The 253,564-nt window shown below is 48.0% G+C and overlaps 7 protein-coding genes and 1 pseudogene across 13 annotated transcripts; 5 read left to right on the top strand and 3 right to left on the bottom strand.

Moving 5' to 3' along the window:
* Positions 1-2,994: 2,994 nt before the first annotated feature.
* LAPTM4B (lysosomal protein transmembrane 4 beta) lies at positions 2,995-38,149 on the top strand. 2 transcript variants are annotated; one of them, XM_079796495.1, is made up of 8 exons: positions 2,995-3,317; positions 19,874-19,985; positions 24,177-24,250; positions 24,959-25,081; positions 27,330-27,428; positions 30,074-30,169; positions 32,642-32,743; positions 37,694-38,149. In XM_079796495.1, the coding sequence occupies exons 1-8, from the start codon at positions 3,219-3,221 to the stop codon at positions 37,769-37,771; spliced, it is 783 nt and encodes a 260-aa protein (XP_079652621.1). In that variant the 5' UTR covers positions 2,995-3,218; the 3' UTR covers positions 37,772-38,149. The 2 variants fall into 2 exon arrangements, with proteins under 2 accessions (XP_079652621.1, XP_079652622.1); XM_079796496.1 differs by lacking the exon at positions 32,642-32,743.
* Positions 38,150-38,293: 144 nt separating this feature from the next.
* LOC307114215 (replication protein A 14 kDa subunit-like) lies at positions 38,294-39,572 on the top strand (annotated as a pseudogene). The gene has a single exon. The product of its transcript is annotated as a replication protein A 14 kDa subunit-like (transcript).
* A 10,815-nt stretch (positions 39,573-50,387) lies between these two features.
* Positions 50,388-166,477, top strand: MATN2 (matrilin 2). Of its 3 annotated transcripts, none has more exons than XM_079796709.1 (19): positions 50,388-50,603; positions 59,970-60,137; positions 100,212-100,781; positions 107,863-107,985; positions 123,452-123,574; positions 130,582-130,704; positions 134,358-134,480; positions 139,977-140,099; positions 143,639-143,761; positions 143,975-144,097; positions 151,769-151,891; positions 153,756-153,878; positions 156,252-156,374; positions 159,106-159,519; positions 161,961-162,113; positions 163,538-163,609; positions 163,890-164,024; positions 164,372-164,470; positions 165,917-166,477. In XM_079796709.1, exons 2-19 carry the CDS (start codon positions 59,996-59,998, stop codon positions 165,970-165,972), a joined length of 2,871 nt encoding a protein of 956 aa, XP_079652835.1. In that variant the 5' UTR covers positions 50,388-50,603; positions 59,970-59,995; the 3' UTR covers positions 165,973-166,477. The 3 variants fall into 3 exon arrangements, with proteins under 3 accessions (XP_079652835.1, XP_079652836.1, XP_079652834.1); XM_079796710.1 differs by having other exon boundaries at positions 163,947-164,024; XM_079796708.1 differs by lacking the exon at positions 165,917-166,477 and having other exon boundaries at positions 164,372-164,907.
* Positions 166,478-169,451: 2,974 nt separating this feature from the next.
* On the bottom strand, positions 169,452-172,492 carry RPL30 (ribosomal protein L30). Its single transcript, XM_079796579.1, has 5 exons — positions 172,414-172,492; positions 172,254-172,306; positions 171,847-171,992; positions 170,374-170,504; positions 169,452-169,554 (listed from the first exon to the last, which is right to left on the bottom strand). Exons 2-5 carry the CDS (start codon positions 172,272-172,274, stop codon positions 169,505-169,507), a joined length of 348 nt encoding a protein of 115 aa, XP_079652705.1. The 5' UTR covers positions 172,275-172,306; positions 172,414-172,492; the 3' UTR covers positions 169,452-169,504.
* A 3,376-nt stretch (positions 172,493-175,868) lies between these two features.
* On the top strand, positions 175,869-203,272 carry ERICH5 (glutamate rich 5). Its single transcript, XM_079796719.1, has 4 exons — positions 175,869-176,758; positions 184,297-185,181; positions 186,984-187,094; positions 196,463-203,272. Exons 1-3 carry the CDS (start codon positions 176,335-176,337, stop codon positions 187,088-187,090), a joined length of 1,416 nt encoding a protein of 471 aa, XP_079652845.1. The 5' UTR covers positions 175,869-176,334; the 3' UTR covers positions 187,091-187,094; positions 196,463-203,272.
* RIDA (reactive intermediate imine deaminase A) lies at positions 190,367-205,847 on the bottom strand. The gene is made up of 6 exons (XM_079796720.1): positions 205,516-205,847; positions 195,508-195,613; positions 193,456-193,510; positions 193,160-193,228; positions 192,100-192,155; positions 190,367-190,843 (listed from the first exon to the last, which is right to left on the bottom strand). Exons 1-6 carry the CDS (start codon positions 205,842-205,844, stop codon positions 190,790-190,792), a joined length of 669 nt encoding a protein of 222 aa, XP_079652846.1. The 5' UTR covers positions 205,845-205,847; the 3' UTR covers positions 190,367-190,789.
* On the top strand, positions 205,751-235,506 carry POP1 (POP1 homolog, ribonuclease P/MRP subunit). 3 transcript variants are annotated; one of them, XM_079796713.1, is made up of 17 exons: positions 205,751-205,889; positions 208,246-208,389; positions 208,576-208,743; positions 210,016-210,191; positions 211,757-212,005; positions 213,604-213,691; positions 214,130-214,317; positions 215,213-215,469; positions 215,588-215,681; positions 218,741-218,852; positions 219,742-219,861; positions 220,122-220,205; positions 226,555-226,670; positions 228,834-229,025; positions 230,153-230,307; positions 231,565-231,903; positions 233,074-235,506. In XM_079796713.1, exons 2-17 carry the CDS (start codon positions 208,248-208,250, stop codon positions 233,726-233,728), a joined length of 3,135 nt encoding a protein of 1,044 aa, XP_079652839.1. In that variant the 5' UTR covers positions 205,751-205,889; positions 208,246-208,247; the 3' UTR covers positions 233,729-235,506. The 3 variants fall into 3 exon arrangements, with proteins under 3 accessions (XP_079652839.1, XP_079652837.1, XP_079652838.1); XM_079796711.1 differs by lacking the exon at positions 220,122-220,205 and having other exon boundaries at positions 209,998-210,191; XM_079796712.1 differs by lacking the exon at positions 220,122-220,205.
* On the bottom strand, positions 215,875-217,988 carry LOC307114368 (large ribosomal subunit protein eL39-like; the record flags this gene model as incomplete). Its single annotated transcript, XM_079796721.1, has 1 exon — positions 215,875-217,988. The coding sequence occupies one exon, from the start codon at positions 217,986-217,988 to the stop codon at positions 217,833-217,835; it is 156 nt and encodes a 51-aa protein (XP_079652847.1). The 3' UTR covers positions 215,875-217,832.
* Positions 235,507-253,564: the final 18,058 nt, after the last annotated feature.

Below are 253,564 nucleotides of genomic sequence, written 5' to 3' on the forward strand. Positions count from 1 at the left end.
AAGGCCCTGGGTGACAAAGAGGTTGCAAGCCCTAACATCCTAAAGGTAAGGAGGGTTTAACATTTGGTAATGAAGCCCCCACTGAGTGATGAATGGGAGAGGTGGGACATGCGAATTGCAGGGAAACCTGACCTGGAAAGGAGGAAGTGAGGCCCAGAAGCTGAGGCTCCTAGGGATGAAAACAAGGTGACTTGTCTAAATAACTGCACCAATGCAATCAGTATTCCACTCAAATCTGCTGCTGTGTGAAAATGAGTGACTCAGCTATCTCTGAGTTCCTTGGGAAGCCTTTGTTCTTGTTTTAAGGCCAATCCTCATATTCTCTTGCATCAAAAAAAAAAAAAAAAAAAGAAAAGAAAGAAAGAAAAAGGAACTCTACTAGTAAAGTCACTGACATTAAGTTTTAGGGAATAAACTTTGCTTACAGATGTATTATTTCGCTCTGCTTACCTCCTTTCTCCAGCCAGGTTTCCTCAACTTTCTGCTTCTCTTCTTATCTAGAGCAATTTGACATCTTTCTACAAATTTGCATCTTGAATAGTGAGCTCTCTGAAATGTAGAGAGCGCCTGGGAAGGCACTTGAGCTAATTGTTGGCTGAGTCCAGTGGCGTCGGCAGAGTCACGTCCTGGAAACATACCTTGCCAGAGGCAGGTATGTTGTCAGCCTGACCTTTAGCTCAGGCACCAGGGGGTGGGTTTCATTACCTAAGTTCAGCCAGGTGCCAGGAATGGACGCAATTATCCAGGCTCATCCAGGAGTGACAATTACAAAGAAGCCACAAGAATGAAGAATTGCAGCTTGATCTTTAACCATGATTTCACATAATTTCCTTTGTCTTAAACTCTAGTAAAACTTTCTGGTATTATGCTGTATATAATAAACGTGCTGCACTAGCTCTGGGTCACTGTCTCTCCATCCAAGAACAGTGTCCCACCTGGTCCCAGCTTTCCCTACTGGCTCTGTGTCTGTCTCTTTCTTTTTCTCAATCCCCAGTCGCCCCTACTCAGGACTCGTCCACTCTCTAGCCGTGCTGGTCGCGGCCAAGAGAGAACACTCATACTGAAATATAAAATTTCCTGAATCAGCCAGTCATCTGCCTAAAAGACTGAAATTCTGGTGGGGAGGGCGAAGCGGGAACTTGCTGGAAGTTTGAATTTGGAAAGTGGCACTCCCCGTCCTGATTCTCAATTTCCATTTCTTCTCAGAGCGCAAATGTTTGTCCCATAGCTGGTTAAAAGTGGTTATGGACATAATCAAATATTAAATGGAAGATTCCAGAGAAAAAACTCTCCCTGAGGTAAAGGAAAACAGAACTTTGTGGTGAAAAAACAAAACAAAAGCCAACTTTCTTGTTTGGTCTTTCTGGCTAACTCCCAGAACCATTTTGCTTAGTATTTCTGATGGAGAGCCCACACCTGATACCTCTGAGAATGCTTCTCGGGTCACTGTGGATCCAGGGTTAAGCTACACAGTAAGACTGGGACAGTTTTACAGCCTCTTAAACTAACCAGTCCTGCACTGAAACCTTCCTTATCTACCATTCCTCTCCCTTCCTATACAGCCCGTCCTTAAGAATTTAAATCCAACCAGTTTTTCTCCTGCTCCAAGTTTGAAATGAAACTTTGACACATGCTAACAACCTAATTTATCTGAGCTGCTTGGCTTTAAACAGTGATTCAAGGTGTTAAACAAACTCAAGCGTCTGGAGGCTTTGCTAGAAATAAATGATAGATTTATTCAAAGGTCCCAGGGTTTGCAAACTGGAAACCAACTGGGCAATGCAGAGTGTTCCAGAGAAGAAAGACAAGCTGAGGGTGCTTCTAGTAAAAAGTACATTCTTTTAAAAAAAAATATGTTAAAGATTTCAGAGAGAGGAAGGGAGAGTGTGAGAGAGGCAGGAACGTCAATGACGGAGAGTCATTGATCTGTTGCGTCCTGCACGCCCCCTACTGGGGATGGAACCAGCAACCCACCGGTTCAAGGGTGCAGGCTCAACCACTGAGCCCGCGGGGGCAAAAGTACATTCTTGAGAAGAAACAGTCTGCATTCGGAGCCTCTGCGCTGGTCCCAGAGGGTGACCCTCCGGAAGACAGGTGGTTTGGATCATGGGTGTCAAGAGGTCTGGGTATCTGAACATCCTTTCCTCAGTCCTGGGGGGGGGGGGGGGGGGGGGGAGAAGGGGAGTAACCAGAGGGTTATCTGGAGGTTTGATGTGTATCGGGCATTGAGGCAGGACTGCAAAGTTCAAAAGTTTAAGTTCCTAGGATAGTTAAAACAAGAATAGAATCCTTTCCTCGCACCTCAACCTACTCGATGGACTAAAGCGACTACATTTTTTCTTTCTTCACCCTATCCCTCGGAGGGTAATCTAGGACAGGCGCGCTTACAAACACAAACAAGAGCCCCAACTCGGAGTCCCGTCTTTCAGCACCCCTTAAAGGTCTGTTGTGTCTTGCAGAGACCTTGTGGCAGCAACTGGCTTGATGGCTGTTTCTGTCCAGCTGCAGCCCTGATGGAAAACGCTGCCCAAAGCTCAGCGAGGCTGCCCTTGACTTACATCCCTTTTTTCTGGGAAGCGATGACCACCGCAGGAGCTGAGCTGGGAAGCAGACAAATGGCTCTTGGCGGCGTCCACAGCGGTTCCAAGGACCGCCGCTGACCGGAATCACACCCTGCAGTCCTCCCTCCTCCCGGGTGCAAGATGCCAGCAGAGAGAGCCCTGCACCAGCAGATTATCCGCAAGATGGGTGCGGGGGGTGCGGGGGAGGGTGGGGGGCTGTAAGAGAATCTCAGTCCCTGACGGAGTTACCCAAAGAGAGGGGGGAGGCCCGGAACTCCGAGGCCGGCCGACCCGGGACCCGCGGGCGGCGCAGGATGACTGGTTTATTTACTCGGTTGGCAGCGCCCGTCGCCGGCTGGAGCCCGGGGTGACATCACGGGCTGGAGCGCGGGTCACGTGGCCCGGGCCGCCCCGCCCCCGCCTGCCCCTCCTCCTCCCGCCGTCTCCGGAGCGCAGCGTCCGGCCGCCGCAGTTGCTCGGAGCTTTCGAGGACGCGCGCCGCCTGGGTCGGGTGGGCAGCCGGCGACGGGCAGCGAGGGGGCCGGAGCCGGAGCCGGAGAGGCCGAGGAGCAGCAGCCCCGCGTGGCGGCCGGAGCGACGCGCCGAGGGTCCCCGCAAACTTGAGCGGCGCTCGCGCCCCTGCCCGCGGCCGGAGCGATGAAGATGGTCGCGCCCTGGACGCGGTTCTACTCCAACAGCTGCTGCCTGTGCTGCCATGTGCGCACGGGCACCATCCTGCTCGGCGTCTCGTACCTGGTGAGCGCGGAGGGCCGTGGGGACGCGCGGGGCGCACCTGCGGGAAGAGGCGCCGGCGCCCCCGGCACCCCGCGGGGCCCCCGCCCGCGCCGCGCCGCGCTGCGCTGTTCAGGCCGCGAGTTGGCTCCTGGTTCGGCCTTCGGTTGGCTGATCCGAAGGCCAGACGCTAATCCGCCTCAAGTTACATTATTAGAAACTTAATCCTTGTCCGCGGCTGCCCCGGCTCGGCCAACCTGTGGCGGGTTCGGGTCGGGGCTGGGAGTTGGGGGGGCGTTTCGGGGTTCCCGGGTGGGCCGGGGCGCGCCCCAAAGCCCTGGGCACAGCGCGCGCTGCGGCCGCGGTTTCGGATGAAAGTGCACTTGGTGGCCGGAGACCTCGGGTCCTCTCCGAGGAGCACGTGTTTTCCGTCCTTTCTTCCCGGCACCCGGTGGGCTCCGTGTCCCCGCGGGTCTGGACGGCGCCGTGGGGTGACTGGGCACGTTAGTCCCCCGTGCGCCCAAGCTCTCTGCCCACACCTGGCCTCGGGCTGCGCGCGTTCGGGTCTGAGGTGGAATGGTTGAGGGTTCCTGTCGCTCCGTGGACGATTCCTCCCCTTCCTCCCCCCACTTCTGTTGCAAAGCCCTAGGAAGGGATTTCCTTGTGATTCACTGCCTTCCGATCAGCCCGGGGAAGCCATTTTACACCCATTTTTCTGCTTATCGACAGGTGATTCCCTACACCTTTCTTATCAGACCGCAGGCAAGTCTGGTTTCCTTCTTAAGGTTGGAACTTTTTAAAGATGCTGTTTGTGTGGGAGCAGCGGTCATCAGGGGCAGTGAGGGCACCTGAGGGCTCCTCCCAGTGCCTGCTCCAGGTGGGTGGTGGGCACCCCTAGGCTGCGCCAACGTGGAAGCTGGGTCCCGTTGCATTTCAGTTTCAAGTTTTGTGACGTCTTGATGGAGGGTTACACCTGAGCCGCTTTCCAAGTGAATACCACTGCGTCACGAGGAAATACCTTAAACGTGGTAGTAAGATAGCATATAGGACTTCATTAGTGAGAATACAATTTTCTTAAGTATCAGTGTTTCTTTTGGTTGAAAGGTATTCAGGTGTTTTTTTAAATATATAATTTGGGCATTATATGGAATTGTGTAGTTGTGCCATTTAAGCAAAACATTTTCTCCCCAGGACTATGGTCTTCTCTGTGCTATTTATAGTTTCAACTTCCCTTTAGTCAGTACCCAGGACACAATAGAACTTTTTGGCCTTGAAAGGTTTCAGCCAGGTCTTGGGTCTGTGGGGTTTACTATTGTTCAGTGCGAATGCAGATAGAACCTGTCTTGGCTCAACCCTAACTTTGCTAAAAAAAAAACCCAGGAAATCCTTTACAGAAATTTAAAACGACTGTAGAGCCAACAGAGAGGAGGAGACTTCAGACTATTTTGTGCTTTTATTGATAATCAAGACAGACTGTTTTATACAAATGACTTGTATCCTTGAAAACACTTAAAGCTGCAGACTTGCAAGTACATCAGTGAATGTGATTTGTAAAATCTAGGGCACCGCATTAGGCAAATGCACTTGGTGATGTGATCTATATGCAAAGGATAAATCTACTTGAGCCCATTGCTGGCGGTAAGCCAAGCAGACAGTATCCGAGTGCTAAGAGGAGGAGGACACGCTGCTCGCTTTCTCCACGGTGGAGATGCTCTTTGTGGAACGTGGTGGCTGGGGTGCAGGTCTTAGCATTTGGAAATCTATGGCCCTTGGAAAGGTTAGAGAACTTCCCCGCAGATGTAAGAATGCCACATTAGGGAAACCTTGTTAATGGGAAACCTGGCTTAAGTACTGGTAATCTTTATTAAAAGTATTTTTTTATTTCATAAAACACTTGAGACTTTTTTAAAAACAGTGAGAGTTTTCCTCATGCGTCTACATATAATTTGGTTATCTAAAACGTTGATTTACGTGAACAGTGTTAAGCCAGGGCCACGGAAGAACAAGGAACCTCTCCCTTCTTCCCCCACCGGCCGCTCCTCTCAACCAGCCACGTGGCTGGAATGCGATCAGTTATCAGGAAGGGGCAGGTTTTCAGGAAAAAAAGGGTGGGCTGATGGGAAGACATTCCAATAAGAGTCCCCTGGAAGGGTTCTTTCTTAAACTTATAAACCATTGCCAGGTAGGTAAAATGGACCTTATTCATGCATTTTCTAATTGTTTCCTACCACCACCATTTCTTAAAGTTCAGTGTGCCAGGGACTATGCTAGATTTGCATAAGCTTAATTTTTATGTAATCCTGGTGAAGTAATTATTTAGTTCCCATTTTTAAAATTTTTGTTTGTTTCTTTAGAGAGGGAGGGAAGAGGAAGAGAGAGAGAGAGAGAGAGAGAGAGAGAGAGAGAGAGAGAGAGAAGAGAAAGGAAGGAAGGAAGGAAGGAAGGAAGGAAGGAAGGAAGGAAGGAAGGAAGGAAGGAGAGAGAGAGAGAGAGAAAAAAAAGGAATTTTGATCGTTTGCCTCCTGCACCCACCCCTACTTCACAGGACCACGCTCCAACCAGCTGAGCCCCACCACTCAGGGCTCTTCCTCCCATTTTATAGATGAGAAAACCGAGGCCAGGAGAGCTCAGGTGGTTTACAGTAGGTCCCATGGTTGGTTGGTAGTCTGAGGAATGTTTGAGTCTATCCTGTTTTCACTGTTTTACTTTTTAAAAGTTGTGTGTGTGTCTTTTGTTTTTGCCTTGGAATGGTAAAGGTTTCCTTAGGTCCAGTAACAAAGCATATTGATTCAGGTATTTATATTAGAGATTTTTTAATTTGTCTGTTTTATTTCTTTCTTTTATTGAGGCATAACTCACACGTGGTGAAATCCACCGATGTTAAGGGTACAGTTCATTAAGCTGACCAATGCAGGCGCCTGTGTAACCCACATCCCTAGAGAACATTTCCAGAAAGTTCCCTTGTGTCTCTTCCCAGTTAATCCCTGCCACACACATCCCCACTCCACAGGCGAGTTTTACCTGTTCATGTAACTGGAATTAATACTGTATGTATTCTTTTGTACCTAGTTTTCTTTTCACTTAGACAGTGGTCGGCAAACTCCTTAGTCAGCAGAGCCAAATATCAACAGTACAACGATTGAAATTTCTTTTGAGAGCCAAATTTTTTAAACTTCTTCTAACGCCACTTCTTCAAAATAGACTCGCCCAGGCCGTGGTATTTTGTGGAAGAGCCACACTCAAGGGGCCAAAGAGCCGCATGTGGCTCGCGAGCCACGGTTTGCCGACCACTGACTTAGCATAACCACTTATGTTGTTGGAGTATATTTGGTAGCTTGTTCCTTTTTATCGCTGAGTATTATATTATTGTATGAATATACCGCAATTTGTTTATCCATTCGCCAGACAATGGACATTTGGATTGTTTCCAGTGTGGGGCTATTATGGATAAAGCTGCTCTGAATATTCTTGCACAAGACTTTGTGGATATATGTTTTTATCTAGATATGGAATTGCCGGTCATAGGCAAGTGTCAGCCAGTTTTCCAACACAGTTCTGCCATTTTACACTCCAACCAGCAGTGTATGAAGTTCCAGTTGCTCCACATCCTTGCCAGCATTTGGATGTTAGTCTTTAATTTTAGCCATTTGGGCGGGTATGTAGCGGCATCTCAGGGTGACTTTAGTTTGCATTTCCTCATGACAAATGATGTGGAAAGTTTATCTTTGGTTTATTGGCCAATCATGTATCTTCCTTTGTGAAGTGCTATTTATTGCCTATTTTGGAGGGTTTTGTCTTTTTTATTGATTTGTAAGAACTGTCAGTGTTCAAATCTGTAGAGAATTTTTATGAGTTTATCTGAGCCAAACTGAAGACAATTTCTGGGAAGCAAAATCTCAACGGATTGAGAAAATGTTCTGAAAAATGCAGTTTTACCACTTACTTTATACATCAGAATCAAAGGGGGAGGTGTATGGAGGCTGCCTCATGAAATCCATTGGTGATAGATTCAGGAGATGGGAGAAAGCAAAGCAGGGAAACTTTTGGGCTTGGATAAAAAGTAAAATGCATAGCCTGGCAGTGGCTGAGCATTGACCCATGAACCAGAAGGTTGAGGTGAAACCGAACAACCAATGGGTCCAGGCTGCCCATCACACTGAGCAGACAGGGTTGAATCATAGATGAGCGTTTATTCCAGTAATGCCGGCATTATGGGAAAGCAGCAGGTCATCCACGAAAGTCTGCTCTCCCTCTCCCCCATAAGCCAGATGCTTATATTGGGTAGAAGGACTAAGATTAAGTGGGAAAGTAGGGATTACAGGCTTGGGGAAGTGGGCACGGTATAATCACTCCAGGTTACAAGCCATGCGGGCTGGGGGAGAGGGGTGTCACAGGACCGGATCACGGACAGTGGGGCGCTGGGGGTTGTAAAGAGCTTGTTTCAGCCATTTCCACAGTGATAGGCAGCTGGGGAAAGAAGGATGGACTGCATGCTGATGTTAGCGCTCCTGTCCCAGAGCATGCAACTCTCAGCCAGGTTAGAATGTGCTTTCCCTGATCAGAACCGAACCAAACCATCATAGTTAACAGAGCATGGTTAATAGCTCTTATTTCATTTCTCATAACTAAGAGCTGGTCCCCAGGATTATATTTCTGCCCCTGACAGAGGTTCGATTCCTGGTCAGGGCACATGCCCGGGTACCCGGCAGAATCCCCCATAGGGGGTGTGCAGGAGGCAGCTGATTGATGATTCTCATCTCTCTCCCTTCCTCTCTGAAAACAATAAAAACATACTTTTTTTTTTTTAAATGTAGGTGGGTACAGGATAGTTAACAGTCAACAATTAACACAGTAACAATAATGAAGGGATTTGTGGTCTCCCCTGTGGTGCTTTGTGGGGAGCGGGGAGGAAAGGAAATTACTTTTTTGTTATTCTAAAGGCTTGTTATCAGGTATGTTATCCTAAATGCAAAAAGACAACAAACAGACTCAGTTAAGGGGAAGATTGACTTTTGTTCAGGAAAAATACTGTCCTAGGACATGATCACCTGCTCCCCCAACTGCTTTTAGCCAGAAACGGTCCTGGTAGTTAAAAGCTTCAGTCTTTGATACCAGGCATGGGTCATCCTTTGTGCATATTATCCGTTTTATCATCATCCAGGCGTGTGCTTCTTAAATCCTCATTCTGAGACCGGCTAGTGAGCCAGGACAAGTGTCATAGGGAAACTTGAGACCAATAGTGGAACAGCAGTTTGCAGCCACCTCGTAAATCCTGTCTTCCCAAAGCCAGGGACACTTAAGAGTAAATGGTTTGCACGTCTCCTCCCCAGCCACCCTACCCCGGGCGTCAGGGACAGGAATCTCATTAGTGCCATTTGCCAGCCTTGCTCCAGGACAAATGAAAATAAACCTCATTTTGGTACATCAGCATAAAGCTGAATGTTCTGTTGAAACCTGCCCTGAGACCTGCCCTGAGATTCCCACCTGCAAGAGAGAGAGAAAGGCCTCCAGACAAAGGACCCAGCGGGTGCTCTCCTTCCCAGGAGCTGGCCCAAGCCCCCCTCTCCCCCCTCTTCCGCCCTCCTCCTCCTTCCCCCACCGGCATGCATCCCCTAAACTCTGAGGGGGGCCCCACAGGCTGGCAGCCAGGGCAGCAAAGGGCACCAGCCGTCAGCAGTTCCTCCCAGACAGACCAAACCCCCTGAACCTGTGCCCAAGGCCCCCTCTCTCTGACTTCTCAGCCAAAGCAGCCAGCCTGCGCTCAGTCCCCAGCCCTTCCTAGTTTCACGCCCCCGGCTTTCACAAACGTCCTCTGAACTTCACCTGGACTCGTGTTGTGAACTTTTTCCTGCACGAAGTCAAGAACCCACACCTACTGCTGGCCCTAGGCAGACCCACTCAGGGCCAACTCCCCTGGTAACAACACCAGGATATGTTTTTATATATATTTTTATTTTTTTTTATTGATTTGAGAGAGAGAGGAAGAGAGGGAGGGAAAGAGAGAGAAAGAAGGGAACATTGATCAGTTGCCTCTGGGACACTCGACAGTGGAATAGAACCCAAAACCTGGGCATGTGCCCTGACTGGGAATTGAAACCACCACCTTCTGGTGTTCGGGACGACCCTCCAATCAGCGAATGCGGAGCCACACCAGCCCGGGCTTATCCAAGTGTATTTTAGGAACTTAGTCATTCAGCAAAAACATACTAAACGCCTCCTTGTGCCAGATACTATTCATAGGGTAGTTGGCCTTCTATCAGATGATAAAGGATGAAAGCTCGGAGTAGCTGGTCTCATCGGCTTTATGACCTGGCCTTTCAGATAATCAACTCGTTCACTTTGAAGGGCACAGCTTGCTTGTGTGCCCGAGCCTGATAGGGTCTCTGTATATCCCGGGAAGCTCTGGTACAATAACTATTGATTTTTTTTTTTTTTTTGTCTGGACAGTAAAACTGACATCTTGTATTTGTCGAGTGATTGATGGTTGTTTTCAGTGGGTTTTCACATTTGTTCTCATTTAGGCCGCAAAGCCGCCCTGGGGACACGGTCACAGGAGATGGGAATATAGGCTCATGAAAGATGAATAGTTTCTTTCCAGCTGTCAGTCTGGAACTAGGTCTGTAAGTCCAGGGTAGACTATGGACTAACTATCATAGTACTTATGCCCTCCTTGTTGTCTAGTGTTTCCCATACTACAGAAGCTTGTAAAAGACTGAAATACTAGGCTAAAGTTTGGACATTACTTGGTAGGTATTGGGGAGGCCTTGAAGAACTATCCACGGGGTGATAGAGTAAGAGCAGTTTTTAAGGAAGATTCAGAGGGCAGGCTGTTTGAGGTCGCTGGGAAACGGGAAAGGGTATGCCCCAGTCCTCCAGCTGTGAGATACCCCAGGCGCTAGTCTTTCCAGCACAGTCTTTCATTTGCTAATGGTGCAAAGGCTAGGGATGGGAATTGTTACTCCTTAGCCAACGATCCAAGTCTCTCTTGCTAGCCAGACTTTTTTGATCTGCATTCAGAAATTGCATAAATTTGAATAGTGAGGGCTACCGGATGTGTGGGATATCTCCAATAAGCCCTTTATAAAAGTACAGCCTCCCCCGCCTGCACCTCTCCTCGACCTAGTATAAAGGATCCAGGGCAGCTCTATAAAATATTGGCTAGTGAAGATTTCAGTGGTATTTAATTTTAATATCTTTTTATATTTTGATGCACATTATAGTAGATATTCATCAGAAATTTTTGAAGACCTGACCAACGTGGTTCAGTTGGTTGGAGCATCGTCCCGTACACCAAAAGGTGGCGGGTTCGACCCCCAGTCAGGGCACATACCCAGGTTGTGGGTTCTATTCCCCCATCAGGATGTGTGCAGGAGGCAGCCGATGATGTTTCTCTTTCTCCCACTCTTTAAAATTAATTAAAAAATTTAAAAAGGGACATTTTAAGGATGGGCTGGCCAAGAAATAAAGATTGCCATCAAAGCTGTCTTATTAACCATTCGTATGCCATCAAGCGTCTATGGACGCAAGCGGCGGACCTTTTTAAATTAAATTCAAAATATCGCGGCAGTTGACTGGTTAATATTACTCTCCCTGGTCCCCACTTTAAGTATATCTCACTTAACTCCTAAAGCATCACGTATTGACGTGGTTCACATGTACTTTGCACTAGGTTGTGCATTATGTTTAACTAGATGGGCAGTGTATTTGTTTTGTCCGCTTACTTTGAATCTTCGCCAGGAAGGAAGAGGCCACACTTCGTTCTCCCTTGCCACCCCCCCACCCGCTTTGGTCAGATGTATCATTTTGTTCACAAAGAGATAATGGAAATAGTGTGTGAGCCTTAGCCGCCTCACTCCTGCTTTCTCCTCCCTCCCAGCTCCAGGGGCTCTTGCTAAGGGTTCTTGAAGAGCTGTCAAATGGCTAACCCATTTTTCTTAAAGCAAAGTACAAGTTAAGCAAAGGTCACACGTCTTCCATTGTTCTTACACTCTTAGAGGTTTAGCGTTGCCTCTTCGCAGTTGCAAGGAAAAGTTATGTGGGGGCCAAAAAATGTTTGAATGAATGCAATTTCAAAATATCAGCAAAAATAAGTGTGAGCTCATTTCTTTCATTAACCTTGAGCTGCTGGAATTATAAGGCTCCTTGGTTCCAGAGGGCAGAGATGGTGAAGCAGTAATACTTGGCACATAGTAGGCACTCACATTTGTGTTGACCAACAGCAGAAGGCTGAAGGGTTGCAAAAATGGAGGCATTGTAGGTTGGGGGGAAAAGAAGCACTTACAGGGTCACCCAGGGAAGACCGGATGGGATGCATCAGAATTAGGCCCTGTCTTAAGTGAGCCCTCAGCCTTCCTGGACCGGAGATGGGATCCTGTATTTAGTTTTGTTTTTTAATATATTTTTTTATTGATTTCAGAGCGGAAGGGAGAGGGGGAGAGAGAGAGAGCAACATGAATGATGAGAGAGAATCATTGATCCGGCTGCCTCCTGCATGCCCCCCCACTGGGGATTGAGCCTGCAACCTGGGCACGTGCCTTGACCAGGAATCGAACCGTGACTTCGGAGAGTATAATGGCATCCCAGCCTGAGAGTGAAGATCAGAACCCAGCCCAGTCCGTCCAGAGATACTGCGGTCGCTGCTGCTGGGCGGCACGTCCGTTTCATCTCGCTGGCCAGCCTCCTGTCGCCGTGAGTGCGGCTGTCCAGAGCACTCCCTGGGAAGGAATTCTGAGCCTGCTGACAGGTGGCTGGTTGGCAGGGTCAGCCAGGGCCTGTGAATGCAATGTGGTGACTTCTTGGGAGGAGCCTGAGTTACTGGAAAGACCGTGGGTGATATCTGTCATCAAAGGACCCAGGATCAAGCCCATAATCCTGGACCATAATATGTGCTTGATCAGGCTTTCTCTGAAGTCCGAGAGTCTCCATCTATAGAGTGGTGTCATAGAGGAGGAAAAACTGCGTCAGTGATATAAAGTGGTACGTGTATATAAAGTGGTACGTGTAGTGCTTTCTTCATCACCCAGGAGGAAGACATGCTAAAAGGATGGTGGTTGTGGGCTACAGGTCAATCCAAGGGCTTTGTTGAATATTAAAATTTTGCCTGTTGAAATGGGGTTCTAATAAAAGGTACAGCTTCCATTTTACTGCTTTATCTTTTTCCCTCAGTATTTAACTTAGAGACTGCCGTATTGGCTGTAATTATACTCTAACTCAAAGTTAGATTATAGCTCTATCTCTGAATTAGATTATAATTAGCAGAGTGGCTCATGTTTATGCTTTTGTTTCCTTGGACTTTCTCTTAACTTTTAATTCTTTTTTTTTTTAAAAAAAAAACATTTTATTGACTTTTTTACAGAGAGGACGGGAGAGGGATAGAGAGTTAGAAACATCGATGAGAGAGGAACATTGATCAGCTGCCTCCTGCACACCTCCTACTGGGGATGTGCCTGCAACCAAGGTACATGCCCTTGTCTGGAATCGAACCTGGGACCCTTGAGTCCACAGGCCGACGCTCTATTCATTGAGCCAAACTGGGTAGGGCTTAACTTTTAATTCTTAGTCACTTAGTCTGATATCCTAAAATGAATTGTGCTGTAATCTTTGTCTCTCAGGATTTCCAAAAGTCTCTTTCTGTTAAAAAAAGTAATTTCCCTGTGAAGTCTTCCTCACTAGCGTAGACAGTAGCATAGCAGAATTCCCTTTCAGCCAGTGTATTTGACTCTCTTCCCCACTAGACCATAGGCTACCTCTAGGGGTTTGCCATAAGAATGTGATGCTTAACATAATGCCAGGCATATATTGGTTGCCTAGTAGATAGTTTTTAAAAATATATATATATTTTATTGATTTTTTTTACAGAGAAGAAGGGAGAGGGGTGGAGAGTTAGAAACATCGATGAGAGAGGAACATCCATCAGCTGCCTCCTGCACACCTCCTACTGGGGATGTGCCTGCAACCAAGGTACATGCCCTTGACCCGGAATCGAACCTGGGACCTTTCAGTCCGCAGGCCGACGCTCTTTCCACTGAGCCAAACTGGGTAGGGCCCTAGTAGATAATTTTTGAATGAATTAATGTATTAGAATTTACTTGGCTGTTGACGTGTGTTTACCTCACTGGACTATTAATCCGTGGGGGACAAGGACCAGGTCTTACTCATTTTTGTGCAACCCGGTTTTAAGTAGAGTGTTGGACACGGTAGGCGTCCTGCTTCCTGTGTTCAGGACATTGTATTTGAAAACTGAAGAAGTGATTTGAGGCGCAGTGTGATCTCTTTCTCCACTAAGGATTTTGGTAGCTTCAGATAGGGTTCTGGCATCTGGGCGTCTCCTTCATCCGAGCTCAGGACTCAGAGGGTGCACAAGTGGGCTGTGTCTCTCTCTGTAGCCTCCTCCACGTGTGGTTCACACCTTCCTTCCTTGGTTGTGTCCCTCAGGGTCTCAGTGGCAGAGCCCCGGGAATCCTGCCCTCCACCCCCAGCCAGCAGGCCGCGCGCTCCAGGTTTGGGCCCCCTGGCCCAGCAGGCTGTCAGGGGTGCTGCTCAAGCCTTTGCTGTCGTCATCTTTTCTGGAAATCAACAGGTGCCCCAGGGGTGTTGCTGCCTCGTCTAGGATCTCGCTTCCCGCCCCATAACTCTTCACTTCCTGGTTAGTTCTCTAAAGCCTTCTCACAGGCATTTGCTTATATATCATCCAGATTTCCTAGTTGTCCTCAGCAAACCTAGTTCATGTCATTGGAAGTGGCAGATCCCTTTATTGTTATTGTTATTCTCTTTTACTCCGACATTTCTCCCCTGTTATGCCTATTTCCAAGTTTTGACTAAAATGCCAGCCAGATTTGTTCATGGGTCATCTTCTTATCACTATTGTTTCTCTGTAGAGAGTCAGGTTTAATAATAATTTCCTATAACATTTTAATAATAAGATTCTGTCATATATTTAATAATAATAATTTGTAATATATTTTGTAGTAAAGCTTAAAATATCTTTGAAGCTTTAAATATTTTTTTTCCGGACTCTGAAAACAGACACTCTGGAAAATATGGAAAGGTATAGTGATAATTAAAGGTACAAGTCATCTACAAACCTACCACCTGGTTTATAACATTGTATGTTTTAGTGTTTTTAGTCTTGTTATTTATGCATCTGAGCATATTCCAAATATTTAATAAATAGTACAGTTCTAATCACAGAACATTTTAAGACGGCAGTTTTCATTGGACATTAGAGTACTGTGAACATTTTTCTCGTTGTTAGTGTTTTTTTGGATATGATTTTTTGATGCTTAGTTAGGATTCTGTTGTTTGGTTGTGATATTATTTAGCCATTCTCCTACTTTTGTTTCAAGTTTCATACTAGATAAGTCTGCAGAAATCATTTTTGGACACAACTTTCTGTGCCAGTTTCTGATTATTGTGTCATCACTCTCAGTGTGGGTTTGAGTGTTAAGTTTCTTTTATTGAGGCTTTGAAAAGGGGATAATTACGTTTTACAATTTCAGTGGTGCAGATTCAAGCTGGAAGTCTCACTGTTCATCTAGGATCTGATATGACAGGAGTGAAGTGCACTTTGGATTCCTGGAGGGTGTACGAGGGACTAAATAAATGCCGCTTAAAGTAATTGGGAGGAATTTGAATGGAGTTACATATGGAAGTAATCACTGTCAAGGACAAGGAAAAAATATGTGATGCCCCGGGAACACTTTGTAAACAGAATAGGAACAGTTTGTACACAACCCACCAAAACAGACGAAGCAAGACCAAATGTACGTGAGCACTGACTGAACGAGAAAATAAATATGCCCTCTCTTGCTTTTCCATGTAGATTAGCTGTGGCCATTACATAATCGGCTGCTGGCGGGTCTAACCATCTTCTTGGTTCTCATTTGTGGTGACCTTTCATTCTTAGAACTGATGATTGGGTAATTTTCATTTTCTCTCTTTTGGGAAGTGCTTCTTACCCAGTGTTTGTGGTGTTTTCATTTCTAATTGACCTTTTCCATCTGACCGTGTTCAGTTGTTTCCATGGCTATTCTTGCCCCCGCCCACTTCCTTGCACAGACCTAGGTCCTCCTGGGTCACCTGATCACCCTGCTGCATTTCACATCACCCATGGTGGTCAAATTCCATCCAACAATTGGGGTGTTGCATAATTATATGTTAAATATGTGTCAACATACACCTTCTATTATGAAATACTCTGTGATTAAAAGAGCACAGTGGTGAGTCATTTGTGCCATGACCTTACCATCATATCTTAATTTTTTTTTAATTAATATATTTTTATTGATTTCAGGGAGGAAGGGGGAGAGAGAGAGAAAGAGAGAGAAACATCAATGATGAGAGAGAATCATGGATCGGCTGCCTCCTGCATGCCCCTTACCGGGGATTGAGCCCGCAACCTGCGCATGTGCCCTTGACTGGAATCGAACCTGGGACCCTTCAGTCTGCACGCCGATACTCTATCCACGGAGCTAAACCAGCTAGGGCCATCACATCTTAATTTTATGTCTTTTTTCTCTGGACTGTCTCATGAACAAGGGCACCTGGAAGGGGGCATGGACCAGGACTGTCATCTATGGCTTGTGAGCACAGAGAAAAGGGCCATTGGGCTAGCGCAGTGGTCGGCAAACTCATTAGTCCACAGAGCCAAATATCAACAGTACAACGATTGAAATTTCTTTGGAGAGCCACATTTTTGAAACTTAAACTTCTTCTAACGCCACTTCTTCAAAATAGACTCGCCCAGGCCGTGGTATTTTGTGGAAGAGCCACACTCAAGGGGCCAAAGGAGCCGCATGTGGCTCGCGAGCCGCAGTTTGCCGACCACTGGGCTAGAGGAACAGCAGCCAATGATGGTTAATGGAGCAGCTAGGGCATAGCCAGGTGTAGGAACCGGGGCCCCCTCTGGAGTGAGAAGAACACACCAACCAGTAGTCAGGAATGATGTGATGTGTTCAGGACTGGGAGGAGGGCAGGAATGCACCCGAGGCTAAGTAGAGCGGGAGGAGGCAGGCCTGGGGACCAACGGATGAACACAGAGGATCAGAGGCCAGATGGACTTGGACGCCTGCAAGTACCTTTCAACATGCTGTATCTGAAACCAGCCTCGTCAGAGTCCTTCCTGTGATCTTCCTTGTTTCTGACAATGACAAGATGTCTCTGGTCGCCCAGGCTTGCAATCTGACAGTCTTGGTTGCTTCCCTTTGTCTTTGTATCTAGTCACTTTTCAAGTCTCTGGAAATTCCACCTCCATGTGAACGAGCCTCGGGTTCAAACCGTGGCTCTTCCACACACGGGACCTAACGTAGTCCCTTAACCTTTCAAGCCCGCGGGTAAGATCACAATTAGAGGTGAGTAGGTACCACCTTAGCAGCTCTTGGCCAGACTTTTTATTTTATTTTAATATATTTTATTGATTTTTTTTACAGAGAGGAAGGGAGAGGGATAGAGAGTTAGAAACATTGATGAGAGAGAACCATCGATCAGCTGCCTCCTGCACACCCCCTATTGGGGATGTGCCCACAACCAAGGTACATGCCCTTGACCGGAATCGAACCTGGGACCCTTCAGTCCGCAGCCCGACGCTCTATCCACTGAGCCAAACTGGTCAGGGCTCGGCCAGACTATTCCAGTGGCTTCCAGATGGGTTTCCTCATCCATGCGAGCCTCCCGGTCTCCTCCTGGTCTCATAGAGCTTGAACTTCTAATGACATAGCCCTGATCATGGCAGATCGCACCTCAGAAACCTTTAGGCATCTTCATTAACGATGCGACCGCGTTCCTGTCCTGGTGTGGAGGACCCTCTTCCATGTGCAGCTTGCATTTCCAGTCTCACCCCCTCACCGTTCCGTCCCTGTACTGCGCTCCAACCAGATTGGACCACTTGCTGTCCCAGTGGCCTTCCTCCTCTGTGAGCCTGTTCTGGAGCATGCCTCCGAGGTCCCAAACCTTCTCTTCTTCCGGGCCCTGTCCAAACACTGCCCCGCCTGCACCTCCCAGCGACCCCTCTCAGCCACAGGCTTCAGCGGCGTCTTCCTCGGAGCTTCGCCTCCTTCTCTGAATTTTTGTCGTGCCTGCTGCTTCCTGCTTCGTGTTATTTGGCTCCGTGACTCGTTTAACTTCTTGTTCTCAGTCCTGGAGAGTTCTTCCTAAGCGCTGAGCGAATGCCTGGTCTGTGGTAGGCAATGAGGAAATGTATGACAAGTAAGCCCGGCAGGGGCATAGGAACACGCTGGTGAGGGGGTGACAGGTTCCTTGGAAGGGAGAGGACAGGGAAGCCCCGCTGCATAACCCCGGCTCAGGAGAGCTGATGCCAGCCAATACCTTTATATGGTTCTTGCTGAGGTGTGAAGAGGGAAGGGAAGGGCCCTGGTCGGGTAGCTCAGTTGGTGAGAGTGCCATCCCCTAGATGCCTAAGTTGTGGGTTCGAGCCCTGGCCAGGGCACATACAAGAATCAACCAATGAATGCATGAATAAGGGGAACAACAAATGGATTAGGGGGGAAAAGGAGATAAGGGAACTCATTGGAGGGGCTATTATATGCCAGTCACCCTCGGGCAAGGCTTTTTACCCTAAATTTTGCATTTGAAGGCCCATCAGATCACAGTCTTCCTCAATGTTCTCCTCTGGTGTCTTGTTACACTTACTATACAACCCATCTCCACACCCAGCCCTGTGGGATGCCCAGGTCTGGACCTTCTGAGACTAGACAAACCTTTCCACTTCCTCACTTTTCCTTCTTCTCTTCCCCTCCCTATTCCACCCCTTCAACGCACGTCTTTCCTTTTCAGCCGTAAAGCTGACCTCATTGTGATAAGAGCAGATACGTGGCCTTTGTGTGGCGCTTGACTGTTTCAAAACACGTTTTAGGTTGTTTCATCTGATCTTATTTCAGCCCGTAAACTCTGGACTGCCTTCCAAAGATAAAGAGTATAAAGGGAGTGAGATGCTGAGAAGACGTGACAGTTTATCAAAGAACATCTTCTTCACATGTCATGTGCCCGTTGTGGGGCTGGCTTGTACCCTCCCACCGAGCCTTGGATATGTTCTGGAAAGTTTTATTTAACTAGAGTTTGGCTAATCACAGTGTATTTCAAATGTGCTGGTAAAGTTTTTGGGGTCTTTGCTGTGAAACAAGAAACTTGGCGCTCCAATACACACTGTGGGAAGGGTGATTGTGGGAGAGGGGTAGGAGGGAGTTTGCTTCTCACTTTGCACCCTTTTATCCTAAAAAAAAAAACTTTAGCCACATGCTTGTAGTATCTATTTACATTAGTGATCTATGTGTACTCCCGGAAATCGCTCTTCTCGTTTTTGTAATGGTATTTTTCAGAAAGCAGTTAGATCAATTTGGGAGGTAGAGGAAGAAAATAAAATAATTGTAAACCCTACAATAATGCTGGCCGTTTGGGATCGCCACTTAAACATGGGTTCCAAGTGGATGGACGTTTTGTAAAACAAATGACCGATTTGAACCGCTTCTGTAAATAAGTGGTTCTAAATAGGACTTCTATGGTAGGTAATGCTGTAGTTAGTAAAAGAATTTTCTCTCTGTATGAAGATCATTCATCTCTTCCTTTGGCAAGAGCGAAACAGAGAGGTCGATCATGAGTTTCTAAACCCAGGAATAAGGAGGAATAACAACCGGCCTCAGCCCGCGCCTCAGCTGACCGCCAGAGCCTGCAGCATGGGCCGCTGGGAAGAATGGAGGAACTAGAAATGCAGACGGTGAATGGTCATAATTTTGCAGTTGGTTGGATGGAGGGGATAAGGAAGATGTAAACCCAAAGATCCAAAGATAATCAGGTTTCAAATACGGCTGGAGACTAAGAGTTTAGGTTTTAGAATTGAAATTCCTGGATTCATATCCCATTTCTACATTTGTTTGCTGCCTGATCTTGGGCAATGTTCTTTTCTTTCTCCTCCCCCTCCCCCCTCCTCCTCCCTCTCCCCCCTCCTCCTCCTCCTCCTCCATCTCCTCCTCCTCCTCCTCCTCCTCCTCCTCCTCCTCCTCCTCCTTCTTCTCCCCCTCCTCCCCTCCTCCCCCTCCCCTCCTTCTCCTCCTGACATTTTTTCCATTGGTTTTATGGTTTTCTCTCAGATGAGCTGAGTTTGAAGTGCCCAAGGGAGACGCATTCTGCAATGCCTAGGAGACAAGCGTGGGCCTGGGACAGAGAGGGGCTCGTGCGCTGCTGTGGGATCAAGGATCCTGGCTCTGCCACTGAGCGTGGCATCCCTTTCTGACACTTTCCCACCTCTCCCAACTCTGCCTGAGCTTGTGAAGAAGGTCTCACCACCTGCAAACACCCGCTCCTGAGCATGGACGTGGCTCAGAGCTGAAGGCCTGGTTTGCTTTTCCAGCCACCGGCTGCCGCGTCTGCTTGTGCTGGTGGTTTGCTTGTGCTGGTGGTTCGCTGCTCCAGGATGCGGGCTGAGCGGGCAGTGAGGTGCAGCCCAGCTGTCGTCCGGGCACGGGGGGTCTCTATTGAAGTTAAATTCCACGAGGTCCGTATACTTGTTGTTGATCGGACTGTATGCGGGGAATGTTACTTACGTGTTTTTCTTTTCTGATTGCGTGTAGATCATCAATGCCGTGGTGCTGCTGATTCTGTTGAGCTCCCTGGCGTACCCCAACCAGCATCACTTTCCAAGTTCGGAGCTGGGAGGTGACTTGGAGTTCATGGATGATGCCAGTAAGTACCATCAGGTGGCAAGTGTGGATATCTTGGTATTTTCAAGGCCAGGGAATCAGGCTTCCAGTTCTTCCTATTATAAATCACAGGTATTGATTTGTGGGCCCATTTGAACTGATACTTAACTTCCCATTGTTACACATCAAAGCGGTAAGTATTCGTGCACTGCCCTGTGTGTTCTCAGTGTAGGAGTCTAAAGAAGGACTCTTTTTCCTGTTTTCATCCTACGTTAACTTGCCCCTTTTAAAAATGTAAATTGCTTTGTCATCATCTTTTTACCCTGGCCTTTTGGTCTTTTAGGGAGGAGGGGGCGGATAAAGATAAATGGCCGGATGGAAGGTTAAAAGGCTAATGCCGGTCTTATTGTGTCTTCTATTGTTTTAGTATTTTCCTTTCTTCCAGGAGGTGATCATTCTCCATCTGGAAACCATGTTGGTAGTTACTTGGTGGATTTGGGGCCTTTTTCTGATAAATAGAAACATAAGCCAGTCCCCCAGCCCTAAGGTCACAGAAATCTGAATATTTTATAATCATAGTCACGCGGTGTCCTTGCTGTGCCTAACCCCAGACAAAAGGTCATGCAAATTTATTTCTCATTGGCTTTGAGAAAGACATTTGGGGGCAAAAGGTTGCTGGGCAAAGTAAGGGGAAGGAAGAGTGGCTCAAGATGCAGTTTTAGAGCCTGGGAGTATCTGTTGACCGTAAACAAATAGCCGGCTCTTTCTCCAGACTTTAGGTTCCGCAGGGCCATGGCTGACCCAGGGCAACCTGCCAGCAGGTGGTAGCCTGGCTCTCTGCTCTCTCTCTGGGCCCCTCGCTGGCTGAACTGCACTAACGAGGGCAAGGGAGCTTTGTTTTTTGTTTGTTTGTTCGTTTTTTAAAAAATATATTTTATTGATTTTTTTTTTTTTTTTTTTTTTACAGAGAGGAAGTGGGAGGGATAGAGAGTTAGAAACATCGATGAGAGAGAAACATCCATCAGCTGCCTCCTGCACGCCCCCCACTGGGGATGTGCCCTCAACCAAGGTACATGCCCTTGACTGGAATCGAACCTGGGACCCCTCAGTCCGCAGGCCAATGCTCTGTCCACTGAGCCAAACCGGTTAGGGCAAGGTGGAAATTTTAAATCTTTGCATGATTTTGTGAGATTTAGTTCCGGAGTGACTCCCCCTCCCCTCCCCCTGCCCCCCGAATAGGATATGCAATTCTTACTAAGATGATTATTTTTGCCATATTAATATTTTATATTAACAAAGGTGATTAATTGTCTTATTTTTGGAATAATGCCTTGACTTTGCTTGCTTGTTTATCTAAGTCTTTTAAGACCTCTGAGGTTGTCAGAATATCCTATGATAGGCCGACCTCCATAAAATTATCTTCTTCATTATAAAATATGACTGCACAGAATTTGGAAACCATAAAAGTAGACAAAGAAGAAAAGAACTTCTGCCTGAGTTTAAGTTTCAGAGATTTCGGTACATTCTAAGAGGCTTTTGCACATAATAATTGCTTATTGATGCCCAACTCTTTTTATAACCTTGTGCAAGTTATCTTTTTTCTCTAAAATGAAGCTGTAATAATTGTACCTACCTTTTAAGGTTGCCATAAGGATTAAATGAAATAACAGTGCCTAGTTCACTGAGGAGAATGGGAAAAGAGGAAGTAGACCACGTACATTCCACTATGCTCAAAGCTTTATGCAGGAAAAAAACAAAAACGAGAATGACACGCTCGTTGCTTCACATGCAAAGGGCAGCACTGGAATGGGTGTGTGTAACTGGAGACTTTCCCTTTGCATTTAAGGCATTTAAATGCAATTCATGTTTATTCCCTCCGTTGGCATAAAGAATGCTATGAGGCATTCATGAAATTCTACAAGAATGCTATGAGGCATTCATGAAATTCCCGTGTAGGTACTTCTTTCCTCACCAGAGGGAAAAGGTAAATTAATTTAGCGTTGAAATTATAACATAAACTATAAATATGTATGTATTCCAAAAGAAATCATGATCTTTTAGGTACTAGTCTGAGCCTATCAAAACCTTCATTTCTTTTTCTTTCTTGAGAATCAGATTTTTCACTCTAATAAAAATAATAGCGCCCAGCTAGCGTGGCTCAGTGGTTGAGCGCTGACCTATGAACCAGGAGGTCATGGTTCGATTCTTGGTCAAGACACAAGCCGGGTTGCCGGCTTGATCCCCAGTAAGGGGCGTGCAGGAGGCAGCCAATCAATGATACTCTCTTATCATTGATGTTTCTTTCTCCCTCTCTGTTCTTCTCTGAAATTAATAAAAAAAAAATCATTAGTATTGTTATAAATTTACTGCATTAAATCTATAAAACAAATTGAGGAACCTTCATTTTTTTTTTTTTAAGATGGCAAGTGGACTTTGTTGACATGTCACATTTCTGTCCTAGCATGTACTTCCCCCCTGTGCTTCTGTTCATAAACCACCTGCTTCAAATGCTGAGGCTATTCAGAGGTTAAATGGAAGCAGCATGTACAGTAGCAAGAGCCAGAGATTGAAATCATAAGAGCAGCGTTAGTCATCCTTCAGCTTTTTGTGCAAATGCTCTCAACAAGTTGCATAACCTCTGAGCCCCAGTTTCATAATCTGTTCTGTGGGAACAGAAACATGCCTGGGAGTTAGGACGACTGAAGGAGATGTCCGTGAAATGGCTCAGAAACTCACACTGGACAGACACTGCTGCATGTAATCAGTATAAAAATTATTAAGGAGATATTTTATTTTCTCTCCCCCCCCCCCCCCCCGATTCCTTGGAATCCCGAGTATGTTTTAATCTTACAGCACATCTCAATTCAGATTGACCTTGTTCCAAATGCTCTGTCCACATGTGGCTAGTAGCTGCCATACTGGCTATCTGTCCTCTTCTCAGTGTTGAGGTTGTAGTTGTGAACAAGATGTGGAAAGCCTTTTCCCTCCCGAGGTTCCAGACAATACACCACAAATGTGGGTACGATTGTAGTGATACGCCATAAAGAAAACGCAGTACTGATGTGGGAGGGCCTGGGAGGTGGTGCCATCGAGCTGAGACCTGCCTGGTTCAAAAGGCAGAGCCAGGCATGTGAACATATGAGTGACGTTTCTTCTAGCCAGTGGGAGTTGCCTCCGGTGGGATGGATGATCCTTGCTGTGTTGAATGAGCCCAATGACATGGCTGGATTATAGAGAGCAAGAAAGTGGGATGAGGTCCGAGGAGCCTGGAGGAGTAGGCCTGCTTTATTGTTGGTTGCTTGTTTTGTTAATCCTCACCTGAGGATATTTTTTTCCATTGGTTTTTGGAGAGAATGGAAGGGCGGGGTAGAGACCATGGGAAACATCGATGTGAGAGAGACTGGGCCTGGGGATCGAGCCTGCAATCCGAGATTCGTGCCCTTGACCGGAATCAAAGCCGCAATCTTTCAGTCCAAAAGCCGAGACACTAACCACTGAGCCAAACCGGCTGGGGCTAGACCTGCTTTAGAATAAGCAGAGGCAGGAAGGCCATGGTAAGAAATTGAGATTTTATGTTAAATGAGATGGGAAGCCAGTGGAGGGTTTTTTTGTTTGTTTGTTTGTTTTTTCAATATATTTTATTGATTTTTTACAGAGAGGAAGGGAGAGGGAAAGTTAGGAACATTGATGAGAGAGAAACATCGATCAGCTGCCTCCTGCACACCCCCTACCGGGGACGTGCCCGCAACCAAGGTACATGCCCTTGAACGGAATCGAACCTGGGACCCTTCCGTCTGCAGGCTGACGCTCTATCCACTGAGCCAAACCGGTTAGGGCCAGTGGAGGGTTTTAATAGGGGTATGAGACATACATGAGTGTATAAAATACAAGTTAAGACACCTATATATTAAAAAAAACAACTATCATATAATTCAGTGGACCAGACGTCCAACTTTTTAGCTATATCTCCAACCAATATCTCTTTCCCATTTTGGAAATAAACTTATATGTAAATCCATCTCTGACCTACAGGCATTTCTATGATCTAGGGAGAACATCTTTTGAACCGCACTTAACTCCTCACCTTCTCAATTTCCAAAAGATGGCTGCTGCTTTACTTAGTACGAAGTGTCCTCACTTGTGATTGGTTTATAAACTAAGTGCCTTTGAGGAGAGACTAAAGAAATGCTTGAACAATGGATCTACTAATTTTTTTTTTTTTAACCTTTGGCAGACATGTGCATTGCTGTCGCAATTTCTCTTCTCATGATCCTGATCTGTGCAATGGCTACTTACGGAGCATACAAGGTAAGCGGGGCCTCCAGGAGGCTCAGACACAAAACCCACTCCAGGAGGGGAACCGGACAATGTCGCCTTGGCCCCGTGTAAACTGAGTCTGGTAAACAGGAGGGCTTCGGGCAGGGGCCTGTTGGCCCGGTGCCCTCGATGCCCCATTGTTCCCGAGCGGCCTCACCGGAATTTCTTGCCAGCTGTGTTCAGCTCTTCCTCAACCACCTGTAAACCACTCATCCTCACTTCGGAAGTCTGATACCCCATCCTCCCCTTTTTTGTCCAAAATAGGTCGTAATACACCCAATGTTGCCTCAATTCCTCCCCAGGAGCATGGATTAAAAATTTGATTTTTTTCCTGTTTAAAAAAAAAGAAAAAAGGAAAGAAGGGGGCCTGTCCTCCATCCCTTGCTTGTGTGATCTGTACAGCTGTCCGTAAGGAGTCCGATGCCATCACTTGGTTTTCTGAGAGGATCTTGGAGAGTCTAAATCTCTCGTTCATACGATGTAGTACTAGGAAAACCAATAGAGTCTCAGAAATGTTCACTGGATTTGTTCGTTGACTCCCAGTTGGCTTACCGGTTGCCATCGTGGCCTGGCTTAGTGGATGGCTATTTCTCCATTTCCCTTCAGACTAAGAAAAAAAATCTCTCTGAATTGAAAGAAATCACGGTTGGTCGTTTTGAACGTGATGGGCATTAACACCCTGTTTCCTGTTTTCCACAGCGACGGGCTGCCTGGATCGTCCCGTTCTTCTGTTACCAGATCTTCGATTTCGCTCTGAGCGCCTTGGTTGCCATCACGGTGCTTGTTTATCCAAACTCCATTCAGGAGTACATACGACAGCTGGTATGTGGCCGCCCCGTGTCTGCATGTCTTCCTGAGGGAAACCTGGTTAAGTAACGGATACGAGGAATTCGGATAGGCATGCACACATGTTAATTGGTGGGTTTTTTTTAAAGTCAGGATTGTAACTTTTTAAAATATATATATTTTTATTGATTTCAGAGAGGAAGGGAGGAGAGAGAGAAGGAAACATCAATGATGAGAGAGAATCATTGATAGCTGCCTCCTGCACACACCCCCTCCCCACCCGGATTGATCGCACAACCCGGACATATGCCCTCGACCAGAATTGAACCCAGGACCCTTCAGTCCACACTCTATCCACTGAGCCAAATCGGCTAGAGCTAATTTGTGGATTTATAACTTGCATCGGAGTTAGTGATGAGAGGTTTTTAGATGTTACCATGGAGATAAGATTTTTGGTTTGTTTTTCTTTGGCAGTAAGTTGGTGGCTGAGGAGATGGTATTAGATGCACCTCCGCTGATTCGGAGGCCCTTGTTGACAAGTTGAGAAATAATGAGTCCGAGAGACGGTTGTCTGAGGAGGTGGGGGGAAGCACCCACTCACGCCTTTCCCGTGGACGTGGAGTCTTGTGAAATGCAGCTGAAATGGGCTGTGCACGTGTGTTTACAGGTCTCAGCTGGGCCTAGACACCCCCTTCACTTTTCTGGGGGAATGAGCATCAAGTCTATGGAAAGGGTCCCATGCTTGCACTTTCATCCTTTTTTTTTTAATGTATTTTATTGATTTTTTTACAGAGAGGAAGGGAGAGGGAGAGAGAGTTAGAAACATCAGTGAGAAAGAAACATCGATCAGCTGCCTCCTGCACACCCCCTACTGGGGATGTGCCCGCAACCAGGGTACATGCCCTTGACGGGAATCAAACCTGGGATTCTTCAGTCCACAGGCCGACACTCTATCCACTGAGCCAAACCGGCCAGGGCGACTTTCATCCTTTTTGAAGAGACACAGAAACAATATGATTTCATGTTCACTGTGAACAGCAACTGGTTTCATTCTTACCCTTTACCCTAAGGATTCTGAAACCCTTCCAGGCTCCCAGGGAAGGGGCCAGCGTCACCAGCCCATCACAAAGAATGGCTTAGGTTTTATTTCTTAGGTGTTTTGCCCACAGTGGAAGGAGACTCTGAACATCGCTGAGTGCTGCTCACCCCGGGGAGGTGGAGCCGAGGGGGCACGAGTTTTCTCTGGATCCTTCCTTAACATTTGGGACGGCTCTGTTGTGTCTCAGAGAATGGCTAATGTGGAGTCCAAACACACAGCCCTGGCCGATGGAGAGATGAAAGTCGACAGTGCACTGGGCAGCCTTCCCGCACCCTTTCCTAGGCCGCTTAAACGCTGGGCTCAGCTCGGCTTGGCTCAGTGCCGGCAGGTGTTTCATGGCAAAGCTCTGTCTGTCCCGTCCCCCTGCCCTTCCCACCCACCCCCGCGTCCCCCAAACCCCGGCGCACCAGAGCAGCAGATTTTACTCTTCCTGAAAACTTTCCTTTGACCTTGGTGGTTAATCAGTATGGTTTGATGGTGGAACTTGATTATTCTTAGCAAAGATTTCTGCTCTTTGAGAAGTAGCATCAATAAAAGTGGTCTCTCTAAAGAAGACACCAATTTTATTTTATTTATTTTAAAATATATTTTCCTTTTATTTCAGAGAAGAAGGGAGAGGGGGGAGAGAGAGACAAAACGTCAATGAGGAGAGAGAATCATTGATCGCCTGCCCCCTGCACACCCCCTCCTGGGGATCGAGCCCACATTCCGGGCATGTGCCCTGACTGGGAATGGAACCGTGACCTCCTGGTTCATGACGTTGAACCACTGAGCCACAATGACCGGGCAAGGAGACTAGTTTTAATAGGTTTCTCCCATTTTCCCTGCACAAGCTCTTGATTTATAATGGTCCAGAATTTGCAGGCAATCCAAGTGTCAGAGGTGTGTAAGACTACTGCCTTTCAGCTTTTCGTATAGTAGGAGGGCACAGGTGTGTTTCAGGTCTCTCGGGAACCTTCCTCTGATTGTCCTTTTCGAGAGTTATCGCCTGAGTTATGAGCGGACTGGGCTCTCCTTACCACACCATTTGTAGTTTTTCGTTTGGAGAAGTAGGCTGGACATCCTAGGGGTCTTGAATAGCTACCTGCCCTCGCTGTTTTCGGATAAGCACGTGTGATTAAAGCCTCGGAAATATAGTCCTGAGTGATTAATGCTAGTTGCTAATGAGGCACTTTTCTTTTGCAGCCTCCTGATTTTCCCTACAAAGAGGATGCCATGTCGGTGAATTCTACCTGTTTGGTCCTTATTGTTCTTCTGTTTATCAGCATTGTCTTGGCTTTCAAGGTAAGAATAACAATTTCATTTCTTGCCTCTTATTAAACGTATTCATGAATGCCACAGAAGCACACAAACTTCAGCTCGTTCTCTTGCTTAGCTATCGGAACTGCTTTTGGATTTCCTGACATTCGGTTCCTTCTCTTATCTGCATGAGATAAACACTCACCAAACTTACAAAGGCCTGTTCAGTCAAGGGTTATTCCAAAATCTATTAGGAACAGAAAAAAATTAATGTGATGTCATTCATTGTGTGGTATATATTACTAGAGGCCTGGTGCATGAAATTCATGCATGGGGGGGTGTCCTTCAGCCCAGCCTGCACCCTCTCCAATCTGGGACATCCCTCTCACAATCCAGGACTGCTGATTCCCAACTGCTCGCCTGCCTGCCAGCCTGATCACCCCCTAACCACTCCCCTGCCAGCCTGTGATTGATGCCTAACTGCCCCCCTGCAGGCCTGGTCACCCCTAACTGCCCTCCCCTGCAGGCCTGGTCACCCCTAACTGCCCTCCCGTGCAGGCCTGGTCCCCCCCAACTGCCCTCCCCTGCTGGCCATCTTGTGGTGGCCATCTTGTGTCCACATGGGGACAACCATCTTGTGTGTTGGAGTGATGGTCAATCTTTATATTACTCTTTTATTAGATAGAGTATGCTGCAACATTTATTTCAGGGTTTTTAACTTGTTTTTAAAATGCAATATATTCTGAACATCATTGTTTAGTAGTCTATTTTATCAACTTATTATTTAATAAATTACTTATTTTTGGACATTGAGACAGTTTCTACTTTTTCAGTTATTAATATTGCTACAATGAATGCATTTAGACACATCTTTTGTATAGTTAGGCGTTCCTCAAGATACATTTCGTAACATTAGAGGGAATGCAGAATTCGAAGGCTTTTGATAGGCTGCCAAAGTGACCTCCACAGAGGTTGAAGGACAACACTCCAGTCAGCAGTGTCCCCTCAGTCTTTTTCATCTTGTAAACCTGATAATAGACACATCACTATAATCTATTCCTGTGTGCTACTAATACGTAGAAAATTCTCAGTTTATTGTTGGACTTTGAACTTTTAATTCTTAATAACATTCATAGTCTTTATTTTGACATAAAAATTACCTAATTCTTCAAAAAAAAAAAATCAAACCTCAGTAAGCTTGAGGAAGCTGCATTTAGGGAGAGAAAGCATTTTAAATAGGTAATAGGATGAAGTGGCTCATTCAAAGATAAGGATTCGTTGAAAATCATTTGGGTCTACATTCCCCGTTATAACACAGAATATTCTGATATTGCATGTGTCGTGTAGTAGTCAAGGATTTGGGTGAATTTTATGCACAAATGTTGAGGCTTACTGCTTCTGCAGCTCCTCCCCTCGACTCCCCCAACTTCCTGGCTGCTCTGTCAACCCCACCTACTGTCCTTGGCCACCCAGACCACCCAGGCTGCATGTAGATAGGGCAGGGCCCCAGGCAAAGGCCACAGACTCTCCAGTCCCACTCAGTGCGCTTTGTCTTTGAGGGGTAGATTCCCCTTTCGCTCTGCCTGCCATTGGTGCCTTTCCCTTGCTTTCACATTGTGTGTGTGTGTGTGTGTGTGTGTGTGTGTGTGTGTGTGTGTGTGTGTTTCCGGCTTTATCAGTTTCACCTGCAAGAAGGTTCATCTGACCAGCTACTCTCTGCCATTACCCAGAAGCTCAGAAGCTGGTAATGCTCTTAAACAAAGGCATTTTCATTTTGTAGGCATTTTCGTTAATATTGGAAATGCTTACTTGAGACTGTGGGTCAGAGCACCTAGACTTACCTTCTATCACTGCTATTTCCAACTGTGCCCATGGCCTTGGTGTCTTCATTTATCAAATAGCAGTGGTAAAGAAAACAATCGGTAGGGGAATGTGAGGTTTAGGTGAGGGAACGGACACATGGCAAGATCCATTGTTCCTTCATTTATTCAGTAACCGCTTATTAAGGGTCTCCTACGTGGTTTCACATGGGAGTGTGCCCAGGAGTGTACCCAATTAGCGGCTTCATGACCTACATTTCTCTGTTACTCATCGATAAGTGTGTCACCACTCCAGTTCCCTGGGAGTCAACACCATCACACGACCGTTCCACTTGGTCCTAGGACAGTAGAGGGAGCAATGCTTACCTCCTAGCTCTGCAAACAGATGATGGACAGAATCAGTCAGTGTAAGTTTATTGGGGAAATCCACTAAATTCTCTTGCAGGTTACAGAAATGTCAAATAAGAAATAAAGTCACTCAAGTGTAGTTATTGGGTTTTTAGAGACAGCAGACCAGAGGTTTCCATGGGAGTGTTTAGTGAGTGAGTGCTGACTGGGAATTTGGGAGCAATAAATGTGTTTGGCGATTGCTACTGTCTTTTCTTTGAATTTCCTGTTCTGCTCTCAGCCCCTCTCTACTTCTGCCGCCGACTGGGGTGGTGTGATAGAATAAGGCTAGCGTAGCACCCTTTGCCAGAAAGTGAGTGTACCCAGTATTTGTAATTTTAAAGTCTTTTTGGTTTAGAAGAGTCAACAGATGCATTTATAATTTATGTAAATAAAGGGTTTATGATGCGGCTCTACTGTGGTGATATTTGACATTGTCTGAAGTTTGAAAAGTAAAGATCGAATAATCACTACCACTTTCAGGGTTACTTGATTAGCTGCGTTTGGAACTGCTACCGATACATCAACGGCAGGAACAACTCCGACGTCCTGGTGTACGTTACCAGCAACGACAGTACGGTAGGTGCCACAGTTACCGCGGGGGTCTCTCTCTACATGTCTGATGGCTTCCACATGTTTCTAGTGTTGGCTCTGTTTTCACTGTTGTTGCAATATTATCATGAACTGCTTAGTCATGAGAGGATGGGTAGTTGAAATAAATGTTTCCTTTTCCTTAAAGTATATTAAAATTCAGATGGCTCAACTTCCGGTTTATTTTAAATACCATTACAGATAGAAAATATATATACCTTCCCCATATTGATGTGTCTTAAACCTGAGTTATTAAACCATTGTATACCATAAATCTGCATAGTATGACTATGTTATCTCACTTAACATATGAAATAAAACCTAGAAAGGTGATATTATAGGTGGGGAGATGAGACTGGCAGAGGTTCCTATGTCTTTAAAACTTGCCCGGCATATGGAAACCTCAGTAAGAGAATTTAGGTGGTCTCTGTTCTGGTGATAGTTGTGCCTCTCAAATATGCATTTTGGAACACATGTCTTCACTGGAAGAGTCCTGGAAACCATTTGCACTTCATGTAATGGATTTTACACTGATGGCGCATGGTAAGATAAACGTGTGAGTCCTGTGTGTCCATCACCTTTGCATTGAACACAGTGCCGTGCTCTGTACAGGTACGAGCTCAAGGAGCGGCTAACGAAGAGGTTGGGGCTGAGCATGTGGGGTGGGTGGAGATGGGTACTGTTGCAGGGGATAGAATGGACAGGACAGAAGAAGGGTAAGTATGAATGGCAAGTCAACTCTAAAGTAGAATAGAGTTTTATATGTTGCTTTGTTTTTTAAGCTCTGTAATCTGTCCCTGCCTTTACTTTCCTGTGTGTAAAATGGGAATAAAGCAATTTCAGACTTGATGTTAAACACAGAAGCAAGCTGATGTTGCTGAGAACTCAAAGCATGTTATTCACGAATAGTTTTCCTAAGCACTCACCAAGCATTTGTTGAGTTGAATCAAACATGCATGGGCAGCGGTTTAAGAAGAGGCTTTGCCTTGAGCAGAGGCACAAAAACCCAGCGCGCCCAGGTGCTGAGGGAACCCTTTCCGGGGCCTGCAGGATGCTATGCACTGATTACAGTAAACACATGTTCGACTCAACTTCCTGAAGAATTTTCCTTGAATCAGGAAGTTTCTTTAAAGAAATGACTTCAGAGTCATTATACTTTTGATAAAATTGCTAGCTTAAGAGAATTTTTTTCTTCTGAGTTTCTAGGTTTTTATTTTTTTCTATAAGTCTCTCTTTTTTCTTTTAAATCTGTATACACATATTGTCCTGCTTGACTAATGAAAAAGTCTAAACGAAGTTTGAGATTTTTTAGTTTGAGGAACCAATGAAGTTACCAAACAGGCAAGATATATCAGAACCTTTCCCTAAATATCATAATGTGTACGACTTAAAAAGCTATACTATTTTAGAAGTTCTTTAGAAAAGACTAGAGGCCCGGTGCATGAAATCCGTGCACTGGGGGTGGGGCGGGGGGGGGCAGAGAGGGGTTCCCCTCAGCCTGGCCTGTACCCTCTCACAGGGGGCAGACGCTCAACGGAGGAGCTACCCCCTGGTGATCACTGCACGTCATAGCAACTGGTCGTTTGGTTGATTTGCATATTAGCTTCTCATTATATAGGATTATATAGGATAATATCCATATTGCATGTGTTTGCTTTGATACACACTTGGTGGTGGTTTTTTAGTGCTTTCTTAAGGGTTGTGTATATATATTTTTTAATAGAAGCAAAGTGGAAAGACTACAAAAATACACATTTACAGCATACTTCAAATCAAAGGATATTCTGATATTTGTAGAAATTGAGGTGCTCAGAGAACGTAAGAACTATTAAGTCCCCAAAACACATCCAAAGAACTTTTTAGAGGAAACTTGTTTTTCTCCATTTGAAAGATTCAGAATTAGATATGGAATAACAGTTTCCTGTAGGCTAACATCAACTCAAAATCGTTGTGCTTTTCAGCGGGACATCCCCAGCTCTTCTAATAATAGACCTCTCTCCTCAGAAAGGCTTCCAGGGTGGCGTGGTTTGTAGTGGGAGGATGGGGGCCGTGGACCCGGGCCAGCTCTGGGTGTTCCCTGGTGTGAGATGCTGGGGGATTGCTGGAGGGTTATTGCTGGTCATTATCTCCCCAGTCATTCTGTATCACTTGCCCTTTTTAAGGAAACTGAGTTGCTGCTGATAATGTGACTACTTTGTCAACGTTCTCAGTGAGCTTTTTTTATTTTTTTGAAGAATGGTATTCCTGGGAAAGGGAGATTTATCATTTCTCATAACTCAGTTGCATTGATCGTTTATTCCAAAATATAGGGATAGGTCACCACCTGAAGTCTCGGCTCTCTGACAGTATTTAAAAATGTTTCAAAAACACAGAATGGTATTGTGGTTATTTTTTTTAAGCATACTTATATATAAAATCATTTTTTTGTTTTTTAATATATTTTATTGATTTTTTTTACAGAGAGGAAGGGAGAAGGATAGAGAGTTAGAAACATCAATGAAAGAGAAACATCAATCAGCTGCCTCCTGCACACCTCCTACTGGGGATGTGCCCACAACCAAGGTACATGCCCTCGACCGGAATCGAACCTGGGACCTTTCAGTCCTCAGGCTAATGCTCTGTCCACTCAGCCAAACCGGTTAGGGCTATAAAATAATTTTTATACGATGTAATTTATTTAACATCATAAAATATCCAGTAAGTGCTCAGATTCTCAGTTGTCTCATAAATGTCATATTTTTCTAGCAGTTTCTTTGAAACAGGATCTATGGCTTGGTACAGGGAGGTTGGCAAAAGTAGGTCCACAGCTGAGAGTCTGTGGAAGTTGATTCTCGTGTTGTTATTTACTAATTATTGTAGTAACTTTCCATACAAAGAACGGTCAACCTACTTTTGCCCACCCCTGTATGTATTTTAAGTCTCTGTAATTTTTTGTTAAAGAAATTGGTTTGTCCTGCGGACTGTAGATTTTTCTGATTGTAGTCCTTTGACTTTGCAGTAAGTTAGATCCAGAAGCGTTCCCTATTCCTATTCCCACTGTTTTCCCCAAGATTACTTCACAGTTGATTATTTGTTCTTCCACCAGGAGGCATATGATATCTGGTTGATTCTGTCTTTCTATCATTCCTTTTTTCATTTATTATCGGGAATGTTTATAGAGAGTAACTTTCCCTCCTGTACTAATTGGCTACCCAGGTGCATTTGTGCCATCGATAAATATACTTAGTTTTGTTCTTTTTATCAGTTTTCAAAATGGTAAGTTGGCTCATTATTCTCTAGTGGTAACCAGTGAGGAGCAGGGTTTTTTGTTTGTCTGTTTTTGTGAGGTGTGTTTTTTCCCCCCAAAACGGTTTTGTGTTTGTTTTTTTTTTTTAATATTTTTTTAAAAATTGATTTCAGAGAGGAAGGAAGGAAGGGAGAGAAACATTAATGATAAATCATTGATTGGCTGCCTCCTGCACGCCCCCTACTGGGGACGGGCCCCGTAACCCAGGCATATGCCTTGACCAGGAATCGAACCATGAACTCCTGAATCATAGGTTGACATTCAGCCACTGAGCCACATGGGCTGGGCATGAGGTGTGTTTTTAAGTAATAAACTCATAAAATGAGGCCTATTATTATAAGAGCCAGCTGCAAAGTACAGCTGTTTTGATTAATTTTATCAGTAAGCCTAAATAATTATTATTGATACCTACCTTGAAACGTTCAAAAGGGGGGAAATAAAAGCTTCCTCTTAAAAGTTGGTACATTGTAGTTGCTCAAATTGTACCACGATTAGCCATTTGGAGCCTCTTCAGGTTGGAGCCTGGAACTTCTGACACAGTCTTTGGTAGCCACCTTGCTGTCTGGTATGACAAGGCGTTCTACGCTCATCTGGCGCATTGCTTGCCCAGACCTGGATTCAGCCATTTCTCCAAGGAGCTTAGCTGCCTTTTGCTGGAGACCACAATCGGGAGTTGCAGGGCAGGAGAACAGATTTCTGTTTTGAAGCAGGGCTCTTCGTGTTTAAAGACGGATTGAACTAGAACTAAATTTAGGAGTTGATATAAATACGCTGGAGCCTCACTCTGAGGTTCTAAGGGGGTTGGAGTGATGGAGTTCTGTCATTTTCCCTGTCTCCATAGCTATATTAAGATCCTTGTAGTGTGTAATGTATGCTTATCTTTTGTCCAGGTCTTTTTTGGGAACCTACACAGACATAATAACATGTTGTGTCTTTCACTTCCTGTCAGATATTAGGCCAGATGGCGTTTCTCCCAGATTAAACCGTCTCAGGGTGACCTCTGTGGGAAGATCCCGGGGCTCTGGTTGGGAGACGATAAGTGTGCTTTTTTTTTCTTTCTATAAAACAATGCACATTATTGGCCAGACATATACTTTCCTAAATACTACTCAGGGAGAATAGATAAGAGTAATTAGATATTGGAGATCATGCCGTGGGTTAATCTCTCCTCTAGTTGCCCAACCAAATCAAAGAAAAACAAAAACAAAAAACCTTTAAAAGAAAAGCCTACGATGAAAAGGTCACTAACTCTTTGTTCTTAGTGCCTTAGGGTCTTGGTATTTGGTTCATGGCACCCTTATGTCAAAAGAAGTACCTGACCACTCATGTCATTACATGGTCGGGTCCAGGTAAGAGTAGTAGCTAGTGTTGTGTCTACAGGCGTTGCCATGACAATTTAAAAGATGCTGAGGTGCTTCTTTGAGTGACCAAAGAACACAGTTGGGTACCCCAGGCAGGCGCATCCTTCCTTTCAGAACATTGTTGCAGTCTTGACATTCTGAAAATCGCCCTCTATTTTTATTGTGTTTTACTTTAAAACACACACAGAACTTGACTTCTTATTTATCACTAGAGGCCCAGTGCACAAATTCGTGCACCAGTGGGGTCCCTCGGCCTGGCCTGCGGGATGGGGCCAAAACCAGCTCTCTGACATCCCCCGAGGGGTCCCGGATTGCGAGAGGGCATAGGCCAGGCCGAAGGACCCCACCAGTGCACGATCAGGGCCGTGGAGAAGAGGGACGCGGGTGGTTGCCAGCTGGGGAAGGACTGCGGGGAGGGCTCCAGGGCATGCCTGGCTCAGTCCAGATGGGCCAGACCCCAGCAGCAAGCTAACCTACCAGTCAGAGCATCTGCCACCTAGTGGTCAGTGCCCATCATAGCAACTGTCTGCCCCCTGGTGGTCAGTGCATGCCATAGCGAGCAGTTGAGTAGCCTTAGCATATCATTAGCATATTATGCTTTGATTGGTTGAACGGCTAACTGGATGACCAGACACTTAGCATATTAGGCTTTTATTTATATAAGTGTCCAAAACAGAGTTCATATTGATTTTGGTCTGGTTCAACCCAGAAAACGTCTCCCCACCCCTCACCCTCACCCCAACAGTGTTGGGTCCCCAGCCTTGTGGAGGGGACCCCTTCGTTCTTTCCTTGAGTACCTCACTCGGCACTAATGTCCCTTAGAGTTCTGTCACACCGCCTTAGCTATTCCCCCTCCAATCCCTGTTACTTATTCTTCATTAAACTCTCTCTTTTTAAATGACTGGGTGGTTTCGGGCCCTGGATTGGACCCTCACCAATATAGATGCCTAGAACACCAGGCTCCATTTTCCCACCTCATGAACCGTACCGTACAGCTTCTCCAGGGCCAGCCTAAATGATGCTTCCCCCAGCGTGTGCGTTCCTCCGGCAGGCACTGGCCCCACCGCGGTTACGACAGACAGGGTTCAGCTCAAGAGGAGCATCAGGACTAGAAGAAGGGAAGGATGAGTGGTCAGAGGGTTGAGTAGAGAGAAAGGCGTGTGTGTGGCGGGGAGGGGAGGGGCGTTGTAGGGTGGGGGTGGGGGTGGGGGTGGGGGTGGGGGTGGGGGTGGGGGTGGGGTGTAGGAATGACAAAAACTTAAAAAGAGTATTTTAGTGTTGTCTGTCTAGAAGTCAAAGGATAGGTCAATGAAAATTCATGACATTGAGAAACATTTACCACTTTAAGTGATGTCCATAATAGAAAAAGTAATAGAACGTGGTTTTGTTTTGTTCGTTGGTGAGTATTCTTCCTCTTTCTACAAAGTACTAGAAGTGGGTGACACTTTATTTCATCTCCTCGCTGAATTCCCAAGGACAGGAACTGCATTTTATTTTAATTGTCTTGCACCTACACTGCCTGTCGCGCAGTAGGTACACAGTAAATGTTAGTTGACTGACGAAAAGGCTAGTTACATTGAGTCGATATCCTCTTGTGTTTTGTTTTCTACTCCAAGAAAGCCAGAACCAGCCGGTGTCTTACGCTGACAGTTCATAAACTATTGCAACTATTGCAAGTGGTGGTTTTTTTGTACTGGGCACGTGGACAGAGGTTGTCCATCAGTTTACTGTGTGTGTTTCTCCCGCCATTTACAGGTGACACCTGCCATTGCAGGCGTGCATCACGCAGTGTGTTAGGGACTTCACAGCCCTCCCATTCTCAAGCACCCTCATTTTACAGACGTGGAGACTGAGAATAAGTGACCCACCCATGACCACACCGATACAGTGTGGCTGAGCCAGGCTTTGAGTCCAGATGACCCCTGGCCCTGCATGCTGCACTCTACGGTCCGATCCCACACGCGGGGTTCCCGGAGTCACTCGGGTGCCTGCCCTGCTTGTGTACCCACAGACATCACCCCCAGGAGCCGTTTCCCCCTTCAGAGCCACCACTGCCTCCGGCCTGTCCTAGACACACAGCCTCACACCCTGCAGGCCCCGTGGCGTCCAGCCAGGCCCGTGTGAGCAGGGTTTGGAAAACTCCGAAAGGGCCACACGTCTCTTCCCGTTTGCTTCCTTAAAGATTCTAGAAGTCTCACCCTGGCCCAGTAGCTCAGTTGGTTAGAGTGTCGTCCCCATACACCAGTGGTTCTCAACCTTCCTAATGCCGCGACCCTTTAATACAGTTCCTCATGTTGTGGTGACCCCCAACCATACAATTATTTTCGTTGCTACTTCATAACTGTAATTTTGCTACTGTTATGAATCGTAATATAAATATCGCTAGCAGGGTCGCCTAAGACCATCGGAAAACACAGATATTTACATTACGATTCGTAACGGTAGCAAAATTACAGTTATGAAGTAGCAACGAAAATAATTTTATGGTTGGGGGTCACCACAACATGAGGAACTGTATTAAAGGGTCGCGGCATTAGAAAGGTTGAGAACCACTGCCATACACCAAGGTTGTGGGTTTGATTTCTGGTCAGCACTACATATAAGAATCAACCAGTGGATGCATAAATAAGTGAACAAGTAATCGATGAGTCTCTCGCTCCCTTCCTCTCTCTTTAAAATCAATAAATAAAACTTAAAAAGGATTCAAAAAGCCTCTCATCCAAGTCTAGCCACCTGCTGGAAGATTGAAATTGGTACAGGTTCTGGGAAACATTTCATTACATAAAAGTTCAACGCAAGTCAAAGCTCAGGAGAACATCTGTGCACTTTTCAACGCTGACCCTCGTCTTCTCTCTTTCTCCTCAGGTGCTGTTACCCCCGTACGATGATGCCACTGTGACCGGCGCCGCCAAGGAGCCGCCGCCCCCTTACGTGTCCGCCTGAGGCCGTCGGTGGGCAGAGCTGAGCTGAGCAGAGCAGAGCTTGGCTTTGCAGGCATCCCGGCATTAGTTCTTTCCTCTCTCTCCTGAGATGCGCTCTAAGAGTTATTTGTTGCTGAAACGTTGCAACTTAAATTTTTAGTGTTAAGTTGAAACCCTCTGTAGTTTTAAGCATATGCTTTAGCTAGAGCACTGTGATAGGTTCGCTTCCCCAGACTCCCCGGGCGCTGAAACGCACCCCGGCAGTCTGGATGGACCTTGAGGCAGAGAAGTCTGGTTTTGTACCTCTAGGCCCCCAAGTTGGGGGGTTAGTCACATTTTTTTCCTTTCTGTTCCCTCTGTCTCTTTCAAAAATATCAAATAAAATCAAGATGAAACAATACTTAAGCTGCTCCTGTGTGTGGAAGAAACCCTTGAGAGAGCAGGGCTATTGATGGTGAATCAGGGCTCCAGTTAGGGAAATAGGAGGCCATGAGTGTGTCTAAATAAAACAGGGGTTTCCTTAAGAGCCTGGATGGCATCCATTCAGGGACAGTTTGGATTTGTCCATGGGCTAAACTGAGACTCTGACAATCCCCGGCCGTGAGAGAGCAGCCACTGCACGAGGCTGTTCCGTGCTCCTGGGTCTGAGGTCATGGAAGGGCGTGTCTCGTCCGAGTTACGGGGTGAACCGAACTGCATGGCACCCCGCGCTCCCTGTCTCCAGGTGTCCTCTCCCCGCCAGGCCCCCCTCCCTGCGTGGTCTGCCCTGGCCTGGCTCCAGGAGGTCTGTCTCCCCTTGTTAGGGGGCATGGCTGATAGGTCCTGACCTGGTCCTATAAACGGGTTTCTTCTCTCCCTGCAAGGCACATCCTACTGCTTGCTTGGAACTTCCAACGATGCCTAGTCGTCTTTCAAAGTGAGTGTAGAATGATCTGCAGGAAAATGAGATAGGGACACACCCCCCCCCCCCCCCCCCCCCCCCCCCGCATCTTGACTACCTGGATTTCAAGGGACTTTTATATATTCGTAGATGTAAGACTCCCAGCTCTCCTGTTTTTTTGTGTGTGTGTTTGCTTTTTTCATTATTCGATGTGCTGTAAATGAAGACTTTTACAATTAAAGTGAGGGCTGGCCGCCGATCTCCGTCTGCAATGATGGTGGAGGTGATGGAGTTGCCCAAGTTGCGAAGCAACGCCAGCATGCTAGCTCAGTCCATCGACCGGCCCGTCTGCTTCGGAGGGAGGCTGGAAAAGATTCATCCCACTGGAAAAAATGTGTATTCTTTCAGATGGAGAAGGGAAAAGTGCAACCATTGAGTTGATGGAGCCTCTTGATGAAGAAATCCCTGGAATTGTGGAAGTAGTTGGAAGAGTAACAGCCAAGGGAACCATTATGTGCTCATCTTATGTCCAGTTTAAAGAAGATAACCATCCTTTTGATCTTGGACTTTACAATGAAGCTGTGAAAATTACCCATGAGTTCCCTCAGTTTTTTCCTTTGGGGGTTACGCAATATGATTGATCTCGATTGCAAATGAGCTGCATTGAAGACTATTAGAGGAGATCCCTGATATTTGAGGGATAGGTTTTTGTTATTTTTAATATTTAATTTCTTCTCTTTTTAATTTCATTTGCCTAACTTTATTAGATATTTCAGTATGCCATTAATGGAACTGGTATATTGACAGTTCTCTCCTACCTCCTCATAAAGAATCCCTTATCTGGCATATGGTCAGATCAGATGCAAAAACATAGCAGTTGTCTGACTTTAGTTTTCTGTTTTATTAATAAAAAGTTAAATGATAAAAAAAAAATTAAAGTGAGGCTTGCCCACACCCAAAAAAACACTCTTAGCTCTGGCCACTGTGCCTGGGGAGGAGGTTTATGGCTTGTTTCACACACATGCGTGTTAATATTTCAGTGCTGATGGAATCGGAACATCTTGGGCCAAGAGAAACGGAGACGAACAGACCTGAGCTTCCAGCATCCCTGACCCCGGCCTCTACCCAGCTCTGTGTGCTCAGCTGTTTTGCATGTGGTTGCTTTGTGTCCCGTAGTGCACTTTTAATGAGCAGCTCAGAGTTGACTCCAGGGGGAGGGAGATGAAACATTAGAGGGGAGAGGCAGCTCTGTATACCTGAGAATCAGCCTCAGTTATTTCTCACGACATACCTCATTAGAGTTCTGTATAAGAAATTCTGTTCCTTGACGATTTATGCCCATAAGATTCACACTGAGTCCACCCTAAGGGTAATTAGGGATGGAAAAGGCCTATCAAATCGTTTCACTGATCCCCTGTGTAAGGCATGTTGCTATCCATCGTTTTCTAGCTTTTTTGCATAGTTTTGCAGCATGAAGAACAGCACACGGTAAGTGGAGAGAAGTGCTGATTTTGAGTCTGTAGGGAGGTCTGAGAGGATCTTGTTCACATGACACTCAAATAGCACCATAGGCATCAGGATATCACTTCCTACTCAGGTCCCGGATGCTGCTGGTGCGTGACCCAGGCTACACTGCAGAGCTGCCTCTACAAAGTAAGGAACTGTTGTCTGCACCGTGGGCAGGTTGTGATGTTGGGGGCCACACTCCTTGCCTCAGCAGTTCATCCGGTCTTTGTCTCATGGCTGATCCAGATACCCATCTTTTAAATGTACTTTACAGCCCACTGTAACATCCAGCTGCTTTCTCCGATTGTCTAGAGAGAAACAAGAATACTTAGTGCCCCGATTGTTCTCGTGCCTGTATACCTCTGGTCACTTTACTGATGAGACATCCTCAGTTTTCTCCATCTTGACCCCTTCTCCACCTCCCACCCCTACCCCCACCCCCGCCAATCCCTTATTTTAAGGTCATGGACATTCTGCTCAGCCCCAGAGTGCCGGGTCCCCGGCGAGTCTGAAGGCCGATAGACCACCTGCCTGTATAGACATGTGCGGGATTCCGCCCCCAACCCCCCCCATCTGATGTCCTTGTCCTGGTCCCCCACCCCCTGAAAACCTAAGACTTTCCCCCTCCTTTCCGCACTCTCTTTTTACTCTGTTCTGGCCCTAAACACTTGTTCAGTTGAACTGCTGAACCAAGCCACACCTCGTTTCATTTGTCTTTTCCTCTCCACCCTCCGGCCGCTAATACATTGTGCTAATGATCTCAGTAAACCTTCTTTATAGACTTGTAACCATGAAAGTTGTTTTCTCCGTAGAGGGATGACTGTATTGGAAATATTCATCCTTCAAGATAATAATCCTGCTGTGCACACTGAGCTTCTGTGGTAGAGGAAAACGAATGAGACAATAAAGACATCATTTCCACTTTCGAAAAATGATGTGTTCGTTTTTGCAGCTGCCCTGGAAACGGGCTTAAACACCATGAAACAATGTTTCTGCAGGTCACGTAGGCATCTGATGTTCTGGAGGGTGGAAGGCAGGGTCTTGGCCAAGGTCTGGGAAGAACTCGGGCAGAAGGGCTTCCCACCTTCAGACCTGACGGGCACCCAGAGTCGTGCCTGGGGCTGTGTGAAATGGGTGTTAGGCAGCTCAGATGCACGTTCTAAAAGGGAAGGGAAAAGGCATTGCGAGGATGTCTCCACACCCATGGAATTCACTGGAAGTGTTTCTGTCCACTGGCCAAGTTCTCAGCCAGATGACTGGAGTGTGGGAGCCAGCCAGAGCTGCGACCTTGCGTCCAGAAGCCCACGCATGCCTCTGACTACGGTCCGAAGATAACAAAGAGAGAAGCTTGTTGGCCAACCCAGAAGCGACATCAAAAGCAAAAGTCTCAGCACTATGCACCCATTGACATGGTCCTGATTAGCAAGCAGAATGAAGAGTTTGGCTTAACGCAACACCATGGAATCAAGTTTTGTTTGTTTTATCCCATCTAAAACTCGCGCTTTTTTAAAAAAAGTCATTAACAGTACAAACACAATTTTTACTTAAGTAAACTTACCAAGATAGGAACCTCTTGAACTCGGCAAATAAAAATGACAACTAACACGTATAATCCTTCCTGTGTGTCGGGTACCCCGGGCATAAGGTTGCAATAGAACAAGGAGTTGGAGGGAGCTGTGTGGGCATCACTAGACAACATCGAGGGTTTGAGCCAAGTTTCCCCGAGAGCCTGGGATTGAATGTGTCATCCTCTTGTCTGCTACTGACTGGTCACAGGCGCTGTCTCAGCTCTCAGCATGCTTGCTCAAACTTGAAAAGTCACTTGAAGAGTGGCAGGTCCTGCATTCCTGGGATCCTAGAGTCACTCAGTGCACCCCATCTCCAGAGCCACTAGGCAGGCGTCCTCAAACTACGGCCCGCGGGCCACATGCAGGTGTTTTTGCCGTTTTGTTTTTTTACTTCAAAATAAGATAATGTGCAGTGTGCATAGGAATTTGTTCATAGTTTTTTTTTTAAACTACAGTCCGGCCCTCCAACGGTCTGAGGGACAGTGAACTGGCCCCCTGTTTAAAAAGTTTGAGGACCCCTGCACTCGGGCTTCCACCGTGGCCTGCCTGCTTGAGGAGACCCGTCTGGGCTCCGGGGAGAAGAAGGAACAATGGGTCTGCCCTCTGTGACCAGCAGCAGTACAAAGGACCCTGTGTCCTGCGCGGTGGGGCCGCCTTTCTGACCCAGTGGCATTTGGGTGATGTCATTTTTCACCCAGAATTCATTTTCCCTAAAGGAATGCCGTGTTAATGACTCTTTGTCACCATTGTACTTTCATGGGATGGATGTCTCTTAGCGTTAAGCCTTTTTATTACATTGATCTTTTCTACAGATGGTTTCCCTTACAATAGCAATACTGACAGATCTGGCCCTGTTTCTGTCAATGACCCCAGTCTTTCTTATCTCAATCTATTGACATTTCCTATTGTGCCCGAAGTGGGAACTTGGCCTCAGTTTCCCCTGCATCTGCTTCTGTGGACTTGTGTAGCTGTTTGGTGGCTTCCCCCTCATTCCAGGCGTCTCGGCTTGAGGCCATAGGCCCTCTGTATTCTTGTCCCTCTGTCTCTCCTCAGATCAGCTCAGTCCCAAGGCCTGTGGCTTCTGCCTCTATCGGGGTAGAATGACGTTTGCCACTTACTGAGCCCTTACCATGTGGCAGCCATGCTGCTGAGCATTTTGCATGTTTTAAATTACCTTACGGATGTGGATATTGAGACCAAGGGACATTCACGTGTTGGTCCCAAGTCACGCCAGTTATTGGCAGAGGCAGGACTGAAATGCTAACGGAGTCCTCCCTCTAAGTGGGTGTTTCATCCTTTGGAGACACCTATCATTTTAGGATTCTGGACATAACCTCTCACTTCTTACAGACAGCGGTTGACTTCTACTGATTAGAATGAATCTATCCCAAGAAGGAAAGGCAGTCCTGCGAAGCCACGTGAGCTTTGTAAACTTGGGGTGTGCATTACCTACCCAAGCAAAGCTATCAATTTCCTATTTAATAAGACTAGAAAGTGCTCTCTGCAAGCGCCAGCTTTTAATGCTCACAAAGAGTTCATTCAGGCAGGAAGGAAGGTCAACTGAGATGGGCCTTTTCGGGGGTTCATTGTTTTAAGGGAACAGTTTCCTTCTGAGGAACTTAGCTGACATTTTAAACTGCACTGATTTATCTTTTTTGAGCAGAATATACACACTGAATTTTCAAACATAACTCAGGCTAGTCAGTAGAACATGATTTGTTTGCACTGTCTTAGAGGAGGAGAGGGGGCCTCAAGACTCAGCTTCCTTCCCTGCCACCTCCCCTGCTGTACCCCGGTGTCTATTTTCACATCTACCCAGTAGCATAGAGCATGCCTTTCCCTGGGGGCTGTAGGCTCTGTCCTGTGACCTCAAAGCACCACGTGTCCCTGAGGGCTAACTTCTTTTTTTGTTTGTTTGTTTGGAATTTTTCTTAATTTATTGTAATCTAATAATCATAGAACACATTATTTGTATTTGACACAGAGTTATGTTTTTACTGTGCACATTTTTTCAGCGATATATCAAGGAATAATTGTTCAGTTAACATTATTCTTTCTACAGAATGCAATGTTTATTCATGTGCACTTGGTGAATTCTTTTTTTTTTTTAAAGATATCTTTATTGATTTCAGAGAGGAAGGGAGAGGAAGAGAGAGATAGAAACATCAATGATGAAAGAGAATCATTGATTGGCTGCCTCCTGCATGTCCCCTAATGGGGATTAAACCTGCAACCCAGGCACGTGCCCTTGACTGGAATCGAACCCAGGACCCTTCAGTCCGAAGGCCGATGCTCTATCCACTGAGCCAAACCAGTTAGGGCTTGGTGAATTCTTTATAAACACATTAGCAAGATGTGGAAATATCAAACCACTGAAATTTCAAAAGATAGGGCTAACTTCTTAATAGAGAATCCAGATATAACTTGGGCATTAGGAAAACTGTTAATTTGTGGGCTTTTAAAAAATTACATCGGTAGTTGGGCCAGTGTGGCTCAGTGGTTGAGCAACCACCTAGGAACCAAGACATCACGGTTCAATTCCCCAATAGGGGGCATGCAGAAGGTGGCCAATTGATGGTGTTCCTCATCAATGTTTCCATCTATCCCTCTCCCTCTTTCTAAAAATCAATTTAAAAAATTTTTAAATTACATAAGTGATGTGTTGCAATAAAATAAAGCTAATAACATCCTTTGAGTATCAACTTGAAAGTCACTTCCTTCTGGAAGCCTCCTGTGACCCCCTATTCTGGGAGGTATTTGATTTATGTTCTGCCATAGCCTATCCAGTGTCGCAATCAAGACACACCTTGCACTCATGGTTCCTGTCGCTTTTCTTGTCTGTATTACCCAGGAGGTTAGACACGAATGGTCTGTGTCTGTGTTCTGTCCTCAGCGCCTGGCACTTATCTGGCAAACAGAAGGAACTCAAAAATGGTTACATTTAGACTAAGAATACACGTGAGAGAAATTTAAGCCACCTATGTTGCTACCCGTGGCGATTGGGACAAATTCTTTAGGAACAACTCACTCAGCAGGGTTCAAGCTCCACAGAAGCCACTTCTCACAGAATCGCCCACTGGAAAAAAGTCACTTCGATAAACCGTGCAAGGACACAAAGGGAGGGTTCACCCCAGCAAACCCCACCAACGCTCAGCAGGCGTGTGTTGATCACGTAGCTGGGGGCGCAGAAGTCCCCTTGACTTCTAGAGGGAAGTTGTGAAGCTGACAGGCAAAAAGCAGCAACTTGGTAATAAAGGATTGATCTCGGAAGAGATTAAAGGATGGCTCAGATGAGAGGCTTGCTAAATGCTCTGCTTCAATTTGAAATCAAAAGGAACCGGCATTCTTAGCTCTTAGGATTCTTGTGATCAAGTTCCTTTTATGTGAGCTTAATCCAGTAGGGCTCTGAATGAAGAATTAAATCACTAAATGTGCCTCTCTCGGAACTCTCCTTTCCCCTTCCTACTAGATCATTGTATGGTTAGAGCAATCAATGGCCAGACCTGAGATGGAGTCCTGAGGCCTTGGGTATATGGGGGAAATGCTGACCAGCTAACACACACTGAAGTAGAGTGATGTGTCCCCCACTTCCTGGGCTCTGCAGTTGTAAATAACCCCTGAAAAACCATGTGTGATAGTTTTGCCTTTCCTCCTTTACAAGAACATCACAAGATCCTAATAAGAAAGTCATGTGAGTTTTCCTGTGTCTGGGAAATCCATGGACATTAGTACAGAAGTCCCCACTGATAGCTGCTACCTGTGCTGGGCTTGAAGGTGCCCAGGGGAGGCCAAGCTGTGAACAAAGGTTGGCTGCCACCAGTGAGGGATACACAGCATGCAGCACGTTGAGGCCAGATGCTGCTTGTTTGATAGATTTTAGGAAAGTCTGAAGCAGGAGCTGTGACAGGCCATTCATATGGAAAAAGCCACTGGAAACGGTTTGGGTGGGCCTGTGAGTTGGGTGGAGTGGGGTCTCAGGTAATCACCGGGTTTGGAAGAACAGGGATAGCCAGGTTGATGGAGACTCAGATATGGTTCCTGCCTACTGGCTCTGTGGAGGAAGGGCTCAGCAAAAGAGCAATGGCCTCTGCCAGCACTTCTGTCTGGGGGAAAGCTGCCCCTCCAGCTCTTGCCCTGATGCCAGACACTTCAGTTCCTCCCCATGTGACCCTGGTGCCTTTTGAGTTGCTGCCCCGGTGCTGGAGTTCAGAGTGAGTGAGTCCAAATAAGTCTGTTATTGGGCCCTTTAAGAACAACTGCCTGGGACTCCAGCAACCCTCTGTCTCACTCAAGCACAAGCCCCACTGGTTTTCACAGCCAGAAGTTATGGAGACTTCTCTTTCCAACACTGGAATCCTAAGCTGAGGGGCTGGGACTTCTCACTCCTCAGGGGGTACCTCTGCAGCTGGGTTGCAGATTTGATCCTTGGCCCTGGTTGGGGCACCAATTGATGTATCTCTCCCACATCAATGTTTCTCTCTCTCTCTCTCTCTCTCTCTCTCTCTCTCTCTCTCTCTTTCCCCCCTCTCTCCCCTCCACTCTCTCTAAAAAAAAAAAATCAATGAAAAAAATATCCTCAGATGAGGATTAAAAAAATAAAAAATAAAATCAATAAAATGGTGTAGAGCAATGCATAACAGTCAGCCTTCTGCAGCTGTGGATTCCCGACTGTGGATTGAAGATACTGTTTTGATCTGCAGATGTGAAACCTAGGGATATGGAGGACTGACTGTAGAGTTATTGAAAAAAATCTGCATGTAAGTGGACACATGAAGGTCAAACCCACATTGCTCAATAGTCAACTGCAATTGATTTTCAAAAATTGTCCTAACATCCTATTCTGCCTCACGTATAGGCCAGGGCTAAAGGTGAAACAGTATGAGTCAGTGCCCTCTCCTTAGGCCTGGCCAGGGATACTGAGCTGTCTTAGAAATTTTGCTCTAACTAAAGGAAACTTTCTACACTTTAAAACTTTGGTTTTTGCAATATTTTTTTATTCACAGATAGCGTACTTGTAGAGAGTAATGTTCTGGCACTTTTCATACTTGGGGATTGCTTTGTCAATTCTTATTTTAAATGAGTCAAGACATTTCCATTACTTCTTTTCAGAGATGCTCTACCAATGAAATTGTTCACTTTATTGCACTCCATCTTATTTTTCTCCATCTTGATTTAATGTGGCTCTCAGCCGTTCATCCCCTTATTCTTTCTACTGCACCATCTGTAGTGTTTCTCCTTCTGTTGGAACCAGGTAATAACCATGTCCTAGTTATTTTCCTCAGCAAGAGAGAAGGTGGAAAGGTCCTGACTTCTGATATTTTTGTTATTCTTCAGTTGCCACTTACTGAGCTCTGCCAGCATGCTGAAGGGTTTTATAGGACAGAAACACACACTCATTGCCCAAGTATCTTGCAATCTGATTTCATACCAGGCAACCAATGCAGACACACTCACGCGTGGCCTTGCGAGAAGATAGCTGAGTGTCACAGGCATGAGACTATTGGTTTCGAACCACAGACCACTTTGATCCAACGCTAGGTTTAGGGATGAAAGAAGCAGTGGTCTGTGTTGCTAACTGATACTTCCATACATAGCAGATTCTCCCTCACTTCCAAAGTGGGAACTAGTCTCCAGGGAGACAGGTGGTGTTTCAGCCTTGTCAATATCCAAGAAAACAAGTCAGATATTCATTCACTCATTCCTGCTTATGCCTTAAGGCTCCCCACTCCATCCTGTTATGCCATTCTTAATAAGTAACCTCATCAATCTGATTCCACAAACCCTACAAGGCTGTAAACTCCAGGTTAAACCCACAGCAGCCCAGGCCTGGGCAATATCTACCAAGTAGAAGGCCTGGTCCCTGCCCTCAGGAGCAAATGGTCTAGGTTCAGGATCACCTATAAACATCTGCATCCTCTTTGAAAGACTATTGTTTTCCCAAATTTTTGACTTGCTATAGTTTTCCTCTGATAACTTTCATCCTGTCTTTCCAAGGTGGGATGATGCTTGTGTAGAAATGATTTCACCTGGGACAATGGTGCCATCAGCCAGCCTGTCCTCAAGGGGACCCCCTGGACATGGAGCCAGCTGTCCATGTTGATGGGGCACCCCGGAAGAGCAGTGCCCCAGCTAGGAGAGTACCCCACCCTGGGCTGGCGTGGAAACTCAGCCACTATCTTGCAGCGCTCTCCTCTCAACCCCGTATCTCCAGAGCCAACCAATTGGCAGCTGGCCCAAAGAGAAGATGCCCCCTCTTCCAGGTGTCCTTCTACCTGAGTGAGGGGGAGAGCCCCAACAGTTCACATGGGCCATCACCAGTCCCCTAGAGAAAAAGTGCAAGTGAGGTGACCTTGCAATTTCACATTTCCCCTCCCTCATTCAATACAGGGTTTATTTCAGGTTATGAGTCTGTGAGCCAACTTGTCCGCTCTATGGTTTCCTTATACCCTGTTTGATGGTCTCATTTCAATCTGCCCTCAAGGAAGCAAAACACAGCAAAAAGTTCTGTTGTTTACAAGGAACAAATGAATGCTTCTGTCAAAAGTGTATATTTGAGGCTATTCATGAGTGTGAGACCTGGGCCAAACAACACCCCTCCCCCACTATTACCACCACCACCACCACCACCACCACCACCACCACCACCACCAGCAGCAAACCCTTACTCCACAATAGACTCCATGGAGAGATAGACTGAGAGTGGAACCCAGTAGAGCTACTAAGGTGTACTTAGCTTAAACAGTTATACATTCCAACTAACTCTTGAACGCGCGGATACTTCACACCCTAATTCTTGTCTGCTTGCTTGAGTGCCCACATGTGAGCTAAAAACCTAACCACACGCTTCTGAATAAGATTCTCTGTACACTAAGCTGGGAGCAGGCCCTCTGGCAGCAAAGGCAACGTTGGGCGTTTCCCCCGCAGCCTTTATTATTATTAATTTGCGTTCACTCCAAAGGTAATCAGGAAATGAAGGCGTGGCTTTTTCTGACTTGAGCTCCCTTTTGCTCCGTGTTCTTCCTGGCAGACCTGACGATCCTTTTACAGAACAACTCACTGACCTATTTGACTTGGCCCCAGGCGTGCTTCACACCATTTCCTATTCTGAAGAACTGGGATAGAACTCCCTGGGGGAAGACACCCCATTGTAATTGGCATACACCAGTCACTAGAATCAGTCACTACATTACAATTCCTTAACATTTGGAAATATTTCAGAGTTGCTATTGTTTTCCTGGTAAATGATTGGGTCGTACTGGTTGTCTTGGAATAAGGCAACACATTTTAAATGTAAGTTTCCATAAACTGTAACTCACTTCCTCAGCTCCTAGGGGATTTTCACTGGCCCGGATTCAGGAAGAATTTTCATCAGTGGGATCCAAGACTTCGGAGACCAAACATTTCCTGAAGACTTTCCTCCGCTTTCTGACCTCTACCTACCTCCTCCCCAAGAAACACAAAGAAACCATTTCTCATCAGTGCAGGCAGCCAAGCGTGCCAAGTCGACCTAAGGTGCAGGGTAAGGGAACACAAATCCAAGATTCTTTCCTGGCATTGTGGTACCTGAGGGCTTGAGCGTGTTAACCTCTTGCTTTGCGGCTGCAAGTTTAATCACCCTCCTCTGCAGCTTTTCTGACCATGGTGCCTTTTCATATTCCAGAAACCAACTCTCATCAAATAGGAGTGATGGTTAGGAGTCACGGCAGCCAAGAACACTTAAATGATCAGACTCTGGCACATGCGGAGGTTTTGAAACTCATTAACTCAGTTCTGCTGCCTCTTCCCGCATAGCTTGTTAAAACCTGAACTGGGTGCTGTGGGGTTATTGGTTTGGGGGCAGAATTTTGGAGCCGGTATTAGGAGATGTCCTGGCCTGTTGTGTGGAGCCCAGTCACCCCATCTGGCCAGGAGCAGGGAGAGCTGGTAGAGTGACATGCCAGGCCCTTTCCCTGCCACTGACCAATCCTCCGGTCTGCATCCAACGCCCCCCCCCCCCCCCCCCGCCAAGTTCTGTGGGGACCTCCAAGGTCATGTTCTCCCACTTTACAAAACTGCAAATATCTTCGCCCACAATTTCAAAAGTCTTGTCTGAACTAGACTTTTTCTGCTCCTTTAGGGTAGGACTTTGTTTCCTCTCCATCCGGGCACCCTCCGTCCCCTCATTCCTGGGCCTGGTCCCTGGCCAGTGGATGCTCTGTTAATGGGACTTCCGCGCTGGTGGGGTGCTCTAGGCACTGCTAAGACAGCTCCTGGTACTTGCCACGAATTGTCCCAATTCTCATCACTTTTTTTCCTTGTCTTCGTCAATGGATGCCTCTTGTCAATCATGACCCCAAGTTCAGGATACCGGACCCCTGCCGGCCCTCCCGTCTCCCTGGAGATGCTCTCCTGCCTTCCACGCCCCTCACCAAGCCACCTAAGCTCCCCGCGGTGCTGAGCCTGCGGCTAGGGACCCCTGCAGTCACATTCCCGCCTGGGCTTGCAGACGGGGCCGAGCCGAGCCAGGTGGCAGCAGGCAAGGCGCACGGCCAGGGTGCCCGGCTCCGGGGCTGTCTGCAGGGTGGGGCCGTCCGCGCGGCCGCTCCCTCTCCACGCCTTCCCCATCCCCAAAGAGGACACCCCTTCTTCCGCCGCCGCGGCGCCGCCTCCCCCCCGCCCACCCGCCCGCCCGCGCTGGCCCGGAGCCCTCCAGGCAGCCAGCGAGCGAGCGTGGGGAGCGCTCGGGGATGGGACTTGGAGGCGGCGCCCACGGAAAAGACAGCGGCAGCGGCGCGGGCTTCTCGCGCGGCTCCCACGAGCGGTCCCCGAGGCCAGCGCGGCTCCCGACCCGGCGAGGGGGCGCACGAGGAAGACCCAGGTGGCCGCGTCCCTGTCGCTTCCCCGGGCGCCGGCGGCTGCAGGTGAGCAGGGCGCGCTTCCCCGGGTTCCGCACCGCCCGCGCTGACCCGGGGCGCAGACAGACAGGCAGGCGGGAAGGCAGAGCTGGGGCTCACTGACGTCCGCGGGCAGGAGCCGCGCCACCCCTCTCCACCCCCGGACCCCACGGCTCCGCGCACCCCGAGCGCCAGGCGCCCCTTCCCGCCCCAGGGCCCAGCGCTTAGACCCTCCGGGCCGAGCGCAACAGGCAGGGCCGCGCTGCGCAGACCCCTCGCCGCGGGGGCAGCCAGGCCACCCCGGCCGGGCGAGCTGGGCGCGTTCCTGCGCGTGGCGCACGGCGCAGCGGCCACTCGCAGGGCCCCGTGGGGGCGCTGTGTCCCGCCGCGGGGGCACCCGACCCGGTTTGCAGGCGCCGAGGACAGGGAGACTTGTGGAGCCGGCCGGCCGGATTGAGTGATCCCGCGGCAGCTTGAGCGCCAGCTTCCCTGCACCGTGGAGAAAGGAGAGAGAGAGGGAGGCCATTGTATGGTAGTTTGCTAGAAACCCCGAGAATAGTTTGGAAGGGGGCAGGAACATGGAGACTCTGGCTGGCGAAGGTCTCCAGGGCTGGAAGCACGGGAAGGGGGCTCCTCAGGAGCTCGCCCGCCCACCTGCACCCAGTTCCCAATCGCAGTCAACACGGCGCCAGGAGGCACCTGCGCCAGGTGCGTTCACCAGCCTCCCAGGTGCCGGGCAGCCAAGAGGCAACCAGGAAGCTGCACGGGGCTGTGGTCCGGAGCAGGGGCTCCGGGGTTGGCCTGCCCAGGTGTCCTGGGTTAGTAACTTGGAAGTTACCCAACTCCTCCGTCCTCAGTTTCCTCTTATGTTTAATGGGACAGTACCCACAGGGCTGTGAGGATTATCCAAGTGCTCAGAACAGTTCCAGGTACACCCTGAGGTCAGGGGGTGAGCTCCATCACCTGTCTTTCCAGAAAAAGCCAGAAGTTCCTTCTCGGAGCAGTCAACCTCTCTCCGAGCTCAGGAGGACCGCCTCCCCAGGCATCCATGCAGGCGGCAGATACACCGCATGTGTTTAACCGGAGTTTTCCGGGAGGAGTCCACGCTGGCACAGCCACCCCTGCCTGCTTTCACAGTGACAGCATCCTAAAACCCTGTCCAGACACCAAGATGGGCTTATGGTTGGGGAAAGTTTCCTCTCAGCCCCCGAAGCTTGGTGCCTTAGACTCACTCCCCCCCACCCCTGCGGAGAAAGCAGAGGCTCTTTGCCTTCTATTTCCCTATTTGTTTACCCGGTGATTTGTGCCAGTAGAATTCGGCCCCCGGCCCCCAGTGTGCCAGGCTGCAAGGTTCTTTGCTTCCCCGAGTCCACGGCAGGCAAACTGGAGCCCCTGGGGTCTGCCCTCACTCCAGCAGGGAGTCCACCTCCCCGGTCCCCCAGATGGTGGTCGAGCCTGAAGCTCTTACATCTCTGTCAGCAAGAGGTAGTTGCAGTGAGGCCCAAGATTTAAAGAAAAGGAGATAGTAGATGATTGCCCCTTGAAAGACAGAGAAGGAATAAGAAAGTTGTTGAAAGTTCTAGAAAGAAGTCCCACTGTTTGCTTAGAAACAGCTCTGACCGGTGCCTAAGGGAAGGCAGAGGGTGAGGCCGGGGTGGGGATGGGGAAAGGGTCAGGCCTCAGGACCAGCAGGCGGACGAGGGTGCGGTGGGTGCAAACGCTGGCCTTTGCAAGGCGGTGGGTGTGAAGCGGGGTGGCAGCGAGAGAGGACAGGAGAGGACCCCAGGATGAGAGTTGAGTTTAAGGGCAGTCAATGAACAGCATAGACGGATGAGCAAAAACAGAACCAGAGCCATAGAAGCATCGAACAGAGTCCGTGGTCCCCAACCTTTCAGACCTCACGGACCACCGGTTGGCGACCGCTGGAATAGACTGTCCAACCTATGAGGGAAGGCAGGGGGTGAGGGGGTTAGAGATCAGCCAGAGGACTGGTATGCATGCATATGAGCATAACCAATGGACACAGACAGGGTGTGTGGGGGGGTGGGGGGTGGGGGATAGGGGTGGGGGAGTGGTGGTAGCCTGAGGGCATGAGCTGGGGTTGGGGCAGCCGGGGAAAGGTCAATGGGGGAAAAAAGGAGACTTATGTAATACATTAAACAATTAAGAACTTAAATAAAAATAAAAAAAAGAGCAGTCAAGTGGGTGAGAGCCCTAGTGCTTTCCTGGACCTTGGTCTGCAGCACATGCCCCGTTGAGAGAGCCCTCCCCTGGGACTCCCCGTTCTTAGGGAAGCTCAGGAGCCCCCGCTGCCCATGGGAGTAACTGGGGAGGCTCAGGGGACCAGGAGGGCTGAGGTGCCAAGTTGGGAGTGGACCATGGCATCCCTGTTGCTAGTAAACAGGCCAGGGGAGTCCAGGGACCAGTTTCCCTTGGAGCTACAGCCATGAGGTCACTTTGAACCTTACCGTGTGGCTCGGCAGACAGCCACCACTGCCTTACTCAGCAGGGCCCCGGACGGGACTCGGAGGGAAAGGCAGGGCTGGGCTCCATCCCAGAGGCCTCCGCTGTTGTCGTCGATAATAAGTGGGAATGATGGTGACAGTGAAGAGAGGTAGTGGGGGTACAACCCAGAGCACATTGATCTTGGCACCTGAAGGACCTGGGTTCCAGTCTGGGCCCTGCCAGTCACCACCTGTAAGGATTTTGAAAAGTTGCTTAAACTCTTTGTGCCTCAGTTTTCTTACCTGTAAATAGGGAATAGGATTGTTGGAAGAGTTAAATTAGTTAACACACCAATTTAACTGAAATACACACGTGAAATACTTAGTGCCTGGCCGAGAATTAAGTGCTCAATATTTATTAGCTATACATATTATTATCTGAGCCTCAGTTATGTAATCCATCAAATGGGCCTGCTAGTATCTGTGTCCTAGGATTGCTGTAAGGGTTAAATGAGATACTATGAATTAATTCACCAGTGTGTGGTAATGCTCAGAGTGAGTTGGTTGAAACTGAAAATTCTACCAGAATATCTGCCTGTAAACTCCGTGGCAGAGCAAGCATTTTGGGAAAGTTCTTCTAAGAGTATTGTCAGAGGAGCCTTTATCTCCTGTTGGAGAGTGTGGCTCAGTCCCCATTGGAGTCCCCCATTGCTATTTTAGGTTATTGCATCAGTTTCCTATGGCTGCTGTAAGACATGACCATAAACTTTGTGCTTAAGAACAACACAAGTTTATTCCCCCGCAGTTCTGGAGATCAGAAGTCTGAAATGGGTCTCCCTGGGCTAAAAGCAAGGTGTTGGCAAGGTTATGTTCCTTCTGGAGGCTCTGGGGGAAAGTCTGTTCCCTTACCCTTCGGCTTCTAAAAACTGCCTATGCTTCTTGGTTCCTAATCTCTTCCCCATCTTCTAAAGATAGCAACTTCCAATCTCCCTGTCTTCCTCTCCCTTTCCCCCTCCTTTTCACCTCCCCATCTTTCTCTTTCTTCCCCTCTCTCCTCTCCCTCGCCCCTTCATCTCCCTCTTACAAAGACCTTGTGATTATATTGGGTCCACTTGGATAATCCAGACTAATTTCTCATCTCCAGATCTTCAATTTAATCATTGCTGCAAAGCCCCTTTTGCCACATATGGTAACATGTTCACCTACGCATTATCTCAATTGTCATAACTCAATCCAACCAGCAAAGAGGAAGGGACATTGTGTGGAGCTACTGGGCTGGAATTGAGGGTTATTGGATGTGTGTGTGTGTGTGTGTGTGTGTGTGTGTGTGTGTGTGTGTTGGTGGGGTGGGTGGGGGGAGAGTTTTGAGGTTAGCATTGTAACACAGGGCCAGATTATGGGGCTTTGACTGATAAGCTAAGGAATCTAGATTTTTATCTTAATGGTATGTGGAAGTCACTGACAGTTTTTGAGTAGGAGCGTGAGAAGCATGATATTGTGTTGGGAAGACTGAATTCAGTGCTAGTGCCAGATGGATTCCATAGGAGAGACTTACAAACAGTTTATTAATTAGGATTGTGTTCAATATCAAGTTACAGAAAAATGTAAGTGACAGTAGCTTCAAGAAGGAAGCTTATTTCTGTTTTGTGTTCTAGAAGTCTGAAGGCAGTGTGTCCAAAGTGAGCGTGGGGTCAGGGACCCACACCCCTGTGCCTCATTGCTCTCACCACGCAGCATGCCTTCCACTTCCATGGTGCCTCGTGGGGCAGAGTGACTGCTGGGTCTCCAGCCAGGATGTCCTCATTCCAGCCAGCAGGGAGGAAAAAGCAAGGATGCTCCTGTCCTAGGAGATAGTCACTGGCGTCGCCAACATTCAGGCAAATACAGTATAGAGGGACACTCGGCCTTGGCAGTTGTCTGGTGCTGAATTAGGGCCAGTTTGATGAAACATTTATTGATCTTTTTTTTGGATCAATAAATGTGTTAATTTAACTTTTATCTATTTAAAAAAAAATGTATAACATTCAGCACCCAGCATGTGAGGAATACAGACATGACCAGGTGTAGTCCCAAGGAATGGCTCACCGTCTAGGCAGGGAGACAGCTATGGCAGCGAGAAAAAGAAACCACGTGTTAGAGCAGATAAGAAACCCATTTCAGGGGTGTGTGGGAAGTCAGTCCTCTTTGAGAAAATTGGAAACCATTTTAGAGAGTGGGTAACAGGAGCTGAGCCTTGAGGAATGAAGACAATTTTGATTAATGTAGAATGTAGACCTTCCAGGCCAAAAGACCAGCAAGGGTGGAGGCACCCAGCTATAGCGAGAATCTGAGTTCTTCAGGCACTGGTGTGTGTGTGTGTGTGTGTGTGTGTGTGTGTGTGTGTGTGTGTGTCGGGGGCAGGGTGAGGTGGGGAGGGCGGGGGGCAGGCGGGTCAGAGGTGGATGTGGGACGGCCATGGTTGGAGGGTGTTGGTGGCCAGTCCTGGAGGTCCTTGAACATGAGCGCTATGCAGTAAGGCCCTCGGTGGGTTCCGAACAGAGAAGAGACAGGACCCGTGAAGGACCCAAGTCAGAATAGCAGTTCTGAAGCCCCTGGAAGAGTCGGGGGAGAAGTGGAGAGATGGAGCATTGCTGCTGTGGTGGGAACAGTCCGGAGGGCTGGACAGGCACCAGGCAGAGGCGTGACAGCCAGGGTTTGTCCACGCACGAATGTGATGGCGATGTGAGGAAGGCAGGGCCACGGGCTGAGTTCCCAGTGTGGTGGCTGAGCCGCTGAGGTTATCTTCACGGGGAAAGGACTGGAGAGGAAGATGACTTTGTCACTTAACTAGCTCTGAGGCTCGGAGACCGGCTTTCTGCCCATGGATCTTAGTGTCCCATCCATTAATTTGTGAACTTGTCAACCTCACAGAGTGATTGTAGGGAACAATCAAGATGAAAACATACAAAACGCCCAGATCACTGCCTGGCCCGTAGCAGGCACTTAAAAATATTAGTATCCTCTGTTCCTTCTCTTCCTGCCCAGAGGCAGTGTTTACCCCTCGGAGGATGTCCTGCCCTCCTCCTTCAGGATAGCAGGGTCGTACCTCATCTGATTTTAAGGCTCACTAATTTAAGCCCAGAGAGTTAAGTCACTTAGCTGCGGTCACACGTTGTGTTGAAACAGAGCCAGGCCTCTCAAGGTCCACAGCACATAGGGTTGGTTCTGGGGGGAATCTCCTTGCCTGTCAATTTACTTGGAACAGTGATGCTTAGAAGCACCCACAGCTAAGAGGGTCAGAACAATCTCCTTCTCTCCCTTCCCGTACCCCCGTGGTAAAGCTAAACGACAGACTCATTGTCCCAGGGAGAAGAGGAAAATTGCTTTTAAAACAAAAGTCAAAGCTGTTGTATTTTACAAAAATATTCTCTCCCTGCTCCCAAACGCTTTGTATGGAATCTGTTCAGATCGAATTAACCTCTATTTCTCAGCCCAACAATTCTCCTGTGCTCATAGAGGAGAAGAACTGTTTTTTGGACATCATTCTGTTTTCCAGTTAGAATTGGCTCCTGTTCTACAAATGCTACCAGCTTTAAATGCCAAACTGAGAAACAACTATTAATATCGGCTACACGCACTGACATGCACTGACTTATTTTTTGTTTCACGGCAATTGCATTTTAAAAAATATGGTGGTTTTTATAAAATATATATATATTTTTATTGATTTCAGAGAGGAAGGGAGAGGGAGATAGAAACATCAATGATGAGAATCATTGATCGGCTGCCTCCTGCACGCCCCCTACTGGGGATCGAGCCTGCAACCCAGGCATGTGCCCTTGACTGGAATCAAACCCACGACCCTTCAGTCCACAGGCCAACAATGCCCTATCCACTGAGCCAAGCCGGCTAGGGCAATATGGTGTTTTTTTTAAGTTGTTTTTTTAAATTGATTTCAGAGAGAGGAAGGGAAGGAGAGATAAAAACATCAATGATGAGAGCGAATCATTGATCGTCTGTTTCCTGCTTGTCCCCTACTGGTGATCGAGCCCACAAACTGGGCATGTGCCCTGACCCAGAATTGGACTGTGACCTCCTGGTTCATAGGTCGATGCTCAACTGAGCTACACCAACCAGGTGCATTGCTTTATTTATTTATTATTTATGTTTTTTAGAGAGAGAGAGAGAAACATTGATGTGAAAGCACTGACAAGGAATTGAACCGCCATCTTTCGATGCATGGGAGGACACATAACCAACTGAGCCAAACTGGCCAGGGCTGGCATTGCATTTAAAAAGAAATCTATCTTTTCTGATGTTAATATTGCCATATTGGTTCTATGTTGGCATGTATACAGTATCCTTGTCCCCATTCCTTTAGTTCCTTTTAGATACCCTTTTTGGAATATAACTTATATAGAGTAAAATTCATCACTTTTTATTTATTTATTATTTTTTAATCTTTATTATTGAGATTATTACAGATGTCCCTCTTTTTAACTCCCATTGTACCCCTCCACCTGGTTCCCACCCCGCCCCAGGCCTTTGCCACCCTATTGTCTGTGTCCATAGGTAATGCATATAAGATCTTTGTTTAATCTCTTCCCACCCCACCACCCCCCTTCCCCCTGAGAATCATCAGTCTGTTCCATCTCCATGACTCTGATTCTATTTTATTCACCATTTTATTCTGTTCATTAGATTTCTTATTTGTTTATTTTGATTTTTAGATTCAGTTGTTGATAGGTATGTATTTGTTGCCATTTTGTTGTTCATATTTTTGAACTTTTTCTTTTTCTTCTTCTTTTTCTTATTAAAGAATACCCTTCAACTTTTCATATAATTCTGGTTTGGTGGTGATGAACTCCTTTAGCTTTTTCTTGTCTGTGAAGCTCTTTATCTGACCTTCAATTCTAAATGATAGCTTTGCTGGGTAGAGTAACCTTGGTTGTAGGTCCTTGCTATTCATCACTTTGAATATTTCTTGCCACTCCCGTCTGGCCTGCATAGTTTTTGTTGAGAAATCAGCTGACAGTCGTATGGGCATTCCCTCGTAGGTAACTAACTGCTTTTCTCTTGCTGCTTTTAAGATTTTCTCTTTGTCATTTGCTCTTGACATTTTAAATATATATTTTATTGATTTTTTACAGAGAGGAAGGGAGAGGGACAGAGAGTTAGAAACATTGATGAGAGAGAAACATCGATCAGCTGCCTCCTACACACCCCCTACTGGGGATGTGCCCGCAACCAAGGTACATGCCCTTGACCGGAATCGAACTTGGGACTCTTCAGTCCACAGGCCGACGCTCTATCCACTGAGCCAAACCGGTTTCGGCTGCTCTTGACATTTTAATTATGATGTGTCTTGGTGTGGTCCTCTTTGGGTTCCTCTTGTTTGGGACTCTATGCTTCCTGGACTTGTAAGTCTATTTCTTTCACCAGATAGGGGAAGTTTTTGTCATTATTTCTTCAAATGGGTTTTCAATATTTTGCTCTCTCTCTTCTTCTGGCAGCCCCATAATTCTGATGTTGGTACGCTTAAAGTTGTCCCAGAGGCTTCTTACACTATCTTCATATTTATAGATTCTTTTTTCTTTTTGCTCTTCTGGTTGGGTGTTTTTTGCTTCCTCATATTTCAAATCATTGATTTGATTCTCAGAATCCTCTAGTCTACTGTTGAATCCCTAATATATTATTATTTATTTCAGTCAGTGTATGCTTAATTTTTGACTGGTCCTTTTCCATTTTTTTTTTTTTGGAGGTTTTTAGAAGATTCTTGAATAACCTCATAACTGTGGTTTTGAACTCTATATCCAATAGTTTGCTTTTTTTCCATTTCTTTCATTTGTGACATTTTTCTTTGTCTCTGCATTTTGGCTGCTTCTCTGTGTTTGTTTCTATGTATTGGGTAGAGCTGGGGGTCTGCTGTGGGGCTGGGACCCCTTGCTTCTGTGGGTGGCCTCTGCAGAGATAATCTCCCTCCCGATTAAAAAATCAGCCCACGCCTCAGCACCTCCTACCAGCCTCAGTGTGCTGTCTTCTTTACTTCTCTAGTTGTAGGACTTCCATTCAGACAGCTTTCCAGCGGTTCTGGGTGATGGTTGTTCTGTATTTTAGTTGTAATTTTGATGTGGTTGTGGGAGGCAGCGAGTACAGGCATTTACCTACCTGCCATCTTCCTTTTTTCCTCAGGTTAGAATTCTTTATGTCCATGAGTCCTTTTTACTCAACATCTGGTTTGACCCTATTCTTCTCTTGTCCCTTAGCTTCTTTGCTTGTTTGGTTGTTTCTACACCTCCCCCTGCCCCCTATGTGTGCCAGGCACTATGTCGCATCCTGTAGTTACATGTATTAACTCATTCAGTTAACTAATATTATCCCATATTCCCCTAAGACCACACAGGACAGAGCCAAGATTCAAAGTCAGGTGGTCTGGTGCCAGGGTCTGAGCCCTTCACCACTGCACCATGCTCCCTCTTAGTAGATGTGTGTGGGAGGTGGAGAGGCTGGCCCTGTGATGCTACCTTATGTGAATTCCTGGGAAAATGTATATATATTAATTTGTGCCATTCACTATTACTAGACCGAAAGAATATTGTTACTTGGAATCTTCAGATGTGGTTTTTCCTTTTTTTCAAATCCAAGATCTAGAATGTGACTATGAATAATTGATAATAAACTTAATTGTGAAGAAACTTCAGGATAGATTTTTTTCCCCCTTACATTTTTTCCCGTTCAGCCTTATAGTGACCAAAGCGAGGAAAAATTCCAGCTATGCGTTCCCTGCTCAGAGTACCTACCAGTGGGGGTTGGTTGCCTGCGCTCTTAAGGATCACACACACGGATGGTGTTTTAAGTACACGTGGCATGTGTGAAACACGAGGAGACGGGGAGGCAGTCTGCTGCACCCAGAGTTCCGGGAGACCCGGACATCTCACCCTGCCCCCTTCTCCTGTTGTGTCTGTCACAGCCACGCCCCTCTTCCAATTCTTGAAGATGGAAAAGATGCTGGTGGGCTGCTTTCTGCTGCTCCTCGGGCAGATCCTCCTCCTCCCTGCTGAGGCCAGGCAGCGGCCACGCTCCAGGTCCATCTCCAGAGGCAGACACTTGCGGACCCACCCCCAGACGGCTCTGCTGGGTGAGTGATGGGGCGGCACCTGCAGAAGCAGGCCAGAACGGGTGGGTAAGGTCCCCAAGTACCAACCTCCCCTCTGTCTTTGCCATTAAAATCACAATCCCTTCCCCTGGACCCCGGCTGGGTGTGCTGGGGGAGAGCGTATCTCGCTGGCCATGAGCGCATCCTGAGTTGTACACGGGTTTTCAAAATGATAGGATGTCTTTTCTAGTTCAAAGTCTTCCATTTCATCGGAAGCTCATGATTTTTCTCTAAGATGCAAGGGCAAGATTTTCCCTCTGTAAAGGTCCTTGTTGGACTTCTTTGGATAAGGGTGTTATGAGAATTTTTTATGGTATTTGTGCAGCTAATCTGTGTTACTAATACTCCGCTGCTTGGCAGCATGGGGACCGAGCAGGGGGCGTGTGGAAGGCGGGAGCGGGCACAGAGAGAGGTGGGACGTCATGAGCCGAGTGGGACAGGAAAAGGTCAGGGGCCTTGATTCCGACCCAGTGAACATGTTTTCTTCAGGTGCATTTTTTTCTTTCTCTGAGAGAAAGGAAAGGTCATGAAAACACACAGAATACAGATGAGTCGGACCCGGTTGCAAACATGGGCTCTGGCAAGCCTAGGGTGTGGGGGTAATGGGAAGGCTGGCCAGTGGAAGAGAGTGGGTTTGAGCGTAGACCTGGGTTCAAGTCCCGGCAGATAACGTACACTTAGGGAGTGTGATCTCTTTCGAGTTCATTTTCCTCACCCATAACATGGGCATGTTAATGCTGTCCTTGGAATATTTTTGTGAGGAGAATACAGGGGTGGGCAAAAGTAGGTTTACAGTTGTAATATAATACAATAATGAATAAATAATAAAACAAGAATAAACTCAGTATTTCACGTACTTACCGCTGTAAACCTGCTTTGATCACCCCTATCTATGTAAATTGCAGGTATGCAATGAATAATAGGTTTGCCGGGACTGTCATTCCGGGAAGCCGTTTTCTGAAACTGTTTTACATTGACATGCTCTTGCCCAGCCGCTGAGAGAACCGCCTGGTTGCCTGGTAGCCTCTGTGTCCAAAATTACAATCAGGGACCGAAGGGACCCAGAGGGCCCCGTTTCAAGAGGTCAGACTCTTTACTGATGTTCACCTAAACCGTGACCCCATGGTACTGGGCCTTCGTGTCCTTAGTCTCCTGTGCATCCCCGTTTCCATGCTGATGTACACAGGAGACTTCGGCAATGGTGTAAAGGACTGGGGAATGCTCAGTATGCTGAGTAAAGGGTTTTTAAAAACAAATTTCAAGGTGATAAACGTATAAAATGTAGAGAACTGGGAATGCCTGACTCCTAGGTCACCAGCAGTGGATGCACAGTCACACAGTCCGGTTTCTTTTTAAAAAAATATATCTTTATTGTTGACAGTATAACAGATGTCCCCTTTTCCTCCCCCCATTGACTCCCTCCCCGCTTTCCCCTAGGCCCGTGGTCGGCAAACTGCGGCTCGCGAGCCACATGCAGCTCTTTGGCCCCTTGAGTGTGGCTCTTCCACAAAATACCACGGCCTGGGCGAGTCTATTTTGAAGAAGTGGCATTAGAAGAAGTTTAAAAAATTTGGCTCTCAAAAGAAATGTCAATCATTGTACTGTTGATATTTGGCTCTGCTGACTAATGAGTTTGCCGACCACTGCCCTAGGCCTTCACCACACTGTTGTCTGTGTCCATGGGCCATGCATACTTGCATATAAGTTCTTTGGTTAATCTCTTCTCCCCCTTCCCTCTGAGATTCGTCAGTCTGTTCCACGCTTCCATGTCTCTGGATCTATCTTGTTCATCAAGTCTATTTTGTTCCTTAGATTCCACATGTGAGTGAGATTACGTGATACTTGTCTTTCTCTGACTGGCTTATTTCGCTTAGCATAATGCTCTCCAGGTCTCACCATGCTGTCTCAAAGGGTAAGAGATCCTTCTTTTTTTACAGCTGCAGAGTATTCCCTGGTGTACATGTACCACAGCTTTTCAGCGTCTGGTCTCTGATGGGGCTGCTTTCAGAATGAGCCACCACACATTTACCAGAAGAGCATATTCCTTCCCTTGGCTCAAAGTCAGTCAATCAACCAATCATTCTCTGACACACACACACACACACACACACACACACACACACACTCACACCCCAGGACCTTCCCCAGTTGGTAGCATTCACTGCCGTCTTTGGCCCTAAGCTCAGGCCCTGAAGGGGAAGCCTCTGACATCTGGGGGAAGAGCTAGAAGCTGTTTTGCCAAAGGCGTGAACCCCACATCCGGTATTGCTTCCTGCTTCTTATTTTGCCAGAGAATGTTTTGAGGACCAATAGGATGGAACATGGCACATCTCCCTGCCCCAGGGAGAGGGGCGAGGGCTCGACTTATGAGCACGGTTGAGTAAGTGAGAACCAGGAGACTGGACGGCAGACACCACGACCTGGGCCTGCATTCTCCAGAGCACTCTGCTTTTGGTCTCGCTTTGACAGGGCACAGGGCACGGAGATGGGGACGCCATGCTTGTTGTAGTCCGGAGTTTGAACAGCCTTCTCTTCATTCTTAGAAGACGGTATCTTGTGTTTTATGGGTGTGTGCTTTTCTCGGCCTTTGTTTCCTGTTCAGAACATTGCTTAGACCACGTGGCGCTTTTTGTGTGGCTGTATGTATGATGTCCAGTGGCATAATGCATTTCACTGGTTGCTTCATTGTGAGGGTGTCTCTGAAAGTTTAACAGAGTAGAAGCAGAGTTGCATCTTAGGCTAATTTTTGTTTGAATTTTATTTTTTACTAGAGGCCCGTTGCACGAAGATTCGTGCAATAGGCCTTCCTTCCCCTCGCTGCCGGCACCAGTTTTCCTCCGGCACCGGGACCCAGGCCTTCGCTCCCAATGCAGCGGAGAAGCCAAGCCTCTTCAGTCTTCAGTCTTCACTTGGGTCAGAGCCTTCAGTCTTTGCTCCATGCCTGCATATGCAAATTAACCCGCCATATTTGTTGGTTTAATTTGCATACTCACTCCTGATTGGCTGGTGGGCATTGCGGAGGTATGGTCAATTTGCACCTTTCTCTTTTATTAGTGTAGAAGTTTCTATTTTATATCTCGATTCAGGTCAGAGTTCCTAGTAACAACCTGAGTTAATTAAGAAAATATAAGGCAGTTATATGCTCCTCCTATGAATGCGGGTTGAGGGCGGCCTGTGAGGTGGGTCCATGGGGGCTTATCTCTCACTTCGTTCTAGTGTCTGGACTTTCTGGGGTTTGAAGAACAACCACCGTCAGGAAGCGCACATGCAGTGGGGGAGGCAGGCATGTAAAAAAATCGTGGATTTGGTGGACTCTGTGCACAACAGTAGGGGCGAGCTAAGTGACAGTCCACGCTGCCTGCTGAGGACTCAGTAAAAGGCAGTGGTTCTCAGATTTCTGGTCTCAGGACTCTTTTACACTAAAAAATGATTGAGGATCCGAAAGAGCTTTTGTTTATGTGGGTTAGAGTTCGATCTATCACCATTTACTGGATCAGAAAGAGACACAGAGAACTTCAAAAACTAGTAATTAATGTAAAAATACCAAGAATAAACTCATAACATAACCTATCATAGAAATAAGATAGAGACAGCATTTTCTAAATTTAAAAAATCAGTGAAAAGAATAGCACTGCTCTACACTTTCACACATCTGTTTCATGCCTGGCTTAATGGGAGACAGCTGGGTTCTCATTTCTCATCCATTCAATCTGTTATGGAATGTTGTTTTGGTTGGACTACATGAAGAAAATATGACCCCACACAGATATGTAGTCAGAAGGAGGAGGAGCATTTTAATATGTTTTTCATATAATTGTGGGTATCCTTGTTTGGTAGAAACTAAAATACAGCGAATGGTAGGTTGAAATGTGGAATCTAAAACATCATTAAACTTATGCTACTTCTACACTCATTAGAGCAGGGGTCCTCAAACTTTTTAAACAGGGGGCCAGTTCACTGTCCCTCAGACCGTTGGAGGGCCGGACTATAGTTTAAAAAAAACTATGAACAAATTCCTATGCACACTGCACATACCTTATTTTGAAGTAAAAAAACAAAATGGCAAAAACACCTGCACGTGGCCCGCGGGCCGTAGTTTGAGGACGCCTGCATTAGAGCATGAGAGCATAAAAGGCAAACATTAGTGCCATCGTAAAAATAGTGCTGACCTCATGGGCCCTCTGAAAGGCCTCGGGGACCCCGAGGGGTTCCCAAAGCACAATCTGAACCGGCTGGTTTAGGGAAGCGTTCCTGGTGAAGGTTTTGACAGTGTGAGCCCCGAGGGTCCAGGGGGCAGGAGAGGAGTGAGGATGGACCGTGGGGGCGGGACCTGGCCACGCCATCGCCATCGGGAGGTCAAGCCTGCAAGGTGGGTGGTCGGAGCTGGAGACAAACCTGGAGGAGGCTGGCACCAGATCAGTAGGACCTAGGGCTCCCATAGAGTTCAGGCTTCATCCCGCAGGGGTGGGAGCAGGCAACAGTGTTGATCGCTGCTTACTCCCTTTCCACCCATCGTGCCTTCCGATAGCCCGGCCTCCCTGGCTCTGGCAAAGGCCAGGGAGAGCCTCCACTTCAGGCCACCCGGAGAACGGACGAACGAGCACACTCTCCAGCCCAAATCTTTCTAGGCAACCATGCTGGCAGGTAGAGTTGGAGCAGCAGGGTTCCTGCACCCAGAGCATTCGCTCACGGCAACCTCAGATTCTTCCCCTCTGCACCATCCCCCACCCCCACCCCCCACCCCCCATCCTTTACCAGTGGCACTCATGCCCTCCCCAACTCCTCCCTCAGCCCCTCCAGGTGGCGCCGATGGGAAGTCATGCTGCTCCCACACCCCTCTAATGACTGCCTGCTTTGCTTGTGCACATTTTCTCTTTATTATATCACTGACACATGGGGGTGGGCCTATCACCAGGGCAACCAGTGAAGGCATATCAGCCTTTTCTTCTGAATCCTCACCCGAGGATATGTTTTTTTTTGTTGATTTTAGAGAGAGAGAGGAAGGGGGAGAGAGAGAGAGAGAGAAACACTGAACCTGCAACCTAGGCATGTGCCCTGATGAGGAATTTAATCTGCAAACTTTTGGTGTACGGGACGACACTCCAGCCACCTGAGCCACCAGTGGGCCAGGGCGTATCAGCCATTAAAAAAAAAGATTTTTTTTATTGATTTCAGAGAGGAAGGGAGAGGGAGAGAGAGATAGGAACATCCATGATGAGAGAGAATCATTGATCAGCTGCCTCCTGCATGCCTCCTACTGGGGATTGAGCCCGCAACCCAGGCATGTGCCCTTGGCTGGAAAGAATCGAACCAGGGACCCTTCAGTCCGCAAGCCAGCACTCTATCCACAGAGCCACACCAGCTAGGGCCATATCAGCCTTTCTGAAACCTTAACCTCCTTGCCCAAACTCCCACTGTGTTCTAGACTCCCGTCAGTCCTGGAATGTACACAAACCGTCCGCCACACTTCCACCGGCTGGCTCTCCCTGTCTCGTCTGTCTTTTACGAGGTCTTATTGACATGTGTCTTAAATTTCTTTTCTAAATTTACCAACCTAGCTCATTTGATTTCTTCTAATTAACTTCGAAACCTTTTCCTTCCGATCCATAGCGCCCACACAGAATTCGTGTTTGTGTAGTAAGAAAGCACTTGGTGACACTATGACAGTAGATTCAAGAAGTGGGAGGTGAGAAGAGGTCAGTGGGGGGCGGGGAGGGGGGGAAGGACATACGTAATACTTTCAACAATAAAGATTAAAAAAAAAAGTGGGAGGTAGAGATTTAAAAGGCCGCTGGCCCCATAGTGTGGTCAGGGGCTAATGGAAGCTGAACCCCCTTGCCCTCCCTCCCCCTACACACACTGCTAGGGAAAATCCAGAGGGGCTGGGGGTGGCAGTTAATCCAGAAGCCACAGAATTGAGTGAAATTCCTTCACACCAGTTAATGTGCTACTAAAAATAAAGCTAATGAAGACAGCCTGGAGCTCACGGTCTGCGGCCCCAGCTCTGCCGCTGGGAAGTCACAGGACACGATGAGGCGCTTCTTTCCGCTTGTGCACCATCTCTCAGCAAGCCTGGCGTCCTAACACGAGTAAGAGCGCAGTGAGTGGGTTTCAGAGGAGGAGGGGAAACCTCCCAATTAGCGAGGCGACGGGAGGCGTTGGCCGGCTGGAGGATTGAGTGTAAGACTGTCCGTCCCGCTCGCTGTGGCCAGTGCAGGTGTGTGCCTGGGTTGGGAGTTATTACCATTTTCAAGCACTGGCTGCTAGAGAGTGAGCTTTTACTTTCTCAGCCAGTCCCCTCGTTGGCACTGGTTGGCGCCCTCAGTGCGGGAGGGAGGAGGGCAGACGCTAGAAGCCAGCAGAGCTTCTGGCTCCTGGAGAGATGCCCACGGAGGCCACCAGGCTGATGCCCTGAAGCCACATTGTCAAGGTCAGAACGTTCGCCTCCTTCCCTGAGCTTCCCCAGCGCCCTCTTCCTTCCACCTGGAATTTCTGTCCTGGGCCAAGGCCTGTGATGAGCCGGGGCCAGGTCAAATGCCACCTCCTCCTGTTCCCAAGCCTTCCAGGTCAGGGACCCAAGGCAAGATCCTTTCGCCCAGTGCCATTCGCGCTGATAGAGGAAGACTGAGCTCAGGAAAGCAGGGCGGAAACTTGATTCTTTGATGGAGACATGGGGAAGGCACCTTCTCCCCACAGGGAAGGAGCCTTCTGTGCTTACAGGCTGTGGGGTGGCGAGTGCGTTCTTTCAGGCGTGCGTAGCTACTCTTCGGTTGCACTCGGCCCTTATTGCACACGATGCCATCTTAGTTTTTGCTCTGGCCCCTTGGTCTTTGTGCTCAACCCTCTTCGTTTTGTGGTTGGAAATCCTTTTCCGTTCCTGTCAGCAAGTGTAGTTGATGACATAGTTTAGGTGTTGAGCAAAGCTAGGGGCTTTTGGATGACAGCCTGGTGACACTTTCTCTTGCAGCCAGGCTGGACCCTCCCAGGACCAGCCCCCCCGCACACGGTGGGTCTCTGCTGAAGCGTCAGCCTTGCCTGCCTTGCATTCCAAAGCATAAGAGTGGCACGTGCCCAAGGGGGGATTCCTTCTCTTTTGGTCACTTTTGGCACTCACCTCATTTTTACCGCGAGACTGTAAACCCTGGAAGATAGGGGCCACGTGTTTTACATTGCTCAGTGCACCTGTGGAGGGCACTCTCACTTACTGCTTAGAAAGCTGAGCTCAGAGAGGCTGAGTGATTTGGCAAAGTTGTCAAGGCTTCTGCAGACTGTCCGCCGATGGTCACTGGTGCCAAATGACACCAACAGGAACCCCCAACTTGGGGGGCAGAGAAGAAGGAAACTATTCCGTGCAAACAGCTCAATTGTGACACGGCTGTGAGAACAGCACGGCTGGAGGTGGCCTTTGTTAAGTCGCTGAAGGAGGAACACACGAGGCCAGAGTGGTGAGGGATTACAAATTTATTCAATCATCTGCACACCAGGTGGCTGAGCCTGGATGGGTCCAGCACCCAGTGAGGGCAGTCAGCGGCTTTTAAAGGACTTTTGGTGGGATTTTTTCTGGGCAGAGACTTCTTTATGCATACCCGGAAGGGAGAGAATGGAATGTGATCACCACAAGTGAAATGTGGTCTTCAGCAAAGGGAATGTCCATAGTGAAACGACCTGAAAAGCCAGTTCCCGGTGGGGAAGGGTATCAACTCAATTGCTCCATCAAACCTAACATTCCAGCCTTTTTGTTTTATGGAATAGGGACGAAGGTCATATCTTCTGTAATTGCTTCCTGCTGAAGTGGGACGTCGAGATAACAGGGGAATGGACTTTGATAGTAGTGGGCTGGAAGAGGGGTGAAGCACCATGATTTCCCTAAGAGACTGGTTGGTGAAGTCTCGAGAGTGATCCTGTTGAATGACTTGGGAGGTAAAAGCTGGTCCTGAGGCTGCCACAGCATCATGTGTCTGGTTTTGCTGCTTTTCTGGGCCTCGAGCTGAAATATGACTGAGACCTAGATGTTATTTTTAGTTGGGGGGATGAGTAGGGGGTCTCAGTTCAATTGCTCCATCAAACCTAACAGCCCTGGGAGGAGGTGGCCCTGGTACCTGACCCCTTTGGGCAGACAGCTCCACTTTGCTGGTCTGCTCCGCCTGCTCCGGTCCACTGAATCCTGCGCTTCCGCCGTCTGCTCTGCTCTGCTCCTGAGCCAGTCTCCGGTGTTTCATCTTTGGTGCTTCAGCTTCAGCTGAAGTAACACAGTCTTGTCTTTGGTGGAAAACTGCATCCTCTGGGCCACAATCCTCCAAGTTTCCTGATTGGTCAGAATGGAGCTGCTGTGATTGGTCAGGAAAGATGCTGATGGAGGGGGTGGGATATAGCTGCACAGCTCTGATTGGACAGGGAAAGCCTCAGCCCTGTTTAAAATAGGATCCCAGGAACTCCTTTATAAGGGCTGGCTCAGTGCAGGCAGGTAGTTCAGTGCAGGAGGCAGACAGCTTAATGCAGGCTTCTCCCTGAAGTGTGCTTTGCATGAGAGGCCTCTGTGTACAAGTGACTGCTAGGCTCTGCTTTTTAACCCTTTGCACTCGCTTGCTTTTTTCTCAATTCCTTTATTCTAATGCTAACCGTGTTGAGTCACACTCGACATCCGAGTGCAAAAGGTTAATTTTGAGCCCAGTTAGCCACCAGGAGCCCTTCTTAGTAGGTCTCCCTTTTCTCAGGGTCCACAAAACCTAGAAAGAAAAGGTTTCACCTCTCCCCCTTCTCTGAACTCCCCCCTCGCACTCCCCCTCCCAGTTTCAGAAAGGGAAAAAAATAAAAAAGCAAGGGTTAGGGCCAGATGTGCCTTTGAGCAAAGAAAAAGGCACCTCACACTTGAGTCTACTGATTTTTTTTCTTTTTTAGATTCTCTTTATTGATTTATGGGTGAGAGAGAGAGAGAGAGAGAGAAATGTGTTGTTCCACTTATTTATGTTTCATTGGTTGATTCTTGCGTGTACCCTGGCCGGGATTGAACCTGCAACCTTGGTGTATCTGGACAATGCTCTAACCCAGTGGTCGGCAAACTCATTAGTCAACAGAGCAATGATTATCAACAGTACAACGATTGAAATTTCTTTTGAGAGCCAAACTTTTTAAACTTAAACTTCTTCTAATTCCACTTCTTCAAAATAGACTCGCCCAGGCCATGGTATTTTGTGGAAGAGCCACACTCAAGGGGCCAAAGAGCCGATGTGGCTTGCGAGCCGCAGTTTGCCGACCACGGCTCTAACCAACGGAGCTACGCAGCAGCCAGTGCCTTGAGCCTACTGATTTCAGACCCCGCTTGCTCCTGGACTAGGCGTTGAGAGCGGACCGTGACATGCCCAGCTGTGTTTAGAGGTGTTGCCCTTGCTGCTGGCTGTACCTGAGGCCACCAGACCTCAAGGCCTGACCTTGGTCCTGCCCACAGCAAAAACTCAGTATATGTGCTGAACGACTGGGCGAACAACTCATTTGGACGGTTCATTTGGATGGTTCCAGTCTTGATTTGACTTAATTAGCCAGTGTCTCTGTGCAAGTCTCCTTTCTTCTCCATTTATTCATCTGATAAGGGAGATGGTTGAAGTCCGTGATCTCAGGTCTCATCTGGGGTGTGAGGACTCCTCTGCCTTCCAGATGCACCTTCTCTGGTTCCTCTGGGGGGTTGGCTTTCGTTCACCCTGTCCAGGTGGGAGAGCCAAGGTGGAACCATACTCTGCAGGCCAAGGAGGGAGAAGCTTTGAGACAGAAGGGGGTGGGATAGTAGAATCAGGCTGGGGAGTAGGGGTGGGGCAGTAGGATTAGGAAGGGCTTGGGTGTGGGTCAGTATGATCTGGCAGGGTTGAGCTGTAGGCCAGGCAGCTGAGCAGTGGTTCTCCAATTTCACTGTGCATCGGAAGCTCCTGGAAGGCTTATCGGAACACAGACTACTGGTCCCTATGCCCAGAGCGCCTGATTCAGTAGGTCTAGGTTGGGGCCTGAGAAGTTAGATTTCCGGAGACCTCAGTTTGAGAGCCATTGCAGAAGAGAAATCAGGAGATAAGATGTGGATGCGCAGGAGGAAAAGATTTTAGGAAGAGGCACGGTGGGGCACATGCCAGGAAGACAATGCGGGATGAGTAACATCTGCAGGGAAATTTGCAGCTGGAGAGGATAAACGAACTCGCCTGCGTCCGCCCCTTCTGACGCTTTGCAAACAAGCCCCTAGCATTTTCCTACCCAGAGGATCTGGCAGAGATGGACCGCAAGCCTGTACAGGGAGCCAGCCTCTCGCAGCACGGGGTTTCACAACGCACGTCTGAGGAACCGAGGGCCTGGTGTGTGTCTGTACCATCCGAACTGATGGTCTTGGCTGCTGCTCAGCTGTTCCTCATAAAATGCATCTCTTCATGCATATGCTGTTGTGTGTGTGTGTAAGCCAGCGTCTCTGTTAGCATTCACTTTTAAGTAAACTGTATGAAGTGCATTCCTCATTCCTATCTTGTGATTAACACTGGGAGAAACCAGAAAAGCATAGTATCTGACTTCCAATAAGCCACGAGGGTAAAAGCTTTCCTAGCCAATGAATAAATAAGATTATTTTTTCAGATTCTTTCTCTCCTTTCCTCCCTTTCTCTCTTCCTTTTTCTTTTCTATGGAACTGTTTATGCCCTTTCTTTTTTATAACTTCTTTAGCTCTTCTTTTTGTTAAAAACAAAAACAAACAAACAAAAAAACACAAGACCACAGGCTCAAAGTGGAATTGTTGATGCTAATCCCTGTCACCAAATCGAGGCTTAATTGCAGTTTCAGCTCTCCAAGAAATGGAATCTTAAACCAGTCCATCGGGAATCGCCCGACCAGCGCTAGTTGGATATTCTGCCTCATAACCCCCTGCCATCCCCCAAAGAAAAGCGACCTTGTGATAACCAGCTTTTTGCCTAATATAACTTCTTGTTACTGCTCCCATCTGTCTATTACAGTCTTTCATTTTTGTCCAGATCCTCAGAGCTCCTTCCTATCTGCTAGATGGCATGCTGCCCAATTCGAATTGATTTTTGCTCAAATGAACTTTAAAATTTGTCATATGCCTCAGTTTATCTCTTAACACTCTCATACTCTCCCTCCCTCCCTCCCTCCTTTTCTTCTTTAGTTCTAGGATATTCTGTCCTCAGCTTGCCTGTGTGTTTGGTACCTGCAGCGTATATGTGTGTGGGGATGGCGGTGGTGGGGGGTGTCTCCCAGTGGGTGATGTTCGCTTCTTTGATGGCTGGTGCTTATGGGGGTGACGGGGGTGTGAAGCATACGCGGAGCCAATCATGTCAGGCACTGTGCTAGGCAGTTCACACTTCACTCTGTTTATTATCCCCATTTTACACATGAAGAAACCGAGGCTTAGAGAGGGTCATGTGTTGCTCAAGGTCATTCAACCATTGAGAAGCCAACTTGCCATTTCCTCTGCTCAAACCCTTTCCGACCACCCTGCCTCCTCTGCCTCAGCCAGCAGCAGTGGACCCATCGTCAGGTGTCCGTGGATGGAAGCATTTCTGACCTTCTAGGCTGGGGTTTAATCCCCCAGCACTGCCTTCCCCCAACACTGCCTTCCCCCAGCAGGCGCTGTCCCAGCACTGCCTTCCCCCAGCACTGCCTTCCCCCAGCACTGCCTTCCCCCAATACTGCCTTCCCCCAATACTGCCTTCCCCCAGCAGGCGCTGTCCCAGCACAGCACAGCTCAGCCCGCTCAGCGGTTGCCTGCTGAATTGTCTGTGTGGTATCTCCGGTGCTTAGCATCGCGCCAGGTACACAGCAGGCACTCAGTGGACACCTAGAGAGGCAGTGAGGAGCTAACAGATGAGCCCCAGGAAAGGCCCTAGTGAGGAGCCACTGGGCTGTGAAGGTTTCTGAAGCCAGGACAGGTGAACGACCCCAGGCTATTTAGCTTGAAAAACAACAACAAAACAAAACAAAACAAAGCCATTGGGAGATGTAGGGCTCTCTGGAGGCTGCTAGGAGAGGGTTTAGATTTATTATTAGGACTTAAAGAGGTGATGCAGGCCTGGCCGGTGTGAGTCGGTTGGAGCATCATCCCATATACCAAAAGATGGGGGTGTGATCCCCAGTCCAGGCGCTTGTGGTGGGAGGCAACCGGTTGATGTCTCTCTCTCTCTCTCAAAAAAATAAAAATTAAAAAAAATGGCAGTGCCGTGCCAAACACCTGTGCTTTTCTTCTGTATGAAACTTTGTAGCCATCAATGAATTGGCTCCTCAGGCATCAGGGACATGGAAGGCCTTGGGTGTAGAGGGTTGAGTACATCTCTGATCAGCAAGCTCCTACCTTCCAGGGGTCTGTGGAGGTGCCTGCAGGATTCAGAAATGAACCAGAAGATGGGGACTTTCTCCTCTATTTAAAAAAGAAGCTAAATATTTGCTTTCTAAGAAAACTGTGCCTTAGGAGCCTTTGAAATAGTGTTTTTCTAAACAAGGGAGAAACTGAGAAATTTTTAGTGACTGGCAACATATAATTTGTTGAGTTCCAGGGTTTCACTTCTGTTAATATTAAAGGCATGAAATAATGATCACAGGTGAATTGCATTAGCTTTTTGGTTAATTCATGTAGAGCTTGCAGTCAAGAAAACCACTAAAGCTTTATTAGGCATGGCTTAATAGCTGTCATATAGCAGACTTTTTAAAACTTAAGTGGAATACTTTACATTTTTGTATTAAATTTTATCACCTTCATTTAGGTTAATCATTCTTGATTAATATCCTTTTTCTCCTTAAACAAGTTAGAATCATTTGCAAATTTGACAAAATGATTTCTATAATCTTTCTCCAAGTCCCCACTGAAAGTATTAAAGGAGTATTTTATAGTCTATGGAAATGATTATAAAGCTTTACTTTAAAAAGTTCATGCCCAAATATTTAAATCTATTAGATACTGAATATATAAGGGAAACTAGTTCAACGAGTTGCTTGAACGATCAATCAAAAACATTTCATGTATCCTTGGGAGAGAGGATAGAGACTTGAGTTGTACATGAGTTTGCCAGGGCTGCCATAACACAGTCCCAGGCTGGTGGCTTGCACAATAGGACTTCATTTTCTCATAGTTCTGGAGCTGGAAGTCCAAGGTCAAGGTGCTGGCAGGGTTGGTCTCCTGTCCTTGACTTGCAGATGGCTGCTATCTTGCCGTGTCCTCACATGGTCTTCTCTCCATGCCTGTCTGCATCCTTATTTCCTCTTCTTAGAAGGACAGTAGTCATGTTGGATTAGGGCTTACCCATGACTTCATTTTATCTTTAAAAATTTTTTTAAAAATATATTTTTATTGATTTCAGAGAAGAAGGGAAAGAGAGAGATAGAAATGTCAGTGATGAGAGAGAATCATTGATCTTCCTGCCTCCTGCACGCCCCACACTAGGGATTGAGCCTGCAGGCTGGGCACCTGCCCTTGATCGGAATGGAACCTGGGACCCTTCAGTCCTCAGGCCGATGCTGTATCCACTGAGCCAAACCTGGTAGGGCTCATGTTAGCTTAATTACTTCTTTAAGGACCTCCATCTCTTTGTCACATTCTAAGGTCCTGGGAGTGAGGACTTACACAAACGCATTTCAGGGGACACAGTTCAGTCCCTCACAAGTTGCTTCGCTTTTCACATTCCCAGATTGAGGAGGACAGTTTGTCCCCTCTGACATCCTAAACAGCCTCCTTTGCTTCCTGGTTCACTGGACGTTCCCGTTTCAGGGTGAGGTAGCTGTTACTGCCATGGGGAAGCATGTTCCCAGCCTTTGCAGTGCGGTACCTATTCGCTTGGCATCACATGTTTCTAAGTCCTCAAAGCAGGTTGGACACACACAGTAGGTCGGCCTGCCAACCTCCCAAGGCCACCGAGGGGAACTAGTGTGATTCAGCCAGGACGTGAAACCAAGTCCAAGTTTGATTTGTCGAAAGCCAAGAATTCGATCCACTAGTTCAGAAAAGCCTTCTCTCAGTGTATCCAGAGGAGGCTGACTGACGGGTAGATGAAAGGAGGGCGCTGTGTGTATTTTGGCTGCTCAGAGGACAGCGGGGCCGGGAAGAGAGGAGGAGAGTGGAGTTATCATTAGCCCAGAGCCAGCCAATGAGTTAGCACCTCAAAGAGGAGGCCGGCTGGCCAGATGTGCAAAGAGCCGGTGCAGGGAAGGGGCGGGAGGCCAGACAAATGCATGCGTGCGAGGGCTCAGGATCAGAGCCAGGAGGGGACCGGGGAGAGAAGGCAGGAGGGGGCAGAGCAGCATGGGCATCTGGCTGTGAGAAGCCCTAGGAGGACGAGCCCAGAGGCCTGAAGTCAGGGTGGACCATGGAGTCAGCTGCAGAGGAATCCCATCTGGAGGGCTCAGCTTTGGCGAAGGCTGTGAGAGGCTGCTTGCCATCGTCAGCTCTTTAATAAAATTTTTTAAAATTATTTTTCAATTACAGTTGACAAACAATATCATATTAGTTTCAGGTGTACACCGTAGTGATGAGACCTTCTATCACTTACTAAGTGATCATCATCATCTCTTAATTCCCAACACAGACCCCCGGCTTGGTCAGGTCTATTCCATCCATCCATTGAGCAAATGTGCACTGAGAATCCATGCTCCGGATGCCCTGGCAGCCCAGTGCAAGACCGGGAATTCTTAAATCGTGGGGGCTGGTTGGTGGGCGCCCAGGGGTGCATTCTCTCCTCCTAGAGGTCCCATTCATCCTTCTGTGCCCGGATGCCAGTGTCCCTGTGGCTGTCCTGTGGGGTCGTCTCATCCACTGAAGGAAGCAGGCTCCTCCACTCCCCGCTTCCAATCAAACTTGAGTTTTCACCAAAATGAAGAGGACTAGGAAAACCATTAATTTTAGCTAGCTGTTTTTCTGCACCAAAATTGTGTCATCCGAATACACTATTTTTTTGTTTCATTTGCCTCAGTTTTGTCATTCATTCATTCAACAAATACTTGTCTGATATTAATATCTATAGTGTGCAAGGCATTGTTCTGGGTGCTAGGGGAGGGAGACGCTGTCTCTCTATGGACTCTTACGTTTCCCTGTTAATACCTGGCACTTAGAAAATATTGGAGTTTTACAAAACAGCTATTGCTTGCCTTGTCTCCCTTTCCCTCACAAACCCCCTCCTTTTTTCAAAAATTTATTTTATTGTTGACAGTATTACAGATTTTCCCCATTTTTTCCCTTTTTGCCCCCACCCCAATCCCCGCCCCACTCTAGGCCTATTGTCTGTGTCCATGGGTTACGCATTTATACATATATGTTCTTTGGTTAATCTCTTCCTGTCCCCTCACCCCCTCACCCCCACTGAGATCTGTTATTCTGTTCCATGCATCCATACCTCTGGCCCTTTTTTGTCTGTCACTTTATTTTGTTGTTTAGATTCTACTTATAAGTGAGATCATGTGATCTTTGTCTTTCTCTGACTGGCTTATTTCACTTAGCATAATACTCTCCAGGTCAGTGGTCGGCAAACTGCGGCTCGCGAGCCACGTGCGGCTTGCGAGCTGCGGTTTGCCGCTCTGTTGACTAATGAATTTGCCGACCACCGTCATATACTACCCTTTACCTCTTTGCACACAATATGCCACAATTGCCTAATCCTCACAGCTTCCAACTACATGGTAACATTTAGTCTAGTCCAGTGGTCGGCAAACACATTCGTCAACAGAGCGGCAAACCGCGGCTCGCAAGCCGCAATTTGCTGACCACTGCTCCAGGTCCCTCCATGCTGTCTCAAAGGGTAAGAGATCCTCCTTTTTTTTTTTTTTTACAGCTGCATAGTATTCCATTCATAAAGCCCTTGAATGGTAGATTTTATAACAATTCCTGATTACAGATAAGAAAAATCTGGTTAGAAAAGTGACTTCATTAATGATATATAAAGGAAGCCAGATCACGCCCTTTTAATTAGAAGACAGTTCAGAGATGTCTAGCTGAGAGGTGTTTCATCTGGGGTCCACAGGCCCCAAAGAGCCTCAGATAGACTTCATAGGACCGTGACTTGGGTGAGAAGAAATGCTATCCTTCTGACCTCTCTGACTGCAGTGTCGCCTTCCCTCCGGTTACGATCACAAACCACACACCCCAGGAATGTCCATGGCGCGTTAGAGTCGATAGAGGTAACTCCAGGTGGTGCTCACACTCGCCACCTTCCATCTTGTCATTTAGTGTTACTTTGAAAAATATACGTTGTTATATTTTCCAGTTTTTTTTCTTTTTAATATCTTGATAACTGCAGTTCAGACGATTGGCTTCCTTTCGAATCCTTTGCATTTTGTTTGTTCGTTTATTGTGGTAACATATACCTAACACACAATTAACCGCTTCAGCTGTTTTCAAGTGCGCAGTCCAGTGGCATTCAGTACATGCACATGGTTGTGCAACCATCGTCACTATTTCCATAACCTTTTCATCATCCCAAACAGAAACTCTCCTCACGTTAGGAAACATTTCCCCATCCCCTTCCTCCATCCCCCAGAAACCTCTCCTCTACTTTCTTTCTCTACACATTTGCCTACCCTGATGCCTTATGTAAGTGGAATGTTATGATATTTGTTCTTTTGTGACTGGCTTTTTTCACTTAATGTTTTCAAGGTTCATCCATGTTGTAGCATGTATTAGAACTTCATTTAAAAAAGAATATATATTTTATTGATTTTTTACAGAGAGGAAGGGAGAGGGGTAGAGAGTCAGAAACATCGATGAGAGAGAAGCATCGATCAGCTGCCTCCTGCACACCCCCTATTGGGTATGTGCCCGCAACCAAGGTACATGCCCTTGACCAGAATCGAACCTGGGACCCTTCAGTCCCCAGGCCGACGCTCTACCCAGTGAGCCAAACCGGCTAGGGCAGAACTTCATTTTTTAAAAATTTATCTTTATGGCCCTAACTGGTTTGGCTCAGTGGATAGAGTGTCGGCCTGCGGACTGAAAGGTCCCAGGTTCGATTCCGGTCAAGGGCATGTACCTTGGTTGCAGGCACATCCCCAGTAGGGGGTGTGCAGGAGGCAGCTGATCGATGTTTCTAACTCTCTATCCCTCTCCCTTCCTCTCTGTAAAAAAATCAATAAAATATATTTTTTAAAAATTTATCTTTATGGTTGAAAATATTACAGATGTTCCTCCCCCCCACCCCCCAGTAGCCCTCTCAACCCCACTCCTGTCCCCTCCCCTGGCCTTCCCCGCATAGACAACACTTTGGGGAGCTTCACTCTTTAATTGTTGCTGAATTGTTGCTGGACACTTGGCTTGCTTGCACTCGTTTGGCTACGGCGAAGGATGCCGTTGCGAACACTGGCGTACAAATACCGTTTGCGTCCCTGCTTGCCGTTTTTGGATCCATGACAAGGATGGAATTGCTGGGAGACAGGGCAACTCGACGCTGAGCTTCCTGAGGAACTGCCAAACCCTTCCACAGCAGCTGCAGCACTTTACGTTCCCACGGCGATGTGTGAGGGGTCCAATTTCTCCAAATCTTTACCCACACTTGTTATTCTCCATCTTTTTTTTTTTTTAAATAGCAGCCATCCTAGAGGGTGTTGCATTTTATTTCATTCAGAGAAGGGGCCTGGCTCCTCCAGCCTGCCATGGAAGGTTAAGAAGCTGGGATGAGCCCTGACCGGTTTGGCTCAGTGGATGGAGCATCAGCCTGCGGACTGAAAGGTCCCAGGTTCGGTTCCGGTCAAGGGCATGTACCTTGGTTGCGGGCACATCCCCAGTAGGGGGTGTGCAGGAGGCAGCTGATCGATGTTTCTCTCTCATCAATGTTTCTAACTCTCTATCCCTCTCCCTTGCTCTCTGTAAAAAATTAATAAAATATATTACATAAAAAAAAGAAGAAGAAGAAGAAGCTGGGATGAGGGAAGCAGAGCCCAAAGCTATTGCTACGCGTCTAACGGGAAATGGTGGACCCGCCGCAGCCCAGGACTCGGAACCAAGTCTCCGGTGCCGAGTGCAGCCTCTCCCGCCTCTTCCCACACGGTCATGGTCACTCTCACGTAGACACTTGCCCAGCCCGTGGTCAGACTGAGTCAGGGCTGGAACGAAACCACCAGCCAGCCGGCCGCTGAGGTGAGGCCAGCCCCAGACGCGGGCGAGACGGGCACGATTCCCGTCTGCAAACCTCTGCCCCGTAAAACCACCACCAACCACGGCAGCTCCGACGTGACTCGCTCAGCACACGTACACCGAGTGCCGTGTGAGGTCCAACCCCGTGTTCACTCGGGGGCTCGGGGAGGCGTCCGAAGGGCCGCCCCTTTGAGGTGCTCCGCTGGCAGGAGAGAGGAATGACCTGCGATGGCTCCCTTAAGGACAGAAGGGTCTCCTGGACCGTCGTTTCTCCACCAGGAGCCTGCATCCTGCAGGGTCACAGCCCGGGTGGCTTCCTGTTCCTCACAGGGTCATCGCCCCATTTTCTCACTGAGCTCCGTCAGCGGTGACCCCTGGGCCTTCCCACACTTGTAGCTGACGTTTAGCTAATGTGAGCTCTGGCTTCCCACTGAGTGGGCGTGAATGGGTAGCATCACCACCCTACACCCCAGGGGTCTCACTTGTAAAATGGGGGTAATAAGGGTGCCTCCCTCGCAGCGTGGGAATGAGGATGGGAGGAGATCACACAGATAAAGGACTGGGCACAGAGTAGGCATTCAACAATGCTTGTTGCTCTTTTTGTTGACTTAAAGATGTACTGTTAAAAAACACTCCAGACATTACAGAGTGCTGTGAACTGATCCTACTCTACCCTTTCAGACTAGGAATTAGGGCTTTTCATCTGTAGTCTAAGCATCCAGCAGAGTAGCCCTTCACTGATGGGTACTGAATAAATGAATAAAAGATGACGTTCCTTGCCGAAACCGGTTTGGCTCAGTGGCTAGAGCGTCGGCCTGCGGACTCAAGGGTCCCAGGTTCGATTCCGGTCAAGGGCATGTACCTTGGTTGCAGGCACATCCCTAGTAGGGGGTGTGCAAGAGGCAGCTGATCGATGTTTCTCTCTCATCGATGTTTCTAACTCTCTATCCCTCTCTCTTCCTCCCTGTAAAAAATCAATAAAATATATATTAAAAAAAAAAAAAGATGACGTTCCTTAATATTAATTTATCTATTTGAACATCTACTGTTTTAAACATAAATGGCAGTTTATTCTTTTCCAACCTTAAATCAGATACTGGTGCCTAGCTGGTTTGGCTCAGTAGATAGAGTGTTGGCCTGCAGACTGAAGGGTCCCAGGTTCAATTGCAGTCAAGGGCATGTTGTACCTCGGTTGCAGGCTCGATCCCCAACCCTGGTCGGGGCATCTGCGGAAGGCAACCAATAGATCTGTCTCTTCCTCTCCCGTCCACTCTCTCTAAAAATCATTGAAAAAATACCTTCGGGTGAGCATTAACAACAACAACAACAAATCAGATACTGGTTTTAGAGAAAAGCCTCTACAGAATTGATTACATGAGAATTGATTACACGATGTGTAACTAGCAAAACAGTTTAATAACTTTCATTTTTAAAATGTCAAAAGTTGTAGCATCAAATTCATGCATACATGCAACACATTTTTGTTGAGCAGCTACTCTGCAGTAGGCTTGATGCCAGTGGTGAGACCTCCTGGCGTGAGGGAGGTTGCAATGGCTTAAGCTAACAGTGGTTTTATTAGGACAGATTCAAGCATTTCACGAGACGCCTGGAGGTCATTGATTCCCAGTTTGTGGCAGGGTCTCAGCTTTTAAATTGAGACCATGGCTCTTTCTAGCTTTCAGCTGTGCCATCCCAGGAGACAGGCTTTCCTTCCTGAGATATCTGCTTCTACTCACAAGATGGCTGCAATAGCCCCAAGCTATGGGGCTATTGCAGCCATCTTGTGAGTCACGGTCAAGGCAAGGAGAGTGCAGGTGTACTTTCATCCATGGGTTCATGCATTTTATCAGAGCCCCAAATCTCTCTTCAATCCAGTGGACTTTCCCTTACTCTCCACTAGCCAAATCTGGATTGCATGCCCACCCCAACTACCTACTCTGGGGAGTGGGGTCACCAGGACTCACTTCATCAGTAAAAAGTCGTTTCTGGTGGGGTGTAGGGCCTGCCCCAGCAGAGCTCATGGCCACTGCTTGGAATCCTAGCAAGGGAGCAGGAAGGGGTCGGGAAGAGAAGTGAATCTGAAGTAGGCAACCACTAGTGTCGTCTGCTCTACTGGGTTGTCATTTTCTTGCAAGTATACAAAAGAAAAAAGGGCAGTAATAGTTATGGTGAAAGATTGGGAAGACAAGAAACAAATTACCCAAATGGTGATGTGCATTAAAAACAAACAGAGAATGTCAAAAGGCCAAACTTTAATATATATTTTTTTGCAATTGAAAACTTGTATGGTAAATGCAAATGTATTAAACACCATGCAAATGTCTTCAATGCAATTGAAAACGCCCTGTGAGTTGTCCTAGGCATCATGGGGACAGCCGGCACGTTGCTGATGCTGTGCACACTGTCCTACTCTGTAGCCGGCTGAGGCCTCCCCTGGAACTTCCAGCCTTCAGGGCTGGTTTTGTGCCAAGAGCTAACGGAGTACACATCCATCTCCCACCTCCCCTTTTAAAATATCTCAACATTTTCTCTTTAGGAAAGTAATGTATGCTCATTTTTTCTCCCTTTTTTGAAAATATATTTTTGATTTGAGAGAGGGAGGGAGAGGGAGAGATAGAAACATTAATGATGAGAGAGGATCATCAATCAGCTGCCTCCTGCACGCCCTCCACGGGGGACCACGCCTGCAACCCGGGCACGTGCCCCAACTAAGAATCGAACCGACCGAGACACTCCGGCCGGGTGTTGCTCCCTTTTTAAATCTACTGGAGTCTTGGAGGTTCTCTCATGCAAGAGTAGAGCAATCCTGCTTCTGCAGAATTAAAAAAATATGAACATCTTGCCGAAACCGGTTTGGCTCAGTGGATAGAGCGTCGGCCTGCGGACTCGAGGGTCCCGGGTTCGATTCCGGTCAAGGGCATGTACCTTGGTTGCGGGCACATCCCCAGTGGAGGTTGTGCAGGAGGCGGCTGATCGATGTTTCTCTCTCATCGATGTTTCTGGCTCTCTATCCCTCTCTCTTCCTCTCTGTAAAAAAATCAATAAAATATATTAAAAAAAAAAAGAACATCTAGATTTAAGTGTTTTTTCCAGGACTGACATTTGACAGGGGAAAGGGGAGCTGTAAGAAACCTTCAGGGCACAGTCTGATGCTGTCCTCTTGAGTCGAAGGACCCCAGGTAGAGTCTATTCATCCATCCATCCATCCATCCATCCATCCATCCATCCATCCAGCAAATGCCTGTGGAGTGTTGAGAACACTGCTGAGAACAAAGCAGGCAAAATGCCTGCCTCATGGGTCATACGTTATCACATGAGAACAAACAATAAAAAATAAGTGCTATGGAGGAGTGCAAGGCAGGAAGAGGGATAGGACTGCTGGGAGTGGGGAATGTAAATCAGAGGTCTCCCCGCGAAGGCGATTTTTCTACACACCCTGAAGGCAGCGAGGGGACAGGTCCCTGACGCCAGGGAAGAACGTTCCAGGCCGAGGGAACAGCAGGTGGAAGCAGCCAGTGTCCCGTGGCTCGGAGAAGTAACATGAGAGCCCATTGGGGGCACCGTGGATTTTTCTCTGAGAGAAATGGGGCCCATCGGAGGGCTTTAAGCAGAGGAGTGAGGTGACTTCACCTGTGTTTGAAGATCCATCACTCTGGCGGCTGCACGGAGAAGCTCTGTAGAGGGGCAAAAGCAAACACCGGGGAGGAGGTAATGTAAATCCGATGAGGGGTGCTGGTGGGGGCGTAAGGAAGAACTAACAATTATTTTATCTCGTGGCAAGTTTCCCGAAGCCTTCTTGTGCCAGTTGCTGGGGATTTATGGGAGACAGCCCACAGGGAACCCTACAGTTACAACCAGGGAAGATTAATGTAATGGAAAGTCATGCAGGCTGTATGCACCCTGTGTAGTTATGTGTTTGTCCGTTTCCTGTGAATTAATCTGGAAGAGTATGACTTTGAGACTCAGATTGCTGGATTCGGCTCCTGGCTCCATCACTTCCGAACGGGGTGACTTGGGCAAATTAAACTCTCTGAGCCACAGTTTGCCACCTCATAAAAGGTGGGTGTGAGAAGCAACAGAGCATCCTGGAGCTGGAAAGGACTTGAGAGGCACCATTCAGCCAAATCCTAAAGATCAAAGTGCCGTAGCCAAAAAAGAAAGAGGAGGTTGTGTGGCTAAGAGTCACCTAGCTGGTGGCAGAGTGGGGGCCAGGACGTGGGTCTCTGGACTCCCAGGCCAGTGCTTTCTTTGCAACGGCACGTTGCTGCCATATAGTTCTCAACACAATACCAGCTGGGGATAATAACAATAACAAATATAAATGATTATTTGACGCTGTGCCGTTCTACTGTATTACATATAGTCACTCATTTAATCCTCATGACAACCCTATGAGGCAGCTGCAATCATGCAGAAGAGCAAACCGAACGTTGGAGAGAGTGACCGGCCCAGGGTGGAGAATGTGTGTGCTGGGGGGGAACATGGGCGTCCTGGGAGACAGAAGGCTGCCCCACCTTCGCACCGTGTGACCTTCCTTTTCCATTTGTAGAATGAGGAAATGGAATGCAGTCTTTAAGTTCCCTTCGCAACTTTGAAATGCATATCCTGAGTGCTTTGCAATGGTCAGGTCTGTGTGTAATTCTATTTCAGTTCATTAAACTTGCGGTCTTATTAGCTGATCTTCATCTTCATGATTAGCTGCAGGAAAGGCTATTTGTAGCACAACAGCCGAGAAACCAAAGTCACCAAGGGTGTGAGGGATTCCTGAAATGTTATTTCTGACTTCCATAGCAACCCTAACATTTGGCGTTAAGCTTAACGGAGTCAACTACAGCAGCTGGAGCTGAGCACTTGCTCAAGCGAGCACTGTGTGATGAGGGAACAAATTGCTGGCTCCATAATTTTCCTTGTGTGTAATAAACGCTCTCAGTGTATTTTAGGGAGTGGAAACCTAAGCCAAGTTAAGTAAGAATGGAGGAAATGAAGCGTCGTATCAAAGTGGGGCGAGAGGACAAGTTTCCCAATGAATGGGAGAGGGAGAGCAATCTAGGTGCCCAGGGAGTCACTGTAGAGAGAAGCGTGGAGGCAGGCATGCAGAGGTTTTGGGGGAGGGGAGGAGCGGTGGCCCCATTTTCACAAAGCTTGCGTGGAAGAGGACTTTCGGTGAGCTTTGTGAAGCAGACTGAGCATGCCTAGTTGTATTTTTTTGTCCCAATGTATTTGGAGTTCTCAACAGGGACTCACTGTGGGTGAGTGGGGCATCAAGAAGACAGATATATCGAGGAGTTGAGGGGGACATAAGGGCCAGTGCAGGAAACAAAGCTCTCTAGGCATTTAAGGCAGGAAGAGATTTCAGACACGAAAGTAGGTGATTACATGATTGTTGGAAAGGTTGGGGGAGTCCAGGGACATCACACAGAACCCATCACTGGGATCAGGGTACTGCCACCGCCGTAACTACATCTGTGAAGCTGGTAAGCAGATGCTAGAACACCAAGTCTTTCTTTCTTTAAAAAATATATTTTTATTGATTTTAGAGAGGAAGGGAGAGGGAGATATAGAAACATAAATGATGAAAGAGAATAATTGATTGGCTGCCTCCTGCATGCCCCCCACTGGGGATCAAGCCTGCAACCTAGGCATGTGCCCTTGATGAGAATCGAACCTGGGACCCTCTAGTCCCCAGGCTGACTCTCTGTCCACTGAGCCAAACCAGCTAGGGCCCAAGTCTGTTTTTCTACAACCTTGCTTGCCTACAGAAACAGCCTCAACCCCCCTTTCTACTTTGTGAGTGCAGCTAATTGGTGTTACCTAATTCTTACCCAGAACCCTAGCTGCAAGGGAACCTGGGAAATATGGTTTTTGTCTTTAGCTTCTGCAGACTCATAGAAAGAGGTAGGAGTTCACGCTGAGTGCCGACTGACATTCAATCAATAGTTATTTCATTTGAAATTGGAATTATCTCAGAAGAGTGACAGAGGTAGAGGAGTTGGACACCTAAGAGGGATGCGTTGGAAGGGCCCAATCTCTGGCCCCAAATCATCTGCTCCACCAGCTGGAAGTCCTTCAGGTAGACTCACTTCAGGGTCAGATAACAAAGGGGCAGACACTTGACTTCTAAAGACAAAGGAGTTGGCTTAAAATTCTCTGGTGTCTTCTTTATTAGTGTATACACAGTGGACGTTAATTTACATCTGAGACCAGGCTGGGGACTCGGATGGAAGGGAAAACAGGGGTGGGGCCAGGGTGGAGAGAATGAAATCAGGGCTGAGTCAGAAGCCCTTAGAGTGTTCCCTAAAGGTGGATGGGCATATTTAAAACCCTTTGGTGGCTCCCCATTGACTCCTGTCTGAAGTCTGAACTTCTTAATAGAAGGCACATGCAGCCCTCCCTTCATGCCCTGTCATCCCCATCCTGTCCTTTAAGAGTCAGCCAAACCACAGCACCCCCAAAGCACATGGACATATGCACCCCCTGTGCTCTGGCCTCCAGGCCTTTGCTCGTGCCAACCCTTTGCCTAAAATGCCCACCCCAACTCTGCCAGGCCAGTACCTGCTCATCCTGCAATAACAGGATCCTATTCTATATAATAAAAGTATAGCACGACGTCGGCACAAGATGACCACTGCGACGTCATCACAAGATGGCCACCACAAGATGGCTGCCCCATGTCATCACAAGATGGCCACCACAAGATGGCCAGCAGGAGAGGGCAGTTGGGGGCCATCAGGCCGGCAGGGGAGGGCAGTTGGGGGTGACCAGGCCTGTAGGGCAGCGCAGTTGGGGGCAATCGGGCTGGCAGGGGAGTAGTTAGGCGTCAATCAGGCCAGCAGGGGATCGGTTAGGGGGTGATTAGGCAGGCAGGCGAGCGGTTAGGAGCCAGCAGTCCCAGATTGTGAGAGGGATGTCCGACTACCGGCAGTCAGACATCCACTAAACGGTCCCAGATTGGAGAGGGTGCAGGCCAGGCTGAGGGACACCCCCTCCTGTGCACGAATTTTGTGTACCGGGCCTCTAGTAAAATAATATAATATTGCACCCATCAGCTTCTCCGGGCATCTCCCCACCCACCGTCTTGGGACCAGTGCTCTAGTTGTTCATGTTCTTATCAATCTGTCTTCTCTACAAGGCTGTAAGCTCCTTCCAGGCTGAGCTCGGTTCTTGTCCCTTATTCCCAGCACCTTGCACAAAGGGGGTTTACTGTGTTTGCATAACTCCACCAAACCAAAACGATGGCAGGCGTGTCGCAAAGACCGGCTTTGCCCATCCTCCTTCAGGGAACATTCTAAGGGCTTCTGACTCAGCCTTGCCTTTGCTGGTAGAGGGCTGTGGAACCTTCTGCCCCAGCCTCCTGTGTGTCCACACCCCTCCCCTTCCAGGGAGAGACGGGCTGCAGGGAGCCAGGTGCGACGTGTCGGGGCCTCTCCCTCCTGGCTCTCCTCTCTCTCTCTCTCTCTCTCTCTCTCCACCTGCCGGGCACTGCATTGCTATTCTCGGGTCTGGGCTCTGCTGCTGACTTCCATTGGCTGAGCTCTCAGAAAGCAGACCAGGCAGTGCCCAACTTAGGAAGTTTCAAACGCTTCCATGGGTCAGATGCCAGTTTGCGTTTTAAAAGCCACTTAACCCCGTTTTTCGCTTTGCAGAGAGAAGAAATCACCTTGATGTGTCCCAGTCCTTTCTACCATCTCATACTGGAGGACAGGCCGTGGGCGTGTGTGTGTGTGTGTGTGTGTGTGTGTGTGTGTGTGTGTTACAGTTCTAAGATATGAGTCATTGCTCAATTTGAGAAAGGCAGAAAGATGGCTAGAGGGGTTTTGATAGAGAATTCCAAACCTATTCTGTAAGCCAGCGAGGTTTAAAACCATCAACTATTTCAGGACTTCTTTATGCTTCTCTTGAGCAATTAAGAGGAAGCCTATTGTCAGATATACTCTGAGAGGAGACTTTTCTCTTTTTTTTTTTAGTGAAACTTTAGCAAACTGCTTTACCTTGCAAGGAAATTCAATTCCCTGGAAACTGCCTTCTCCAGGGTTAACCTGGGGCAGCTTTCTCTTTGGCTCCCTCACAAAGCAAATTGTCCAGGGTTCTGGAAACCACAGTTGTTGAACCTCATGCGATGCCTCTTTCCTTTCAGCTCCTGTAACAGTGACGAGAGGAGACTGGTGTGATGTGGCATATTTTTTCCTCTCCCTTTTCCATTTTGCTGGCGCGTTGGTGCACACACTCCCCGAGGGCCTCGGAGAGCTGTGTTCCTAAAGGAATTTATGACAGTCAGCAGGGACAACTGAAATTGGAGCTCGTGTCAACCCAGAATTCCTCGGGGCCCCGTTGACCCATGTCTGCGGTTTATGGAGCACCACTGCTACCCAAGGATGCAGGCTCATTCACAGAACCTTCTTTAAACAAACAAAAAAGAAACAGAGAAAAAAGCCCTCATGACATTGGAAAGTGCATTTTGCTTAAAAACTTTGCAGTGCGACCCTGCTGGGGTGGCTCAGTTGGTTAGGTATCAGCCCATGTGCCAGGAGGTCGTTGGTTCCATTCCCTGTCAGGGCACATTCCCAGGTTTCAGGCTTGATCCCCAGTAGGGGCCATGCAGGAGGCAGCCCATTGATCATTTTCTCACATTGACGTTTCTCTCTCTCTCTTCCTCTACCCTCCTCTCTCTAAAATCAATAAAAACATTAAAACGCACACACACACACACACACACACACACACACACACACACACACTTTGCAGTGTGTATCTCCACAGCCAGGTAGACTCCATCCCTCCCCAGATGCCCTCTCTCTGCTCTGCAAATGCTCTTGGGAACAGCCGGTCAAGTGCACACAGAGCAGACCTGTCAACGCTGAAAGCCCAGCAGCTGCCTGTGAGCTGTCGGTCTGCTGGTAGGTGTTGGAAAGAACTTAGCAGAATGGAGGTTGACTTTGAGACCATATCTCACGTGTCCTGAGAGAAGCACATGGTGCGTGACCCCTTGAGTGGTGTCAGTGGCTTTTCACACAGCTCACCGGGACAGGTGGGTCTCTGATGACAATCCCACAAGCCCAGAGGAGAAAACCCAAGAGCTCTGGCAGTACAGGGGACCCACCAACCACAGCGCTCCTTCCCCCAGTCATCTCCCACACTCTCGCGTCTCCAGCCAGGCATTCAGAGCAGGTGTATGGGGGGGGGGGGGGAGACCACAGAAATCCCCTCCACCTGCAGGTACATTGTTACTCTTATTCTGAGTGGTTGTCCAAGAAGTAGAGAGATTACAGTAGGCATCCCTTATCTGGAGGGATATGTTCAAGACCCCCAGTGGATGCCTGAAACTGTGGATAGTACCAAATCCTTCTTATGCTTTTCTTATCCATATATACCTATGATAAAGTTTAACTTATAAATTAGGCATAGTAAGAGATCGACAATAATAACTAATAATAAAATAGAAAAAATTATGATAATATACTGTAATAAAGTTATGTGAATGTGGTCTCTCTCTCTTTCTCTCTCTCTCTAATTGAGACTTAGCTATTAGAGATAGATGGGCAGGGAGCATATACAATGGGGCTACCCTGGACAAAGGGATGATTCACTTCCCAGGCGGAACGTTGCAAGATTTCATCATGCTACTCAGAACGGCATGGGATTTAAAAGTTACGAATTGTTTAATCCTGAAAATTCCCACTTAATATTTTCAGTCTGTGGTTGACCCCGGGTAAGTGACACTGCAGACGAGGGGGGGGCTGCTGCATTTGCTCTATGTCGTTGCTGGGTGCATGCCTCCTCATTCAGAAGTTCAGTCTCTAGTGACTGTTCTTGGTGATTGAGGCTGTCCGGGCTAAGCATCCTATCTAATAAAAGGGTAATATGCAAATTAACTGTCACTCTGTCACAAAGATGGCAGCGCCAATAGCCACAAGATGGCGGCGCCCAGTCCTCTCAGCTCCGCCAGAGTCCCCCAGTCACGGGGGGCGGCCGTTGAGAGTGGGCAGCATGAGCAGCCTGGTGGAATGCTTGCTTCGTCGCCGCAGTGATGAGGCAAGCATTCCACCCTGGCCTCGGAGGGCCTCTGGGCAGCGGGCACAGAGTGGCTAGGTGCGGGGGAACACTTGCATCATCGCCCCGGTGACGAGGCAAGCGTTCTGCGCCTGGTGGATGGGCCTCTGGGCCGCGGAGAGCCTCTGGGCAGCGGGTGCGGAGCGGCCAGGCCCCGCAGAGAGCTACTGGTGCACGGATTCTCCCTGGCAGCGTCCCCACAGCTCCTGCTCTGTATTCTGCCTTCACTGCTTTCCGTGTGCCAGCCCCGAGCCAGGCATGGGTGGGATGGAGATGAAGAAGGACCAGTCCTGACCTCAGAGGTTTGCATTATGATTTGAGGGAGCTCACAGGCCAGTAAATACAGTGTTTTGGGGATGGCATCGCTGCATATTAAGGTACCGGTTGTGCTTGTGGTCATCACTACCTAGTGCAGCAGAAGTGGGGGCTGAGGTGGGTGCAGCAGGTGAATCTCTGGAGCCTAAGGCACAGGGACGCCCCCGGGGCACTGCCCAGGGCAGGGGGTGAAGAGGCCATTTACTCTTAGAGAGTGTGCTTTGTTGAGTGTCACTCCTGGTCGTATTCCAGTCTGCAGCTGGTCCTGCCCACACTTATCTGGGGGTAAATCTCTTAACTGGTACCTGGGATGGTGACGGGTAAGGCTTTTTGCTGGGACATTTTCCTCTTCAGAGGAGACTCTTCACTCTAGGTCACCCATGGGGAACAGCTGGAAATGCAGGTGCTAGAGGCAGACCGGCTGGTTGAGGCCCCTGTTCCACCCCCTCACACGCTCTGTGCCCGTGGACTCGATACTTACCCTCTGTAAGCCTCGGGGTCCTCATCTGTAAGTTAGGATACTAATGGTGCCTGCCTTGTTGATGTTCTGAACCTTAACGGAAAGCCAGGTCGTATCTGACACACACATTGAAACAGAATGTGGATGAGAACACGAGGGAGAAGCCAGGATGTGTGGCTGCCACATTTCCAAGGTCGCTCCTGGTGGTGGGTGGGTGCCGGGCACAGGAAGGGGTCCCCTGGCCCCGTCTTCTCCTCTGGACTCTTGGCTTGGTGACAGATGGTCTCCCAGGCTGGCACACCCCTTCGGATAGAGTTCTCAGGTTTGTTGTGCCCAAGAATCACCTGAGCAATTATCAGTGCTGATGCCTGGGCCCCGACCTAGAGATTCTGACTCACTGGGTCTAGGGTGTGGCCTAGGACTCAGCATCCTATATAATAAAGAGGTAATATGCAAATTGATCCTCATGCCCTCACAAGATGGCTGTCTACGACCAGGCAGGCCGGGGGGTTTGTGAGGGGCAACCAAATGACTGAGCAGCAGGCTGCGTGGGTGACCAGGCTGGTGGGGGGGCCATGAGGGGCGACCAGGCCACGGGGGGGGGCAGTAGGGGGCAACCAGGTCAGCAGGGGGGAGTGGTTGGGGGCGACCAGGCCACCGGGGGGGGGCAGTTAGGGGTGACCAGGCCAGCAGAGGGGGGCAGTTGGGGGCAACCAGGCTGGCAGGGGGGCAGTAAGAGGCGACCAGGCTGGCAGGGGGTGCAGTTGGGGGCAACCAGGCTGGCGGGGGGCGGGGCAGTTGGGGGTGATTAGGCTGGCAGGGATGGCAGTGAGGGGCAACTAGGCCAGCGGGGGGGAGGGCACTTGGGAGCAACCAGGCCGGTGGAGGGGGCAGTTAGGGGCGACCAGGTTGGCAGAGGGGAGCAGTTGGGGGTGACCAGGCTGGCAGGGGGGGCAGTAAGGGGTGACCAGGCAGGCAGGCAGGTGAGCGATTAGGAGCCAGCGGTCCAGGATTGTGAGAGGGATGTCCGACTGCCGGTTTAGGCCCAATTCCTGGGATTGGGCCTAAACCGGCAGTCGGACATCCCCCAAGGGGTCCCAGATTGGAGAGGGTGCAGGCTGGGTTGAGGGAACCGCCGCCCCCTGTGCACGAATTTCGTGCACCGGGCCTCTAGTTTTAAATAAGCACCCCAGGCATTTCTGATGCCATCAAGGCCTTCAGGATCCCCATTTGGGCTCTTCTTTATGTGCCTCCGCTGGCCAGCCCTCCCAGCCCCCTCCAGCTCATGGGCAGGTATCTGCAACCTCTTCCTTTTCCGCCCTCCCACCCGCATGTGCGCATCAAAGGGAAGAAGCAAGGACCCTGATGGGGCATCTATGTGCCTGACACTATGCTGGGTACTAGGAATCCATAGAAGAGACCACGTGAGGCTGGGTAGCTCCGTGTGAGGCGCTGGTGGGAGGTACCAGGGGGCTCCTGGGAAGACCATTTAGACCATTGGAGGGGGCCCAACAAGGACAGGTTTTCAAAAATAGGAGACCTCAGAGCTGAGTCTTAAACCCAGGAGGCATCAAGAGGGGATGGTGTGTAGGGAACTACACACCTCTTGATATCACTGGGGTGTCGGGTAGAGGGCAGGGAGTAGTGGGCCAAAGAGTTCATTCCTCTAGGAATGTCAGTGACCTTTCTGTCAGCAACCCTTAGGATCGTGGCTTTTGAAGAAATTGCTCCGATGAAACAGCATCCTGAGGCTCGACAATACTGAGAATTTACAGCTGCCAAGTGCAGCTGTTGTGACGGATCAATGAAACTCACCAAAATATTCATTTATAGGAAAGTTTTGCTGCAAAGACAAGAAGGCTCAGGGCCATTTGTTGAGTCTCTCCACTCTCCCAGGCCAGAGAAGCCACCGAGGAGATGACTGGCCATGGAGGTCGGGAGGGATCAGATGGGAGCGATTGGAAAGGGTCTGATTGACAAATAGGTTTCATTCCCCAACCCTCCTCCAGGCACCAGGGAGTGGGGACTTGGGGTGCTGTGTTGAGGGGAGTCCTATGGCTGAACTTTGCTTTAGAGGCTGGGGGGTGGGGGCGTCTCACAGATCCTGAGGCTGGGGGCCACAAGCAAGGCTTGGGGTTTGCCATCCGGGTTTGAGATTTTATCACGCGACTGGCTGTCGATCCAGGTGTCTCCTTTCCTGTGGGTTATACAGTCGGGTTCTTGAGCCTGACATGCAGGACTTGACATTTATACCAATTAGTTTTCTTCTTGTTAGTTTTGACTTACTATTTTGGCCCTCAGAAATCCTTTCTGGTCCTGACTCTGTTATTCAGCTAATTTGAAATTTCTCCCAGCATCGTATGTATTAGTGTAGAGAGAACAAGTACCCCCCCACACCCGCCCCAAATTTGGACAAATGTCTGGAAAATGTTACTAAGCAGGGAATGATTTGCTAATGAATCCAAGCCATGTCTCAGATCCCATGAAGAAGTCCAGGGTGTCTCCCTAATACAATACAATGGCGTTTTCAGGGTCCCCAGTGGTTCTTTGGGAAGATGTGAGTAGAGCAGGACTGATTCAAAGAAAGCCATGCCTCATCAAGTGCTGGGACATGTCTGGCACGAGGTTATGCAGCTGCTGGTGGCTGACTAATGAAGAAACCGGAGAGGGAAACATTGGCTTGGTCTTTCTAGCCCTGGCCAAGGACCCTGGGCCCCAGTCAAGTGCCCTGAATACAGGGACTTGCAGGTTAAGTCACACTGGGGAAAGAAGCAAAAATAGTCCGAATTGCCTCTGAAATATCCTTGAAATCACCGGTAATCTCAAGAGCTAGTAGTCACCGTCTGGAGGCACGTGGGGACAGAACCACAGGAGGTGGCGCGGGGCCACATCCCAGGCACCTGTGGGCACGAGCTCACCCAGCACTAAGGCAGATGGGATTGCAGTGCTGTGCTACGTGATAGTCTTAGCTCTCTGTCTCTGTGTCTCTCTCTTTCTCTGACCAATTCACACAAACCAAATGCTCACGGGCTGCAATTTCCCTGAGCGATTATATATTCTTATAATAGTAGGTATGCACCACTGTTACAGTTTGAGGAGACTAATTCTTACGGTATGATCTTTCTCTTTCCTTTGCTCTGACCCCTGGCCCGCCTAACAGCCCTCTATCGTGAATGGGGCTTTATCTGGAAGTTTATGTGCACACTGTTGATGTGGCCAGTCTTGTCTGCCCGCCCTTCTTATTTCTCATTGAGAAATAATCCGTGTCTCATAAGTACAGTTTGACCCAGGAGCAACGCAGAGGTTAGAGGCGCCAACCCCCTGCAGTTGAAATCATGAATAGCTTTGGACTCCTCCAAAACTTAACTACTAACAGCCCAGTGTTGACCAGAAGAAGCCTTACCGATAACATAAACAGTCAATAAACATGTACTTTGTATGTTATGTGTATTTTATACTAGTACTGTATAAATACTGAGAATAAAGTAGGCTAGAGAAAAGAAAATGTTATGAAGAAAATCATAAAGAAGAGAAAATACGTTTACTGTATTTATTGAAGAAAATTCGCGTGTAAGTGGAGCTGTGCAGTTCAAACCTGTGTTTTTAAGGGCCGAATGGATAATGAGCTAATTTACCTCTTTTGGTTTCTCAGAAGTAGATAAAATTGAGTACTTACCTCAGTCTTTGTTGTCGAGCACCAGACACTAGAACCAGGTTGGTAAAATGATTCTATTTCATGTGCCAACTCCAATAGATTGTAGGATCCTGAGGCCGAGTGCAGGCCGAGCGGGAGAGTGATGTCTGACAGAGAAAAGAAGCGAAAAGGGCATTGCTAAGCCTGCCCTCGGCCAGGCAGTCACGCAGAGAGGAAGTCAGCATCCTCCCACCCGCTCTCTAGCACTCGGTCTTTGTTGTCTACCTGTTTCCCTGTATCCTGCTATTATTTGTCTGTATGCCTGCCTTCCACAATTGGGAGTCTTTTCTTCATTGTATTCCCAGAGCCTGACACATAATAGTACTCACTAAATATTTGTTGAATTTCTGGCTTTTGGTGAATGTGGAATCTTCATTTCTTCCCCTAGAATCAAGCATTTGCATTGTTGATATCCAAATATAGAATTCCTGACTCACCTGATCCATCCATCTAGGAATGAAAACATAAATTGTATATGTTTTCCCCCTTCTTACACTCATGCTGGCTCATAATAATAATGATCTCTCTCCCGCTTTCGTTCCTTTAAAAAAATATTTTTATTGACTTTAGAGAGGAAAGGAGAGGGAGAGAAACATGAACGATGAGAGAGAATCATTGATCGGCTGCCTCCTGCATGCCACCCTCTGGGGATCGAGCCCACAACCTAGGCATGTGCCCTGACTGGGAATCGAACTGTGACCTCCTGGTTCATAGATCCATACTCAACCACTGAACCATTCCGGCCAGGCTCTCTCTCCCTCTCTCCCTCTCTCCCTCTCCCTCCCTCTTATTATAAAGCAGCCTTAATTTTTCTCCCCAGTGTCCCTTTGAAACTTTCGATGATCTAGTTTTTTCTCCATCCCTTTATGACATTTTCATCTGCTTCTTAGTGTTTCTGTTTCTTCTTCGGGAATGTAAAAAAACAACAACCCGTGATTATTCCTAGAACAGTTTTAGCTCCTGGCTCACTGCCACTTTCTCCAACGTTACTCTTGCCATAATTCTTGGTGATTTCAATATCCATACGAAGGACCCCTCAATAGCTTTGACGTTCTTTCCTCCAATATCCTTATCCTCCACCATCTCTCAGCTCTTGCCCCTCTTATCATACTCTTGACCCTGTGATTATAATGATTGCAGTCCCGTCATAGTCTCAGTTCAAACCTCCTATCTTCCCAGCTCACCCCTTCTCATACCTCCTAGTATTCCACCGTCAATAACTCTGTGACCTTACCTGGACTTTCAGTCCATTGATCCTGCTGCTGCTTCTCTGTCCTTCACTCCCTCATTTCCTCTACTCCCTGCTCCCCAGTTTAACTCCACAGGAAATCCTTGTAGTCTTCCTGTCGATCGCCTTGGCCGCTCTCCTGACTCATCACTCTCGCTTGGCTAAGTGACAGCCCTGGTTAAATCAACGTTTGCCGGTTATCCTCCTACACCTGCAGCTGTACCAGAACACACACCATGTTATTGATCTCATTTCAATTCCATGATCACCACCCTCAAGTCATCCTTCAGTGCTGCCCAGAAATCATACTCTCGTTCCCTAGTCCATATAATATACCCTTACACTGTTCTAGAAATGGTTACATTTTTTTTCACTTGTATCATTCAATTTTCTACAGTTGTTTTTCTTTTTTGTAAGCGCCCACAAACCATCTGCTCGTGGGAACTTTGCTGGGAATGAATATGAAATACCACATTTTCTGAAATCCGTCTCCCTTCCCCACTCCACCCTGGGCAGTAGCCTATTGTCTGGGCCACATCCCTCCTGTTCCCCACAGTCCCTCAAAGATCCACGGACTCGGCTCCGTCTCTCCTGTCCCAGCCCTCAGTCTCCGATGGCCTTGCTCCTCTGATCTCTCAATAAGCACTTGCCAAGGGGATGAGAATGGGAACAGCGTACAGCCCGATCTTGGGAGGCAAGCATCTGTTTTCATCCTTTTATTAAATAAAAAAATACAAGTAGACATTTAGCAGAGGAGAAGCACTTGGCAGGAGGCACACAAGTTTGGGCCACAGCTTTCAGTCCCTGTGAATCCAGGGAAGGAAAGAACTGGCCCCAGAGAGCCAGTACAGTCTCAGTCCGCCTCGAGCACGCTGAGTGAGGGCCGTGCGGTCCCAGTGCTCCTGCAGCACGCTGAGTGAGGGCCGTGCGGCCCAGTGCACATGGAGCACGCTGAGTGAGGGCCGTGAAATCCCAGTGCACCTGCAGCACGCTGAGGGCCTAGTGCTCCTGCAGCACGCTGAGTGAGGGCCGTGCGGTCCCAGTGCACATGGAGCACGCTGAGTGAGGGCCGTGCGGTCCCAGTGCACCTGCAGCACGCTGAGTGAGGGCCGTGCGGTCCCAGTGCACATGGAGCACGCTGAGTGAGGGCCGTGCGGTCCCAGTGCTCCTGCAGCACGCTGAGTGAGGGCCGTGCGGTCCCAGTGCACATGGAGCACGCTGAGTGAGGGCCGTGCGGTCCCAGTGCACATGGAGCACGCTGAGTGAGGGCCGTGCGGTCCCAGTGCACCTGCAGCACGCTGAGTGAGGGCCGTGCGGTCCCAGTGCACATGGAGCACGCTGAGTGAGGGCCGTGCGGTCCCAGTGCTCCTGCAGCACGCTGAGTGAGGGCCGTGCGGTCCCAGTGCACATGGAGCACGCTGAGTGAGGGCCGTGCGGTCCCAGTGCACATGGAGCACGCTGAGTGAGGGCCGTGCGGTCCCAGTGCACCTGCAGCACGCTGAGTGAGGGCCGTGCGGTCCCAGTGCACATGGAGCACGCTGAGTGAGGGCCGTGCGGCCCCAGTGCACATGGAGCACGCTGAGTGAGGGCCGTGCGGCCCCAGTGCACATGCAGCACGCTGAGTGAGGGCCGTATGGCCCCAGTGCACCTGCAGCACGCTGAGTGAGGGCCGTGCGGTCCCAGTGCTCCTGCAGCACGATGAGTGAGGGCCGTGCGGTCCCAGTGCACATGGAGCACGCTGAGTGAGGGCCGTGCGGTCCCAGTGCACATGGAGCACGCTGAGTGAGGGCCGTGCGGTCCCAGTGCACATGGAGCACGCTGAGTGGGGGCCGTGCGGTCCCAGTGCACCTGCAGCACGCTGAGTGAGGGCCGTGCGGTCCCAGTGCACATGCAGCACGCTGAGTGAGGGCCGTATGGCCCCAGTGCACCTGCAGCACGCTGAGTGAGGGCCGTGCGGTCCCAGTGCTCCTGCAGCACGATGAGTGAGGGCCGTGCGGTCCCAGTGCACATGGAGCACGCTGAGTGAGGGCCGTGCGGTCCCAGTGCACATGGAGCACGCTGAGTGAGGGCCGTGCGGTCCCAGTGCACATGGAGCACGCTGAGTGGGGGCCGTGCGGTCCCAGTGCACCTGCAGCACGCTGAGTGAGGGCCGTGCGGTCCCAGTGCACATGGAGCACGCTGAGTGAGGGCCGTGCGGTCCCAGTGCACCTGCAGCACGCTGAGTAAGGGCCGTGCGGTCCCAGTGCTCCTGCAGCACGCTGAGTGAGGGCCGTGCGGTCCCAGTGCACCTGGAGCATGCTGGGAGTGGCAGGTCTAAATGACACAATCATTTCTGAGCATTGCTTGGTGGTTAAACCATGGGCTACAGAGCCAGGCTAGATAGATGGGATTCAGATCCCGGCTCCTCTACTCGCTAAGTATGAGACCCAGAGCTAGTTATTTAACCTTTCTAGACTCACTGTCCTCATCTGCAAAACGGGAGTAGTAACAGTACCTACACCCTAAGGTGAGTTTGAAAAATAAATAAGCCAACATAAGGAAAGTAGTCAGAACAAGGCCTAGTACTTACTAAGTGCTCAATAAACAGTAGGTATATATTATGACTATATTCTCTTTTGAGTCTCACAACAGCCCGGTGAGGTGTTATTATCCCCATTTCACAGAAGAGGAGACTGTGGGTTAAAGAGATTAAGGAGAGGCTCAAGACCCCATGGACAGAAAGTGGTGGAGGCTAGACTTGCACTAAGATCATAGGACTCAGCACGGCTGGCCTGGCTCAGTGGTTGAGCGTTAGCCTATGAACCAGGAGGCCGTAGTTCAATTCCAGGTCAGGGCATATGCCCAGGTTGTGGGCTTAATCCCCACTGGGGCGGGGGCTGGGGGGAGGGAGGGCAGGCACGCAGGAGGCAGCCGATCAATGATTCTCTCTCATCATTGATGTTTCTATCTCTCTTCCTCTCCCTTACAAAATAAAAAATTAAAAAAAAATCATAGGACTCCCCTGCTGAGCATTTCAGAGCTCCGTCTCAGCCTCTGGATGACATTATTTTACCCTGATCATAGAGGTTCACATCACTCCCTTCTCCAAACAAGCCCGGATCTTCCCAGGCAAATGGCACCAAGTATTTACTGTACAATTACACGGTCATGATTGAGTTTAGCCAGAGCGAGGAAGGCTGATTGATGACAAGTCAGCAACCCTGAGAGGGGGAAATCGTTCCAAGGGTGCACACAGCCATTGACAAGGACTTACTGTCTATCCGACTGCGTGGTTACACGGATGGATGGATGGATGAGGTGCGTTTCCCGCTTTGGGGAATTCGCAGTGAGATGGTGCGGTACTGTCTCGCCAGTACTTCTTTTCTGGTGGTTCTCAGAGTGTGGTCCCTGGAGCAGCGGTATCACCTGGGAACTTGCAAGAAATGCAAATTTTCAGGTACCACCCTAAACCTATAGAATCAGAAGCTCTGAGAGTGTGGCCACTGGTCTTCGTTATCAGCAAGTTCTCCAGGGAATTGGGAGGCGCCCCAAGTTTGAGAACCACTGACGGGGCCCTTTCAGGGACACGCCATGAGACTGTGGTGAGCCCTCCAGGGACCCGAGGCCACGTCTTGAAGGAACCTGGGTCACTTTGGCTGCCAGGACTCATTGTCAACTCACAGCCGCAGCTCCCTTGTAACCTCCAGCAACATTTGAACCTTTGTGGTATCTTTGCAAATGGCCAGGCGTTGTGAAAACTACCCGTTTGTTTTGACAGGAACGCATCCATTGAGCACACCATTCCCTGCAGGGTTTCCAGGCTTCCCTGTAAACTGATGGTGATGCTTGGTGGTTGTGGACAACCGTGACTAAGACCCACGATAGGAATCCCAGTCCCAGGAGGACTCATTCCCTGTTTCCAAAGAGGAAGCGAGTTCTCAGGGGAGCAGTCGCTGTCTGCCTCCCTCCCTTCCCAGGGGCCTTCGTGGGTGTCCTCCTCCGTGGCAGGGTCTGGGCCTGGTCCCAGTTCTCAGCAGGTGGAGAGCATTGGGCCACAGTCTCCCTGAAGTAAGTTCACACATCAAAGGTGGGAGATATAGGGGGGGTGGTAGGGCGAGGGGAGGGGGACAGGTAAGGCTCCTAGAAAGGGCTCATCAGCCTTGCTCCCGGACCTTGTCTTCTTTCTTGGGACCCGTGGGTCTGCATCCACGGCTCCAACCCAGGGCCATGCCCTAGCCCAGTGGTCGGCAAACTCATTAGTCAGCAGAGCCAAATATCAACAGTACAACGATTGAAATGTCTTTGGAGAGCCAAATTCTTTAAACTTAAACTTCTTCTAACGCCACTTCTCCCAAATAGACTCGCCCAGAGCCACACTCAAGGGGCCAAAGAGCCACATGTGGCTCGCGAGCCGCAGTTTGCCGACCACGGGGCTGGGCTGTTTTCTTAAATTCTCACAACCACCCATTAAGGTGGGTATCCATGCTGACTCCATGTAGCTTTTCTTTTTCTTAATTATAAGAGGTTTTCAAACTCTCAGCACCTCCATTTTCTCATCTGCCCAATGGATGTGATACTCCTGGCTCTTTGCTCAAGAGCTTGCTCGGCACATCAAATGAGATCATAATGATAAAAGCCCTCTGGAAAAAGGATTTTTAAACATCCCACACATGCCAGGTTTTACATGGATCTTCTCCCAGAGTCCTCAAAGACAGTTTCTGGGGGCCCTGTGGGGCCTTAAATTCTCACAGCCCCCAATCCTACACGTGGGTGTGGCAGAAAGTGGGTTTCCTGCCGGGATACCGGCGTTTGGGAGTGTTTCCGCCCCTAACATTGTTAGACTTGTGAGGCTGCAGTGGATGAGGTGAGGTGTGGGTGCAGGCGCTCAGGCGAGTCACGGCCTGGCAAGCCGGCCTGGACGGGATGACCTCATGGGCCTTTCTTAGTTCTCATTTTAATGACTGGGTTCACTGTTTCATTTTTGGCTTTCTCTCTACTTCTTGCAGCTGTGGGAAGTAGGGCAAGCATTTGGGATTCCTTTTCTAATCCCTATCAAATGTGGCTTTAGCGGCAGAGACTGGGGAAGGGAGGAGGGACTCCCGCTGGCTGGAGGCCGTAGCTCAGCACATCTGAGAAATCCCAGCAGGAATGCCCACTTCCGCCCTCTGGGGCAGGAGGTCTCTCATCTCACCCAATAGCATCCTTTCCCCAGAGTGCAGTGCGTTCCACCTACGGACGTAAGCCTCATAGAGCCTTCTTCTTGGGTGCTTAAGGAGTAAGTCTGGTGGTGGTGGTGATAAGGAAGAGACGTAACATTTGCCTTTTCCCAGTTTAACTGTGTCCTTTGTTGAAATGCTTCTTGGTGGATCCCTTAGCCATTCCCACCACTGCCCTGACTGAGATTGAGTCCCTCTCTCAGCCACGTTAGTGCAGCAGTGATCTGATCAGCCACCTTGCAAACCACTACCACACTCACTTGACTTTTTATGACATGACTTACCTGCAGAAGACGGAAGTTACATCGTATGATGCTAATCATATGATGTCCACCCCTTGTAGCATCACGTACAGATTTCTCAGTCTGAATTTAAAGGCCTTCTATCACTGGCTTCGGGCAACCCCTCCAACTTAATTCCTACCTGTGACTCCTAGCAGTCCCTCCATCACTTACTCTATCATCCACCCTCTCCATCGGTGCCTTCTCTCGATTCAAACTGTGCGTCCACAGGGCCAGCTCGTATCAGGACCTTGACCCCAGCCCACTAATGTCCCTGTTCTCCGCACAGCTGGCGTCACCACCACCCAGTTTCATACCAGCTTAGTTAAGTCTCCCCAGGTAGACTGTGGCCCCTATCATTGCCCTTGGTCTCTATCCTAGCTTCTTCCACATTTCCTGCAGTTTCTGGGCAAGCTTCTGTGGCGTATAGTAAATAATGAAATCATTTTGACCCCAATCACGTGTTTGGCCACCTGAAAGTTGTATTGATGACTTTCTAGAAACAAAAGTGTTCATTTATCTTGTGAAAAGAAATAGTATTTGTTTGTAGCCAATACTCATGATCACCCAGCCATGCACATGCACCTACAACTTTCACATACACCCTTACAGCTTTTCCAGGTGTGAAGAGAAACCGATGGAGATTGGAGACTTGAAAGGGGGTCCCTAGCCCCATGATTTCCAACAATAGTCAACTTGTACTGCCTTCCTCACACTCTTCTAATGCGTGTGACCCCCCTCTTTCCCCCAGAGAGCTCCTGTGAAAATAAGCGGGCAGACCTGGTCTTCATCATTGACAGCTCCCGCAGCGTCAACACCCACGACTATGCCAAGGTCAAGGAGTTCATCATGGACATCTTGCAGTTTTTGGACATTGGCCCTGACATCACCAGAGTGGGCCTGCTCCAATATGGCAGCACCGTTAAGAATGAGTTCTCCCTCAAGACCTTCAAGAGGAAGTCCGAGGTGGAGCGCGCCGTCAAGAGGATGAGGCACCTGTCCACGGGCACCATGACGGGGCTGGCCATCCAGTACGCCCTGAACATCGCTTTCTCGGAAGCAGAGGGGGCCCGGCCCCTGAGGGAGAACGTGCCACGGGTCATAATGATCGTGACGGATGGGAGGCCACAGGACTCCGTGGCCGAGGTGGCTGCAAAGGCACGGGACACGGGCATCCTGATCTTCGCCATCGGCGTGGGCCAGGTGGACCTCAACACGCTGAAGGCCATCGGGAGCGAGCCTCACGAGGACCACGTCTTCCTGGTGGCCAACTTCAGCCAGATGGAGTCGCTGACCTCCGTGTTCCAGAACAAGCTGTGCAGTAAGTCCTGCCCCTGGGGCTCTCCCTGGGGCATCATTAGGATCTCTTTATCCATCTTCCAGGTTCAGTCTGTGCTGCCTCATCCCAGGGACTGTGCCTGCAAGGGGTTCAGCAAAGGCCAAGGTTGACATGGCGATTTTTTGGCACTGAAGGGTCTTGGGTTCGATTTCTGGTCAAGGGCATGTACCTGGGTTGCCGGTTTGCTCCCAGCCCTCAGTCATGTGGGAGGCAGCCAATTGATATGTCTCTCTCACATTGATGTTTATCTCTCTCTCTCTCTGAAAAGCAATGGAAAATATTCTCAGGTGAGGATTAACAAACAAACAAAAAAGCCTGGGTCCACCTAGGGCAGTGTTGGGCAAACTGTGGCTCGCGAGCCACATGTGGCTCTTTGGCCCCTTGAATGTGGCTCTTCCACAAAATACCACATGCGGGCGCGCACGTACAGTGCGATTGAAACTTCGTGGCCCATGCGCAGAAGTCGGTTTTTGGCTCTCAAAAGAAATTTCAATCGTTGTGCTGTTGATATTTGGCTCTGTTGACTAATGAGTTTGCCAACCACTGACCTAGGGGCTCCAGGAGAGCTTTAAGCAGGAGATCATAATCATAATCACTAACATTTATTGATTTTCATATGTGCTGTTTTGAGCGATTAGCATATGTTAACTCATTTTATTCACACAACAAACCTGTGAAGTAGGTGCTAGTTATAATTCCCATTTGATAGAAAAGGAAACTGAGACCCAGAGAGATTTAATGACTTGTCCAAGGTCACACAGCACTAGGTGGTAGAGTTGAGATGTGAACCCAGGCATTCTGGCTCTGAACCTACGTTGTAACCACTATGTGCTACACAGACTTGAAAGATGAGTAGGAGTTTACCGCTATGTAGTGGGGACGACTGCATTAAGCCAGGAAAGGAATGATAATTTCTATTGTTTCTTTCTATTTCATTTAAAAACAACAACAACAACAAAAAAAAACAAGTCTAGATTTCCTGTTAATTTTGTGACCTGCTAAGGAGACATGACCCACAGTTTGAAAAGTGCTGATGAGGGTCAGGCAGGGAGGTGGAGGCCATGGCACCCAGGGACAGGGTTTCAGAGCGGGGAATGGCTGCCGTGCAGGTGCTCAGCCGGAGCTTCGGGGTGCTGCTCGGTCTTGGTCTCCCAGCGGGGGGAGGATGGGGGGGCGAGGCGGGAACCTTGGTGGAGCAGCCAGGAAGAGATGAGCTCTGGAGCCAGGCTGCCCCTGAGTGCGAGTCCTGGCTCTGGCTCTCACTGGCTGTGTGGACATGAACTTGGACACAGTGGTGGCTTTATACCCATGGGTAGTGAATTCCCTCACCAGCCACAGCAGGGGTGGGGTAGGACTCCTCAGGCGGCAGTCCCAGGCCACCCCTGAGACCACCAGAGAAACCCGGAGGCCAGCTGTCCTGTGATTGAAGCCCTGTCTACAAGATGACCAAAACCTACACATCTTGGGGTCCACCATTTTTGCCACCTCGTGAGAGAGGACACAGAAGTTAGGAGCTGAAAAATGCATGTCTATCCTCAGCCTTTGAAAACTCATTATAACCGGGGCAGGGCTGCTTTTAATTAACCTTCTGGGACCTGCTTTATCAAACTAGCCTGGTATTTAGAGCCCAGAGGCTGGCCGTGCCTACCCTAATAGCCCCACCCACCCCACCCCACCCAGGCCAGTCTCAATGTCAGGTCCTAAAAGTGTTCCTCAGATAACACCTTTCATCAAACAACCTGGGCAAAGTCTACACTTACTGCACCCTGTGAGGCCCTGTTGTGTTCATTGGGAGGGCAGGTTGGCTTCAACAGATGTTGACTTTACATGGCCGGTAATCGTTCCTTTCAAGAGCCCCAGTCAGCCCCACCACTCCTTTGATTATTCCTTTAATCATTCATGCATTCATTAATAAACATTTGTGAACGTTCATATTTCCTGGTTAAAAAAAAAAATCCAGTCCTGCCAATGGCAGTCTGCTGAGGAATGATTCCTTCCGCTGAACACAAAGCCTTGACCCAGTTTCAACCCCTGAGCAATGAGACCACTTGCAGGCCAGGGGAGGAGGCAGGGCTGGCACGTCCCGCCAGTCACGTCGCAAAGGCCCCGCCCACGGCAGAGCCAGGCATCAGGGCCGGATGCTCACGGACACACTGCACACTCTCCCGGAGAGTTTTACCGATGGAAACTTCCTAGCCTACCTTAGTAAAAATGTTTGCGACTCTTTTGGTTGAAAGTAGTAGAAATTCAACTTGAACTAGGTTGGGACAGGAGGGATTGCATTATATTACTCATGGAATTATGGAGAACAGTAACGAATGACAGGTCTGCCTTCTCTCCATCTCTTCCCTCTGCTGCCCCATGGACTCCGGGGGTCCGTGGGCACAGAGCATATCAGCCCCCCAGACGTACTTGCCTTGGGTTTAAGCCCCCTTTTTCTCAGTTCTAGTTCCTGAATGCCAAGAAAGGACTCCGATGGTCAAACCCTGTCCCACCCAGCAGCGGCCAGGAGAGGGGCTGCCTCAGACCCACACAGCAGCTCCCACAGTTACCAGGCATTTGGAGTGAGAAGGGCAGTTTCTAGAAAAAGGGGGTGCTATGCAGATGAAACAGTTCCAGTGCATATACTGAGGGTCCCTAGACCCTGCTCATGCCTTTATGCTACAGGTAAAGAAATAAAGAAAAAGGAGCTACCCAGCTTACCCGAACTCCCTCCTTTGTTTGGGGTAGAGGGGAGCTGGAACACAAAGTCTGGCTTCTAGTCCAGCGCTTTTCCCATTACACCGAGCGACGGTCTCCTGGTTCCAGTGTCTTAGATGGTGCACAGCCCAAACAAGCCTCCGTCACACGCTGTCACTCTAAAACTATGCAGGAGTCTTTTAATTCCCCCATCTGACAGGTGAAGGAAGTGGAGTTTCGAGAAATTAAGTAATTCTGGCAAGGCCATGCGCAGTCAGTGGCGAAGCTGAGCGCTGGTCTGTTTGCAGGATCCGTCCTCTTCACCAGTGTGCTGTCTGCTCCCACAGGTACTGTCTCTGCCCCACGTGTCCTGTCTGTCTTCCTTTTTTATCTGCCAGGGTCCCCGTGGGAAGACGGGCACTGGCCTCATCACTTGGGCCTTGCACCCATTCTTTTTGATTTTTAATGTTTTTTTGTTGATTTTTAGAGAGAGAGGAAGGGAGAGGGAGAAGGGAGAGATAGAAACATCAGTGAGAGAGAAATAAGGATCGGCTGCACCCCCTGCATGTCTCCCCCCTGGGGATCGAGCTGAAACTGGGCATGTGCCCTGACCAGAAACTGAACCAGTGACCTCCCGGTGCACAGGACGGTGGTCAACCACTGAGCCACACCAGCCAGGCCTTGCACCAGTTCTACGTGCTGTGCAGCTGGTTTCCTAGACTTTAGACCTCCTTCCTTATAAAGGAAAAGAGTGACACGCTGAGGGTTCATCAGGAATGCCCTTGTGCCCGTGGGTAACTTGACTCCGGCAGTAGTAAAAGAAGAGAGCTCTCCAGGTGCGGAGCAAATGCACATTAAAAACAGGATGATGATTTCCCCCTCACAAGTCTGTCAAAAACTTGGAGTTGATCATGCCGAGTGCTGAGGTTTGGAGGGGGTTGGACATACTCTCAGGCATTGCTGGTGAGAGCCACCTTGCAAGGCAATCTGCTGTATCCATCAAACTAGGATGCAGTCCAGGAGAAACAGTTGCACGTGTGTCTGAGGAGGTGTGTTTGGGAATGTTCATCACACGACTGCAAAAGCAAAAATTTGGGACCTGTTCAAATGTCAACCAATGGGGAAGTGGCCAAGTACAATGAGTCATATGACCAATGGGTAAAGCAATTGAAAGGAATAAACTAGAGTTAATGTATTTGATCACATGTAAGATATATAGTTGATTCTCATTATTCTCAGCAATTATCTATACTAATAAAAGGGTAATGTGCAAATTGGTCACGACGCCCTCACAGTAACGACCGAACAGCAGGCTGCGTGGGGCGACCAGGCCAGCAGGGGAGTGGGGGGCAGTGAGGGGTGAACAGGCTGGCAGAGGGGGGCAGTGAGGGGCGACCAGGTCAGCAGGGGGGCAGTGAGGGGTGACCAGGCTGGTGGGGGGGGCAGTTAGGGGTGACCACGCCAGGGGTGGCAGTGAGGGGTGATCAGGCTGGCAGGCAGAGGCGGTTAGGGGTGATCAGGTTGGCAGGGGGGGGCAGTTAGGGGCGATCAGGCAGGCAGGCCGGTGAACATTTATAAGCCAGTGGTCCCGGATTGTGAGAGGGATATCCCGGATTGGAGAGATTACAGGCTGGGCTGAGGGGACACCCCCCTCCATGCACGAATTTCGTGCACCGTGCCTCTAGTGTTCTATAAAAGTAACGGTGAACACAATTAGCGAATACTGGTTCATTGCTCCTAGGTGCAAAACAGGTTCCTGCGAGACTCTGGTCACATGTTTGTCACCTGGTTAATACATAACCTTGTTTTATGTGTGTTTTTTGTTTAAAGACTTTATTTAATACCTATTGTTGATTCATTAGCTTTGACCTCAGAGCCCACAGCACTGTTACTCATGCCTGAACGAAATTTAGCTGATGCACATTTTCTCCACAAATGGCATCACAGCCTCTTGCACTTGGGACATGACACACTTCACTAGCACTCAGCAAACCCCAGCACCATGCTCGGGGCCACCTTCCACAGCAAAACACCTGCAAAGAGCACAAAGATGCCAAAGCCATGGCCCTAAGTAGACCTTGAAAAGGACACTTGCTTATAGGCTGAGCCGTGCCTTGATCAACCCCAGCTGGCAGCATGCACATCAGGCGACTCAGATGTTCCCTTGCGCTGAGCGTGTCCTTGAAGGACTGTGAAAGCACTGTGAGTATTGTCTGTAGGGTTACAAATACATTTTAGCCAGGAGGCGAATTCCCAAATACAGAATCCGCAAATAATGAGTATCAACTGTATGTATCCTCACATTTTAACAACTCTGAAATGGGGGTGCATCTTAGGTTCTGTGAAGAATGGTATGTATTAGCATAGCTAGACTCTGTAATGTTCAGTGAAAACCAAGTTGAGGATCAACATATATAGGATAAACCCATGTATGTAAAACAAAACAGAAGGCCATCATGCCTGTCCTTTGCTGCGTAACGGTTAACACGTCTGCACACTCATTCCCCAGGTACTGGGCACTGTCCTAAGCACTTTATTATTGATTATTTTAACAATTATAAGGCCCTTATGAGGTAGGTGCTATTATCGTCTCCATGTTATACAAAGAAATTACTAAAGTTGGTCACAAAAACAGACATTTATTTCACACCAAAGTAAAAATGATTGATTGTATTTAATCTATGAACTTTCCTAACGTTACCTGTGTCTTATTTGTATCTTAGGAGCGTATCGTCATCAACTCAAAATGATCATTCTAAATCATATTGTTATGAAATAAATAAGTTTTACTCCCCTAGTTCATATAGTGCTCACCATGTTTCTTACTTAGAAGTAAGGAGACATATACCTAAGTTATACCATCGCTTTCATTGGTAGCTGAGTTTTTCTAAGCAATGGATTAATGGGATTGTTCTTAGCTTTTGAAAGCTCTTTTATTTTAGCTTTGATAACTATATTTCTACATATGGTCATCTTTCTTGTTTTTGAGAACACTTGCATAACTTGTTTATACTGATGTTGGTAAGTTTTAAATATGTTCAAGTTGCATCATTTTGAGTAAAGTAATAAATTAAAATATTTAAAAAATAAGAATTTTTATGAGCTCCAGACAGATTTATGCAAGAAGTGATATATCTGAAAGCTGAGGTACTTCAGAAACTAATTGCAGAAATATTTTAAAATGAGACATAAAGCTTATGAAACATGGAACATATGAATGCATTATTTTACTCTCCAAATTCAGCATAACAGTTTTGCATATTAAAACATTATACTACTCTTGGGACTTATGATTCTGAGAAACTGTTGATTCTTTTTTGGTTGTTGTTAATACTCACCCGAAGATATTTTTACCATTGATTTTTTATTTATTTATTTTTTAGAGAGAGTGGAAGGGAGGGACGGGGGAGAGAAAGAGAGAGAAACATCGATGGGAGAGAGACACATCACTTTGGGTGCCTGCTGCATGCACTCCTACTGGGGCTTGGGATCAAACCTACAACCTAGGTACATGCCCTTGACCAGGAATCAAACCTGCGGCCCTTCCGTGTGCAGGGCGATGCACTAACCACTGCTCAGGGCAAAACTGTTGATTCTTCTCATTTAACGAATGGCTTTTCCTCCAACTCCATTGCTGCCTACTGAAACCCACACATTTGCCAAAGCCCCCTCTGGTAGCAGCAAGCAGGCTTTCTCATCTTCCTACCCACCAGTCGGGTATGGTTCATTGAACCAGAACACTTCTCCTTGTGTCGGTCATTTAGACCTGGTTTTAGTTGGATATTGGCAATTTTATATGGCTTAGCCTAACGTCATTCCCCTTTAGCCCTCCATGGTCCTTTATCTAGGTATGGCGGATAGCATCTATCTAGAACTGTCTCATCTGACCAGAGGCTGTAAACCCCCATGAGGGTGGGACCAAAGCTTGTTTCTCTTTGGGCCCTGCTCTCTCCACCCCAGAGTAGGTTATGAATAAACTAGAGGCCCGATGCACAAAGATTCGTGCAAGAACGGGCCTTCCTTCCCCTGGCTGCCGGCACCGCCTTCACTCTGGCCGGAGCTGCCTTTTCGCTCAGGCCCAGAGCCGCCTTTCTGCCTTCCCACGCTGCCCAGAGGCCCGGAGCGGCTGGGGCGGTGCGGAACACCTGCATCCCACCCTGCCCCCGGCCTGCCCCGGCCGCTCATTTGCATATGGCAGGCATATGCAAATTAACCTGCCATCTTTGATGGGTTAATTTGCATACTCACTCCTGATTGGCTGGTGGGCGTCGTGAAGGTATGGTCAATTTGCATCTTACTATTTTATTAGTGTAGATGTTGGCAGGGTACGTGAAGTTAGAGAAGGCGTCATCGTTGCCTTAACTTGCTGTGTGTTTCTTTCCAGTGGCCCACATGTGCAGCCTCCTGGAGCATAACTGTGCCCACTTCTGCATCAACACCCCTGGCTCATACGTCTGCAGGTGCAAACAAGGATACATCCTCAACGCGGATCAGACAACTTGCAGAAGTAAGATTGCTTGGCCGATGCATCCATACTGCCCTCCTCTTCTCTCCCGCTCCCTCTTCCTTTATCTGGGCCCGTTTAATTCATCCGTGGCCCCTCACCCAGCCAAGTCATTGCCTCCCTAACAATAGAAACCAGGTCTTGTAATTCATATATTTTGTGTTGACCTCCACCCCCACCCCCACTCTGCCATCATAGTGCCTAGGCCAGAGTCGAGCACATAGTAGGCCCTCAGGAAGAGTGTGGAAGATGGTTGGAGGCACCTTCTCAGAAACAGCCGCCTTGAATTCGTGAGCTGGTGTCTTTTACTTCCGAGCTGTTCTTTGGGGAGAACTGCTAACGAGCCTTTTCATCCCCTGTCTCTATTAACTGTTCCCTGAGGAGCTGTTTCCATATTTTGGTCTCTCCTCGGAAGCGGGGACTTAGGCTGAGTCAGTAACATGGGCTGGGAATGATTATTCAAGTTCTGCTTTAGACGTGCACCGCGATCTACTTGCTTTGGTGAAGGACCCTTTATAGGCTCCTAAAGAGAAACGGGCAAACAGATATGTGTTCATGGCATCCACATTCTTCTTTGGCCAAGCCCCCAAAACTAGACAGACCTGACCTTGGAGCCAGCACGAGGTAACCCACCTCTCGAAGGAGAGAGAGTTACTCAAATGCTGAGTGTTGTGCGCGTACCTTTGTCTTTTTCAAGTTGTAAATAAAGCCACTGCGTTAGTCAGGACAGCCAGGCTACCAGAGCCAGGAAGACAGGAGGAGGACGGGCCCACATGGAGGCCCATGAGACTCAGCTAGCCAGACAGGTAGTCGTGCAGAGCGTCACTGTGATCATACCCATGGTCCGCAATGGAGCATTCACGGGGGCAGTTTGCACAAATGCTGTAATGAGTATGGCGTGTATAGAGCCAAAGGGCATTTTCCTTTCGTCTTCTCACTTTTCAGTTCCGGGGCTGAGAGAGGTTGGCAGCCTCCCCGCCGACCCCCCGAGATTAGGGAACACCTGCCTGCCTCCTCGGCTCCAGAGCCCAGGGCTCTGTGTCCTCGCTCCTCTCAGACCCTCGGATCCCCGGGTGTTGAGAGCAGCCTGACTCTTCCTGACCCGCTGGAACCTCCGACCCTTCCTGTTTCCACATCACAAACTACTCACACCGAAGACTCAGGGGTTTGGGAGGGTTACTGGACAACGGGGGCAGCCCGGGAAAGGTCACCTCGCCCGCCCGCTGCTCAGCAAACCACCTAAACGGCTTTTTAGACACGCTCCATCCTCTCCTGGTGCTCCCCCCCTCCTGCCCCAGCCGCTTCAGGAACCTTTCTCCTCTCCCCCCCCCCCCCCCACTCCCCAAGGAGCTTCTTCACAGAAGGCTCAGCCACCCCCCTCCCTGCTAACTCCCTTCCTGCCTTCCCTCTCAGGAGCACAGACCTTCCTGTCCTTGTCTCCTGCCCCGTGACCTGCTGGGGTCTGGGCGTCTGCCCATGTCCATTGTCTGTGGGCTGGCTCAGCGAAGCCAGAGGACTTGGAGGCCAGCAAATAAAAATAGAAGTGTCTCTCCTGATATTCTGAGCAAGGCCTTCCCCCACCCACCAGGCTTTCCGACCTCAAGCCATGAGGCCCCAGGGTCCCCCCCGAGTGCTGGTCTGGTCTCGGCTCCCTCCTGTGCAGAACTGTGGCTGCAAAGAGTATGAAGCAGAAGCTGCTGGGCTTCAGGCAGACTGATGGAGGGGCAAGGGGGCCCGAGGGGCGGAGAGATGTGGTGGTGGTTCAAGCTTCAGTAACTACCGGAGCCGACCCCTGGGCCTCACCCCAGGGATTCAGAGTCAGCAGATCTGGCATGGGGCCCAGGACTCTGCACTGTCCATGAACTTCTGACATGGATTGCTGCCCCGCTTTGAGAGTCACTGGTGTCCAGCAGCAAGGGAAGAGGGGGCAGGAGGGAAGGGAGAGAAGGGCTTCTAGTTAAGGGAGGAGGGATGGAGCTGGAGCCAGGGCTGAGCCGGCCCACCTGACCCAGCCCTCCAGTCGCTCTGAAGCACTTCAGCTGTCTTTGCCATCAGCTTAGCACCAGACTAACATGTACAACCAGAAAGAGCAGTTCTCACTCTCTCAGAAAAAGATAACTCTATCGCTTGCCTGCCTGAAATTGGTATACCGGTGGCTTTGCGGAAAGGATAGGGCCTTTATAGTCCACAGACCTGGATTCGAATCCTGATGTTATCACTCCTGGGTTGTGGCTCTCTCACCCTGAGCTGTTATTGAAACTCCTTGACTCAACTTCCTCACCCATAAAATGGGAAAGGTGTGGACAAATGAAGACCTGTCTCATTGATGAGCCCATGTTAGTCCATGGTTTTGGTCGATAGACAGTTAAAAGCTGTGCCAGGGGGAGGCTGGGCCCGACCTGATCTCTGTTTATGAGCTGCTTACCAGTCCCTGCCAGCACCGAGAGGGACTCAGTGGGCCTGGCCAGGAATAAGATGTTCCGGGCAGTGTGCAAATTGCTGGAAATAAGATAGTGAATAAGCCAGCAATTCCTCTGCTCTCTCAGAGCTCACATTCTCGTGTGAGAGTAAATCAAATAAACGATCAAGGTTATGCCACCAGAAGCGATTGCGGCCCTTGCCTGGCTCGGTGTGCTGTACACCGTCAGCCTGACTGTCGCCTCATTCCTAAGTGTTTACCACGTGCCAGGGGCCCTCCTCCGTGCTTTATATTGTTATCTCACTTCATGCTCACAGCAGCTCTTAGAGTAGGTGTTATCATTCTCATTTTACAGATAAGGAAACTACGGTACAAAAAAGCTTAGACAATTTATTCGAGGTCACATGGCTCTTAATGTGACCAAACCAGAATACAAATCCTGCTATGTGTGACTCCATAGTCCTAGCTCTTAATCACCATGGACACTGTCTCATGATCCTTGAGGGCCCCGATATGGCAGCAGAGTAACCCCACAAACCAGAGAATCTACTCCAACCACAGGAAACAGGCAGGTTCAAAGGCTCACTCATCCCAGGGGAAATTCAGAACGAATTCACCAGGACTAACAGTCAAATGATTGTCACCTCCCCCGTCTCTCCTCCCCCAAGACAACTACCAGCTGCTGTGATATGTCATTGTACATAATGATTGTGACAGTGACTCCTAGGTGACTGCCTTTAAACACACACACACACACACACACACACACACACACACACACACACCCCATATCTGCCATTTTCCATTCATACTCTGTGGCGAGAGGAGGAAGACACAGCTCATTCATAGGTTCTTCAAGTGGAAATGGACCTTGGCTGTCAGTCTTGTAGCTCCCTCCCCCACATAACCCAGGAATTGTGCTTCCTCCTGGTGCCCCAGATGGGCATGTCCACCACCCTTGCTCCCTGGGACACCAGGTCCTTGCAAAGCACCTGCTTCCCCCTCCAGCCTGGATCAGTGGTTGAGCTGAAATCCTACTCCCTGTAATTCCCACCCTTGATCGGATCTCTGCCATCTGAAGCCCTATACTAAAAAGTGTATTTCCTTTTCCAAATAAAAAGAGAAAGCCCTTTCATTTTGGAAGAGTATTATCTACCTCCCCATTACATTTTCTCTTCTTCAGGGGTGTGGGGAAGCACGGGACTTGGTTGGAAAGTCTGTAAAGAGGAATCTCGGAAAGGTTGGAGGCCTCTAGTGGGGGGAGCTTGCCAAAGGCAGCAGACCCTGCCTTGACTTTTCCAAACAAGTCTGAGCCCCCAGGTGTTTTGCTGGAATCTTTATGTTTAGTCTTTAGACGTCCTTGCTTAAAGGACACTGCAGATGCTTATGTCTTCTCAAGGATGCTTACCCTGCTGATAGTATCTAATAGTTCATTTTAGTTCAAGTTGTTACAATAAAAGCCTAAGGAGGCAGGCGAACAGGGCTGTCTGGTTCCTTTAGCCAGGCAGTCCCTTAGCCCTCTCTTTCACAGAAATGTGTGTCAGAGTAATCATCCATCCACCGCTCAGGGTCTGCTGGTCAGCCCCGGCACAGGGGAAGTGACTTGGTGTTGGGTCTCTTCATTGTTAGAATAACTCTTTTTCTGGGCACCAGTTGGCCAGTGGCTCAAAATGTGCCCTTCCATTCAAAGAGTAGGTCAAGCACATGCAATAATCTTACCTTCAAACCTCTGTCCATAGGAGCAACTTGAAATAAGCTGGAGGTCAACACTGTGGAGTCTTCTGTTCTCCAAAAAGTCTTCCCTATCCAATACCATCCTATGAGGTATATGCGAAAGTGTTAGCATAATGCCTAGCCCATAGGGCTCAGTAGAAGTTTTTCTCTTTCCCTTCCCCCCAAAAAGGGGCTGTGGGGGACCCTCATGAAATGTGCCTGTCTTCACACCTGTTTCCCCCATCATTCCCTTCCCCTTGAATTCCCACTAATAAGAATTTTATCTTGTTTCCTTTCCTTTCTTTTTTTTTTTAAACAAGGAATTTTTCTTTCCTTTCCATCCTTCTAGAATATTTAATCTATCTGGAAGAATAATGACAATGCAACATTTAGAAAACTTCACTTGGCAAAAAAAAATGTAAACCTCCTTGTCCAACTTTCACATATTTTTCTCTTAAGAACCATACTAAATGTACTTTATTGCTTTCATTTTTCAGATATGTCCCTGACATTATTTTTCCCAAGATAGTTACGTGATTTAATAGCTTTTATATTACAGCTTAATCAAAGGGCTTGAGCTAGAAAAACAGTCACATTATTAAAATAAGAAAGCTATAACCAACATTCCTCATCAATTTAGATGTAGAAATTCTTAATTACTTAGCAAATAGAATCTGTATATAATCAAGTCTAAAAAACCCCAAGCAATATAATTAACCATATTAACAGATTTAAAAAAAGACATGATTATTTCAATATATGAAGAAAAAAAATCATTGGATAATACCCAACATTCATTCATTATAAAAACTTTCAGAAACTAGGAATAAAGGGGAAATTCCTCAACCTAATGAAAGGCATCTGTGAAAAAGCCTATAGTTAATATCATACCCAAGAGTGTGCTTGAGTCTGACTAAATGCTTTCCTCCTAAAGTAAGGAACAAGGCAGTATGTCCACTCTCATTACTTCTACTCGACACTGTCCTGGAGGTTCTAACTGATACAATAGTGAAATAAAAAGACTCCATTTATATAAAACTTCAGAAAATGCCAACTTTACAAAGTGGTTGCCTGGGGCCAGGGCAGGAGGAGGGATTCCCAAGAGGCAGGGGAGAGTTTGGAGGGTTTAGGATGATGGATATGTCATTATCTTGGTTATGGTGATATGTTGATATGTCAAATTTATTAAATTGTACGCTTTAAATATGTGCAGTTTATTGTATGTCACTTGTAACTCAATATAGCTAATATCTATGCTAATATATTATGTGTAGATATTCAGAACATGGTGTTTTGGGAAGGTAAGTAGTGCTGAGACAAAAGGCTACAAGACATCAGAGAAAGAGTGATAGAACAATCAGGGAAGGCATTGTGGAGGGATTTTTTTCCCTAGCAAGTTAAAGAAGAAAAGAAAAATGCAGAGCTTTTTGTCTGGGAGATGCTAGCTAGACCACATTACCTTCTGGAATAGATTGTTTGGGGCATTAGAGGGGGGGATTGGGGAAGGAATGTAAACCCAAACAAATTAATTATCTGATTCTAAACTGAATTTCAACAGGGTATCAAGGGTTAAGCCATATTTTAGTAAATTGAGTCTAGCTGTAAGATACAGGGGCGGGCAAAAGTAGGTTTATAATTGTAATACAAATAAGTAATACATTAATTAATAAATACTAATACAAGATTTTATCAGCATATAGCTCCATGGCTTCACTAGAGCTACCTTCGGAGTCAGTGTCCAGAGTTTCCATTCCATGTCGGGGCAGTCCCATTCAGCATCAGGCTAGTTCAGCTTGTGTTCCCCACGGCAGCCCTCATTCCACTGTATGTGGGGTCCCTAGGGCCACATGGCTATGGAGGAAATACAGGTGCATGCAAGGCAGCAGGAACAAGAGCCAAGGACTAAGAGAATTCCTTCGTTTTGGGGATTATATATTCACAAATTTTCATGGGCTTGCAGTGGCCATGCCCATTCTGGCCAATGATCTCTGTTCCCAGGTGTGACTGACAGGAACCTTCCCTAGTCACCCCAACTTCACCGGGCATATCTATCTCCTTTATTGGACCCCACCCCCCAGTGATTTGCAGGGGATGGGCCAGAGGTGCCCTGGGGAGTGTGAAATTGCAGCTTCCTGGTGAAGCTGCCCAAATGACATGCCTATGTCTGGCCTCCCCTTTGCTCCTTTTCTGTCTATAATAATAAAAGTGTAATATGCTAATTAGACCGGATGTCCTTCCGGATAACCTTCCGGACGAAGCTGGGGCTGTGAGGGAAGCCTGGGTCCCAGGTGCCTGCCGGCGGCCAGAGGGAAGCCCGGGTCACAGGTGCCAGAGGGAAGCCGGTGCCGGCAGCTGGGGGAAGGAAGGCCTACTCTTGCATGAATTTCATGCATCGGGCCTCTAGTTATTAATAACTAGCTAATTACAGTAGTATCATATCCATCCATCCATTCATTTATTCATTCAATACTTATTGACTCTTCTATGGGCCTTATGGGGGTGGGGGATAGGAGAAAAATCAGTGTTTCTCTTACATGTTCAAGACCCAAGAAATACTCAGATCTTGGCTTCCCTTGTGCTGCCCACATGGGGAGCAAAATAGGAAATATGCAATTAGGTTGCAATTCTAATCAGCTCAGTCAATTCAGTGCACATGTTTCTCATACCCATAGAATTAATTAGGAGACCACAGCAATAATCTCTGCTCCAGGGAGGAGGAGTTTAGACATGCGATGGGGGACAACTTCAGAGAGGAAACCTGGTTTTGAGAGAAAACTAGTGACTGCGGGAAAGAGCCCACACAAGTGGTTGGGCGCAGCCGGAGATAGAGGATCAGAGTTCACGGAAATGCCTAGCTGCATGTGCGCAGTGGTGCTAACTGACCCTGCAAATGGATGAGTCTTGGAGGGAGAAAGGGAAGGTCAGGGCCTGAGCTTTGGGGCAGCCCACAACGGAGTGTGGAGCACACAGCCTCAGAGTAAACAGCTGAGACCTGCTGAGCGGAGAGAGTCGGTCATGGGGCTCCCGCTTAGCCGAGCTGCTGGGCCCCGGAACCGGGATATCATTGCGTGCAGTGTGCTCTGGCTGTGCCAGGGAGCAGGATTTGAAAGTGGGGGGAGGGTAATCTGGATGAGTAGGGCCCCGTGGGAGAACCGAACTGACCAAATGTGAGTGGAGAAATCCCAGCTGTGAAAGAATTATTACACGGCAGGGAGCAGTGAGTGTGAACCTTGTAGAGCTTCTGTGACTTCTTATTTTCAAGTGGTTCTCAAAGTGGGGTCCCCCGACAGCAGCTTCAACGTTGTGGGGAAACCTGTTGAGAATTCAAATTCTCAGGCCCTATCCTAGACTCAGAGTGAGGCTTAGAAATGTGTTTTATTTTATTTTATTAATTTCAGAGGGAAAGAGAGAGGGAGAGAGAGATAGAAACATCAACGATGAGAGAGAATCACTGATGGGCTGCCTTCTGCATGCCCCCTACTGGGGATGGAGCCTGCAACCCGGGCATATGCTCTGACTGGGAATTGAACCGAGACCACCTGGTTCATAGGTACATGCTCAACCACTGAGCCACACCGATGGGCAGGATGTGTGTTTTAACAGGCCCTCTAGGGCAGTGGTTGGCAAACTGCGGCTCTCGAGCCACATGCGGCAAACTCATTGACTAACTGCTCTAGGGGATTCTGAGGTAAGCTCAATTTTGGAAACCACTAACCTAAATGTTTTAAAGTAGATCTCCCCTGGGAGATCCCGTCAGTAGGAGGCTTATACTAAGGATGTGATGATGTGGCAGCTCTTTGCACACTGCAAAGCTCTCTACCAGAGTACGGCGTTATTCGCTCACCTTTATTATTCTGATCAACTGAATTCAATCGGATTTACTCACGTTGTAAGGCTTTATTTTGGGGGTCCCCCCCTTCTTTTCCAATCTCGACAGAAAACTGAAACCTTGATAGCGTGCAGGTGAATTGGTGGGAAACGAATGAAAGCGCTGGGGGAAAGCAGGGCGCGAGCACAGCTGGCGTGTGCCTGGCGGGCAGGTGGTTTTCCTCCGGACAGTGGGCTTGTTTTGCTTCTCCCAGCCTAGAAGCACAAGGCTGATGACTCACAGTCACTGTCGAAGGTCTTTAAATCCAGCTGCAGCTGCCAAAATAAGATTAGTGCTTTCAGACACGATAAAAGAAGGGAACTGGGCCCCCCAACGCAGACTTGGGTTTTGCCTGTGTTTGTGGAGCCGTAACTGACGAGCTTTTGAGTTTGAGCAGGTGGTGATCCCACTGGTTCCCACCGAGTAAAATCTATAATAAAAAAGTAATATGCTAATTGGACCGGACATCCTTCTAGACGACCTTCCGGGTGAAGCCAGGGCTGCAAGGGAAAGCCGGGTCCCTGGTGCCTGCCGGCAGCCGGGGGAAGGAAGGCCTACTCTTGCATGAATTTCATGCATCGGGCCTTTAGTAGCCCTAATAATACTCTTCTCTCCTCCGTGGTGTGGTTGACCAGTTTTGATTTTTACATCTTAGCATAAATAACAGCAGGAGCATGTCTTTAAGGGTTTTCATTTTGCTTTAACTCCAAGGGAGAGATTAAATTGTCATTGATGTCAACAGTATGCCATGTGGCTTGCCTAAAATTCTGAAATGTCAGTAAAAGCCCTCGGATTTCACCCAGGATGACGTCAGCCACAGCGGCCACAGCCTTTGTCCCGTGCTCCCGGTCCAGTGTAACCAGATGAAAGTTGTCCAAGTTCTCTGGGCCCAGGCACCAGGCCAGGGTTGCGAGATCACAAATGAAGGAAGGCACTGAAATCTACGGTGCGTGGGAGAGGCTGGGGGACACACTGAGGAGGGATTTGAGCACAACTTTAGACTCTGAGTTGTCAAATCCTCACTGATTTATTGCACCTGGGAGGGCTGAGCAACCACCGTTAGCATCCCTCCTAAATTTCTCCAGGAACTAAGAGAAACAAGCACATTTTGCTGACTCAGCTAGTGCTAAGGATTGCTCTCTGGCGAGGCATTGCTTGAGTTTGGTGAGATCTTTCGTTATAAAACTCAAAATTTCCTGCTTTGCTGTATCAGATCAATTCAGAATAGAACTCACCAACCAAAACTTGGCCAAAGATACATGACATTATTTAAAGGAGTCAGAATCTGAGGTCCATGTGTAGGGTTTTCATAGGCAGCCAACAAAGGGACACTAATGAGAATTGTGATGTAGGCAACATGTGGGTGGGGTTCACCTCTCCTCCATGCTTAACTACGCCCACACCACCAAGGCCTTTCTTTACCCCAGTCTAAGAAAGAAAGGAGGCTAATGCCTGCTGAGTACCTACCATCTGCAATAAGATGTTCTCGCCACTTAATTATTTAACCTCTATGGAAATTAAATCTTATAGAAATCACCCAGCTGCAGCCAGGTTTGGCCCCAGAGGCAATATTCTTTCACTGGATCTGATCACCTTACTCCCCCCGCCCCTCTTTCTAAGGAAACATCACTTCCCTTTATCTCCTCCTGCAAGGTTCAAGTCCCTCCTTTTTCATATTGCCTCCTTCAGGTCCATGTATAAAACAATCTTTCCAGTGAGGTCACCTTCTGACCACACTATTTAAAACAGAAGCTCCTTTCTCTCCACACTCCCAATTCCCTTTTCCTGTTAATTTTTTTCTGCAGCACCTAGAGCATCTAACACAATATATGTTTTTACCTGTTGCTTTTGTTTATGCCTGGCTCCTCTCAGTGATGTGCTGGTAAAGTTTAACAATTAGATCTCCAGGGAGAAGAGCTCTGATTTGTAATGTTCACCAATTCCTGTGGTGTAAATACTGCCACCGTAGCTGGTTTCAAGAAATACACTTGGCCTTGATGACTGTGGAGTTGGGAAGAGGTGTGTAGTCTGGTGTGTGAGTTGGTAGGAACTGGCTCCATGGGGACAGGGATCGAGCAATTGATGTTTCAAATCTGTTTTATTCACTGTTGTTTTTCTAGCAGTTTGAACAAATTTGAGTAATTCAGTCATTCATTCAAATATATAGGGTGTCCCCCAAACATGTACACACACACTTTGAATAAGTATAAAGGCATTATTAAAATATATTTCATTTTCAAAATTGAGCTATCAGCTGTTAAAGCACGTAAACATTTTGGGGGGCTCACCCTATATTTTTAAAAATTGACCAGATGTCAGACACCTGCTAGATAGTTGAGCTAAAAGGCTGAACAAAACAACCACTGCCTCATATGATAGAGAAAAGAGGCATTAAATAATCAATTGCAAATTGTGTTACATTCTAATTGTGGTAACAGAAACTGTGTGGGGGCCTGGGCCTCTAATAGGCTGGTGGCTGTCAAGTCAGATCAACAAATGTCCATTAAGCACCTATTGTATGAAGCGCATGGTCTTATTCAGCAGCCTGAGGAAAGAGAAGACATCCTGTTAGTCTCCGAGCTTATGGCCTAGGTGAGATTAGCGAGGGAGGATCTTGTGTTGCATGGATGTGGGTTCATTTGTCCGTTCACAAGTACCTGCTGACCACCTGCAATGTGCCCGGCGCTATGCTAGGTACTGGGGATGCTGCAGACAGCAAGGCAGCGGGGTCCTTAGCTGCCACGATCGTTCTTCTGGTGTCTGCAGCTGGGGGCTGGTTCCCCGATGTCATTGTGCTCTGGGCTCTCTCTTGCTCGAGATGAGGAGAGGGAGGAGTGCTGTTCCCTTCTCTCTCATCTTCCCATGACCCCGCTTCTGACGGAGGAGAGTATTTTTAGGACTTGAGGAACATCCGAGAGTTGGGAGGCAGGGGCCTGGACCGTGGCCACTGTTCCTTCAGCAGATGAACACGTCTGGAGCACCAGCTACATGCACGAGGACACGGGACTAGGCTCTGGGGAATCCAAACGGAGGCAGACCAAGCTCACGTGTCGGTGGGGCAGACAGACTGCGACCAGGTCCTTCCAATACCCTGAGGAAAATGCAGAGGAGCAAGAGTAGAGCCACGTGTACGGTGCCAGGGAGTCAGAGGAAGGCGTCCAGCCAACCTGGGAGGGCTGCCTGGAGGAGGTGACATTGGACTGAAGTCGTGAGCTACGAGTGGGGAGGGGGGGTCATCAGGTAAAGAAGATCTGGAAGGGTAATGGCAGCTCCGAATCCAGTGCTTCTGCCGCCCCCAGGGTTTTATCACCCTTCAGTGAAACCCTCCCAGGCTGTGAGAAAAAGAAGTGCTGTTTTTCAAAAGCATAAGGAATCATCCAAGAAAAAAAAAAAAAATCTGTATTTGTTTCAAATGGAAGTGACCGCTGCCAAAAAAACAACAGTTGTTTTGTCAGGACCTAGTCTGTATTTATTCCGTTGTCTTTGTTTAATTCATTTTATCCCATGGTTTCCCTCGGGACAGCACAGATCCCTGGTGGCCATAAATCCCCGGCCTCCTGGAAACGGCATGAGAGGCCGCAGCCATGAAGCCAACGGGCAGGCTTGCTGTTTGTGGGACTGTCCTTCTGAAGTCCGAGCCACGATCCTTCTGTTCCTGCCACCCTTAGCGCCCTCACGGAGTGTCCGAGGGGACCGAGGACGGCAGTCATTCTGAGATTTGTTTAAAGAAGGAAACTGAGCCCAGCCGGCATGGCTCAGTGGTTGAGCGTCGACCTATGAACCAGGAGGTCACGGTTCGATTCCCAGTCTGGGCACATGCCCGGGTTGCAGGCTCGATCCCCAGTGTGGGGCGCGCAGGAGGCAGCCGGTCAATGATTCTCTCTCATCATTGATGTTTGTATCTCTCCCTGTCCCTTCCTCTCTGAAATCAATAAAAGTAAGTATATATATATATATATATATATATATATATATATATATATATATAATTTTTTTTTTTAAAGAAGGAAATGGAGGCTGGCGGTCTTAGTTAATAAATGCAGTCAGGGCACCTTCTTCTTGGAGGATTGTGAGGACTTTGGTCTAGAAGGTTCAATTATTCGAAGGTGGGTGCCCAGTCCCGTCCTGAAAGGAATAAGCATTTCATTGCCTCTAACTACCCCTCGGAGGGGAAAGACTTTTGGAAAAGAGGTCATTGCTTCAAGGTCCTGGTTCATTGTTTTTGAAATGCTAATTCCAAGGGGTTCTTTTGTAACGTGTGGATTTTTTTTCTTTGTTATGAAAGTTCTTGACATAAGCTCTTGTTAGAAAATGTGAAAACAGATCCTTATAAATAAGAGACTAACAGTCACCAGTGCTCCCACCGCTCCTCCCTAACCACTGTGAGGCAGGTTCCCACTGGACACAGAGAGGCGGGCAGAGCAGCGGCTGGAGCAGAGAAGGGGGGGGGGAACCCAGGCAAGGAGCACCTATCCCCACCTCTAAAGATGGGCTTGGGGTTTAGGGGGTAGGTTGCTGCAGTGTGCTGGGTACCATTTTCCAGCCACTGAGCCTTCATGCAAGGACGCTCCCATCCCATCCCATCTCATCCCATCCCACCCATCCCACCCCACCCCACCCCACCCCATCCCATCCATCCCATCCCATCCCATTCCATCCCATCCATCCCATCCCATCCCATCCCATCCCATCCCATCCCATCCCTATCAGGGCGCTTAGAGGGAGACAGTGAAGACATGGCTGAGCAGGCCACTGCGATCCTCGCCCAGAGGGAACGCACAGGGCTGCGCTGACCGCTGGTGGGCGAGGCCACGGCTCTGAAGAACAGTTGAAGGGCCTCATTTCAAGAGGTCAATGTCCCCACCCATGTGCAAGCCAGCCAAGGCCCTTCAGCCTGAGATTCAGAAAACTGCAGCTGTTCCCCAGCAAGGCTGCACCCTTCATTTTGCTCTGCTGGAAGTCCTTTACATCCCGGAGCGGAGAGGAGCTGTGATACTCGAGAGGTGTCTTTCTAAAGGAATTGACCTCGAGTTGCCCCCACAGCCTGCCGGGTGGAGTTGGGAGTACCCAGCCTGTGGCCAGGCCCTCTGCCATCCGGGGTCGCTGTCCTCCAGGTCCTCCCTCCTGCTACTTCCCTTGGACTTGGGAGTGAAATTCGACTCCCATGCCTGTCCTGCTGTCCTCCCTGTCTGCAGTTTCTCACACCGGTCCCTCGGCCACTTCCCTTTCTCTGCTCTCACGCTTCCCTGTCAGCCGGGTCGGGTCCATTCTTGACTGGGGGCAATAATCCCCTTTCTGAACTGCTACTGTATTGTCAGCGTCTCTCGTGTGGGTGTCTAGCATGTTCTATCTTGTCTTTTAGTTATTCAGGGTGCATCTATCTCTCGCTCCCACTCTGGCCTTTCCGGTCCTCAGATGGGCTAGTTTGTTCTACCTCAGGGCCTTTGCACGTGCTATTCTTTCAGTCAGGAACACTCCTCCTAGATCTTCCTGTTACTAACCCCTAGAACACAAGCTGGTGACTGCAGGAACCCCTTTGTCTGTTTGGTTCACCCCGGTATCCCCAGTGCCTGGGACAAAGTAAGGGCTTTATTGATTGAATAAATGAAGAGTGTCCTATAATTCCGATTTTCCTTAGGTCTCTGGCCTACGCTTGGAACTAGCTGTAGATTTTGTTATTCTTTAATAATTTTTGCATGAGCGGAAGTTTTTTTGATTACGGTGTTTTCCTTATATTGGAAATCTCCATTGGATTTCCCAATTGGAAATCTAAGGTACAGTTATTCTGGTAAGAGATAAAGGAATTTGCATCTAGAATTAAAAAAAAAAATCTACTTTATTGATTTGGGATGAAAATACATTCTTTTAACATTTTATAACCAGAATCCTTATTTGTGGGATCTTAGACTTAAGCATTTTTAATGTTATGATGTAGATTTTATTTTTAAAAATTATATAATGCTTTTAATAGGTAATGAATTAATCAGCTTTTATCTTTTTATCAATTTGATGTTTTATATTTATCTAAAAGCATAATAAACTATAAAGTTCAAAGACCTAGGAAATTACATTAAAGTATAGCTACTGGAGTCAGGCATTAATCAAACTTTCTAGTTAATTCATAGCTGTCATATTAACCCGAGAAAATTATTTTAAATATATTCAATCCATTTATTATCTTGATCTCCCTCCCCCCCAACTTTAATGGTGAAGTTACTGGAAGAGCTGGTTATGAAACCAAGCCATTCTCCTTGCTGGGAAATAATGGCATCCTGTCAGCCTTTTTGTGCAAAGGAGAGACTGAAGCAGTGATAGACTGAAAATCCCTTTAACCTTTCACCCTCTGATACAGTCCCAGTTCCACTGCAGTAAATGCGTTCCTGTAGTGCATTCTTTTTTTGTATATGTTTTTTTATTGACTTTTTTAGAGAGAGAGGAAGGGAGTGGGAGCGAGAGATAGAAACAACAATAAGAGAGAAACATTGATCGGCTGCCTCCTGCACCCCCCTTACTTGGGATCGAGCCCGAAACCTGGGCATGTGCCCTGACCGGGAATTGAACCGGCAACCTTTTGGTGCACGAGATGTCGTTCAACCAACTGAGCCACACTGGGCAGGGCCTGCAGTGCATCCTTACATTGCATTTTAGTAAATAGCCAGGGCTCAGTGCTGTGTGGACATATGATAAACATTTGGCCCAAATAGGACTGACCACTAATAACCATACATCCATTTCCCCCTGGCAAACTTGGTTACCTCCCGGACCGCCTCTGGCTTCCCATTTTCCTCCTTTGTCACTGGGATGAACACATACCTGGCAAAGAGGGTTTTCAAAGCTCCTTCTCGTGGACGCGTGCAATGAGGAGAAGGATGAACATCGGGGCCGAGGCAGAGTTGTGAGTTAGGGGCTCCTCTCAGACCTGCCGTGTTTCGGGTGGCGTAGCAGGCCTTCCTCGGAGCCCTCTCAGCTTCCCTCACAAAATGGTGAAGACAGCGGCAGATTATTCTGTATAAATTGCCAAGACTGACTACAAAGCACTTGGTTCTCCAAGAGTAGGAATGGAACTGGAGGCAGACAGGTGCAACGCCTGCCCGTGGGGACTCACAGCCGCTCACAGTGTTTCCAGAGCACTTTAAGGGGCATGCAGGGAATAAAAACGGATGTGAACTTAAAATTACTTGATGCGTTTAATAGAGGTGGAAAAACGTGTACATACATACTCGCCAACATGTGAACAGTGGTGGCTTCTGGGTAGTAGATTGCATGAAGGGCAGGTGGCGGGGAGGGGGCCTTACAGGTGGGTTTTCTTTTATCGGTTATTCTATGTTTTCCAAATTTTCCCCTATGATCATATATGAATGCTTACAATGTTTTCGAAAGTTATTTTAGCATGTGCTGCGGGGTTGCGTGTTGCATGCTCTGTGCGGAGGGTGGCCCTCGGCTGTCCTGATGCTGTGACTTTGCCTCAGTCCAGGACCTGTGCGCGGCCGAGGATCACGGCTGCGAGCAGCTCTGTGTGAACCTGCTGGGCTCCTTCGTCTGCCAGTGCTACAGCGGCTACTCCCTGGCGGAGGACGGGAAAAGGTGTGTGGGTGAGTATTCCCTGCAGCCTGGCGTGGGGAGGAAGGGCTAGCCTGCAGAGTAAGCAGGAGGGGAGTCCCCCCCACACACACACCATACCCAGTCGCTCTCCTGTGAGTTTTAGCAAAGTGCTAAATGCACTGGTCTCGTGGTTGGAATTGGAACTTTAAAGACTTCATTCATGCCTGACGTTGGCCTTTTCTCATTCCGGGTGCTCAGAAAAAGGCAGGTTTATGATAATCTGTGTAAACTAGAGGCCCAGTGCACAAAATTCGTGCACTTGGTGGGGGTGGGGGTGGGGTAGGGGACCCTCAGCTCGGCCTGTGCCCTCTTGCAGTCCGGGAGCCCTCGAGGGATGTCCGACTATGGGGAGCGGGCCTAAGCCGTCAGTTGGACATCCGTAGCGCTGCCCTGGAGGTGGGAGCACTGCGCTCCCCAGCTGTGAGCCCGGCTTCTGGCTGAGTGGCGCACTGACCACCAGGGGGCAGTTCCTGTGTTGAGCGTCTGCCCCCTGGTGGTCAGTGTGCATCATAGTGACTGGTCGTTCTGCCGTTCGGTCTATTTGCATATTAGCCTTTTATTATATAGGATATCGTTGTCTGTTACGGCAACCCTTGGAAAGGACTGGGCGGACTTACATCCAGTGAACATCAGTGGGTGTTTGGGATGGCCTGACTTAGCCATAGCTCATGTGTCATGTGTGAGAAGGTCACCCGGTGACGTGCTGCCTTGCGGAGTGGCACCCCAAAGGCGTGGGCAGCCTTCCGCCTAAGTGCTAGACCTGCGGCTCAGGGCAGGCCAGGCGACTGCCAGGTGCAGGAGCCCAGCTGTGGGTAATGAGACACCATGGCCAGGGAAAACAAAAAGTAGCCTCAAACAGAAGCCCAGCCACGGGATGTCAAGGGCAGTGCGTGGAACTTGCAATCAGTTGAGCAGTGTCCCGCGTGGCGATCCCACAGCCGGGTGAGAGGGCGGAGAGGTGGGGTGACACCTGATTTCTTCAGTGATGGAGACTGGTTCCCTCCGGCACCTGCAGAACAGCTGGAAAATCCCCCGTGGCACCTCCCAGTTTGTCTGCAAAGCCCTTTAAACGTGCACAGCCTCATCCTTCCATGACCAAACAGTGCCTGGCAAATAGTAGGCATTAAATAAAGTGAACTGAAAACGTATGAGGCAGAACATCTGGAAGAAAAAGGACTCCACTGGTATCAGAACTGGAACCTACATTTTCTGACTCTAAATCCTGCATTTTCTCGTTCTTATCCTATTGTGTCTTGCTCCCCACAAAACAATTAATGAATTTTTTGTGTGCATAGAATTTACATCTTCCAGGTACCTTGATCTTAGGTGAAGATGTGGAAGGAAAAAGCAACAAAACATGAAGTAGAAGCGATGGCCTGCTCTTTGCAGGGGAGGGATGAGCATCGGGTTTGTTTGTTGTTACAAACTGATGTGATGAAAGCCTCCTTGGTAGAGGGCCATAGGCTGAATCGGTCTCCTGAGCGTTAGAGTTGATGTTTTTCTTAATCTGCTGGTGGTGACCATGCTAGGTGGCAGGACACCACGTCCATTAACACTGGCAAAACAGAAGACAACACAAGAAACACCAACTCTTTCTTTTAAAAAAATATATTTTATTGATTTTTTACAGAGAGGAAGGGAGAGAGATAGAGAGCTAGAAACATCGATGAGAGAGAAACATCGATCAGCTGCCTTCTGCACGCCCCCCAATGGGGATGTGCCCGCAACCAAGGTATGTGCCCTTGACCGGAATCGAACCTGGGACCTCCCAGTCTGCAGGCTGACGCTCTATCCACTGAGCCAAACCGGTTTCGGCGGAAACGCCAACTCTTATGATTTTTGCTCCATTAATGTTTATCATGCAAGTAACGTACTTTTGTTGAGGAACTTAAACAGATTAGAGAAAATCACTAATAGTTTGTTGTATTTTTTTACCAGACTTTGCCCCATATAAGTATCCACCTCAAGACATTTTTGGTAATGTTTAACAAAATGAGGTCACACTATCTTTCTCCTTTACCAGTTGTTAAATGCGTAGAAACTTGGGGTGCTACAGGGTAGAAGGAAACCAGGCCATGGGGAATAAGACCAAGAAACAGGGTGAGGGTGTCTGGTAGAGGACGGGGAGGGGAGGGACAGGGAGAGTCAGAGCCTGTGAGGGTGACAGTGAGTAGATAGGACGGGGGCAATGAGGCCACAGGCTGGGGCAGGGGTCTGTCTTGGTCCTTGGGAAACTGGAGGGCAGTGAGGAACCCAGTTCTCTGAGTGTTGCCAGATAATTGCCTAATTGTCCCTTGTAGTAGAGAACCTTTGTGTGTCTGAGGATTATGCTATAACTTCTGGAATTTGACATTTATTGAAGAGCAGCAAGCATGAAAGTAGATGCGTGGTTGCCAGGGAGCTGTTGTGGGCTGTGTTTATTAGAGATGGCATTTAAGATGTTATCAGCATTTAAGAATGTCTGCCTTTTCTCAGAGGGGCAGTCCAAGCAGAAGGGTGGGAAAAGGGGAGGGACCATGTGCGACCCAGGTCTTATCATCCATCAGGTGTTCCTGTCACCCTCCTCCTCAACCAAGAGCCAGACCTGTTAGAGGCTGGGAGTGAGATGATTAAGCGATAGTAGACCTTTGTTGCCAGTGGCCTTGGTTAGAGAGACTGAACTAGTTCTCAGAAGGTTGGTTCCTGCTCAGTGGGGCTGTGCTGAGTCCAAAGCAAATGACAGAGGTAACAGGGGCTACAGAAGGGACATCCGAATGGCTGGGGTGGGGAAGATCCGGGCAAGTAAGGAAGGGTAGCAATTGGACAGATGTCCAAGGAAGAGGAGACACAAAGGACAGTGATTGTGTAGAGGTTTGCTCTCAAAGTTTGGGGGCTGAGGCTGCGCTAGGAGGGGCAAGCCTTGAGCTGGTGGATCAGGAAGAGACTCACGGGGGCGGGGGGGGGGGACGGAGGGGGGAGAGAAGGCCAAATGGAAAGCTACACAGGCAGCCCAGCCCGAGAATATCAATCTGGAGGGGCTTGTCAAATTGGAGACTCCCAGCTCTCAGACTTAGAGCAGGAGATTGAGAGGAGAGCAAAGGCTGGGAGAGACCCTGGAATAATGCCATCAGCAGCTGGCCGGGGTGGCCTGTATGTAGATGAGCAAGGAACGTGAAGAATATGGCGACCATAAATCCCAGCTAACCCAGGACCATCCCAGTGTGTGCCTGTTGGCTCAGTTCTCAGTCGCACGCCCTTTCACTTTCAGATGGGTTCCAGATTGACAATAAATTATATGATCACGCTAGTTAAGGCTCCGAAGCTTGACTTACACAGTTGAGGAGGCCAGCTCTGTTGAAGCAGAGAATTCCTGCAGGTGTGAGGTAGGAGAGTACATTTAAGATACCAGGGGCAACCAGACTGTTCAGAGCTTTGAAAATCACGGAAAGAGTACGGACTTCCCCTCTGAAAAAGAGCTACCGAAGGACTCGTATTTGGGAGTGACAAAGGCAAAGCCTCCTCTTAGGAAACTTAATTTTGTGGTGAACTGCAGTATGGGTTCCAGGAGGAAGGTGGTGAGGGATGGGAAGACCATGGGAGTCTCTGGTCATGATCAGGGGAGAGGGGACAAGAGCCAGAGTCTGAGTAGCGACTGGAGGAATGGAGAGGGACGGAGTTAAGGATGAAAGAAGGTGCTATAAATAAAGGGTGGGGGGGGGGGGGGGAGAAGAGTCACTGGTGACTGCTGAGTTGGAGCTTCCGTGACTCTGAGTGATGACAACAGTGATGGAAAAGTGATGGGAACCGGTTTTTAGAAAAGATAAGGAGTAGTTTTCGACAAGGTGAGTCTGAGGTTGCGGGGGGGGGGGGGGGGGCGGGAAGGGTCACCAGTAGGGACATGTCAAGAGAGGAGCCGAAAACAGCACTCGCACGACGGTACCGTGCGAGTGCTGTTTTCAAAGGGAGAGGTTAGAACCATGACGCAGTCAGGAAGTAGCATAGCCCATTTCTTCCTAAACGTTCATTTCTGTCTGTTTTTCATTTTGAATGTTTATGTGGTTTTGTTTGTTTTGAAGGCATCTGGACCTTCAATACAGTAAGACCTGGGCTCACATCCAGTCCTGCTATTGCTAGTCATGTGTCTTTGCAGAAATCATTTAACTTCCGCAGTGTTTTCTTCCATAATGTAGAGTGAGGCAATTTATTGCTACTCCTACTACTGCCAACACTACTTCCTGGGTATCTGAAGTGTGGAGTGAGGGGAGAGTGAAGGTCTGAGTCTTGGGTTGTAGCCACATGTAGGGAGTCTAGTAACCATCTGCCCCTGTCAAACGGTACCTTTTTCAAAGGCCATTTTTGAGGGTGAATTTTCTGCTGTATGTGCTCACCTGGTGGTTACTGACAGCCTTGTCTTTCAGGGTAACTTTGATCCTATTTTCTATCTTCTCTGAGCAAGCAGATTGTAAACCCTTGAAGCCAGAAGCCGCTGCCCTTCTCATCTTTCAAAGAGTGGACTTGCCATACATTTTTTTTTTTTTTTGAATCATGGGCTATGGTTGAGTGATGGATTGCAAATAAATTGGTTCTACCATTTCTCTAAATGACGAGTTTGGTTTCTCTTACTCTGTCAACAAGCTTGGAAACCCAAATACTCCTCTCTAAAATACCCTGCTTCAGCCAATGCTACCCCCTTGCAGACTGATCCCTGCTGAGGAAACTTTGGAATGTGACCAGACTGTAAATCAGAGACTGTCAATCTTAGGCTGTATTTCCTCGCACCAAAGTATTATCCTTAAAGACAGCTGACGGATTTCCCTCAGAGGTGGCCGAGACTGACCACGCTAAGATGGCTTTGACCCTGAGATCTTAGCAATTTGTGATCTGGAGGGCCAAAGAGCTATAGCCAGGGAATTATAGTACTTCCCCCATATCCACGGTTTCACTTTCCATGGGTTCAGTTACCCACAGTCAGCCATGGTCTGAAAATATTAAATGGAATGTTTCAGAAATAAACAATTGATAGTGTGTTTTTTAAAATTACATTTATGGGGGTGACATTGGTTCACAATTCATCAGTTTTAAATTGTATGCCATTCTTCCGAGCTGGTGTGGCTCAGTTGGTTGAGAGTCATCCCATGTGCCAGGAGGTCAGCGGTTCGATTCCCAGTCAAGGCACATGCCCAGGGTTTGGGCTCGATCCCCAGTAGGGGGTATGCAGGAGGAAGCCCATAGATGTTTCTGTCTCTCTCGCTCCCTCTCCCTTCCTTTCTCTCTAAAACCAATAAAAGCCCTAACTGGTTTGGCTCAGTGGATGGAGCGTCAGCCTGTGGACTGAAAGGTCCCAGGTTCGATTCCGGTCAAGGGCATGTACCTTGGTTTCGGGCACATCCCCAGTAGGAGGTGTGCAGGAGGCAGCTGATTGATGTTTCTCTCTCATCGATGTTTCTAACTCTCTCTCCCTCTCCCTTCCTCTCTGTAAAAAATCAATAAAATATATTTTTAAAAAACAAACAAAAAAAACCCCACCAATAAAAAACATATTTTTAAAAAACTGCATGCCATTCGGAGTAGCGTGATAAAACCTTGAGCCATCGAATTCTTTTCTGCCAGGTCATTTATCGCCCTTTGCTCAGCGTATCCATGCTGGATAATCTGCCCTGCGCATTAGTCACTTGTAGCCATATTGTCAGAAGGTCAGTTGTATCCTAATGAAGTGTCAATGCCTGCGTCATTCACCTCACTTCATCTCATATGTAGGTATTGTATCATGTGAGCACATCTCAAGAGTACAGTGCAGTAACTTTTATTGCAGTATAATATTATAATTATTCTATTTCGTTATTGGTTATTGTTGTTCGTTTCCTACTGTGCCTAATTTATAAATTAAATGTTACCACTGGTATGTATGTATAGGAGAAAACAGTGAACGTGGGGTTCAGTACTATCTGCGGTTTCAAGCATCCACTGGGAGACTTGGAATGTACCCACTGTGGATAAGGGAAACGGCTGTACTCCTTCTGTTTGTAAAGGAGAGAGTAGAAATTTCAGACAAAATGACCAAGAGAGGACGTTGTTGACGTAGATGAGGACTTGGAATAACAGAGGCATCGCTGGGTTATACACATCAATCACCTTCTTTCATCTGTCCCCTAAACTGGGCCTCTTTTTTCAATTTTGCAACCAAGGGAGTTATGTAAAGAACCCCAACACGCATCCAAGGATGTCAGGGTTGAACGGACTGGAACTCTCTTGGCCTTAAAAAGCTTTTAGGTTCACATGCCTGGCAGTTGGCTCCTCCACGTTTACTGCCGTACTGATGGTCTCATCTGCTGTCCCCAGTGAGCGGCCTTTAGGTCAGGGGGGATGTGACACCTTGGGATTTTTCCAGGCCAGGTCTCAGGACCCAGCAATGCCTGAATCCTGTCTCTCCCTCTCCTTTCTTCTCTCTCTCACCAATAAAAACCATATTTTTAACGCTTTGCACTCGCTTGTTTTTTTCTCGATTCCTTTATTCTAATGCTAACCGTGTCGAGTCACACTCGACATCCGAGTGCAAAAGGTTAAAAAATTGCATGCCATTCTGAGTAGTGTGATAAAGCCTTGAGCCATCGAATTCTTTTCTGCCAGATCATGAATCGAACCGGTGACCTTTTGGTGCACTGGATGATGCTCAACCAACTGAGCCACACCGGCCCGGGTGCCACCATTGATTTTAGCTTAGCCTTCATTTTGCAATTTACTGGATGTAAGTGTGCCTTGTGGTTGTCTTGATTTGCATTTCTTTACCGTTTAAATACAATGCTCTATGTCTTATCTTCTGGTATAAGTGGCCTGACCTAGGCTCCTGGTGTTTATGTTTGCGGGAGGGAGGCCTTGGGTTCATATTTATTTACTCAGACCCTTTTGGGGGCAACAATATCAATCCCTGTTTCTATTTCTTGTAAGTCTGCTTCCATTCCACCATCTCCTTTACCCCAGTTGGTGTTTCCACTTAAACTCTGTGTTTTCGTCTGTACAGCTGTGGACTACTGCGCCTCGGGAAACCACGGATGCGAGCACGAGTGTGTGAATGCTGAGGGCTCCTACGCTTGCCGGTGCCCTAAAGGGTTTTCTCTTAATCCAGACAAAAAAACGTGCACGAGTAAGTTACCGACAACAGCCAAAAAAGTGTGTCGGGCTGGGCCCTGTATCCATGGAAACCTCCCAAACATAGAGGAGCGTGGGATTCTGTGCTGAGGGGTGCCATCCTGTCGGCTGCCGTTCCTCCTCTGTCAGGCCTTTCTGAACTCGTCCTAAGACGGTCGCCACGCGATCTCAGTGTCACCCTCCAAGGCACTTCGTGAAGGTGTCCTCCCCAGAGACCACACGTGGGGGTGTTCTTCCAGCCTCTGCTGAGCGAGCGTGGGGACAGTCAGACGCGGACTTCGCGCTGACTCAGCCTGGCTGTGCCCGGCAGTGTTAATGGGCTTACGAAACCCTTTCATTGACGCTTCGTGGCTTGTGGGCTTCAGCTCCGACTCCACGCGAGTTCAGGAAGATCGCTGAGCCAGAAGGAGTTGAATGTGGTTGTCCTGGGTGGGGGAGGGTGGCTGCAGGGAACCAACGGTTCATTTTGTGTCTTAGTGACATAGTTCTGTTTGATTTGAACTAAACACACACAAATCAGAATTACGTTCAGCCTCCAGAAATCTGACCATAAAGATCTATGAGCTAAAGGAGATCACGAGTTTACGAGAGAATTCCAAAAGTGTTCCTTTAAATGTAAAGGTATGTCCAACACTTAAGCGATCATGTGTGGGCTATTAAATTCCCATAGAGGGGTTCCCCTTAGAAAAGCTTATTCCTAAAGTATTAGGGCCCATCATTGGTTGGTTTGTTTGTTTTTAAAAAAATATGTTTTTATTGATTTCAGAGAGAGGAAGGGAGAGGGAGAGAGAGATAGAAACATCAATGATGAAAGAGAATCATCCATCGGCTGCTTCCTGCACGCCCCCTTCTGGGGATCGAGCCCGAAACCCAGGCATGTGCCCTGACTTGGGAATCGAAATGTGACCTCCTGGTTCATGGGTCGGCACTCAACCACTGAGCCACACCAGATGGGCCCAGCATTTTTTAAAAAGTGTAGTTTAATAGCAATTTAAAATAAGTCATCTCTAAAACAGACATCAATGAGAAAGTAGGATTTCAATTTACAAAAAGTTCATGTATTCATCATCTTTCTAAAATACATCTATTATGTATTATACCTGCACAATTTTTTTTTTTTTTAAAAAAGCATCCCCTCAAACTCCTGACACATAAGCTCGCTTGCCAATCTCTAGTAAATATCAACAGCTTACAAACAGCAGAGCTGGAGGCAGGTGTGGAGTATGGAACTGTGAGGGACACAGTACGTCAAACCATACATTTCTGGATCCCCAACCATGTGCCAATAGCAATGAATAAGGCAAGGAGCCGGAACCGGTTTGGCTCAGTGGATAGAGCGTCGGCCTGCGGACTGAAAGGTCCCGGGTTCGATTCCGGTCAAGGGCATGTACCTTGGTTGTGGGCACATCCCCAGTGGGGGGTGTGCAGGAGGCACCTGATCGATGTTTCTCTCTCATCGATGTTTCTAGCTCTCTATCCCTCTCCCTTCCTCTCTGTAAAAATTCAATAAAATATATTTAAAAAAAAAAATAGAATAAGGCAAGGAGCTGGGGGCAGCCAGGAGGAGGACGATGTGCAAAGACATGAGCCCGAGAGGCTCATAGCCACACCCAGCACATCACTGAGAGAATAAGTAAATGAGCGAATGTGCTGCTCTGTTCCTGGTCTCCCTTCTTCCTGACTCTTCTGAACTCTAAGCCAGCAGCCTGCACTGTGGTAATGGCTTGGGAATGGTGGTTGCTGGTCTGATGAGTCAGTCCTCTCCCTCAAAGGGGCAGCCTCGGCCTCAGTTCAAATCCCAGCTCCTCTGCTTTTTCCCCGGGTGACCTTGGGCAAGGTCTTTATGCCTCAGTTTCCTCAGCTCTCATAGGGGGTGATACTATTGCTCATTTCCTAGCATTGTCTTGAAGACGAAATGAGCTCATCCGCATCAACCCCTTGGCAAATGGCCTGGTGCCGAGCAAATTCTTTAAAGAGATGATACTGGCTTCAAAGACTTTAAATTGGTATTTGCGGAGCGTATACCAGGAGCCTGAGCGAACTTTAACAGGGCATGAAAAATTCAAGCCTTGGCCCGAGGCTTCCCCTGAAAGCTGGCTGGGGACACAGCACACGGAGCAGCTCGGTCACCACACCAAGTGTTATATGACCGAGGGCTGACCGTGTGGGGCACACAAACCCCCAACAGGAGTTAAGGGAAGGAGGAGACCAGCTGGGCTGGCACAGGTGGGGAGGCTGCAGCCCCCCCCGGGACGAGGCCTGCAGGGAAGCACATCTATCCAGCCTCCTTCCTGCCTGGACAGAATTCCTTCCCCGGCTGGGCCACCTCATTGCCTCCTCCAGCCCCAACCCCAGAGCCTCACCATCACCCACCCCCACACTGAGGCCCCACATGCCTCCTGTCCCAGAATCTCTTGGGACGTGGAGAATTACATACCCCGAGATGGCACAGGCCTGGAGAGCCTGGAAGGCGAAGGTGCAGGGCAGGGGGCTGGAGAGGAGGGCTGGCGGGGAGGCGGGGGAGGGGCTGCTCCAGCTGTGAGGTCTCACCACGGAGGCCTGGAGCCCAGCCATTCAACAGTCTTGGGCTCAGAGTCAAGACCCAGAGATGGGCCGCCCCAACATGTGGGCAGAGGAGAGTGCTGGCACTCAGGGAGGTCTGGCAGGGAGCTGTGTCCCCTAGAAGAAGGGCTCCCCGCCCACCATGTTTGGGGGCAGGGCAGGGAGCCAGACCTCGGGAGGGGACTGGTAAGAGAACGGAGACCCCGGGGTCCTTGGAAAGCGGTGAGCGTAAGAAATAGGCAAAGTCCAGTTGTCAGAACCGAGACACTTGACAGATCCTGGCAGGGACAAGAGCAAGAACTGGGAAATGGAGACCAGTTAAAAGGACAGACAGATGGGATGGAGGTAAAGGCTCAGAATCAAGGCAGGTGTCGTTTTTTTTACATTTAATCCTCATTGAGGATATTTTTTTCCCCACTGATTTTTAGAGACGGTGGAAGGGAGGGAGAGGGGAGAGAGAGAGAGAGGAATATCAATGTGAGAGAGACACATCAATTGGTTGCCTCCTGCAAGCACCTCAACCGGGCCCAGAGATCAAACCTGCAACCCAAGTATGTGCCCTTAACCGGGAATCGAACCCATGACCCTTCGATGCCCAGGTCAACGCTCTAACCACTGGGACACGTCAAAAAATTCTTGCCCTGGCTGGTTTGGCTCAGTGGATAGAGCGTCGGCCTGCAGACTCAAGGGTCCCAGGTTCGATTCCGGTCAAGGGCATGTACCTTGGTTGCAGGCACATCCCCAGTGGGGAGTGTGCGGGAGGTGGCTGATCGATGTTTCTCTCTCATCGATGTTTCTGACTCTCTATCCCTCTCCCTTCCTCTCTGTAAAAAAAAAAAGAAAGAAAGAAAGGAAGGAAGGAAGGAAGGAAGGAAGGAAGGAAGGAAGGAAGGAAGGAAGGAAGGAAGGAAGGAAGAAAGGAAGGAAGAAAGGAAGGAAGAAAGAAAGAAAATTCTCTTCTTGAGGCCCATATTCCTAAATATGGAAATTGTGAAGTTAAGACTGAAAAATTCCTTGGTTTTTCCTATGCTAGGTTTATTGCTTATTTTTTTTATTGTTGTTAATACGATTTTTCCTTCTTTCCAGAGATAGACTACTGTGCCTCACCGAATCATGGATGCCAGCACGAGTGTGTTAACACGGATGATTCCTATTCCTGCCGCTGCCTAAAAGGCTTTACCCTGAATCCAGATCAGAAAACCTGCAGAAGTAAGTGCCTGGGTGTTGGCAAAGGGCTCGTTCCGCTCAAAGCTCCACAAGTTTCCTTTTCCTGGCAGATCTCAAGCAAGATACACGCAGCATTTATGTCTCCCGTTATTATCCGGCCCTTTATTTTACCGTTGTCTCGTGATCCTGTGATGGGATGGTTTTTAGAGATGGAATAGACAGGTCTGCCCATTGGGTTCATTTAGCAATGTCAAACCCAAGCTGAAGCTTTCGCCTGCCTAAAGTGGGGGTGCACTCTCCCTCCTTCTTACCCCCACAACATATATGTGGGACTTTGAGAAAGTAACGACTGGACCCTGAGACAGGAGGTAACAGGAGCTGGTTTCTCTCAGTCCTACAAGGGAAGGCACTTGGTAGCTGCTGAGAGGGGGGAAATTGCAGCTCTATCCCCTTGGAGATGAAAGAAGGAAAAAAATAAGAGTCTGGTAGCCCCATCCCATTCAGGGGTACATGGCACCAGCAGGATGATACTAAGGATGTGCTGAGTGACTCAAATGCCTGTTAGCTGGCACTTCAAAGGGCCTGCCTGGGGATCTCGGGCATGGACCCCCACGGGGGATCCCTTTAAATCAGACTAGACTGTACCTGAGGGACCACTAGACTGGAAATTCCGCAGGGACAGAGATTCTACCCTTTTCTCATTCTTGAATCCTCAACAACTCGAAGTTTTGGCCCCTGAAGGTCTGACACAGTTTATGGAATGAATGAATGAGTCCATGGGTCTCTCTGAGATTTGTCATCCTGGAGAAATTGCAGCCATTATTTGAATGGCTCAATCTTGTTGGAGAGATGGCCTTTTTAAGGCATGCAAGTTTCGAATGTTTTCAAAAAGTACTTTCCTCGTCAGTCCACACTTAGACACACACTGAATAGTTGGCGTTCTCCTGACAGCGTGGTGCACAGAACGCTCGGGAACTCCCTGCAGGGGTGTGTACTCCCAGGTGTTCCTTCACCCACCTGTTCCTGGAGGTGTGGACAGCAGTTCCACATCACAGGACTGAGCGTTCAAAGGTTTGACCGCAGATCTCTTTTGAAAAGCACTGGTGCCTATATAACTAAACCCAGATACGCCACATCCTGCTTATAGCCTATATCCGCTTACACACTCACTCTTATGAGCATTAAACCTTGTACGCTGTCAGGTGGTTTGCAGAGCCCATACTTTGAAGCGGAGCCCCTCGTATGGAAGATAATTCCCACCGCCTTGCCAGGATGCAAACCCTGGAAACACTCGGGCATTAAATGGGAATTTTAACTGAGAACATACAGAATGTAAAAGCAATCGGACCGAATGTTTTCCATTAGACCACACATGCACACAATATGGTAGAGGGCCAAGTTTTCTGGCCTGGCCACTCTTCTCTGCTATTCACACCTTTTTTTTTTTTTAAGGGGTAAATGTGTCCATGGCTGACTACGCCCAGGGAAAAATCTCTTGCAGGTGGACTCATATTTGTGGACCAAAAGCTCTTATGTGGGGGATAATTAGATCTGGTTCCACTCAGGCACTCATTGTGTTCCTGCAGGCTTCTTCGCGTTACTAACGGAGGGGAGAGGGAACAAGGCAGGCATGGGGGTCAGTGGAGGCATCTGCTGGAAGCTCGGCATCTCATACCAGTCATCTGAGATTCCTCCACCCCGCCACTCCCTCCACATCTGCCTGGAGAGGCACTAGGAATAAGAGTAGGGCCCAGGGCAGGGCACGCATCATTATCAAGAAAGGAGGGAGGCCAAGAACAAAAGGGCGAGAGGAAGTGGCCATCCAGGAGTAGTTTGACCACCAAAAACTGGCCCACAGCTGGGCCTGTTTGCGGGCTTTGGCCCAGTTCAGAGTCCCTCATGCTCATTAACGTAGTGTATTCAGCGATTATAGCTCCATTTCCTCTTTAGCCAGGTGCCCTACTTTTTCATCCAAGAGAAATGGAACTTGTTCCTAACGCCCATGTCCTCATCAGCCCTTCTCCCAGCATCCTGCCTCATCGCTGCATTTTCCATTGTCTTTGCTGCAGACCCAGCCCTCGGCTCCTGAGGTCAGCCTCTCAGAGCTGCCCCTGACTAATGTCCGTGGTGGCATCCAGCTGTTCACGGAAGCGAGCGCTCACTGTCTCTCCGGAGCATGACGTGCAAGAGGGAAGCAAAGAAATTGGCTTTAAAATCTGGAGTTTGTTAGTAGGAGTCTGAGGATCTCAAGAGCATTACAAATCTTGAGCTAAGGGTACAGCCATTTACATTTAATAGGCGGTTAATGGATGTGGGCTATTTTCAAATTTAATAAGAAATCTATTTTTCAAAGGAATTTGATGTCATCCAATTAAACTGGGGGAAAAAAATGTTCCAGCAGAATCCTCCTGAAGAAAAGACCCTTGGCTAGGACTCATTCTTCTTCCTCATCTGGGGACAATTTCTTTTTCTGAAAAGTGCTGTCAACAATTTAAGGCATAAATTCTGAAGGAGGCCGTGCAAAGCACAGACTCCAGGACTGGCCTGGCTGTCTAGCTGGGGCCGGGGGTGGAACCGGATGTGGGTGTGACCCATATACTCCAGGGTTGTTTGTGCTGGTACCATGCTGATGCGCCTTGTCGCTGGAGACCTGGGGTGGGGTCCACATCTGGACTGAGCTGGGAGGTGTGAGGGCCGGTCTTGGCAGTGTCCCGCATCCTGGCCCTGTGGCCTGGGACAGACTGCTTTACTTTTCAGTACCTGGATTTCCTAGACCCATGGTCGGCAAACTGCGGCTCGCGAGCCACATTAGGCTCTTTGGCCCCTTGAGTGTGGCTCTTCCACAAAATACCATTGCCTGGGCGAGTCTATTTTGAAGAAGTTTAAGTGGCGTTAGAAGAAGTTTAAGTTTAAAAAATTTGGCTCTCAAAAGAAATTTCAATCGTTGAACTGTTGATATCTTGCTCTGTTGACTAATGAGTTTGCCAACTACTGTCCTAGACCAAAGGACCATGACTTCCTGCTTTAACATTTTGTAGCCTAATCTTTTCAAAACTACCTGTGCCACTGGACATTCTGAGCTTTGCCAAATAAAGCTACACCTGAGCTTGGCCCATTTGTAGCACTTCATAGTTAGCGATGAGACTGAGCCAGATACAAGGTGCATAGTAGCTACTCAATAAAAACCAATTGAATGAATAAATAAGCAAATGAATATTTAAGTATCACACATGTGAAGAAATATGACCCAAGTGTGTAAAGAAGGCAAAGATCTATGGTTAAACCTCTGCTATATGCAACCACTTGGAGGAGAGTCATTTTTGAATTGCTTTTTGCAAAATAACTGAGTGATAACCTCTTCAAAAATCTGTTTTTTAGTTTATCAACAGGGTGGGGCAATTGCTTCTGCCTGGGGCTAATTGTAATTCTCATTCTCTTATTGGGCCTTAGAAATTCTGAACCTTGGGGCAAGGTGCTTTCCAATAGGGTCAACTGTCTTCCCCCCCCCAGGCAAAGCCGTCTGTATAGCTTGTGGAACTCAGAGTCTGTGAAAGAAACAGATATTGAAGCATCTCTCTCTCTCTCTCTCTCTCTCTCTCTCTCTCTCTCTCTCTCTCTCACACACACACACACACACACACACACACACACACACACGTGCTATATGACCATTGTGATGAATGCTGTGAAAGAGAGAGGTCCCATAGAAAGAACTGACCTCATTGGGGCGGTTTCGCCAAAGGTGTCTCTGAGGGACTGATGTTTTCTGACTGTGCAGGAAGATAGAGGTTAACGAGCCCAGTGAGGAGACTCGGAAGCAAGAGGCTGACTGATGGGTGTTCTGCCTTCAGGTTGCTATGTCAGCCTCCTCAAATCCTTTCTGGGCAGGGAGACTATAAATAAAAATAAAATGTGTTTTCTCAGTTCCTTACTTCCTGGTTTCAGGTCTTCCCCCTGTATCAGTTAGGGCACTTGTGGTCATGCAGAACAGGAAATCCAACTAATGGTGTCTGAAGCCAGTTCAGGACGTTTACTTTTCACCTAACAGATCCAGAGGTGGTCCACCCCAGGGCTGCCTCAGTGACTCAGGGGTGTTATCAAGAACCCAGACTCTTGCCCTAGCTGGTTTGGCTCAGCGGATAGAGGGTCGGCCTGCAGACTAAAGGGTCCTGGGTTTGATTCCGGTCAAGGACACATGCCTGGGTTTCAGGCTCGATCCCCAGTAGGGGGGGTGCAGGAGGCAGCCAATCAATGATTCTCTCTCATCATTGATGTTTCTATCTCTCTCTCCCTCTCCCTTCCTCTCTGAAATCAATAAAATATATATTAAAAGAAAAAAAGGGGGGAAAAAAAGAACCCGGACTCTTCCTGTCCCTGTACTCTGCTGAAGCATGTAGACTTTGCATCCTCACACTTGTCACCTCACGGCTATGACAGCTACTGCCATTCCGGGCATCATGACCTCACACTACTAGATCCAAAGACAGGAAGCAGAGTAGAAAAAAACATTTCTCTTTATACATCTTTGTCTTTTCAGGAAGGAAAATCTTTCCCAGGGGCGCCCAATAAACTTCTCCTTATGTCTCATTGGCTAGAACTAGGGCATATTCCCCCACCCCTAGACCAATCACTGACAAAGGAGAACATGGTTGCTGGGCTGGCTTAGACCAGCCATGATTCATGAGGATCAGGGTTCTAGTCCCAAGAAAACAGGGGAATGGTTGTTGGCAAGGCAACCAGCAGTGTCTGTCACGTCCCCAGAAAAAAAGAACAATGCAGTTAAACCGATCCAGCCCAGCCCCTGAGGTTGGGGGTGACCTTTCCCCCCAACAAGAATCTCATAAAAGCCCTCCACAAACTCATTTGATTCCCTTTCACTATTCTCCATCTCTCCCATGACCGGCTCTGTGTGGGGCCTTGTGGTTTTAGCATTTTCTACCAGGAAATGAAACTGCTAAGTAGCTTGAACGGGGTGAAGGTCACTCTAGGACAAAACTGCAACATGGGCGGCGGCATCCGAGACGTCTCTTCTCCAGGTGCTTGATAGGGATGCTGTCCTGGTCTCACTCAGAGCGAGGGTGAGCGTGTGGATCCTTCGTGATGTAACTGCCACGTCCTGCCTCTGCTAAGTAGCTGGGTGTCTTGCAAGACGAGCTTTTGTTTACTCGGCTTCGTGCTGCCCAAGGTCACTGTCAAATGCACTGTGGGTGGCAGCTCCCTCCATGCTCTGGAGCCCTAGTGATCAGGTTAATTGGAAGAAGAGACTACTGGGTTTTCCCAGCTTTCTTGGAAGGGGCTAGGCTGGGGACTGTGGCCCTCAACCCATTTTTCAGCTCTTTGGCCACCCAAGAGGAAGACCCAGGCTGGAGAGACCTCTTCAGGTACCAGGGTCTCCTTCAGACAAGCTCTGGAGAGCAGAGCGGCGTTCCCTGTGTCCCACGGAGCACCTCATTTCCGGAATAGATCCTGCGAGGGGCTGACCTCACAGCCCTGGCACAGCCCAGAGCCTGACGCAGGATCTGCCTTTTCTCCCCCCAGGGATCAACTACTGTGCGCTGAAGAAGCCGGGCTGTGAGCACGAGTGTGTCAACACGGAGGAGGGCTACTACTGCCGCTGCCACCGGGGCTACAACCTGGACCCCAACGGCAAGACCTGCAGCCGTAAGTGTGCTAGGGGCGGGGATGCTGGCTAGCGGGAAGGGGCCACGCCAGGCCCCTCACCAGCAGCCAACGACTTCTGGAGTTCCTGGGTGTCCCGTGGGCCTGATGATCTGACGGACGTAACCTTCCTTTGCCTCAGTTTCATCGTCCATAAAATGGGACTACCAAGCTCATAGGTTGCCTTGTGAGGATTAAAAGAGTCAATACGTATAAAACACGTAGAAAAGTGCTGCTGGACATGTCATAAGCACTCAGTAAATATTAGTTCATGTGATCATTTGCTGTTAAGAGCACCGATTAAGTCAGACCGTCCTGAGGCCAAGTCCACGCTCTCCCGAACACTGGACACGGGGCCCAGGGCACATGGAAAACACACAGTTACAGATAACAGTGCATGATTGTCACGGAGCCGGGGGGAGGGATGCGTGCCGGCCCCCGCGTGGGACCAGCGGCCGAGGCACCGAGCTCGGGACGGACTCGGGCTACCCCAGAGCTCCTCGGAGGGCGGAGCTGGGAAACATGGGAGTTTTTTGGGAAGCCCTTTCTCAATGTTCTTGTGTAAGAAGCACAACAAAGCTCCATTTGGTGATGTAAACGCACGGAAACGTGCCGGCTTTGCCAGCTGGACGGCTCCGGCCTTCTTTATGAGGCCCAGTCCGCGTGGCCCGGGCCAGCGGGGGTGGGGGCGCCTGAGCCCCGCGGGAGAGGCCTGTGGCCCTGGGGGGAACCCCAGCTGGGAGAGGGCCTTGGTGGCCCGGCCCGCACAGAAGGGGCCCTTGTGTGGCTTTCCACCCGGCGAGCCGCACATCTGCTCCCGCCTCGGGGACAGCGATGGACTGGGAGCGAGAACAGAGCAGCTGTTCAGCGTTGGGACCTTCAGCTGCCGGGCGGGGAAGCCTCCCAGAGGAAGCACTGGGTCCAGGGCAGTCCTCGGGGAGCCTGCGCCCTTCAGCCTTCAGAGGGGACAGAGTGCCTCGAGGAGGCACTGCCTCTGAGGATGGATCTCACAGGCCAAGGAACTTTGGGACCAGACAGCTGGCCCTGCCATGCGTGCGCCTCGTGGTCTCTGAGCCTCCGCAGCGGGAGTGGGGAGCAGGAGGCCTTCCGTCGACAGGGAGACGCCCTGGTGAGGACGGTTGGAGTAGATGCGGCCTTCTTCCAGGAGTGTGGGGTCTGCCAGCTGACAAGGCCTGGCAGGTATCCCGGGCAGGCCGGGCGCAACCTGGCTGAGCCCACCCGGAGCCCCAAGGGCCCTGGCCTGCCTCTCCCTCCCAGCATTCCTGGGGGGACCTAGAAGAGCTCAGAGGAGAGGCCAGGAGAGGTTGGGCTGTTTTTTCTCTCTGGGATCTAATAAGAAGGACCACCTAGTCAGCTTCAAGAAAGTATAAGGCAACCCATTTCTTCCTCGGGGTCCCCTGAGGAAGCCACGGTATTCCACTCCCCTGGAGGGCTCAGGGAGCCCCAGGCCCTGGTGACCACAAGCCCTTACGGGCCTCACTCTGGGCCGGCACTGCTTTGGGCATCTCCCAGGTATTCACTCACTTTATCCTACAACAGCCTTAGGAGGCATCGACATTCTTTTTTTATTTTTTTTAATATATTTTATTGATTTTTTACAGAGAGGAAGGGAGAGGGATAGAGAGTTAGAAACATCGATGAGAGAGAAACATCGATCAGCTGCCTCTTGCACAGTCCCTACTGGGTATGTGCCCGCAACCAAGGTACATGCCCTTGACCGGAATCGAACCTGGGACCCTTGAGTCCGCAGGCCAACGCTCTATCCACTGAGCCAAACCAGTTAGGGCGAGGCATCAACATTCTTACCCCTGTCTAAAGATGGGGAAACTGTGGCTCAAAAAGATCACGTAACTTTGTTGGGGTCACATGACTGGTAAATGGTGGAACAAGGATGTGAATACAGGCCTCTGGCTCCTGAGATCCTGCAAGTGTTTGCAGGAGGCACATCCACCAGTGGAATGTTCCAGAAGCATCAGTCCCAGGCCCTGTGGGAGTCAAACAGGTCCACTTGCTGGCCCTGCACAAGGCCTCCAGCGTCCTCCAGTCTCTGGGTCTGCGTTTTCTCCATCAAGGAAATCTGGAGGCAGCCTGCAGGGCTATCTGTGGGAGCCGGTCACCCCAGCTGTGTCCAGGGCCTTTGGTGCTCACTGCCCAGCGGGCCAGCTGTGCAGGGCTGGGGCACCAGCTGTGCAGCAAGGGGGGGCGGGGTGCGGCGGGCAGCAGCAGTCACACATGCAGGCCCCGGCTTTGGTTTGTTTTCTGAATCTGGGTGCCCTGGTAGAAATGTAACCAGACCATTAAGCCCTACTCAGTGCTGCTTAATAATCCTACCTAATAAAAAGGTAATATGTAAATTACCATCACTCCGCTACGCCCCGATTGGGCCAGCGGGAGGCACAGGGGGCGGGACTCGGGGTGGCCGGGGTAGCCTATTGGGCTGGCGGGACACTGAGCTCGTGTTGCCAGCGGCAGCGCGAGCTCAGCGTCTGCGCCATGGCTGTGCTGCGGAACAGAAGGGGCCTCTGGGGCAGCGAGCTCACGTCCCACTGCGGACCATCAAAAGCGGGGGAGCTGGGTGCCTGTCTGCTCCGGCACCAGGCCTTTCAGAAGCCTCCACCGAGCCGGAGGCTTCCGAAAGGCCTGGTGCACCAGCGGACAGGCACCCAGCTCCCCCGCGATGGAAAGCGAAAGCGTGTAGGGGACCCTACACGTGCATGATTCAATCATGCACTGGACCTCTAGTAATAATAATAATAAGCATTCAGGCAGCGGCGAGTGCGCGCCAGCTGCTGCTCTGCGGGCCCCACCTGGTCGGCTCCTCTAAGAGCAGCCCCGCATCCCATTTCTCAGCCAGGGGCACCGGCCCGCGCCCATGGCTAGGAAGTGGAGGCCGGGATTGGATCCCCAGTAGTCAAAGCCAGACCCTCACTCATGCCTGGGCCCTGCCCTGTCCGCTGTGTGGCTCTGGGCCGCAGCGTGACCTTTGTGACCTTCGAGCCTCGCTTTCCTCCTGGGGAGCCGGGGCTGCACCTGCCCCATGGCCCGGGGGTCTCAGCTGGCGGTGCAGGGCCACCGGCACTCCCTGCACAGGAGCGGTACCTGCTTCTGCTCTTCAAAGAAATGGGAAGAACCGAAACCGGTTTGGCTCAGTGGATAGAGCTTCGGCCTGCGGACTGAAGGGTCCCAGGTTCGATTCCGGTCAAGGGCATGTACCTTGGTTGCAGGCACATCCCCAGTAGGGAGTGTGCAGGAGGCAGCTGATCAATGTTTCTAACTCTCTATCCCTCTCCCTTCCTCTCTGTAAAAAATCAATACAAGGTGCCTCGTTAGTGCAGTAGGTAGCGCGTCAGTCTCATAAAAAAATCAATACAATATATTTTAAAAAATAAGAAAAGAAATGGGAAGAGAATCAAACCAACAAACAGCCAGGCTGACGTTGTAGAGGCCGCCGCTGGGGTGGAGCCAATGAAAGGCCCCGGGGCTCCCTGCGAGGCGGACCTGCTGTCCCCGTGTGCCCGCAGGCGTGGACCACTGCGCCGAGCAGGACCACGGCTGCGAGCAGCTGTGTCTGAACACGGACATGTCCTTCGTGTGCCAGTGCTCGGAGGGCTTCCTCATCAACGAGGACCTCAGGACCTGCTCGCGTGAGTCCCGCCTCCCTGGGGGGCGAGGTGTGCAGCGGGGGGGGGGGGGGGGGAGAGTGTGAGGACTGGGGGGCGGATTGGGGGGAGCACCTTTTCCCCCCCGCCCTTTGCTCAGGGGGATCAGTGCCCTCTGGGGACCGCCCACCTGGGCACCTGGGGGAGGCGGGAGGAAGCCCAGCACCCCACTGACACCCGCTGCCTGTGGGCTCCCAGGGGCCGACTACTGCCTGCTGAGCGACCACGGGTGCGAGTACTCCTGCGTCAACACCGACCGGTCCTTCGCCTGCCAGTGCCCCGAGGGCCACGCGCTCCGCAGTGACGGGAAGACCTGTGCCAGTGAGTGTCCCGAGGCCCGGCGCCAGCGGGCCTGGGCTGGGGTCCCTGGGGGATGGGCGATGCCCAGGGAGGTGCGTCCCTCCCGGGTGGGTTTCCCCAACAGTCAATGTGCAGAAAGCCTCTCAGCGCTGGGAGCCTGGTGCTCCCCGCCCCTCCCCCCCCCAGCTTCCTTTTCCAGCCCCAGGTGGTGGCTTTGCCCATGTCCACAGTGGCAGGCCCTTTGAGGCTGGGCAGGGCCCTATGTCTTAGCTCTCACTTCTCTACCCCGCAATCTGGCTGCAAGAGGTAGCCAGCCCAGCAGGGTGGCACCAGAATAATAATACCCTGGACCCCAGCTGCCTGCTGACTTCCTGCTGGGCACTGTGCTACATACACACCGGCATCCCCCCCACCCCCGCCCCAATCCCTGCACCCGGGGAAGCCCATCCTGCCTGTGAAGCCGCAGCCCCGATTAAGTCAAGAGCCCGAGGTTGCCAGTGGTTAGCAGTGGGTTCAAACTGCTCGGTGCGAGTCCAGAGCCAGTTCTGGGAGAAGGGGAGCCTCCGGGGAAACCTCCCCTCCCGTGGCCGCGATGGTCTGGCTTCAGGTGGCGAGGCTGGCAGTGATGTTTTCTGGGTACTCCTTGCAGCTGGTCCCAGCGTCAGCTTCCATTAATTTTAAGGAAGGAAAGCTCCCAGACCTTTCTCTCAAAAACATGCTGTTTTCTGCCCTGCAATCCCATCTCCAAGATGAAAACGAAAAACAGTCATTTTGAGGGAAGGGATCAGAAGCGGAGGCGTTCACCTTCCCCATCCTGCCCGTTACAGAGTCCGGTGTCCGGGCCCCTGATGCAGTTGTGGCCGCAACCTGGTTTATCCAGCTTTGTATTTGTACACTCACCTGGTTTATCCAGCTTTGTATTCAGTACACTCACCTGGTTTATCCAGCTTTGTATTCGGTACACTCACCTGGTTTATCCAGCTTTGTATTTGTACACTCACCTGGTTTATCCAGCTTTGTATTTGTACACTCACCTGGTTTATCCACCTTTGTATTCGGTACACTCACCTGGTTTATCCAGCTTTGTATTCGGTACACAAACCTGGTTTATCCAGCTTTGTATTCGATACACTCACCTGGTTTATCCAGCTTTGTATTCAGTACACTCACCTGGTTTATCCAGCTTTGTATTTGTACACTCACTTGGTTTATCCAGCTTTGTATTAGGTACACTCACCTGGTTTATCCAGCTTTGTATTCAGTACACTCACCTGGGCAGGTGAGCCGACTGCCCAGCGGGGTGTGCCCTGAGTGTGCAGCCTGGGAGGAGTGTGTCCCTCGTTGGAGACAGATTCTGAGTCTTGGCAGATGGGTTCCCCATCTGAGAGCTTGCCTGTGGCTGCCTGCCCAGCGGCCTCCGGGGCCGCTCCAGCCGGCATGGGAGGGTGCGGGCAGGGGGTGCAGAGAGCATGGGTGTGTCGAATTGCATCGACCTCTGACAGCATGCCAAGGCCCGAGGCATGGCCCTTCATTGGTTTGTTTTAATTCCCCATCATCTTAGATGACTCATGTCCTTCCTGGGTCCTCCCTCTTACTGTGGTCACCAAGAACGGACTCCAAGAGGCCTGCAGGCCTTCTAAGAAATTCTCACGGTCCTTCCAAACCAAGGCTGCCCCTTTTCCTTAAAATCGTGTGCCCCCTCTCCCCCCTCCCCGCCCGGGTCCACACCTGGGTTAGGCCATGGACACTTAGAAACGTTGCCCATATTCTCATTTAAAGTGTGTTTGTTACTAATGGTACAGTGACACCGTTCATCTGAGTACATGCTCAACAGTGCAACTAGAAGTGAATTTTCACGTGTGTGTCGTGACTACCGTATATGAAAACAGGAGATCATTAGATGGGTTAGAATTGTCCTCAGGGAATGGTGGTTCCTAAGAGATGCATTTTCCCCACCAGCTGATACCTGTGCTTCGAGCTATTCCCTTGAGGGAAGGCCCTCTGTCTGCCCCAGGATCCTGCAGCCTGGCTGCCCTGTCCTGTAATGACGGGCTGTGTTTTCGGGGTGTCCGCATCCTGAGGGTTGGGATGTACGTTTCCCAGCTCGGTGCCAGATGATGAGGGTCCTGCTGGTGTGACTGCACCATTTTGGAAAAACCAGCTGGAGGTCAGCCAGGCCTGGCTCGGCAGAGAAGGGTGTCCTTGGCCCTTCATAAGGCAGCTTTCACCTAGAGCTTGTGTAGCGGGGGGGCCCTGAAGAACCCTTCACTCACCTTCCAGAAGGTTCTCCGGAGCACGGGCTAATTGGCACTGTTACCCCCGCAGGCCCCGTGGGCTCTGCAACATCTGGAGTGAAGCCGTTCTCCCTTCCTCCTGCCCCTGGCCCGCCAGATGTGATTGCCCAGATTCTGCCCAGCGGCCTCCCTTGCTTTGGGGGGTTGATGCACAGACTGGGGAGGGGACTGCAGCTGAGAGGCCGCCTTCCCTCCCTAGCCCCTGGAAAAGTCCTTGAGATAGACCTTTCGCAAGGCATCCCGGCTCAAGGAAAGACTCCACAGGCTAGAGGTACACGGAACACAGCCCGCTGGCCTGCCGGCTCCCTGAGAGTGAGACCGGGTCTTACTCGGCCCACGGGAGATGCTCAGGATAGTTCCGTGAGTGAATGTCAGGGACCAGCTGCCGTTTCATCATGCAGAACCCGGCACGGGGCCCACTCCCTGCTCAGCAGCCGTCAGTGGCTCTCCTCTGTCTCTCAAAATCCACGTCCAGTCCTACTCCTCGATTTGACAGTGTCTCAGCACCCCTAACTCCACGCCTTGAGCCCATCCGAAGCCTTCCTCAATCCCTCTAGGTCTTCAGGTGGCTCTTCTTATGAAGGCACTGATGCTCCCTCCCATGGGGGCTCCACCCTCGTGACCTCACCTAAACCTAAGGAACGCCCAAAGGTTCTACCTCCAAATGACTGTCACATCGTGTGTGTGTGTGTGTGTGTGTGTGTGTGTGTGTGTGTGTGTAGGACTTCAACATGTGGACTTGGAGGGGACATATGGTTTGGTGGAACAGAAGGAAGTTCAGAGATCTCCCTTTTCTTTTGTGGGAAACAACACAGGTAGAAAATAGGCACCTTCAGGCTGGCCTCGGGGGTCAGAGGCAGAGTCAGGTCTAGAACCCGGGTTACCTAATGCAGGATCTCTTTCCCTGAGTGAGTGAGATGCCCTCTAAAAGTACCGCTCAACCCTAGCCCAGCTGGTTTGGCTCAGTGGATAGAGCGTCGGCCTGCAGACTGAAGGGTCTCAGCTTTGATTCCAGCCCAGGGCACATACCTTGGTTGCAGGCTCGATCCCTGGACCCCGGGGGCAGGGGCAGGGGCAGTGTGGGAGGCAACCAATTGATGTGTCTCTCTCACATTGATGTTTCTCTCTGTCTCTCTCCCTCCCTTCCATTCTCTCTAAAAACCAGTGGGAAAGTATTATCTGGCTCGCTCACTCCATCAGTCTCTAGGTGAGGACACACACACACACACACACACACACACACACACACACACACACACACGGTGTGGCTCCGTTCAGCTGCTGCTTGGTTTGTCCGAGCCAGCGCCTCTATGGAGCTAGCGAACATTTGGCCGCTCCTAGTCTCATTATAAGAAAAGCCAGAAGAAAAAAAAAGAAAAGAAAAGCCGGGAAACAGTGTCATTCTGTCTCTAGGCCTTGGTTACCCTCCGTGGCTTTCTCCCCCGGGGTTTGCGGTTGGTTTTAATAACCTCCTACGCGGAGCCCCAGACACAGGATTGCTGTCTGTCATCGCCGCAGAGGTGCAAGTCCACGGAGCACCACCGACGTCCGTGACTCACCAGATGTGGAATCCAGATGTGGGGAGCACAGGCTGTGTCAGCACGCAGGGCTGCCAGAGGGGCCCTAAAAACCTGCCCTGTGTCCTGAAACGTCTGGTCACCCTCACCCCAGATTGCGGACCCCATTCATGACGAGGGCTTAATGACACGCATGCTCCTGCCTCCTCCGCGTGAGAGGAGGAGGGTCCTGTGTTCGAGGGCAGTGTTTCCTTCCTGCCTGAGTGTCCTCATAAGTCCTCTCACCCTCTTCCTTTCAGCGGTGGTTCCCGGGCGAGGAACCCTCTCTCCGTCTCTGGGTTGGAGTCGAGGTACTTCCTTAAGCGGGGTCCGGCTATCCTCCCTCTCTCAGGTGTTGACCCCTTCCCTGCAGTGTCCTGGGCGTGTCGTGCTGAGTGCGGGCATCCCTGGGTGGATGCAGGCCCAGTTTCTGCCCTGACACAGTTTAAAGTTTCTTCGGGAAGAAGAAATTGAAGACAGAATATCACCCATTCCGTGTGATGAGAGTTGTGATGTGGAAATAACAGTGCCACAGAGCCTGTGACGGATGGGGGGCAGGGTGGGGGTGGGGGGACCACCACCTGGTCTAGAGAAAGGTGTTTGGCCTGGCGCCTAGAGTCCGATGGAGTGAGCGAGCAGAGGTGGAGGGTGTTCTGGACTAGATGTGTGTGTCCTCCCCAGATTCCTGTGTTGGAATCCTAGCTGCCCAAGCGTGATGGTAGTAGGAGCTGGGGCTTTGGGGTGATTAGGTCATGAGCGTGGAGCCCTCGCAAATGGGATTTGTGCTTTTAGGAAAGAGACCCCACAGAGCTCTCTAGTCCTGCCCGCATGTGAGGGACCTGGACGGGGGCCCTCACCCAACTATGTGGGCTCCCCGATCTCAGACCTCCAGCCTCCAGAACTGTGATCAACACATGTTTGCTGCTGTAAGCCACCGCGTGTGTAGTATGTTGTTACAGCACCACCGCGGACTAAGACCGAGGGGGAGTCTTCCCAGGCACAGGAAACAGCGCCTGGAAGCCCAGGTCCGGGAGGGCACTGAGGGTGGAGTTTGGAGTGTGAGCGGGAGACGGGAGAGATGGGCGTGGAGAAGCAGGCGGGCCAGGCCACCTGCAGCGCTCAGAGTTACAGCAAACCGTTTGGAGGCCTGGCCTCCCTAGAGAAAACCGTTTTGTCTTCGGAGGACCCACCAGCCTGTGGGCAGACTGCTGACCTAGGACGGCCGCTGGCTGTGCCTCTGGACCAGGGAACACGGAGGTGATAGATTTGTGAGCTCATCACGCCTCTGCCCCAGCACAGCTGGCACAGTGGCACAGCTCACCTCCGCAGAGTCAGGGGCCTGGGAGAGTCCCTTCCCCTCTCTGCCATCATTTTCTCAGCTCTGAAACCATGGTGTTGGACCACTTCCTGTCCAAGGTCCCTTTCAGACCAAAAATACAGGGAGTGCCTGGCACGGAGTCAGCGCTCCATAAATGCTTGCTGAACGAATGAAGTCCTTGCTGGGGTGCCCACGGTTCTCTCCGGGCGAAGGCACCCCATCCTAGCGAGTCAGGGGTGGTGGCTCTCTTTGGCCTGTTAGGGACGCACTGAAGTACTTCCCTAGCGGGGAGTCCCTTTGTCTCTGGGGAGAAGCTGGCTCAAGCTGGTTTCCAGACTTGGTGAGTAGAAAGCAGCGACAGCCTGGTCGGGAGTAACAGCTGCAGTGTAACTTGGGCATTCCCTCGTTTCCCGTGTGTGGTTCTTTAATTTACGAGGGATCCCGAATGCCCCCGACATGCGGAAACCGGACACTTTGCTGAACCGATGTGAACTGTGCACTCTGCCGGGCGGGTGCGTGGGAGAGCGCGGAGCCCAGCCGAGCGCCAGCAGCCACACCCGCTGGTTCTCATGTCCAACAGCTGCACAGAATCCCCAGGAGGTGGTCGGTTACCCTCGCTTTTCAGAGTGGAACACTGAGGAGGGTTTTCTTTTGCTCAGTGGGTACTCACGGGGGGGGGGGGGGGGGGGGCGGGGAGGGGCCTGCTGTGTGCCAGGCCCTGAGCTGATGCTGGGAGATGCAGGAGAGAAGGCGCATCCAGGCCGGGCCCTCTGGAGGTCAGAGCCCACGGGAGCACGCTCCGGGGAGGAGGCGGCACAAACCCAACCCCATTACATACTGATTGTTCAGTGACAAGTGTGACACCACCAGAGGGGCAGATGCCTGGGCTTTGAGGCCCCGGGCCAGGAGGTTAGGGAGACGTCTGGAGGTGGTGAAGGAGAAAGGAGTCCCCAGGCAGGGGCGTGGCCGTGCAGAGCCCTGTGGTGGGAGGGATTCTGGCTCAGCACCGAAGTACTGAGGTCCTGAAAGAAAGTTCTCGGAGCCGGGGGAGGGGGCCAGGTGAGGTGCAGGGTTCCTGCGAACCTTGCCAAGGATTCTGTCTCATCCCAAGACTGTCAGGAAGCAGTAAAGGCTGGAAAGGGGACTCAGGCCGAGGGGGTGGGGGTGGGAGGATGGATTGGAGTGGGTGAACGTGGGTGTGCAGAACCCGTCAGTAAACGATGCCACAAGACACAGATGATGGCGTTTGGTTCACGATGGTGGAGGCACAGAATAATCTGGACGCTTGGGAGGGTCTCTGAGCGTAAGGGCTGGGTCAGTTTATGTCACCCCACTGCTCAGCGCCCCCAGTGAGCCTTTCTCACTTAGATGCAGCCACAGCCTGTGATCCCAGGTGATCTGCCCCTGATCCTGCCCTGCCAGGTTGCCTGGGTCAGACTGGTCTCTGCCTGTCCTGAAACAGGCCAAGATGCGTCTACCTCTGCAGTTTGCAAATTCTTTCTTGGGGGCGCTGATCTTCCCCAGATACCATACACTCAGTCATCTCTTCAGGGCTCTGCTCAGTGTCCCCTTCCTTACCTGGCTGTGAACGACAGGTGCTCCCCTGGCTCCAGCCCCTCAGCCTGCTTTTCCTCCAAAGCACGTTTCCCCATCTGACACATATTTGTCTGTCTATTGATGGTGTCCCCCTCCCCCCAACCCCCCACCTCCCGCTTCCTTCCCACCCCTGCTGCCAAGTGTAAGCTTCACAAAGACAGAAACTTTGTTTTATTGGCATCTCCCCTGCCTGAAAGAGTGCCTGACTCACACAGGGACTCGTGAAATATTGTTAACCGAGTGAACGGATGAATGAATGGGCTAAGTGTGACACATACCTACATATCTCAGTAGATACTGGTATGTACATACGTTATTTACATGATAGGGTAACCAATGCAGTTGAACTTATTTTCTGATAGAGGCCATTGGTATCTCTCCTTTGTAAATTGTCATTTCGTGTCTTCTGTTCATTCTCCCTGTGAAGATGATGATACTGTTCAATTTATGTGCTCTTTATACACACTGAGTGGCCAGATTATTATGATCTCTGAATGCATAATAATCTGGCCACTCAGTGTATACCCTATATAATAAAAGGCTAATATGCAAATTGTCCCCTCGACCAGGAGTTCAGCCAGCAGGTAGGCCGGCCAACCACCCATGTCCCCTCCCCCTGGCCAGGCTGGCCGGACCCCACCCATGCACGAATTCATGCACCGGGCCTCTAATACACACACACACACACACACACACACACACACACACACACACACTCTGAGTGGCCAGATTATTATGCGTTCAGAGATCATAATAATCTGGTCACTCAGTGTATTACAAATAGACATGCTTCCTATTTTGAAATGTGCATTATGGAATTAGATACTGTTTTAGTTGAAGGCGTCTGAGGTGCCTTTTAAGATTGAAGAAGTCGCTGATGTCTGAATCATTTCCTCCCTCTGTTTCTCTAATTCCACTTGGTTCTCAGAATTGGACGCTTGTGCTTTGGGGGACCACGGTTGCGAGCATTCCTGTGTGAGCAGTGGAGACTCCTTCGTGTGCCAGTGCTTGGAAGGGTATCTGCTCCGGGAAGACGGGAAAACCTGCAGAAGTAAGTTTTTATCTGAGTTGGCGCCATCATTGTGTCTGACCTCTGCATGAAACCCACCATCCCGATCCCTGTGTCATCCGTTGCTCTCAGTTCAATGCTGCATGACCACCAAATGCAATGTGGGATCCTGGGTGGGATCTTGGGTCGGAAAAGTGACAGCAGGTAAAAATTAAGGAAGTGCAGCCCTAGCTGATTTTGCTCAGTGGATAGAGCATCGGCCTATGGACTGAAGGGTCCCGGGTTCCATTCTGGTCAGGGGTACATGCCCGAGTTGTGGGCTCAATCCCCAGTAGGGGGCGTGCAGGAGGCAGCTGATCAATGATTCTATCTCATCATTGATGCTTCTATTTTTCTCTCCCTCTCTCTTTCTCTCTGAAATCAATAAAAATATTTATAAAACAAAAAAAATTAAGGAAATGCAAACAAACTATGGACTTTAGTGGATATTAGTTGTATCAATATTGGTCCGTGAATTTTATGACTTGTATTACACTAAATGAAAATGTTATAGGGGAACTGGGTATGGGGGTTTACGGGAGCTTTCTGTACCATCTTTTCAATTTTTCGGTGCATCTAAAACTCTCCTAAACAATAAAGTCCAGTACAAAGAACACAAGCAAATGCACACATGAAAAAAGCCATGGCCAGAGCTATCACGGAAGCTGCTCACTTATGCCCGAGGCAAGAGGCAGTGGGCTAGTAGCGTGGCTTCATGGGAAAATGTACAATCTGAAACCCAGGGTTCTATCAACTTCTGTCTCTGCCAGTTATGACCTGGGCGAGTTGCTTACCTTCTCTGCACCTTTGTTTCTTTATTTCTAATAATGCTGTTGTTTCCCGGAGCACAAATCCCTCAGAGAGACCACCGTACGAGGAGGCCGTTCTTACGTCTCAGAAAGCAAAGCCTCTTAAGATTGGCGAAGTCCCATCCTATATAATAAAAGGCTGATATGCAAATTGTCCCCTCGACCAGGAGTTCAACCAGGAGTCAGACCAAGGGGCGGGCCGGCCTGCCAACTGCCTGCGGCCCCTTCCCCCAGCGGGCCCTGCCCCCCGATTGACCCCCCCACCCTAATCAGGGACGGGGACGGCCCACTAACCACTTGTGGTCCCTCCCCCTGGCCAGTCCCACCCCGCCCCCAATCGCCCTGATTGGGGTGGGGGGTCGGGGGTGGGCCCCACCCGTGCACAAATTCGTGCACCAGGCCTCTGGTCTCTGGTATAATCAAAGGGGAGTGTGACCCTGAGCAAGAGATTTCCATCCTTATCAATCACCTTTTCTCAAGCTGCTCAGAGCACTTTTCAAAGGGCAAGTCCTGTTTACAGAGATGAGTAACTGGAATTATTACTCTCGTTTTTCAGACAGGAAAGGTAAGGCTCCAGAGCAGCGGTCACCAACCTTTCGGACCTCACGGACCACCAGTGGTCCACGGGCCACCGGTTGGTGACCGCTGCTCCAGAGGGTTATGTGATTCTTCTGAGTCACGTGATGTGTCAGGGACAAGGCCAAAATTAGATTTCAGTGCTGCTAATCTAAATGGAGGTTTAATTTCCTAAGTAGTCAGACCAAAAGTGTTTCCCTTCTGGTAGAAGAAACTGCATCTGCAGAAAGCAGGTGATGGACTGCATTTTTATGAGATACTGAATTAGATGCTGGTGAGGGAGGACAGTGACGACAGGGAGGAGGTTTGAGTTAGCCTAAATCAGAGCTCCCGAACTTCATCCTCAAGTTCACCCTCCTCCCCATGGACCACTGAGCTCAGGGGACTCTGGAGCCTGGGGCTGAGACGAAGGGACCCTCTGAGGTGAAGCTGGGGAGACTTGACGTTGATGAAATTGTTTTAAGTTGCTCTGCTGTCCTCAGGGAAAGACGTCTGCCAAGCAGTAGACCACGGCTGTGAGCACATTTGTGTGAACAGTGGGGAGTCTTACAGCTGCAAGTGCTCGGAGGGGTTCCGGCTCGCTGAGGATGGGAAACGCTGCAGAAGTAAGTGACTTCCTGGTAGAGCTGAACGTGTCCCTCTGTGAGACTTGGTTATAGAACTTCATTTAATCTTAAAGACCTTCCTTTGCAATTCACGTCACAGTTACAGGTTCCTGCCGTGGGCACTCTGGAGGGTTTTGCTAGTGAACAGTACAGTAGACCCTTAGTTGTTAGGCATTTCTCAGTCGAGGTCCCGAGACGTCAGGCTCTTTGCTTCTTCTCATCCTCTCCCCGCTGTTGGCCCTCTTCACAGGGGCTCTGTGGATGCTCAGAGCCTCGCAGTGCCTGGCTAGTCATGGGACTGAATTAGAATCTCTGGGAGCAGTCATGATGGGAATCAGAGGTTAATTATGGTGCTTTTTCTTCTTGAAGGCCCTCAGAAGTAAAGGTAGTGTGTATGTGTGGATGGATGGATGGATGGATGGATGGATGGATGGATGGAATATGACTATGGGGTTTGGCAAGTCTGATGTCTGCAGGGTAGGCTGGCAGGCTGGAGCTCCAGGGAAGAGCTAATGTAGTTCTAATCCAAAGGCAGTCTGCTGGCAGAATTCCCTCTTTTTCAGGGGGGCATTAGTCTTTTTTTAAAATATTTTTTTTATTGATTTCAGAGAGGAAGGGAGAGGGAGAGATAGAAACATCAATGATGAATCATTGATTGGCTGCCTCCTGCACGCCTCTTCCTGGGGACTAAGCCCGCAACCTGGGCACCTGGGCATGTGCCCTTGACCGGAATCGAACCTAGGACCCTTTGGTCCTGCAAGCTGTCGCTCTATCCACTGAGCCAAACCAGCTAGGGCTTTTTTTTTTTCCCTTAAAGCCTTCTACTGATTAGGTGAGGTCCACCACAATATGGAAGATACCCTACTTTACTCAAAGTCTACTGATTTAAATGTTAATCTCATCTGAACAACACCTTCATTGCAACATCTGGACTGCTGTTTGACCATAGCACAGAAAATTAACCATCACAGCACCCAAAGAAAGACAGAGACGGAGACACGCGAGCTCAGTGAGGTGGGCATTAGAAGAGCGCAGGGCACCCTGATGGGGTGGCTCAGTTGGTTGGAGCATCATCCCGTACACCAAAAGGTTGCAGGTTTGATTCCTGGTCAGGGCATGGGGGAGGTAACCAATTGATGTTTTTCTCTCTTCCTTCCTCTCTAAAATCAATAAACATATACTCGGGTGAGGAGAGAAAAAGAAAAAGAGCACAGGACAGGGATTTTTCTCCACAGTGAGATTCTGAGCTGTTAATCCTACTTCGGGGTGGGGGAGGGGCTGGGTTTCAACACTATCTACCTGCTTTTGTGAGCCTCTGTTCCACTGGGCAGAAGGGCCCTTTGGAAATCAAGGCACAATAAACTCGTTTGCTTTTGAGGTGGATGTGGGGGGATTTCCCCATACTCCTTTGAGGTAATTGGGGTCACTCCATGTGTCAACAAACCTGTAACTCATTGCTCTTCTCTTCCACCAGCAAGAAGGGCTCCCACCTTGGGTGAGAACGCTGGGGTGCCTGCGGGACCCTGGCCTCGCTCTGCAGGGCTCGCTGAACGACCCTGTTCTGCCCCCACACAGCAGCATCCTTTCTATGGAGACCATGTCTACAGTTCTGCCCATTATGCCTGCCCGAGCCGTTTGTGCATGCTTTTATTTCTATTTCTATAAATGCAGACGTACACACATGCACCATTTATTCACTCAACACATTAGTTGCTTAGTTAGTACAACTTCTGGAGTTTAATTGCTAAATCAAATCCCTCCATTCCACGTTCTAGAGGGATCTGGAGTATGGTTTGTTTGGAGGAAGCTTCCCTTTTAGGGAGCTAATGACAGGAAAGAGCGGCGGGCTTTCTTGCCGTGAGGGGGAGGACTCCAGACGGTGCCTCCTCCGTGTCCTCGGCTTGCTGCGCTCTGGCATCTGTGAAGCTTTCTGAGCTTTTTCATCTGTACGTTGGCACAGTTATTCCTGCCTTCCTCTTATCACAGGACGTTGTGAAGATTAAAGGGCTGTAACTGCTTTGAAGAGTTTAAAAATGAGAAATGTTGATTAGACTATTAAAACAGGAGTGCTGGGGATGTCTATGGGGAAAAATCAGTAGTTTGGGAAAATCAAAATCCAATGCAGGTCGAACAATTCGGAAAATTAATAATGAATTCAGGACACCGGTCACCCACCTGACCATTCAGGCTTGGGGGAGTGAGACCTTTCTGCGGGGTGTGTCCCCGCCCCAGGCCCTGTCCCGAAAGGGGATGTGTGGAGGAGGTTTGAACAGAGACGGGAAATGGATTGCTTCCGCGATCTCTCCTGACATGACTGTTCAACCCAGCTGGTTTCTACGCTGATGGGGTTGCTCGGCTCTGCGTTTTCCTCAGGGAAGGATATCTGCAAGTCGACCCACCATGGCTGCGAGCACATTTGTGTTCATCGTGGCGATTCCTACATCTGCAAATGCTCAGAGGGATTTATTCTAGCTGAGGACGGAAGGCGGTGCAAGAGTAAGTGATCTGAACTTGGCTTTCTGCTTGAATTTGGTTTGGGAGTAAGTGTCTGAATTGGTGCAACATTTAGAAGGGCCATTTGGCAATTGTTTAAAGGCAGTTCAGCTTGTAGGAGTTTATCCTGTGACTATGTGCATGTATTCCCAAAGCTATAGACTGTATGTAAGAACATTTTGTGCAGTATTGTTTGTATCAGGAAAAAAATTGGGAACAAGGTCAATGTCCATCCCTAAGAGACTGGTCAGGTAAATTACGGTGCAGCTATACAGTAGAATACTATACAGCTGTTAAAAAAAAGAGTGAAGCAGCTCTAGATGTATTCCCAGGATATTTTAGCTGAAAAAAAAAGCATGGAGCTGAATGGTTTTTATAGTATATTACCATTGATATATTTTGTAAGAGGCTCTCTCTACCATACCATATATGGTGAGAGAGAGGACACACACACACACACACACACACACACATACACATACACATATATATACATACATACTCATATATACATACTTTTTGGTAATGTTTGAATTTTGTTCCATGTGCATATATTATCTTGTAGAAAAAAATTAAGAAAAAGGATAGAGAAAAAATTTAGAAAGCCCTCATGGTGAGGAAGCTCAGTACGGTAATGAGTCAAAAATAAAGGAAGAAACTGGGAAAAGACTTGAGGCACCATTCAAATACCAAAGAGACGGTCACCTCAGTCATGGTTCTGGGGCCCTCCCTCTGCCCCAGGGAGGGAAAGGTCACAGGAGAAGCTGCAGCTCAGCAGGAGGACAAAGGCGCTTTCCCACAGGGCAGCCGTGTGCTTAGTTAGTGAAGATCATGAGCTTTGGGTCCGACAGATCTGGATTTAAACCCCATTCATACACGTGTGTGAATTGGACAGATAATTTAGCTTCTCGGAGTCTCCGTTTTTTTAATCTATAGTATGAAGAATACATAAGATCATATCTTTAAAGGTGCTTAGCCCAGTGCTGGCCCGTTCTCAGTGCTTGACAAATGACAACTATTGTCATCAAGGGCAGAGCTGTCCGGAGACGGGCTTCAGGGAGAGGGATGCGTTCCTCAGGAGAGGTGCTCAGGCCCCCTGAATGGCTGCCCGCCAGGGATGTAGCAAAGATGTCAGCAGCAGGGGGGGCTGCACGAGGCGACCTTTAAAGGTTCTATTCAACCCTGAAATCCGGGAACTCTGTGAAAAGCAAATCAGTTGACTTAACTACCAAGGGAAGTTGGAGTGGCCCTCCTGCAAAGCCGCAGCCAGCACGTGGGCTGCAACCCTCCCGGATCTGAGGGCGGGCCCCTCTCCCCCATGCCCTTCACTCCATCCAGTGTTCTTGTTTCCTGGAGAAACTCCTGTGCCCCTGGTTCCGTGAGGAAAGAGTAGATGAGGAAGAGGAGAAAAGGCACTCACTGCTAGAAAATTACTCCAGTATTCCTGAAATCTGCCAGGGACCACACGCACCCCGCCTGAGTGGTTTTTTGTTTGTTTGTGGGTGTTTGTTTTTTTTTTTTGTTGATTCAGGAACAGGCTATGAATGTACATGAAGCTCTGAATTAGCCTTTGCCTCGTTCACTAATAAAGAATCAATAAGGTGAGTGATGAGGACAAGCACTTAATGGAGAGAGGAACCCAACCCCCCAACACACACACACACACACACACACACACACACACACACACACACACTAGCATGTCACTCAGGCCAGGCATAGACATATTTCTGCATGTGTGTGCCTTGTTTATTTATTGTGCTTCATGTTCAAAGATTAGAAGCTGCTTGATATATAACAGAGAATGTTATGAGATCATCCATTTGGATCTGTAAATGTCTTATGCAGCCCTAAGTAACAAAAAAAAAATCTCTCCACACCCGGATTGCTTAAGTATTTGCATAAAGCTTTTACTGTCAACCCTCTGAGTTGCCTGGAAAGCTTTCGTGTAGATAAAGGATTCACAGTGATAATTCATTTTTAAGTTTTTATAGGTCAGTAGGGCACTCACAGGCACTACCCAATGGACACCACCTCCTTTATTTTGTCAACAAGCATTTGTTGAATACCTACTGTGTGCCAAGTTTGGGGGGTGCAGAAATGAATGAGATATGGTCCCCGATGTGGAGGAACTGGCAGGCTGGAAGAGAAGACCACACACGATGAGCCCTCGCACAGTGTGTGGGGTACCCTGGACGACACGCAGCGGGGAGCCGGGGGTTCGTCTTGGTCTCCATCGCAGTCCTGCTGCGCCTCCTGCTTTGCATGAAGCACATGCTCAATAAGCAGGTTTTTGTTGAATAAACATGTGTGTGGGGGGGGGGCACACGGGGTAACTAGTACAAGCTGGGTTACTGTGAAGCTCCCTGGAACAGGTGATGGCGGAGCTGCATTTTAAGGATTTCCTCTCCGCTGTCTCAGAACGCCAGCACTGGGTGGGGTCACCTCCTGGAGTCGAGTTACGGAAGCTTTTGGGTGCTGTCAGGCCCTTCAGTGTCCTTTACACAAGTCCCTCCAGACCTGGCTGCCAGGGCCCAGGGTGCAGGGGGCCTGGTGCCCTAGTTTATGCCTCTGCTGTGCGTCTCTCCCAACACCTCGTGGCTGCATGTTATCTAGAGAACAAAGGCGGCTCTCCAAAGTGGTTGTGCCTCCAACAGAAGCACGACTGTCTTCTCCTCTTGTGCATAAATAATTGCTTAAAAACCCCATCTCAGCTTTCCTTTCGTTCTTCCAGGATGCTCTGAAGGCCCACTTGACCTGGTCTTTGTGATCGATGGATCCAAGAGCCTCGGAGAAGACAATTTTGAGATCGTGAAGCAGTTTGTCACTGGGATTATCGATTCCCTGGCGGTTTCCCCCAAAGCCGCTCGAGTCGGGCTGCTCCAGTATTCCACGCAGGTCCGCACGGAGTTCACCCTGAGAAACTTCAGCTCGGCCAAGGACATGAAAAAAGCCGTGGCCCACATGAAATACATGGGCAAGGGCTCCATGACGGGGCTGGCCCTGAAACACATGTTTGAGAGGAGTTTCACGCCAGCAGAAGGGGCCAGGCCCCTCTCCGCACGGGTGCCCCGGGTGGCCATCGTGTTCACCGACGGACGGGCTCAGGATGACGTCGCCGAGTGGGCCAGTAAAGCCAAGGCCAATGGTAATGTGGCTGGAGGAGCGGTTGCCACCACTCAAGGTTCAGGCTGCTTAAGCTCACGTGGTGGTCACAGCTGGCCACGGGAGGGAGATCTGAGTGTACAGTGGCTCTCCCAAACTGCCCTCTGGAGGCCTTAAAGGGAGTTCCGGGTCGGGAAGGATGCAGAAGGGTTGCAGACTGGCCATTAGCCCAGACACAGACCCCACACCTGAGACATCATCTACTGCACTTCACCAGCCCGGGTGTGACCGCCCGTGGAGAGAATCAATCTCCACGTGCTATTTACCACAGACAAATACACAACAGTCCCCAAACACTGGTAAAAATAGATTCCTGGTGGAACTTTTCTGATACTTAAAAAAAAATGTTTTTGTTGGTTTTAGAGAGAGAGGGAGAGGGATAGAGAGGTACATTAATGAGAGAGAAACTTCATCAATAAGCTGCCTCCTGCACTCCGCCCATTGAATCAAGCCCACAACCCCGGCATGTGCCCTGGCCAGGAATCGAACTGGTGACCTGTTGTTTCCCGGGTCGGCACTCAATCCCTGAGCCACACTGGCCAGCCGGATACTTTACAAAACAAAGCTAATACTGCAAGTGAACCAGTGAAAGCACAACAGCCGTGGGAGAGCAAATACTCGTGTTTGCAAAAGTTAGCTTTTGAGAAAATCAAGCTGTTGGGGATTATGACTAAGCTCTCATTGCTCAGTAGAACTCGCCTCTTCTCCGAGTTGTGTGACGCAGGGGGGGCTGGAGGTTACTTTAGTGGTGGGCAGATGTGAAGTGTGGCAGAGCAGTATGGCCCTTGGAAAAAGGAAATCCAAAAGCTAGGTGGTTGGGAGAGACAGCTTAAGGCAGAGTGTCTGAATTCTTTGGGGAGACGAGAAAACTTGAGGTTGTGAGGCCGTTCGCTGAAAAGCCGCTTTCTTTAGGAGCTTGGTGAGGGCACATTGCTTTAGCAGGTCCTACCAAGCGGAAAAGGGGACGCACAGACCAGGGCTCCATCCGAGACTTTTCAGACCCAGTGCCGGGCACGTAGCACACGCGTGACTAGTACTTGCCGAGTGAACGAGGAGTGGGAGTGCCAGCGAGCCCACGGGTGAGCTCCCTCCTCTCCAGAAAGGCTGGTTCACATGGGCATCCGGTCACTCTTTGTAAGGAGGCCAACGCGGTGACATTGCTTCCCTCACTACTCACACCTTTTCTCTGTGCTCAAGACTAGCAGCCACGAAGGGTCCTGCCTAAATCATCTGGTGCCCGCTCACTCCCAGCTCCTCTGCTTCTAGACTAGCTTGTAAAAGCTCATGTCAAACCCATGGGCCCCTAGAGCTGCATCCTCAAGATACTGGGGAAAGCATCTGTCTCCAGGGACCGTGGTTAGCCCTTTCATGTGTCACATTGAGATCAGTCTACCTTTCTTTTCCGCCAACTCACATTTCCACAAATCACCCCAAGGCAGGTGGTAGGAGAAACACACGTTTATTTGGTTCCTGAATCAACAAATGTATCTGAAGTGACATCTTCTAGTGAATTTAATTATTCCTATGCATAGCTGACACAATCTTAAAACAGTAATTATCCTTTTTAGGAAGTTGTACATAAACTCACTGGGCTCTTAGACAAGTATGCTGAACTTGACTGTTGTTGACCTTGCACAGACTTAGAACAAGGCATAACTCTTGCCCATTGGCTTAAAGAGCCATTTTTATGTGTATTTAAAAAAATATATCTAGTCTAATGAATTAGCCACAATAAGATATCAGTGCTGAAAATTTTTGACAATCGAGTAGAACTTAAGTTCTTATTGTTTCACTTTCACATAAAGAGTGTACGGGGCAGGGAGTCTAGTGATTGATAATTTGAAAAGCTTTTGGAGCCGTCTCGTTATCTCTTTGGATATCTAATGTTGATTCTTGGGGTTTGTTCTTTTTTCCTGACTTTGGGGCTTTCCAGTCTGCGGGTCTGGGGTCCTCCTTTTCAGCTTGGCACCTCCTCCCAAGGCTTTGTCTTCCCCAGGGCGGTGGGCAGAAGGCTGCCTCACCTGGCCCAGGTCACTTCCAGTTCCTACCTGGTACCATTGGAAGTAGAAACTATTATGAGGTCATAAAATGCCTGTCTCTTAGACTTCTCCCAGGAGATTCCCAGTCAGTAAGCCATAGCTGCGTTCCACTCTATGCACAGGCTAATTCAAGGGAAAGGTACGATTTGTTAAGTGGCCTTGCCCAGAGCCAAGCAACAGGATGGTTGTCCAGCTCCCACACCTCTCTTGGATTCCTGTCTTTTGCTCACAGAGCCAACATAAAAATGGTGAAAAAATAAAGTGAGGTTGACATGGAAATCACACCATTTAATATCTAGCTTTGGGAGCAGTATACACAACTTCCAGGCCATGGGAACAGGACACAGTTCTCACCACCGTGTTCTTACTTTGCTCTGCACCGTAGGCATAACCATGTATGCCGTCGGGGTAGGAAAAGCCATTGAGGAAGAACTGCAGGAGATTGCCTCCACGCCCACGGACAAGCATCTCTTCTATGCCGAAGACTTCAGCACAATGGGCGAGATAAGTGAAAAGCTAAAGAAAGGCATATGTGAAGGTACTATAGCTCGTGTCTAGGAGAGATCTTAGCGGACGGGGCAGCATGAACCCTTGAATGAGAAATTCTCAACCCATTCCTTCAAGGTGCTCAGAAAAGTGTCTCCCTGGGGTGCAGGGCCAGTGACACCTGTAAACACTACGCACAGAGGGCGGAAGAGGGGTCAGAGAAGACAAAAGGAACAGCCCACATGGCTTGGTGATGCTGTGCTGAGCTGTGATGGCGCTTTGACACACTGGCATACTTAATCCGCACAAAACACCTTTAGAGGTGGTCATTTAAGAAACCATTTTGTAAATCGGGAGGGCTGACGCGCCATTTCAGGGTATGCCTGTACTAGTAATTGGGGTGGAAAGGGATGGCAGCCCTTTCTTGTCCACTGTCTAAAGTTAAAGACTGCCTCCGGGCATGGGCTCCATCTGCTTGTAGAACACTAGGCTGCCCTTTAGGATTTAGATTTCTGTACACGAGCTCCCTCTGCTTTCCTCGTTTACTGTGCCACGTCAGGCATGCTGACGTACAGTTCTGCCCATTTTCCCCTTTACTCGTGTCCCAGGTTCAGGCACCAATAAAATCCCAGACTAAGTGATGTACCTTACTCCTCTGTAAAGGAAAAACACAGTGCGAGGAAGGACCAGGGAGGGAAGGCCTTTCAGATTTCTAATCTGAGTAGATAATGTTTTGCCTCTAGGCCAGGGGTGGGGAACCTTTTCCTCCAAGGGCCATTTGGATATTTATAACATCACTCACTTAACACATTGTGGACCAGTTTTATTGCTAGCTTTACCCAGTGGCCAGATAAGTTTCTATTGAACGAGTACGAAAAACGTTTTACATAAATGTTAAAGGCACGCTTTAAAACTAAATACCCATTGCATTTTTAAGTTATTTATTACATGTTCTTACAAGCTACTATCTTTTTCAAGTATGATACCTTGTAAAACAGTGTAATATGAAGCGAGAATTCTCGTGATCCGTCCGCATGATGTAATTTACTTAATATACATTTATGTTGCTGTGGACAAAGCTCCTAGACTTGTTGAATTTTGAGCCCTGTGGTTGCCTTGGCAGGGCCAGACCAAATGATAAGGCCCATCAATTCCAGTGGAAAGGCCTCAAGAAGAGCTGTTGCCACTGCAACTTGATGCTTGACCTTTCCCCCACCTCCCCTCCTACACATGATATTTGGGGGGCATTCTTAAGAAGCACGTGAGGGGTCCAGGCTTCCCCCAGTAGAGAACTCTCGAGTGGTCTCGGATTATCTTCACAGCCAAGTGCTTTTTGGATCTGTGGTGTTAGCAAATAAAACCGAAATACCCTGGGCTACATCAGGTAGGTAAGGAGCTGGTCTGGGACCAGTTTCCTGAGTGACACGTGTGCATGCGGACAACCGTCACCCCTTCTGGTCATCTTTTCCCTCTCAGCTCTGGAAGACTCTGACGGAAGTCAGGACTCCCCAGCTGGGGAACTGCCAAAGCGGGGTCACCAGCCAACAGGTAAGTTAAAAAGCAGTGTTCTCAGAACCTTGGGTGGAAGCTCCCACCATGGCCTCCCCCCAGACAGAAGTTGTAGAGATGAAAGCAAGATCTGAATGATAACTATGGCTTTTCCCCTCGGTCAGACAGGAAACACTGACTCCACACCTTAAGCCATGTTTGGTAATAGCCTCTCTGAGTCTTATTGCCAAAGTTTTTCCCAAAGTCAAGTTGTGTGCCCCGCGCTAGGAACACCACAGCCGTTAGGCAGGTTTGACTTCACTTGTCTCTCTCTTTACAGAATCTGAGCCAGTCACCATAAATATCCAAGACCTCCTTTCCTGTTCTAATTTTGCAGTGCAACACAGGTATCTGTTTGAAGAAGACAGTCTTTCACGGTCTGCACAAAAGCTGTTCCATTCCACAAAATCTACAGGTAATTCCTAGTAGGATGTTACTATAGGTTATCTTGATAACAGCCTCTCAGCTTGCCAACCAACTCCGTGTAAAAGAGGAAAGGAAAGGAGGAATGAGGAAATCAGGTGGGGAAGAGAGAGTGTAAAATGAGATCCTAAAGAAGGGACTGAAGTGGTCTCCCTGGCCACAGTACAGGCCACTTCGGAGTTGGAAGGCTTCCCTGGACTTACGGGATCGGGCTCTGTGGGAAAAGCTGAACATTTCTTTCATTATGGTTTCCTCCTTATGCTGATTCAGTCCCATTATTATGCGTCTGGGAAGTCTGGTGGGTTTACAGAGGTGAACACTTTCCATCTGCTTTCTCAGGAAGTCCTTTGGAAGACAGACCTGATGAATGCAAATGTGAAAACCTTCTAATGTTCCAGAACCTTGCAAATGAGGAAGTAAGAAAATTAACACAACGCTATATCCTTTTCTGGTTTTGTGCTTCTGTATGGAACGCAGAGAACATTACCAAACCATCCCAAGCACAAAGGGAGTCATTTCCATGACACCAAGAGCAGTGAGCTCCCGGAAGGGCTTCTTTCTTAAGCAGCCTGATGGGGTCTGGGAGCCAAGGGCAAGCCAGGCTTAGTGCAAGGCTCAGGCACGTAGCTGCCGTCTGCTGTTCTGGAGGGTTTAGCAGTAAGGCCGGTCGGCCAGTCAGTACGCGAAGGAAGGAAACACTCATTTAATGAACTCCCTCTCTCCTGGGAGAAATTGGAGGCTATGCCCTGATCTGAAGTGTACCAAAGGTATAGTATCAGGAGCAAAGCACGTTGTAGAACCAAGAGGTTTCAAACTCCATCTAAACGCCGAGTTTTTCCTTTGGCCCCAGCCCACACCGCAGCCACATTTGGTCAGTGTTTAGTTTCTAGAGGACTGGGGTTGGTTTTTTGTTTTTGGTTTGGCAGCAAAGATCTTTTATATCAGCACTCTAAGATGAAACATTCCACCAAGGGAACAGCAGGATCCAATGATTCATTAAAACAATATTACAAATAGGAGGAATGCTTTGGGATAACGGAGAAATGGAGATTTAGCACTTTACACACGGAACAGCCTGCCAACTGCTCTGAACTTATAATTAGTCAGCGTACTAAAGCTGGCTTGTATCTATCTCAACATGGATCAGCCAGTCAGTAGGGAAATGGTTTAATTCAGAACTATTTCTGTGTCAGTGGGTTTCTATAAGGAACAACATAGAGCAGTTACCTTTCTGAAAACTGGGAATATGGTCCCCTAAAAAAATATGACTGGTTAACACATCTGGGCTCTCATTCTGCCACCAAGAGGGCAGGTGGAAAGTATTAAGGAGCTTCAGGGAGTAAGACAAATGCTTATTCGAATGAGCCTCTCCTCTTCCTTTTTCCACCTCAACCCTGAGAGTCTCCTTCACAAGAGACTAAGGAAGTTTTATATCAAAGAGCACAGGTCGGCAGTCTTCAAGGTTGCTACCCTTTGGCCATACCTGACATAAGTGAAAACTCCCCATCTCCCTCCGGACTTCTTATCTTACTTTCCAAGGCTTAATCCTTTTATTCTCTTCACTTTACCAACAATATCAATTCTGGCTCACAGAGGTGTGCTACTGCAAACTAATTTATAAGTAACAGGTCTGATGAGAAATGAAAAAGAAAAATCATTTGAACCACGCTATCCTGCTTTGATGTTTTAACTCCAAAAAACACTTACAGTCTTGGAAGCATGTGTTAACAGTATAAATTTACAAGTCAGGTTTTAAAAATACTTAACAGAAACAGGAGGGGGAAAGCCTTATATTTTTAGGACAAATTTTTATGTAGGTAAATCAAGTGATAATTTAAACGTAAATAAAAATGAACGATTCCTCTTCCTTAATTTGAGATGTACTAGAAGAAATGACACAGAGAATGGAAGCCCTAGAAAATCGTCTGAGATACAGATGAAGATCCAAAATACTCTGTATTTGTATGTCACACTGTATCAAGGACTACAATGAAAGCGGTTCAGAGCCCCGAAGCTCAGGCTATCGCTAATTCTGTAAGGTTGTAAACATGATTAGTACTGAGAAAGCTGGTTTGCTATGGCACAAAGGCAAAAAGTAGACACTTAACTTGTATAAATTTAATGAGAAAAAAAATCCTTCAGAATCCTAAAATGAGTTTACCACCATGAGAACAAATAAGCTATGCAAGATACTCTGTAACATACTGTGGACAGGATTTGCTTTGCCCTCTCCTCCCTTAGAATGTTGCAATTGCATTGGACCACAAAGTAAAGTTTGCACGGTCTTACTGCTGTGGAACACTGGCCATAGGAAAAGCTATTTTTTTTTGTGTTGGACTTTACCTTGATATATGTATATGGACGTATGCATAAAATCATAGGACATGTACTTGTGTAACAAGTTGTTTTTTTAATACAATATTAAAGTTCACTTCAGAGATGGCACTCTGTGTGAAATTCTTAGTTTAACTTTAAATGCAAGGTATGTAAACATGAAATGACCAATATACATATGAAAAAAATGTTGAATCTCACTGCTAATCAGGAAAATGCAGGTTAAAACAATAGCTTAGCAGAAATGAGTATGTCTTACTATAACACGTGTTGGTAAGGATGTGGAAATCTGGGGTTCCTGTACAATGTACACAACCTTGTATTCTAGCCTCTGCATTTTAGCAGGTATGAGACCTATGCAAAAATGTTGCTAGAGTTTACCAAAGTCACAAATTAGGAACAACCTGATCATCAGAAGGGTAACTGATGAATTGTGGCATAATCCATAACTCAGAAATAATATACAGCATTTAAAAGGAATACACCTACATATATACATGGTTAAACTAAAAAACAAAGTTAAATTTAAATAGCCAATAGTAAAGTATATTTAGCGTACCATTTCTGTAGATGTAAAGAAACCCTCAAACATAACTATTGGTCCAGATACATAAATATGTACATTTAAGTACAAAGAAACGTTCTGGACGGATATATACAATAGTGGTTGTCCTTGGGATAATGAAGTGGGAATAGGGACAAGGCCAAAGGACACTTCTGGTGTATCAGGCCAAGGCATCTGGAGCAGCAAGAAAACACCACAGGTGGCAGCTTCATTAGGAAATGAAGACACCCAAAAGATATCCACCCATCGATTTGGGAGGCCAAGTGATGCCTTACCAAGTACCTTGAATAAGCTTTTGTTTAAATATTTCAAGACAGCCCGGCTGGTGTGGCTCAATGGTTGAGCATCAACTCATGAACCAGGTCATGGTTTGATTCCTGATCAGGGCACATGCCAGGGTTTTGGGTTCAATCCCCAGTAGGTAGTGTGCATGAGGCAACCGGTGATGATTCTCTCTCATCACTTATGTTTCTTTCTCCCTCCCTGAAATCAATAAAAACATATTTTTTTAAAAATTAGTAAGTTTATTGTTTCAAGACAAGCGTTTCCAACGGAATGTTCTCCCAAAACACCTAGGCTCAATCGTATCTGAAAAGGATTCTTTCCAAGTATAAAATGCATAATTCAAAGTCTAAAGCTCTGTTTATATTTGAGTCATCCACTTGATCCAGAAAACAGATTTTCATTAGGAAGTATTGATTTGGCATTTCCGTTTGGGATGTAATTGACTCCATTCTACTTCACTTTCTGTTGAGTCCTGGCTCCCTCTAGTGGTTCTAGTCTGCCCTCACTAATTTTTTTTAAGCTATTATATTAAACACATTTCATTAGAAGTTTTCAAAATTCTCCAACTTGGTGAGAAAATGTCTTCAAGAGAAATGACTCCAACGAACCCATCAAATTTATAGATTAATCCAAGGTATTTAACTTGAAAATTGGAAAACTTTCTCCATTTCCTTTGTTTTGCTATCTTGTCTCATGTGTAAAGGTTTTGCATTCGTTTCATTATTTGTGACTCTCAAAGCCTTGATTCTGTCAAATGGGATTAATAGTATTATCTCATTGGATTGTCAAGAGTGGTTAAATGGGTTAACATGTACACTTAAAATACTTAATATCAGCTATTGTTTTTCTTCAGCAGTCAAGAGCATCTGACACATAAATGGTATCACATACATGTATATTGAGTAAATTCTTTGCTTACCTTACCCAATGAAAATACTTAGGCAGATTCCCACTCCTAAATTGTCTTTTGAAGCAAAAAGATATAAGGTAGTGTATAATGGTTAATGTTCAAGACCCATTATCAACAAGATAAAGATAAAATTCTGGACTAGAAAACCATAAGCATATCAGTGAGAAGTAAAGGTTTAAGCCCTAAAAGTCATTATTCATGCTGGTTTCTGAATTTTTATTATGTGCCAACCACATAATCAATGATAAAATGTTGAAAATATTAAGTCCCAGGGAGTGGGGCTGGAGGGGGTCAATGGGGGAAAAAAAGGGGACATATGGAACCTTCAAACAATAAAGATTAAAAATAAAATGTTAAATCCCTGTCCTCTGGAACCTTAATTTAATGAGACGAATGTGAATGCCATAAGGTTCCATGGCAACTCAGAGGCACCCAATCTAGACTGGGAGAGGATGTTGGGGTGACCTGAAAGGGGAAAGAAACCAGATACAAGTAGAGGGAGCAGCAAGTCTAAGTTGGAAATAGCAATTATAAGAGAGAATATCAGAGAACTGTTTTCCATGAACCAGATGACAATCTTCCAGAAAGTCCAACCAAGTTTGGTTTCTTCTCTATATACCTTTTGCTCTGCTATACCATACGGACTGCAATTAACACTCAAAATCCAACTTCTTTGGAACATTTAGAAAAAAATCTCTCAGCATAGGTATGGGACTAAATGTAATTGGCTGGAACATCTAGTCCCCTACATACAAGAGAGCTTTCCAGCCAAATATTATAATATAATCAGAAGAGAACATTTTAAAATATCACCTTATACCTTCCAAGATCTTAGTTTTTTTTTTTTTTAAAAAATATTTTTATTGATTTCAGAGGGAAATATCAATGAGTCATTGATCGGCTGCCTCCTACATGCCTCCGACTGGGGATTGAGTCCACAACATTCCTCTGAAATGTTTTTTCCAAGCAATATTAACAAACATACCTGGGAGATGTAATATGAAATGACAACATTTGGGGCTGGTGGAACATTTTAATTTTCTTTGCTACTCAGATTTGGTCGATTTAAGGTGAATTATTAATTTTAAGTTTAGAACCTACTGCCTCTCAAACACATTCAAATATAAACTCCAACAATGTCCTGAGACTGGAATTATGAAAATAAGAGTCTCTTAAAAATACAGTAAAAGAAAGGAACTCAGTGTGGGAACTGGGTTTATAGCTCTTAACCTAAAGGCCTTGCCCCATCCATCTAGCTGCCTCCTCTCTAATCCTATCTTCAGGAAAGTGTACTGAGACAAATACAAAAATAACTGAAGCGAATGCAGTTTTTAAACCAAGCTCTGGTCAATTTTATTAAAGAAAAATTTCCCATGATTTACTTTTCACCAGTCTGTTCTGGCATGCTTCTAATGATATCAGAATCACCTGGAAAATAAAACAATAATAATTTTACAATTCATTTAATGGCAAATGGTAATCATGAAATTAACAGTGGTTATCTTCGTTATTGCACTAGCTGTCCTGCCATTTCTGAGGCTGATCATATATATCAGACTTGGCTTATCACCAGCATTTAGAAAACCAGACCTAGGGCAAGAACTAGGTCTGGGGACACATGCATGGTTTTAATATAGCGAATGTTTAGCCTGCCCTGATTATTACAAAATCAGAACAGCGAGAATAATTCGCATTATTTTATGAATTAAAACTTAAGTTCAAAACACGTGCAGTTGACCCTTGAAATCAGGAATTAGGGGTGTCGACCCCTACGTGTAACTTAAGTCAGCCTTCCACACACATGTATTCCCAACCACAGATTCAAACTACCGGTACTGTCTTTGTTCTATAATTGGTGAATCCACGGATGGGAAACCCATCGAAAGAAATCTGTGTATGTGACTCATGAAGTTCAAACCTGTGTTGTTCAAGAATCAACTTCTTTCAACCAATGTTTCCTCTCTGTTTAAGCATCCAGTAGATTACTTTCCTCTATTCACCTGATTATTTTCCCCTTTTATAATTTCATCTTTTACCAAGGTCCTAAATCATTATGTTGAGAGATCAAATAAAATTCACAATCTCAAAAAAAAAGAAAAAAAGAATTCACTTATAGCAAAGCCAAAGTACTGACACTCATCAATTCTCTGTGAAATAAGGATATCCCTTAATATATCCAAATTATCACCATCTGAACTCAGGAACCAGTATAGCAAATACTTATATTATACAATTTAAGAAGCATACCTGGGTCAATGATAGCCAGTGTGCATACCCTGTAGTATTTTCCACACGCTGTGCCCAATTCAATATTATTGCCACTGTAGTGATGGACACCAGTCTTGGCCAACATGGCATAGTACTCTATTTCAGATTTCCTTTGGGAACCAAAAAAGGGCAAATAAATGTCATACCAAATGACTGACAGACTAAGTACCACCTCTTTCATAAGTTTTAATACTGGTGAGGCCTTCCAACAGTAAATAAGCCAGTTATTACTCTTAAAAACCTATTACATTGGCCAATACAAACCATCCTTTACTTGATACGAGACAACCAGCAAAAATCTACTTAACACCTACGGTTAGGACGGCATCTATGCTCATGGAGAAGAGGGTAGGTGCAAAACCAAAGCATTACTTACTTAGTGTTTACTGCATACCAGATACTTTACATAATGAAGAAATTGAGGCAGAGAATAAGAAATTGAGGAATCAGAATTCAAACCCATGTTACTTTGAAAAGTTGGTCCATTTCTATCACCCTTTGATGCGGAATCGTAGTTTGAAGGTGATACTACCCAGAATTAACGTTTGTAGCAATTGGGTAGGTAGATATTAGTGGTTTTACAAATTTGAAGGGAGTTCTAACAGAACGTTCCTCCTACTCAAAGTGTGGATCCAGACCAGCAGTGGTGTCATAAGGGGCTTGTTGGAAATGCATCATCCCGGGCCCATTCAGACCCAAAAGTAGAATCTGCAATTCACTCGTGTGTTCATGTTTGAGCAGCACTGCTATAGACGGCAGGCTTAAAAGGAATGCTTGAAACAAGACCAAACTATGGGATGGGGAGCACTCCGTAAGTATATACACCCTATAAGATGCTACGAGGTTATGCATTATCACTGAAAACCAATGTGGGCAGGGGACTGATCATGGCGTATATTCTTTAAGTTCAAAGTTTCTTTAACTTCTTTACAATGCCCACTAAGTTCCATTTTAAAAGCTGAAAAAACTGTGGCCGAAAACTGACATAGGAGGATGAACTAGGTGATTCTATGGCAGCCTGCAACTCCACAGTCAGCCTGGACTTTTCTTAACTAGCTTTTCTCCAGCAAAACACGTTCCTACCATGAAGCACTTTTAGAGCATCTCAAAGCTAAAAGAATGACCAAAGACACAGCACAGAACACATGTAAAAACAAAATAGATGTATGTGCTCCCCTCAAACCTTTGACATTCTGTGATGGTTATCACTTCTGCCCCACTTCTCCCATAAGATAAGCTTACACTGGGAGAAAACATGCTTGGGGGGTAGGGAGGAGTGGGAATCAAGAGCCAAACAACAAAACAGCGAAGTCATTCCCAATAGCAAGCTTCTGTCAAGTGTTCGCTTATAAAACAGACTTTATATACGGTAATCCCGAGTCCACGCCGCGCATACTGCAAGTTTGCACGCTGCACCCTCGCTCTCGGTGAATCTGCAGGGAGCACACACACCTCAGGGCTGGGCAGTTGTTGGCCAGGATGACCAGCTTCGCTTTGCCTTGTCGGATCATCTTCAGCGTCTGCTTGTACCCCAGCACGTACTTGCCGCTTTTCATCACCAGCTGGAGCCTCGAGTTGATCGACTCCAACGACTTTTTCTACAAAGCAAACACTGACCGTGTCTCTGAAGGCCTGGTCTGGAACCACCCCAAAACTGGATCCAGCTTTCTAGAAGCCGAGACCGTTAATAAAACCTCCGAAGGCCAGGCCCGAAGTCCTGAAAGGCCCCATCGGGTTTCTTTTGGGACCCCCCCCCCCCCCGAACCCATCGGGCGTGCTGTCTCTCCCCACGGTGCTCCCATGCCCGCCCCGCCGAGACAGCTCCCCACGTGAATCGGCTTCCGGCCCGCTCCACTCACCGTCTTCTTTGCGGCCACCATCTTCCTGCCTCAAGTGCGGGACGGCCCCCAACCTAGGACACACGGAGCACAGGAAAGGGGGTTCAGGAACCCGAGGTCCAATGGCACCCCGCGGGGCCCCCCCGCAAGGCTAAAGCGCCAGCCGCTGGAGCCCACTCACCAGATGCAGCCGCCAAGATGGCCGGGGAGCGAGAAAGGAAGTAGTTCCCACAATGCAAAGCTCTTCACCACCCGGCCGGGAGCCCCGGACCGGAAGCGGAAGCAAATCGCCAGCGGAAGAGGCAGGGCCAGAAGGAAAGGACCGCTCCGGTTGCCATAGGTACCGCTGGGGAGAGCGGCGGCGGTGCTGTGAGCCGAAACAAGCCGCGTGCTCGTTGTTGCTCTTGCTTCCAGCTGCGGACCGAGGCGCCGAGGTCGGTGGAGCTGGTTGGGAACTGGAGAACCGATGAAGGTGAGGCGGGAGGAGCGGCGAACGGGGACGGCGCGGCTGCACCACGGTCTTAGTTGCTGCTGCTCTTCTCTGCCCGAAGCCAAGGCTCTTGGAGAACCGGAGGACGGCGGCGCGCCGCAGCGCCGGGCTGCCCTCGCCTTCCCCGCCGGCATCTCCGGGGCCAAAGCAGCTGCGGGCCCGCCCGTGCCCTCGCCCCAGTTGCTGGTTCCTCCAAGAACCGTAGCGCCCCGCACTGGCTTCCCCAAACCCACCTCTTTCTTGGCCGTGTTAGTGTCAACTTAGTCAAACACCGAAACAGCTAAGTCATTCACAATAGCAAGCTTCTGTGCACAGAAGGAGGGATAATGATTTACTTATTTTTAAAAATGAGTTTTTACTGATTTTAGAGAGAGGAGGGGAGAGAGAAACATCCATTGACCAGAGAGCGAATCCACAACTGGGCATGTACCCTGAGCGGGAATCGAACCCGCCACCTCCTGGTGTGCGGGAGGATGCTCCAACCAACTGAGCAATACTGGCCAGGGCTCAAATAAACTTATAAGAATCCTCTACTAGTTTGGATGTATTATTGTTTTTTAAATATATTTTTATTGATTTCAGAGAGGGAGGAAGAGGGAGAGATAGAAACGTCAATGATGAGAGAGAATCATTGATCGGCTGCCTCCTGCACGCCCCCTGCTGGGGATCAAGCCTGCAACCCGGATTTGTGCCCTTGACTGGAATTGAACCCCGGGACCTTTCAGTCCGCAGACCCATGCTCCATCCACTGAGCCAAACCTGCTAGGGCTGGATGTGTTATTTTTATTTAACATCAATGTACACCCTGAGCCCGAAACCACTCTGGTGTACAGGATGATGCCCAAGCAACTGAGCCCCGCCGGCCATTCTTAACCAATATATACATTTGTATATGCATGGAAAATTCAAGTTTGGAAAGCTAATGATCAAACTTTTCTGTGGATGAAAGATGAGAAAAGTAGATGGTAAGAAGGGGATATTTACTCTTTATGTATTTCAGTAGTGCTTAAATTGTTTCACATTAAATTATTTTACAGCATGCATTAGTTAGGTGGGAAGCTCCTTTTTAATAATGTGGTTATTTTTATTAGATCTTGTGAAACATCAATTATATCTTAAAGCAGTATGGCTCTCAGATCACCTGATTCAGAATCACCTTGAATTCTGACTCCTGGGCCCCACCCAGGTCTGTAGAAGAAATCTCTGGATGTGGGGCCTTGGAATCTGAGTTTAATAAGCAGCCTTGGCCGAAGCCGGTTTGGCTCAGTGGATAGAGCGTCAGCCTGCGGACTGAAGGGTCCCGGGTTCGATTCCGGTCAGGGGCACGTACGTTGGTTGCGGGCACATCCCCAGTAGGGGGCGTGCAGGAGGCAGCTGATAGATGATTCTCTCTCATCGATATTTCTAACTCTCTCTCTCCCTTCCTCTCTGTAAAAAATCAATAAAATATATTTAAAAAAAAGAGAACCTGGCTTGATGTTTAAAAAAATAAATAAATAAGCAGCCTTGAAGGTGCTTATCAATACTAAAATTTGAGAAAGATAACTGAAGAATGAGATAGCCAAATTAGTTTTGAGGCATGCCTGCTTAGATAGAGATATAAACTAAAAAAATGATGCCTTACACTTTTATATTGAGCTCTTTATTTTTTAAGCTTTTTGATACTTCCAAAATAATCAGAATATTATCCCCATTTTAGAGAGTGAATGATTAAAGCACTAGCGATGACTTTCCGGAGATGATTTTCATCATGATACCACATTTCTGGTCCTTAGTGTATGTTTTTACTATACATTAAAGAAAGGGCCCTAACCGGTTTGGTTCAGTGGATAGAGCATCGGCCTGCGGACTGAAGGGTCCCAGGTTCGATTCCGGTCAAGGGCATGTACCTTGGTTGTGGGCACATCCGCAGTGGGGGGTGTGCAAGAGGCAGCTGATCGATGTTTCTCTTTCATTGATGTTTCTAACTCTCTATCCTTCTCTCTTCCACTCTGTAAAAAATCAATAAAAATTTAAAAAATAAAATAAAGGGTTAGTTACTTTCTCTCGGCGATCTTAGGGTGTTTTGTACTAGAAGCCAGAGAAGCCCAGCACACAGTGTGTATGAATCATGACCACAAAATGCTTGAGAATTCTTCCTAGGGAATCTTAACTGATTCTGCTGACTCTCTTTGGGACAGACTTAGAATCTTTGTTTTTCTATTTAATACCTGCATGACTTTGGGCAAATCTCAGTTTCTTCAGTTAAACTAGACTAACACTGTCTACCTCATAGGAGTGTGAGGGTCATAATAAACGTAAGAGTGTATAAAGCACCTAGCACAGAGCCCTGTACAGAATAAGTGTATAGTGTATGTTCCCTTCCTCAGTCTCACTGCTACCTCCCCAACCTCTCCATCTCAGCCACCTGCCCACAGCTGAAGTCATTCACATCACAAAACCTATACACTAGAGCAGTGGTCGGCAAACCGCGGCTTGAGAGCCACACGGCTCTTTGGCCCCTTGAGTGTTGCTCTTCCACAAAATACCACGTGAGGGCGCGCACATACAGTGTGATTGAAACTTCGTGGCCCATGCGCAGAAGTCAGTTTTTGGCCTGGGAGAATCTATTTTGAAGAAGTGGCGTTAGAACACTCAAGGGGCCGAAGAGCCGCATGCGGCTCGTGAGCCGCGGTTTGCCGACCACTGCACTAGAGGAAGAAACACTTGCCACGAGAGAATTGGCAGTCAAATCCTTTGGCTCATGAAGGTTTTGTAAATATTTTCACACTTATATTTATTAGAGCAGGAGTTGGCAAACTTTTTCTGAAAAGACCGAACAGTAAGTATCTTATGCCTTTTAAGCCATATGGTCTCTGTACAACTACCGGATTGTAGTGTTGCACAAAGCAGCCACAGACACTATAAATGAGTGAGTGTGGCTGTGTTCCAGTAAAACTTTATTTACAAAATCAGGCAGCTGTCCGGACTTGGTCATATGGGTGAGCCCCAATCCAGTATGACTGGTGTCCTTATGAGATGAGAGTAGGACACAGACACGCACGGCAGGAAGAACATGTGAAGACACACGGAGGAGACTGCCATCTACCAGCCAAGGAGAGAGGCCTCTGAATGAACTAACCCCACTGACACCTTGATTTTAGACTTCTAGCCTCAGCATTGTGAGAAAATAAGTTTCTGTTAAATCATCCAATCTCTGGTACCTTGTTATATAGCAGCCTTAATAAACCAACACAGATGATAACATAACCATTGAATAATGTAAAAATTCATGGGTATTCATTCACTGATAAACGTGAATATAAGGTTCGACTGGGGCCAAGGGCACATACCCGGGTTGTGGGCTCGAGCCCCAGTAGGGGGCGTGCAGGAGGCAGCCAGTCAATGATTCTCATCATTGATGTTTCTACCTCTCCCTTACTCTCTGAAATCAATAAAAAGAGAGAGAGGTACAAGTAAATGCAACTACGAGGGTGTGTTAAGTAGCACTGTGTCCGCGTTAAACTTGCTTGTGGTGACTGTACTGAAGTTCGGTAAGATTAAAACCGCATCGCAAATGTAGTCCGCCAATCCATAGCCACTGCTCACAACCGTCTCCTCCTCTCCCCAGTGATGATTCAGAGAATCCCTCCACCTCTCCCAACATCATTTCCATTCCAGCTCTCCGGCCTTCCCTACCCCGGCCCCCTTCTCCTCTCGCGGCTCCCGGCCCCTGTCCTCTTCCTCCGCTGCTCTGCGCTCCAGGCTCCCAGCTCCCGGCGCGGCTCCCTTTCCCCCCAGGTGCGCCCCGCCGCCCCGCGGTCCGCTGTGCGCTTGCGCTCCGCAGCCGCGGGAGCCGGGCCCCGCAGTTGCAGGAACTTCTGCGCCGCGGAGCCGTCGGGCGGGATCCAGGCTCCTGGGCGGATACCGCGTGGGGCCGGGACCCGTGGCTGCACTCGCCCTCCGGGCCGCACTCCTGCCCGCGGCGGCGGCGCCACGATGGGCTGCTCCAGCAGCGCTCTCGGCAAGGCCGGCGACAGCCGCAGACTCCGCCGCGGTGAGCAGGGGTTCGGGTCGGCTCGCTCCCCCCTGGGGTCCGAAAGGTGCGACTGGTGCCCACCCGCCCGGCAGGAGGCGGGCTCCTCCCCGAGGAGGGGAGGGAACCCTGAGCGCCCCCTCTCCGCGATGCTGACCTAGGGGGCAGCGCTCCGCGTGCGCCCCGATGCGCGAGGCCAGGGCCGGGCGCTGGGCTGACTCCGTCCCCGGTGTGTTCGCGGGCATTATGTCCCTAAATCTCTTAAATAGATAATTTCCTGTCCTTAACAATAGATGCTATTTAATTTACCAAAAGGACGAAACTTCATTTTATAGAACAGTGTGAATTCCCTGGTTGTAAGGGGATGGGGGGGGGGGGGGGCGGATGTATACCGGGTTTCTATCCAGCCTTCACCGCCTTGGAGGGTCAGTGTTTCAGCGTTAGCGAAGGCCAAGTGCAGAAAGTACAGATGTGCAGTCACCGCTCCAGATAGGTCCCTGCACTTTTGAAGAGGTCACATACACTTTTTCCATTCCCTGACAAACAACGCAAGGGATGAAAAGTGGCCATCACTGAATCTTATAAAGAAATCCAACAAGTACATTTTGAGCGTCACGTATGCAGTATAATAGTCAGGTGCTTGGCTGGATGCTGGCGACCCAAGTGACTACGCTCCTCTGCCCCCATCACCACAGAGACTACTTTTGGAGTTTGGAGGTGGAAGAGACAGACAATAAACAAGTTAAACAAATGACTAAGATAGTTTCTGATAGCGATAAGTGCTGTGAAAAGAATAAGAGCAGATTAATGAAGTAGACAATGACTGGCTTTTACAGCTGACTCACTTCTTAGGTGTTGAATGGCTAACATTTTGGACAAACCTCTGAAGGTTAAGCAGATTCCTTCAAGCTAGTTTTCGGTCTTCTTCAAGACTAACTTCAGGGAAATTTTATACTCTGATTAATTCCTTTTCACAGGTCTTCTTTAGCACCTTGTGTTATTGCTACAACAGAAATCTCTTCCTCTGATGTTGTAGTACAGTTTCCATGAATGCTGTTTCAAAGCTCAGACGCTGAGTCCTAGTCAGAAATGTTTTACTGAAGTCATTTTCATGGTCTATAATCATTTATTTCTAGTTTCAGTAGATAACAGATAGCAATACAGAGTTTAAAAATAGGCAAAAAACTAAAGCCATATGTAAAAGTGATTCCAAACCCCTCCTGACTGACAACAATGTGAAAAGATGGAAACCCATTCCTGATGTACCAGCCTTTCTCCCAAAGAGACGAAAGCTGCTGTACCCCAAATATGCTCTCAAAAGGCCAGTGCAAGGAACAGTTTCCTTGATGTTTCATGCTTTATCTTATGAAACCAGGTTGCTTTTGCATTCTGTCCCAAGGGAAAAGCTTGAGGAAGATACAGCATATTTTTTTAACCTAGGACATGGAGTAGCATTCTGGTTTAAACAGCAAAGCATGAAATCATCATTACCAATAGGGAATGTTGCCCTTGGGATGGGGCAAAATTATCTAATAGGTGGAATGGAGTTTTTAATCCTCTCATAAAATAGTGAATGACCTTTGAAAAATTATCACTAATATTAATAACCATAAACTTGGGTCACAAGCACTCTCTTGGTGTTTATTTATACTTTCATTGCTGTTCTAAGTTTACACTGATGTTGTTCTGAAAGAAATGTTAAAATACCTGACAATCAGTTTCGATGCATAGAAATTTAATTAATACGCTGCATAATATGCTCAATGCACATATTGAGTCAATCAACAGGTGTGTTTTGCTTCTGAGCCTCATTCAGACAATACTCTCATGTAATTGAATACTATTGTACGTTCATCACCATTTCACCTCCATGATACTGGAGGCCAGATAAATAATTCATTCCTGTTTCTGCAGGTCAAAACTTCTTGATATAAAATCTCAAGTGTGTATGTGCTTTTAAATAAAAACAGTCCAAGTTTATTAAATGTCCTGTACATACATTTGTCTACTGTGCTCCCCAGTGCCTCACAATGGTTGCTATAGAATTGGTGAATGAATTACTTTATTTAATCCTTATAACAATGTTATGACTAAGTCTTATGATTTCCCCGTTTTTTAGGTAAGAGTAGATAATTTGTCCAAGGTTAGGGGCTCCTTAAGAGTCAGAGCTGGGCTTTGAATTCAGGTGCTCTGATTCCAGAACTTGACCTATTCCTCCTTAAACCAGGTTGTGATAACTAGATTTAAATCTGTTTTGCCCTTATATCACCTTTGATTCCTGTTAGAGGTGTGGTTATCCACTATGCAAACAACAAAAGAAATATAAAGTATAATAGAGTATTTATTGTGATCTCTAAATTAGATATATATTATAGTAAGCATATAAATATAATGACATATACAATACATACAAATATAAATACTATAGCTATAATGTTATAATAAATATTTATTTCTAAATAAGAGTTAGTAAAATATGAAGTTTATATTTGCTTCCCAAGTTTAACTGGGAATATTTGGAGGACATTTAGCCTTAGAGATATTTTAAACAGAGTATATAAGATGTAAAGAAACTTCCAGTGGCTTCCCACAGAGATACAGATAATCTTTATATCATAAGATATTCTTTTAAATTCACAATATCAACCTTCGAACCCCATAGGTTAAAGCTAAAATACAGCAAGTAGCATGTAGACTGGATTTTCGTTGACAGTTCCACCTATCAACTTTCTGCTGCTGGCTTAAGATCTGTTTGTTATACATGATGCAGTATTATCAGCAAAAGAATCGTAAATAATGGGTTGAACTAGATTACCTCTAAGATCACTTATAGCTCTTAAATCTTGTAAAACTAAAATATGAAGGTACGTGTTTTCTGGGCTCCAATTTAAATCTGATAGCAGCTCTTGGTCAGGGAGTTGCTATGTTAAATAGGAAAACTCATTCACATGAAGACATTAGTCTGACCCGTCAATCCTGAATACCACTGAGCTTCCATCACCTCCAAGACCACTGACTAGGGAAAGAAGTAGAGAGTGGCCTATGATTGTAAGTCATTAATTAGTGCTCCTCAAAGTATAGAACAGTGCCTGGTACTTGATAGTCACAGATTTTTACTGAATGCTCCCCCTCCCCAAAGGACAATTAGACAGACAGAGTTGGGATTTCTTGTTTGTGGAAGCAAGTTGTAAATATTAGGGCAATTGCTATCCCTTTCAGTGCCATGAGTAGCCGTTGGACTCTGAACACAAAAGTCTTGTTGACCTCACAGACTTGAATGGACCGGAAGCTTTGGCCTGGGTACCCTCCTCCCAGTGCTTCCAGCCCTGGTTTCATGGATAACTCTTTCCCAAACTCTGTTCCAAAATGAGTGCCATCCACTTGGGCAGACTTCTTCCTGAGATTTTACAGCTTAAGCATAAAAGTAGACAAAGTAAATAGATGGTAATTATTGACAAATTCATTGCTGGGTTAATGTGTACATTTCCACGCACAGCTAGTCATTTGTTTGTTCTAGCCTCCACACTAACTGTGTGGAGTCCCTGCTGCCAAGGCAATCGGATGAGGCTTGAATTTCACACAGTTATGTCAACTGTTATTTGTATCGTGGATCTACCTTCAGCCTTCAACCAGTATTTTCACACAGTGAATTTCAGTCCTAAGTAGACAATTTTTTTAAATTGAAGAACAAACATCAGTAACACTAACATGAATTTTTATAGGCTTTTCTTGCATATAGATATTATACAAATAGGATTTCTGTCTTTTAAGTGCTAGAACTCTCTGGACTGAATAATTTTTTAAAAATATATATACTTTTATTGACTTCAGAGAGGAAGGGAGAGGGAGAAGGAGATAGAAACATCAATGAGTAGGGAGAATCATTGATCAGCTGCCTCCTGGGTGCCCCACACTGGGGATCGAGCGTGAAACCCAGGCATGTGCCCTGACTGGGAATCAAACTGTGACCTCCTGGTTCATAGGTCAATGCTCAACCATTGAGCCACACTGGCCAAGCTGGACTAAGTCTTGTATATCTTTGTGGTTCCCTTGAAAGTCTGGTACTCAGAGAATGTTTGGTAAGTCTTTGCGGTAGCCCTGGTTATTATGTACAGTGAATTAAAATGGAATATAAGAACTACATATATGGCTCAAAAAAAATGAAAACATTTGAAAAATGCATACAGTGCAAATCATACCTCCTATCCCAGCCCCACCATCTGCTTAGTTCTGATCTCACCTAAAAGTAAAAAAATTTTTTGTGTGTTCTTCCAAAGTTTCTTTATAGATTGCAAATATTATTTCTCTCTCCCATCTTTGTTCATGAAATATAGTGTATTATAACCAATAGTCTTCACCTTGTTTTTTTCACCTACCAACATGGAGATCTTTCTATATTGGTATATAGAGAACTTTCTCCTTTTTTATACTTGTTTAAAGAACACAGTGTGTGATTTCCTTAACCAGTCCCCTATTTGTTTTCAGTCTTTTCCTGTTGCAAATGGCTGCTATTGAATTCCTTTATACATACGTCATTTTGAATGTGTGCAAGCGTGACTGTAGACAGTTTCCCAGAAGTGGGAGAGGGCATGTGCATTTATAATTTGATAGATAACTGCCTGAGTGACTTCCACAGGGTGATACTAGTTTACACTCTCATCAACAATACAATAAATCTTTTTCTAAAACTGAAGGCTTTGGTGCAGCTGCATCAAAACAGGGGAACAGAGCAGGAATCAGGAGATAAGACAGGAGCACCCACTTGTTTCCAAGATTTTTAGCCCATGATCTCATCTAGTTCCTACAAGAGCCTAATAAATAAAGCAAACGTTAGATAACCAAACACAGCTAGAAAACCGCAGCTTAGTGAGGGTACGTAACTTGCCCAAGGTCTCACAGCTAGTAAGTGATGGGGCTGGGCTTACTATGTGAGACTCTGAACCCCTGCTCTTCTCACAAACTCCAGTTTTACCTGGAGTCTAGGTTCGGTTCTGCCAGAGCTTGTCATGTCCCCTTACACCTAGGAGGAATGCAATCCGTTTCTATAGAGTGTGTGGATGGGTGAATGGATGGGTAAACAGAGATGGGAATTTAGGGGGGTGGGAGTACTACTTAGAAAAGCAGAGAGAGAGTAGGAATCGGGACCCACAGAATACAGAAACTGGAAGGTCATTTTGGCCAAGATGGGCTCGGGAAGAGAGTGTTGGGTTGTTAAGAGGGTCTTCCAGTCAGACAGGAAAAGGTCAACACAGCAAAACAAAGTTTTATTGTATTCTGTTAAATCATGCTCCTGTGAGGTTGCCACGTGTCCCAGCTCCTGTGTACAGTTTCACTTATGTTAATGTTTTACAACATCAAGTTTAAAATAAAAACCTGATACTTGTGGGGGGTTACTGAAAGGCTCACCAAAACTGATAAAAGCATCAAACTTGGCGAGGCTTCAAATCCTGGTGTGTGCAAGTGTAGGTAGTACTGGGTAACGATTGGTTTTTTAAAAACCCGAATACCAGACTAAAGCTCTGCAAGTGAGTGTTAATGTCTGGAAAATACCCTAATGACCTCAAAGCTTCTCTGCTGTCAGGGCTGTTACTGTTGTTCATTCCTTGAACCCCTCCTTGGGAACTGCCCAGGGGGTCAGAGCTTTGCCCTTTAAGGATGAAGACTGAAAAAAAACACACAACAAAAAACACATTGTTTTTAACAGTTAAAATTCCATGGAAATTATGTGTGCTATCAAGCGTTCTGAGGTATCTTTCCAACTATGTGTTCTTGTTTTTCTGTAAAATTTAAAATTTAGGTTTACCTTCAAAATTTATTGCATTTACTTTGTGATGGTCAAAACTAATTTTAAATAAGTAAATCCAAGTATTTCTACTATAAAAGAAAAGTGGTTTGCCTGATTTTTATTGGCCCTCTATAGGATTTTTTTTTTTTTACACTGATGGTTTCATACTTCCCTATACATGGGATATTGCTTAAGTTCACCTCTCTTCAAAATGAGTGCCCTGTTAACATCTGTCGGCTAACAGAATGCGCCTTGGGGATTAGCGTGTGTGCCATGGCACACAAGGACAGCCTTTCTACGTACACGGATGAGGGAAAGGGGCAAAAGTATGTAGAGTAGCGCCACAGTTAGCTCCACAAATGTGTGTTGGATGGATGGATAAAGAAATGAATGGAACTGAGGAGAAAGCAAAGTAAAAATAGGAGAAGGAAGATGACTAGGCTCTTCTCTTGAGCTGACTCATGCTGCATCCCTGGTCCCCAAAGCTCAAAACCTACGAGAACCTAGAGATGGTGGCAACAAGGGAAAGATGCAAAGATCCCCCTTTCTCACTGATTCTCTAGAGAGCCCTGCAGACAGGCCAGTGAGGTCTTTGGGATGTCTGATCTGTCACCCATGGGGTAGGAAATACTGCTCAAGGTCTCCTCCTTGCTGGGGAGAAACTTGTCATTTCTGATTAGGGTAACTTGTTCTAATGAACACTTTATATGCATTATTTAATTTGATTAACCCAATGGTGAGTGCTGATTTTTTAACTTATATATCAATTATTTTCTTATTTTAGCATATGCTCCTCATAATCATCTTTTTTCATGGTACAGTCATATTTCACCCAGTAGAATATTTATCTTTTCCCACAATTTTTAGATTTTAAGTTGTTTTCCAGCTTTAGCGATTATAAAGAATACTGGGATGATATACTTTCCCCCAAAGCATTTCCCTGACATTTATGCTTTTAGGATAAATTTCCAGAAGCAGGATCACTGGGTCAAAGAGTATAAACATGTATTGCCACACTGACTTTTCATTCATTGTTTAATGTGAGGCGATGGCTCATGGAACACTGAGACAGGTGGGAGAGACAGGTTCACTGACATTTTAAGACGAGATCATTGGGAGCTAAGTTCCCCACGTCACACAGTTAGAGGAAGAGCCACCATTAAAAGGCATGCTTCTCAAATCTCTCCTAATTTCTCTTCCCACTGTGCCCCCAAAATTAAATGAAACTCGGGCTGAACTGAGCATGCCACCTTCCTTCCCAAACATCTTAGTCTTGACCTAATTGGGCTTCTCTGTCATGAGGCCTTCTCCTTTCTCTGAGGGTCCTTCTACTTTAGGAGGAAAGTGAGACATTTCAAGCAGCCCAAGGACCACACCTGGTGAAATCTTCAACTACATCTAAGGAGGAAGAAGGGTAGAACAGGGACAAGAACATGAGAAAACAAAACGTACTAAATTAGAATGTGGGACAGGAACCATGAGAAAGTGCATAAGGAGCAAACAGGGGAAAAAACACTGATTTTGAAGGACCTTAATGCTCAGGGTGAGGTGTGTGAGCTGAAGACAGCAAAGAGGCTTGATTTAGGGAGTGTTAGGGTCATGATATTGCCTTTCTATACTCAATTGTACCCAGGTCTGTCTTGAACTGTCAAATCTACTTCTTGATAGCAATATACTTTCTCAAGATAGAAACTAAACAAGAATGTGTATTTTCTTTTTATTTTTCAAATGGACGATCAAAAAGTAACTTCAAATATGTATTTTTCATCCACAGAAGAAAGTGAGTCCTGCTTTGTCCAACCCAAACCCCTTACATTGGGAAGAGAACCTACTATTTATGACAAGGCACAAAAGGAAAGCCTTCCTCCATTAGAGAAGCTCAAGATTTCAGCAGTGTCTGCAGCTAATGGTGTTAAATCCCTTCATGATCAGCCCCTGGCAAAGGATGCTGCAGACCCGCTGGGATCCACGGAGAAGATTCAGCCTCTAGAGGGACCCAAGGAGTCTGGGCCACTTCAGCAAGATGGCAAAGATGAAACTCCAGGAGCAGGAGAAAAGAAAGACGTGGAAGCAGTGACAGAGGCCCGGCCTTTAGAAGGAAATGCTGAGACAGAACCTTTAGGAACAGAAGCCAGGCATCAGCCTTTGAGGACAGCAGGCGAGAGGGACTCCCCTGGAGCAGCAGGAGACACCGAGACTCCACAAACTGCCAGAGAGATGAAACCCCTAAGAAGAGCTGGAAAAATTCCACCTCTGGAAGCAGGTAGAGAGTCACAACCTCCAAAAATACCCCAACTCCTAGACACAGTTCCCAAGGAGACTGAGTCTCCAGAGATACTAGAAGGAAGTCAGCCTGTTGAAACAGCTGAGGAACATCAACTTCAAGAAACACTGGGGAGAGATGAGCGATCCCAACTTCTAGGAACAGTGTCCAGAGGGAAAGGATTTCTGGAAATATCGGAAGGAAGTCAGCTTGTGGAAACAGCTGTAAAGGATGATTTGGTTCATAAAACTCCTGAAGGTCTGATGAACATGGAGCAGATTCAACCTGAAGGAATAGTCGGAAGCGTGGAGCATCCAGCAGGAACTCTGGAAACAGGGTCAAACCTGGAAATGGTCAGGAAAATTCACACTAAAAAGGAGGGCCAAAACCTTGAAGGTAGGAGATGCTGTTCAAGATTCAGGATGTTTAGATGGGCTCCATAAGAGCTCATCTCTTGGGGGGAGGAAGTGGCTTATACATACACTGAAGTATCTGTTACAGGTGGTTGAAGTTCATTTGACCCAAATCAAAAAGGTTTCCATATCTGGAAAACAGGCATTTGGCTTTCCAGCAGAATTTTCTAATGAACATTCTGTGTCCAGATTTTTAACCTAGAGTTTCATCATTGAATAGAACTGAATATTGAAGCCAACATGTTAAAATTTCTGGACTTTCCCATGTTTACTCTTCATCAGGTCCCATGTGTGGTGTGAGGTTCCAAAGTAAAGATGAATAGATGGTTAGTGGAGGAATTGACCTCCTCATGAAAGAACACACAAATAATGGATCTTAGAGTGTAATTTTTATCTTTGCCAGTTTTATCCTTAGAAAATTACTCTGCCCTTGTCCTCCTATACTCCTTTTTATTTTTATTGATTTCAGAGAGGAAGGGAGAGAGAGAGGGAGAAGGAGAGAGAGAGAGAGAGAGAGAGAGAGAGAGAGAGAGAGAGAGAGACATCAATGATGAGAGAGAATCACTGATCAGCTGCCTCCTGCATGCCCCTTACTGGGGATTGAGCCTGCAGCCTGGGCATGTGCCCCTGACCGGAATCAAACCCAGGACCCTTCAGTCCACAGGCCAACGCTCTATCCACTGAGCCAAACCGGCTAGGGCTCCTTCTATACTCTTTTTACCTTTAAGAGAATACTAGAGGAAAGGTATTGTTTTGGCATATGGTGTTTTTTAAGTGTATCTTACCAGAAAAAATAAATGGTGCCTATACTGTACTTTATTGGAGTTATTATAAAAAATAACATTTCTTCTGGGGCATGATTTACATTTTGGCTAATTTTAGCTTCACACTATAATTACATGAAGCATTTATTCCTCTTTCTTAATTCTTTCATCTATTAACACAGTGGTTTGTGTGCTTAATCATAGGTGAGGTGCTAGGGTGCAGAAGGAGTAAGAGATAGCTCCTGTTCTCAAGGGGGTCACAGTGGGAAGAAAGCAGAATTTAAACAGATTACCACAATCTATTGAGATGAGCACTTTGATGAAGATATGTAAAAGTTCTCTGGGAGTAACAAGGAAGAAACAAGAAACAGCATATATTTGTTAGACCAGGGTTGGCAAAGTCGAGTCTTTAGGGCCTAGGGTAATGAGAGGGAGTGAAGTGAGGGGCACATGGAAGGTCATGCGGAGGTCACAGGGACTTTGGTCAATAGGAACATAGTCCCTATCAAAGAGGCAGCTGCTTCTTGGCTCCACCCATGAGCATGGGGCCAATGTTGTCCAAACCGACTTCTTAGGGAAATAGATTTGTATGTGCAGTGTCCAGATTCAGAAGTGTTGTTATTGGCATTCAGAGGACCTGAGAGAACCAGGGTGATCACCTTTCTTGAAACCACCAAAAAAACCCCCCATTGTTTAGACCTAAAAAGTAAGAGCTGTCCCCAGCCCTGGCCAGTGTAGCAGTGGTTGAGTGTCAGCCCGGGCACTGAAGGGTCCAGGGTTAAATTCCCTATTGGGGCATGTGCAGGAGGCAACCAATCGATGTATCTCTCTCACATCGATGTTTCTCTCGCTCCCTCCCTCTCTTCCATTCTCTCTAAAAAAATCAATGGATAAAATATTCTTGGGTGAGGATTAACAACAACAACAACAAAAATCTGACCCCATTGGAAACCAGCTGTGGGTACTTTATTGTTAATGCTAAATAAGCATCTCTTAATATCTCCTTTGGTTACTTTTCCAGGTGAGACAGGAGAAGAGGTTGAAACAGAGATGGAGAAAGTAAGTGAAAGAGCTGAAACAAAAGAAGACGAAACAGGAGAAGCGGTGGATCTTTCAGCAGCCACATAGATAGGTATGGTGACAGAAGGGTGAATGGACACAGAGTGTCATAACAGAGGACAGAAAAATGTAGGGAAGCTTGTGGTTACAGATCTTCCCTTAATGACAATAGCCAGAGCCAATAACAACTAGGGTTTATGATCATTAAAGAGTTTGAGGGTGTTTTCTTCATTGTGGCAATGGGTCAATTCCGTATAGGAAATGAGACCCTAACATGAAAGTATAAACCTTTAGGTATAGGTGGCTGGAGGAGGAAGTTAGCAGATTTTAGGGAGCTCAGGATAATAAAGTCACACAGTTATAATTACTATGGAATAAGAATGAACAACAAAATGATGCAAACTATACCTGGGATGTCTTTCCTAGCACAGAATAGAAGGCTGGTAGAAACCTTAGAAAGTATGTCATCTAATTACCTTCTCCTCTTAGTCTAGCTACTACTCTAGAGCCTTATTCATCATGTTATGTTAAATATGTTAACGAAATCCTTGTCAAAGGAATTCAAACTCTGGTGTTGCTGCGAGATGAGGCATTTTCACAGTGAAAGGCTACACATCTTCCATGTGCCATTTTGAATCAATTGTAGATTTTACACTAATGTGAGGTATTCCATCTGATGTTACCCTTTTGACTGACATTAAAGGTGTTCTAAGTTAATTGACTTTTTAAAGTATTTCAGCCCTAGCCGGTTTGGCTCAAGCTCAGTAACAAGCTATATATTTGGTGCAGTTCCAAAAAGGGCAATATTTTTAGGTCAGAAAGTTATATAAGTCGGAACTGATATAAACATCTTTCAAGCTACATTTTGTAATGCAAAGATACTTTTCATGACCAAAAGGTATTTTTATATAGATATCTAGTAAGTGGAAAATATCAAAGCTTAGTGTAAATATGAATGATCACCTTAAAAAGTGGAATTATACTTTTATCAAGTACCGAAATAGTAGGATTCATTTACTTAACAGGCATAAAGGGATTTTTATGCCTATTAAGTAAATGTGGATTTTTTTCAATATGTAACAGTTAGAGATCTCTTCAGAACTCATGCTTGAAAGAACTCTTTCTCAAAAACATTATTATATAGTTGTAATGTGCAAGTTTGCAAATGTTTCATTAATCCCATTATTTTCCATTAATGACTAAAATCATTCTCAGAAAAAAAGTGTTTATCATTGTAAATATCTACCCCTGAATGTTTGAGTTTACCTATATATTTTGTGATCATTTATTTAATGATAACACACTTCAAAGAGATTGCTCTCTGAATGTTTGAAAGGAACGTCAGTGTTCCTTTTCACATGTAAGAAAATCTAGTGATTCTCCTTCAGAGTGGAAAGAAGACTCAAACTCCCAACCCCGCCACTAACAAGCCAACAGCTTGGGTACCAGCACTTTATTTCCAGCTCTTTAACTCTAGGGTTTGAATTTGAAGTCATGACCTATCCATACGTGTGCCCCTTAGGCCCAGCCTAAAGAGTTGTTTTATTATTATTTTTTAATCCTCACTCAAGGACATGCTTAGAAAGAGGAAGAGAGGACGAGGAAGAGAGGGAGGGAGACAGAGAGAGAGAGAAAGAGAGGAACATCAATGTGAGAGAGAAACATCAATCAGTTTCCTCATATACTCACCCCAACTGGGGATTGAACCCGAAACCCAGGTTTGTACCCTGACCAGGAATCAAACCAGCAACCTTTCAGTGCACACATAGGATGATGCTCCAACCAACTTAGCCACTCAGCTGGGCTACAATAAACACTTTTATAGTAGAGAAAAGCCAATCTCACGGGTAAAATATATCATTCTGAATTTGAGTGTATAAAATACATACATTATAAATATATTAGAGGCCTGGTGCATGAATTAGTGCACGGGTGGGGTCTCTCAGCCTAGCCGGGGGAGGGACCACAGGAGGTTGGTCAGAGCAGGAGGTTGGCTGTGGGAGTGCACTGACCACCAGGGGGCAGCTCCTGTGTTGAGCGTCTGCCCCCTGAATAGTATGCATGGTGGTTAAGGACATGGACTCTAAAGCCAGAGTACTTGCATTCAAATCCTGTTCCATCATTTTGGGCGAGTTTCTTAAGCTCTCTGTTTCATCTGTAAAATGGGGACATTACTAATACCTGCCTTATGAAATAGTCAGGATTAAATAAATTAGTATGTATAAAGCTCTTAGAATGCTTGGCACATAGCAATGATGAAGATTAAAGGCTTTCTATTATTTGACAATAAAAAGAAATGAGCTATCAAGTCACAAAGAGACATGCACGTTGCTAAGTGAAAGAAGTCAGTCTGAAAAGGCTACAATACAGCATGACCCCAGCTATATGACATTCTGGAAAAGGCAAAAAAAAAATAAATAAATTAGTGGTTGCCAAGGATTTGGGGGGCATGGTAGGTGAGGGATGAATAGGTGGAGCACAGGAGGTTTTAAGGCAGGAAAAACTATTCTGTATGATACTGTAATGGTGGATACATGTCATTATGCAATTGTCAAAAACCATGGAATGCACAACCCCAAGACTGAAGCCTAATATAAACTAGAGACGTTAGTTAAATAACGATATGTCAATATTGGCTCATCAATTGTAACAAATGTACCACACGAATGAAGGTTGTTAATAATCAGGGAAACTGTACAGTGGGGAGGAGAAGAATATTGGTACACTCTATGTAAAAGTGCCCTATAAAATTTAAATCTTTTTGTTAAGGACTTTAGTAATGCCGTCTGTGGTAGAGCCTTAAGTGAAAGGTTTCCCTTACCATTAAAAAAATGTTGCTTATTCCCCTGACCCATGTTGCTAAGTGGTTAGAGCATTATCCCACTCACCAAGGGTTGTGGGTACAATTCCTGGTCAAGGGCACATACCTGGGTTGCTGGTTTGCTCCCCACGCCCAGTTGGGGATACGTGCAGGAGGTAACCAGTTGATGAGTAGGAAGCTATCTGCTGGGTATTTTTCTCTTTGGGGAGGTAAGTGGAATAGAGAGTGACTGAAGGAGACTTTTACTTTTTAATCTATATAATTTTGTGTTTAAGTTTATGTTACAACATGGAGGTATTCATGTAGTAGTTGTCTAAAAATGTTAAAAAGACTTTAAAGAACAAACACAAAATGGTTACATATAGTCTGATTACAACATTGTAAAAATGTACGAAGTCAGAAATAAGTTTTGAGAAAAAAATAGTTGGCATTTTAACTTCATGGTCCCATATCTTTAATCAGGTAATGTGCTCTAATGTACAAAATTAAACTGTTAAAAAATAAGTGAACAGAATCACACCATGGAAAATCTGCATGTCTACTTTATTTCCATTAGAAAAATATTAGCTATATAGAAATTTGGTCCACTTTCTTCTCCTTTACGTCTACCATTCAAACTTAAATTTTTAATTTTACGAAAGTAAAAGCAGAATCATATATCTGTCATGAGAATTGAATATTTCACGTTAAATTAAAAAGGATTTAACTGAATTAGCTATACACTTTGTTTCTCACTATGAGTGTGCATAAATGAAATTTATATCAGTAACTGGATTCATCACCTCATTTTCAATTCATGTTCAATTGCCCTTATTATATGGTATTTCCATAACACTTCAGATATTCTAGTCAGTCTTACACTTTCCAACATCGATTGTAAAAATTAAGATGTTAATTTACAAACATTATTAAAATTCCAGACTCAGTAACCCCGGGCCCACTTAGAGTCATGATGTGAGAGGGCCTTGGACAGCTACGGCTTCAATCTCAACGCGGCCTCCCTGTGAGGAAAAGGAAGGAGCAATGTGAAGGTCATTGTTTACAAATTAGGAGAGCGCCATAATGCCTACTAAAAACATACAGCAACACAGCAGTCTTAACATTAAACTTTTCTTTTTTTGTTGTTGTTAAATATGGTTTTATTGATTTTTAGAGAGAGAGGAAGGGAGAGAGAGAGAAACATTGATGAGAGAGAAACACCATCAATCGGCCGCCTCCTGCATGCACCTCTACTGGGGATGGAGCCCGCAAACCGGGCATGTGCGCTGACCGGGAATCGAACTGGTGACCTTTTGGTTCGTGGGTCAGCACTCAACCGCTGAGCCGCACCAGCCAGGCTAACATTAAACTTTTCAAAGAAGGCAAGGAGAGGGAAACGTTCCCTGCGAGCCTCTGATAGGCCGGGCGGCCATGCTGATCGCGTTGGTGTGCATTAGCTCATGTGGCTCGGACAGCAGCTGTCAGACAGGGCTCTCTCCTCAGTCCAGAGGCTGACACACTGACGTTTAGAGAGGTTATTCAGCCTGTCCCAGGCACAAAGCTAAATGGCCGAGGTTCAAACCCACCTCTGTGACTCCAAGTTCAGAGTGCCTGCTGCTATACCCATTACCTTAATAAGTCTGATAGCCTGATCATTCCAAGGAACAACCAATTAAATTAAAACAACCACTCACAAATCTGGCTCAATGTGTATCGTCTCTAAGTAACAACGAAACACTATCGCCGCTATTTTACTTTTTCTCACAATGTAAGTACTCTGATTGTGTTGTGTTCATGTGTGGCCTTAATTTTTAACTTTCTGAATTTTTAAAACAAATTTTTAAATTTTCTTAAGTTTCTTAATCTCCCCCACCCCTTATGCATGTAATATTGAGTGTTTCCTTTTAGACCTTAAGTCCCTGGAAAGCTGGACCTGCTGCTTCTTTTTTTTAAAAAATATATTTTATTGATTTTTTACAGAGAGGAAGGGAGAGGGATAGAGAGTTAGAAACATCGATGAGAGAGAAACATCCATCAGCTGCCTCCTGCACACCCTCTACTGGGGATGTGCCCGCAACCAAGGTACATGCCCTTGACCGGAATCGAACCTGGGACCCTTCAGTCCGCAGGCCTACGCTCTATCCACTGAGCCAAACCGGTTAGGGCTGCTTCTTCTTTTAAAGAAGTTTCCTGCTACCAGAGTGCTTAGTTTGTTCTATTCAGAAAGCAATGTAGAAATTTTAAATTGTGTACGTTAGACATCTTAAAGAGTACTTACTCTAGGCAAAGCAGCAACCTGGTAAGCAGCTCTCGCAGGAAAATTGCTTTTGAAATCTAAATTGAACAGAATTGCATTTTAGCTTCCAGCTACTGTATTGTTACCCAGTACTACCTAATCTAAACTCTGGAAAGTGCTTCACAGGTTTCTTGGTTCTTAGATATGTGCAACACTAGACAAAGAAGCTCACACTCGTGTTTGTTTGGTAAAATATTTTGCCATATGAGTCCTATGCTGTGTCTTAGTTTTCGGGGGGGTGGGGGCGGGGGAGTGAAAATACTCACGTGCTCTGATACTTTGATCTTATTTGATGTGCAGGGGGGTTGTTTTTAAAGTTATAAAATAATTATCTAAATGGGGAACAACTGCCCATCTACAGCAAATCTGGCAGGTACCGCGTCTGTAACTTCGGTTTAGCCATTTCTTCAGGACCAAGTACGCAATGATGCTTTTTCCAAGTTACACCTTAGTCTCATCTCACTAGTTGGTAGAGACACCCATTTTCTCCACTAAGACAACAATGTTAATGGATAGATAACATTTACTAAGTGCTTACAACACACTGGCATCTGTTCTAATGTGTTTACATGTTGTATGAACTCATTTAAGCATTCCAACAACCCTACTAGGTTTTATCCCTCTTTTATATATGAGGAAACCAAAGCATAGAAATGTTAAGTAACTAAACAGCTGATGATTCTTAGAGCCAAAAAAGAGAAGGTGGCTAGACGATATCATAGCAATAATAAATACAATCTATGTTAAAAATCATTAGGGCTTAAAAAGCCTGATAAGGGTGTAACAAAATCAAGCGTTAGGAAAATGGATTTATAGAGCTGTCGTATATTATTCTAGGGAATAGAATATAAATGTTTTGGATTTTTTCATGGAGGCACACTATATGTGTCCAATCAGACTATCTGTTCTTTTAGGACAAGATCTATGACCATTTTTTTTTTTAGCATCTCCTCTCACTCTTAATTCATTATACACACTCATTGAAGCTAATGCATTCATTTCTATTTAAAATGGAAAATGGCAATAAAGCTGAATTACTTACACTGTTTGTAGATGTCATTGACAGTACTGAAGTCATTTATGTCAGCCAGCAGAACAGTTGTTTTGACCACTAGAAGGTACATACATTGTCATTAGGGTTAGCTTTTTGGTCTAATCCAAAACATTACTTAAAAAAAGTGTATAGTTCTATGACTATCTTGATTAAAATGGGACTGAAATTAAAACTATTTCAATAAGCAACAAAGATATGGCATGACACATTACTGGATGTCATGTGTTCTCCAAAAACAGCAAAGAAATACCAAACAGAAACGGGAGTAATACCAAGTTGCTCACCATTACTGAAGTCGCAGCCTGCAGCTTTCAGGATTTCACCCATGTTTGTAAGAGCCTGTGAACCAAGGCAAGAAGGCCGAAGGCATGGATGTTACATTAAAGCTGTAATTCCATCCAATCAATCAGCTTTTGCTAATACTTCCTTAAGTAGCTAATGTTGCAGAAAAATTTCCCCCTTTTAGGAAATTATACTCTTTCTAGGCCACCTCTAAATAAATCTAAAATAAATCACACTAGATCCATACAACTAAATTAATATGAAAAGGTCAACATAAAGAGTTACATGATGAAATAAAACCAAGATGCAGAATAGCATGCACAATAAGTTACCATCTGTGTGTGTGTGTGTGTGTGTGTGTGTGTGTGTACATTTATGCTGGGGTAGGCAATGAATGTCTGTGGATAAGGAACAGTAATGAAGGAAACTGGGGTGAGGGGGGAATAAGATGGGATACATCTTTTCACTGCATATGCTTTATATAGCTTTTGAATTTTTTGCCTTATCTATGTGTTACCTATTTAGATTATTTTTAAAGAACAAAAAAAAAATCATCAAATGTTATAATGTGACTAGTAGAGAGGAAGAATGAATTGACAAAATAGTAAGTTAAGGACAAAGGTGAAAAATTAATGTTTTTCCAAAGGCCAGAGTGCCAAACATATATAATTTACTAATACTCACTGATTTTTTGAGATAAAGGAAAAGAACTCTTCGAAATCAAATAATACTTTAAAAGAAAACATGTTTTAATGCCTGCTAGCTCATACTTATGGTATCAAAGTGATAGAGCATAGGAACCCCAGGAATTATTTCTGTTTTAGCTTACTGAACTTCACACATTCTAGCATTGAGGAAGCGACTTTTTAGTCACAAAAGGAGATCATGGCTCATCCCATTTCAGGCAGATCATTCAACTGGAGGAAGGCCAAGAAGCGAGTCACTTACAAGAATTATTTAGCTGCCCAGCCAGTGTGGCTCAGTGGTTGAGCATCAACCTATGAACCAGGAGGCTGTGGTTTGATTCCAGGTTGGGGTACGTGCCTGGGGTTGCGGGCTCCATCCCCAGTGGGAGGCATGCAGGAGGCAGCCGTCAATGATGATTCTCTTTCATCATTAGTGTTTCTATTCTCTCTCCTTCTCCTCTCCTTTCTGAAATGGATAAAACTGTATTTTTTAAAAATTAAAAAGTAGACAAGTTTAGGAAGCTTTTTTTAAAAAAAATTATTTAACTGGATCCTTATGGATATTACAAATGACTCAGTGAATGCATTAAATTATAATTTGATTCTACTTATTGGATTAGAATGTATTCCCCAGTATTACTTAGAAAACATACTGCATGTAATCTTTGATATTTTTCTCTTACTAACAAATGCTGACTTTTACTTCTGTGATGGTGAGGTTGTTTATGTGGGTCAGTGACCCTGATTAAAAAAAATTTCCCAATCCTCATGGAAGTGGCAAGGTGCTATCTGATTTCAACAATTCAGGGGCTCCCACCCCCAGTTTTATTAAAATATAATTGACATATAACATTGTACTAGTTGTAGGTGTATAACATAATTTGATAGAGGTATTATTGTGATATGATTACCATAATAAGTTTAGTTAACAGCCAATAATTCAGATTTAAAGTCACTTTGGAAGGAATAATCTTTTTATTTGTATGTTTGTTTTATTGGTTGGTTGTTCAATGATTCATTAAATTTCCAACTTTTGCCCTGACCGGGTAGCTCAGTACGATAAGGTTGCAGGTTTGATCCCCGGTCAGGGCACATACAAGAATCAACGAATAAACGCATAAACAAGTGGAACAGCAAATAAATGTTTCTCTCTCTCCCCCCCCCCCCTTTTCTCTTTCTAAAATCAATTAAAAAAATTAATTTTCCCCCCTAACTTTCTACTGACATGCAATTGTCATAAATCAATAAGTAACTTAAAAAGCATTTATCTGGTAATTTATCTAAAACAAATCAGCCAAGTGGGTTTTTAATACTCCTCAAAATTAAAAAGTAAAGGGAAGGAAACGTCCAATGGGGAAAGTGACCTACTTGTTTAGCTTCTTCTTTCACCCCTCCTGGCACCAGCTGTCCACTGGACGGGTCCATGCCCAGCTGTCCTGAGATGTAAAGGGTCCTGTCCACTAGCACAGCTTGGCTGCAGTGAACAGAGAGAGAGAATAGAAACAGAAAATGCACGGCTGCAAGATCTCTTTGCTGGGACACAAGCACAAAATGTAAAACTAAAGAACTGATCATCAACTTTATTAAAATTGAAACCGTTTGCTCACTGAACAATGTCATCAGGAAAACAAAAACACAGGTCACGGTGAGAAAATACTTGTAAAAAATGGGCAAATGAAGTATAAGCAGTTCATGTTCCGTTTTCATTGTTGCTACATATGGAGATATACCAGTTTTTCATGGATAAGAATTAAGAAAAATTTACCATGCCACCTGTATTTATGCAGAGTCTCGTTTAAGTGGGAAAATGTTTTAAAAATACAATAAAAAAGAAAAGAAAAAGAAAGTAGGGCAAAATTCGTGTGTCCTCTGATCTTGCTCTAAAGATTGAGTGTGCAGGGATACAGTGCTTTTTCTCGCTGGCAAGGTTCTTGCTAATAGAAGCCAGAGCCAACGAAGCCTCTATGCCTGCCCAGCCAGGAAGTCTCTGGACAGTGGGCACCGTTTTGCTAAGACGGTGGCTTAATTTGAAAAAGGCTAGAACCTTCCCTAAACCTGGACTCACCCCAACACAAAAGCCTTGTTTTACAAATCCTGTAAGCAGGATTAGTGATAGGATAGGAGAGGCCTTGGTGGAGCTCACTGAACTCTGGATGGTTTGTGACCCGGAGCGGAACAAGGAAGGCCTCTTTCAGGTGACATTCTTCTTCCTGTAGCCTCTCCAGTCAAGGCTTTAAAGGAGTTGTTAGTGAAAGTAACGCCGTAACCGCATGGAATTCTGACGCTTCTTAGTGAAGCTAGTTTCTCCTTTTCGTCCTTTCAGAGCATGCTGATGCCACCAGGAATTGTTTTTGCGAACCCATCTTGGAACCGGGAAAGACCATAGAGATCAAACAGTGAAACGTGGCTTGTCATTAAAACCGCTGGAGCGCCGGGTAACACGTCCGGTTTTGCTGCTTTGGTGAAGGAAGGCGCTCCGAGGTCGCTGTGAATCACTGCTTTCGCATTAGCACCAGAGACTGTGCCAAAGATCAAAGAAGTCTTGTCCAGTGTCTTCAGAGCCACACTTTATTTGAATCACTGCCCTGTTAAGAGCTTCTCTAAAAAAGTGGGAGAACGTAAAGTTGTTTTCTGTTGCAGATAAATTCACCGATTCTCCAAAGAACAAGCCTCAGTGCGCTGTGGAATTCGGATGCCACTCGCCGCTGACATAAAACTTGGTGAATCAGAGTTCTGAACGCTTGTAGCAGTCTCCGGGATTGTTACGGCCACTGGTGTGTTAAAAACCATTCTGCTCACTGCTCCTGCTCTTTAACAGAAACACTAGCACCCTTCTAACTGATGTTGATTTTTGTGGAATTGATTTTAATTTTCTTTTAAATCTAATATTCCTCCTAGTCTAAGGATCCTTTTTAAATTGGGAGAGTTTAATCTGTTTAAAATAATGTGTTCATTAATACACTTAGAGTTATTTCTGTTATCTTATTCTTAGCTTTTCCATGTCTTATGCTTTGATTCCCCCCTTTTCTGACTTCTGAAGTATTGATTTTTTTCTTATTTCTTAAACTTCTGGTTTGGCAATAACATATTTTTTCTAATTTAGTAATTACTCTTGCATTGTTACATACATATTTGACTTAAATTCTCACGTTTATCCAGCTTCCTCCGGGTAGTACAAGGACTTAGAACCTCAACTCAGCTCTCCCCTCCTATTAGTTCTATGATTTTAGTTCTACCGCGTTTCCACTTAACCTCTTCCCAAGCCCCTAGCCCCCAACTTCGTGTATTTTTAGTTTCTTTACAGTCAGGCTTACTTAGATTTACTTACGTGATTCTTTTTTGCACATACTCCTTATTGAGGTATATTTTTAGTGTTTTGTTCCCGCCCCCCGCCCCCCCCCCCAGCAGGGGCTTGTTTAACGACAACATTTTTGACTTTGACCAAACGTCTCTATTTGCCCTCACCTTTGAAATATAATTTAGCTGGGCATAGAATTAGAGGTCAGTTTTTTTCACTTTGAAGAGTTCTCCATGGTCCTCTGCCTTGGTCATTGCTGGCGTGTTGTTTGCTGTCAGTGATGTCTTGCCTTTCTCGGTAGTCTGTTTCCTCCCTGTTTGATGTTAAGGGTTTCTCTCTGCCTTTGATGTGTGCAGCATACAGTGTAACACAAGGCCCCAGGACATGCAGCAACCTTTCTCCCTGCTTCGCCAGGCTAGTGGAGAGTTTCCTAGTCCTCTTTCACCGGCTTCTCACTGTAGCTCTTCCTAGGCTGTCGAGGGGTCTCTTCCCAGTACCTCAAACTTATACACCCAGGACATCGGCTTCTATTTTTAAGTGGGAATTTAGAACCCCAGCTCCTAAGGCCTGTATCTAGGTCTCAAATCCTCATGGACTTTATATTTCAGCTCATTCTTTTGGCTCTGATTCGATTTCTCTGTTTGTTCCTGGCTCCTGGGAATCTCCCTTTTCATCTTTTCAGATTCACCACTTAACAGGAGAAAAGCGAAAGGGCCTTGAAAACAAGATTTCTTTTCTTTTTAAAGAGTTATTTTTCTGGTGGAATCCAAGACTTCTGAGACAAAGAGATTTCCAGAGTGCTATTGTAAGTGTTAGTTGAAGTGTATAATATGCCCACAGCTCTAACTTCTTACTGATTGCTTGTCTGCTTAGTCTGCCCAGGGATTTCAAGGGCTCTTTTTCATATATCCATAGCCCACGTGGAGTGGCACTGAGCTCTCATTTCCTGTTGAACTTGAGGAGTCTGTCAAAGCCTGTGATCAATCTCAGGCATGTCCAGATTCTATCGGACTAACTGTTCTAGAAAGAGTATGCGATGCTTCTGTAAGCTAATCTTTCTATAGAAAGACTCTGCCACGATCAAGGCAGTGGTTCTCCCAGGACGTTCCTGAATCCTCAGAAGCCACATTACCTGGGATCATACAGTGCGCACTGCTCCCATGCCATTGCTTAGTCATGATTCTTAAGTTAAAGTCTGAGAAAATGTTTGAACTCAGGGTGGTCCAGTGATGGATACTTTTAATTAATAGGTGAAGTATGAAAAAAAAGTGGGCAAATGATTTGAGCAGATAAAAGACATATGAAGAGCTAGGGAGTACTGCATATGAAAGATACCCAACATTATTAGCTGTTTACAGAAATGTAAACCAGAACCACAATGAGACACCACCACACTTACTAGGACATGACTGACAGTAAGTATTGGTGAGGATGTGCAGCTACTGGAACCCTCATACACTGTTGGTGGGAATGCAAACAGTACAGACACTTTGGAAAACAGTTTGGCAGTTTCTTAAAATTTTAACATACAACCCAGCAATTTCTTTCCCAGGCAAGACTAAAGACTTTACATGAATATTAAGAACATCATTATTCATGACAGCAAAAATTTAAAAAATTTTAAAACACCCACGGATAGATTCCACTAAAGGCTATATATTATTTGATTCTATTTATATGAAATTCTAGAAAAGATAAAGGAATAGCAGCAGAAATTAGACTATTGGCTGCCTGGGGCCATAGATTCAAGGGAATTTTTCTTTTGGGTGTGTGTGTGGGGGTAGAAATGTTATAAAACTTTTTTTCCTTATACTTTTAAATATAAAATTTATAATTTTTTGAACAAGAGAACATTCACATGGTTCAAAAATCCAGAAAATATACAAAGAATCACAGTGTAAAGTCTCTCTTCTATCCTTATCCTCTATCTTTTCAGTTCCCAGCCCTACAGATAACCATTGCTCTTCTCTATATATTCTCCCAAAGTTTCCTCATGCACATATGAATATAAATTTTCTCTCCCCATTTACACTACATCTGGTATGCTTTATTCACTCCACAGTATCTCATGATTTTTCCATAAATATACAGGGTGTTCCCAAAAATGTATATATACTTTAATAGCTGACAGCTCAATTCTGAAAATGAAATGTATTTTAATAAACACTGCCTTTATAATTACTCAGAGTCTGTGTATACATTTTGGGGGACAATTCTATATGTAGACTGCTTCCTCATTCTTTTGACAGCGGCACATTTCATTGTCTGGATATACCTTAACTATTCACATTGATTCCAATATTTTGCTACTGTAAACAAAACTACATTGAAAACCATCTCTTTCTCTCTCTCTCTCTCTCTCTCTCTCTCTCTCTCTCTCATACACACACACACACACACACACACACACACACACACACACATTTTTCCTGAGCAAAACTAAGCCTTTCTGTCTTCTGAGCCCCAGAGGTCCTCCGGTGGAGTCTTTCTTACACCAGGCACAGGGGCATAGTTCTTCTCCTAGCTCCCGGGGTGTGCCCGACTGTAAAGTCCTCGAAGGCAGGGGCAGTGCCTAACTATGTCTCTGGCTGTGCAGGGCCTGGGTGACTCCTTACACATAGTGGGAACATAGTAACTTCTTGATGTTTTGCTCTCTAACCACTTGGCAGCTTCAACAACTTGGACCTTCACTAAAGTATATTTTCTGGAGGATCCACTGGCTTTTAGTGTGGGTTTTGGAGAACTGAAGAGGTTAAATTTAAACTTGGCCGAAACTGGTTTGGCTCAGTGGATAGAGCGTCGGCCTGCGGACTCAAGTGTCCCAGGTTCGATTCCGGTCAAGGGCATGTACCTTGGTTGCGGGCACATCCCCAGTGGGGGATGTGCAGGAGGCAGCTGATCGATGTTTCTCTCTCATCGATGTTTCTGACTCTCTATCCCTCTCTCTTCCTCTCTGTAAAAAATCAATAAAATATATTTAAAAAAAAATTTAAACTTGGTAACAGGATTTAGAAAGTCTGGGAATTCTTCTCCACCATCTGGCTTCACCCTACCCACACATAGGTAACTACTGAGTTTGTTAATGTGTCAGCTTTTCTCGGGTTGAACAGTACTGTCAGCTAGCACTGTATCTATCAGCTGTTCTGTGCAGAATGAGGCTACCTCGGCCCTTTGAAAAGTACCTTTAACCCTCCCCATATCTGAAATGTAGTTCAAGCCCATATGCATTATCATTAATTAAAATATTTTTTCCACCATAAAAAGGAACTCACTTATTCTCAGAAACTTTAAAATAAGCCCTGGACTTCTGAGTCGATCTAAGCTACGTGAGTTATCTCTTAGGAGTTAGTAGAGGTTGTTCACAAACATAATTGGATAGCTGATGAGTCCTGGGCATAAGAATCCTACTATCTGTAGATAAGTCATTAAGCTCTAGAAAATGTAAAAGCATATTGTTCTACATCCAGGTCAAAGGGTAATAACACTCTTCAAAAACATCCTAGTAATAATTCTCACATCATAATCTGTGCCACCTGGACCATCACTTCAACATTTTATGACTATTTGGATGGTGTGCTAGCAAAAGGGAAAGCAATGCAATAGCAACGTGGTGTGGCAATCTCTCAAGGTTCTGACCTGAAGTATCCCTGAAATGTGCTGACTGATTAGCTAATTAGTGACAACACCCCATCCATCCCAAAGCCAGGGACTGAAAGTTCAACACATCCTCCTGGAGAGGACCCAGAATTTTCAAAAAGTGCACTCCATGCACAAAAACTCTTGTTCCCAAATGGTTATAAAACGTGTCTAATTCACTTTATCAGGATATGAATAGTTAGTTGGAATGTTTTTTTCTCCATAAAATATTGAAAATTCGTACCACCTCAAGTGGCCTTGTATCATCTTTGGATACAGAAAAACACAAGCACAATGACCTGAAAAGTCCCCACACAATGAAGCTCTGGTTGATGGCTTTTCCCTCGTCACACTTGCGTATTCTTATAATGACTCCCTTCTTTTTTGCTTGTAGCTTTACAGATAGTTGACCCCTGCCCTTGAGTCAACCAGGGATATTACTCTCATGCTTTCTTTCTTGAACAAAGTACGTACTGGAAGAAGGTGTACGCTCCAGGCTTTATAATTCCCCTCCCCCCTTTTTTAAAAAAAATGTTTTTATTGATTTCAGAGAGAGGGAGAGGGAGAGAGGGATAGAAACATCAATGATGAGAGAGAATTATTGATCGACTGCCTTTTGCATGCCCCCTACTGGGGATTGGGGAGGAAATCTGGGCATGTGCCTGGACTGGGAATTGAACCGTGACCTCCTGGCTCATGGGTTGGCATTCAACCACTGAGTCACATCAGCCGGGCTATGATCTCTTTGTTTTTGTTAAGGGTCTCAGAAGTAAAACCACTGGGTGACTGAGGGAGAAGGATCAGGGCAGAAGAAAAGAGATGACTGGTTTTTACTTTTATTTTATACTCCCTTTACTATTCTTAATGTCTTCTCAAGTTACTGTAATTCTCTTTTTAAAAGAGATGTGATCTGTCTCAAGAGAAAAGATATTTTGATGTGCTAAACAAACCTGTGGAGGTGAATTAGCAGCGTGACTAACTTAGCCAGTCACCTCCAGACAAGTATTAAAAAAAAAAAGAGCCCTAGCCCGTTGGGTAGTGGATAGAGCATTGGCCTGCGGACTAAAGGGTCCCAGGTTCGATTCCGGCCAAGGGCACATATCTGGGTTGGGGGCTTGATCCCCTCCAGTAGGGGACGTGCAGGAGGCAGCCAATCAATGATTCTCATCATTGATGTTTCTATCTCCCTTCCTCTCTGAAATCAATAAAAAAATAAAAAATAAATAAAATTAAAAAAAAGGGAGAGAGATCTGATCATGTTACTTCCTCTTAAAAAACATGTGATGGCTCCTCACTGCATACCAAATAAAGTTTATACTCTTTAGTTTATCATTGGAAACCATCACAATCCAGACTTGGCTAAAAGCTAATTTTTAGCAAGAAGCAAAACAAAAATTCAAAGTCTAACTCCTAACCAGTGTATCCCAAAGTTCAAGTGTAAGTCATACATAAACACTGAGTCACAGCAGCAAGGAAATGATTCCTTTTCGATTCTCTCTTTTCATCTGAAAAATGAGGCTGTGAAGTAACTGTGCACACAAAGCACTTAGTGCCTAGTGCTGAGTAAGCATCAACAAGTGTTAGCAATTAGGACATCAGTCCTCTGATTACATGGAGAAACAACATCACTTTCAGAAATCAAGTTAAAGAAACATACCCTTTACCAAAGAGAGAGCAGGCCTTGGGTTCTGAGCCAACTGCAGGGTCTAGCTGGAATTTAATAACATGGTTGATTTACTCGAGTTTATTTTTTACTGTTACTTTCTATTGGGTTGTTTTCCACTTAGAGTACTGTTGTAAAGTTTCCTTTTTAAATTAAGTAAGCCATCTCAAAGAAAAGTGTTAAGTAAATTATAATATAGGTGGTACACAGATTTGGCAAATGAATAAAAAAAAGAGTAAAAATGGTACTTGGATTACTAAAACTTCCTCCAAAAATCTTTATGCCATATATTCTTCTACCTCTATGCCTCAAGTCATTTCCTTTATCTGGAATGCCTGCCCTCCATGACTTCCTGTTGACGTCCCTAACATAGTACATGTGATCCTTGAACAATGTGAGGATAGGGGCACCCACCCCCACAACAGCGGAAAATCACGTATAACTTTTGACTTCCCCAAATCTTAACTACTAATAGCCTACTATTGACGGAAAGAGGCCTTACAGATGATTGACACATACTTTGTATATGAACTATAAACTCTATTCTTTTTTTTTTCTCAAATATATTTTATTGATTTTTTACAGAGAGGAAGAGAGAGGGATAGAGAGTTAGAAACATCGATGAGAGAGAAACATCGATCAGCTGCCTCTTGCACACCCCCTACTGGGGATGTGCCCGCAACCAAGGTACGTGCCCTTGACCGGAATCGAACCCGGGACCCTTGAGGCCGACGCTCTATCCACTGAGCCAAACCGGTTTCGGCTAAACCCTATTCTTACAATACAGTAAGCTAGAGGAAAGAAAATGCTCTTAGGAAAATACATTTACAGCAGTGAAAAAAAAGCTGTGCATAAGTAGACTCCCACAGGTTAACCCATGTTGTTCAAGGGTCAACTATAATTTAAAAATCAAACTATACAACAGTATTTTAATGGCAAACCCAACCTTCAAAACCCAATGCAAAGACTACCTCCCACGAGGGCCTTCCTAAATCTTTTTCCTCCTAAAGGTTAGCATCCATTTTTTTTTCATTTCCTCTTTTGCCACCCCCACTCCCCACCTCCTGTACCCCTCACTGCCTTTGCATTTTATTTCTAACCCTACTGTAACAGTTACTGCTCTGCCACACAGAAGAGCTATTTTTTATGACTGTGGTATAGAAAAGGGAGCTAGGAGTGTTCAAAACAAGCTGTCACTTTCATTCACAGACTGATCTTGGACAAGTTCACTTTAAGCTTCAGTTTTCTTTTTGTAAAATGGGGATGGAACTCAGAGAAGAAGGTGGTTGTAATGGTGCCTGCCACACAACATACTAAATTAAAATGTTTCTTTTTTGCTTCTTACACATTTTTGTATCCCTTGAAGTGCTTGGCAGATGGTGGGTACTCAGTACATGTCTGTCAAAGTTCAAGTGTTCCCGCTGCTGAAGTTTACAAGCTGTAGTTCTTTTAACAGTGAACCGAGACTACAGACTAATTTAAAAAGGAGAAATGGTTACAGAATATACTTTAATGAAGAATTAAAAATAACAAAAATTATATTAGGAAAATAAAAGTCTACAAGAATGCATATAAGATCCAATAGTTTAAAGGTTAGACATTTTAAGAAAATAAAGTATTTTATAAAAGGAATTGACTTTTCTGTTTAGCAGTGCTTCTGACAAGTGGAAATAAACATACACAGGACAGACTTTCTAACCAGTGTGTATATTTAGCTAGAACATGTGGGCAACCTTAGACATGATCTTTGCATTTGACTTCACTAGTGGGAAATAAGTATGAGCAAATGAATTCATACACATCACAAAGCATTTGTATAGGTGCTGTAAAAACCTGTATCTTAGATAGATGTGCAGGGGTTTGCTAAGCATCTGTGGATAGGGTTTACTCCTTTGAGTTAAGAGAGTGTGAGCCAAACATTATGCTGAGTCAGCGATTTTCAACCAGTGTGCTCAATGATTTTTAGAGCACCCGATACCGGACTATTTAGTCAGGGGCACTGACCTCTTTTCCCTTAGACTCAAATAAAAGAAAGGACAACAGCCAACACAGCAATATCTGTCCAGAGTTAATGAATCAAAACGATACCTATTTTTTTTCCCTGCCAGATTGGCAAAAGCATATTTCTTGGTGTGCCACAGAATTTTAGGAATTAGTTTCTGTGCGCCATGAAATGAAGAAGGTTGAAAATCCCGGTGCTAAGTGAAAGATGTCAGTTGCCGAGGACCCCATATTGTAGGATTCCATTTACTACAGGAACTGTCCAGAACAGGCAAATCTAGAGAGACCCACAGCGGATTAGCGGTTGCCAGGGGCTGAGGGAAGAGGTGAAGGGGGGTGACTGCTAATGGGACTAGGATATCCTTTCCAGGTGATAAAATGTTCTGAGATTAGTGGCGATGGCTACAAAGGGATGGGTTTTGGGTGTAAATTTTAGCTCCACAAAGCTGTTAAAAAAAAAAAAAAGGAGAAAAAAGTTCAAAAACAGACACTTCCAACCGGAGTAACTTTCTGGCTGGCTGGCTAGCTGCTAGCGAGGCACCCCACGTCCGGACAAAGTCCCGGGGAGCGCAGGCTCCCCCTCCTGTGCTCCTAACGCACGGTGGGTCTCCGGGTGCGCTGCCCCCTTTCCCTGGTCAGGTTTCCTCGCGTGTTGGAGGAGATCGCGGATGAACCCCGAGGTCCTCCCCAGCTCTGATCCCGGGGGGGTGGGGGGGCTCAGTCCCGTACCCCCAATCCCGCACGCCTGGGGTCCAGCCCGCTCCACACGTTGAGTTACCTGTAGGGACCAATGGCCGCTGGGGCTTTCGTGGTGCTGATCACCTTTCTGATTAAGGACGACATGGCTAACCCTTTTCTCTTCAGGCCCCGCGGAGAGAGCAATCCCGTGCACTCGCACCGTTCGCGTCTCACCGCCCCGGACGAACCAGCCCCAGGCAATCCCCCGCAGAAACGCCCCGCCCCGGAGGATTTCGCACGGCATTCTGGGAGTTGTAGTCTCCGCGCCGCACCGGGCCACGTGGAGGCTGCAGCCGCACGGCGCATGTGCCTTCCAGCTCGCTCGCAGCGCACGTCGTTTTGGAGGGGACTGCAGCAGGACCTTGTCATTCTGACCTGGGAAACCCCAGTTTTCTGCCTCAGGTCGTCCGGCAGGTAGGTCGTGAGGGGCTGGTGTTCTCTGGGGGGAGGGGGGAATAGAGAGAGTGAGAGAGAGAGTGTGTGTGGGGGAACCCCTCGCCTGGCCCCAGCGCACTGCGCCCCCCACCCCCAGACCCGGCCGACCTCCCCTTTCCTCCTCTTCCCTTGCTGCCCGCTCCTGGGCCTGACCTGCCGGCTGCACCACCTTTGCCCCTGCCCGGAGCTCCCGGAGGCTGTCATTTTGCTGCATTGCCACACTAGGCGGAGCCCTTTCTGGGAACGGGCTTGTACCCCCTCTCCTTATGCCCTAAAGCAGCCATTTTCAACCTTTTCATCTCATGGCACACACCAACTAATTACTGAAATTCCATAGCCCGTGCGCGCGCACACACGTAATTTTTTTTTTCTGGTCTGACAAAAATAGGTATAATTTTGATTCATTCATACCGGGCAGCCATCAATGTGCTGGCAGTTGTCATTTTTTATTGACAATCTAAGGGAAAAGAGGTCAGTGCCCCTGACTACACAGTCAGGTATTGCATGTTTTAAAAATCCTGCGGCGCTCAGGGTTGCTGCCCTAAAGCGGTAAGATGGGTCACTCCCAGATGACGCTGAGATCTGGGCGTTTTCGACCTACCAGCCCCTCCCAAGTTCCTTTCTCTTGTAGTGACTGGGATCTGATTTCAAAAAGGCAGATAGTGATCTTGATCCAGCAAATGGCCCCAGGGCTGTTTTCTTGGCAGATACTCCCGTGCTGTGTCCGAAGGGGTGATAGCTGGCCAGATATTTTTTTAAAATTCTGTTTATAATGCATTATAGCACGCTTCCCGCTTTCATTTATGCGTGCACGTATGCATTCAGCAAATAGATATTGAGCCCCTACGTTGTGCAGGGCACCCTGTTAGGTGCTGGAGATGCAGTGGTGAAAAAGGCAGGTACGATCCCATTCCTGCCCTGCTCCTAAAATGCAATATAAGAAGATCCTGTTTACCCCCCCTCATTTTGTCCTATGTACTGCTAAGGTTTTGGCTTTTCTACTTCTGGCTCAAGAACTTTCAGAGCTTTTTCATTGTTTCATAATGTCATCCAGTACAGTAGTGAAATATTGAAATGCTTATTAAAATTTTTTTTTTGTTTACAGTTAGAGCACATACTGTAGGGCATGTGTTGGTAAAAGTTATAGGTTATAACTGGTAGGTTATGCTATGAGTGAATTTCATTTCAAAATAGAAAACAGGGGTTTGAAACTATTGAGGGAAAAAAAAGGGGTGGATGTCAAGTTTGAGAATTACTGAGTAAATCCATCAGGCTCCACTAGGTTTTTGTCCTTTATTTTTCGCCCTTCAAATTGAAATTTTTTAGCTGTTACAAATTAAAGGTGCAGCTGGCCTCATCTCAGTAGTAGAAATGAAAACATCAGTAATTTATGTTCAGTTTTTGTAGAGGTTATCATATCAGAATAGTGTGTTCTATATTTCATTGATTCAAGTGGCTTATGTTCACCTAAGAATTTAAAAGATTTTTTAAAAACTATATTTTTTATTGATTTTTTTACAGAGAGGAAGGGAGAGGGATAGAGAGTCAGAAACATCGATGAGAGAGAAACATTGATCAGCCACCTCCTGCACCCCCCCCCCCCCCACTGGGGATGTGCCCGCAACCAAGGTACATGCCCTTGACCGGAATCGAACCCGGGACCCTTCAGTCCGCAGGCTGTCGCTCTATCCACTGAGCCAAACCGGTTAGGGCTCTTTAAAAGACTTTAAAATTTTATTAATTATTTTTATGTTTTTATTGATTTTAGAGAGAGAGGAAGGGAGAGAGAGCAGCATTGATGTGAGAGGAAATATTGATCAGCTGCCTCCTGCATGTTTCCAACAGGGGATGGAGCCCGAATCCCAGGCATGTGCTCTGACCGGAAATTGAACCATCAACCTTTGGGTACAAGGGAAGATGCCCAACCAACTGAGCCACACCGTCCAGGACCACCTCAGAATTTTTATTGCATGTTTTAGTTAATTTTATCATGGCACAGGGATCTTATTTCTTACCTCATTTTTCATTCTTTCAACAGACTTTTTGCAGTGTCAACATAGGTTTATGATTTAATTATTTGAAAGTGCAAACTGGAATGTACTAATATAGTCTCTTACAATAATAAAAATTTTTTTTCTATTGGATCAGGTTTTTGGTGTTCCCTAGAGATTGTCCTGATTATGAATTTCTGTAGTAAATAAATATCATGATAACATTTTTATATCAATCCACCTATAAAACAGATTTATTATATATTGAGTTATGAATATTTATTATATTTATTTTTGAATGGACGTTCCCTTTCCCTGTACTAAATTTATTACTTTATTTCCAGAAATGTCTAATGCAAAAGAAAGAAAACATGCTAAGAAAATGAGAAACCAGCCCACCAACGTGACTTTATCCTCTGGCTTTGTGGCTGATAGAGGTGTGAAGCACCTTAACGGAGGTGGGAAACCTTTCCGAGCTCAAAAGCTAGGTAAGATACGCACAGTGCTCTCTCCACTCCCATTTGGAGCAAGTTGCTTTGGGCACTTTGGTGGTCATTCGTGGACATGTGCAGAGTGGGGGAAAATTTCAGTTTGCCCCAACAGATATTCGCCACTATAATCCTTATTCCTGATAAGAGTGACATATTTCTTTTTTTTTAAAAAAAATATACTAGATCCTTCTTCTGGAACGTCACGACAGCAGCAAGCCAAAATGGCCCACTATTCACCACCGAGGCCTGATGTGAATGAGCAATCTTCCTCCAAAGTAATGTTTAAAAAGAAGGGAGGATGGAAAGCGGGTCCCGAGGGCACGTCGCAGGAGATTCCAAAGTACATAACAGGTAGGTGTTTGTAAAGAAGTGAGGTTTGATTGCATATGAGCTCTTCGTTTCTAATGCAGCCAGATTTCTAACGCCCTCGCTGTGTCTCGGCCCTGCCTCCCCTCTCTCTCCTCCTCCTGCTCCAAGCCTTTCTCCCCTCCCTTTGGATTTGGGCCTGATTCTCTCCCTTCTTCACTTCCTCTCCTTTTTCTTACCCCTCTTCTTAAAAGCCCTTATTTGTGAACTGTTCCACTTTGTCTTAAAATCTTTTCCCCATTCTCTCTTAAAATAGAAAATGCCATTTACACCCCTCCGCATGGCATTCTCCAAAGATGAAACCAAATTTAATGCACTTTCAAGGCAACCCAGATCTTTTTTTTTTTTTTTTTTAATATTTTTTATTGATTTTTTTACAGAGAGGAAGGGAGAGGAATAGAGAGTTAGAAACATCGATGAGAGAGAAACACCGATCAGCTGCCTTCTGCATACCTCCCACTGGGGATGTGCCTGCAACCAAGGTACATGCCCTTGACCAGAATCGAACCTGGGACCCTTCAGTCCGCAGGCTGATGCTCTATCCACTGAGCCAAACCAGTCAGGGCAGCAACCCAGATCTTTAAATCCCCTTCTCCAGGTCCTTGCCAGCTCATCCCCCGTTGCTTACCCCTACCACATAGCCTCATACTTCTTGTCATACCATACAAGTGCTTCTGGTTTCTCTGTATACCTTCTTGGGGGAATTCATTTAACTTTCCCCAGCACTCTATTTACTCTTTAAAAAAAAAGTATTTTTCAATAAAGAAAACTAATAATAGTATGGTCACATATTTGAAAAAAGAAGAAAATATTAAGGAAAAAACCCTTGGAGTCAAAACCATTGTTAAAATTTTGTTTTTTCTTTGATTTTTGTTTTGTTTTGTTTTGTTTGTTTGTTTTTGGTACCAGAAGCTGGGAGTGAACCTTTTTTTTGTTTTCTTGTGTGATTATTGTACTTAAAAATGGTTGTTATTGGATTGCATGTGGTTCTCTGTCTTAAAAAGCTTTTTTTTGTAATCTTGTCTTCCAACTTTTTTTAATTAGAAAAGTGGCACCGAATTCTTGTAGAAAACTTGACAAAATAAAAGTTGAAGAATAGTTTTACAATCTTATAATACAGAGATAACCACTAATCAGGGGTTAGGTTGGCGGGTGAATCATAAGTTCATGTACTTCAAATCTTTTTTTCTTCTGAAATGTAGCAGGACAGTGTTGATTCAAGCTAGTTTTTAATGACAGTGCTCTTTCCTTCAATAGCGTCTACTTTTGCTCAGGCCCGAGCTGCTGAAATCAGCGCAATGTTGAAAGCAGTGACTCAGAAGTCTTCAAATTCACTGGTTTTCCAGACTCTGCCACGGCACATGAGGCGAAGAGCCATGAGCCACAACGTCAAACGCCTTCCGAGGCGGCTGCAGGAGATTGCTCAGAAAGAGGTATACGGTTTACTTGGTGTAGTGTTTAGGTTAGTAGTTCCTAAGAGAAAGTGGGAAGTGTTAACCTAATAGAATTTATTAAAATGAAAACCAAAAACAACATGCTGACTTTGCATATTTTGTTTTCATGATTTATCCCCCTCCCACCTCCTTATCATCTACCAAATTAGCAGATAGTTGTACATTACAGCTGTTTTTAAATATAACAATTGGAACCCCCCCTTTTAAAAAATATTTTTATTGATTTTTCAGAGAGAGAGAGAGAAACATCAATGATGAGAATCATTGATCGGCTGCCTCCTGCACGCCCCCTACTGGGGATTGAGCCCACAAACCGGGAATCGAACCCATGACCTGGTTTATAGGTCGATGCTCAACCACTGAGCCATGCCAGCAGGGCATGGAACCCCTTTCTTTTAATGGTGTTAAAAAGTTGATATTTCCCTGTCATATTTAAAATACAATACTGACCTTCTTATCAGATAAGCAATTTTAGCTCTGCATTTTGGGCTTAGAGTTGGAAGGTTAAAAAAAAAAAAAAGGTAGCCTAGCACTTGCCTTTAGACTTTTTCAATGTTGAAAAATTGAGCTTGAATTTAAATTTTTTTCAAGTCTAATTGATTTTGGCTTGGACTTTCTGAGATTGTCTAAGCTACCCATGTCTTTATTAGTTGATTCAGAATTTCTTTATAATGTACCTTCTATGTACCAGTACTCTGTTGGTTGTAGGGTTAGAGTCCCTATTTGTAAGGGGCCCACAAACTAATGAAGAGTTTTTTCCCACAAAAGTTTAGCTTGGCCGCCAAAACCGGTTTGGCTCAGTGGATAGAGCGTCGGTCTGCGGACTGAAAGGTCCCAGGTTCGATTCCGGTCAAGGGCAGGTACATTGGTTGCGGGCACATAACTGGTAGCGGGTGTGCAGGAAGCAGCTGGTCGATGTTTCTCTCTCATCCATGTTTCTAGCTCTCTATCCCTCTTCCTTCCTCTCTGTAAAAAATCAATAAAGTATATTAAAAAAAAAAAGTTTAGCTTGGCTGTGGAAGAGATTAATAGTAAAAACTACACAGGAATTTCGTAGTTTCTAGATGTAATGGGAAGTCTGTTTCCCAGTGATAACATTTAGCATTTACCTGTTAGTACCTAACAGGTAGGTAAATGCTAAATTATATTTTTGGTTCTAAATTTTAGATTTAGCTATAATTTTAGAGGTTAAAAAACAATAAAAAAATAACAACAAAAAGCTAGTATAGGATGTATTCCCTGTTGTTCTCTCATATACTCTCAACAGCCACAATAAGTTTGAGTTACTGTGTTGAACATGTTATAACTAGTCTAAACTTCATAGTCCATGAAGCTTGCCCAATTAGTAAGGGATAGGATGTGCTTCCTTATGTTTGTCCACCTCTAAAATCTGCGCTCCTTCTCTTGTCCCCATCGCCACTTCCGTTGGGGAAATCACCAAGTTAAACATTTAAGCAAACTGAAGTGCAAGTCTGAGTTCCTAACACTTAACTCTGTTTTGAAATGGTTGCACACTGGTTCTGCTTCTCTTCTTGAAACTACAGGCAGAGAAAGCAGTACATCAGAAGAAAGAACATTCAAAAAACAAGTGCCACAAAGCTCGAAGATGTCACATCAACCGGATGCTGGAATTCAACCGTAGACAAAAGAAGAACCGATGGTTAGAAACTCACATCTGGCACGCCAAACGGTTTCACATGGTCAAGCAGTGGGGCTACTGCCTCGGAGAGAGGCCGACAGTCAAGAGCCACAGAGCCTGCTATCGAGCGATGACAAACCGCTGCCTCCTTCAGGTATGCTTTCTAGTTGGTTTTCTTTCTTTTTTTAAAAAATGTATTTCTTTATTGATTTCAGAGAAGAAGGGAGAAGGAGAGAGAGAAACATCAATGATGAGAGAGAATCATTCATTGATCGGCTGCGTCCTGCACGCCCCCCACTGGGGATCGAGCCCGCAATCCAGGCATGCGCCCTTGGCCGGAATCGAACCTGGGAACCTTCAGTCCTCAGGCCGACGCTCTATCCACTGAGCCAAGCTGGCTAGGGCTGGTTTTCTTTTATATTAGTTTAGACCGTTTCTGATAGAGACGTTTAGAATAGTTCATGGTATGCCTAAGCCCTATCTCTGAGATTATTTATTGTAAAAATAATTACTGAGCACGAGGCACTTTGCTAGATGCTGGAGACGAAGTGTAAAGATATTAGGGGAGACTGACATTAATCCAACAATTAGCCAAATATGCGATTGTAAGGGATACATATAGTACCATGAGCATTCTTAACAGGGGAATAAGAAAGCTTCCCCATGGAAGTGTTGTTTGAGCAGAGTTCTAAGGAATAAGAAAGTGGGAGAGTTGGGGAGGCAGAGGGAAGCCGGGTAGCAGGGAAGAATTGATATAAATTCCCCGTCGACAAGAATGAAGAGAGTCAGAGCAAGGCTAACATTAGGGTGAGGTTAGTTCCAGGGATCATGCAGGGTTTTGTTGGTCATGCTCGAGATGCATTCAGCCTTGGTTCAGTAAGCAGTCGTTGATCAGTAACAGACACCTGAGAAGCATCGATGGACCCTGAGCCATGTTCAAATGCTGTTCCAGATGTTTATGATTCGGTGGGAGCCTGTCGTGAACGCTGGCTTCTCCACTCTCTGGTTATGTGGCTTTGTTCAGTGACAGACTCTGTCTCAGTGTCCTCATCTGTGAACTCAGATACAAATAGCACCTGGTTCACCAGGAGCTGGGAAGATTGAATGACAGCTCTGTAAGGAGTTAGCCCAGCCCTGGCACTTGGTAATGCTTTATTGACTATACACTGTTATTATAGTTCTTTAGCATATTGATTTTACTAGCTCAGTTTGATCTGTCTTTATCTCATTTAATTGGTAAGGTCTTACTCTCATTACTCTCTCATTTTCACCTTGCTTAGTCAATTTGAATATATATTATAGTCAAGAATGAGCAAGGGAGAAATATGGTATAAATTATTTGGAGCATTATGACTCGTTTCTTAGGTAGATTTCAGGGAAAAAGTCTTTACTTAGAGGCAGCAGTTTTTTACATTTTGCTTAGACCCTTGTCTTTGAATGTGGGATATAACACATTTTTTTTTTAATAAAAAGTAGGAAACTATAACATATTTAAATGGAAATTTATTTTTATTTTGATTCAAATTGGTTTAAGAATATTTGCTAATGTAACAGGAACAGACAAGTTTCAGATTTTGACTTGTGAAATGATAGTTTTACGTAGCAATCTGTGCTGTGTCTTGGGCTCTGGAAGTTCTTCTCATGTGACTTTTGGCTTCTTGCAGTTTCCCCCGTGTAAATGGCTACGTTTTTAATGATCTCTCTCTCTCTCTCTCTCTCTCTCTCTCTCTCTCTCTCTCTCTCTCTCTCCAGGATTTATCCTACTACTGTTGTTTGGAGTTGAAGGGCAAAGAGGAAGAAATACTAAAGGCACTTTCTCCAATGTGTAGCATAGACACAGGTAAACTTGTTTCAAATCTGAGTCCTATATTGGTCTGATTATTTATTGCATGAAGAAGTGTCAGCGCTGTAAGCGTTTGGTAATTTAAACATATATGAACATGCATGAGAGTTTTTGTTCTCCATTAACTATGTTAATTAAAGGAAAGCTCAGGGTGGCTTTTAAATCAGTTCTAACATTGTCAAGTGTCAAGTGAGAAGACCGTTATGCTGATGGACTGAATTTAGGTGGGCAGAAACTGAAAACTCATTAAACCACTCATTCTATCAAATATTTATTGAGGACTTCCTGTGTGCCACTTTGATCCAAGCAGTGATCAGAACCTAGACTTTGCACCCCGACCCGGAGAGAGACAATAAGTAATAGTCTAGCTGTCAGGAAATCCTACTGCAGTCTCAACACTTGGAAAAAATGGGATTTTGTTTTCGTTTCTGTCAGGGTTGACTTTTGCAGCAGTTCACTGCTTGTCTGGAAAGCGCCAGGGGAGTCTCATGCTTTACCGGGCGCATCAGTACCCCCGAGGCATGCTGGGGCCTGTTTCATTTATTTGGAAGCCAGAGAGGACCCCCGGGGACACCTCTGAGAGCAGGCAGTTGTGGATCTGGCTTCACCCAACGCTTAAACAGGTACTGTCTCTGAGTTTGTTTCCCCACCACTCGTTCCTGCATTCTTGATGACTGTTGGAAATCAATACCATAGACATTTAAGGGGCGTAAAAGTTTGACTGGTAGCTAGGCATTTGAATGTAGGGAGGAAAGTTGTGTATATATGAAATGAAGCAAATCTTGACCCCTCACTTTTTAGTAAGCCGTAAGTAGAGATGAAAACCAACCTTATTAGGCAAAGGGCTTGAAATGTTGCCTTTGGATGAATGCTTCCACCGTGCCTGAATTGGTTCCCTGGTGTCTAGGTGCTTGGTAGAGCCTATTTGATGAGAAGTTGTTTTGATTAATTCTGAAGATTTTTAACACTGCGTTTAGTTTAGTCAGTTTCTCTTTTTTAGCATACTCACTGCTTTTATATGGTAGACGGTAAATTTTCTCCTTAAACCCTTTTTTTTTGCTGATCTTTGTTTGAGAGAGAGAGAGAAACATCAATGTGAGAGAGAAACATTGACCAGTTGCCTCCCGCACACACTCTGACCAGGATCGAACCTGTAACTTGGGCATGTGCCCTGACCAGGAATCAAAACCCGCTACCTTTTGATGTACAGGACGATGCTCCAACCAACTGAGCCACATCAGTCAGGGCTTAAACTCATTTTAAAGTATTTGGTCAGAGCAGTCGTGTTTTTTTCATTAATCTTTGACATAATCCTTTTTTTGTTGTTGTTGTTCCAAGTGCCCTGCACTACTCAGAAGAACCAAAACACTATTTTGATAATGAAGAATTTAGTTTAATTTGCGAAGGAATAAAAATGTAAAATTTTAAAGGTGGGGGGAGGATAAACTAAACCACATTATATTTGTAATGTATTTACATTTTAAACTTTAAAAGTAAAATGTTTACGTATATCCTTAGGATATTTTAGAGGAAATAAAAGCCGTGTGCCAGTGTATAGAACCGGTCGAATCAGCTACCTGCATCCCTGACCCCCTTCTGACACCAGCCCAAGAAAAAAGCCAAACGAAACTGCCCGATGAGAAAATTGGCAAGAAAAGAAAACGGAAAGACGATGGAGAAAACGCTACACCAATTAAAAAATTTGTGGGGGACGGAACTAGAGATGCACATCAGCCGCGTTCTTGGAGCTCCTCAACCACAGGCGTCGTGATCAGGTACAGGGGGCATTCGCCCAGAACATGTGCTTTGAAGGCTTCCTCTGTGTCTGCCTGTGGCCACCGCCGTCATATAGAGCGTGGAAGTTTCCATATTAAGACTTCTTCTCTCTTTCAGGGATTTGACGATGGAGATAAACAGGTTCCGCCTGATCGGTCCCCTCTCCCACGCCATCCTCACCGAGGCTCTGCAAGCTGCTGCTGTCCACACCGTAAGGTTCAACACGACTGTAATGATAGGTTCCAGTCATGTCTTTCCTCGCACACCTGTGACACCTCACGTACAATTTGGTAACATTTTGGGCCCGGGCCTACAAATGTTTATTTCTCTCTGTAGGCTTATGATCAAGGACTTTGTCATCTCCTACTTCTCCTGGATGAACAGGTTTAAATGAATGTGATGAGTGAACGGACTTGTTCTTATTTAAGGACGTGTTATTCTTCAGTTTGTGAGTTTGCAGAAGGGCCTTACCCTCTGCCCCATAAACAGGCAGCAGAGCCCTTAAAATCCCCGAGTGTACGGCCATTTTCTTGTGTGTACTTGTGTGACGCGTATTTCCTGGGGTGAGTTTTTGGGTTCTGTGGCCCCTGAGAGGCAAGGAGCATGTGTGTCCCGTGCAGCGCTGTCTAGTAGGCCTTCCTGCGAGGGCGCCGTGCCTTTGCTGCCCAGGATGGTAGCACTGGTCACGTGTCGTATTGAGCACGTGAAACGTGGCCGGTGGGACTAAGGAGCTGCATTTCCACCTTTATTGCATTTTGATGAACTGAAAATTAAGTTCCAGCAACTCTGTGGCATGTGGACCGCACAGGTCCAGAGAGTGGAGACCAGATGAGCAATCAGACGCTTCGGGTTCGCACTTGCCTTGCTGTGTCAGCGCACTGCGTCTTTCAGCGCCTGTGCCTCTCACAGACTTGATGAGGTCAAAGACGGTGATAGATTTGAGCAGCATCTGGGCTCTTAGAAGAAAAATACTTTAAAAGAAAAAGGCTACCTCTCTCTCTCCCCATTGCTTCCCCACTAGCCTCAGCCACTCCTGTTCTTGCCTTGTCTCTTGCCTGAATGCGGAAGCAGCCTCTTAACTTTCCTCCCGTGTTCGCCCTTTTCATTCCACTGTCTGTGCAGGAGGCAGAGTGATCCTCTAACACTAGGTTCACATGGTGCTCCTTGGTGATGAAAAGCTTTTGAATTGTGTCTGCGATAGAATCCAAAGCCCCGAATGTGACTGTGTAACCTGTGCCTTTCTGCTTCGTCTCTCTTCTCTGCACCTCAGCCACCCTGGCCTCCTTTCTCCTGGAGATTCCATCTCCCTGAGAGCCTTTGCACCTGCTTTCTTTTCACTGGCTGGCACATCCCACCTCCCCCACTCTGCTTGGCTAACCTTCCTCGTTCTCCAGGTTTCAACACCTGTCTCATTTCCCTACAGAATCCTCTCCCGATCCCTCGAGGTAAATGCTATCCCTCCTGTGAATTATATTTATACCTGGCACATTTCCTCAGTTTGTATGTCGACCTCTGTTTGTGTATTTATACAGCGTGGTGGCAAGGGCAGGGCCGTTCTGTTCTTCACTCTGTCCCCAGTGCTTAGCACAGAGCCTGGCACGGGCCAGGTCCTCTGCTGCAGCTAAGTGAGTTGCAGAGCAAGGATCTGCACCTCGGGAGTTTGTTTCTGGGGCCTGCACTTGAAACCACTGAGTGATGCTGCCTGCGTATTTGTGAGAGACCTGCCACATGTTAAAGGTGCTTCTGAGTCTAGGAGCACATCATATTTTATTGAGTATAGGTATTCTTTCTTGGCATGCACGTGCTACTTGAAGTGCTTTTTGACACCTTGCTCAATTCCTGGATCTGTCAGGAATAAATGGAAGTAAAATACTTGCGTATCTTATTTGAAATCTCCAGGCATACTGTAGTTGTAAGGTAGCCTTTGGCTAAAGATTTCTTCAGAAGGTATTGGTTTGGTTTTTCCTTGGCGAGGAAGGTTTTATTGCTTAAATTGGTGGTGATGAAGTTGGCAATAGAGGGAGAGGAGCAAGGAGCTCTTGCAGGCCCTGTGCACAGAGGCCTCAGTGTGACGTGGCTCACTCTCTCTGAAAACCATGGGTGTTTTTCTTAGTATGTGAAATCCTTTTTTTTTTTTAAGGTCTCACACATTTATTACTGAACCAACCTACTATTGCAGAAAGAAAACAAAACAAAACAGAACAATATCATGAGTCCATTAATTTTCCAATTAAAATGTTCCAACTGTCCAGACAGTAGCGGTCTTTTCAGTCATTTAAAGGTGTAGGCAACTCAGTCATTTAAAGGTGTAGGCAACCTGGATACGGCAGAAATACGGGGGTCATCTCTCATGTGTGATTCCTCATCGGCCCAGTTTGGTTCCTCTCCAATGTCTCCTCTTCGCGTTGTACCTGATTGTATTACCAGTTTTCATCCGAGTCCATTGGGGAATGGGCCGGTTCTGCTTTTGTTTCTTGGCCAGGAACCTCTTGATCCTGAAAGTCTTGTGGGAAGACATGGCGAAGGAGAAGCGAACGCACGTACCTCGATGGCGGAGAAAGAGAGAGAAGGAACTGAAATCCTTTTTTTAAAAAAATATTTTTACTGATTTCAGGGAGGAAGGGAGAGGGAGAGAGAGATAGAAACATCAGCGACGAGAGAGAATCATTGATTGGTTGCCTCCTGCACGTTCCCCATTGGGGATTGACCCTGTAACCCGGGCATGTGCCCTGACCGAGGATCGAACCGTGACCTCCTGGTTCGTAGGTCGACACTCAACCACTGAGTCACATTGGCCGAGCATTATGTGAAATCTTGACAGAAGGGTAGTACTCTATTCTTGCCTCTAATTAGAAGAATAGCTTCTAGCCCTGGCTGGTTTGGCTCAGTGGATAGAGCGTTGGCCTGCGGACCTAGGGGTCCCGGGTTCGATTCCGGTCGGGGGCGCATGCCTGGGGTTGCGGGCTCGATCCCCAGTGGGGGGCGTGCAGGAGGCAGCCAATCAATGATTCTCATCATTGATGTTTCTATCTCTCCCTTCCTCTCTGAAATCAATAAAAATATATTTTAAAAAAATAGCTTCTAATTGGAAGAATAGTTAGCCCGGTGTTAATTACTGTGTGAAAAATAGTGACAGTTTCACTGGTTCTTCCCTTAAAACGTTCATTCCCACATACAGAAAAAAGTGGAGGGGGGTCAGTATCCCACCCATAACAAGGTTATTATGTCTGATTCATTATTTTCTGGTAAACAGGAGTTGTTCTTTTTCAGGAGGGAGAGGACACAGAGAACACTCCTCACCATTGGTGGATTGAAACCTGTAAGAATCCTGATAGGGTTTCCCTTCACCACAGACAAGAGGCCATTTTTGACTTGTTGGGAGGTATGCACAGGGGATGCTGGGTTGTACTGGGAAAGGAGGGCGCTGTGGGAAGTGGGTGAGAAGGCTGCCTTCGTGTAGTGGTGCTTTTTAACTTTAATTCTTTGTTGTAATATAGCAAGAAAGCAAGTCAGAGAGTGAACAGTATAAACACTATTTGAGTTTGCTTAGGAAACAACAAACAAATTAGATGCTAGTATTCTAAATAGCTGGTATTCTGATGTTATAGTAAGTGCATATACCAGGTACTAAACTGAAATTGATTCTTACATAGACATGAGTGCTTTTGTGTGTAAAGCTACTATAGTCATCAATGAAAGGAACATAAAAGTTTATGTTGTAAAATATCTATAATGTTAGATGAATGTTTTTCATAAAGAGAAAGTTTCTCTTTATGAATGTTAATTTATTCTATAAAAGTATCAATGGGAAAAAAAGGAAAAACATGTGTTTTTTTTCTGTTGTTGTTCATCTTCACCTGAAGATATTTTTTTCCATTGATTTTTAGAGAAAGAGTAGAAGGGAGTGTGTGTGGGGGGGAGAGAGAGAGAGAGAGAGAGAGAGAGAGAGAGAGAGAGAGAGAGAGAGAGAAACATCGATGTGAGAGAGACACATGGACTGGTTGCCTCCTGCATGTGCCCAAACAGGGCTAGTGATCACACCTGCAACCCAGGTACGTGCCCTTGACCCGAAATCAAACCGGGAACCCTTCGGTGGTAGGGCTGATGCTCTAACATTTAGCTTTACCGGCAAGCGTGGAAATACATGTTTTCAAATAAAATAGCCCAAGATGACAGTTTTATTAGAAAAATTTGAAAAATATAAGCAAATATGTATACACTGTGAATGCCTCTTTTTAAACTTGTATTTTATTATTTGTTTATTGTTAAAGGAATAACATCACCAGCAGAAATTCCAGCAGGTACTATTCTGGGACTGACAGTTGGGGATCCTCGAATAAATTTGCCTCAAAAGAGGTCCCAAGTTTTGCCCGATCCAGAAAAATGCCAAGGTAAAGTTCTTGGAACATTCCTGGTTTTCTTACTATTTTGAGCTGTCTAGTTCCAGTTCTGTTAGTGACACCTGTGCAGTAACTTCACCTCTAGGAAATTACCTGTCTATTTTCAAGGTGATCATGATCACAGGAGATGTGTGTGGGGGTCTCTTTTAGCTGTGTAACATATAGCCTGATCCTTATGTTCATGTCATTGCTAGTATCTAGTAAAACCTGTCTTTCTGTCAAATGGTTCTCTGAAATGCCTGGCATTTCAGAATTTTCATATGAGGAAGGGATGTGCACCTGCAGCTGGTCTTGTGCTCATTGGAAGCCTCTGTCTGACCAAACAGATGATCCAGGTTCGAATCCTGGCAAGGCCATCCCAGGTGCTGAAGGTAAGGTGTGTTGGTTTAGACTCAGTAGAGTGGCCTGAGGGAGTTGTTTGGCTGGAGTGGCATAGGAGGGAGTGTAGGATTGGCTAAAATTTTAGTCTGATCTGGGACATGCAGCGGTTGTGATAATGTCTTACTGTATTTGCTGTCATTTAAGTATGGTTATTTGGAAGAATCATTAAAATTATCTTGTGAATTTTTGGAGAGAAAAATATAGGTGTTTGTTATAATGACTACAATTTTTTTTTAACCTCCATGCATAGTTAGATAGCTTATTAAGGGCTTAGTAAATGATTCTATCAGAAGGTCACATGAAAGGTGGATTGAATGAGATGAATTTGAAGATAGCTATATCAGTAAGTTAGTTAATTATGGAGTCTCAGACTTTAATCAATGAGGTGTTGCCTCTTTCTTTTCTTTTTCAGTAGCAATATGCTCTGGTGCAGCCATGAAAACTGCAGCGTCAGCTATACCATTAAATGGTGACTCCCATAATAGCCTTAAAACTGTAATTTAATTCTACTCAATTTCTCTTGCTTCTTCAAATTCTTTTTAAAAATAAGGCAGTTTTATATTAAAATGCTTTCTAAGGCTTTTATATTAATACTAGAGGGGGTCCCTCAGCCTGGCTTGCAGGATTGGGCTGAAACCAGCTCTCCGACATCCCCTGAGAGGCCCCGGATTGCGAGAGGGCACAGGCCAGGCCGAGGGACCCCACCGGTGCACGATTGGGGATGGGGAGGGACCACAAGAGGGCTCCAGGGCATGTCTGGCCTGTCTTCCTCAGTGATTGGCTGGACCCCAGCAGCAAGCTAACCTACCGGTTGGAGTGTCTGCCCCCTGGTGGTCATTGCACGTCATAGTGACTGGTCGACCGGTCAACTGTCTGTCCTCTGGTGGTCAGTGCACGTCATAGCAAGCGGTTGAGCAGCCTTAGCATATCATTAGCACATTACGCTTTGATTGATTGAACGGCCGACTGGTCGACTGATCACTTAGCATATTAGGCTTTTATTATATAGGATTATTATATAGGATGAATCAGTTCAAAGAAAATTAAAGTTTCCCAAACATTTAATTTCTATTATAAAAGCTTATCATTTTGTTAGTCATTGTGGACTTTCATTAAAACCTGCTTTAAGTAATTTCTTTGAAGAATATTGATTGGCATGTGAGCTAGATAAAGAAGTAAACTTTTGAGAGATCCAAGATGGCAGCTGAGTAGGTGGAAGCTACACTCACCTTCTCCCAGGGCCAAACTGGAATTACAGCTAAATATAGAAGAATCATCCAATAACCAACTGAAGACTAGCTGAAAAGAAGTCTTATAACCAAGGATTTACAGAAGAAGCCACAGCGAGACTGGTAGGAAGGGCAGAGAAAAAGGGCTCACCCCACTCCCACGGGCAGTGGTAAAGGTTCCAGAGGGATATCTCAGCTGTGGGGGGTTCTCCCTGAGAAGCATGGGGTCTAACCCCCCTGCCGGGCTCCCCAGCCCACAGCAACAGGGCCCGGAAGAGGTGCCCACGTAACATCTGCCTGTGAAAAAGTAATGGGGTTTTTGTGCACCCTCTAGTAGAGACGCAGGCACCCTCTTAAAGGGCCAATGCACAAAATTTTGTTTGTAGCCACTCACCCTGTGCTCCAGGGGAGGGAGGGTGGAGTGGACTAGAGGTGTGTGAGGAAAGACTGGAGTTTGTGGCTCTGGGGAGGGAGCTGAAAGGAGAGCCGCCGGGGTCCCTATGCTGAGTCCATCTCCCACACTGCAGATGCTTTCTTCCCTCTGTGGAGTGCTCCCCACTTTGTGGAATCAGCCTGGGGAAAGCAACAGCCACACCCTCTGGGCTCCCTCTCGCCCCACTCTGTGGAGCTTGTACTCTGCTGAGGAGTATAGCCAGAGGCCCTTTCAGTGCCTGAATCTCACCGGCAGCCAGCAGGTAGAGGTGGGTCTTGGGATTTCGTGGGACTTATGCTAACCTGACCCGGGCCCGGTGATGGTAAAAGCCTGCACTGGTGCACAGCTTGGTCCTTCCCACGCACACCCAGGCCTAACACTGGCAGCCACAAGTTGTGGATCACTTATAGTTCCAAACAGGTTGCTCAGGGTAAGTCACAGGTAGCGTTTGATTTTGGCCTGCAGCAGAGAGTCCCTCCCAAGAAGCCCAGAACCAATGCACGCAGTGACCAGCCTCAGACAACATGAGAGCAGGATTACAAGCAGCACGTCCAAAGGGAAATGTCGGCAGGCACCAAGCCCTGCTTCTTGTGGTCAGGGTTGAGACTCAGTCAGGCAGCCTGAGGGTCAATCCTATGCATGAACGGCCCAGTAGCAGTCAAGATTCAATTACAACAGGAGGCCCACATAACCCACTCAAGGGATGTTTCTGGAGTACCCCACTCAGGTGATCAAGGAAACTGCACCACTGGACCCCAGAGGACACCTGCTACATAAGGCCCCCCCTCCTCCCAAAGACTGGGAGTCACAGTAGATCTATCTAATATGAACACACAGAGGCAGACAAAACGGGGAGACCTCACCTCACCTCTATCAGAATGGCTCTCATCAGTAAATCAACAAACGAGTGTTGGCGAGGATGTGGAGAAAAGGAAAGCTTTGTGCACTGTTGGTGGGAATGCAGATTGGTGCAGCCACTGTGGAAAGCAGTGTGGAGTTACTGCAAAAAGTAAAAATGGAACTGCCTTCTGACCCAGCAAATCCACTTCTGGGAAAGTATCTGAAGAAACCTGAAACACTAATGTGAAAGAATATATGCACCCCTATGTTCACTGCAGCGTTATTTACAGTAGGCAAGACTGGAAGCAGCCCAGGTGTCCAGTAGCTGAGTGGATAAGAAAACTGTGAGTGGATAAGAAAGCTGTGTTACGTTTACACAACAGAATGCTCCTCAGCTGTAAAAAAGGAAAGCAATCTTACCCTTTGTGACAGCATGGATGGATTTAGAGATTATTATACTAAGTGAAGTAAGCCAGCCAGAAAAAGACAAGTACCATATGATTTCACTCACATGTGGAATTTAATGAAAAAAAAATGAACTAACAAGCAAAATGGAGACAAAGTCATAGAGAGCAGTCTGACAGTTTTTAGGACGGGGGCAGGGGTGATAGTGGAGGGATTGAGCATAAAAGAAAGAAAAAGAAAAAACTCAGGAACATGGACAACAGTGTGGTGATTGCCGGGGGATGGGATGGGGAGAGGGGTAGGAGGAGGCGGAGGAAGGTATACTAGTAGGGGGTATAAATGGTGGTGAATGGAGACTAGAGTTGAGGTGGTGAACACAATACAGTGGAGGGGGATAGAGACAGAGAGAGAAGCATTGCTGTGAGAGAGACACATCAATTGGTAGCCTCCTGTGCAAGCACCAACAGGGGTGGGGGATTGAAATTGCAACCCAGGTACGTGCCCTTGACTGGGAATTGAACCCCGGACCCTTCGGTATGTGGACCGACGCTCTAAAAACAGCACACTGGCCAGGGCAAGAAGTCAGCTTTTTAAGGAGGTTGTATTATACTAATGTTATTAACACACTAGAGGCCCGGTACAGGAAATTCGTACACGGGGGTTGTGTGTCCCTCAGCCCAGCCTGCACCCTCTCCAATCTGGGACCCCTCTCACAACCCAGGACTGCTGGCTCCCAACTGCTCGCCTGCCTGCCTTCCTGATTGCCCCTAACCGCTTTTGCCTGCCAGCCTGATCACCCCCTAACCACTCCCCTGCCAGCCTGATTGATGCCTAACTGCTCTCCTGCCAGCCTGGTCACCCCTAACTGCCCTCCCCTGCAGGCCTGGTCCCCCCTTCAACTGCTCTCCCCTGCAGGCCTGGGTCCCCCCCCAACTGCCCTTCCCTGCAGGCCTGGTCGCCCCCAACTTCCCTCCTCTGCCGGCCTGGTCACCCCTAACTGCCCTCCCCTGCAGGCTTGATCACCCCCAACTGCCCTCCCTTGCAGGCCTGGTCCCTCCCAACTGCCCTTCCCTGCTGGCCTGATCGCCCACAACTGTCCTCCCCTGCAGGCCTGATCCCTCCCAACTGCCCTCCCCTGCTGGCCATCTTGTGGTGGCCACCTTTGACCACATGGGGGCAGCCATCTTGTGTGTTGGAGTGATGGTCAATTTGCATATTACTCTTTTATTAGATAGGGTAGAGGCCTGGTGCACAGGTGAGGGCCAGCTGGTTTGCCCTGAAGGGTGTCCTGGATCAGGGTGGGGGTTTTCTTGGGGCATGGGGCAGCCTGGGCAAGGGGCCTGTGGTGGTTTGCAGGCTGGCCACGGCCCCTGGCAACCCAAGCGGAGGCCCTGGGATCTGGGATTTATTTATCTTCTATAATTGAAACTTTGTAGCCTTGAGCGGAGGCCAGGTCCGGCCAGGAAGTTTGGCTTCCTCCATCGCCAGGGAAACCCAAGCCTCCTGTTTGCTCCGTGGCCTCAGCCATTTTTGTTGGGATTTATTTATCTTCTATAATTGAAACTTTGTAGCCTTGAGCAGAGGCCTGGGCCGGCCAGGGTGTGCAGGAAGCTTGGCTTCCTCCATTGCCAGGGAAACCCAAGCCTCCTGCTCGCTCCGTGGCCGCAGCCATCTTGGTTGGGTTAATTTGCATACTCCTGATTGGCTGGTGGGCGTAGCTTGTGGGTGTAGTGGAGGTATGGTTAATTTGCATATTACTCTTTTATTAGATAGGATGTAATGCATCATCTAGAAAGACAACTCATCGCTTCTCGGCCTTTTGGCTAAGATCAAGTGTAGAAAGACAACTCAGAACTAAAGTTAGCCCTGGCCAGTGGGGCTCAACTGTTCGATTTCCTTTCAAGGGCATGTACCTGGGTTGTGGGTTCGATCCCCAGTCCCAGTCAGGGCTTGTGGGGGAGGTAGTCAATTGATGTGTCTCTCCTACATCTCTCTGTCTCTCCCCCACCCCACACCGCTTCCACTCTCTTTAAAAAGCAATGGAGCCCTAGCTGGTTTTGCTCAGTGGATAAAGCGTCAACCTGTAGACTGAAGGGTCCCAGGTTTGATTCTGGTCATGCCTGGGTTGCGGGCTCCAGCCCCAGTGGGGGGTGTATAGGAGGCAACCTATCAGTGATGCTCTCTCATCATTGATCTTTCTATCTCTCTCTCCCTCTTCCTTCCTCTCTGAAATCAATAATAATAAAAAAAGCAATGAAAAAAATATCCTCAGGTGAGGATTTAAAAACAAACACAAAACCTAAAGTTAGAAATATACCTTATTCTCCCTTGAAATTTCTCACATTATGGCCCAGTCACTTCCAACTTATTTTTTTTCCAGCCGTCAGACCCATGCAGGTATGTGCCTTGGAGTGACCTTTCTATGTTGGCATTTTAGGACCATAATCTTAAACTCATGGATTGTCTGACTTTTTCTTTTAATTTTTCAGTCCAACAAAAGTAGATTTGGAAGATTTTATAGCCCCCGAGTGATTACATGACTCTGTAGGAAGTCTCTACTATCCATGTGTACGTTCCTAACTGGAAAAGTTCCTCCTCTTTTCCCACTTGGCTTCATCATGTTTGGCATGGTGTGGCTTCTTTAAAGGAATGAAATGATATGTTCCACAGAAAATATGCTCATTTTAAAGGAAGGAAAACATATGTTCAATAGGAAGGGGCTATCAGAGACTTGAAATAATAGGGCTGAAGAAACCGTATCTGTTGTCTCAGCACCATTGGGCCAGGAGTAACAAAGAACCCGGAAGACAGCAGTCAGAACATGGCTTGTGGCCCAGCCGGCATGGCTCAGTGGTTGAGCATCGACCTATGAACCAGTAGGTCACGGTTCCATTCCTGGTCAGGGCACATGCCCGGCTTGCGGGCTCGATCCCCAGTGGGGGGGGGGGGGGGGGCGTGCAGGAGGCAGCCGATCAGTGATTCCCTCATCATTGATGTTTCTATCTCTCCCTCTCCCTTCCTCTCTGAAAGCAATAAAAATGTATATATATAAAAAAAGGAACATGGCTTGTGTTGTCATTGCGTATTATCGTTTGCCTCTGCAGTGGTTCCTAGACTTCGATCATCCTAACTGTGGAGTTAGGCGGTTATTTAAAGGCAATTGTATGTGATATTTATATCTTCTCCACTAAAAATAAATGTTCAAAAAATAAGTTTAGGAGCCTTTGCTACTTCACAGATTATGAAACCACCTGTAAGAATAATTCCTAGTCAAGCATATTCTTCTAGAGAAGTAAGTGCCTATCAGATATTTTCTTGTAACAGTGGACCACGTTGAGACTTTGACCTCATTGACTTAAAGGATGTGGTTTGAAGGCTGTTTCTTTTCCCTCTTAGATAATGAGGAAGTTAGACAGCTGCGTCTGGAGGGTGTGCCCGTGGAGTGTGCGCATAGCTTTATTTGGAACCCAGCTATCTGTAAGAGTGTCACAGAGAATAAAATGTCGGATCAGGTAACTAATGGTGTAAGGGTTATTGGTAAAGTCACGAAGACAGGTTGAATGAAGTTCATCACTCGAGAGAACATAAAGGTTACTTTGTACTTTATAGAGTCCCATAGACGTCCTTTTATTTTCAGACAATTTACTAGTCCCTTACTTATGATACATACTTTGGGTTGTTTTTTTTGTTAGTTTTTTTTTTTTTGTGTGTGTGTGTGTGTGTGTGTGTGTGTGTGTGTGTATTTTCTGTTCTTGAAGAAGAACCCCTAGAAAAAGTTAACACAAAGACTTTTTCTTGAAATGATAGTCTTAGGATTTAAATATATGTCTTCCTTTTATTATTTTTTTCCCCTCCTCTATTAAGTGCTCTCTGTCTTCGTTCATTTGTTCTCCGGTCTTTAATCACACAGTGATTGTGCTCCTACAGGTATTGTATCAGATGATGGGGTAGATGACTGTTAGGCATGCTCAAAGAAGTACAGGCTACAAAGGAAGCCCAAAGAAGGGAGACTAAGCCCAGACTATAGAAATCAGGGGAAGCGTCCTGGATGGAGGGGCTGGTGTTTGAGCTGACTCTCAGGTGGGCTGTTAGAATTAACCAGACCTTCTGGGGCTAGGGGCTGTGGCTGCAGTGGAGAAAGGATTGCTGGAGGTGAGAATGAGCAGGGGCCCAGGCCAGAAACGGGACCGTGTGTTCAGGAATCTTCAAGTAGATCAGTAGCTTGGACTCAAAGGTGGGGCAAGAGATGAAACTGAAGAGGTAATAAGGACAGGAGCATAAAAGACCTTGGGGCATTTTAGGGATCTGGACTGAAGATCTAGGGCACCGTGGAAAGTTTTAAGCTGGGCCATGACATGACATTTCTCTCCAGTAGCACAGTGGAGGGTTGAGCCGGAGAGAGGATTTATGATTGGATGGCCTTAAAAGAGACCCTGGAAATAGTCCATAATGTAGGGCACGACGGGGGCCTGAATTGTGGCCGTGTGCTGGAGTGCAGGGCCACAAATGTATATTTATTTATCTGGAGGGTAAAATTGGCAAGACTCAGTGGTTGATTGGAAGGTGGGTGGTGAGAAACGAGGAGACGGTCTGGTTTGGGGTTAGGAGCTCAGCTAAAAGAGAGCCAGAGCCGGGTCTGACCTGTCCCAGCTATATTCCGAGTCCTGGAAAAGCGTTCAACACATAGCAGGTGCTCAGGGCATATTTGGATGAAAGAGTAAATGAATGAACAGTAAATGTTTGAACGGGTGAGGGAACGAACTGGGAGCATTGTGGCATCAGATGGCGGGGAGCGAATGCAGTGGGAAGGACGGGTTTAATCTTGGATAATTGAGTTTGAGGGGCCTCGGGACTTCCCGGAGCAGATGTGCAGGAGAGAGGTTTCGATTCCGGGAGCAAAAGTCGGGGTGAAAGAGAGAGGTTTTTGGAATTACCAACATGTAGATGGTAGTGGAAACTCAAGAAGGAGAGAGGGAAAAGGGACGAAGGAGACTCGGGATCTGGCCCTGGCGTGAAGGCATCCGTGAGATGCAGCGTGGGGGCCGCCCTCCGATAGTTTCTCAGCTGAGTGAGTGGTAGGCCTCTCCCTACCCGTTCATCTCTTTGAACAGCTGGCCAGAAAAGTCTGAAGGAATGTTAGCCACTCCCTGCAGTCCACTTGACAAGTAATTCATAGCACCTTCTGTTTTACTTTTTTTTTGGGGGGGGGCGGGGCACCTTCTATTTTGAATTCTTAAGACTGGGTGAGAAATTTTCTCAAGAGCCAGAGTACTTTCCCACTTGCCCCTCCTGGAGAAGTTGTTAATTATGCCTTTTTTTATACTTCATGACAAATCTTAGCCAAAGTAAATGTAGGGACAGAGGATCAAAATATAAGATTAACCCTGAGATAAGAAATTAGTGGAATGCATGTGTATTTTATAACTTTGAATCCTCTGGTATATTCTTGCCCATGTTTAAGATAATTTGCCATTTCTACCAAAACACGTATATTAAGGAAAATCGTCGTAGGAGGGACTCCTTTGTACTTAAAATAGCTCACGTGTATGTTTTTTTTTTTTTTCTCTTGCGTTTTAAAAGAGCATGTAACTTTCTAAAGCTACTTCTAGGGAGACCCAGTAGCATCTCCCAGAAGACTAGCGTTGTTTGTCTTGAATGACTTTCTTCCACTGTAGGATTTAAACCGGAGGAGAAGTGAACTGCTGGTGCCCGGGTCACAGCTGGTTCTAGGTCCCCACGAATCCATGATCCCTCTGCTTTTGGTCCACCAGCCGGGAAGGGTGACCGGCGACGGCCGACGCGGCTGGGGAAGCGGCTGGGATGTGCTGCTTCCCAAGGGCTGGGGCATGGCTTTCTGGATTCCACTTGTAAGTGACTTTCTTATTCCGACCAAGAGTTTCGACATTTAAAATACATTCCTAGTCAATACCCAGGGCAGGCAATGTTCCAGCCTTTACCCACACCTTAGAAATGGTGTGCTGTTTTTCTGCCCCCTGAGCTAAATTCCTGATACAAGGTACTTCCTAAGGTCCCTGGAGCCAGGGTTTTATTAATAAGAGTTGTGCTGACCTATTGTGAATATTTGAGGTTTTAAGAGTGGCCCGATTTTTTAAATTTTTAATTATTTATTTTATTTTATTTTTATTTATTTATTTATTTTTTAATTAAGGTATTATATGTGTACATATCTTACCATTGTTAATTATTTATTTTAACATGTATGTGTATATATTATTGATTTCAGAGAGGAAGGGAGAGGGGGAGAGAGAGATAGAAACATCAATGATGAGAGAGAATCATTGAGGAGCTGCCTCCTGCACGCCCCACACTGGGGATCGAGCCCACAACCCAGGCATGTGCCCTGACCGGGAATTGAACCGTGACCTCCCGGTTCATAGGTTGACACTCAACCACTGAGCCACACCGGCCGGGCGGGAGTGGGGATATTTTAAAACAATTCTGATGTTTAAATTACAAAATATTGCAAGCACACGAAGAAAGTACAGATGCGGATATAATGAGCCCTGTGTTCCCTGCACCTGCCTCCCCGCTTAAGAAAGAAACCATCACGGGTTCCTTGGCAGCAACCTGTGTCCCTCTCCAGTTCCAGCCCTCCCTCCTCAGCGAATCGCTGCCCTGGTTTTGGTGCTTGTCACTACCATGCGTGTTTTTATGGCTCCTTAAAGCATGCTTGTATCCCCCCCAAAAATAACTAGATTCAGCGTGTTTTTAACCTTTACGTACCTCACTGTACATATATGCTTTTGCAACCTGCTATACTTACTCAGCCTTGAGATTTTTCCACATTGATGGTGAAGCTCCATTTCATTAATTTTTACTCGTGTACGGCAGCTCACTCTAGGGTTTTCCCACACTTTACTTATCCCTGCTTTTTAGATGGTCATTTAGGTTGTTTCCCATTCACGCCATGCAAACATTACGCACTTTCCCTTTGAGCTGGACGCTGACAGGGTGTGTTTGACTTTTCTTTCAGATCTATCGAGGTGCAAGAGTGGGAGGCTTAAAGGAGACGGGGGTGCATTCCCAGTATAAAAGGTCGCCCTTCACCCCAGGGGATTTCCCAGACTGCTCTGCGGGGGTTCTCTTTGCCGAAGAACAAGCCAAGGATCTTCTTGAAAAGTACAAAAGGTGAGAAGCTGCCTTCTCGAGGCTGGGAGTGTCTTCGGAGGAAGAGAAGTGCCTGCTCACACTGGCCAATAACGTTGGCAGTGGCTTCGGTAACTCTTACTATATGATGTGGAGTTTTCGTAGGCTTTTCCTTGAGGTCAGCGTTACCGCGACATAAGTAAGTCAGGAGACGGTCTATGTCTGGCGTGTGTAGGCCCATCCAGATCATGAACCCTTTCTGTGGGCATTTGCTTACGTTGATGAGGGTGGACACCTACACTGTGGACATGAGTTCCCGCTCCCATCCCTGTCCCCCTCAAAACGGAAATGGAGTTTTTTATAACTGATGATAGAGATAATACACCTGAAATTTCAGTGAAACCACAAAAACAGAGAAAAATGCTTTATACACTGGAGCAGAAAAAGACTACGTGGTGTGCCACTGCTGAGTAAACATGGGTAAAAATGAAGGAAATACGGACGGATCTGCTTCTGTGCACATGACGCATCTCTGGAAGGGTGTGTGAGAAACTGGTTTTGATGCTGTCTCTGGAGGGCAGCTGGTCACGGGGTCAGGAGTGAGAGAAAAACCTCACCGCCACACCCGTGCCCTGAGAACTGAGAGCCTGTCCACGCGCACGGGCGTTGTCACACGGCTCCGGGACGCGCCCTTGCGGTCTCTGGGAATGGCACTCCCTGGGGTTGTGCAGTGGCCACGGGGGCTACTTGGTGGACGCATTATCTATTAAAATAAAAACCAGAGGAGACAGAAAAGCATGGCTAGTACAGTTGGTTATTATTCTTTATACTAGAGGCCTGGTGCACGAATTCATGCACAGGTGGGGTCCCTTGGCCTGGCCGGCAATTGAGGCCTATTGGGGGGCCAGCTGGGGGGAGAGACCCCGGGAGGTTGGCTGGGCAGGGGGAGGGACCCTGGGAGGTTGGCCAGCTGGGAGGCCGGCAGGGAGGAGGAACTGCGGGAGGTTGGCTGGCCAGGGGAAGGGGCCATGGGAGGTTGGCTGTGTGAGCGCACTGACCACCAGGGGGCAGCTCTTGCGTTGAGCTTCTGCCCCCTGGTGGTCAGTGCGCGTCATAGCGACTGGTCATTCGGTCGTAATGGTCTCTTAGGCTTTTATATATAGATAGATTATATTTCTTAGAAAACTTTCTTTTCTATGTTTGTTTCCTTAAATAGAGATATAGTACAGTGGCCATACTTATTTTAATCACCCCACCCTAAATTATTCAGAATTGGCTCTCCTCTTTGGTTTTCATTAGACGCCCTCCTGCAAAAAGGCCCAACTACGTTAAGCTGGGCACTCTGGCGCCGTTCTGCCTGCCCTGGGAGCAGTTAACGCGAGACTGGGAATCGAGAGTCCAGGCCCAAGAGGAACTGTCCGGAGCTTCCTCCCTGAGTGGTGGGGAGAGCGACTCAAGAGACCAGGCGCCCTGTGCTCCCACGCCTGGACAAGCTCCTCAGGGGTCCGGTGGAGGGGGCACGGCCCTGCACGACTCCCGTGAGCCCGAGGGAGCGATGGACACGGAGTGTCCAGCCCAGGCCGGGACGGAGCGGGTACCGGACCAGGATGCCCGTGGCCAACTCTTCTGCGTTCTCAGGTGAGTGCACACGACTTCCCGATACGTTCTGGGTTCTGGGTCATCTCTTTTAATACCAACCAGGCTGCAGGTGTAAACGTAACCATTGTTCCTTGATGCAAGGCCCAAGTGAAGTTTTGGACTCAGAGAGACCCCATGGAAACGGCTACATCACATCACATGCTAACTTACAAACTGATTTAAAAAATTATCATCCGTAGACCCAAACCAAGAGAGTTTTTCTACCGACATGTTTCAGTTAGTCTGCCCACAAAGCAGGACTTTCACGAATGTGAGGTGACCCCTGCAAACTCGGAGCGAGCACTGTTTGCTTTAAATCACTGATTTCTTGTCATTCCTTCTGAATGATCTGAATTTGTGGCCGATTAGGTACCGATTCATAGTACTATTGTCATATCAAAGGATAAAATGTGTTCTACTCAGTCCTGCTGCAGGCATTACATTTTGCTTATCAGTCACCCTTTATTCGGACATTTATTTATTTATTTATTTCTCTGATTTTTATAAGAAGCACTCATCACTCTTGCCTTATACTTTTTTTCCATGTAATTCCCTTAGAGTTTCTTTTCTTTTCTCTCTCTCTCTTCCTCTCTGAAATCAATTAAAAACATTAAAAAAAAGAAAAGAAACTCTAAGGGAATTACATGGAAATAATGTTTTTAATTGATTTCAGAGAGGAAGAGAGAGATAGAAACATCAACGATGAGAGAGAATCATTGATCAGCTGCCTCCTGCACGCCCCCTACTGGGGATCGAGCCCACAACCTGGGCATGTGCCCTTGACCGGAATCGAACCTGGGGCCCTTCACTCCGCAGGCCGACGCTCTATCCACAGCCAAACCGGCTAGGGCCCTTAGAATTTCTTTTTAATCAAAGTATCAGTTCCTCCTTAATCCTCTCACCGTGATTACAGCCTTAGATTCTACCCCACTGTCTTATTTTTCTCTGCCTTCAACTTCTTAAACCTTTAGTCTTTCTGTCTCCGAATAGTAGACACATAAAACGTAAAATATGAATATAAAAATGCATTAATGTTTATTTTTAATTTCTTAAAACCATTAATGGAGTTTTGATCCTTTCCCACAGAGTGTAAAAATTAAATTAACTCTCGCTAGGCCTAATCTTCTAATTGCACATTTTCTCCTTGAACAAATACCCTCAAACGTGTAGGAGTAGAGCATCGCTGAAGCAGCTGTCAGCCTGGTGCCGGCCCAGTTCTGGGGACAGTCGGGCGGCCCGGCAGGCTCCCGGCAGGGGGCAGCAAGAACTGACCCCAGAGGCCCGCCGGTCCCTCCTGGCCCGCTTCCCCAGGGCCCTGGTGTGGGTCAGCCTGTCCCTGCCCGGGAAGGGCAGCCCCGAGCCGCACGCCATGATCTGTGTCCCAGCCGAGGAGGACCTCCGGCAGCTCCGTCGGGATCGGCTGTACTGCGGGCCCCAGGAACCCAAGCACAGCGACCCGTTCAAGAGCCAGATCCGGAACCAGAGGGAGAGGAAGGACCGAGAGAAGAGGAGGCACCTCGGGCCTGCTGCGCCGGAGGGCCTGGCAGAGGGGGACCCTGCAGCCGGGCCCCCGGCTCCGACCCTGGGCTTGTGGCCAGGCCCGCTCCCCGACGTGACCGCTCACTGCTCCCGAGTCCTCCTGGGCTTCGTCACCCAGGGAGACTTCTCCATGGCTGTCGGCGGTGGGGAAGCCCTGGGCTTCGTCAGTCTGACGGGCCTGCTGGCCATGCTGTCCGGCCAAGCCGCCGCCGAGCGGGGCCTGGTGCTGCTGCGGCCGCCCGCCTCCCCGCAGTACCGGCTCGCCAGGGTCGCGGTGGAGGTGTGAAGGCGGTCCCGTCTGCCAGGTCCCGCAGTTGGAAAGTTTGGGTTGAGCGTCTTCTGTTTAGAAATGTCATGTGAAACTCCTTGGAAACAAGAATTAAAAAAAAAAAAAAAAAAGGTGCATCGTGCACGTGGATGAGATGGATGAGATGTTTACGTCATTCCTGTAACCTCACCGATCCCCATCCTTCTCTGTCCCCTCTGGAAGGCCTTGGGATACTGGGCACATATTTCTGTTACGGTTTCTTGGTGTCGTTCTTTTTTTTTTTTTTTTAAATATATTTTATTGATTTTTCACAGAGAGAAAGGGAGAGGGATAGAGAGCTAGAAACATCGATGAGAGAGAAACATCGACCAGCTGCCTCCTGCACACACCCCCCCCCCACCGGGGATGTGCCCGCAACCAAGGTACATGCCCTTGACCGGAATCGAACCTGGGACCTTTCAGTCCGCAGGCCGACGCTCTATCCACTGAGCCAAACCGGTTTCAGCCTGTGTCATTCTTGCTGGAAACAATTGGAAGCTCTATGTTTCCCCGCCCCCTTTTTATGGGAAACCAAGGGCTGTCAGGTCTGTTTAAAAACCTTGTGGTCGCGTGGTAGGCAGGGTGGTGGTTTGATGATTTGATTGTTACAGGAGGGGCAACGGCTATCGGCATCTGGCCTCTGCCATGAGATGCGGCGCCCCGTCTGGCCGTGTTCGCGTCTGTGCTGTGATCAGCGTGCCTCCCACTTGGCTCCCCAAAGGAGGGCGCTGTGGAGGATGTATTGCTGCCCCTTTGCAGGTGGCCCGGGTTGTGGCGACAGCGTCGGGGTGGAGTGCAGGGGCCATCTGATTTCATCGCCCGGCCTCTGCATTGCTGACCAGCACGTGATCCCTCCAGGCTACTTAATTTTTCTGGGCTTTTTGCTTCTGCAGAGCCATAGATAAGAGCATTTCAGAAATCCGTTCTATGAAATGTGTCCAACCCCCTCCTCCCCTCAAAAGAAGAGAGAGGTTCCAAGGTCAGATTGATTGGGGAAACTGGGGTAAACACAGTTAAGCATTGCTTTTTAAAGGACTGCTAGAACCTCCCATGTGATCATGTACATGGTGAGTCTCCAGGAAGCGGGTAATAGGCCATCGTGTTTTCTAAATCTTTTTGATCCCAAACTCCTTTTGCTGGGAGCACGGTGTAGGACCCGTGTCCTCAGGAACGGGCTTTGTAAACGACGCTCACCTCCAGGGGGCGGCGACCACAGCGACCCGCTGCTGGTACACAGGCGTGCGGCTGCCCGGCCTGCCTGACACCGAGCAGGGCATCGAGGAGGCCTCGTCCTGTCCCATAGGGAGAGTGGGGGCGGCACCGCTTGTTTTCACTTGTGAGAAATGAGTTGCTCGCGAACTTCCGGTTGGGTTGCCGTGTGTGTTTCACACCCCAGTCCCTTCCTGCCCTGCGGTGAATTCCTAGTAGAGCTTGAGGGGGATGGTCATTAACATTAAAATTGTGCAGTTGGGTGTTATTTCCTGTAACCGGGTTCTTGCTGTAGCCTCTGGCACAGCTCCCGAGGGAGTGATGAGCCGGGGAGGGACCCAGAAGGACTGTAGTAGCCCGTGAAACGCCTGGGTTTTCCCTCTCACCAGGCCTCTAAAAGGATTCGTGTCCAACCCCAATGGGACTGGAGAAAAGACTCTAACTCGGTGGTGTCTGTAAACAATAAATTAAAACGTCACCTGAGGTTCGGTTGTGAGTACTTATTGGCGCGTCCCCCATTTGCCTTCTAGGCTCTCAGCCACGTGTGGTCCGTGCCTGGCGCCTGTGCCGGCCAGTCTGCCCGCCCTCGTCACAGGCCACAGCGCTGAAAGGCAGACTAGCACTTCCCAAGGCATATTCCTGGAAAAAAGGGCTCACGGCCAAATAAAGGGGGGGGGGGAGCTATGTGCCGTGTCCTCCTGTTGCCGATTCACTGACCATTAGTCTCCTCGAGGCTCCGCAGGTCCCTGCAGGAAGGAAATGTCTTTCCTAGACACCCGGCCCGCTTACTTGCTTTTTTTCTTCCTACCTTTCTGCATAGCTGCTGTCCAGAGACCACTCGTTTCATGGGATGTTTCTTTTGATCCCGCTAGATGCCTGCTGAGCTACCAAATACGTACAGCACGGCCCGCCCTCTTGTCGAGGGCGCAATGGCCAAGTTCATGACGTCAGGAAGTGTCCTAAGGAGCAGGCTAGTGAGCTGAGCTCCCGGAGACCCGCTCCACCCTGAGTTCCCACCACCTTCCCCACACGAACAACTTAGTCACCTGCCAAGGCTGCTGACCTAACTGCTCCGGGGTGTGGCCCGGACACGGGTTCCTGAGAGCTCCCAGGTGGCTTGCAGCCCGAGCCTGGTAACCGCTGTGCCTCTCTGGTACACACCCTTCTAGGCCTGGAGATGTGTGGTTCGTACTTTCCTTTTAAGAAAAACAGCATCAGCAATTGCTCATATAAACACCTACGTGTACACGTGCAGCGAGAGTGCCTGTTGCCAGTTCCTCCCGGAGCCTGATTGGCGGGAGGAACCCTAATGTTCATGCTCCTTTTAGCGGAAACAGGAAGTCAGCAGGCGCGTCTGGCGCTCCACGGAGCGTTGCTGTCTTGCCTGCTGCACGCCCAGGTGAGTGCCTTCTCCCCGGCCTGTGGGAGGTGAGGTGGCCAGTGGTGGCTGGATGGCCTCCGTAGAGCCTTAACGGGTGTCCCGTGGCCAGCCGGTCGGAGGCCCGGGGAGCCCAGAAGCCGGTCCAGCTCTGGGCTGCCCAGCAGGTGGTAGAAGGTGGCCAAGACCAGCAACTGAGGTCACTCGGAGCAGCGGTCCTAGCTACGCACTCCCGATCCCGGTCACCCCGAACCCGGAGGCCCACAGGTGGTCTTCCCTTTCACAGCAGGGGCTTCCGTTCCTGGCTGCACATGAGGATCACCCCAGTCTCGGGCCGGGCCACACATCAGTATGAGATGCTCCCAGGCTGTTCTGATGTGTGGCCTGGGCTGGGGCCCGCACCTGGGCTGGGGACGGCGGCTTGAAGAGGCCCCTGCACTTCGGGAAAGCGTGACTGAGGAACGAGGCCAGGGAAACCTTGCAACTCTCGTGCTGTTAGGCCCGGCTCACGGGTCTGTTGTGACGCAGCCAGGTGGGAACTGCATGAGAGCACACGGCGGGGGCCGCTGGTCAGAGCAGGGACTTGCACCTGGGAAGAGGCCTGGCGTTGCACACGCCAACGGCCTGGCTCAGTACTGGCAGGACCCCGACCGCTGGGGAGTATAAAGTGAGGCCTGTCTGTGTCCTCCGGGGCTGTGTCCTTCCAGATCAGCTGTTGCTAACCTTGGCTGGTCACCTGGGCCCTTTCCCAGCCTGGAGCCCAGGTGCCCCCCTCCCTGCCGAGGATGCTGATTTAACTGGTCAGGGGTGTGGCCCGGACACGGACTCCTGAGAGCTCCCAGGTGACTTGCAGCCCGAGTTGAGAACCTCGGCTCTAGGTGTTCAATATGAGGGTCCAGTGTCATGAGCCAAGGACACAGAAACGGATCAGTCAGGGAGCCCCGCAGGGCGGGAGCAGATGTAGGCTGCTTGAGTGGGCGCGTCGCTGTCACTGATGGATAGCGTCCTGCTGGTCTGGAAAAACAGCCAAGTTCATGTACTGGCGTTTCCCTTCTCTGTCTTGTTAAAAATTAAAATGTAGCCAAAACCGGTTTGGCTCAGTGGATAGAGCGTCGGCCTGCGGACTCAAGGGTCCCGGGTTTGATTCCGGTCAAGGGCATGTACCTTGGTTGCGGGCACATCCCCAGTAGGGGGTGTGCAAGAGGCAGCTGATCGATGTTTCTCTCTCATCGATGTTTCTAACTCTCTATCCCTCTCTCTTCCTCTCTGTAAAAAATCAATAAAATATATTAAAAAAATTAAAATGTAACCAGGTCCTGTTCTGGGAGAACCCACCCATGTGCTTTCACTAAAGGAAATGTGTTGTTTTTTTAATTTTTCAAAAATATATTTTGATTTTTTACAGAGAGGAAGGGAGAGGGATAGAGAGGTAGAAACATCGATCAGCTGCCTCCTGCACACCTCCTACTGGGGATGTGCCCCCAACCAAGGTACATGCCCTTGACCGGAATCAAACCTGGGACCCCTCAGTCCGCAGGCTGAAGCTCTATCCACTGAGCCAAACCGGTTAGGGCACTAAAGGAAATGTTTGCTAATGAGGACCTCTTCCATCCCACTGCGATCCTCTCAGCCTCACCCACGGCTGGGACACGCTGGCCTGGCTTTGGTGCCTCCACGACTTGGACTGTTCTTGGCCCTGCCCCCCCCCCGCCCCCTTCCTGCACACCTGTCCTCTCCCACCCCATCCTTTCCAGCTTAGCTTTATGTTTCTCAGAGAGGCTCCTGCCTACATTCTTTTCTATCCCCAGGGGTTTACTTCCTGATGACATCACCATAGATCACAGTTCTTTTGTTGTTACTTGTTTGTCCATTCTGTTAGGCTGTGAGCTTCTGAAGGGGAGACTGTGTCTTATTTGATCACTGTTGTTCCTCAGGTTCTAGCACAGTGCCTACCCCGTAACTTGTGTTCAATATATGTTTGTGGGTGCAGGAATCAAGTTGGTTGGTGTTTGTATGAAAAACTACAATATGATTTTAAGCACAGGCATATGGTGTAATACACAAAGTAGCCACTAGGTGATGCCAAGACCTCACGAGAAAACAGCCTGCTCTGGAAAAAGATCAGAACTAAAATACAATTCAGGTGTGTTATGTGGTTGGCATGGGGGAGTTTACGAGGTTACAATCCATGAAAATTGCCTGCTGCATGCCCATTCTACCCAAACCCTCGTTTGAAAAGGCTCTGTGATTTTTAAAGAGGGGACTAGGGAAGGAACAGCGTTTAAAACTCCTATAATGAAGGATTCCCACCCACACTATCCGCAATAAGTTGGCCCGCCCATCATGAGCAGAATGCCCCCAATGACAGGGAGCTCAGCCCTTCGCCCGGGGTTGCCGTCTCGCCCTGGGCAGCATCCCGATGGGCGCACCGCCTCTTGGGCGCCTCCTTCCTCAGACGAGCAAACACGAGAAGCAGCCTCGGATTCTTAGGAAGCCCGGCACGAGGCCTTGGCTTTGCTCTTCTCCACGCGAAACAAGCCTCACTTCCTCAGCTTGTCTTCTCTTGTCCGAAATCTCCCAGAGCACCTTAAATTCCTTTTTGGACAAGACGTAATTTGTTCTCAGAACCGCCCTGCACGGCTGGGAGAGCCTGGAACGTTCTGGGGCGCTGTGGGCCCTCTGCGGTCTCCAGGTCTCCAGCCTCCCGCTCCTTGCTCTGCAGGATGCAGCTGCTCCTGCTTGAGGACGGGGTGAGCGCGGCGTTCCTCAGCAGCAGTGCCTGGGACGGCCACATGAAGGTGGTTTATTTTAGGAAGCCATCTAAGGGAACGGGAGAGGGGGTCTGGGCAGAGTGACCTGGGGACAATGAAAGCCAATGCCAGCGTGCACCATTCGCCTGGTCCCCCGGGGCAAGTGCACCTCCAAACCGCCCGTGAGGCCCAGAAGAGGGAAACCCACAGGCACCAGCGCGCACTCCCCCGGGGGCGGGGGGGGGCGTTGCCCCAGGAGCATTTCTTGCCTGGCGCCTCCGGGTGTGCACAGGAGCTGGGGTGGCCGAGTCTGCCCTGTGGGGATCCCACGGAGGGCAGAGCGAGCTGGGAAGCCCCAAGGCTGGAAACGAGGTGCAGCTAAGGCAGTGGTCGGCAAACTCATTAGTCAACAGAGCCAAATAACAGGACAACGATTGGAATTTCTTTTGAGAGCCAACTTTTTTAAACTTAAACTTCTTCTAACGCCACTTCTTCAAAATAGACTTGCCCAGGCCGTGGTATTTTGTGGAAGAGCCACACTCAGGGGGCCAAAGAGCCGCATGTGGCTCGCGAGCTGTGGTTTGCCGACCACTGAGCTAAGGTAACGTGCTCCTGGGCTACCCCTGTTCCCAGCAGGTTGCTGTGGTTAGGGCCGAGCAAAAGTGCGTGGAGGGAATGTGAGACAGGAGGCAAGATGTCTAGCACAGAGCCCTGGGGACAGGAGAGTGTGTGTGTGTGTGTGGGGGGGGGGGGGGGGGGGCGGGGGGGGGCGGGAGGAGGTGTCAGGGGTGCTTGATGACCTCTGGGGTAAGTGCCAGCAGTTGGCATGTACACTGTAAAGGCGATCTTGCCGAAGTGGGGAGCAGCTGTGGCCCAGCACCAGCAAAGCTCTCAGACCAGGGCCTCTGTCTCCCGTTGGCGGGCGCTGCCTGGCGCAGTTGAGAATATTGGCCATTGGGTGCCGCCACCGTCACAAGGAAACAAGGCCCAAGACTGTTGTCTGGTCAGAAAACAACCCCGTGGGAATGTTCTGCGGGTCCCGGGCTGGCTTTCCCACCGTTCCTGCCCAACTGGCTCCCGGCTTCCTCCCGCTCACCCCCACCCCATCCTCTCCGCGCCTGCAGCTCCGTCACCTGCTTCCTCAGTGAAGTGGGCAGTCTTTCCTTTTTTAAAAAAATATTTTTATTGATATCAGAGAGGAAGGAGAGGTAGAAACATCAATGATGAGAAAGAATCATGGATCGGCTGCCTCCTGCACGTCCCCCTACTGGGGATCGAGCCTGCAACCCGGGCTTGTGCCCTTGACCAGAATCGAACCCGGGACCCTTCAGTTCACAGGCCGAGGCTCTATCCACTGAGCCAAACTGGCTAGGGCAAGTGGGGCCCTCTTGCTGCTCGCAGTGTGGTCCTGGACCAGCAGCCTCCGCACGAGAAAAGCAGGGTCCCGCCTGCACCCCAGACCTCCTGAGGGGGTCATGCATTTGAACAAGGTCCCGGGGGATTCGTGTCCGAGGGCAGCTGCAGGAGCAGGGGGCTGTCGGTGGTTTCTGAGCCTGTTATCAGCGGAAGAGTCTGGGGAGCTTGCAAACAACACATCTCTGAGCGTCTGCATCCCTGAAACCTATAATTTCTGTTACGCTCCCTTCATGATTCCAAACCAGGCCATTCATAGGATCGCGTCTGAGCACCACCAGGATATGCATCTTTGGGGTTTTTTTCTTACTTCTAAAATTCTGGTAGTTTCACCACTGACTTTTCACAAATGTGGGCGCCACTCTGTTCGATATGTAAATGTGGGGCCTAAGGTTTTTCTTCTTTTATAAAACAGAACTGGTTTCTGGTGCTGAATGTTCTAGGCAGGAACTTGAGTCTGAGCTCATGATGCACGCGGTGCTGCTCTTCCCGCCCTCCGTCTCCCAGGCCACGAGAGGCGTGTGGGTTGCTCTGTGGCAGGCCAGGAGGGTCAGAGACAAACCCGAATCGGGCATGCCCTTGTCCTGGAGCAGTTCAAGGTCAACAGCTCGCTGCGTTGGTGCCACGTGAAGAGCGAAGAGGACGTGGCCTGTGGCCCGGAGCAGGGCTCCTCCTCGGCCTGAGTCCCCATCGGATGGATTCCATTTGCTCCCTCTGGTCTCGGTGCTGCCCTGATATGCCGCTGCTGTTTACCATGCGAGCACCACCCAGAACCATCCATCTTGCCGTCACTGGGCGTTTAGGAACGGCCACGATTACGTCTCCCACTTGGCCCTCTCATGTTTAAAACATCAGCCCAAACCAAAACAATAAGACACACAGACGTCCCTCCACCCAGACAGGAGCGGGCACACTGCACAGCATCCCCCCTGCCCCCTGGGGGCCGACTCGGGGCGCTTGCCTCTCCTCCCGAGCTGCCCCGTTGGGTCTTCCAAGCCCCCGCTCATCTAACGCTTCTAATCTTGCCCATAAATCAGCGGGCTGGCTCCCCAGCCTGCGCCGGGCTGAGCCCCGGCCTCCGGGCACGGTCCTCCCTTCCCGGCGAGGATTAGCGCTAATCTCCTGCTCATGCGATGGAGTCAAGTTATTCTTTCCATCTGCCACCCCTCAGGCAGAGCTCTGGCCTCTCCTCCTCCTCCCCAGAGGCCTCTGGGGGCCGGTGGTGACACCCCCTCGCAGGGACTTGTGCAGGGTGACCGAGGGCAGCTCTCCCACCCAGAAAGGTGCAGCCTGGTGAGTGACAGGTTGGGGGCTGGGAGGCCTGACCCCTCCTCCTTTTGCTTCGGAGGAGGCTGAGCCCCAGAGAAGGGCCTGCGTCCAGCCTCGCGGTCACACAGCTGCTGGGGCCAGAACCAGGTCCCCCGATGGCCAGGCAGCTCAGGACCAGCTTTCAAAAAACAACAAGCAAACAAACAAAAAACAAACACCCACTCTTTGTAGGCAGAGTCTCAGCCCACCAGGAAGAGGGCAGGTTGCTGTGCTGCGTTTGAGTTCTGCAGGCAGCTCCTTTCTTCCTGTTAATGTCCCCAGCTGTTCTCCGGGGACTCTGCCCTCCGGGTGCGGGCGGAACAGAAGGGTAACTTCCATTCCTGCCCCTCCCCAGCGGAGCTGCCCTGGGCAGGCCACTGACGCGATCTGACCCATAAAATAAAAATAACTTGGACGCCCACTCAGTATCTTTAAAAAATATGGACTTTTACTGATTTCAGAGAGGAAGGGAGAGGGAGAGAGAGATAGAAACATCAACGATGAGAGAGGATCATTGATTGGCTGCGTCCTGCACGCCCCCCACTGGGGCCTGAGCCCACAGCCCGGGCATGCGCCCTGACCGGGACTCTAATGGTGAGCTCCCGGTTCATGGGTTGACTGACGCTCAACCACTGAGCCACGCGAGCCGGGCAATCCACTCCGTATCTTGCAGCAAGACTCAGTGGACTAGAGAAGCAAACGTGCTTTGTACTTACACTCATTGAGCTCTTGCTATGTGCCACTAAGCGGCGAGCCTTCGCTTATTTTATATGGATTATGTCTTTTCCTCCTCACAACAGTTCTATGAGTTTTACAGTCTGCATTTTAAAGAGAGGGACACTGAGCCCATGAGGTGAGGGTACCGCCCCTGGTCACACAGCTAGCTGGGGCCAGGCCCGCATCTGTCAGCATCCTTAACCAACCTCCTGGGCGCTCACAGCGCAGATAGTAATAGGCTCTTGGAAAACAGGGGTCAAACAGCCGTGGGCTAAGCATTGCCTGGCCTCTCTCAGAGACTTTCTAAGAGAAGGAGGAGGGGCTGAGGCTAACCAGCCGGATCCCTGCTTTCCTTAAAACCCTGGGAAGGAGAGGGTGGCCCGGATGGCCGCAGAGAAGGCCTCCTCGGTGCGGCCCGCGACGGTGCAGTTCTCAGACTCGCCACGGGGAGGCGCTGTGGACCGACAGGCGCTCCCAGAGGCCTCGGGAAGGAGATTGGGGTGGAAGTAGGAATATCGGGAGACTCAGCAAGCGACCTGAGGATGAGGCTTTCCGTTCGTTTGTTCAGTGCTGAATCCGGGGAACTGGTGAGGTTCCCGTCCACAGGTGTGTGTGTGTGTGGAGCTCTAGCCACAGACCAGGCGCTAGGCCTGGGGAAGCCAGGGACATACATGGCCAGGTCTGTCCCTGAACCCTAGGAGCCCCCGGTCCATGGGTGGTGTGTGGGAGGTGCAGGGGGGACCCAGTGCTCCCTTTAAAATGAGTGCAAAGAAAGCAGGACAGCTTTCGTGGCCTTAGAAAAGTAAAACCTGTGCCCTGGCCCAGTGGCTCTGTTGGTTGGAGCGGCGTCTGGTGCAGACAAAGATTGCGGGTTCGATTCCCAGTCAGGGCACGTAGCTAGGTTTCGGGTTGCATCCCCGTAGGGGCATGTGTAGGAGGCAACCAATCAATGTTTCTCTCTCACATCGATGTTTCTCTCTCTCTCAAATCAGTAAAAAGCAACAACATAGCCCTAACTGGTTTGGCTCAGTGGATAGAGCGTAGGCCTGCGGACTGAAAGGTCCCAGGTTCGATTCCGGTCAAGGGCATGTACATTGGTTGTGGGCACATCCCCGGTAGGGGGTGTGCAGGAGGCAGCTGGTCGATGTTTCTCTCTCATCGATGTTTCTAGCTCTCTATCCCTCTCCCTTCCTCTCTGTAAAAAATCAATAAAATATATTAAAAAAAAAAAAAGCAACAACATATCCTCAGGTAAGGATGAAAAAAAGAGTAAACTTTGTATTTTCTTTACCAAAAGCAAATGAGAACTTCTTGCTTCCGCAGAGCCCCACCCATCCCAGACTGCTCCCTGGGGAACCCATGCCCAACAGAAAGCAGAGTCTGAGAATCCTGGGGCTCAGACGAAGGCTCTAAGCCCAGTAAAGCGCCCTCCTTACTAAGCACACCCACCATTCACAGCCAACCCCACCCCCCTGGGAAAGGCCCCTGCCTCATTCAACCCCTCATTCAAGCTCTAGTTCTTCCTCGTTCTACCCTCCGTGTATCACTTTTCCTGAACCCTCCAGAACGAACCACTCCCTCTTCCATGTTGTGTACCCCCAATAACTGGACACTTACACGATGGGTAGGAACCTGTTTACGCGTCTGCCCGGCTAGATGAGGTCCCTGCGGGCAGTGCCCCTCGGCTTGCACCCAGCACAATGCCAGGCAGGTAGAAGGTGCTCTAGAGGCACGTGTTTAATTTAAATGGGTTACTCGAGAGAGAATGCACACAGGATTTGTAACGTACCCCCTAATTTGATCCTAACAACACCCTGTTCACTTGGTATCACCCGCATTATTCTATAGAGGAGGTGACGTGTTGCTTCGAGAGACAAACCCTGGCATCTCAGAAGCTCTGTCTCACCTCCCTGCAGGCTGCGGTGTGGTGCACAGCCTCTTCCACCTCGAAGCTACTTCAGCTGGACGGTCTTTCTCCCAGGCCGCTGCTCCCATCCGGCTGGGCTGCTCTAACAAAGTGCCAAAAACTGGGCGGCTCACTCACTAGACGTGTGTGTCTCACAGGCCTGGAGGCTGGAAATCCGAGGCAAGGTGGCCCTGCAGACTGGCTCCTGGTGAGGACTCTCTTCCTGGCTTGCAGATGGCCACCTTCCTACTGTGTCCTCACATGGAGAGGAGAGGAGAGGAGAGGAGAGGAGAGGAGAGGAGAGGAGAGGAGAGGAGAGGAGAGGAGAGGAGAGAGAGCGAGAGAGAGAGCACACTACCTCTCTGGTGTGTCTTCTTATAAGTGCACTAATTTCATCCTGGGGGCCCCACTCGCATGACCTCATCGAACCCTAATTACCTCCCAAAGGCCCCACCTCCATCACATTGTGTGTGTGGGGTGTCAACATATGAATTTGGGGGAAGCACATTTAGTCCATTAACAACTGCCCCACATCGGTACATGGGCCGCCCTGGCCCCGAAGTCACTTCCGTGCACAACGCATTCGCCAAAACGAGTCATGTTGCCCCAATAGAACGGCAAGGGGGACCGAGAGGGGTGAGGAGCCACACGCCTATTCGGGGAGCACTTTCAAATCTGCCACAGACCACGGCACATCCACACACATGCACACACACGTACACACATGAGCGTATGACGCATGCTCCAACACAAGTGCTCCATAAGGAAAGACCGACATGGACACTGAACCTGCAGAACATCACGTGTGCGAACAGAGAGGACGCGTGTCCACCGATCTGTGTGTCGAGAACTGTGAGAAGCTGCATTTCTTAAAGAAGAACAGCCCCCTCCCCCCCTGCATTATGTAAAATTGTGATGCTCAGGGTGGAAAATAACGATGAGCGGGCCAGGATGACACGGATGAGGATGCTCCCTGTTTGAGGGTGACAGGGCTGGGGGCGGGCCCCGCCTGGGTGGTTTACAGCGGGAGCAGCAAGACATCCTGTTGGCAAGGCTGAGTTTGAGCAGAGAGAATTGTTTTATTTCTTCCGCCTACTTTGCATGGAGAGACAGGGGAGGAGGGAGGAGGTGCTCACTCCCACGGCCTTGGCCTCGCCGCTGGGGCTGCGCCTGCCGCGTGGGTGGTGATGGCTGGCGGAAGTGAAACGCGACTTTAGGGAGGTTACCCGGGGGCATTTTGACATCGAGGAGACTGGAGGCGACACATCTTTGTGGGAATTAAAATATTTGGGCCAATTCTGACAATAAACATGCCTTAAAGGGGGGGGGGGGGCGGGAAGAAGAGCAAAGATTGTAAGCCCTCGGTGTTGATGGGTCTCCCCGCCCCCCCCCCCCCCCCCCCGGGGGAGGTGGGGTGAGTGTTTGGGACACAAAGGCCTTCTTTCATGGAGCAGCCAGGCCTGGCACGCCCACTGTGAGCGATGGCTTGAGAGAGAGAGAGAGAGAGAGAGAGAGAGAGAGAGAGAGAGCGCTCCCAGGGAACCTCAGCTCTGGTGTGCACCCCTGGGGAGCCCTCTGCATGCTGACCCAGCACTGGCCTGGGTGCATGGGCCACGGTGGTGGTGACGGCGGGTGACTTCCACGGTGGCTGAGATGGCGTTGGTCCCCGTCAGGTGTTCTGGGGGGCAGACAGGGCAGGGCAGTGCTGTGGAGGGGCCCCAGGCGGGAGCAGAGGGCCCGGGCCACAGCCAGCGTGTTTTCCGGTCGGCGTGAGAGCGACCTTGGAAATGGGTCCTCCAGCCCAGCCCCGCCTGCAGAGGCTGCGGCCGCACCGGGCGCCCGGCCGGAACTTCCCGGGGCGGCCTGTGCCAGAGCTGCCGCCAAACCACCCTGCACCCTGGCCCTCAGGGTGAGGCCGGGTCATCACTGCTCATCTGTATTTAAGGCTCTGAAGTGTCCGAGGGACTTGCTTTGCAGCGATCGCTAACGAACACAGACAGGACTCAAATGGTGGCCTTTCCCACATCAAGACCGTCCTCCAGTGAGCTGCCCACTTCTGGGGGAAGGCTGGGGCAGTGAGCTGCCCACTTCTGGAGAGAGGCTGGGGCAGTGAGCTGCCCACTTCTGGAGAGAGGCTGGGGCAGTGAGCTGCCCACTTCTGGAGAGAGGCTGGGGCAGTGAGCTGCCCACTTCTGGAGAGAGGCTGGGGCAGTGAGCTGCCCACTTCTGGAGGAAGGCTGGGGCAGTGAGCTGCCCACTTCTGGAGAGAGGCTGGGGCAGTGAGCTGCCCACTTCTGGGGGAAGGCTGGGGCAGTGAGCTGCCCACTTCTGGAGAGAGGCTGGGGCAGTGAGCTGCCCACTTCTGGAGGAAGGCTGGGGCAGTGAGCTGCCCACTTCTGGAGGGAGGCTGGGGCAGTGAGCTGCCCACTTCTGGAGAGAGGCTGGGGCAGTGAGCTGCCCACTTCTGGAGAGAGGCTGGGGCAGTGAGCTGCCCACTTCTGGAGAGAGGCTGGGGCAGTGAGCTGCCCACTTCTGGGGGAAGGCTGGGGCAGTGAGCTGCCCACTTCTGGAGAGAGGCTGGGGCAGTGAGCTGCCCACTTCTGGAGAGAGGCTGGGGCAGTGAGCTGCCCACTTCTGGAGAGAGGCTGGGGCAGTGAGCTGCCCACTTCTGGAGAGAGGCTGGGGCAGTGAGCTGCCCACTTCTGGAGAGAGCCTGGGGCAGTGAGCTGCCCACTTCTGGGGGAAGGCTGGGGCAGTGAGCTGCCCACTTCTGGAGGAAGGCTGGGGCAGTGAGCTGCCCACTTCTGGAGGAAGGCTGGGGCAGTGAGCTGCCCACTTCTGGAGAGAGGCTGGGGCAGTGAGCTGCCCACTTCTGGAGGAAGGCTGGGGCAGTGAGCTGCCCACTTCTGGAGAGAGGCTGGGGCAGTGAGCTGCCCACTTCTGGAGAGAGGCTGGGGCAGTGAGCTGCCCACTTCTGGAGAGAGGCTGGGGCAGTGAGCTGCCCACTTCTGGAGAGAGGCTGGGGCAGTGAGCTGCCCACTTCTGGAGGAAGGCTGGGGCAGTGAGCTGCCCACTTCTGGGGGAAGGCTGGGGCAGTGAGCTGCCCACTTCTGGAGAGAGGCTGGGGCAGTGAGCTGCCCACTTCTGGAGAGAGGCTGGGGCAGTGAGCTGCCCACTTCTGGAGAGAGGCTGGGGCAGTGAGCTGCCCACTTCTGGAGAGAGGCTGGGGCAGTGAGCTGCCCACTTCTGGAGAGAGCCTGGGGCAGTGAGCTGCCCACTTCTGGAGGAAGGCTGGGGCAGTGAGCTGCCCACTTCTGGAGGAAGGCTGGGGCAGTGAGCTGCCCACTTCTGGAGAGAGGCTGGGGCAGTGAGCTGCCCACTTCTGGAGGGAGGCTGGGGCAGTGAGCTGCCCACTTCTGGAGGGAGGCTGGGGCAGTGAGCTGCCCACTTCTGGAGAGAGGCTGGGGCAGTTAGCTGCCCACTTCTGGAGAGAGGCTGGGGCAGTGAGCTGCCCACTTCTGGAGAGAGGTTGGGGCAGTGAGCTGCCCACTTCTGGAGAGAGGCTGGGGCAGTGAGCTGCCCACTTCTGGAGAGAGGCTGGGGCAGTGAGCTGCCCACTTCTGGAGAGAGGCTGGGGCCGGGTGGCCTGGGGGCATTGGGAGGTCATCTTGCTGCCACACGTGCTCCAGGCTGTGGCCCAGCCCCTGCCCTTCAGCAGCCTGGGAGTTGCCCCACATCCCACACCCGGTGCGGCCGGCATTCCGCAGGCCCTGCCCGCTCTCAGCACTGCCCGGCGGTCAGCACCCTGCCCGGGCCCCTGCTGGTGGGTAAGGACCACAAAGCAACCCATGCTTCTCCTGAGTCCTTCAGAGTCTGGCGTGGGCCGTGCTGTTTGGGGATGAAGGACGGAGGTGATGGGCTTTCCTGTTCAGGATCGGTGGGCGGGGCTGCAAATGCCTCCACACTCGATAACATCTCAGAAATGAGCTGTGTTGCTCCTAAGTTGTTCTGAGCAACAGGACCCACTGAACCAGAGGGCAAGGGAGCCGGAGTCAGGGACTGTGTGGCTTCTCCCTTCCTCCTCTTCCTTCCTCCCTTCCTCCCTCCCTCCCTCCCTCCCTTCCTTCCTTCCTTCCTTCCTTCCTTCCTTCCTTCCTTCCTTCCTTCCTTCCTCCCTCCCTCCCTCCCTCCCTCCCTCCCTCCCTCCCTTCCTTCCTTCCTTCCTTCCTCCCTCCCTTCCCTCCACAATGCACATGTGCACATGTAAGCACTGGCTTCCAGGCCGGTGGTGAGCACTGGAGACAAAGCAGGGACCAAGCAGACAGAAAATGCCTGCCCTCAGAGAGCTTGCTTTCTCGTTGGGGGCGTAGACGATAATCACAATAAGTAAAATGTACTCAATTGAATGTTTGACAGCGAGATGTGCTGTGAGGAGAAAGGAAGACGAGGGAGAGGGTGCCAGGCCGTGGCTGCAGTGTTCATGTGAGCAGGTGGCAGCTGGGGGAAGCCTGGAGGCCAGGCTGAGTGCTGCTGTTACAGGATTCCAGGCAGGAGGAACAGGGGAAACCGAGGCAGGAGAATTAGGACAAGGCCAAGCAGTGTGAGTAATCTGCAGCTGGCCTGCCAATAACGAACTCACCCGCTCTCTCCCCCAGCCAAGGACGCTCCTGGAGCAAGTAGTTAAAGACCTCCCCAATGAGCGAATGCCGAAGGGGAGGAGGTGGGGGAGGGGGAAAGGGCACTTTTACTCCTAAGCAGAGAAGCCAGCAGCCTGGGGGGCGGGGAGGGGGGCAAGACAGTTGCCAGGATTCTGGGAAGACCACAACAAGAAAGCCTTAAGACTTATCGGCACCAAGATACTCAGCAAAAGGGTCTTTTGAAACCTGCAGGCAGGAGGAGGGTGCATCACTCCTCCAACTTGCCCCAGACTCAGCTTTTCCGGGTCAGCCGGAACACCCATCTGTGCTCCCAGCCAGGTGAGATAGATTGCTTAATTGCGTTAATAAATTGGCTTTCCACAACGAGGAGCGAGGAGCGCGGTTGGGTCAGCCCTCTCCCACCGACTGGGGCGAGGTGTCCGGTCGCACCTCTGGCGTTGGGGAGCGGCCTAGAGCCCTGTGATTCCCGGGGAAGGACGTCTAGGCAGGGCCGAGGCGGGAGCACCAGGAGTTTTCACCAGGCAAAGCCCATGTGTGTGGGGCAGTGTGAGCAGCACAAGGGTAGAGGGGACGGGGGGGGGGGGGGGGGGGCGGGGGGAGGTGGGGAAGACTGAAGTTCTGGGCCACGGGGAGCAGGAAGTGCTCTGAGTGAGCTGGGGAGCCTTTTATTGCAGGGGACACCCTGCCGGTGTCTCCGGCCCCTAATGTCCCCTCGTAGGTGGCGACAGGAACCTGAAGTTTCAGCACCATCTGCTCCTGCAGGGTCTTCAGCTCTCCTTCCCCAGGGGGGCCTCCGGTGGTGTATTTTTTATTTTTGTTGGTCCTCACCTGAGGATATTTTTTCTACCGATTTTTAGAGACAGTGGAAGGGAGGAAGGAAGGGGGAGGGAGGGAGAAAAAGAGAGAGAGAGAGGAGTGAGAGGAGTGAGGAATATGGGTGTGAAAGAGACACATCGATTGGTTACTCCTGCATGTGCCCCGACCGGAACTGGGGATTGAACCTGCACCCCAGGTGTGTGCCCTTGTTCGGGAATCGAACCCATGCCCCATCAGTGTGCAGGCCACCGCTCTAACCACTGAGCACCGGCCGGGGCGCCGGTGGGGTGCTTCTAGGCCCCGCGCTCGGGGAGGGCTGCAGCCAGGCCGGTCTCTGCGCTCCAGCCCCGACATGCACCTCCACCTCTGCCTCCGAGAGGAGCCCCAGAGCACCCCATTGCTTCGGAGCCGAGCCCACGTGGGAGCACCAGGTGAGTCTCCCGCGTCCACGCGTTGGGCTGGGCCAGGGCAGGTGCTGGGCAGGTGCTGGGCAGGCGCAGGGTCGCGGCCTCGTCCCCGTCTGTGAAAACCTGCACAAGCCCAGGGCGGTGGGACCCAGGTCACCGGGCGTGGCGCTCACTGAGTGCCCACTCGGGACCCTCCCATCAGCTTGTCCTTCTGCCCAGCTTGGACAGGTGGGGTGGGAGGTGATGGGGGAGGTGATGGGGGGGGTGTCGACACCAGTCGTGTTTGGGGGCTGGGCCACGTGGCACCGTACCCCGGGGAGGCTGGCGCTGGGCCCGGCGTTACTGCCCCCTGAGAGCCTGTCCCCCATTTCTCCTCTGGTCACGCTCATGTCCTGGTTGGCAGCTCGGGGACCGTGGTACTGGGTCCCAGTGTCCCCTGTCAGCCCGTCGGGTGTCTTCAGCTCCTACCCGAGCTTTGGCCCGGGGTGGGCCTTCAGTTTCGTGTCTGAGTCAGAGCGGGGTGCCTGCCCCCCCGGAGGTAGCCTGGACAGTGTGGTCTGTGATCTCAGGTGCCCTCCGTGTGCCTGTGGTGCGCACGTACACATGCTGTGTGCACGCCCATGACAAGCGTCTGCGTCCCTTTCCTAAGCAGTTCCCAAACGGGGCTGTGGTCCTGGCGGCTCTGCCATGTCTCCTTGGCCTTCCCTTATCCCTGGGGCCTCCCCTGACCCAGATCCGGCCTCCCCTCCCCCAGCTGGTCTGTGACTCTCAGCCCTGCTCTCGGCACCAAGCAGGCGCCCTCTCTCCCGCCTCCGCCCCCCGTGACCCGCGCTCTCCCGTGATCTGACCTTCACCGTGGCCACGGCCACGGCCACAGGTCGGGGTTCGTCCTGGGCTGGCGATGCTATTAAAAACAGGTGTAATGCTCCCGGCAGTGAGCCTGCTGCCCAGTCAGGCCTCCTCCTGCTCAGAAAGCTAGCCGGGGGCCTCAGGGGCCAGCTCCTCCCTGCTGTTAGCTCCGGAGAGAAGGGGTTACCTTTGATCTGTTGTTACGTGTTAAAGACTCCAGGGACAGCTCTGGTGACGCAATGTTCCCCAGGCCGCCTGGGGCTGCTGGCTGCGCGCGCGCAGCGCGCGCGTGTGTGTGTGTGTGTGTGTGTGTGTGTGTGTGTGTGACAGGTGTGTGTGTGTGTGTGACAGGTGTGTGTGTGTGTGTGTGTGTGACAGGTGTGTGTGTGTGTGTGTGAGTGACAGGTGTGTGTGTGTGTGTGTGTGTGTGACAGGTGTGTGTGTGTGTGACAGGTGTGTGTGTGTGTGACAGGTGTGTGTGTGTGTGTGTGTGTGTGACAGGTGTGTGTGTGTGTGTGTGACAGGTGTGTGTGTGTGTGACAGGTGTGTGTGTGTGTGTGACAGGTGTGTGTGTGTGTGTGTGTGTGTGACAGGTGTGTGTGTGTGTGTGTGACAGGTGTGTGTGTGTGTGTGTGACAGGTGTGTGTGTGTGTGTGTGTGTGTGTGTGTGTGTGTGACAGGTGTGTGTTGCAGGGCCCCTGCAGCGATTTCTGCCCCCCCCGCCCCCTCCTCGGACACAGGGCCTGCGACAGGGCAGTGGAGAGGGCAGGGAGGCGGCGGGGGGGGGGGGGCAGGGTGGAGGGTGGGAAGGCTGCTCCCTCTGATGCCTGGACTCGAACGCACCGACCCAGGCGGGCTCTGTGAAGGAAGCCAAGGCTGATCAGTGCTCCCGAGCTCAGGCCCTCGCCGTGACGGGGGGAGTAACCATGGTTACTTTGCGTGTTGTGAGCTTGGAGATAATCATGTGCAAAGTGCCTCCTCCATCGCCAGTGCTCCAGGGATGCTATTCTTGGGGACGGAGGGAAAACACGATGCCTGGGGAGCCAGAGGGGACGCGTGGAATCGAGAAGCTCCTGAGAACAGACGTGTCTGCGTGGGAACACGTCCGTCGGGACAGATCCTCCCGGGAGTCTCCCGCCCACAGCAGGAGGCTCCCGGGAAATCCCACGGCTGCCTGGGTGGGGAGGGGTGCTGGTCCCAGGGCCACTGGCAACCGGGGTGCTTTCAGCTGACTGGCCACGGTGTCGGGCCCCAGGTTGTGGAGGGCGTGGGCACACGTCCCTGGGTTCTGTGGGGGGCGACCCACGTTGCCTGGCTAGATGCGAGGCAACCTGTCCCTGGGTTGTTGGTTTCCATAGCAACACAGGGACGAGCAGCTAAGCAACCAGGCAGTTAGGGTTTTTTTTAAAAAGCGTAGCCTGATTTGGGAACCTAGTGATTGTCAGAGCTCTGTGTATGCAGAATACAGAAATTCATTTGTGTAGCAAGGACTTACCGATCCTCAGCCATGCACCAGGCACCTGGAATACATTATGAGCATAACAGACAGAGACCCCTGTTCTTGAGGGGCTCATGTTGTGGCAGGTGGGGGCGAACAGACAGACAATGAACAATAACCACCATAAATTCGTAAATGATACAGAGCTTTAGGAGCCACGGGGTGGAGAGAAAGAGGCCATGGGCTCAGAGTGGCGGGTAGGGAGTGGTGTGGGCTGCAGTATCATACAAAGTGGTCAGCAGGCCTCCTGAGGAGGTACCATTTGAGCAAAGACGTAGAGACGTTTCAGGAATCGGCCTGGCAGAGAGAACAGCACGTGCCAAGGCCCGGAGGCAGGAGTGTGCCTGCAGAAAGGGAGGCGGCAGCGAGGCTGGAGTGGAGTGAGAGGAGGAGGGAGGAGGGAGGAGGGGCAGAGAGGTTGTGGAGATCAGGCCACGTCGGGTCATCTGGGGCTTTTCTACCTCATGACCGGTTAGAAGGCCACAGCGATCATCCAGCGAGAGGATGCTGGTGGCAGCGGAGGTGGAGACAAGACCAGGACAATCCTGTTCAACCAAGAGTTGCCGGTGGATCCGTACCAGGAATCCGATGCGCATGCAGGTGACTGGCACTCACCGTGCCAGAATCTGAGAGCGGCACAGAAGAAGAGGTAGAGGTTCCGAGGAGGAAGGAGCACGTCTGGCTGATAAATCACTTAGTCGTCAAGTGTTAGAGATGGGCTTCGAGGGGCGGAGAGTCCCTGGGAGCAGGGGTTGGGAGGTGGGAGGGCAGGACTTGCAGCCTGGGCGAAGCTGGAAGGCGGGGAAGGTAGGGACGGAGCCAGGCCGTTCTCCATCCTGACTCCCCAGCCCCGGCCCACGGTGCACAGGGGAGCCGGAGCGGGGAGAGACCCTGGGCCCAAGCAGT

The sequence above is a fragment of the Cnephaeus nilssonii genome (genome assembly GCF_951640355.1).
Source record: "Cnephaeus nilssonii genome assembly, chromosome: 18".
Lineage (NCBI taxonomy): Eukaryota > Metazoa > Chordata > Mammalia > Chiroptera > Vespertilionidae > Cnephaeus > Cnephaeus nilssonii.

Coding starts and splice junctions, on each gene's coding strand:
- LAPTM4B (XM_079796495.1), top strand. CDS start 3,219: ATGAAGATGGTCGCGCCCTGGACGCGGTTCTACTCCAACAGCTGCTGC. Junction 25,082..27,329: donor AGGAGTACATACGACAGCTG/GTATGTGGCCGC, acceptor TTTCTTTTGCAG/CCTCCTGATTTTCCCTACAA. Junction 30,170..32,641: donor TTACCAGCAACGACAGTACG/GTAGGTGCCACA, acceptor TTTTTTTTACAG/AGAGGAAGGGAGAAGGATAG.
- MATN2 (XM_079796708.1), top strand. CDS start 59,996: ATGGAAAAGATGCTGGTGGGCTGCTTTCTGCTGCTCCTCGGGCAGATC. Junction 134,481..139,976: donor AGATCAGAAAACCTGCAGAA/GTAAGTGCCTGG, acceptor TTCTCCCCCCAG/GGATCAACTACTGTGCGCTG. Junction 159,520..161,960: donor CAGTAAAGCCAAGGCCAATG/GTAATGTGGCTG, acceptor TCTGCACCGTAG/GCATAACCATGTATGCCGTC.
- RPL30 (XM_079796579.1), bottom strand. CDS start 172,274: ATGGTGGCCGCAAAGAAGACG. Junction 171,993..172,253: donor TGGTGGCCGCAAAGAAGACG/GTGAGTGGAGCG, acceptor TTTGCTTTGTAG/AAAAAGTCGTTGGAGTCGAT. Junction 170,505..171,846: donor AACAACTGCCCAGCCCTGAG/GTGTGTGTGCTC, acceptor TGGTTCCCAAAG/GAAATCTGAAATAGAGTACT.
- ERICH5 (XM_079796719.1), top strand. CDS start 176,335: ATGATTCAGAGAATCCCTCCACCTCTCCCAACATCATTTCCATTCCAG. Junction 176,759..184,296: donor CAGCCGCAGACTCCGCCGCG/GTGAGCAGGGGT, acceptor TTTCATCCACAG/AAGAAAGTGAGTCCTGCTTT. Junction 185,182..186,983: donor GGAGGGCCAAAACCTTGAAG/GTAGGAGATGCT, acceptor TTACTTTTCCAG/GTGAGACAGGAGAAGAGGTT.
- RIDA (XM_079796720.1), bottom strand. CDS start 205,844: ATGACAAGGTCCTGCTGCAGTCCCCTCCAAAACGACGTGCGCTGCGAG. Junction 192,156..193,159: donor CAATGACATCTACAAACAGT/GTAAGTAATTCA, acceptor TGTTCAATTTAG/ATTTCAAAAGCAATTTTCCT. Junction 190,844..192,099: donor AGGTTGCTGCTTTGCCTAGA/GTAAGTACTCTT, acceptor TTTTCCTCACAG/GGAGGCCGCGTTGAGATTGA.
- POP1 (XM_079796713.1), top strand. CDS start 208,248: ATGTCTAATGCAAAAGAAAGAAAACATGCTAAGAAAATGAGAAACCAG. Junction 213,692..214,129: donor AATGTGTAGCATAGACACAG/GTAAACTTGTTT, acceptor CGTTTCTGTCAG/GGTTGACTTTTGCAGCAGTT. Junction 215,470..215,587: donor ACCACAGGCGTCGTGATCAG/GTACAGGGGGCA, acceptor TCTCTCTTTCAG/GGATTTGACGATGGAGATAA.